This window comes from Hippopotamus amphibius, chromosome 7, assembly GCF_030028045.1.
Source record: "Hippopotamus amphibius kiboko isolate mHipAmp2 chromosome 7, mHipAmp2.hap2, whole genome shotgun sequence".
In the NCBI taxonomy this organism is placed as follows: domain Eukaryota; kingdom Metazoa; phylum Chordata; class Mammalia; order Artiodactyla; family Hippopotamidae; genus Hippopotamus; species Hippopotamus amphibius.
Window position 1 is genome coordinate 142072925 of NC_080192.1, and position 287667 is coordinate 142360591.

At 46.9% G+C, this 287667-nt stretch overlaps 5 protein-coding genes across 23 annotated transcripts; 1 reads left to right on the forward strand and 4 right to left on the reverse strand.

Annotated features, from left to right (window-relative positions):
* Window positions 1-10592: 10592 nt before the first annotated feature.
* LOC130856438 (heterogeneous nuclear ribonucleoprotein A1-like) lies at window positions 10593-11875 on the reverse strand. The gene is made up of 2 exons (XM_057740707.1): window positions 11537-11875; window positions 10593-10997 (listed from the first exon to the last, which is right to left on the reverse strand). The coding sequence occupies exons 1-2, from the start codon at window positions 11873-11875 to the stop codon at window positions 10593-10595; spliced, it is 744 nt and encodes a 247-aa protein (XP_057596690.1).
* A 19989-nt stretch (window positions 11876-31864) lies between these two features.
* On the forward strand, window positions 31865-57977 carry CYS1 (cystin 1). Of its 4 annotated transcripts, XM_057741749.1 has the most exons (5): window positions 31865-32185; window positions 42244-42342; window positions 51402-51454; window positions 55652-55693; window positions 55901-57977. In XM_057741749.1, the coding sequence occupies exons 1-5, from the start codon at window positions 31865-31867 to the stop codon at window positions 56004-56006; spliced, it is 621 nt and encodes a 206-aa protein (XP_057597732.1). In that variant the 3' UTR covers window positions 56007-57977. The 4 variants fall into 4 exon arrangements, with proteins under 4 accessions (XP_057597732.1, XP_057597733.1, XP_057597734.1 ...); XM_057741750.1 differs by lacking the exon at window positions 55652-55693; XM_057741751.1 differs by lacking the exon at window positions 42244-42342.
* A 7908-nt stretch (window positions 57978-65885) lies between these two features.
* Window positions 65886-74233, reverse strand: KLF11 (KLF transcription factor 11). The gene is made up of 4 exons (XM_057743663.1): window positions 74042-74233; window positions 72187-72456; window positions 69949-70909; window positions 65886-66864 (listed from the first exon to the last, which is right to left on the reverse strand). The coding sequence occupies exons 1-4, from the start codon at window positions 74081-74083 to the stop codon at window positions 66584-66586; spliced, it is 1554 nt and encodes a 517-aa protein (XP_057599646.1). The 5' UTR covers window positions 74084-74233; the 3' UTR covers window positions 65886-66583.
* Window positions 74234-108817: 34584 nt separating this feature from the next.
* GRHL1 (grainyhead like transcription factor 1) lies at window positions 108818-158903 on the reverse strand. 11 transcript variants are annotated; one of them, XR_009054585.1, is made up of 17 exons: window positions 158034-158712; window positions 155382-155568; window positions 152797-152867; window positions 150096-150486; window positions 148965-149041; window positions 147379-147535; window positions 147090-147201; window positions 146064-146158; window positions 126110-126268; window positions 119627-119714; window positions 118235-118374; window positions 116891-116928; window positions 114679-114770; window positions 114258-114343; window positions 111610-111674; window positions 109736-110443; window positions 108818-109357 (listed from the first exon to the last, which is right to left on the reverse strand). XR_009054585.1 is itself a non-coding variant. In XM_057740759.1 (16 exons), exons 1-16 carry the CDS (start codon window positions 158758-158760, stop codon window positions 110329-110331), a joined length of 1893 nt encoding a protein of 630 aa, XP_057596742.1. In that variant the 5' UTR covers window positions 158761-158903; the 3' UTR covers window positions 108818-110328. The 11 variants fall into 11 exon arrangements, 10 of the variants coding, with proteins under 10 accessions (XP_057596742.1, XP_057596744.1, XP_057596739.1 ...); XM_057740759.1 differs by lacking the exon at window positions 158034-158712 and adding an exon at window positions 158741-158903 and having other exon boundaries at window positions 108818-110443; XM_057740761.1 differs by lacking the exon at window positions 158034-158712 and adding an exon at window positions 158741-158902 and having other exon boundaries at window positions 108818-110443; window positions 119663-119714.
* A 12564-nt stretch (window positions 158904-171467) lies between these two features.
* Window positions 171468-226311, reverse strand: TAF1B (TATA-box binding protein associated factor, RNA polymerase I subunit B). Of its 6 annotated transcripts, XM_057742016.1 has the most exons (15): window positions 226263-226311; window positions 224776-224874; window positions 220934-221021; window positions 218540-218637; window positions 216705-216800; window positions 214150-214303; window positions 208103-208259; window positions 203583-203682; window positions 189874-190021; window positions 185090-185267; window positions 184126-184172; window positions 181494-181584; window positions 177664-177734; window positions 176895-177117; window positions 171468-172013 (listed from the first exon to the last, which is right to left on the reverse strand). In XM_057742016.1, the coding sequence occupies exons 1-15, from the start codon at window positions 226278-226280 to the stop codon at window positions 171809-171811; spliced, it is 1773 nt and encodes a 590-aa protein (XP_057597999.1). In that variant the 5' UTR covers window positions 226281-226311; the 3' UTR covers window positions 171468-171808. The 6 variants fall into 6 exon arrangements, with proteins under 6 accessions (XP_057597999.1, XP_057597995.1, XP_057597994.1 ...); XM_057742012.1 differs by lacking the exons at window positions 218540-218637; window positions 220934-221021; window positions 224776-224874; window positions 226263-226311 and adding an exon at window positions 217997-218181 and having other exon boundaries at window positions 214150-214209; XM_057742011.1 differs by lacking the exons at window positions 218540-218637; window positions 220934-221021; window positions 224776-224874; window positions 226263-226311 and adding an exon at window positions 217667-218181 and having other exon boundaries at window positions 214150-214209.
* Between the last annotated feature and the right edge of the window lie 61356 nt (window positions 226312-287667).

Consider the following 287667-nt stretch of genomic DNA (forward strand, 5'->3'; position numbering starts at 1 on the left):
GTGAGAGGATTAAATGAGATAATTCATATAAAATGCTAAGTCCTCTGTAAATCTTCAAGTTAATAACAGAGGGCCTTTGGTGCAGCTTTTCCGCGAAATCCTGTCAGCTGTCAAACCCCTGTCCTCTATGTCGACATGGTTTTAAAAATTGCAAGCTGAGCAAAAATTCCTGAGAAAAAGTTCAGAGAATAATCGAAGAACTAGGAATTCATTTACAGCTTATTGGGCATCAGAGAGCCTGAAGAGGGGGCTGAAAACCTCCAGTCGAGTGAGGGTGGAGACATGAACTTAGTAACAGTTCTCATTTTACTTTGTACGTGGCCTTTCAGATTTGCCAGAGACTTCTGTCCTGCATTTGGCCAAATGCCAGAAATGACTGAACAGAAGGAAGTGTTAAAATCCAGGGAAGAAATGATTAACCGGGAAAAGCTCCAACAGCTGCACACACTGTGTCAGGGCAGTCACTGAGTGAGACTGGACTTTTTACAATGTCTTTTCTAGATATGATACTTTAAAGAGGTAGAGGTAGGGAAGATACCCTTCCCACAGAGGTCTGCTTCTCTTAAAGTACCGCATACTGTGTTTAGAGCATTCTCTAGCCTCAGAAGAAAGATCATCTCTTAGACAAGGCAACAACTAAAACTTTGGTCTATCATCATTTGTTTTAAAGCAAGTCGCAGATATTTCAATTTACTCTTCAGCACGCACCTCCAGGAAATGGATACTTTACTTGATAGATGTGAGAATGGCTTTATCAGCCATAAAACTAACAAAACTATCAGTGATACCTTGGTATCCTCTAATACCTAATTCACATTCCAATTTCGGGTAATCAATAGCGGACGTACTCCTTTTGGTTGCCGTTCCAGGCACCATGTGCTTTTTAGCTCCGGCTATATTCTGTATGTACGGGAGCTGTAAAGTATAACTCTGTGAGCTAGTCAGGAACTATTCATTTTCGGTTAACTGCCACGAGGCAGGGGGGAAAAGCCGCCATCCTCCGCCTCACCGCCTCCCACCGCTGAGTCACTCGGGCATGTCCCGTCCTCCCCCTGCATCGGGTTATTACTGCTCTCACTTTACAAAGGAGGAAGCAGGGGCAGAAGTCTACGTGGCCCTGCCGAGCGGTCACGCCGGGAGAAGAGAGCCGGGTCGGGGTTCTGGTCTGAGGTGCCCCTTCTCTTTGCCTGGGTACCGGAGACGGAGAGGGCCCGGCAGGCCCAGGCGGCTCGGTCCCGGGAAAAGAGGACGCTGCCCGCAGGGGCCTAGCGCCAAGCGCCGAGACCCGCCTGTGACCTGGCCCTTTTCCCTTCGGCGCGCGTTTTGACAGCTGCTGCGAGACTGGCCGGCGGGACGGAGACTCCGCCCCCAACTTCCGGGAGGCCGCGCTCATTCACGGCTTCGGCTCCCACGCCCGGCACCGCAAGCCCCGCCCCTGCTTCCGCTGCTCGCGCCCCGGCGGCCACGCCCCCAGCGGCGGCGCTGTACCTGCCCGCGCCGGCTGGTGCCACGACCTCTGGCGGGCCGCGCCCCACACCCCAGGCAGTCTCGGCGGCCCGGGGAGCTCCAGTGATGTTCCCAAAGCCACTCAGCCCTCCGTACACCTGACGCCGTGCTGGGGGCTGTCATAGAAATACTAACGACGAGAACCCCACGGCCGCTGGGCGCCTGGACCGCTGGGCCAGGGGATGTACACGCCTAAACCAGACGGCAGTGCGATGTAGGTGTTTTTAGCCCTGTTCTTTAGATGAGACTAAGGCCTGGGGGGCAGGGAGACTGCTCGCGGCCACACGGCTCCTTCTGAACAGCTGGAACTTTTCTCTCCCAACTTTTTATTGAGAATGTTTTCAACACGCAGAAAAACATACAGTGTTCACCCCCTGCCTAGGATTCGACCGCTGTTTGCCTTTTGCCATATTTGCTTTCTCCTTCTTTACGGGTGCGTGAGGCTTTTGTTTTTTCTGCATCGTTGGAACGTGGGTTGTGGACGGGACACTTCACCCCTAGATATTTAACGCGTGTTGCGGCAGGTAGCTCCTAAAAATAAGGACAGTCTGTAATATAACCACAGTACCGTATTCAGGCCTAAGAAAACTAACATTAATCCTCTAATATCATCTAATATCTAGTCCGTAATCAAATTTTCCCAATCGTTTCAAATCTGTCTTTGAATTTGGTTGGTTCGTTTTTCATACAGGGTCCTATCAAACGCATACGTTATGTTTGGTTATTGTGTCTTTTTAGTCTCTTAATTCAAACAACTCCTCCATCCTTTTTCCCCATGACGCTGACTTTTCGAAGTTCAGGCCAGTTTTCCTGTAGAATGTCCCACTTTCTACATTTGCCTGATGTGTTTTCACAGTGTCATTTAACTTGTTCTGCTAATCCCTGTATTTACTGTAAACTGAAAGTTAAATCTAAAGGCTTTATTAGATTTTGCTTATCTTTTGTGTGTGGTAAAATATACATAAGCTAAAATTTACCATTTGAACCATTTTCGAGTGTCCAGTTCTGTCGTATTAAGCACATTTACAGCCTTCTGCAACCATCACCACCATCCGTCTCCAGAATGTTTTATCATCCCATTAAACACTAGCTGCCCATTCCTCCCTCCCATCAACCTCTTGTAAAGACCATTCTACTTTCTGTCTATGTGGATCTGAGTACCTCATACGAGTGCATTCTTTCAATATTTGTTCTTTTGTGTCTGGCTTTTTTCACTTAGCATAATGTCTTCAACAGTCACCCATGTTGTAGCCTGTGTCAGAATTTCATTCCTTTTTAAGGCTGAATAATATTGCACTGTGTGGATGTCCCACAGTTTGTTTATGAGGTTTTCTTTCTGCAATCCGTTGGCCCCTTCCCTCCATTGAGGTTTTTTTTTTTAAGGTTGTGTTTATTTTTTTATATATTTATTTATTTTTTGGCAGCACTGGGTCTTCACTGTGGCCTGCAGGCTTCTTAGTTGCAGCATGCACGTGGAATCTAGTTGCCTGGCCAGGGATCAGACCTGGGTCCCCTGCATTGGGAGCATGGAGTCTTACCCACTGGGCCACCAGGGAAGTCCCTCCATGGAGTTTTTTTGTTTCCCAACTACTAAGAAGCAAGGTCAACCCTCCTTTAAACTGAACTACTCCCTGTGTGACTCCAGAGCACCTCCTTCTTCTTTCTGAACTTGACATTCACCTTTCAGACCTCCAGGATGCTCAGAGTCTTCTGTGGAGGAAAAAGCATTCTCGGGAAGCAGGAAGATGGAATACTTCCTTCCAAGCGTGACTTGTTGGCTGTGGAATTTCAAGAGCGAGGCAGTGAGCTGAGAGTGGGGTTGGGTCCCTTGGCCCTCCAGTCTCTCTGCCGACCCCAGAAAACCTGTCAAGGGCCCTCCCCCTCCACAGATCTATTTCCTCCTTTGAAGATGCACTCCCCAAATTACCTCAAGGTCCCCATCTTTCCCTCTCTCCTCCAGGCAGACCCTTTCCCCGCTCTCCTGCCAGCCCTGCTCTGGTCTTCCTGGGCCCGAGTCAAGCCTCTCCCCTGAAGGCTGTTTTTCTGCCCCTTCCAGGCTATGTCTGAAGGAGAGGATTTCCCATGGATTGACTTGAAAAAGAAAGAAAAATAAGGATGTAAGGCCAGGATTTTGCAGTCCCAGGTTTAGTTTATTTCCTTACCAAGTTCAGCTTCCTGTTAGCTTATTACTGAATAATTTCTTCTCTAATAGCCTCTTTTCCTGGATAAGGAGGCCACAATATCGACTTCTTTCTAAGTACAATGGTGTGTGTGTGTGTGTGTGTGTATGTTTTGGGGAGCCAGCTTTAATGTTATTCTGAACTGGTAGACATAGAGCAACCTATGCAAATAGGATGCGATTCCTGCTTTTAGTGAGTGAGTAGGGGGCTGGGGAGGGGAGGAGGGAAAAGCACGACCAGCTCCAGCACAGAGATAAAACTCCCTAGGCCACCACCCACCCACCATCTTAGCTAAATTATAACTTTAGGAGGGGGAGAAGCAAAGCCCAGGAGCATCAGCCCTACAAAGCCCCGATGATTCGCTTCCTAGAAGTTCAGCTGCTTTTAGACTAGATCAGAGTAGTGGAATAAAGGGACCAACATTGGATTCAGGTCTGAATTCGTGTCACTTCTTATTTATTAGATGACCTTGGACAAGTCACTTGATATTTCTGAGCCTGTTGCTTTGCTGATAAAATGGGTGTGATAATTTCTACACCACAGGGTGAGCCTAAGGACTAAATGGGGTAGGATATTTAGTTCAATCCTTTCCATTTAGCTAGCCTAGCTAACCTCTTAGTCCCTTGGGATATAAAACTCAAGTTACTCCAAAGTGTTTTTCTTAGTTTCCTACTGCACTTCATTTCCTGGTCCTCAGCTAACTATAGCCCTGGAGTCACTATGCCAGCTCCTCCGTCCCCATCTCTTTTCTGTCTTCTCCCCATTACCCCTACATGGCTCACTTCATGCCAGTGAGCAGAGCAGAAGCAGCACCTACCACCCAAGCACGAGGGCCCTGCTGCACCCTCCGGCCATCACAAGTGAGGGCCAGGCTTCCTCCAAGGAAACGAAGGGGTGACTCATTAGGAAGAGGGGACCAGGACCAAGTGTCTCAACTCAACAAAGCACCCATGCCTCCTGACCTAATTCCTACTCCCATGGAAGCATCGATCCCCTGACATCTGACCCGAGGCCTGTCCTAACCAGCCAGGTCTGATAACAGCCAGGTCTGATAACATCTGCACTGAAGGGTGTCACCTCCCAACACACCAGCTACACAGTGTGTGCCTGGCCTGGACAGCACCTCGACGACTCCCTCCACGCCTGGCGCCTGTGCTGTGGGGCTGCCCCATCGCTCCCCAGCTCCTCATTGTCTGAGTCGCCCTCCTAGGCAGTCAGGTTGAGCATCGGGATGGGAGGAAGGATGCAGAGCCCGTAAGTGAGCACACGTTGGTTGAATTAAAAGAATGAGGAAGAAGGGCTTCCCTGGTGGCGCAGTGGTTAAGAATCCGCCTGCCAATGCAGGGGACACGGATTCCATCCCTGCTCCAGGAAGATCCCACGTACCTTGGAGCAACTAAGCCCGTGAGCCACGACTATTGAGCCCATGTGCTGCAACTACTGAAGCCCACGCGCCTAGAGCCCGTGCTCCACAACAAGAGAAGGCACGGCAATGAGGAGCCCACGCACCACAAAAAAGATTAGCCTCCGCTCGCCGCACCTGGAGAAAGCCCACGTGCAGCAACGAAGACCCAACACAGGCAATAAATAAATTAATTAATTAATTTAAAAAAAAGAATGAGGAAGAAGAGGCATCACGGCATAGATCTCTAGGCCTTGAACCTGGATTGTGAATCCCAGCTGCACCAGGAAGCATTTCCAGAGAACTCTCACACATCATCCTTGCAAACTTAGGTTAAACACAGCCTTGCGTTAGACCAGATTCAAGCACAGCCTTGGCCCCCCAAAACAAAAGAGATTCATGCTGGAGTCTGGGTCAAAAGCACAGATTTTCTCCTATTTAATGAGCAGGAGGACATCTTTGAAATTCACCTTTTCATTGTTCGAAAGGTACTAGCATTTGCTGAAGAGAGTGTCTTCTCGGATTAAACATTAGCTCTTTGAAAGTCTGTTTTAGTGTTGACGGCAAATTAATTATTACCAGGCTCAGACATAGATGGGGGCTGCCAGCATGGCAGCGTCACATCCATAAGTCTAGGAAGCAGCTTTGCTCCAGCCCTCCCCCCTTTTGTTTTAATAAATTTGTTTATTTATTTATTGGCTGCATTGGGTCCTTGTTGCTGTGCACAGGCTTCCTCTAGTTGTAGAGAGCAGGGGCTACTCTTCATTGCGGCGGCTTCTCTTGCCACGGGCTCTAGGCCTGCAGGCTTCAGTAGTTGTAGCACTTGCGGCACACAGGCTTAGTTGCTCCGCGGGATGTGGGATCTTCCCAGACCAGGGCTCGAACACATGTCCCCTGTATTGACAGATTCTTAACCACTGCGCCACCAGGGAAGTCCCTGCTCCAGCCCTTTTAGTTAAAACTTTGGAATTAGTTTATGTGTAGCTCACCCAGAAGTGGGCAGGAAAAGGTTAAGCAAGAAATGCCCCACCCCTCCCCTCCCCAAACAGGTGGAGCCTCTGATGTGCACTTTAACCCACAGCAAAGAGGGGAGAAGAATTAGACAGTTCTTGCCCCACAGCTTGGTGGAGCCCTAAATTCAGGACAAGCAGATTCAAAGTGTCAGCCATCCAGAGACTGGATCAGGCAGCCAGCACCGCACAGGGCTGAGGTCATGGGTTTTCTTTTTGCTCAAGTAGCCCCTAAAATGATAGGTAGTGTGCTCCTTTGTACACGTTTAAATTGAGCTTTAATTTCCACCACGCTGCAAATACTAGCCTTTTTAAAGCAGACAGGGTGTTTCTAAGAACCTCAAATCTGTAGACTTCTGTATGTTTGTTCTGTTTAAATTCTTGGTCTGTCCCTTCTAATCTCCAGTTTTGATGGTATTTGTAATCCAGTGTATTGTTTTTCTTTTCAAGTTGGTTCACTTTGGCCAGCGCCCTCACGTTCCCCTGGGAGGGGTATCATCTCCTCAGGGAAGAGCTGGCCTTGGAGAGTTCTAGAGAGGGCAGCCCACCACCTACATGAGTCAGCACCCACTGGCTCCTCCTGGAGGCTTCACCTCCACCCAAGGGAAAAAAGAGCTGCAGCCAGAGGGAGCCCCTCCCAAGAAGAGCATCCCCTGGCTGGGGTGTGGGGGCTGAGGAGGGGGAGTGCCCCAGGCTGTGCAATTCCTATGTGGTGTTTTTTCCTTCCAGTTTTATTGATGAGGTGTAAATTGCATTTATGACGAAGCACCTTACATCCCTAGTACTTATTTATCTTATAAGTGGAAGTTTGTACCTTCTGACAACCTTCATCGAATTCCCCCTCCCTCCACCCCCCACCTCTGGTAGCCACAAATCTGTTCTTTTTCTATGTGTTTGTTTGTTTCTTTATTTTTGAAGTGTAACTGACCTGCAACACTAGTTACTTCCTGGTGCACAAATAGTTATTCAATATTTCTATACATTTCAAAATGATCACCAAGATAAGTCTAGTTACCAAAGTATGTGGTGTTTTTTCTTTTTTTCTCTCTCTCTTTTAAACTTTTGGTCTATTACTTTTAAATATCCTTGTCTTCCTAGTTATAAAAATGCTGCATTTTTTAATTGTAAAGATGCCACACACTGTAAAACTGTGTAGACAAAAGAGTAAATATTTTCCATAATATCAAGCCCCATAGAGAATCGGTCAGACCTTTCTTTTTATATGAACACTCCCTGGGATCCTATTTGCAGGTACTGCTTTGTAGCTTGCTTTCCTCACAGAATATGCCTTGTACATCCCTCTGTGTTAACACCTGGGGATGTGGTATATGGTTAAGGGTGAAGGTTCCAGTCTTGATCCTAGAGGTCTTGAGTTCCCCGATCCCATCTTTCTCTTAAATCTGTGTCTGTGTTTTCTTTAAGCTTGCGGCACCTATCACTCGCCTCGAGTCGCCAAGCTGGTCTCGGCAACTGGCGCCCAACGTGGGGCTCGAGGGGCTTGAGTGACGAAGGCTCACGAAAAGTGAAATTGATAAAAATAAAGAATTGGGAAGTGCCATGAAGCCCCAAGAGGAGAGTAAGAGGACTCTGAAAAATCCTGCCATTCTCAGATGCGCAAGAAAAACGCTCCAAGGATTGATGGAAAAAGAAGTAGCTCGAACGGCTTATCTTCTCCTACGAAAACGATAAGGGGGAAATGTGGGAAAACATTCAGAAGTCTTTCTGAAACCTTGAAAATGTTACTAAAAGTAATTAAAGTATGTGGGCCAAGCAAAAAAATAAAAAATAAAAAATAAATAAAAGGTGAAGGTTCTAGACCCAGGCCGCCTGGGTGTGAATCCCAGCTTCCCCACTGGCTAATTTCCCCAGTTGTAAAACAGGCATAATGACAGTATCTAGAACCTACTTCATAGGATGGTTGTAATGATTAGATTGAATTATTACATGTAAAATATTCACGAAAGTTCCTAGAACATTGAAAGCAACAGGTAAATATTAGTTGCCACTATTATAATGTGTCTAACCAGCCCCCTGTTACAAGCATAGAGGCCATCTCCAATTTTTCACTATTATAAACGATGCTACGGGAATTCCCTGGCAGTCCAGTGGTTAGGACTCCAAGCTATCACTGCCAAGGACCAGGGTTCAATGCCTGGTCAGGGAACTAAGATCCCGCAAGTCGCACAGTACAGACAAACAAAAAACAATGCTGCAGTGTACATCTTTGTGTTTCCTAGAAGTAGAGTTATTGGGTCCAATGCTGTAAACATTTAAAATTTGGATAGGTGCCAATGAGTTGCATGTAAGAATGTTAGCTAATCTCCACTCTCACTGGCAGTGTTTGGGAGTAGCCCTATCTCTCTATCCTGGCCATCAGTCTTCATGGATGGAAACTCATATTTCCTTGTCTTAATCTGAATGTATTTGATTATTATGTGGACATATGGACATTTATATTTCTTCTCTGAATGTCCTGGTATTTGTCTACTTATTGATTGGGCTATTTGTTTTCACAGTCATTTATAAGAGCTCTCTACGTTTTGGATGGTACCTCTTTTTCTATTTTTATGTTTCAGTTATATTTCCTGGGTTTTCATTTGTGTCTTTTCTCCTTTTTTTCTAAATTATAACTTTTTATTTTGTAAGAGTTTAAGACACACAAGAAGTTGCAAAATTAGTGCAGAGGGTTCCTGTGTACCTCTCACCCGGGTTCCCTTCCTAACTTACACAACCACGTGCATTGTTAAAATCAGGAAGCTGACATTTGTGCAATTCTAAGTAAATTACAAACCTTATTTGGATTTCATGTTTCTACATGAGCTCGTGTGTGTGTGTATGTGTGTGTGTACATGTTTCTTGGAAATATTATCACGTATGTAGATCTGAGTAATCATTTCAAATCAGGCAGAGCTGTTCCATCACCAGAAAGAAACTCCCTGTGCTAGTCCTTAGTAGTTATAACCTCCCAAACCTTGACTCCTGGCAACAACCAGCCTGGTCTCCATTCCCACAGTTTTGTCACGTAGAGAATAGCATATAAACGGAACCCCAGCATGTACCCTTTGAGACTGGCTTTTCTCACTCAGCATAGTGCCCTTGAGATGACCCAGGTTGTTGAGTGGATCGGTAGTTTGTTTCTTTCCACTGCCGAGTGGTGTCCATGGTGTGGACCTAGTGCCACGTGGTGCAGGACATCTGGGTTTTCTCCAGGTTTTGGCCAGAACAGATCAAGCTGTTAGGAATGTTTGCATACAGGTTTTGGTGTGAACATTCATTCTGATTTCTCTAGGATAAATATGCAGGGGTGTCATTGCTGCATCGCGGGGTGAAGGGATGTTTAACTACAAGAAACTGACAGACTGTCTTGCACAGTGGTTGTGCCATTTGCATCCTCCCCAGCAGTGAACGAGAGTGCCAGTCACTCCTCTTCCTCACGAGCACTTGGTATTACCAGAGTTTTAGTATTTTAGCTGTTCTGATAGGCGTGTAGCATTATCTCATTGGCGCTTTATTTTGTATTTCCCTCATTGCTAATGATACTGAATATCTTTTCATGTGCATTTATTTTCAATCCACGTCTCATTCTCGTGGAAGTGTCTGTTCCAGGCTTTTGCTGATTTCTAATTCAGTGGTTCTTGACTGGGGGTGATTTAAACCCCCAGGGGACATCTGCAATGTCTGGAGACATTTTTGGTTCTTTTTTTTTTTTCAAGAGGGTATTAAATCGTTTATTGATTACACATGATAATGGATGATACACAAGCTTCATTCCCATCTGTAACTTTATCTGGTACCATAATTCAATTTAGATATATTGCATAGGATGTGCCAACAATCATATTAATAACCAAAAAAACTCCATGACTTCGCTTGGGTGACCCTTTTAAAGGTGAACTCCAGGTCACAACACAGTAACTGTCAGTTCAACTACACCACGGTTTCTGAAGCCAATAGCTTCTCCACCAAGCAGGTTGTAAATAAATTTCAAATGGAACCTGGCATCCCCCTGAAGGAATTCTAACTTCACACTGTTGGGGTAATTTACCAAAATGGCTTCAGAGTAGACTAACTTCACACAGCCCATTTAAAAAAAGACACATTTATTCAGCGTCATGATCAGACTATTACATTTAGCAATCAACAGCATGGGTGCAAAAAAAAAAAAATCTACATTAAAACCCTTTGTTGGAATGCTTTACACTTTCTACAGAACAGAAACTAAAATAACCTGTTATACAATTAGCCACAAATACAGTCCTCGAGTTTTTTTTGCCCATACACATGAGTATTGTCTAAAACATGTCTTCTTTGTAGCAGCCAGGCCCTGCAAACCACTCTGCTTGGCTGAGTTCACAAATCTGTTGTAACCTGCAGCTTCCCTGTCCCTTCTCTGGCTCTCCTCTCCTGCTAAGCTTTGTTTCCTGGCAGTAATTAAACCCTTCTGCCACTGCCATGGCTACTGCTGCTGCTGGAACCGCCATAGCCACCTTGGTTTCATGGTTTGGCAAAGTATTGGCCTCCACTGCCATAGGGGCCAGAACATCTGCCTCCAAAGTTTCCTCCTTTCGTGGGTCCAAAATTTGAAGATTGATTGTTGTAATTGCCAAAATCATTGTAGCTTCCACCACCTCCAAAATTGCTTCCATCATTACCAAATCCATTACAGCCATCCCCACGGCCACCATATCCACCACCACCGCGGCTGCCACCAAAGCCACCTCGACCACTGACGTTTCCTCCACAACCAAAGTTGTCATTCCCACCAAAACCACCTCCACGACCACCACCAAAGTTTCCAGAACCACTTCGACCTCTTTGACTCGATGAAGCACTAGCCATCTCTTGCTTAGATAGGGTTTTCCTTCCTTCACAGTTGTGGCCATTCACAGTGTGGTATTTATGAATGACAGTCTTGTCTACGGAGTCATGGGCATCTAAGATTACCAAAGCAAAGCCTCTCTTTTTGCCACTGCCTCGGCCAGTCATGATTTCAATCACTTCAATTTTCCCATACTGTTCAAAATAATCTCTTAGGTGATGTTCCTCAGTGTCTTCTTTTTTTTTTTTTAATACATTTATTTATTTATTTATTTATTTATTTATTGGCTGTGTTGGGTCTTCGTTGCTGCACACGGGCTTTCTCTAGTTGCTGCGAGTGGGGGCTACTCTTCATTGTGGTGCACGGGCTCCTCATTGTAGTGGCTTCTCTTGTTGTGGAGCACGGGCTCTAGGTGCGTGGGCTTCAATAGTTGCGGCACACGGGCTCAATAGTTGTGGCTCACGGGCTCTAGAGCACAGGCTCAATAGTTGTGGCACACGGGCTTAGTTGCTCTGTGGCATGTGGGATCTTCCCAGAGCAGGGCTTGAACCCGTGTCCCCTGCATTGGCAGGTGGATTCTTAACCACTGCACCACTTAGGAAGTCCCCTCAGTGTCTTCTTTAATGCCACCAGCAAAAATCTTTTTCACAGTTACGTGGGCACCAGGTCTTTGAGAATCTTCTCTTGAGACGGCCCTCTTTGGTTCCACAACTCTTCTGTCCCTCTTGTGTGGCCTTGCATTTCTAGCCGCGTCCACCTCCTCCACAGTGGCATAGGTGACACACCCAAAGCCTCTGGAGCGCTTCGTGTTTGGATCCCTCATTACCACACAGTCTGTGAGCGTTCCCCATGGCTCAAAATGGCTCCTCAGACTCTCATAGGTGGTTTCAAAGCTCAAACCTCCAACGAAGAGCTTCCGCAGCTGTTCGGGCTGTTTGGGAGACTCTGACTTAGACATGACGGCGTGGAGGGGGGGAAGTGTCAACGATGCTTACTCAGCGGCGTCCACGGGCAGAAAAGCATTGGTTCTTTTTTTTACTGCTGACTTTAGTTTTTTTTTAAATTGTATTTTGGATGCATGTCCTTTGTTGGATATATGGTTTGCAAATATTTTCTCCCAGTCTGTGGCTTGTTCATATATCATGTGTTGTTGTTTTTTTTTACCATTCAGAAGTTTACAAATTTTTATGTATACAACTGTTAACAAGTTTTCCTTTTCTAAAGGTTTTTGGTTTTGCTGTCCTGCTCAAACACCATACAAAGATACATTTTCTCATAGAACGTTGATAGCTTATTTTTTACACTTGAATCTCTGATCTGCTGAGTAAGGTTGAGACCATACTAAACTTTTTTTCTTGAATTAACAGCTAATTGTTTCAATATCCTTATTGAATAATCCATCTATCCTTTCTATTCTAATTTTAAACGTATCTTTATCCTTTAGAGTACAGTACTAAATTTCCTTATGTACATGGTCTATTTTTGGATTCTCAGTTATGTTTCACTGATGTATCACAGACCTGCTCCACATTCTCTCTCTTTTTTTAAAAAATAAATTTCTTTATTTATTGGCTGCATTGCATCTTCACTGACTGCTTGAGGTGGCTTCTCTTGTTGTGGAGCATGGGCTCTAGGCGCGCAGGCTTCAGTAGTTGTGGCACGTGGGCTTCAGTAGTCACCACTCTCAGGCTCTAGAGCACAGGCTCAGTAGCTGTGGTGCACGGGCTTAGTTGCTCCGTGGCATGTGGATCTTGTTGGGCCAGGGATCGAACCCGTGTCCCCTGCATTGGCAGGCAGATTCTTAACCACTGGGCCACCAGGGAAGCCCCTCTGATATAGTTTAAATGATCTGTCTTTTGTAAGTTTGATAGAATTTGCCTGTAAAAACTATCAAAGTTGATCACTTTTTTTTGGGCAGAGGGAGGTAAATATTTGACAACTTTTTTACTTCCTTCTGCGGGGTGAATATATTCAGTGTTTCTATCTGCACCTCAGTTAGGGGTCCGTTAAGAATAACAGCGTACTTCCCTGGCGGTGCAGTGGTTAAGAATCCACCTGCCAATGCAGGGGACACGGGTTCAATCCCTGGTCCGGGAAGATCCCACATGTCGCGGAGCCACTAAGCCCGTGCGCCACAACTACTGAGCCTGCGCTCTAGAGCCCATGAGCCACAGCTACTGAAGCCCTCGTGTCACAGCTACTGAAGCCAGAGCACCTAGAGCCTGTGCTCCCCAACAAAAGAAGCCACCACAATGAGAAGCATCAGCACCCAACGAAGAGTAGCCCCCACTAGCAGCAAGTAGAGGAAACCCACACGCAGCAGCCAAGACCCAATGCAGCCATAAATAAACAAACAAAATAATTAATTAATTAAAAAAAAGAACAGCAGGAACTACTATAGCCAATTTAAGCAGAAAAGGATTTACTAGGGGGAATAAGTGCTTATAAAATTATTGGAGGGGCTAGAGGGGTGGGCTCCAGGCTGAGCCTCCAGGAGCAGTGCCCCATTGCAGGATTCTGATCCACACTGCCTGCCACTAAGTAGATGCTCTATGCCCTTCCTCTAGACACCCATGTAGCTATAAGCTGCTGTCTTTTACTTTGAACTTTGTGTTTGAGAATAATTTCAGATTATGGAAATATTGCAAAGATGTTACAATATTGTATTGTAATGACATCTATTTAGCTTCCCCTAATAGTATCATCTTATATTTGTTAAAACTAAAAATTAATGTTGGCACCAAACTATTAACTACAGACTTTATTCAGATTCCACCAGGTCTCTCACTAATGTCCTTTCTCTGTCCCAGGATCCAGTCCAGGATTCCACATTGCATTTAGCAATTTTTAAAAATGAAATCATTGGGCTTCCTAGGTGGCGCAGTGGTTAAGAATTCGCCTGCCAATGCAGGGGACAGGGGTTTGATCCCTGCTCCAAGAGGATCCCACATGCCACGGAGCAACTGAGCCCGTGAGCCACAACTATTGAGCCTCCATGCCACAACTACTGAAGCCCACGCACCTAGAGCCTGTGCTCTGCAGCAAGAGAAGCCACCACAATGAGGAGCCCGTGCACCACAACAAAGAGTAGCCCCCGCTCACCGCAACTAGAGAAAGCCCGAGTGCAGCAATGAAGACCCAAAACAGCCAACAAATAAATACATAAATACATAAATAAATAAATAAAAATGAAATCGTTAATGCCCTTGAGTGTTCTTTTGAATAGCTTTGGGCAAATTCCACAGGTTTTAATCTCATTTTTGCAGTTTTTCTGATTAGTTTAAATTTTTGTTTTTGATTTCCACCTTGATCTGAGTTATTTAGAAGGTCAAAAATATTAATTATCCTTGTTGATTTGATTTCAGTCTGGGGTACCTTTTAATTTCCACTCTCTGTTTTCATTGCATTGTGATCAGAAAATGTGACATGTACTTTCTCTTTCCTTCCTCATTAAAAGAAATGTTTTTAAGTATGGAGAATAATCTAATTTTTAATTTTTGGGGGAACTTTCATCTTGTTTTCCACAGCGGCTGCACCATTTTACATTCCCAACAGTAGGGCTCAAGGGTTCCAATTTCTCTACATCCTTATCAACACTTGTTATTTTATATTTTTTAAAAAATAATAACCACTGTGGTTTTGATGTACATTTCCAGCATTAATTTTTATAGGAATAGTTTAACAGGTGGACAATGTAGAGTTTGCAACAAAATTGATACTATTACGTGCTGCATGTCACATAACCCTGCTTCACTAAAAAGGTTGAAAAAGTGACAAGAGACCAGATTCACTTGAGGTGGGACATGGAAATGGAGGGGCCGTGCCTTCGGAGCCAGACACACTGAGGTGGATCTCCCTTCCACATCCTAGGTGTATAACTGGATGAGTTGCTTTTTCATCAGGCTTTACCTCCCTCATCTGGAAAATGGGTATTCATACTGCAGTAGAATGTTGGGGGGCTCAAATGGGGATTCATGGCAGATCCAGCACAGTGCCTGGCATATCGTGATCCTCAGTAAATGGTAGCTGTTATGATGACTGTGAGCTTTGCTCCAGGGATTTCCAAGGCCCCGCCTCCACCCCCCCCCCCCCCCATGCAAAAGCCCTGCTGCATTGCCCGATGAGACCCAGGGGAGGTGTCGTTGTTCTCTCTCTGCCTGTGCCTGATGGGAGCCTTATCTCAGTTCAGCCCCACGTGCAGTGCGAGGAGATTAGACAGCTTGGTGGCTGGGCAGGCAGATGCACATTTAAACAAATCTGCAGAATCACACTTGGGGTGGGTTGACATAACCCAAGTGGCAAGAAAATGTTCCAGGAAGTAGAGGGACAGGATGAGGTCATGGAGAGTGTACGTGAGGCCCGGGTGCCTGGGTTCCCCCCTCAGCACTGGTCCTGACGCACTTTGCCTTCATCTGTCTCATCCCACACAAAGCAGGGGTGCAAGTCTTTACAAGGCCCACAAGGCTCATGAGATTTAAGTGGGTCAGCTCCCCACCTGTCTTCCTTGCCCTTGAGGATGTAGGAGTCAGACATGACCCTGGTAATTTCTAGTCTCTTGACCCATTCAGGAATGGCAACCAACTCAAACCTTCCTAAGAAAGCCCAATTTCAGGCCATTTGCTGACTGTGGGGGCAGGTGGAGGGCGAAGAGAAGCTCTGACTTTTGCTGCATTTGGAGCTTGGAGAATTAAGCCTGAGACTCCTGGGAGCACAGAGTGGGAAGTGGAATCAATGTAGAGGAAAGTAGAACAGAGATGGAGAGGTGAGTGTCAGTTAGGACTCTTTGGGTTGCAAGTGATGGACATGAGCATAAAGGGTGTTTATTTTTTATAAATTTATTTATTTATTTATTTATTGACTGCGTTGGGTCTTTGTTGCTGTGCATGGGCTTTCTCTAGTTGCGGTGAGCAAGAGCTACTCTTTGTTGCGGTACACTGGCTTGTCATTGTGGTGGCTTCTCTTGCTGCAGAGCTCGGGCCCTAGGGGTACAGGCTCAGTAGTTGCAGCACACAGGCTCAGTAGTTGTGGCGCACCAGCTTAGTTGCTCCGCGGCATGGGGGATCTTCCCGGCCCAGGGCTTGAACCCATGTCCCCTATATTGGCAGGCGGATTCATAACCACTGTGCCACCAGGGAAGTCCATAAAGGGTGTTATTGGTTTATGTGCCTGAACAGCCCGGAGCAGACCTCCTGCCATGCCGGCCCCCAGCACCTGCAGCGCCATCAGCTTGGCCCCCACCTTTGAGCTCCACCTCATCTCTGGGGTGGTCGTTTGGCTGTGCTCCTGCCCACCCCCATTTCCGCTTAATTCCTGAACATCTTCCTATGGGTGGCGGCTCCACCTTTCTCCCCTCCTGCCCCTCCTAAGACAAGGATGTGTGGATGAGACCCTCCAATTCTGCTTTGATATAGGAAACTATTCAAGGAGACCTCAAAACAGCGTGGGAAAGGTCTAAACATCACTTAATGTTCGCTTGAATAGAAAAAATTTCAACGGATATTTAGTTCTTTAAAATCTGAACTTTTTCGGGAATTCCCTGGTGGTCCAGTGGTTAGGACTCTGTGCTTTCACTGCACGAGGGCATGGGTTCAACCCCTGGTTGGAGAATTAAGATCCCACAAGCTGTGTGGCAGGGCCAAAAAAATAAACAAAATAAAATCTGAACTTTTTACTTCCTCATAAAAAAAAGCCTAGGGATTAAATTGGGGCTCCACAACAAAAGACATCTCCTTGGTATTTAGACAACATTCCCTTTAAAATACATATATTCACACATAAGTAAAATCAAACACATATATTGCATATAAAAAAAACCTTAAAAATCATACATTCTTAAACATTTAAGACATTTTATTGAACATGTATTTAAATTTCCATGAGGTGTTTAAGCCGTTTTTTACGGACATATCATCACTGACTCACATAAGTGCTGCAGCTTCACTGGCCCTCCCCACCCTGCCCTGTGCAGGGAGGATGCCCCCAGTGGGTGGCATCCGAGGGCTTCCCTGGGTCTGGCTTTCAGGGATTTGGCCAATGAGAGCATCATGGGACACTGGAGGGAGGGAGGATACAAGTGGGGTAGTTTTTCCCCTGGCTCTCTCCCTCAAGGGTCACCGCAGGCTGTTGACCTTGACCAAGGCCCCAGCTCCTGTCGGGCAGCGTTCCCCGCAGGCCGGGACCTGGGTTTGGTAACTGCGCTGTCTCCCTCCTCTGCAGAGGTCGGGGTGGAACGGCACCCGTGGTTCCCAGCCCTGGGCTCCTGCTCTGGCGTCAGCTCCGGCTGCAAACAATTCCCTGATTCAGCTCTTCTCAGGTGAACCCTCTGGAGCCTGCCAGCTGTTTCCCGCCAGGGCCCTGGCTGATGGCCCCAGGGTTTTAACTCATTTCCTCACTAACTTCTCCACCTGTTTAGCTGCATTCCCAGAGTGACAATAATCTTACAAGATCAAAATTAGAAGACGTGATTCCTCAGACAAGAAGGTACAGACTGTGAATTAACACCGGTGGAGCCACGATCAGGGATGGGAACTGGTCTCTCCGCTCGTGGGGATCGAGGCCCTCCTGGGCCTCAGGGATTGTTTATGGGGTCAGTATGGCGTATTTCCCCTTTGGGATTATAACATCCCAAGCTGCCCACTCTCTCCAGTTTGCCGGGCCCCACACGCTGGGCTTTTCATCCCTCCTTAAAGGATCACCCAGAGGTCACCCTCACATCCATCGTGAAGTCTTGCTACTCTCCCTCCTTCCATATTTGAATCTCCTGTCTTTTCATCACTGGCGCCCTGTCCTGCTGAGGCCCTGGACTGTGGCAGGAGCTTCCCAAGGCTTCCCACTCTGGGCCTCCCCACTCCACGTGCCTCACAGGACCAGGGTGACCCAGCTCACTGAGACACCAACCCTCTCCTCAAACCCCAGCCACCCCAACTCTGGGCTGCGATCCTGCAGTTCCCCTTGGCCCTGAGCCCTTCGCAGCTGCCTGCCCTGAGGCCACGTCCCTGCCACCCATGCCCTGCCCTCTGGTCCAGCACTGTGGACACAGGTGTCCCAGGCCCGCCACGCGGCTCTGCCTGGAAGCCCTCGCTCACGCCTCCCCGCTTCCTCCTCAGGTCTCACACCCCTTCTCAGGCATGCAGCCCAGGCACCATTTCTAGAGAGCTGCCCCAGGTCCTCCTCTTACTCTGTGGTGGGCTCCTGTCCAGCCTGCCTTAGTTCTTGCTTGTGTTTGGAGCCAGGCTCTCCAATTTTCGTGTCAATTCCAGTCTCCATCTCATGAATTATTTTTCTGCTCACGTGTTGTAGTTCCTGGCAACCTGCAGCCCTGACCCACACCCACGGGAGCAAGCCGCCCTCTCTCCATGACGCTCCCAGGAGGCCCCATTGTGGCATTCCAACCCTCTGCTTAGGGGTCTTTCGCCAGCTCTAGATCATGAGAGCCTTGGGTCTCACGGGCCTCTGCACCCTCAGGGCCCAGCCGAGATGCTCCGTGTTTGGAGAATTAATTCCTCCGTAGCCTTGGCCATCAACAACCCCGAGCTAGTGCCCTGTCTGCTGCCACCTTCCTCTGACCGGGTTTCACTAACACCAGGAGCTGGGCAAGGGCCCCACCTCATCCATTAGAGCGGCTCTCTTTCCTCCTTCAGACCTCGGTTCAGGGAATTCCAAATACGGTGTCATTGTCTGGAGGCCACGAGCAGGAATAACGCCTTCAGTCTCTGGGCTACGTCTTGGACCTGAGGAAGCAACACCACTGAAGAATCCAACATATTTGTTTGCCTTTGGGCCCCTTACATGGGTTGCTTCAACTGCATTTATTTCCAATGACTTGATTTGGATTTTTGTCAAAGGAAGAAACAAATCCATCCATCAGCCCCTGGTTGCATCGCCGCTGCATTTAGTGACCCAATGCCCCGAGATTTCAGCTGACTGTCAGAGCTGCCTGACAGAGGAGGAACATGCCCCTCTGACAGTGAACCCTGACAGTCCATCCTGCTTTCAAGGCGACCTCTTGGTCACCTTTATCTCCCCAAGACCTGTCAATTGATTTTGTCTGAGATGCTGCTTCCGAGCCTTGGGAGAATGGCTCTTCAGGGCAGCTTGGGCGGGGCCAGGGCTGGATTTCAGAAACACGGAGGACAGCTGCCGACCTGGTTGGTGGACAGGGTCCCCCAAGGCCACAAGCACTCTGTTTGCTCTTCTGGACACCGTCCCCGAGAGATGCTCCTTGACAAAGGGTCCTGGGAAACGTTACCTCCTCGTCTCCCTCCTGGAGGTCACGTTATCAGGTAAAGTCTTGAGAATCCTGCAGGAAAGAACTCCATTAACTGCAGTGACCAAGACTAAAATTGGTGGCCTGTACCTTGGGCTCCTGGGCCACCACCTGGTCTTCACCCTCTGGGTCTTCCTCAGCAGTGGGAGGAGGTGTGGGAAGAAGAGCCCACTCCACTCTCACTGGCCTGTCCAGGAAGAGGGAGAAACCATTCAAGCTCAACTTCTTTTTTCCAGCACCATGGGTGCATTAAGAGAGAAAAGCATTTAAACCAAAGCCAGTATATATGTGTATATATATGTGTGTGTGTGTGTGTGTGTGTATGTGTGTATGTGTATATATATGTGTGTATGTGTATATGTATGTTATACACACACACATATTTGTATACACCTTTCATGCCACTAAAAGCCCCATCTCCTGCTCTGGGACCTCCAACGTGTCCACTCATCCTTGACCAGGGGTAGAGCTGATGACCACTCACACTGACCGAGCACAGGCTGTGTGGTGTGCGTGCCCGTCTCTTGATTGAAGTCCCAACCATTATTGCCTTTAAAGAATTGCAGAGCACACTCTTCAGCCTGTAGCACGTGCTGCACAGGTTGAATGGAACACGGTGCTGTGCTTTCATCTTCGTGAGTAGGCATCTGATGAATCTGTGTATCTCCTACAACCCTGAGCACAGTGCCTTGCCCCTGGTAGCACCTGATAAATCCTAGATTTAGTTAAGTGATGTCGTAGGAACAAGCCAGCGGTGGTGTGAAGTTGGGGAATGGGGCATGTCTCCTAAGCCCTCCTCAAATAAACATACAACTCAAGTCAAACAGTGCACTTTCCAAAGCGCACAGGTCCATTCTCATAACCACTCCCACACCCTCAATTTAAGGGCAGGTGGGCGCCCCTCAGCGCCTCCCATATAGAGGGTCTGGGAGCCCCCACTCAGCTGGAACTGGGATGGTTGTCCTGGAAAACATTTACCCCTAGTGGTCAGCAGGCGGTGCGCTTGGCCTTTGTGACGTGAACAAGTTCCTTCCCTCAAGGCTGGGACCCAAACAGAAGGCAGCCTCGCTGCCCTCCAGGAGCTGCGAGAGCAACTGTGATATGAAATATGACAGCAAGAAAGAGACATTGGAGAAGGGAGCCCGGGCTTCACGAGCTGAGGCTGAGAGCAGCAGCACAGGTGTTCATTACACAGGAGACAGCAGGCCACGTGTTTATTACAAAGGAGAGATTTTAATCCACAAAACAGGCAGTTATTGATAAGGTCACGCTGAGCATCAAAGAGGACGTGATTTTGGAAGCAGCGGACCTGTGCTGAATCCCTCTTCTCTGTGGGCTGGTGCGACCCTGGAAAGCTGTGCTCTCAGGGTAACAGCCACCTGCCTGAGCGTCTTCGTGCATGTGCTTTGCAGGACTTGGGGGAGGGCCGTGGTGTGAGGCGCACGCCAGCTGTGTGACCCTGGGCAAGGTACTTACACCCTCTCCAGGCCTCGACTTGCTTGTCCCAAAGGACGGCATTTAGACTGAGACATCGCTCGGGGTCCTTTGAGCTCTGTCTCCCTCTGCGTTATAATCCTATTGATGAGTGCAGAGCCAGAGGTAAAACCAGGGTGTGCAGTGCGTCAGAAGTAAGTCCTGCCTGTCACCTCTGCACTCGATGGCGTGTCCCAAATAAATGTTCACTGAACTGACCTCAGCCTTTAGCTGATCATACATCCTCAGTTCAATTACCACACTTTTCTCATGAGCTCTAGGGACTAATTAGCTCTTTCCATTCCTTCTCTGGAGAAACGTATTTTGGATTTTAAACAGTTGCCTTTTACAAATGCATTTTGAACTCACATCCTTTGAGTGCTCATGAGCTAGACGCTGCTCTGTGCTCAGGACTTGACGTGCATTTAATTTTATTCACTTCTCACAACACCACAGTGAGGCAGGTATTATCATCCCCATTTGACGGATGAGGAAACAGAGGCGCGGTGAGGTTAAGCTACACAGATGGGGCAGACCAGGTTCACACCTGAGTGTCTCCATTTCTAAGGTGCCACTACTCCTTTACGGAACACTTGAGAACAGACCTCATTTCTGTGTTGGCCTTGGCTGGGTGGCGTGCATGTGACATTTTTCTGCTCTGGAAAAACAAACACCTACAACAGGACAGTTCTGTGGACTGTTTGCCCATGCTTGTCCCTGGAGAGGAAGAGCGGCTGTCACATACCCCTTCTTTCACACTGATCACTGACAACTAATAGTTACCTAGGGCCAAGTACGATTCTAGATGCTGGGGGCATCGCCGGGGACAACACAGAAAAAATCCTGCCCCTAGGAGCTTGTATTCTAGCAGGAGGAAAACAGAAGCAAATTATTGACACAGTTAATAATGAGTATATCACACTGTATGTTAGAAAGAGAATGGGCTATGGAAAGAAAGCAGAGCAACATAAAGAGGACCCGAAGTGTAAGAGGGGAGATTTAATTTAAAATAAGCCTCCCTGTGATGACAAAATGGGTGGCGAGACTGGGCGGGGGTGGGTAGAGATGCGGACGGATGTGAGCCTTGCAGCTTTCTGGAAGAGTGACACAGACACAGTCAGCGCAAAGGCCCTGAGGTGCATGTGTGTCTGGCATGGTTGAGGATGAGCAAGGAGTTCAGGGAGGCTGGAGAGAGATGAGAGAGGGCAATGGAGGTGGTCAGGAGTGGCCAGATTCTAGATACATAGTCTGAAGGCAGAACTAAAGGAATCACTGATGGTTTGAAGGTGGGATGTGAGAGAGGAGGAGTCAAGGAGGACCCCAAGTAACTGAGTAACTGGAAGAATAGAGAAGTTAGAACGACGCTGTAGCAGCAAGAATAGGCCAGCTGTTCTCTTCTCTGTTGTCCGCAGTCTCTGTGGACCTTTGCCCAGTGGCCAGCGATGGAGGGACAAAGACAGTATGACAAAGCTATTTGACAAAGCACTATAGAAGCCAGCACCTCCTTTTATTTCCATGAAGAAAAATACACAGTGTTTTAAACTTTTTGTTTTAAAGTAATTTGAGGCTTGCAGAAGACAGTACAGTTTCCATACTGCACCCAGCGCCCCCTGCTGTTAACACATAACTGCAGTGCAGTCACAAAAATAAGACATGAACTTTGGTGCAATACTAACTCAACTGCAGACTTCACACAGAGTTCCCGAGTGTCCCCCCTGCTGTCGTTCTTGTGACACAGGATCCCTCCCTGTGATTTGCTGTCATGTCTCCTTACTCTCCTCCAATCTGAGACGGTTTCTCGGTCTCCTTGGCAATTGCCTGGCGCCTCTCTCCTTTCTCCTTGGGCCCCAGGTCTGGGCAGGAGTCTGGGGCCGGGGTGGAGCTCAGGCTGCCAACCCAGGGAGCCCGCCCAAGAGAGGAGCAGCCCACGCTGGGTGTCTCCCTGGCCTGGGCCACCACCCTGGTCCCCGGCTCGCTGAAGCTCCTAGCCTGGGGACCGCCAATCTGATCAACGGAGCTGGGCCTGGGAGGCAGCAGCACATCCGCCTCGTGCTGCCTGTTTCCCCAACAGAACACAGATGGTTAAGGAAAGGGCGAGCCCTCCTGAACTCTGCCACGATCAAAGCTCTGACTCTGAAAATTGCCCTGAGGCTGAAGAATACTGCAGCCCGTAAGGAGAGGCCCGTTTGCCCCTCCTCACTCTTCCCAGCCCTCTTACCCCCTCACCCCATTTTGCCCCGACCAGGGAGCCAGAGTCCTGCCGTGTGCAGCCAGAGAGTGAGCCGCTGCAGGCGCGTTTTGCAGTTAAGACCACGGTGGTGTTGCTGGCACCGTTCAAGTCAGGAAGAGGCTGATGGCCCAGTTACCATGGCAACCAAAGTTTGCTTTCAGGACAGCTGGTGTTCAGTTCTTATTTGGACTTAGAGATGCATGATGCCATGGTGGCGGCTCCAGGCATGTTCAAATGAAGCTGTACTGCGGGTGGCCCCGGAGGTGGGCACGTAGGTGCCAGGTCACACAAACTGAAAGATGGACTGGGATCTTTTAGGGCTTGGAAGATGCTGATACAGTCCTGGTCTAGGAAAGGGGCTCCTCAGAGGACAGGAACGCGTGTTTTAAAAGTGCCACCAAAGCCATTGTGTCAGTGTCTGCTGCTCTGCTAGTTAGGGTGGCTTGTTAGTGAGGGAGGGACGGCCAGGACCCAGGATATCTGGACTCAGCATTAGGACAGGTATTGGGGGGGCACAAGCTTTGCAGAGAGACCACTGGAGGTTCCCGCACTGATTAGCTCTGTGACTGTGCATAAGTGTCTTGGGCTCTCTGAGCCTCAATGCCCTGTCCATCAAATGGGGGACCACAAAATCTACCCATGATGCTGCCAAGGGTTAAACCGTCAGAACCTCACAGAGTACCCAGGACATCGTAGCTCTCCATAAATGATAGCTCTGAAATCCTTGCCAGGGGACCTCGGATGAGCCACTTTTCCTTCTTCAGGGCTCTTTTCTGAGCATGTGCTACCCAGGGTTCCCTCCGGGCCGACTCCACACCCCCGTGCTTGCTGTGGGCTCCTCCTCGCCGTGGCTGTCACACACAGAGGACCACGCGGGTTGTACTCAGTGGCAGAATGACGTCAGCACTGGGAGGGGAGATGCGCTGGGGCTGGAGAAGCCATCCTTTAATTTAGGATTTCATTTCGTACCAAACGCAGGATTCTTTTTAAAAATCAGTTTGCTGTTTTCCCCACTATAACAGTAAGCTAAGTACCCAGGAGGGCGTTTGAAAAAGGGCACGAGATCTCACTTCCCCGCCTCCCCCCCCCCGAGCCCACATGTCCTGTGCCTTTCACATCTCGGTGCCTTCGCCTCTGCTTTTGGAGTCAGTCCTCCCGCTCCTCTTTTAAAACCCAGCTCTGATGTTTTCTCCATGATGCTTTATTGACCTCTCCTAGACTTATTAACTCATGTAAATCTCTTTCCTCTGTGTTTCGTACCTATTATTTCACATTTAGTTATTTTAATTATTCCACATTTCGTTATTTTAATTATTCAACACAGCTGTCTCTCCCACTGGTCCCTGAGCTCCTCGAAGGCAGGGGTTATGGATCATTTATTTGTATCTTCCCCAAAGTTACCGCATAGTAAGTGCTTTGCAAATGTTTGTAGAGTTGAATTAAATTGCATTTATGTGGGGTGTGTACTTGTTTAAACAGATCGAGTTTCTTTTCTGATGATTTCATTTTGGTATAAGTTTGCTTTCAGTTTAAATAATCAAAACATATTTGGATAAGTATTCTTGAGTGGATCAAAAATAACTTTTAATATATTTCTAGTGTTGATACTTGTAAAAAATAGAAAAGATATTTTATTTGTATCAAAAAGATTTTTATTTGTAGCTAAATAAGAGAAAGAACAAGGAAGAGAAATGCTCATAACATTTTATCTGTAAGGAAAAAATACGATCTAGAAGTAGAAAAATAAAGGTGACTTTTCAGATCTAGTTTCTGGTTCACACACAAGAGGGAATTCAAACAGTGGGAATGCTGATTTGTCTAAAAGAACGTTTTTACTTTGGGTTTCATAACTCAACCATCTCACCTGGGGCCCCAGGTAAGCATGCCGAGTTAGGTATGAAGGCAGAAATAAGTTACTAAAAATCGTAGATGGTTAATATTAACTTCCTTTTCCTTCGTGAATAAACCCTGTCATCCAGGACTAATGGGTGAAACAGCACTTTCAGCTAAACCAGGGCTTCACACAGTTTCTGTAAAGGGCCAGATAGTACGTATTTTAGGCTTCGTAGGACTGATGATCTCCAGGGATTCAACCTATGCCCTTGGCAGTGAAAGCTCAGAGTCCTAACCCTACTAGACCCTTAGGGAATTCCCCCTCCGCTCCTTTTTTTTTTTTTTTTTTTTTTTTTGACAAATGGTCTCTGCAGCAACTACTCAGACCTTAATACACTAGAGGTGTTAACTTTCTGAGAAATGTAGGAAAGTAAATTTTCTTTCTCTTTCACTCAGAGATTTTATGTAGCTTACTGTATTAGTAAGGCTTCTCAGACAAACAGAACCAATAGGATACATACAGACATGTATGTAAGGGGAGACATTCCAGGAATTGGCTCACAGGGTTAGAAAGGCTGAGAAGTCCCACAGACCACCATCTTCAGGCTGGAGACCCCGGAAAGGAAAGCCGCTGCTGTAATCCAGTCGGAGGCCTGAGAATAAGGACTGCTGTCATCCAAGGCAGGAGAAGACAGTGTCCCAGCTCAGGCAGAGAGCGAGAATTCTCTCTCCACCTTTCTGTTCTCTTCAGGCCCTCAACTGCATTGGTGAGGGCCTCTGTGTTACTGAGTCCAGACTCAAATGCTAATCCCTTCTGGAGACACCCTCCCAGACACACCCAGAAATAACGTTTTGCCAGCTAGCTGGGCACCCCTTAGCTCTGTCAAGTGGACAAATAAGATTAACCACCAACTACCATTAAAATAACTTTTACTAAATATATATATATATATATATATAAAGACGAATCTTGTTATTAAACTTATTCATGTTTAAAATCCCCAATGCGACCGAGTAGGGTGGACTTTGAGAACTGCAAACCTGATTCTCTTTCTCTCTAGGGCCCTACACGGTTCACAGACCCGAGTGTCAATGTCTTTATCGTGGAGTAACAGCGCGGGTAGGCTGGGTTACGTCTCAGGAGGAAACACCCACCGTGGAACGGGCTTGGGACGGCCAAGATATAGTTCTCACCCAGGCTCCACGTCCACCATGAGTTGGACCCTCCAGGACCCTGGCTGACAGCACCGCCACCATCTTCAACATAGCGAGTTGCTGAGGGACGCTCTCAGCAGCACGGACTGCTCTAGTCCCGAAGAGACACACTCCCTTTTTTTTTTTAATTATTAGTTTAAATTTTATTTATTTTTTGGCTGTGTTGGGTCTTTGTTGCTGCTTGCGGGCTTTCTCTAGCTGTGGCGAGCAGTGGCTTCTCTTGTTGCAGAGCAGGGGCTCTAGGCGCATGGGCTCCAGTAGTTGTGGCTCATGGGTTCTAGAGCACAGGCTCAGCAGCTGTGGCGCACAGGCTTAGTGGCTCCGAGGCATGTGGGATCCTCCCGGACCAGGGATGGAACCCGCGTCCCCTGCATTGGCAGGTGGATTCTTAACCACGGCACCACCAGGGACGTCCGAGACACACTCACTTTTGCTCACGAGTCATTGCTGAGATTGTCCCAGGACCACCCAACCCCAAGGAGGGAAGTGCATCCGTCCCACACATCCCGGAGGAAAGGTTCACAGAGCAGCACTCCAGACCATCAGACACAGGATTCCAGATCGATCGAGCTTTGTTTCCCACCTATGAGAGGACCAGGTTGTAAGAACATGATTAGGACTTTGTGTTTTGATCCTCTGTGTGTGTGTGTATGTGTGTGTGTGTGTACAAGGATTGGGAGAAATTCTTTGGCAAGAGAGGATAAAACAGTTAGTTTAAAATGAAGCCATTACCTTAATCACTGAACTACTTAAAGTTCTGGGTCAATAGTGTCAGAGAAGCTGGTGGGGCCTTGGTGATCCTATGCTGCCCTTCGTCTAGGGGGATGCAGCCCTGCTCCACAGGGGACAGCTTGGTGAATGGAGTGTGGCTGGACTGCGGTCTCGACATGCTTCTTGGTCAGGTACTTTTGTGCAATGAGCAACCTGTACAACCCTACATGTAGGGTGACCTATTCAGCTGGTTGAAAGTCCTATGACCTGGGAATACTCCCAGACCCAGGCAAGGAGGAATGGTTGGTCACCCTACCTGCATGGTAGCCTGGGTACCAGGATAGTAGTTCCTTATACTCAGAGGTCACCTTGTCTATTCTGCTAGGTTTCTCGTTTATCTGGGCATAACTAGCATGATGAAAAGACCCCGTGGACTAGACAGACTTGGGTTTGAGTCCCAGCTCTGCTGCTTACTAGCTTTGAGAACTTACACAGGTTCCCTGCTCTTCTGAGCCTCAGCTTTGCATCCATAAAATGGAGGAAGGTAATAGTCACATCAGAAGGATGTGTTGAGAGGCTCCTTCAATGAGTTACAGCCTGTAAGGGAACCAGGGCAGCCTCTCAGGAAGTGGTGGTTGATGGCATAGAGGAGCAAGTTGCATTCCAGAGGACAAGAGATCCTTCCCGGCAGGAGGACTTGTGCAAACAGCTCACAGGCGTTCATCAGGAACAGTTGTGAGCAGGCTGGGACTTCAACTCCACTTTACAAGTTAAAGAGCTGCAAACAAAAGAGTCAAGAGACAATGTTTAACCTGAGCTTTAAGTGGAAACCTCTGTTCCTTCAGCTAATTAACTCCCTAGTTAATTCTCAGGTCTCCAGCAAGAAATGGGACTGCAAGCATCTTCCTGGCTCTCTGGGGCCATAGGCGTTTGTGTGCAGAGCTGACCATCCAAACAGGGCAGTTTCCACATTGCAGAGTTGCCATTCATGGTGAGGACCCTTGAGCTTAAAGTTGGACATTTCATGTATGTTACACACTCTTTTTAGCCAGTGGTATTATTGCAAAGGTTAACTTCTGTGATGAACAGAGCACGTTAATGGCCACATTTGCACAGACTTTATTGCCCCCTCCCCACCACTGCCCCCTCCCCCTCTCCTCTCCCCTCCTGCTACACAATTTCCTAGGAGTGATAAATAAACCTAACAAAGCCTGGAATCTGAGCATGCTTTGAGTGTCCTCCAAATCTCCAGCTCAAAACTGTGGGTTTGTGGAAAGGAGAGTCAGCCTATGGCTTCTGTGCAGCAGCTCTGCAAGAAGGGAACAGGCTCATCAAGACCAGTGGCTGTGGATACTGTACTGCACAGTCATGATACCTGCCCGGTCCACAGCCCCTGGGAAGGACAGTCTTTCCACAGGAGCCATCACCATAGCTCAGTGGGCAGGTGTGGGCACCTGAACCTGGAGAAGCCCAATGCCACAGTGGCCAGCAAACACCCCATTCCGCACACAGCTCCCCACTCCAGGTAAAAACTCAGCAGGAAAAAAAGTCTTATTCACACAGTAGCAGAGTAAGCCATGCCAGCGACCTGGTCCTTTTTCCTTATGCATGAACGGGGTGGCGGATGATGCACTGTCCATATGAGGAGTCCCAAAGCCTCTTCTGTCAGAAGGCTGATGCCCGTTTCCTCTCTAGCCCCTGACATCATATCTTAGGTTGTCATTTTTCTTCCTGTTTCAGCTGGCAGCTCTCTGCTGGCAGCTTTCCATCTTCCAGAAGTGTGTTGAAATTTCACTGGTGATTTTTATCTCCCCTTTACAACTCCTTCCCCATCCTTTTTTCCTTTTTGAAGTTCCTTTTTTAAACTTCAGTATCTTAATTTGGTGGTGGTGGTGGGGGGGTGCTCTCAAGGAGCAAGAGAAGCAAACTCTGCCTGATCTGTCATTTTGAACCAGGAGCCCATAGGTGTCTCTTTAAGTAGTGAGAACTGCTCAACTAATGGAATGTCTGCACCACAAATCCCGCTTTCCATCTTTTGTTCTAACGGGGTAGAAGTCATCCATGTTTTACTGCCTAGGGTCAGTATCTTTTACAATGTTATAGAATGGACCAAATCGATCATGATATAAACGTGCCAACTCTGAAGACTTACCATACGTTATTTCTGAATAAATCTTGCAAAGGAATTCTGTAAGTCATTAAGAGTCCTTAATGAATGGTGTTGACTCTCCCTTACAACTCCCCCCACCCCCCATCACCCCTCTCAGCGGTGAAGCCATGAAACTGCATGCAAAAGCTTGGAGCTTTGCAAGAAGACAATAGCAATTATACGAGACACTGCTGTCAAAAGGTATCAGCAATAATTGATAGCACTGTGGCTCTCTCAAGTTACTGATTAAGTATTAAAAATAGAAACATGGCTTGCCTACATGTCGAATGCTGGTCTCATTTCTCATCTGAATACAAACACTGTCCTTACGCATATTCATCACGACCTGCGCCTGTACAATATCTCTCTCCTATGTAAAAGCTAGTGATGGGTCAGGAATGGAGGGAAATTATGGAGGTTCTGATCAGGGAAAGGAGATCTGGAGGGTCCCTGAAGAAGGGCACTTGGCTGGGGCTTTGGAAGGGGGGCGGGTTTTGGCAGCCTACTTCAATGAGGGTGGTCCTCTGGCTGTGGTAAGAAGAGGACCTGCTTCATCTCCAGATGCCAGGCTAGTCCCGTTGCCAAGGGAAACATCACTCAGGACACATCTCCTGCTGAAAGTACCAACAACTGTAGTTCTCTCCCAAAGTTTAATTTGTTTGTTGCAGGGTGTTCTTATTTTCCAAGAGTTTAAGCAGACAGCTCCCAAGCTGGGCCTCATCTTCCAGTCCCATCACCAGCCACCACCCCAGTCACTGCATAAAGAAGTCCTTTAGCTGGAGAAGTGTGGCTGCCAGGATGCTTCCTTAAGAGGGATCAGACCCCATCTTCAATGTCCCAATATTCCTGGGACTTTGCCAATCCTTTGGGACAAAGAGATTCTTGTTTATTTCTGGAGATGATCTTAGGCAGCATTGGTCATGTGGGAAAACTCAGGCTGTTTGCTCATTATGGGAAGCTTCTAATAAAATCAGTCTGTGTTTTTAGCACAAATAGATGCAAGCCAGGTCCCCAAATGTAGCTGATTTTGAAACCACTCTCAGAGCGGAAAGAACACAGGCTTTGGCAGTTACGCTCAATGAAGCTGAGTGAGCCAGACAAGTCTGGGGAAACAGGCTTGAAATCAAGAGTCGTCAGAAAAATCAATTGCCCTGGGTGGTGAACACAGGGAGCTCTGGATATATTTAAACTATGAGTCACATGACTAGACTCTACTTAGGCAGAAGTAAAACATGTTTTCCTTTAAATGATTAAACTTAGTTGAACTTAGCACAAGAAAAAATTCTTTTCCCTGTGAATGTTTTTTTCCCAGGCTTAAAGAGTTTCAAGATGAGATTTATTTTCTTAAAGAGAAAACTTAGATCAATAGTTCCCAGACTAGACTGTGGACTCAGAACACCCAAATGACACCAAATAACGAATCTGGCCCACCTCCTGTATCTGGATGGTTAAGACAGCACATCAAAAATATAAAAAGAAAAAAAAAATGAAGAGGAGTTACAAATACTTCCTTAGTCTCTTGATAATAAAACAAATGGATATGGCCTTGAATCCCATGTTTATTCCAGTTTCTTGGGCATAAAGATTTCATTGTCTACTCCTGAAGTGATAAAAGAACAAAATTTCAAATCTATGGTAGGGAAAGATCAGCTGAAATTTCATTTTGACAGTTATTCTGAAATCCCATCTGGATTCAGGTTAATGTCAAGATATGAGCTAAACCCAGGATGTTCAAGTTGTCTTGCTTTGGAAAGGTTAGATTTTTTTAAGTAAGTGAGGAAGGGAGGGAAAGACGTCAAGTCTTAAATAAAATGCAAGCACAACCACCAGGTTTGAATTAGACATCTTTGGCCTTTTCTTGTTCTTATTTCAGGGTTGGTTCACTTAAAAATAATAAGCGTTTTTCTTTCTTTTTATTATCCAGTGACCAAAAGCTAGAATTAATTATGATCAGTACCTACTAGCTTTTTCCTTGCGGGGAGAGAATGCTTTCCCTGTCTGCTTATAAATTTTTCCCTTCCCCAAAGTGGTTATTTTTTTGATGAGGGTTTTTAATGAGGCTCGATCTTTAACCAGATCTCCTTTGGGACAGGAGGAGACGGACGGGAAACCCAGGGCCCACCACTGCCTACCGCCGGGGGCTGTCGGGTCCGGGAGACTCGCCCCCCTCCCTCCTTCTGTCCTGTCTTAGGCCTGTCCGTGCGTGCGAGGGAGAAGGGCAGAAATTGAAGGGTGCGAGGCCCTGCACCTTCATTACCTTACTCCATCCTCAGAGGTATTTTTTATCGTCCGGCCCCTCCCCCCAACTTAACGTTTGAGGAATAGGAGGCTGGGAGAGATGAAGTCCCCACCGCGCTGTACGCTCGGGTAGGGCCAGGCTGTGGGGTCACCTCCGCACTCATCACCACCCCACGCAGACCGGTCTGCGCGTGTTGTCGGAGCCCCAGCGTTTTCAGTTCTTCCAGGCGGAGGGGACCCGGAGGGTCGGGGAGCCAGAGCCTGGAGGGCTGACCCCGCAAGGAGGCGCGGGATCCGAGGCGGGGAGGGGGGAGGAGGAAGGAGTCGGAGGAGGAGGGGTCGCCGCGCCCCAGTGCCCTCGCCGCCCCCTCCCCGCCCTCGCTACACCCCCACAGCCGGCCCCAGCTCCCCGCCGCCTGCCGCCGGCTCCCCCAGAGCCCTCAGCCCCGGGTCTCGGCCCCCCCCGCCCCAGGCCGGGGACAGCATCCCGGTCCCAGCCGCGCCCCCTCCCGCGTCCCCGCCGCGAGATCTCGTCGCCAGCCCCCGCCGCCCTCTCCCGCCCCCGGCCCGGGTGGGCAGCCCGGCTCCGGCCGCGCCCCCTCCCGCGTCCCCCCGGCCGACCCCAGGCCCCGCGTCCCCCGCCCCCGCGGCTTCGCCCCTCCCCCAGGCCCGGTCCGCATCCCCGCCCCCGATCGCGTCCCCGCCCCGGCATCGCCTCCGCCCCCCGCCCCGCGCGCCCGGGTGCGCACCCCCGGCCCGGCCGCGCCCCCGCCCGCGTCCCCGCCCCGGGCCGCGCTCGGGCGGCGCGACAGGCCTGCTCGGCGGGCGCGCCATGGGCAGCGGCAGCAGCCGGAGCGGCCGCGCCCTGAGGCGGCTGCGCGGCCCCGACAGCCGGCCGGCGGGGCCCGGCGGGGCAGCCCCGGAGGGCGGGACGGGGCCGGGCTCGGCGGCGGCCCCGGAGGCGGCCCGGGAGGCGGTGGCGGCGGAGGGAGCGGCCGGCCGCGACCCCGGCCCCGCGGCGCCCCCCGACGGCGGGGACGAGACCCTGCGCCTGCTGGACCAGCTGCTGGCCGAGTCGGCGGCCTGGGGCCCCGGGGAGCTGGCCCCGCGCGGCCCGACGCGGCCCCGACCCGCCGCCGGCGCCGGGAGCCGGGTGAGTGGCGGAGCCCGCGGGGCCGGTGGGGCGGCTGCGCCGGTTCCTGCCCCGGAGCCCCCCCCCCCGCCCCCGCCGGCCCGCACCCCGCGCCCTGTCCCTGCGGGCCCCCCGCCCTGTCGCCCTGTCGCCCTGTCGCCCAGCCCCGGCGCGGTCCCGCCGCGCTCTCCCTGCTCGCCCCCTGCCTCCCGCCGCTTCCAGCCCCGGCCAGGCTCACTCCGCTTGCGCGGGGCTGCCCTGTGTGTCACCCACCGTCCCGCTGTCCCCGAATCCCGCCGAGGTCTCTCCTTCTCAAACATCCCCTCTGATTTTCTCCCTCTCTGCCTCCTCTGGGTGCTGGTCTGACTGCCTCCAGTTTGGGGGTGACAGTGCTGGGAACAGCCTTCAAAGGCGGGGAGACAGACATCCCTTAGCAGAAATGCATCTCCCAGGCTTTCTTCTGGCCAGAGCTTGCCTCTTTTTCCTTTTGGAACGGTGGCTCCTTGCAGCCCAGGTAGGAGCTGGGGGGTGGGGGGGCGCTGCTTTCCTCTCAGGTACCTCCCCCTTGGCCAGTCCCCTGGGCACTGTCGGAGGAGGCGGCTAAGAGGTGGGACCGGTAGCCAAACAGTGGTTACAAAGGCCCCTCACGTTAGACACATCGGGATCTTTGCCTTGCGGTCAAGCAGTTTGGATACTACTGGCTATTTTTAAGATGCTGTGCAATTTCTTTTTGGCTTCGCTCTTCTCGCTTCCAGGACAGTTGTAATAACATCCCTGCTGTTCTAGAAAAACAATAAAAGTGAGCACTCTCGTTTGGCAACAGGCTTCCCTGCAGCAGAGCTGAATGAACAAGATCTGTGATATCAGCTCCTGGGCCTGAGGAGGATGTCCAAGGCAGTCCCCACCTTCCCTAGAGTCCCGCAGGCTTTGCTTAACACCTGCTGGGACTGGAGGGAAGTGTCTTCTGGGGCAGCCACCAAGCAGTAGAATCCTGGAAGCTCCTCAGTGAGGTGAGGGGTCGGGTGGAAAGGACTGGGCCAACCCGGACAGTGCAGGGTCTTCCTCCCCTGTCCTCCTGCCCATCCCCTGCGACCCTCCCAACGTGAGCTACAGCCAATCAGACCCAGTTATATAACAAGATTCCTTTACGATTACATCAGTGTTCCATTATATAACCCTCAAAATGGATAAACAGTTGAGAAATTTGGGAGAAACTCTGAGATGGCATGAACGCGATCTTTCAATGTTCAGTTGTCAAGTGCTTTGGAAACTTCAGAAGTGAAAATGGAAAGAAAACAAAAAGAATGGATTTCCCACCCCCACCCCCATTCACTGAGTATCATAGCAACTCCTAGGGTGCAGAGGCTGCCTTACTCATTCTGTCAGTCATTTCTCAGGTGTTGTTTGAGCGCCTGCTGTGTGCCGGCCTCACTCTAGAGATGAACACGGATGGCACGCAGTCCTTGCCCTAAGAAGTCCACAGTGTAATGGGGGAGAGAGATCTGTAAACAAAAAAGTAGAATACCAGTGGGCAGTCTGTATAGAGAGTCCACAGGAAGAGCAGCTGGTCCCCTGGGGAAGTCCGGCCAGCATCCCAGCAGGACAGCACTCGACCTAGATCTCGAAGGGTCTGTGGCATTAGCCAGGCAAACAAGCAGTGAAGGGCATTTGGGCGGAGCGAGCCCTGTATGCAAAGACAATGACGACTGGGGCATATAGTGCCCAGAGCGTGGGTGGGAACCCTGGAGTTGAAAAGGTTGGAAAGAGTGATTGCCAGTGTAGATAGGTCACACTAGGAGTTTTCCACGCTGAGGAGTTCGGACTTTACCTGAAAGCCGTGGGTATCTTTAAAGGACTAAGGGGAGTGACATTTCGTGTCTTAGGGGGGTCAGGCCAACAGCCATGGGGAGGATGGACTGGGCAGAGTAAGACTAGGGGCAAGATGACCAACTGGGGACTGCTTCTGTGGTCCAGACGAGCAGGTCCTGAGCGAAGGAGTGCAGTGAGAGGGCTGAAGGGGAGATGGAGTCGGGAGAGATTGGGAGGTAAGTTCAGCAGCTGTGGTTGCTCTTTTGGATCGGATTGTATGTACCTTCTGCACCATAGATGTTTCTTGAATGAATCCTGGAATCCTGGATCATTAGAGCTGCAAGGAAGCTCCTGAGTCCAATTCATTATTTTCACGTCTGGAGAGACAAAGTAAAAAGGTCGAAGGCTTGTAATTTCCTGGCTCTAAAGGTCACAGGTAGAAGGCTAACTGCCTGTAGGGACAAGTGCGGAGTCTATGCCTTTTTGTTTTAATATACACCCTTTAATTGAGTCTCTGGCAATTGCACATTTTGTAAGACTCTGAGTTAACAAGACACCATTGGGCTAGGAAAAAATGGGGATTTTGATGAGTCAGTATTGAAACCTATAGGTAGAAGTTGGCCGTTCCTCCAAATGTTAAAAATGACGCTCCCGAGGACAGAGAAAAGGCCTGGCTGAGCATGTAAATAACACTATTTTAGATTTCTTTGGAAGGAAGAAAAAAGTTTTCTTAGGTTCATAACTATCTAGCATTTTGAAAGAGAGAGAGATATTCTTCATAAGAGCATATCAAACTCAAGTGAAATTAGCCCTTTAAGCACCCACATTTAAAAATTCTGACCACTGTTGATTAGAATTTCTTTTTATTTATTTATCTATTTATTCATTGGCTACATTGGGTCTTTGCTGCACGCGAGCTTTCTCTAGTTGCGGTGAGTGGGGGCTATTCTTCGACACAGTGCGCAGGCTTCTCGTTGTGGTGGCTTCTCTTGTTGTGGAGCACAGGCTCTAGGTGAGCAGGCTTCAGTAGTTGTGGCACGGGAGCTCAATAGTTGTGGCTTGCAGGCTCTAGAGTGCAGGCTCAGTAGTTGTGGCACACAGGCTTAGTTGCTCCCCTGCCTGTGGGATCTTCCCAGACCAGGGCTCGAACCCGTGTCCCCTGCATTGGCAGGCGGATTCTTAACCACTGCGCCACCAGGTAGGTCCCAATTAGAATTTCTTAGAGACTGATTATGTATATCTCTGAACATCATCCTGAATATTGTATGTTGTAGATACTTCTCTGTGTCCAAGAATAATTGTAGCTAATATTTCAGTGAGCACTTGGGTCTCAAACACGTATTAAGTCTTTTCATTTTTACCAATGTTATTATTGTCCATGTTTACAGATATGCAAGAGGAAACAGGCAGAGACTAAAGTTAAGTGACCAAGCCGCATGGTCATGGCAGAGCAGAGACCAGACCCTCCCTCGACAGTCAGACTCCTGCACCCTTAGTATCAAAGTGGCCTTGCAGCTGTGAGGCTTGCTTGTCACTGCCTTTCTGTCCTTGGTCCAGCCTCAGTCTTGCTGTCACTTTTTTAAAAGTTAATTAATTAATTTACTTTCATTGGCTGAGTTGGGTCTTCGTAGCTGTGCTCAGGCTTTCTCTAGTTGCAGCAAGCCAGGGCTACTCTTCATTGTGGTGCACGGGCTTCTCATTGCAGTGGCTTCTCCTGTTGCAAAGCCCGGGTTCTAGGTTCTTGGGCTTCAGTAGCTGTGGCACTCAGGCTCAGTAGTTGTGGCTCACAGGCATAGTTGCTCCAAGGCATGTGGGATCTTCCCGACCAGGAATTGAACCCGTGTCCCCTGCACTGGCAGGCAGATTGTTAACCACTGCGCCACCAGGGAAGTCCCACAGTCGTCACTTTTTACCATTGTCAGTCTTTATGCAACCAATCAGCCTTCCCTGTATCCCCCGCCCAAAGAGACACTTCTCTGAGCTGCCCTGGGAGGTAGAATCAGAGAAGCACGCTCACTGGCACTGAGTTTTAAGGAGGACCAGAACCCTCTGAGGTCAGGCCTGGGGGAGGTTTCCTCCCTGGCCTGAGGAATCATCTCTTCAGTGAATGAGTTTGTGGCAATAATTTTAGTTAGTTGAGTGGTCTTTTTTGTCTTATTTCTTAGTTCTTGGTTGTTCTCCTGATACAGTTTAGGTTGCTAGCTAAGAATAAGTATTGCTATATTCCATCTAAAACTTGAATTTTTAAAATTAATTTTTAAGAAGTATTTCAATTAACCATTCACAAAACCCTTTAACCATGGAGTTTTTCAGCTCTTATTCTGTATATGTTCCAAATCAAGATAAATTTTCCCTTTACATTTTGGCAGAAGCAGCTTGCAGTTAAATTTTTTTTGGTCTGTGAACCATTATACTTTGTAATGAAACACTGGGTAAGAGATTTTTCACCCTGGATTGTAAGCCGAGGAAAAATTACAAGCAGATTTGAGGTAAAACACAAATGTGAAGCGTACAGTAGTCCCTGTGCACCAGGGCTGGGTTACAAATCCCCGTGTCCAGGAAACAGAATCTCAGGGAGGAAATGGGCTGAATGAGGCCAAGGCCACTGGGGAACGTGTGACAGTCTGTGTGTGCCTGTGTGTGGATTTGTATTCACTGAAATATAACTGCTGAGACACTTCTCCAAATAAAGAGAACATCCATGACGTTCCTAGTTTCCAATCCAGTTCCATAAACTCTTGGTACCAATGCACGTCAGCTAGAAAAAAGTCTTTCCCTTTGTGCGGTTTTAAGTTTGGGTGTGTGTTCACTGCAGAGACGTGTGTGCAATGTTTGGTTTTGTTTTTCTTTTTACAGAATTTTTATTTTTATTTATTTATTTATTTTTATTTTTGGCTGCCTTGGGTCTTCATTGCTGCACACAGGCTTTCTCTAGTTGTGGCAAGCGGGGGCAAGTCTTCGTTGTGCTGCGTGGGCTTCTCATTGCGGTGACTTCTCTTGTGGAGCATGGGCTCAATAGTTGTGGCGTGCCAGCTTAGTTGCTTTACAGCATGTGGGATCTTCCAGGACCAGGGATCAAACCTGTGTCCCCTGCGTTGGCAGGTGGATTCTTAACGACTGAGTCACAGGGAAGCCCACATGTGAGGTGTTTGGCTTTGCGGCCGATGGTGTGCACAGTAAAGAAGGGAAGGGAGTATTATGTCCATTGGGCACCTGTTCTGTGTTAAGGACTGAATTAGGTACTTCCTGGTCATTGTCCCACATTCCTCTCTTCAAACTGCCTTTTAGGTGAATAGTGCTTTCTATTTTACAAACAAGGCCATTTCAGTCTCAGGAGATTGATAAGGTACCCAAAGCCAGGCAGCCAGTAAGTGGGGAGAGCACAGTTTGTAGCAGGTCTGCCAGGCTCCAGCCCCTCTGTAGACAACCTGGAATGTTCCATGCCTTTTCCATTTTCCCGATGTCCAAGTCACAGGGCAGATCCAGCACTTCCCATGCTCTGCTCACAGTGGCACTAATGCCTGGCCCATTTTTCTTTACTGTATTTTTTTTTTTCTTAACATTCAGTAATCCCTAGTGTCCCCCCAGCAAACACATCAAGGACCTTTATTTTGTCTGATTTTGTCTTTATTTTGTCCTACCCATCTTGCCCTCATAACACTCCCTGAATGTTATTTTCAGCAGCCTCCTTATTCATTCAGATGTGTCTGTGCTTAGGGGTCATGCAGCTTTTACTGAAAGCTGTGACTCCCACTTAGGTACTTAATACATCTGTCACCAGCATGCTTCCACTCGAGCATTTCCCCGAGCCTGTGCGTCTAAGGGTGCTGCTAGCTGCACGGGGGCAGAGGCAGAAGAAGGTCCATTCCCCATCCTGTATCAGATTTGATTCCTACGAAACACAGGGCTTCGCAGTTCACTTACAATCACTCAGAAATTGTTCAGATACTATTACGCGGCCACTATTTCTTCAGGCTGTTCTAAGAGCCAGCTCCTTTACGTACATTGTTTTACTTCAGTTCTCGTCAGAATAGGTAACCTGCAGAATAGGTGTCGCCTCCCCCCAACGCCATTGTCATAGGGGAGGCAACAAGGCCCAGAGAGGTCATTAACTTGGCCAAGGTCGTGCAGTTTGAAAGAGCCAGTCCGAGTCTTTCTGACTATACCTCTGCAGGGCGCTGTGTATACTAGAATTTTAACTGCGTGAATTTGTCCTCAAGAGGGATTCTCACTTGTTCCCTGACTCCTCTGGTGCTCAGTTTTTCTCTGAGATTAAGTCTCCGTTCCCCAAGACTAGTAGCCTTCACCAGCTTTTAAAGGGTATGCTTACTTTTAAGTGTTTTGTTTTTTTAATAAATTTATTTATTTATTTATTTAATTTACTTATTGGCTGGGTTGGGTCTGCGTTGTTGCACACGGGCTTTCTCTAGTTGCTGCGAGCGGGGGCTACTCTTCGCTGTGGTGCGTGGGCTCCTCATTGCCGTGGCTTCTCTTGTTGTGGAGCACAGACCCTAGGTGTGTGGGCTTCCATAGTTGCGGCACATGGGCTCAATAGTTGTGGCTCATGGGCTCTAGAGCACAGGCTTAATAGTTGAGGTGCACAGACTTAGTTGCTCCATGGCATGTGGGATCTTCCCAGCCCAGGGCTCAAACCCATGTGCCCTGCATTGGCAGGCAGATTCTTACCCACTGCGCCACCAGGGAAGTCCTAAGTGCTTGTTTTTGAAGTTCGAATAGGTAATACACACGCCAATGAGAAAAAAATTTGTTCTTGGTTGTTCTCTCCAATAAAAAAACTTAAAGTGATCTTACTCATGAGAGGTTTTAAATAAAAAGACGAGCCCTATATTAGCTTCACTCTACAATTGTAAAGGAATATATGCTCATTGTAGAAAAATTGGAAAACAGAAAAAAATATGTTTAAAAAATATAGAAAAAAGGAAATAAAGATTGCTCATAGCTGACCCTCCGCAGGTATTACTGATAATACTTTGATGTATTTCCTTTCAGTTTTCTCATCTCTTTCTGTACATATCTTTTATGTCATTAAGGTCATAGTGTATAGATACACTTTATAGCATCCTTTTATTTAACATTATAATATAAGCATTTCTCCCATCATAACGTCCGCATAATTTGCCCACCGTACAGAGGTACTGTTATTTAATTAATCTCTTATTATGAGATATTAAGGCTGTTTCCAGGTCGGTTTTTTGTTTGTTTATTTTTTGCCAAATGTTGAGAATCTTAAGAAAATTGTATAGCCAAAGACAATATTGCATCATTAACAATTTAAAATGTTTCCCAATATACTCTTTAGCTTATCAGCTGTCAGCTGTTTTCATTTCTTTTGTTCTTTTTAAGATCTATATCATTGAATTATAACATTCTATTTAACATTTTTCTGCTTAAACTATCTCATACACAGCTCTTCATGCTGATGCACAATAACCTTTATTATTCTTCTGTATTATTATTATTCATGCAAAATATTTCATGAAGTTCATGTACCTTAATTCACTAAAGCATCTCCTATTACTGTTCTGGACTAATTTTCAACTTGTTCCTGGGCAGTCTTAGGTGCCCAAGGCAGAATTTCTTTCCCAAAGTCAGGGAACTTTAAAATCAACAGTATTTTAGTGAGATACCGAAACTGAAAACTATTTAGGGTGGGAAAATTATGTGTGAAAAGCTAGGATTTGGATTTGTCTTTTATTAAGTTATTTAATCGAATTGTGATTTTTTTTTAAATGCAGCAGTATCTCTCTCAATCAGTGGTCTATTAATTAGAAAAATATTCAGTCTAATATTGATCTATCCCTTCAACATATATTTTTTGAGTACCTACATGTGCTGGGTACTGTTCTAGGTGCTGGTTACACATCTGTGAACCAGACAAAACCTTTGCTAACATTCGGGTCATGTAAGTCCAACAGTGAGCAAAATAAAGTATAAAGAACAAGAAGCAGCCAGGGCTGGGGAGAGTAGCAGTGGGCCTGCTCTCAGCACATCTGAGCCAAGGGAGCCAGGGTGGTGGCCTGGTGCCCAGGGAAGAGCACAGCGAGCCTTGTGGCCGCCATAAGGCCTTGGCTTTTACTTTGAATGAGCTGGAAAATGCTGGAGGCTTCTGAACAGCGGATGACATGATCTGGTTTGTTTTATGACTCACCCTGGCTGCTGTGTTGAAGACAGACTGGGATGGGGTGGCAGGGCCAAAGCTGAGAGCAGAGTTGGGAGGCTTTTGCAGGAACCTGAGTGAGAAGAGGGGTTGATTTGGACCAGAGTGGCAGTGAGGGAGCTGGGGAGGACTGGCTGGCTCATGGACCTAGATTGAAGATAGAGACAGCCAGTTGCTAATGGATTGGCTGTGGGATGTGTCAGAAAGGTGTCAAAGAGGGTGTCAAAGAGGACCCCAGTTGTCATTGACTGACATGGGAAGTGTGGAAGCGGAAGGGTTTTAATGTTATTAATCAGGAACTTGGTTTGAATATTTAAGTTCGCGATGCATATCAGACATCCACAGAGATATCAAGTGAAAAGATCTTTGTAAGAGTTTGGCATTCAAGGGAGAGGTTGGGTTTGGAGTTATAAATTTGGGAGCCATTGGAGCACAGGAGGGTTGAGGTTAGATCGGATCACCAGTAATGATGATGTCAGCTGACACGTGACTGTGTGCTGGGCACCGTGCTGGGTGCTTATGCGTGTGACCTGTGTTCAGAGGTCGAGAAGATGAGGGGACATCCTAAAGGGAAGAAAACCAAGAGGCTGCAGGGTCTGGAAGCCAAGGGAGGGAAGTATGTCAAGGAGGAGGACGTGACCAGCTCTTGTAAATGCTGCTCGATGGGACAGGCGAGATGAAGCCTGAGAACTGACCGTTGTATCTGGCGACTTGGAGGTCCCTGGTACCCTTGGCCGGCGCCGTTTCAGCAGAGTGGTGGGGGAAGCCCGATGGGCTGGAGTTCACGGAGAAAGGGAGGCAGAGAACTAGAGAGTAGCCAGCACTTTCAGGAAGGTTCTTTTTACAGTGCCGTGGTGATGGGCAGCCACAAAGATGGCTCTGTTAGGACACTGAATTAACCATAAAATTTCAGTCCCGGAATGGGCTCAATGGCAGAAGTTTGGGGGATTAAATGTGCTAGTGAAATTCAAGGGCACCCTTAAACAGGAAATTTTGATTCAACCCAATAGACATAAATTGTGTTTTTACTACCATGTGATAACTCAGATCCACTCTCTCCCGCCCCCCGCCTAATAAATCGTGGTCACTCCAGATCTAGGGAAGTCTGTTATCTGTCTGCTCTTTAGGCTGAATGGATTCATCGTCCACCATTGTGGCAAAGGGTCCAGTTTGCTCTGTCGGAGGAGGACCAGGGTGACTCTTGTCTGTTACCGTCAGCCAGGACTTCACAGTAGCCCAGGCTCACAGCTGCTGTGGGGTGTGAAGGTGAAGACAGGCAGCAAAATGATTACGTGCGTGGAAAGCAGATCCACCAGAGGGATTTGAAAGTGATGGGTACTCTAATGGACTTTTGGCAGAAAAGCTACTATTTGGAAGACAATTACCATCTGTCTGCTTTCAGATCTATAGCAAAGAACACCGATTTAAGTGGCAGTGAGTGGTATTTGATCAACCTAGGAGACATAGAAGAGGGGTAAAACACAGTGCTGACCCTCAGGCTCCTTCTCTGCTGGGGAGGGTTGTGTGAATACGTGTTCATCACAGAGGCCCTGGAGTGGTGGTAGGCAGGAATTATCACACACAAGGAGGAGTCAGATAATCCCATCCGAGGTAGACGCCTTCCCATCCAAGAAGACCTGACATCTGAGTTGGTTCTGCAGGGTCAGTAGAGTTTTCCAGCAGTCGATAAAGAAGGGAGCATTCCATAAAGAGCGAGCTGCATGTGGAAAAACCCAGGGGGACCGAGTGCTTTAGGAGAATGGCGTGTCGTCCATAGTGGCTGGACAGCAAGGCGATGACGGCTGGACGGAGGGCCAAAGGCAACAAGATCGGTTTGGGTCATGATTTCACAACCTTCTAGGCTAAAGAGTAGAACGTTATCCTGTAGACAGTGGGGGACTAGTGGAAATTTTCTATGTTTTTTATTTTTAAATGATTATTTACAAAATCAGAATAGGTAATATACATGCACATGAGAAAAAATGTAACAGGTACACTTAAAGGAAAGTTTCCCTTCCTCCCTGTCCACCGCTTTCCCCAGTTCCCTTCTCCAGAGACGCCCACCTTATCCAGTCCTGTGTCTCCTCCGCAGCCTGTGTTTAGAAAGACAAGCCGGGGCAGGAGGGCAGGGGATGAGAAGAGACAGTGCGGGAAGCAGGGCATCCAGGTGGAAGATTCTGCGGAAATCCAGGTAAGAGGCAATGGGAGAAAGCGAGGTGCACACTGGGGGTAGAACAAGGGAAGCCAAGCTTCTGGAAAGGCGCCCAGGTTTCCTGCAGGTGTTGTTGAGTCGATAATGATGCTCAGTCTTGTGCAAGTTGGCTTTGGGGTGTGAGGCAGACAAGTTCATGGGCTGTCAGAAGCTCCGGTCCACTGCAGAAGGTGACTGGAGCTGGTGTGTAACTCTGTGAACCTCAGCATCTAGATGGGGCAGTCGATGCAGGAGAGCACGCGGGTGGGAGCAGGAGAGTCCTGAGCTGTCACCCTGGAGAACTCCAGGAACCAGAGGAAGACGCTTCCTCTCAGGAGATGTACGAAAACAGCCAGATTTAAAAGTGTTAGAAGCACTTGCCTGGAGATGTGGTCAGAGGTGTGACGGGGCGCTGTGGCATCTCAGTGAGATGCTGACGAAGGCTTTCTTGGCACAGGAGCTCTCGGGTTCCCCCAGGACCTGGGACGAGCTCTGGCTGGACGCTGGTGAGGAGGGGCAGCAGGGGTTTGTGCAGATGGAGATGCTTAGCACCTGAATGCCGGAAGTCATCGCCATCACGGAAGGCAACCCCTGGCCCAAGGCCACCGGGTCAGATTCCCACCAGACTTGGCCACTTTGGTTTCTTTACAGTTTGAGAATCACAGATTGCTGGAGCCGAAGGGACCACCCAGGCTACCTTCTCATTTACATCCCAGGCCTTTGGGGCCCAACAGAGCGACTGCCCAGGGGCCCGGCAGGACCAGGATCCACGCAGGTCACCTGCCCCTGGGTGTGAGGGCCTGGCTGCCCGCATGAAAATGCATATGCACATGGGACTTCCCTGGTGGCGCAGTGGTTAAGAATCCTCTTGCCAATGCAGGGGACACGGGTTCGATCCCTGGTCCAGGAAGATCCCACGTGCCTCAGAGCAACTAAGCCCGTGCGCCACAACTATTGAACCCACGTGCCACAACTACTGAAGCCCATGCACCTAGAGCCCATGCTCTACAACAAGAGAAGCCACCGCAATGAGAAGCCCGCACACCACAACAAAGAGTAGCTCCCGCTCATCACAACTAGAGAAAGCCCTAGGGCAGCAACGAAGACCCAACACGGCCATTAAAAAAAAAAAAGTGCACTTGCACACATGTGCTTCATAAGGTGATACAATGCTGTAGATACATAATTTAGTATTTTCCTCCACATCCACCCTTTACCTTCTCCAGGTACCCCTGGCCTTCAGTCTCTTTGGAATCTCTTTCCTGAAGCAAGGCCTCATGAGGGGAAGTGGGGGCCCTACGGCTGGTGGCTTCAGAGTCAGAACCTCCTTTTGAAAAAGTCCTTTGTCGCTTTAGGAATGCAAAACAGCCCTCACAGCAGAGTCCAATGAGCCTGCAGTTTGCTGCCTGGGAAGCCCTTAAGTGGCCCTGTGTGGGGACAGTAGCGCCCCCAGGTGGTGGGAGAACTGAACCTGACTGGCAAAACGCTGAAACCTGCCAAGGCTGGGAGCTTAGGTACCGGGAGATCCAGTTCACTCTCCTCTCCACTGTATGTGCTACAGTTTCCATCATGAAACGTTAGCAAACCTGGCCTTCAAAGAAGGACAGTTCCTAGAGAGGAAGGGGGATGTCTACTGATAATACACAACAAGGTGGATGGATCTCAGGCTTGTGGTGTGAGGTGAAAGAAGCCAGGCGAAAAAGAGTACGACACCGTGTGATTCCTCCTCTCTAGGCTTCTAGAGAGGGCACACGGATGCGCAGTGACGGGCAGACCGGTGGTCGCCTGGAGATGGGAGGGCAGAGGAGGGAAGGAGGGAGCACCACCCAGGGGGTGATGGATGTGATTTAACAGGAGATACACATGTCAGAACCTATCGAATTGTATTCTTCCAATGTCTGCATCTTGTTCCATGTCAATTATATATATTATTGATATGTGTACATATACACGTATAAAGCTGTTAGAAATTAAGAGTTAAGGGGAGAACTCTTTAAACAGAAGCAGAATATAATACACGTTGTTAAATAAAATATGCAGTGGATTTTCTAAAGATTAACCGCTGATACTTCACTTTCAAAAAAAAAAAACAACAAACCCTAGTAGTAAGAGTCAGAGGAGACTTTAAGAAATCATCTTATTCAGTTCTTCCGAGTATGTTTTCTGCTTCTTGTTTGGCTGTGGTGTGGGTTTTTCAAAGCCTCCTTAGACTCTCTAGTGATGACACATCACATGCTCGCCCTGAGCCCAGCCCGGTTCCCACAGCCCCAGCCCAGGTGCCGCGGCCTCCCCTGGGGGTCCATATGTGTGCTACCGACTAGGAGAGGCAGGCAGGCAGGCCGCCAGCTGGCGGGTGGCGGGAGCTTGTGTCTGCACTAGGCCTGCAGCAGCCACCAGGGGCTGCTGTGTCTTTGCTTTTCATCCAAGCTCCTGTGGGGCTTCCTCAAGCTGGATCTTCTGGGAGGGTGTCTGACGCGTTTTGCATCTGAGAAAGTCAAAATAAAGACTTAAATGGGCAAGAGGAAGAATCACACATTCAAAGCACAAGCACAGAAAGAAACAAAGGTGAAAAAATGAAAGATATGACAAGCTGAGCTGTCAGGGACATTATAAGAGTATGGCCTTCCATTTGAGTGCAGCTTCAGGGCATCTGGTCCACGTATGTGGTGGACTACGTCATCCCTGCCCTGCGAGGCTGCAGCATGTCCCTGCTGGTAGTGAGTAGAGCAGCACAGAGAACTGGAAACTGGTTGATTATGCAAATGTTTGATTCCAATCTCTTGCTCTTTCGCTCAGTTGCCCTCCTGATGGGAGAAACTATATCTGTAACAGCCCTTACAAAATCTGGTGAGGAAAGGAAAAGCCCCGCAGGTGATGGCAAAAGCTGGTTCCAGCAGAAAGGGACAAGAGGAAATGAACTAGGGTCCCTATGGGATGACTTCATTAAAAATAGCTGAAGGATGGTTAAATAAAAGTATTACTTTTCTTCTATGTTGTTACTGAGAATATTATCAGTCTCAGTGGCTGAAAAGTGCACAGAGGCAGATTGGTATCAATATAATATGAGAAAACTTTCTTATATGCCCAAGAGAATTGAGAGCAGGGTCTCAAGAGATATCTGTGCACCCGTGTTTGTAGGAGCATCGTTCACAATCGGCAAAAAGCGGAAACAACCCAAGTAGCCCTACACGGATGAGTGGATAAACCAAACATGGTATATACGTGCAGTGGAATATTACTCAGCCGTAAAAAGGAAGGAAGTTCTGGCACAGGCTACAACATGTGTGAACCTTGACATTATGCTAAGTGAAATAAGCCAGTCACAAGAGGACAAATATTGTGTGATTCCACTCAAGTGAGGTGTCTAGAGGAGTTAGATCCGTAGGACAGAAAGTGGAGTGGTGGTTGCTGGGGTTTGGGGGCTGAGAGTTGTCGTTTAATGGGGACAGGGGTTCAGTTTGGCAAGGCGAAGTTTGCGAGATTGGTTAATGTACTTTGCTGAACCATATACTATAAAATGGTTAAGATGGTAAATTTTAGGTTCTGTGTTTTTTTACCACCATTAAAGTTTTTAATAAAAAGAAATTAAAAAGAGTTTTCAGATAGTCTGAGCTGCCCGAGCTGGAATGGGCTGCTTCAGGAGGTGGTGGAGGTGAGTGTGTGGCTATGTGTGTGAGTGCACGTGTGTGTGTGGGTGTGAACTTCCCCCTTTTCTCTCATCTTTGTCACCCCATCCCTACTCTCTGTCCCTCTTCCCACTGTGAATTCCTTGCTGACATGGGAGTCATCTCCTCTTCATCTTTACACCCTGCAAAGGCGCAATGAGTATTCAGAGGAATATGGAGGGACTACTGACTCCCCGCGGTGAGGTCACCCGCCACCAGCAGCCCCAGCCAGGCCGCCCCTCAGGTTCCCCTGGAACGAGGCTGTGCACCTTCGCTGTGCAGCCCACCTCCACGTGGAGAGGGTGCCAAGTGGGCAGGACAGGCTCTTCTGGCCAGCGCGTGGGAGTGCCCGCAGCGCGGGTGGCCGCCACGGCCCACACCGCGGGGCCTGTGTGGCAGGACACACCCAGGGTCAGCTTGCTCTGTTTACCACCACTAACTACCGTTTCCCAAGAAACACGTCAGAACTAGTTCCTCAGGGAAGCATATGCTGTCCTGGAACCTCTCAGGCCACGAACATCAAGATCTTCCCTATGCTCTCCTCCTCCTCATGCCTTCAGGTTCTCTTCTAGCAGGGCCGTGTCAGAGGCTGCTTTGGGCTGGACGTTGGGTCAGATGTTTGTAATAGTGTTTCCTGGTCACTTACATGATAGGCATTATTCTAAGGATGAGGTAGAAGGTGGATAGATAGATGATAGATAGATAGATGATAGCTAGCTAGATAGAGAGAGAGATAGATAGATGATAAGTAGATGATGATAGATAGATAGATGATAGACAGATAGATAGATAGATAGATGATAGATAGATAGATAGATAGATAGATAGATAGATAGATAGATGATAGATGATAGATGGATAGATGATAGATAGATGATAGATAGATAGATAGATAGATAGATATAGATAGATAGATAGATAGATGATAGATGGCACTCTCTCATCTCTCTGCAGCCCTGAGGGCTAAGTACCTATTACACAGATGGGTAAACTGAGGCTTAAACCGATTGCACAAAGGTTTACAGCCCCTGCTCTGTGCGCTTATCATTTTACTAATTGCTAAAATGTCTAAGACTTACTTCTCTAGTGACTGCACCTCGAGAGCATAAGGGGTGTGTCTCCATGGCAGCTGATGCCACACTGGGCACACTGGGGTACTGAGCAAATACCGGGTGATTGATTAAGCCCTGGGATTAAGCCTCAGAATAGGAGGGTGGAGGGAGACTTTAAAAAAGGATTCGGAGAGAATGTAAGCAGGTTCCTGTGAGGGCAAAAGCCCAGTTCTGCTTATTGGCCATGTAGGATTATGTGCACAGGGAGCAGTGGGACAGCTCATTTTGCTCTACTATTAAAAGGAAAAAAAAAAAAAAAACTTTAAAACTCCTCAGTGTCTACAGAATAAGTCAGAATAAGACTATTGATTAATAGTTTATTTAGGATTAGTATCTCTCTCCCATTTCTTTGTCTTTTCGTGCTGCTTCCAGAGAGAATCTCTTGGTTTGATCTTTCAGGGAATGGATTTTCTCTTCAGCTGTGTCTAATTTACTATTCAGACCATCTACTGAGATTTTACTTTCTTCCACCACAAATGCCATTTCCAAAATCTGTAGCTGGTTATCTTTCACAACAGCTTATTCTTGTGTGGCTGAGATTGTCAGTCCTTCTCCTTTTAAAGCCACCTTTGGTCTGCTCTAGTAACTCTTTCTTCAGGTTTAATTCTTTGAACTGATGAGTTTGGTTCCTGCCTCCACTTGTCATAGCGGAGGGTCAGGATGTGCTCCTGGTGAGTGTGGCTGTCATTAGTGGTCTGGGAACAGCTTCCTGGTGTCAGCGGCGGTCCATGCTACCCTCCCTCTCCTGCCCCAGCCTGGAGGGTGTGCCTCTGTGCCCTGCCATTTGCACAAGCAGGCCCCTCCTCACTGACCCTTGCCCCAAGACCTGCTCCTGCTCTGGCGTCTGTCACCTCTGAACTTGGAGCTACCCCCAAACTGCTTTGTCCAGCAGTCCCCTCCTGTGTGTGTTGGGGGCTGTGGTTTCCTCCGTCAATCTAACCCAGTCTGTCTTCCATCAACCCCTCCTACCTGCTGGTCTTGCAGTACTGTTAGAGATTTGTGGGTTGTTGTTTTTTTGTTTGTTTGTTTTGCTTATGACCTCTTCTGTCATTTCTGAGGATTTGGGGTGAAAGCAAGAAGCAGGCCTACATGTTTGGTTTACCATCATAATCATGGCTTCTGATGACCTGCAGCACTTATTTTTTTTAATTAATTAATATTTATTTATTTATTTATTTTGGGCTGCGTTGGGTCTTCATTGCTGCGCGTAGGCTTTTCCTAGTTGCAGCGAGCGGGCGCTACTCTTCGTTGTGGTGTGCAGGCCTCTTATTACAGTGGCTTCTCTTGCTGTGGAGCATGGGCTCTAGGTGCACGGGCTTCAGTAGTTGCAGCACGTGGGCTCTAGAGCGCAGGCTCAGTAGTTGTGGTGCACCGACTTAGTTGCTCTGAGGCACTTGGGATCTTCCCGGGCCAGGGATCAAACGCGTGTCCCTTGCATTGGCAGACGGATTCTTAACCACTGCGCCACCAGGGAAGTCCTGACCTGCAGCACTTATAGTCCACTCCTCGGGGTCTGGCAATGGATTTTCCTCTAGTTGTGTCATCACACTAGTTTTTTCTGCCCAGCTGTGAGCTGCTCTGGGCAGGGACCATATCCTGTATGGGTAATAGTACATGGTGCACAGCAGGGCACGTGGGAATTGATGAATGAATACTTTTTCACGGCCTTTGATGACTCCGTGCATTTGCATATGCTGTTCCTTATCTGAAGTGCCCCTCGCCTCCTTTCCACCTGGTAAATCCCTAATCTTTCAAAACTCCAGCTAAAATGTCACTTTTGCCACTCTTCTTGGAAACCTCCCATGATGTTTTTCCCTTTCAGAGTTGGTTTCGCGGACGTCTTAGGTGGCGCAGTGGTTAAGAATCCGCCTACTAATACAGAGTTGGTTTCTCTCTCCTAGCACTTTATAACTCAGCTACAGAATTTATCACATGGCATTGCATTTCATTTTTTTAACTTTTTATTTTATATTGGAGTATAGTTGATTAACAATGTTGTGATAGTTTCAGGTATACAGCAAAGTGATTCAGTTATACATATACACGTATCTATTTGTGCATTGCATTTTTATGAGACTCTTGCCAAGAGCTGTGAGCTCTTTGAAGACTGGGTTCTTGACAGCTGTGGTCTGTATTGTAGGGCGCAGCTTGTGCCAATGGGAGACCTTGTGCACAAAGCAGGCTGACATCTGGCTGGGTCGTGGCCTTGCTTACCTTCATGGGTCAAAGGCTGGTGTCCATAATGCCCTCCAGTGATTATGCTGGGAACACAGTGAGGAAGGTCATTCGAACAAACCCCTCTGCTGAAAAGAACTTAATATACTGGATATAATTAATGTGATAAGAGTGTCATTGAAGCATTAAGTGGCTGATGAGATAGTGAGGAATTACCAGCCCAGATCTAAGAAAAGTAGAATCCACAGATGCAAATGAGACACTGGACTGTGTTTGCCTCAGGTGAACTTGAGCTTTGGGTCTGATGGTGTCCAGCAGTAAAGGGAACAGAATTTAGGACCTAATGAAAGTAAAAGTCTAATAGTAGATCCTTCCCTCATAAATCCAGGACCCTCCAGGGACTGCAAGGAAAAGTGTCACAGCACAGAACAGTTCAGGAGGGTAAGAAAGTCACAATCTAGCTGCCTCTTAAGGTTTGCGGTTCCAATTCTCATCACCTAGGTGCTCCAAAATACCTGAAAGCATGCATTTAATTTCAAGTGGTCCCAGATTGAAAGTGCCTGGACAGAGCAAATGCGTGTCCTCTCAGGAGGAAGGCATGTTCCTGTCAGGCCTCGGAGGACACCCACAAAAGGTTTTCAAGGATAAGAGCATCAAACAATAAAAAGTAACCAACCACCCAGAGAATCGAGTGAATACTAGAAGAAACAAAGAAAACAAAAATAGGCAAATGAAAACTTGTTATTTATTTAGATTACCAGACACAGATTATAATCAATTATGTTTATTTTATTTAAAGAAAATATGTGCAAAGGACAAGGACCTCTGGAAAGTGACCTGGCATATTTTAAAAAGAACCAAATAGAACTTGTATAGATGAAAAATACAATAAACAAAATTAAAGATTCTGTTGGTTTGGGTGAACAGGCAATTAGACGGAGATGAAGAGAAGATCAGTGCCCTGGAGGACAGAGCTGAAGAAATGACCTACACAGAGAAACCAGGATCTGATCAAGGAAAGCTTGAGAAAAAACCACAGCAAACCTAATATTATGTTTGAAATAATGAAAACTTTCCCTTTCAATAAAGGAACAAGACAGAGATGCCTGTTATCATCATTTCTTTTGAAGGTAGTACTGGAGGTCCTAGCCAGTGCAGAAAGGCTAGGGGAGAAATATGTAAGGACCAGAAAGCAAAAAATCAATTGGCCATTATTCCCAGATCGTGTAAATGGGAAGAAAGTCCAAAAGAATGTACAAATAACTTATTAAGACTAATGACTGTTTTGTAAGACTGCTGACACAAAATGTATATATTTCAATCATATATCTGTAGAAACAAACAGGAAGAAAATAAAATTTTATTTAAAAAAAGATAATATCAAGTATCTAGAAACTGGTCTAAAAAGAGATATCTATGACCTCTCCAGGGAAAATGAGAAGACTTTTTAAAAGACATTAAAGAAATCCTAAATGAATGGAGAGAAGTTCCCTGTTTATAAACTGGAAGACTTGTTATTGTAAAGATATCCAGTCTGCCTAAAATGATCTGTATATTAATTCAACCCCAACAAAACCCCCAAGGGGGACAAGCTGACTGCAATACACATGTGTGGAAGTGCAGAGGACCGGGAAGAGTCCAGGCTTATTCTCAAGCTGTGGTAATTGAGACTGGGTAGTGCTGACACAGGACAGGCATGGACCATTGGAAGAGTTTGCAGAAAGACGTGTACGACACCTGTGCACCCTTGACGTAGCACAGATAAGGCACAGCAGAGCAGCAGGGCGGGCTGCCAGGCAGTGCTTAGCTGGAGGTCAGGACCTCGACTCCTGGAGTGAGAGATGGGGGCGTGCTGGCCAGCAGCTGCCGGGGAGGCAGGGAATCTCTTGGTGTGAGTTGTGTAGGTCACTCCCCTCTCCCCGTCTCAGCTTCCCACCTGCAAGACAAGTGGATGAAACTAGACAGCAGGGGAGCCTTTCCACTTTCCAGCTCTGGCTTACTCAGCCCCGGGTTGGACGTGGTGGCCGTCTGTCAGCAGAAAGCCAGAGCAAACGCAGGCTGCACCACTGACAACCTCCTGATGCCTCTTCCTTTTGTCCTTCTCAAGGTGTCCCCAAAACAGAGCGCTGAAGACCACCCAGAGAGCAGCCACGGCTCCGAGTAAGTACAGGGGAAGAGCATCTCTGCCAGAGTCACAGCCCCAGCCCGCCCCCGCCCCCGCCCCCCAAGCCTCCCCATCCCTGGCCCTGCCCTCACTCACTCACTCAGAAACTGTGCAGCGGTTCATCTGTGAATGAGGCACAGTCCTTGGCCTTCAGGAGTTTACAGCCTAGAGGGGTGACCGGTGGGTCCCCATAATCCTGTGACACTGTTAGCAGGAGAACACATTTAAAACCCCTGGAACGTGTCAGCTGAGCACCGCAGGCCCAGAGACCAGGCCTTCTCTGTCTGCACGGCCCTGGGCCGCATGAGGACTCCAGGGCCCCAGGAGCAGCCAGCACCTGGGGCTGGGCTGGGCTGACCACGGGCCCCTGGCCCATCCCGCCGTTGGCTTTCTCGTCTCTAACTGGATCACGGTGATCGGCCCCTGGTCGCTGGACGCGGGCAATTGTGGGGCTCCAAGAGCAGGGCTGTGAAAATTCTGGCTGCACAACTATTTTTATTACCAATTTCAAGTGGTTTCAGGGCCAGAACCTTGCTGGTTTCCCTTATTTCACAAACATTTGTGGAGACCCTTCCCTGAAGAGCGGGGTCTCTTCACATGGGCTCAAGGGAGGTCTGAGAGGGGACAGAAGTAGCCCGAGGGCTCATGGAGGAGCTGATGTTTCAATAGCTTGAAGGACACATAGTTTCACCAAGGAGAGAGGAGGGCAGGAGGGTTCTGGGTGGCGGGGGCCACAAGGAAGACGCGGAGGTCTGAACAGGACACCTCGCACAGACTGGAGGCATTTAACCCAGGGTCTGGGGGAGGAGGAGGACCTTGAAGGCCAAGCTGAAACTGTGCGCAACTGCTGTCAAGTCAGAGGACGCTGGGACTGGCCCTGGGCCTGGGACTCCGCCGTGGCCACGGAGGTGGAGCCGTGAGCACGTGTACGTGGGCTCTGTCCCTCGCCAAGGCCAGAGCCTCTCTTAGCGGAGTGGAGCACCCCTGCTGGTCCTCCCTCCCAGCCCCTGCTCCTCCCTCGTTTTGCAAACCATCACAGACTCCACTTAGCGCCGTCGCCCGGGGGTGGGCTCCCTGTGCACTCCCATGCTGGGCCGGGCACCATGTTTCGCCCCAGTGACCAGGCACCAGGGCCGGCTCTGCTCAGACCCAGACGCCCGGGCAGGGGGTGCGACTGAGGACCTGGGCCCAGTGCGGTGCCAACACGGCTCAGTCCTGGCTGCATATTTCCACTGATTGTAAAGATAACCCACAGTGACTCTCAGAGGTTTTCATCACCTCAAGGACTTTAGGAGGATTAAATTCTGCCTCACACAGATTAGCTGTTTCTTCTTATTTTAAAACGAATAGGTCCCTTCACTTCACATGCAAACGCCAGGATGTGCCTCACCAGGAGTACTTCATTCAATCATTCATTCATTCACTCCCTCGATATGCTTTCGTTGGAGGCATCCCAAGTACCGCCCTAGGCCCCGGGCTCTCGGCCGGGCGGGTCCCAGGCTCGTCCCGGCGCAGCGACTGGAAAGGGGAGAGAGTTGTGAAGGTGAGATCAGGGCCGTGCCTCCCGGGAGCAGGCTCTGAAGCCATACAGGCCTTCCCCAGAGTCTGGACTGGTGGCAGCCTCCCTCCTCTGTTCCCCAAACTTGGGCTTCCTGGCCTTTAGGGGAACCCCTTGGAGGAGGGAGCAGCGGGTCTCCTGGTCCCGCACCCGCTGTGGCTTCTCACTGCCAGCGGCCAGCACCGGGCTCCCCTGCACACCCAGGACCTCACGGCCAGTGTGCGCCTCTGTCCCCACACGCCTAGCACACAGCGCAGCCCCCGGCACTCTCCCCTTCTGGTTTCTGCAGCGCCTCCCTTCCTGCCCCAGACAACCCCCCCATCCCTTTATCTGCCGCCAGAACCCCTCAAAACAGCGTTTTAAGGAGAAGTGTCCTAATGCCTGCAGTTTTCTTTGAAATGCATCCAGAAATCAGATGAAGAAATAGACATGTGATAAAATAAATCCAGCAAAATGTAGCAAAAAACTTTTTTGCTTAATCATTGACTCTATGATTTCAACTTTTCGGTATGCTTGAAAGTCTTCGTAATAAAATGTTAAAGAGGAAAATTCTCCAAAGCCCAGTTCAAGTATCTCCTCCTTAGAGACTCTGGCCCTCTCCCATCCTCCTCGACCTGGCGTCTCTCCCTCCTTCAGCAGCGCCGGCACCAGCTTCCACCACAGCTGTACCTGTGACGCAGCGGGTACCTGTGACAGCCTGTCTTACCTCTCTGTCTCATGCTCAGCCTCATGTCTGGGCTTCACAGCACCAGGCACAGAGCACGTGCTTCACAGATGCTGTTGAAGGGAACGTTCAGTGTGAACTTGGGCCTGTGGGCCTTGACCCCCGGATCCTGACCATCCTCGATGACGGTCGTGTCCTTCCCCCAGGGGTGGGGGGTGTGGAAGCAGCTGAGCTGAGCCGGGCCGGCTGGCTTTGAGGACAGCGCTGGGCCAGCCTGACCCGAAGCCTGGTGACAGAAGCCTAGGGCCTGTGGAGGGGAAACAGGGATTCCGGAGGCTTCTGTCTGAGGCTGCTGCTGAAATTCACTAGTTATTTACTGTGTAAATGCTTGTGGGATGCCTGCTGTCGGCCAGGCACCCCATTTTCCTAAGGAGTAAACAGATACAAGGTGTGATTTGCCCATGGTCAAAAGGCTAGTAAATTCTAGACGCAACAGATAGTACAGATGACTCAGGCCTCCTTTAGCATGTGCCTCTGCAGCCCAGTTATAACTGATTTGCTCTCTCTGGCGAAAAGTAACTTTCTTTCTTTCTTTTTTTTTTTTTTTATGCAGGACTTTGGGAATCTCTGACATAGTGAATTATAATTTAAACAGAGATTCATTTCTTGACTCCCCAGTCTCTCTAGGAACCATCTCTCCCTTTTAATGTCGTGCTCCCCTCCGCCAAGTAGGGGGAGACCCCATCTCGGTCTTCAGGCTCCCAGGCCGGCAGCCCCGCAGCCGCTGGTGGACAGTGTTGCCCGTCAAACGGGCAAGGGTGGCCCCCCCGGCTGCTGGGGCTGCAACACCTTCTGTCGGCCTCCCTGCCGGCCTCCCCTGCTGGCCCTGCCTCCTTCCCCCTTTCTTCCCCGTGTCCCAGCTGCAGGAAGTGTCAGGTGCCTAGTGAGACAGGGCTTGCTGAGCTGTGGGACAGGTGAGGAGGGTCTGTTGCCAGGTCACCATGTGGCCGTGGGCAAGGCATTTCTCCCCCTTCTATAGAGACTGGCCGGCCTGGGTGACCCCAGGGGGCTGTGTAGGAGGCAGGTGTCATTTCTGGGCTTGGGGAGGTGGATTCCCACTGTTAGCCCTCATCCTTCCTGTTCATTGCCGGGGGGCCTGTTAGGCTGCACACACCCCGAGGTGACAGTCAAGTGGCCCAGAGCCCAGCTCCTGCCCTGCGTTCTGGGACAGCAGGCAGGGCCCTGCAGGCTGCTCTCTGAACGTCAGTCAGGAGCACGAGGCAGTGATTAGATGGGCCTTAAGAGGTCCTCCAGCCCAGCCCCCAGCTCACGCAGCAGCACACCTCTGGCTGGCAGCGGGGAGGTCGCAGTCCCATACCTGGCCTAACTCCCCCTTCAAGGGCAGCCGCTCCAGCTGGCAGCACCCAGCCCGGCCCAGGCTTCACAGCCTCCCACCTGCAAAGGGGTTGAAGGGGGCAAGGGCAGGGCCAGGCACAGGTTGATGCCACCATGGGGCAGCCTGCAGGACAGAGAAGTCCGGGGGCTCAGCAAAGTCCAGGAAGCCTGAAGCGGGTGGGCAGCCAGGTCCAGGCTGGTGGGAACCACATCCTGGAGCCCAGGCAGCAGGACGAGGAGCTGGGCTCTGGTCACTTAATACACTGCCCAGCGGGTTGGGGAGTGGCCAGGATCCCAACATCTGATCCTGCCCCACAGCAGCAGCTCCCGTGAGACCCCCCCCCACACCCCGGAGGGTGAGGTCCAGGGATTGAGTCAGGCCAATGGATAACCAGACACAGCTCCCCTTTGCTGAGGGCTGTGCGGGGCGGCAAGGTTCAGGGTCACCTACTGTCCCCGCATTATCTCATTTATGCCTCACAGTGAACTTAGGACTACAGCTCCATCCTGGAGAAAATGGTCACTGAGCTAGTAAGTGGTGGAGCTCTGATTCGAACTCTGTCTTTTCACCTCCAGGCCCTCACGCTCAAGCACCACAGGCACTGGCCGCCTCCCAGGGTAAGGTTACACTGGGGAGATGAAACTAGAAAGTCAGGCAGGGGCCTGCTCATGGAAGAGGTGGGGAGGTGTGCCCAGGGCAAGGGTTTTCCGTTCTGGCTCTAGAATGGATCAGAATTCCGTACAGGGGCTATTGGGATTGTCCAGTAGAGCAGTGGAGTTTGATGGTAACATTTTGCTTCCTGTGTCCATGTCTCTCACCCACAGAGCCCCAGGCAGCTGCCACAAGAGGCCCGAGAGGCAGTCGGCCATCACATACGACTACTCCGAGGAGGAGCTGATGGCCAGCATCGAGCAGGAGTACTGCTGCTGAGGGCGGCACTGCAGCAGCCTCGTGGTCACCCAGCGGTCAATGCATCGTTCCTCCTAGACCTGGCCCCAGCTGACCGGGCCTCTTAGGAATGTGGGCTAGGGGCGCATATCTCCCTGCCCTGCCAAGGGCTCTAGTTAGAGCTGAGCCACTTCCAGCATGCGGTTACTCTCAGATCTTTCACAACTGGACTCTTCAAATTCATACTCAGACAGTCCTGAATGTGGCCGGCTGCCGGCCATCATGCTTGCTGGCAAGAGGTGATCCGCTGTGCAGGCCCAGGCCAGAAAGAAGTCACATGTCCTGCCCCGCAGCTGCGTGGGCAGTTAACCTGCCAGATACCTGCCCCTCCCTGAGTCTCTGGGGAGAACTGTCTACAGGGTTCTCCTGGATCTTGAAATGCTTCCCCTTTCTGACGGCCACTCCACTTGCCACCTGCTCCAAAGAAGTCTCGTTAGCTGAGTAAGGCTCAGACCCGAGGCTTCGGGGCCTCTAACACAGGTCGCCTCTAGAGGGGGCACCAGGAGGTGTGCCTTGCTGAGCTGGAGGGAGTCATCCTCGGTTCTGCAAATGAGTCACCTGGAGATGTTGTTGAAGTGAGGATTCTGATTCTGTGGGTCTGGAGTGGGGCCTGAGAGTCTGCTTTTCTAACCAGCTCCCGGGTGAGACCCAGGCTGCTGGAGCCCAGCCACACCCAGAGCAGCAGGGACTTAGGCCTGGCTGACTCCTCCCCCAGACCCGGTGCTGGAGGCCATCAGAGCCACAGCCCACCCACCTCCCCAGAGGGAGGCCTGTGCCCCTGCAGTGGGTGTGGCGGGACCGGACCCGGGGACCCCAGTTCTGATCCTGGCTCTAACCTGCAGTCACTCCCCACCTCCCAGCTTTGACGGTCAGGGATTACACAATCCCAGGCTTCCCTGGTCTCTCATTGTCCCCTGGGGGCACGGGACTGCCTTCCCTGCTGAGGGTGCGTGTCGGCCCTACCTGGAAAGGGTCTTCAGGGCCACCTGCTCTTCCCACTGGGTAGAAGGTAGAAAATCACAGCAGTGAGGCCAGGAGAGCCTTAGAACGTTCCCAGCTGACAAATGAGAACGCCGACAAGCCAAGGAGCCCTGGGAAGCAGGCAGGGCCTGGAGGAGAACCACAGCCTGACTGGAAGGTGGGCTTCTGCCAAGGCCCAGCATGGCTGCTGTCGGAAAGCTCAGGGTGGTGGGTGGGCAGAGCGATCGGGAGGCCAGGAGACTGGGAGGCAGGCCCTCCAGAGCAGCCGGCCAGGTGTCAGTACAGAGGGCACGTGGAGGGGACAGCCGCCTCCCCCAGCCAGAACAGGTCTCATCTTGTCCAGTGTTTACCACCCACACAGCAGCCTCCGCAGCATCGCCTGCAAGATGCAAGAGCATCTCAGAACCCAAGGAATGGCCACTTGGCACCATCCCCAGGCCCACAGGTCTGTTGCTGAGACAGGCAAACAGGCTTTTCCACAAACCTTTATGACTTGGCAAGAGTGCCTTTGATCAGATGTTCTGGGGCGGGGAGATTTTTAACTCTGAAGTCAGAGGATGGAGTGATGGAGCCTTCCAGCAAACGCCCCTGAGGGTTGGCTCAGAACCTCCCCAAAGCCAGAGCTATTTCTCACCCAACCCCAAACCACTTATTTTGATATGAAGATTAAAGCCATTACTATTATATTTTAATAATACAACTACTCTTTTAAAAGAAGTTAAAAAATTACTTCTCACCACTAGACGGATCAGGCCTTGAATTTAATGACATAAAGTGTTTACAGTTTTACATCTTTAATTTGGTAAAATGGAACACGTTCAGCCAGAAAGATGATACCCTTATACTTTCCAGTAGAAACCTCCTTAAACCCTTAATGAGATAAAAACGTTAAGGAAAAAAATTCTTCGTGTAGTTACATTTCATGTCAATATTGAGGTGAATGCACTTCATCAAAGCTAAGAAGTCACAGTGGTCGTTCTCAGGTCTTTTTATTTTTTTTACTCCCTGAATTCAGGAAGAGTGTCTTCTGAACAGCACTTGCCAAATAAAGCAGCATGTCCCAGCTGTGAGGCACTGCCGTTCTCTGCCCAGAGATGGAGGGCGGGTATGTTTGGTGGTGGGGAAGGGGGTGCTGGTCCTGGCGGCGAGTGCTTCTCGCACTAGTCATGTGCAGAGTGCCTACTAGGTGCCCCGTGCTGCTCCAGACCTTCTCTCGGTCGCTCCGCATTACTTCTGAGCCCCAGCCTCCTGCCCTGGAGCTGAGCATGGAACCTGCTCAGGGACATGGGGGAATGTGGCTGAAAGAGAGGCAGGAAGAAGAATGTCTCCATGTTGAAAGTGACGATGACACACTGGTGTCTGGGAAAAGTTCCACTGCCACAGATGTATCTCCTGGCTTCTGTGGTGGCGAGGTCCTCTGAGATGGTACAAAGCCCAGGAATTTAGAAAACACACTCTGAGAAATGTGTCCATCCTCCTGGGGAAGGAGCCAGCCCATGGCCCTTCTTCTGCCACCCACACGAGCTCTCAAGCCTCACCTCTCTTGCCCAAGGGGTCCCATCCTGCTGGGACTCCCTCTCCTCACCTAGGATGAGCTTTCCTAAGATGCTCCCCTTTGGTGTTGCAAAGTCTCAGAGCCGCTTCTCACTGGGCTGCCATCCAGTGAGAGCACTGCTGGGTGGACGCCCCTGGGGAGTTTCCGTTCAACCCACACTCATTCTCACCTCCTGACCCCCTGCTGCTGTGAGCCGGGCCCTCTGCTAGATGCCAGGGTTCATGTAGTAAGACCTTGTCTCCACCAGTGAGGACCTGCTGTTCCTAGTGGCAGATGCACACCCATAAACATGGATTCACTCCGGAAAAGCTAGAGGCTGTCAAAGAAGTATAGCCAAAAGCCCCTCTGAAGATCTAAATTATGTAGAGTGGGGGTGTGGCTCTTTTTCTGGTCTGGCGATAATTAGGAGAAAAGCTTTCTTGTTTGCCTTTGAGGCTCTGAGTGCTCTACCTAGGGAGGAGGCGATGTAAAACCAGACCTTTGGGGTGGTAACAGCTGGAACCCCGGGAATAAATCACCTACAGGTGGGCAGGGTTCAGTTTTCTGGTGTGATGAAACCCCTCTGGAAACAAAAAGCTGCCTTTTCTGTGGGGTGTGGACCCTGGGAAAGAACGGTGACACTATTTTAAGTCCTCAAGACGTGGATGACATCTGATGGACACCCTGTGGAGCTGGTGCCTGGAGGTGTGCACACTAGACTGAAACTGTGTGGTTTCATGTGGCACTGAGCGTACAGGGCTGCCCTTTCAAGGTCCAAACCTCCAGCAAAATCAAGGGCCGGTGGCCGACTATCAACAGTGACACCACGTGGCAGCAAGAAGCACAGGGCAGGGCATTCGCTTGGACTGGGTGGCTCTGTCCCTGGAACGTGGCGGAAGCAAAGACCCCAGGCTTGGACTAACTAAGCACCAGAGGTTTAAGACAATTTGCAGGGACGGGGAGAAAGGGGCTGACTTTCCTACTAATCTTGCGAGGAGAGGAGCATTTGAGTGAAAAATAAAAATAATATGACTTTGGTAACGTAGGTTACAGAAACGTTACTTTTTAAAAAAAAATTTATCCAACATCTACTTGAAGAGGGCGGGCTCCACGCCAGGCCCTGTGCCAGGCGGGCCCTGGGGGATAAAACAAAGATGTGATGCGAACGAGCAGTCTGTGCAGGGAATAGCTCGGCCTGCGGCTCTCCCCGCAGCCATCGCCGTCGGGGTTCCCGCATCCTCGCTGCTCCCTGTCCCTGGATAGCGTGCGTGGCGGTGGCCCGGCTCCCCAGGGAGGCCCTGCAGCTTCTCCCTGCAGCGGGAGGGGTGAACCGCGGGGGGACCCCCGGGAGCCTCCTCGTCTGCTCTTGGGCGAATGGCGCCTCTTCCTCCGCGCCCGGTTGCTGAGAGGCCTGAGGGACGAACGGCCACCAGGCGCTGTGCCCCCGTAGAGCCCACGAAGAGGAGAGGTTGGCGGGTCACGTGCTAGGCGGAGGTGGGGAGCTGGGGGGGGTGTGTCAGAGGCGGCTGCTCAGGAGGCGGTAGGGCGGGGCAGGGCGGTGAGGGGCGGGGCGGGGCGGGGCGGGATGTGTGAGGCGGGGCGGGGCGGCGAGGGGCGGGGCGGGGCGGCGAGGGGCGGGGCGGGGCGGCGAGGGGCGGGGCGGCGAGGGGCGGCGCCACCACACAACTCCCCTCAGGACCTGCAGACACACCTGGGGACCCTGGCTGGCAGCCCCACCCCATGTGCCCGCAGGAATTTTCCCGGCAGCCCCTACAGAAACGTTTCTGAGGGTCCCCAGAGGGGTTTCCGGGGGTTGGGTCTCCAGCGCGGCTGCCGACGCCCAGGTCCCAGGATCTTCGGGGGTCCGGAGGTGTCGGGGCGGACTTGCTACCCCTCTGTGGCCCTTTGGTAGGGCTATCCCTCAGCAAAACCGCCTGGGCACCTCCTGTCACAGCTCTTGTAATTCCCACCGGCCTCCACAGAGCCATCTCGCTGGGTTCCAGGGCCGAACCCACCTGGGCAGGAGGTCGGGACCGTGCGCACTGAGCCCGAGGCCCAGCCAGTGTCCTGGCCCGCCGCGTGCGCCCTCTGTGCTTTCTGCCAGCACCTTCTCCTCAAGAGCGCCGATCTGGCCGGGTCAGGTCGCCCTTTGAGAAGCGATACGAGGGCTGACTCGTTAGCCCAGAGAATGGACACATGGCCCTGTGCGCACGGTTCGCCTTCGGTTTCAGGGTGTTCCCCTCCCCGTAGGTACACCTCTGTGAATCGTCAGGATTTTCTGGGCCGTTCTCTCTTCCTTGGCACTCTGCTCCCCACCCCCACCACCTTGTCGTCCCTGGACCCTCAGCTCCAACTCCTCAACCTGGGGACTCTTCTGGGTCCCTCCTGGGTTCCTGTCCCCGCACCACAAAGGAAACTTCCCCAAGGCAGCAAATCTGGGCAGCCGCAGGGCTCACCCCACTTATTTCCTATCTCTCAGGGTCACTGTCTTTCATGACCTAAGGTCCAGTTTCTGGAAAATTCCCATTTGATATGTTTTGTCTGGTTATTCTGCATGGGAGAGTACATCCGGTTCCTGTTACTCCATCTAGAGCAGAAGTGGAATTCATATTACTACTACTTTAATGTTTAAACTGTCACAATTTGGCCAGTGGGAGCCCCTGTGCCATTTAGCACAGTCCCTGACACTCCTGAAAGCAGCCGGCAACACAAGAATCCTCTAAGCCCATTCTGTTATTTCTGTGCCCTAGCTCCTTTTGGTAGAAAACAACCAAGGTTTTCTTCTACGTACCACATAAGAGTGCCTGACCCTGAGATAGGCACACTCCCTGTTTTCTCTACCTAGTCTTCACTTTATAAATAAAGAAACTAAAGGTAGAGTACTTTCTCAGCAACACATAGCTAAATGGAGTCAGACCTGCACCCAGGCCTGTCTCAACCCAAATCAACATTACCTACCAAAGCATCCTGCTAGGATTCTTGTAGACCTTTCCAGGACCCCTCTTCCCTGGACTCCTTTGAAGACTAGAGGTTCTGACCGCTAGTAGGAACCTGCCATATTTTACTGAAGTTTATTGCAAGTCTAATCTACTTGCTAAAATGTGAGCTTCTCCATGACAGGAATCATATCACATCCATCCATCCATCTCTCCACCCACCTAACCCATCCACAAGTCTTGTGGGACCCACAAGACTTACAATCAAGTTCAATAAAACTGGCAAGTTCTTCCTAGTGGTTAGAACCTCTAGTCTTGAAGAAGTCCACAGAGAGGGAGCCCTGGGAAGGCTTCCAGAGGCGGCCACCAGGGCTGGGCGGTGAGAACTTAGCTGCTACTGCCTCACCTTGTCGTCATCTCACTCAGCCTGTGCACCTCCTCCCCCAGCACCACTGGACCCTGGCATCCTGTTTCTCCTCCTCCTCCTCCTCCTTCCTCCTCTTCTTCCTCCTCCTCCTCCCCCTCCTCCTCCTTTGAATTTATTTATTTGGTTGCCCTGGGTCTTAGTTGCAACAGGCAGGCTCCTTAGTTGTGGCTCACCAGCTCCTTAGTTGTGGCATGTGGGATCTATTTCCCTGACAAGAGATTGAACCCGGGCCCCCTGCATTGGGAATGCAGAGTCTTAACCATTGCGCCACCAGGAAAGTCCTTCTTCTTTTTTTAAAGCAAACTCTTTCTTTTTTTATTAAATTATAATTAATCTACATTATATTAGTGTCAGGTGTATGGCATAGTGATTTGATATTCTCTACGTTGCGAAATGATGACCCTGGTAAGTCTAATTACCATCTGCCAGCATATACAATTATTATGGTATTATTGACTATATTGCTTATGCTGTACATTATACGCCTGCAATGTTTATTTTATAACTTGTTTCTTCTTTATCATCTTTACTTGTTGACCAGTTTGTCTGCTGAGCTTGATGAGAACATGCTGGGGAGAGAAAAATTGTTTGCAGAGCCAGCTCAGGGCAATTCTGGCATGACTGGGCTTCCTAGGGAGTGGTGAGAGGCTTTTAGTAATGAGCCTCCCTAACTTAGCAGGGACTGTCTCAGCCCCCTGGGGTGTAGCAAGCCTTGGTGCCTGGAGCTCCTCCCAGGATGGAGCCCAGGTGTTAGGAACATGTCTTAAGTCTTTAACTTAAAAAGTCCCTAGACAAAGAGGCAGGTTGAAAGCAAAGGAACAGTGGATATTATAGTCAGAAAGTAAAACCTTGGTGGCACAGAGGAAGGGTAGCAGGTACAGAGTCACAGTTGAGGATAACAGGCATGTGGCCGTCACCCAGAAGCAAAGGGGCTTGGAGCTGGAGAGACTTTTCTAGGTGGATTACTAAATGCAAAGCCCATGGTGATCTTTTGCCACCCCCTCCACGCTTGCACACACACACCCACCTACCCACCCACATACGCATGACCAGGCCTAGCATGGCTTATGGAATCCCATTCCAGAATGGTTGTCTTTGGAAGGCAGTCAGTCAACAGGATTGTGACAGGTTGGATGTGGAGTGGGAAAGGAGCCCAGGGTGCCTCCAAGGTTTTGCACCTGAACAGCTAGAAGGATGGACCCCTATTCTTCTTAAAGACAATGGAGTCAACTGTGAGAAAAACAAGTGTAGGGGAGATGAGGAGCTTGCTCATTTAAAGTTTGGGGTGCCGGTTAGACAGGTGTCAAGCAGACAGTTGGATACAGAAATTTGAAGCCAGGTGAAGAGTGTAAAGGAGAGACATACATGCGGGGGTCTTTATGGGAGAGATGTTATTTTCATCTAAGTCACAAGGCTGGAAAAGATCACCAAGGTTGTGAGGGGAGTAGAAGAGGGTGACCAGCGAAAGAGTAGTGAGGTGGGAGGAAGGCAGGTAGGGGCAGCCTGTAGGGGAGCCGTCAGCCCTGCCCAGTGCTGCTGAGAGATGAGCGCGGTGAGGACCAGGAACTGAGAACACACACATGGGAGGGTCTGGCCACACCCACGGGCCTCCTCTAGTGGGTGTGGATGCACGGCCCCTGCAGAGCAGGTTCCAGAGAGGACGCACCCCAGGAGCCGGAGTGAAGACTGTGGCTCCCTGATGTACTTATTATTTATTTTTATTTATTTATTGGCTGTGTTGGGTCTTTGTTGCTGGGCGTGGACTACTTTGTTGTGGTGTGCAGGCTCCTCCTTGCTGTGGCTTCTTTTGTTGCTGAGCACAGGCTCTAGGCGCGGGGGCTTCAGTAGTTGCGGGACATGGGCTCAACAGCTGTGGTTCGCGGACCCTAGAGTTCAGGCTCAACAGTTGTGGCGCACAGGCTTAGCTGCTTCACAGCATGTGGGATCTTCCTGGAGCAGGGCTCGAACCCGTGTCCCCTGTATTGGCAGGCAGATTCTTAACCACTGTGCCACCTAGGAAGCCCCTGATGTACTTTAAAAGCCTGGGCTGGGGGTGGGGGAAGGCGGGAAGAGGATGCCTCCCATTCCCCCTCTAGGCGCAGGGAGAGCAGGAGGACGAGGGTCACGGGTTACCCAGCACCCGTGGTCCTGTTCTGCCAAGACCAGTCCTGACATCAGACTGGCCAACACAGAAACTGCCCCTTCACACATTTCTTTCGGAAAGAAACCTCCAAAGAATCCGAAGGGTGCCCTGAAAGCAGAACAGAACACCAGAAAACAAAGAGGAGGGTCAGGCACTGGGTACATCATAGTACAGTTAAATGACACAGGACACATGTCCAGTTTGCAAATCAAAATTTTTATGATTCAAAGAAAAAAGTTACATCACACATCTTCATTTAAATAAGTCTGTTACATAAAACATAATTCTGAGACATTTAAAATTTTATTATTGAAACTACTTAAAAGGCTCAAAGTCAAAAAATATCAAGCAAAATTGCTCAGGCAGTAAAGTGCACAGGGGGACGTGCTGCCAGCACCCTCCTCCAACGCCCCGGCCGCAGCAGAGGGACTCCACGCTGAACACACACCACGAGGTTCTGGTTCTCATGCTGCATTTTCCAGATTAAGCTGTTTCCCAACTTACAATCTTTCAATCAACAAACATAGGGCCAAAAATGGTGGTTACAGAAGGTATTTCAAAGTCTAATCAGGAAATGGAAGTGTAAATCAAAACTTTTAACACATCTATTCTTTAGAAACAACACTGCTCAGAGAATGAAGTTCAGTGTGACACGCAACCAAATACTCAAAGATGCTGTATTAACCACCAGAACATTAGTAGGACGAACATTATTTTGTATAACTAAGAAAAATATCCAAATTTAATGCCATTTGTGGCATACACATAGAAATGTTTATGCTGATTTAAGATATGAGTCGGAGAAAGGACTGGGCAGTGGGGAAGCACAAGCTATATACATCTAATTCTGGTTCTTTTGCAACTGCAGTATGTCTCATGGCCAGCAGGGATGCTCAGCTACAGAAGTGTCCGAAGACATGGAAGCCTCCTGAACACACAGCCAGCGCCGACAGACCTGCAAGCCTGTTAGCAGTTGATACTAAAGGGTAACTTAATGGGTATCAAGTAACATACAATGAATGACCAGCTGAGGGTTATCAGACTAAAAAGACCCAAACACACAACCTAATTATATTCAATATTTCACTTTACCATCATTTTAATAAAGGTAAATGCAAATAAATAAGAGGCAAAGACAAAATCTAAATACATACGGCACAGTAAAAACCACTCCCAGGCTCGTAGGGCAGAGCAACATCACCACGTTCCTCACATGCATTTTCTTGGCTGGATTCCCAACACTGCCCAACAAAAGCAGTCTCAGCAGCTTCCTGGACACCAGGGCGCCGTCTCAATAATGCTAGGACCTGTGCTCACAGCTTCAAAATGATGCCCAAGGTCTATTTTCTAGGCGGGTTGCAAAATACGGCATTTCCAAGTAATTTTCTGTTTGATCAAAACAATTTCCTTCAAAGAAAACGAATGAAAGGACAGCTTGGTAGTATTACTGCCATTTAGTGTAACTGCATTCCCCATTATTCTTCATACTTAATAAATAACGGAATCAGAGCTGGACCATTTGCACGTCCACTTCACCTCACATAAACTTTACTTTGGTGGAAATTTCCTTCCTCCAACTACTAAGGACAGCTTTTTCTCTAAGAAGTTACTCTACCCACAAAATACTTGGATAAGGCCACAGCAAAAGAAGTCAAACTGACAATTGACAAAGCAGCTGGGTTTGAGTGCTCACATTATCTCTTTTTGGTGTTTGAGGTACAAACAGGAGACTGTGAATGGTTTGCTCTCAGCAGAGCCCACTCTGATCCTACAGCAGCTCTCTGCTCACCGGCTACCGATCGAGTATTTTAAGTTAATCTCTGGGGTACATTCTTCACAAGTCACACCACAGACACAAGTGACTAAGTTCTACTTAACAAAAAATTTAATTCCTTGGGCTATAGCCTAAAGGAATGGTAGTCTGGAATTTCCCTTGAAAATGTTATGAAGAAACTGACTGCAAAGTTTCTTTTCCCCCATTTCTTTAAGAGGTCCCTATTCAACCAGTTCTGATTCTAAAAAATTCTTAGATCTAAAAGGCCTGATTACAAAGCTGTAAATTTTTTTTGGCTGAATATTGTGCCAACTTTACTAAAAGTAGGGTTATTATAAAAACGTTGTTAAACATGGAAAAGAAGCTTGTAAAATCATCTACATAGAAATTGGTGATTTGAGAACCAACAATACAAATATTTTTTATAGAAAACAGTATAAAAATCAGTACCCTGTCTCATTTCTACAAAACAGGAACAGGAAGGTTGTAAAAGCCCAGATTTTGTAAAATTTATTGCCGAAATGTTTGTTTGAATGCTGGTGATTTAGATTATTAAATTTTCTTCCATTTCCTTAAAAGAAATTCTGAAACCACAAAAGATACTGAACAGGGTTCCCAACCAAAAAAAGACAAGTTAACATACTTTCATCAGAACCAGCTCCCCTAGCCCTCAAGACACTTTTTTTTCTGGAGAGAAAACCATCACTTCCATTCCTGAAAAAAGGCTTTGAAAAACTTCCATCCGCCACTCCCCGGCGGACCTTTCATGCGGAGGCCAGCAAGCGCACCAGGGGGCTCCCAGGGCTCTCTGCTGAGGCAATTTTGTTCAGCTTGCCAACCTCCGCCTGCCAGCCAGGGATCTTCTTGGTGGTCATGTGGCGCCGGGCGTGCTTTGTCAGGTGGTCGCTGCGCATGAAACGCCGATCACACACTGGGCATACAAACTTCTTCTCCCCAGTGTGAGTTCTGCGGTGGCGAGAGAGTTCATCTGAACGAGCAAATTTCTTATCACAGCCATCCCAGCTACAGTTGAAGGGCTTCTCTCCTGAGAGGTGAGAAAACACATATTAAAGAAAATATAAATGCTCAGCACCTTACTGCCAGGTTAATTCACATCGTTTTAAAATTTTCTTCATCAAAACTGAAGAAACAAGTAATAGCCTATTATTCTGATATCAGGTTATTTTATCAAGAAATCGTCCAAGATGCATTTCTTCCTGCCACACCTAAGATGTAATGTGTCAGGGCCCAAAGACGTCAAACTAATCTAATACTTCTAAAGATATTTTTAAATAAAAATAAATCTTTGTGAGCTTGGGGTAGGAGAAGATTCTTGAAAGGAATAATTCCTTCCTTTTCTGGAAGTTGCACATCTAAAAAAATCCCTCCCAGGACCTATAAGACTTCTCAGAATCATTAATTCCATTTTCACATTTGTTATTACACTGACAAAGAGATTAATCAAAAACGGGTTACAATTCTAATAGGCTACCTTCTTGTTGTTACAAGCTTCAGGCATCTGTCATTCACTCAAAGTTTCAGAGCCCCCGGCAGGTGTCCTGCCCGTACTGTGTCTTCCTGGAGGTACAGAGGTGAGCCAGGGAGCCCTTGTCTGCAGAGTCCTCCTGGGCCTTTCCAGCCAGCAGGAGTGCTCTCTTTCCGGCATCCTGAAGCCCTTATCTTGACCAGGTTGTGACAATCATACACCACTTGAGCAACCTCGGGAACAGATTCGTTAAATGCTGTTGTGTGCTGTCATGTGACCTACCTTCCCAAAGGTTTATGACTTGTTTAGTTCATCCATCTATGTTTAGCCCCCAACACAGCACTTTGTATGACAAGTGGTGAATAAATGGTTTTGAATGAACGAGTCTTGAAGAGACATCAACTAAATATTTGATGTTTTTCAAAGTTGATTTAACAGGAAAATTCAGCATCACAGTGCTTTTTATGAACCATTCTAAGAAAAAGGGCTTGAACTTCACAGATGTCAAAGACCTTATGTCTTATTAAAGCACAAGGTTACCTGTTTCCAGGAAACCACCACCACTGTTGGCAGCATACCAGATGGCCAGATGTTGGACAGAGAACAACCCCTTGGCATGGGATTTATAAAGTGCCCTATGTTTTCAACATATCAAAAATGTAGTCTCTGCTCACTCTACCTTATCCTAATTAAAAAATTTTTCATGTTGGTACAGTGAAAAACTATCTTATCTAAGATAAACTTATCCAAGGTTTCTGTTTCTTATGAAAACTCCAATTTACTGTTTACAAAATGACACAAGAATTTGATTCTTGAGGACCTTTATGGTTACTTAAATTTAAGTACTTTGGGAAACCTGAAAAGAGCTTGTTTGATTACCTTATTTTATGCCATCCTGTCAATATTTCTACCAAGGGAAGCTGACTGAACAAACAGTAAAACCTCATTCCACTGCGTCCCCAAATGTGGAATCTGTGTCTGGATGTGATCTGGACTTCACTTCAGTAGTCTCAGTGAAAAGCAGAGCTTGCCAAGTCAATGAGCCCCTTAGAGGTGCCCGTTCACACTGATACAGCCATGACAGCCACCCTGCAGCACCAAAGACCAACCATCCTTTACTAGTGTCAGGCTCTTGTGACAGACACCAAGAGTCTATGCCCAGTGAGATCAGACAAATATATAAGTAACTAAAAATACAAAGGGAGAATGTGGTGTAAAACACAACTAACAACTAGGGTCAAACAAAGGAGAGATTAGGAAATACTTCTAAGAATTGACTTTGGGATGGCTCTTAAAGGGTTTTCAGTAAGTAGAGACAGACAGAGGTCAGAGGGTGAAGGGCAGAAAACGTGTAACTGGAGACAGAAGGTAAAGGCAGAGATGCAAGTTCTTCACGGGCCAGGTTTGGGGCCTTATCCCTGAAGCACACCGCCCCCTCCACAGCGTGGACAGTAGAGCTCCTTTTGCAAGGCCCGGGTTCCAGATGCTGCTTCGCTCTGCAAGCAGGAGCTGCCACGATTAGAGTCTTCATGTGCTAATTAGAAAGCACTCTACCTCAAACGCACTTCAGAGTGAAGTACCATAGCAACTCCCTCCAGTTCAGCCTTTCCTAAACTGTATTCCACAATTCACTGCTGTCCCCCAGGTCACTAGCCGACCCCTGGGGTTCCATGATCAAGACAGTTTATGAAACACATCTTTACTGCAGAACCTGCGACCTATTACTGTGCTTACATGTACATATGTGTGTGAACCTTTGAAAGGTGAGTTTAACAAGCAGAATATTTAAGCACAGGACCCTTGAAAACGAAACAACTGACACTAACTCAAAGAACAAGAGTGCCACAGGACACCTGAGACATTCTGCCCTAATCAACTAAAGCAGAAGGTCTATCTACCAAGCAACCTCACACCTCTGTGAAACAATGCGGTAGCCACCAGCCCCATGTAGCTATATAAATGTAAACTTAATGAAAACGTAAAATTCAGTTCCTCAGATATACTGTTCACATTTCAAGTGTGTGTGGCTAGTGGTTACCCTCCTAATGGACAGACAGAACATTTCTGTCACTGCTGAAAATTCTACCGGATGAAGCTCATGGGACAATAAAGAGATTGCTAAGTCATTATAATTAGTTTCGTTTGTGACTTCTGAATTAAAGCTATATATTTCCAAGAATTAAAAAAAAACAATATTCCTTTAAAGTTCAAATATTCTAGAATTCAACTTTTCCATACTTTGGAGAGATCTTTCCTGATAGTAAGCCTATGTAAGTTACACTGGTAAGATGTTCATTGAACGTGAATGGACATTTTCTAAAATGCAAAGAAAGAATGTCTACTGCAATGTGAAGAAAAAGGGGCAATGTAAGCTTCACCCTAAAAGCCTCCCAATCACAGGTTCACAATTATAGACTTAAACTACATTTTAGCTACTGGGGTGAGCAGAGGGCATGTTCTAGGAAAACCACTGATAGCTGTACTAACGTTCACCCCGAGACTGTGAAGGCTTTTCAGAACCAAAGAAAAATGGACACCTTCTCCAGTGGTTCTCAGCTTCACTCCCACTCAAAGGTGGCTGGATGTGTGGTTCCTAATCACAGGATCCAACCTTCCCTATGCCACACCTACTTCACTACTCACCTGTGTGAGTGCGAAGATGAGCCTTGAGGTGGGAGCTTTTGAAGTAGGTTTTCCGGCAGCCTGGGAAGTTGCAAACATAGTTTCTCCTTCGGGAAAAGTCTATCTGAGGGGCACAGTTCTGACTGGATGCAATGAACACTGGAGCAGGGGCAAGGGGCAGTAACTTGGTGTTCCCAACTGTCATTCCACCAGATGAACATGTGGCAGGCTGTGGGAGGGCCCCCTGGGGCAGAACCAGCATCACGGTTCCCTGAGGCACAGACGGTCCCACGAACACAGGCTGGGGCACTGGAGCAGCATGGGGTAAGATTGGTTTGACAGTCCCTGGAGATACTTGGGGAGGTGGCTTCAAAGAAGCTGATAATATGCCACTTTGTCCAGTCACGGGGATCATTTGGCAAAAGACAGAGGGACTAGGAATGGGGACAGAAATCAGAGGGGTGGCTTTCCTTGGCAAGTCATTTTCGCAATTCTTTGGTGAGCAGGTTTGAATTGCAACGGGCCACCCTGCCTGCTGGCCTTTGTCAGTGGGGATGAGGCCACCGGACTTGTGCGAGCAAGGCTGACAGGACGAGTCAACGCTGAGCAAACTGTCTGTGAGGTGTGTGTCCTGCAGAGTTTCAACGTGTCCCAGAAACTGTGCTTCGCCTGCTGCACTGGTTGAAAGTCGGTGATCTTGAGTCTGGGTGGCAGGCACATGGGCAAGAGCAGGACTCCCCCCAGTGTGGCAAATGACACTTGTCACCATGGCCCTGCAGGGAGGGCCGACAGCTGGCTCCAGCAGCTCTGGCTTCAAACCAGGCAGGCCCCTCTCTGCCCTCCTGCTCAGCACTTTGGCTGCCCCAGTGGAGGCTGGGGGGACAGCCACAACCATGGGTACTTTGGAATCAGTTACTTGGGCAGGAACAACCGTTCCTGTGGATGGTTCCAGGAGGTCAGGGCTCTGAGGAGGAGTCATGCACTTAAAAAAAAAAAAAAAGGACTGTGTGAAAAGGTTATTTTGGTTAACTTCAAGAATCTTACTTTTGATCACGCTGTCCCCAAGGCCTTTACAAAGAAGTATCTAGGAAAGACTGGTCAAAATCTGCTCACAATAGCACCCAGCGGATATAGAGGCTACATGAGACACTTTACTTTCCAGCTTTCTCCCCCTTTCCCAACCTCTCTCAAACCCATCCATTTGCTCAGCTGTAAGGACGCCAGTGCCATTCCTGGCCTCACACAGCTAATGAAATGAACAATTTAAATATTAGGGCTACAAACGAGAAATCAAATTTATACTCAAGTTGAGAACTTTACACAATAATTTCAGATTCTCAAAAATTTTTTAAACATCCCAGTGGTAATCATTTACCACACAGTTATCCAATCAATCACACATGTATCCTGTGCCTACTGGGTACAAGGTAAAACTATCAGAATGATCCCTAAAAGGCCATGCTCTAACCAGGGCTTCTGCCTAAACCAGGCCCCTTTGTAATGTCCCTCCCCAACAACTCCCACTTACTTTCAGCTTCCCAGTGGAAGATCCCAATGCCAAGATGTGCTCCAGGCAGCCAGGCCCACTACTTGTACAATCCTCCCTACTACCCACAAGTCCCTTCTCATCCCTCTCCAAGTCGGTTTTCTACATTTTCCTTTCAGTGCAATCTTCCAGCCCAGGGCAGTTAGATTATAATTTTCAGTATTGTTAGCAACTGACAGCTCTCAACTTCTCCAAGTTGAGAAGCAGTTTTCCCCAGTAACTTTAAAGCTGTAGCAAGTTAAGAAAACAAAAACCAAAGCTGGTGCTTGACTGCACCTAACTCACCCAAGAAAGAGGCTGGCTGCCATAGGGTGCAGAGAGGCCAGGGTTTAAACCCAGTTAACAAAGGCTGTCTGGTGCCAAAGCACAGGCTTTTCCCAGCTGTGACAGCTGATTCTGATCCTGGACTGGGGTATCTGGGGGAACTTAAGCCTTCACCCACAGTTCCCCAGGGAAATGAGAACATTTTGCTTGCTGGCATCAATCTGTAGGTTTCAGCCTATGGACCTTTTCACCCTGTTGCTGCAAGCTACACTCAATCAATGGAAAGCATATTTTCAAGAGATAAAAGAAGTTTTCACCCTTAGGACCCACACATGGGAGGGTATGAACATGCTTGTCAGCATCTGGTAAATCTACCCAGCAGCTCCTTAGCACGTTTACTGAAGGTACTCCAGCCACTGCACAAATCGCTCCTCTCCCCCACCTCTTACCAGAGTTGATAAAGAATGGAAGTCCTTTGGTAGCTCAGGTGCAGCTGAGTCCACATGCACAGTGGTGGTAACATCCCCAGAATCGGAGACAGGTGTGAGGGGTCTTATCTTTAACAAGTCCCCTTTCTGAGCTCTCTGACCCCAAGAGCTCATGCAAACAAGAGCCTCAACAGCTTCCATGTCGTTCTGCTCCAAGATGCTGCACGTAGACCTCTCGCTGTCGTGCCGCTTCCTCTCCAGGATTGACTCACATATGTCCATGATGTCAACCTAAAGGCAACACAACACGATGGCTTCTCAGTCCCCGGAAACACAGGGAGGGGCACCCCGAAAGCACAGAGACCGCACACCAGGAGCCCGCACTGCGCAAGCGCATGTGCTCTGGCTTCCAGGGAAGGATGCCAGCGGAGGGCCAAGGACCATCTCGCTCCAGGCCAGCGTTCTTCGGAGGAGAGGAGGCGGAGGAATGGACTCGGCCGGCCAGCGGCTTCCACAAAAAACTCTGATTCTTAACAAGGGTTAAGCTCGTGTTTTCCTTCGGAAAATGATTAATAAGACTTATTTCCAGAGGTGTGAGCCGAAGTGGCTGGCACCAAACTGTCTCCGGGGGAGGAGGAAAGACACGGATGGCTGAGGTTCGTTGAAATGAGAGCGCGGCGCTTCTGAGTCGGTGAAGCCACCCAAGTGTCCCCACAGACACATCTGCGATAACCCTGGAGGATCCACAATAATCAGGACATCACTCAGCAGAGCTCTGGGCAGGAGAGCACGCACTGGTTCAGCCCTGGTCCCCACACCCAGGAGCACCGAGTCACTCCTCAAGGCCACCAGGCCAGCGCGAGGAGAGGAAGAAAGTGTAAGATCTGCCACAAGCCCGGGCCCCAAGGGCTTTCCAGCGCAGCGGCCCGTCTCTTCTTAAGCGAGAGCTGGGCGGGAAGCGACTGAAACCGATCTCTTCCCAGAGAAACGCACATCTACCGCGATACACGCTATCACTCGGTTTGCCTAAACATCCCACCTGTCCTGCCCAGGTGCGCCCCAGAGCACACAGGTCACGCCGCCGCCTTTACAAATGCCGCCCTGGCCCCGCTTCTGCCCGCAGCCCGGGCCTCGGAACGAACTGTGAAGTCACAGACGGGGGAGGCTGCCGCCTGCTTGGCCCCACTGGCGGGGAGGGATGGGGCGGCGCGGGGCTCCCAGACCTCCCCTTCGGCCTCTCAGCGCTCCGCGCGGCTCGACGGCTACGTCCCACGTCCCACTAGCAAACTCCCTGCGACCCTCGGGCCCCTACTGGAGCGTGCCAGGGTTGAGGCGCCCCGCCCGGCCGCGCCGCGTGCAGCCTTCCCGCCAGCCTTTGCCCCGCCCCCGGCCCCGCGTTCCCACAGCCCTGGCCCCGCCCCTACCTTCCCGCCAGCTTTTGCCCCGCCCCCTCTCCCTTCCCGCGGCCCGCGTTCCCACAGTCCCGCCCCTCCGCCGGCGCCCCGCCCCCCTCAGCCCTTGCCCCGCCCCGCCCCCCCGCCTGCCGCGTTCCCGCCAGCCGCGCCCCGCCCCGCCCCACGGCCACCGCCTCACAGGGCCTGGTGACGTCATGGCTGGACACAGCCCCGCACCTAGGCCCGACGGGGCGGGGTCGCGGCACAAAGCTGCGCAGGGTGGCTCCAGGCACACGCCCCCTTCCCACCCCTCCCGGCGCGGCCTCGTGCAGCCATGGCCTTTCTCGGCTCCCGCACCGGCCCGGGCTCCCCACGGCGCGCCAGCGCTGAGAACCCGCGCGCCCCCGCCCTCCTCCGCGCCCGGGGCCCCTGATGGCAGCGCGTGCCCGCCTCGCCCCTCGCTCCGGTGGGCGGCCACTCACCGCGCGTGCGTCGCCCGGGCCCGCGGAGCCCGGCGTGTGCATGGTGCCGGCGGCCCGGAGGCAACAAAGCAGCCGCGGGGCGGGAGCTCCGCGCACGGCAGCTGCCGCACGTGCAAGGCGGGCGGCGGCCACCCCGAGCTCCAGCGGCCGGCGCCCGCCTCCGCCCGCCCGCGCGCACGGCTCTGCCCTGGCGCGGCCCTCGCGGCGCGGGAGGGGCGGGGCGGCCTGGGAGGGAGCGGCCGCAGGGGCGGGGCGTGGAGGCAAACCAAAATACACCGCGCCTCGGTGGGGCGGGGTCGGGCGGGCGCCAGCCAATCTGAGCCTAGCCCCTGCGCCGCCGGCCAATGGGCGCCGCGGGGGGCCGCGTGATCAGAGCCTGGCCGCGGCGTGATCGAGCAGGGCGGGATGCGGCACGTGTTTTGGTCGCGGCGAGGGGGCGGAGCCTGAGGCCCTGGAAAGTAGGGGAAAGGTCCCGGCGGCGGCGGCGGCGCGGTGGCGGCGGCTACGCTGTGGAGGGGCGGAGGGGCGGAGGGGCGGAGGGGCGGAGGGGCGGAGGGCCGGTCCCCGAGCCTATCGGGCTGGCTGGGGAGGAGGACTGCGCTTAAAGGGGCCGCCGCCCGCAGCCTCCCGGAACGCAGGTCCCTGTGAAGTGAATCCGTCTAGTAGAGGCGGCTCACCAGGAGGCCTCAACCCAGATTATGCTTTCTTGTTTTTTAATGGATATTAATCTACGGTCGCTCTTAGGAGCGCATCCCTGGCCTGGAAGAGTTCTGAAAGCTGGCTAACCCCAGGTGACAGCTCCTGTATCTGCTCCTTACCGCAGGCACCCAGGGCCCGAGCTTCTAGGCCTGTGTCTGCCGCTGACCCCCATTGCCAGGCAGCTCTCGGCTGCCGTTTCCACTTAATTCAGTGGGGGTGGGGGTGGAGGCAAGACGGGTGCCCACCAGAAAGGCACCTGGTGAAACCCATTCTTCCCAGACCAGGTGTAAGCGCCACCTCCTCTGGGAAGCCCTCAGTCCTGAATGAGAGCGATGCCTAGGACACCTTTTTTTGTCCCAGTACTTGGGTTCCCTGTTTCTCTGGGTGTGGTTTATCTACTTCTGCAGTTCAAAGTTCCTGAAGAGCAGGCTGTGTTTATTTGTACCCCCGCAACCTGCAGCGAGCCATGAGACAGCCCTTCATCCAGCCGTGTGGCTCACATTTGCTGAGCTCGGATAGGGGTTGGCACAGTGCAGAGGCCACGGTGAGGAAGTCTTGGCCTTAAAAGCTAAGCAGGTGAAAGTAGAGGATCCCTGCACCGTGGGGATTGGCTCTGAGCAAGAGAAGCCCTGGGCCCAAGGAAGAGGCCACCAGAGTGCCAGGCCTTCCCCTGTATACTGATAAGGAAGCAGGTGGGGCCCAGGGCTCTGGCCAGCTTGTTTTGCAACAGGCCTGCTCTGTTGGGCAGAGGGAGCATAAGCGATTTTCGGCTTCTCTCCATTTCATCTTCAGATTCTTCTCAGTACCTTTCATGGCCTGTAACTTTTCTGTTTCTTTAGTTATTTGTTAATTGTCTCTCCATCAGAAGGAACACTCCCAACGTTAGGGACCTTGTCCAATTCACTGTGAACCCCCAGTGCCTGGCTCACTGCAAACACACAGTAACCATTGGTTGAGTGAGTGAATGAAAGCCAACACCATCTGGCTCCCCAACTTGGACTTGACTTGCTGCAGACACCTCTAATTCAATGTCCTTGAAACTGAACTTCCATTCTACCCTAGTCTGGATTTCTCACCTCCAGAAGGGCACTGTTAGATACCTCATTCCTTCACCCAGAAATCTGAGAGTCACCTTTGACTCTTCAGTTTCCTGCATTTGGTTCCTTCTGCCAATTACTTTGTGTTCTTCTTCTTCCTGAGTATCTCTCAAACTCTTCACTTCTCTCCATCACCTACTCCTGCTCTGGTCCGAGGTGCTGTCTTCTCTCACCTGAATTATTCCACTGCTTCCCAACGGGTCTCCTTCCCCTAGCTTCATCACCTGCAGTGTGCCCCTCATCTCACTGCTGGAATGATCTTCCAGAAGTAGCGATGGTCCAAACTGATAATCAAAGCCTCAGTTTGGAATCCAAACAGCTATGGGGCTGAAACTCACTCCTTAGGTGGGAATCCGTGAGTCTGCATGACAGGTCCCCACCAGCACTTCGTGCATCAAGCCAACCAGTTCCCCAAATCCTTTTCCCTCCTGCCCGCATTGCCCTGGTACAGAACCCTGTGCCCCCCACATCACATCAGATCATTTCTTCTGCTTTGTACATGGCGTTGCTCCTGTGTGGAACACCCCAACCCTTCTCCACTCATACTCTGTAAGGCTGCAGTGTGACTCCTCAGTGAAGCCCTTCCTGACCCCCGAATAGCAGGACGACAGCCAAATGCTAAGTGCAGGGTTTTGGAGTCACACCTGGATGCAAACCCCAGCTCTGCCAGTATGGCCAGGCCATGTGGCTGGCTGGGTCTCTGCAGAATAGGAGGTGGCATCAGCTCTCTGGGAGTCTGGACCATAAGCTTCTCTCACCTCCAGCTCAGTTTCTGCTCCCTGGACAATAGGAGTCCATGGAAACTTGGGCAGCAGGCTGGCTCAGGGCTCTTCAACTATAAGGCCCTATCCTTCCTACGTCTGTCCATGTGATAGACAGGTCTTCACTTATGCTGGTCCCTCCTCCCTTCTCCCCCATCTCTACTGAGATACTGCTTCTACGTGAAGCCTTTTTCACACACACACACACACACACACACACACACCTCCAACCCCACGCCCACACCCACACTGACACACCAGGCTGTGGTTGCTGCCAAACCCCAGACGCTGGTCCTGCCTATAGCCAGTGGGATACAGACATGTTTACAAAGTGAAGTCAGTTACAAGTCATTCACTTAGAATCATCACTGAGGCCCTCATTGGCGCCAGGCCCCACAGGCCCTCAGGCAGAGCCCGGTCCAGCAGGCAGACTGGGCCTCAACACAGATAACTCCTGGATGGAGTACAGCACGATGCCACCAGCTAGACTGCCACCACCTTCTTGTGGGTCCTCCCAGAGAGTCTGTGTATATGCAAAAGTACTTTTGCCCAGAGGATAGTGTTCTGTGCACCTTCTGAATCTTGCTTGCTGATTTCACAACACGTCTTGGAGACTGTTGTCTATTGGTACACAAAGGTCACCCCCGTGCTTTATCGTGGTTAAATACTATTCCATTACGTGGACGTGGCATACTTTAACCACTCCTGCTCAAATCACCGGGGTGTTTAGGCTATTTACAGTTTTCCAGGACATCATGTCCATGCATTGTTTGCCCACATGCAAGAAAAACTGCAAGACTACGTCCTAGAATTGGAATTGCTGGAAATGCTTTTGCATTTCTTTTCCTTTTCCCTTTTTATAAATGTATCGAAGTATAGCATAGATACAGGAAAGTGCAAAAACTTAGGTGTGTAATTCAGTGAATTTTCACGAGGCAAAAACTTGTGTCACCAGCACATGGACATCAAGGAACACAGTATCAGCAGAATCCTAGAAGCCCCCTCCCCTGACGCCGCCCTGGATAATCCCTATCATGACTTCTAATGCCATGTGATGCTTTTTGTGTGTATTGGAACTCGTACAAAGAAAATCATATAGTTTGTTCTCTATTGGGTCTGGCATGGAGTTGCATGTAGTTCAAGATCGTTTATTCTCGTAGCTGTAAAACACAGCACAGTGTATCCATCTTTTCTTCTGTTGACAGACATCAGGATTGTTTCCAGTCTGAGGCTGTTATGAGGAAAGCTGCTATGACAATTCTATGTGGGTATGTGCATTTTTAATTGAGGGAAATTGTCAAATTGCCCTCCAAACATGCTTTTGTGTCCATTTACCCCATCAACAATGAACTGCAAAGCCAGTCCCCTGTCCCTTCACCAATACTGAACCTTCTCAAGTTTTCTGACCGCTACTAAGCTCAGTGGGAAAAATGAGAACTCATAACAGTAGACTGCATTTCTCCGGTGGAGTTTCCTTGAGAGCTTTTCATGTGTTTAAAAGTTCTGTTTCTGTGGACTCTGAAGGAATTTTAAATGACAGTACAGGAACATGAGCGTGTTTGTATGCTGAAGAGAGGGGCTCAGAGGAGGAAAAGCAGTGATGCAAGAGGGAGAGGGAAGGGAAGGAGGTTGGGGAGTAGTGTCAGGGGAGGGCTGGGGGAGCAGGTAACAGGGAAGCAGCCCTGCACAGGAGGAAGGACCTGCTTCGTCAGAGAACAGGCGAAGGAAGAGAAGGTGGCTTGGGAGTAGGGAAGACTCTGGGATGCGGAGGAGAGACAGGGAGGGTGTTGTTGTGTACTCTACCTTCTTGGTGACCTGGAAGCCATCTGCTGGGGAGGGGACCCTGGTGAGATGAAAAAGGTTTGGAACAGTCTTAGGGGGAAATGTGTTAAGGACTCAGCTGGGGAGAGCGACTGCTGAGGTTGCCCAGTGCACTGAGGACCCAGTTAGGATGCTGGAGTGACCCGGGACAGAGAATGGGGTTGGTGTCTGAGCTCCTGGTATTAAAGTGCTGGGTCACCTGGGCAGGTCTCTTTGTCATCTTTGAGCCTCGGTTTTCTGACCTGCAAAACAGTTGGATTAGCTCTGTGATTCTCATCAGCCATGAATTATGATCAAGTTAGTTTTCATGGTTTTGTTATGATTGAGAAAAATAAGGGTGAAGAATGCATTGTTTATATAGTTAAGTACAGTTTAAGGACTATCCTTTACTCGGTTACTCAGAGATTGCATCCTCCTAATTTTTTTTGTCAGATGTCATGTCTTTTAGGAAGAGATGGTGAGAGCAGATGGTACATTATACTCTAACTTGTGAGAACAAAACGTTGGCAACCCTATGGCAGCCTCTCAAACTTGTTCTGAAATTTTACGGTCAGTGAAATCCCCAAATCTGGGAATCTCTGGATTAGATGTTTTCGGAGGTCCATTCCATCTTGGATAACCATGGTTCTACAAGGACAGATCCCCTTTCCATGTTGAACTTGGAGGAGTTAGTTTCAAGGCCTGGTCAGAAACAGATGGTTGGCGAGACTCCTGTTCGCTCAGTCCTGGGCCTGGCGGCTGCCAGGAGGCAGAACCCACAGCAGGCAGGTGGACTCTTCTTTCTCCAGACCCTCAGCATCCCTCCCCAGTCACAGGCTTGCCGGCCCAGGCTTTGCCAGCTCTTAGGTATTTCAGCCTTTGGCCAGAGCCCAGCTGTGGAGCCAAGAGGAACAAAACAAGTCTGGAGGCTGCCTTCCCTGTCCCCACTGCTTCCAGGGTGGATGGGAGGGCCGGGGAGAGCTGACTTGGGAGAGGAGAGCTTGCTGCCGGCTGAGGCCGGGGTCCAGCCCATCCTTCCTGCCTTTCTCTTTCTCCCGGGACTGAGCTCACTGGCTGGAAGCCACACAAAGACCAGAACATGCTGTAAACTGACTAGCTGCTTGACCCACAGACTGGTTGACTAAATGGCCTAATCAATAATTGACTAGCGTGTGGATTAAAGAATCGCTGACCCACCAATCCCCCACCTGCTGGGACTGATCCACCACACTGACAGCAGGCATCCTCCTAACACCCTCAATTCTAACACCTTCAGTTCCTTTGTCTGTAAAATGGGGCAGAAACTGAGGATGAGAGAGGGGAAGCAGCCCTGGCTGGCACAGGTGGAGCCAGGCTCCAGGTCTCGGACTCACAGCCAGTGCTTCTTTCTCCCCATCATCTCCTCTTGGGAAACAGGCACTAAGAGCACATGAGTCCTGTGAGTGGATCTGGGTGGTGCAGGGGCCTCGGCAGCTCCCACCAGACACAAAGGGGATGGTCCGCTCCTTCCTCTACACACACACACACACCCCTTCATGGTGGCTGCGGCTGCCTCGTGTCTACTGTGCTCTGCTTTCTAGCTGTGTGTCCCCAGGCCAGGGCACGACTGCTCTGTGTATTGCATCTTCAAACCTTCCAAGAGAGAAAACCAGGCTGTGTGTATGTCAGGTCCCCAGGCCTGGGGTAGAGGGGGCCTGCCACCTGGCCTCCAACCTGCAACTTTTGCCAAAAGGAAAGCTCCAAGATGAGGCTGTGGATGTAGTGGGCCCCTGGAGGCTTCTCTGAGGGGATGTGTACTTGGCGGGGCCTTGAGAGTCCAGGCAGGCCAGCCTGTGGTGCTGTGGGAGTGAGAGCCCTGCTGTGTGCTTGGTGCTAGGGGACCATGGAGGGACCAGACCACCCCTTCCCCTTTGGTCCCACCATTAGGCTGGAGAGACTGACCCACAAATGAGAGGACGCACTGTGCACCTGGGCCGCAGGGGAGGCACAGGTGCGGGGGGAGCAGCGGGGACCTGACTAGCTTGCCTGCGGAGCTGGCGGGAGGGCTGTCTGGGACCATTTCTGCAGATGTCATTGGAGCTGGTGTTAAGGGGCAAGTGAGAGGTAGGCGTCCAGGGGACGGAGGGGGCATTTCAGTGCTGACGACACACCTCATCCACCTGTGCACCTGCAGCGGGTGCCCGATAGATAGAATAAGCCTGGGAGGAGACCTGGGACGAGGCAGCCAGCCCGGCTTTTCTCACGTCAACAGCTGCAGAATTCCCTGGAGGCGGCATCAGACCAGACTACTGGGTGCCACCCGGAGCATGTGATACGGCAGGTCTCCGGTGGGGTCAGAGAGTTTGCATTTCTAACAAGTTCCCAGATGTTGTTGGCACCGCGGGTCCAGGGATCAAGCTGTGAGACGTGCGCATCTAGTCCACCCTCCTCGTTTTGCAGGAAGAGAAACAGACCCAGAGCATGGAAACGACTCTTCCAAATCACGTTCAAACAACCAGAGCGCATGCCTCCAGGCTCAGTGCCCTCCACCACCTCACGAGGCCCCCCGGATGGACGCCCCAGGGCCGCTGTCCTGAGAACAGCCCCAGAAGAAAGCCCTCGGAGGCCAGTGTGGCATTGAGCAACAGCACGAAGTGCCTGCCGGCCGGGGCAGGCAGCCTTCCAGGTGTCCCTGTGGCTGCCCAGGCCGTCTGCCTGGCCAACAGCCTGTACCTGGAGGAGCTGCCAGCCCAGCTTCCCCAGTGACCCAGTGTGGTGCTGGCGCCAGCCCAGGCGGGCAGCAGGGCCAGCGGGGCGGCAGCGCGAGCGGTTGCCAGAGTGACTGGTGGAGAAGCATCTTGCAGGGGGACTTGTGTGGGCCCTGCTGGGCCTGATCGGGGACCTGCCGGGATGCCCGCTCCTCGCGCCTGCCCTCTGGGGAGTGCCAGGCCCAGCCTCTGTTGGGCTGCGCCGGGGGTCCCACGCTGGCCCGGCTCAACGTAGGAATGGATTTTAAACCCTCCAGCTCGCAGCTCAGAGCTGCGCACAGCGGAACTGGGGTGGGGACGGCGCAGCCCCGCTTCCCTCGGCGGGGCTGGCCCCTCCGCCCGCTGCTTCCTGGGCACCAGGGGACTCCTTGGCGGTGGCGCCTGCTCCCCGCGGCTCCCTCTCTGCCAGGAAGCCCCTCGTCGTCCCCATGAAGCCCCCGGCCCGGGTGCCGTCAGTGCCCCTCCCTCCCTGGTGCCCCTGTGTGGCCTCTCTTCAGCCACATTTGGTATCTTTACCACTTCCTGTCTCTACCCTGAACCGGGAGCTCTGACCTCAGAGCAGGCCCGTGTTGATTGGGCCAAGAAATGAGTGCACTGCTTAGCCAGGATGAGTTGAGACAATGCCTTGTGCCCTGATTTGTCCAGAGCCCCTGCCCGGACACCCTTCTGGCTCCGTGTCACTCAGGGGTCCCCGCCGGGTCCCTCGGGTCACTCCCGGGGCTGCTGCCCCAGCGTGGGCTGGGAGAGGGGTCGTGGCTTGCAGCTGTCTTCACTGCCTTTCCGTCTCCCTCCTGCCGGCAGGAGTGCTGAGAGGTGGGAGCCTGCTCGCCAGGAACCCAGGAACGATGCCTCTGCTCGTGCCGCCACCGAGGGAGCCTCCACGGAGACTTGAGGCAGGAAGACGGGAGGACTCGGCCCCTCCGCAGGGGCGGACAGCAACAGTCCCGGGTTTTGCTGTTTCTGCTGCAAGGCAAGCAAGTGTGTGATGAAGCCCGGGGCTCTGGCAGCCACTGGGGAGAGATGGGTGTGACGCAGCTCCTGCCCTCACGGACTTTGCTCACTACCCGTGTGACCTTGGGCAGGTTGCTTAGCCTCTCTGAGCCCCAGTTTCCTCTTCTATAAAATGGGGATGGTGAAAATATCCACTTACAGGAACGTTGTGGGGACTAAATGAGGTGATGCGCGTATACATACTTGTCAGAGGTGCCCGCCACGTAACCACTCATAAGTGATGAATAGAAAGGCCGTCCTGTGACAGGGAGGCTCACGAGGAAAGTAGTAATAATGGCACCGTTGGATAAATGCAACGAGAGAGGAAAGCACAGCAGGCTGTGGGCATCCCGGGGTGGGGGAGCTGCCCTGGAGGGAGGAGACTTGATGGAGGTCTTAAAGAGGAGATCACTAAATGCATTGTAAATAAGCAGATGGCAGAGAAGAGACAAGTCTCCCCAGGAAGAATCCCAAATGACATGTAGAGATAGAACTCTCCAGGGAGTGCAGCTAAAGTCCTCCCCCCCGAGTGTGAGCTGGACGTAGTGACTCACTTCTAACACATAAAGTATGGAACGCGAAATAAAAACTTTGCAGTGGAGAGAGCACGCAGACTTCATCAGGTGACAGAGGCTCACCGCACTGTCATAAGTCATGTAGACATCGCAGGTCCCCGAGGTGAGGCGAGGAGGCCACTGCCCCTGTGTCACTCTTCCCTCGGTTCCACAACCCCAAGTCTATCCGTGAGCATTGTCAGACAAACCCAGACTGAAGGACACTCTACAGAAGACCTGACCAGGACTCTTCGGAAGGGTCAAGGTTGTGACCATCAAGGAGAGACTGGGGAACCATCACAGCCGGGAGGAGACTAGGGAGGCACAAGGATGAGGTGCACCGTGGAGTCCAGGATGGGATCTGCAAGTAAGGAAAGGGCGTGTGTGTGAAAACCCATGAAATCTGAATAAACGCTGCAGTTTAGTCTGGAGTGTTGTCCTGATGTTGATTTCTTAGTTCTGACAAATGAACTGCGGTTATGTAAGAGGCTGACCTTACAGGAAGCTGGGTGGAGGATGTGCTGGCACTCTGTACTATCTGCAAGTTTTCGGTGAATCTAAAATTATAACAAAGTAAGAGAAACTTTTCTCAGTAATTCGCTGTAAGAGATGAATCGGAGCAGGTTTTCCAGTGGGCACGTGTGTGCACCTGTGCGCGTGTAGATAAGGGGACACTACATACCGGCCAAGGGGCTGGAGGGGAAAGCATGGAGTTTCGGGGAACCGTGAGTATGGCTGGATCCGAGAGGAGGGAGTCCTGGGAGGCTGGAGAGAGGCACGGCCGCTTCGGGGAGGCTCTGTTCACCATGCTGAGGAGCTTGGGTTCCCAGGAGAGGATCTGGGTTGCACCAGGCAGAGCCGGCACCCCAGCTCTCAGGAGAACCCGACGCCTGATTTTGCCCAGTCAGCGACCTTCTCGATGCATAGGACTGTCCGTGGCTGTTCCCAAGCCCCTTGCCCTCCTGAGCCCTCCCATTCTTTATGACTTAAGTAAAACAGCTTCCAGCGCTCATGTGCAGCCCTCCTCCAGCTGGAAATCTGCATCCTTCCCAGTATCACCAGGCATCCGCCGAGGGCTCCATCTCTCCTGGTACCTCTGGCTCTGAGGACTGCTTGTACTAATTTTTCCTGCTCTTCTCTTCTCTTGGGCACATCCTCACCTTGGATGAGCCCCCATCCTTCATGGCCAAGTGTGCGGACACCTTGAGTGAAGGGCACGCCGAAGGAGGGGGCATAAACGATGACAACACGAAGCAGAACGACCCTTTTATAAAAGCCCGGGTCCCCTGTCCTCCAGGGGTTGCTCTCCACATGCAGTGCTCCCCGCTTCTCTCCTCCCCGGCTCCCTCAGCCCCGATCGCTCTGTGAACTCTGTCCCACCCCGACCCCACACGGGGCAGGTGCTGGGGACTCTCCCTCCACAACTAGTGACCCACGCAAGGTGGTTCTCCCCCAAGAATCGCTCCGCAGCCGGCTCTGGGACTGGCTGTGTTTTCTCCCTCGCCACCAGCAGTGACTGGGGATATGTATTAGGATTATAATAAATGTAGGGACCGCCCTGCGAGGGGCGAGCTCCCCAACTTGAGATGCATCCAAGCCAGACAGGGCAGAAATCCTTCGGGGTGTGGAGTGATTCCTGCCGAGGGTGGGCGGGCTGCTGGGCCCCAGGGCCAGTCCTGAGAGTCTGGGGGCTCAGGGGCACGCTGTCTCCACAGCCTTGGGGACCCCACAGTGTGACAGGCCTGCAGCCTGTGTCACTGCCCCAGGCAGCCCGTTCCCACATGGAGCCACGGCCTTCTCTCCAGGAGGTCCCTCCCTAGCTCCCGCCTGAGTTGGCCATGCTGCCTGCCGTTTGCCAGGTACTGCGCGTCCTTGAGAGGCAGGCTTAGCTTGGCACCCCGATTCCAGCACAGACACCAACCCAGTATAGTGAAGAGCCTGCCGGGGAGTCATTCTGAAGTTCACGGCCCTACATCAGGGGTCTACCAAGATGGCAGCCCCACAGGCTGGCCAAGGGCCTGGGGAGAAACTCCAGTTCCTCTTCTTCGGTAAATGCCCTTCGTCTTTTCTCGGCCACATTCAGCAGCAGCGTGGGTCCCCAGTCCTCTCTGGCGCTGGGCAGCCGCTGTGACTGGCTCACGCAGGGGTTAACCCCCAGGGACGTGAGCCTCAGCAGGACATCCTCACTCGTCACGCCAGCCGCCCTGCAGGGCCTGCCTCACACTCCCACTTCCGGCCTACAGGCTGCCCACCGCTCTGCTCTTTCCTCCTGGGCTCCTTCACGGGGCTCCCTGAGGCCTCGGGCCCTGCAGGCACCTGGACGCCCTGGCACTTGGGCTCAGGCGGAGGCTTGAGGAGCTGTGGCGGCTGCCAGGTGACACGGCACATCACCTCCTGGAGGAAGATGGCTTCTCGGGGTCAGGGCCCCCGGCCTGCACAGCGATCGCGGGTCCGGGGAGGCCTGACTCTCTCCCGGTGGGAGCCTCTGACCTCTGATTTGTCTCATCTCAAGGCCTGACCCCGGATCTCAGGCCACCAGAGTTAAGAGCCGGCACACATGAGCTGTGATGGTGCGCCCTACGTTTACAAAGCACTTTTCCTCGTGACCACCCAGGCAGGGACCACGATCTTCATAGGAGGTCAGTTTCTTCAACTCTAGCAGGAGAGTAATCCTACCTCCCTAGCCAGGTAGAGTTAAGGGTCGGAGGTGGTGTTCCATAAAACATGGCTCTCGTAGTCAATCAAATTATCCTCATCCAGACCACGTGATTTTTTTGGCTTGGCTGGGCCCAACCTTCCCCTCGTGTCAAGAACCAGCTTGTGTGTGGTGTTGAGGGTGGAGGCGGGGAGCTTTTCATTCTATGCCTGAGGGAGAAGGGGGCAGCTGGGGACCTCACACCGGAATGGCACCCATTCCGTCCAGTGGGGTTCTGGATGTGGAACCCCACTGGCAGGGGCAGGGGCCAGAGTCCCACGAGGCTGGGGGAGGCACCTCCAGAACACTGGTGTAGGATACAAGGCCATTGAGTTTGTACTGCCCGGCTGGCAGGCGCCAGCCTCTGCTGAGGTGGTCCCAGGGCACTTTCCGAGGGCACCCCGTCCTGCAGCCAGGCCTTCGAGCATTTTCGGACACACGCACTTTGCTGCTCAGCCGTTCAGAGCAGGGCTTGGAGACCATTCAAACTCCCCACCCTCTGGCTTCCTGGCTCTGTTCACAGAGCTCTGGGCAGGGAAGGAAGGGAGGGACGCGGTGGGTGTCACAGGCTCAGAGCATTCCTTGGGGTGGAGGCAGGTGGGAAGGGGTGCTGGAAGCTCCTGGTCTCACAGGGCCCACTGAGGGCTTTGTCTGGTACCCCAAAAGCAGGAAGTGCCCCACCCTGCCTGTGGGTGGGCCTTGCCCACTTCCCCCGCAGAGGGACACACCCAGGCTCTTGGCCCCAGCAGCCACTGGGCAGGCAGCAGTGGTCACAGTGAGGCAGCCTCCTTTGGGCCCCAGCCTCAGTTTCCCCTTCTGGGGTATGAGAGGACCTTGTTGGTATGGTGGTAATAGACCGGCAGAAGTGCAGATAAAACAGCCCAACCAGCCTCTCTGGGTTCCAGCAAATGTCAGCTAGACTTCAGATGGCCTGGCAGTCCAGACTGGGGAGTGGGGTTGAGGGGCATCTGTTCCTAAGATTGCCGCATTCATGTGTAACTCCCACTCCTCATTGAGAGGGCATGAAAGGGTTAAACGACCCCACCCCCATCCAGAAAGTGGACATGGTATTCATTAATTCATTTCAACAGACTCTTGCTGATGGCCTGCCCTGAACTGGTTCCAGGGTTCCAGAGACAGCAAGCTTTTGCTGCCTTCTCAGAGCCCACCGTCGGGGGGAGGACAGGGGGGGAACGATAGGTGACCAGGCCCTGGGGGCTGGTCCAGAGGGGAGAGGAGGATAGAGGAGCCCAAGGCAGAGAGGCACTTCCTCCTAGGGTCAGAACCCTGCCTCGTGGCTGTATTTGAGCTGAGCTTCAAAAAAGAAAGGAAAAAGGAGGAGTAAATGAGTGTCTGTGTGTGTGTCTGTGTGCGTGCACATGTGCACACGTGTTAGTGTTGGTGTACTGGGCGGGGGCAGAGCTCCAGAAGAAAACGAGTGGGTGATGGAAGCCTGGAGCATGAGGGGCTGGGGGAATTGGTCTCCAGTTTCCACACACAAACAGGTGGCAACTGGGAACTCATTGACAAGACCAGATTATCAAGGTCCTTGCAGGCTATGCTAAAAGGTTTGCATTTTATTCTGAGAACCAAGAGCAGGCAGTGGCAGGACTTAGGGGAACAGGCAATCACATTTGCAGTTTAGGACATTTGCACGTTAGGCCTCTGACCGTAATGTGCAGCGCAGATCAACAGGTGCAAGGCTGAGGGCTGGGAGTCCAGTCTGTAGGCAGCTATAGTCATTCCCTGCTGCAGAGAAAAAAATGGGGGTACCTTAGTTTTCTATGCTGTGTGACATATTACCACAAACTTAGTGGCTTCAAGCAACACACATTTATTATCTTAGTTTCCATGAGGTAATAAAAGAGGAGTCCAAGCATGGTTTAGCTGGGTCTGCTGCTAAGGGTCTCATTCATCTGCAGTCAAGGCAGCCTCGGGCTATGTTCTCACGTGGCGGCTCGGCTGGGGAAGAGTCTGCTTCTATGCTCTCTCAGGTTGTCGGCAGAATTCCTTCCCTCGTGGCACCATGACTGAGGGCCAGACTTCTTACTGGCTGTCCGCTGGGTGCCATGCTTCGGTCCTGGAGGCCACCACATTTCCCTGCCACAGGCCCTCTCCAGAGACAGCACCTCGTGCAGCCCTTTCCTCCATGCCAGCAGGAGAGACTCTCTCTGGTCAGCCAAGGCAGAGTCTTACCTGACAGGATGTAGTCATGGGAGTGACCTCACCTTCCGCATATCCCACTGGTGAGAAGCAAGCCACAGGTCCTGCCCACGCTCAAAGGGAGGGGCTTAAACAGGGCATAAGGCCAGGGTGGGAGATCATGGGGACCATCTTAGAACTCTGCTACCACGGTGGCCTCCTTCTGTTCACTTGTATTCACACTCTTCAATATCTATGGAACCCTGAAAGGATGATTTTCTATAAACCCACACACCTAGCTGGCCCCCTTGGCTGGGTGGGGGCCTGGAGCTCTCCTCCCCCACCCCCCCCCCCAAATATCCCGGGGAGGTTAGAGGCTGCGACGAAGTTGCACAAAGCTCTCGTTCTCACATATCTGTTCCTCTCCTGGAATTTACCTGAGGGCTAAAAGGCCTCATCAGAAAAATGAGACCAAGATCTGACCAGCCCCTCTCCCAGCAAGTGGCCCACATCAACCAATCATAAGTCTGCCTTCCTCAGGACACAGTGATTGGTTAAAGGGTGAGCATGTGACATAAGCCAGACCAGCAGGGCTTCTTCTGGGACTGGTGCTGGGGCTGGCAGGAACGCTGGTGCCTTCCTCTGCAGGGCAGCTGTGAGGGTGTGCCAGGGCCATAGATCTGTCCCTGTGCAGGGAGTCCGTCAGCAGCAGGAGAGACAGGCCAAAGCAGAGGGAGAAGAAGCAGAGCAGACCTAATTAGTGCCCTAATGCCTAATGCTCATCTGCGCCCTGGGTGTCAGCAGACGTTCTGTGTGAGCAGGTAAATGCTCCCTCATTTTTTTTTTTCTTTAGTTGAGCTGGGATTTCTGACCCTTGTGACTGAAAAAACGTCCCAGAATTAAAGCTCTTAAATTTCCCAGTGGGTATCCAGCACTGCGGTCCAGATGGAGGCAGGGGGAGTTGGGCTTGGAACCTTCTGTGAGGGACTTCCCGAAAGACAGCATTGGGCAGGTGACGTGAGAGCCCCCAACACATTGTGGGAAAGGCTGTTGGTCCCATTAGGAAAGTGATTAAAGTGAGTGGAGGCTGGGACCATGCTCTTCAGCTATCTTTTAAAAATTATTTATTTGTTTATTTATTTTATTTACTTATTGGCTGTGTTGGGTCTTTGTTGCTGCACACGGGCTTTCTCTAGTTGCTGAGAGTGGGCTTCATTGCAGTGCACAGGCTTCTCATTGTGGTGGCTTCTCTTGTTGTGGAGCATGGGTTCTAGGCACGCGGGCTTCAGTAGTTGCAGCACATGGGCTCAATAGTTGTGGCTCACGGGCTCTACAGCGCAGGCTCAGTAGTTGTGGCACACGGGCTTCGTTGCTCCGAGGCATGTGGAATCTTCCTGGCCCAGGGCTCGAACCCGTGTCCCCTGCATTGGCAGGTGGATGCTTAACCACTGCACCACCTAGAAAGTCCCTCAGCTATCTTTTGAAAAAAACAACTTTAAGATATAATTTCTGCACAATGGGCTACATCCACTTAAAGCGCACAATTCAGTGCATGTTGGTGGATGTAAATACCTGTGAAACTATCACCGTATTCAAGACACAGAACATCTCACCGCCCCCAAACTTTCCTGTCCACATTTGCAATGAATTTCTCCCTTTGTCTGGTCTGCGAGCAACCACTGCTCTGCCTTTTGTCGCGATAGAAATTCATGTAAACGGAACCACATGATATGTACTCTTTCACGTGTGGTTCCTTTCACTCAGGCTCAGTGTTTCTGATATTCATCTATGTTGGTGAATGTCTTAGTAATTTGGGCTTCTTGGTTTTTGTTGAGTAGTGTACCATTGTATGGACATACCACATTTTATTTATCCATTCCTATTTGCGTTGTTTCCAGATTTTGGTGTTTAGGAATGAAGCTACTCTGAAGATCATGCTTTCATTTCTCTTGGGAAAAACCTAGGAATGGAGTTGCTGGGCCGTATGGTGAACGTCTGTTTAACGTTATAAGATTCTGCCAAGCTGTGTTTCCACAGTGGTTCCACCTTTTTCCACTCCCAGCAGCATCGTGTGAGAGCCTCAGTGGCTCCACAACGGCACCAGCTTGTGGTATTGTCAGACTTTTTCACTTTTGCCGTCCAGAGGGATTGAAGTCACACGCTATCGTGGTTTTAATTTGTATTTCCTGGTGACTAGGGAGGCTGAGCATCTCTGCACGTGTTTATTGGCCCTTTGTGCATCTTCTCTCATGAGGCGTCTGGTCAAATCTTTTGCCAACTTGTATTTGGTTGGGTTGTCAAGACCATGTTTTCAATGTCAAAGCCACTTCCTACGTGTTCCCATGCTGAGGAGCCTGACACACCGATTGTGTCTGTGTGTGCCCTCAAGTTCATGCACGCACACGCACACACACACACACACCCCTCAGTTCTTTTCAACAATGTGAGAGGAGGCAGACTTCCGTTTCAGCCTCATTTCAGCTTTTTCATGAAAGGACACTCAAAGGGCAGATAAAACGTCCTCCATTTCATGATTGGAGAACCTAAAACCAGACAGACCAAGGTCATGGCGTCAGTGACACAAACCTGAGTTTCTGAGCTTCAGGACACTGACCCTCTGAGACACATTTTGTGGCCTCCTTCAGAGAAGCCTTGCCCTATCCAGGTTCTTGAAATTCAAATCCATGTCCTGCAACTACCCTCCATGTTAACCAAATGTCACGGTGGAATGAGGGACCTGCATTCCTCCTCTTCACCCTGAAGCCTCTGTCTGCCCCCAAACCACCCACGTGGCGTCTTCGCTGCTTTTCTATCCTCCGACCTCAGTGCCCAGCAGAGGCCTTTTCCCATCAGCACTTGCTGCAAGCCCTTCTCCTCCCCTCCAGGTTCAAGTCCGCCCAGACTCCCTCTGAGTGTCACCCTCTGCCCACTTGCAGCTTGGAGGGCTAGGTCCAGCTCCTTCTCCGCTGGCCTCTGTCCACACCCAACAAGCTAGTGTAGGGTTGGCCTTGCACTTGCATGTCCCTCTCAGCGTCCCCTTTCTTCCCTCCGATCCTCCCACCTCCCAGTTCCCTGTTCAGGATGGCAGCTCTGGGCCCATCTCCATGGGTAGGGCCACACACAGAAGTAGCCCGGGAGCCTTTCCCAAGCTCTGGGTTCCAAAAGCCCAAGCCCTCCCTCAAGGAAGGAAAACAGATTCAGGGTACAAAGTGTTCACGGAGATAAGGCTTTTCTTTTTTTGTTTTTTTTTAATATTTTATTGGGCTTTATTTATTTTAATTAATTAATTTATTTATTTATTGGCTGTGTTGGGTCTTCGTTGCTGCACACTGGCTTTGTCTAGTTGCGGTGAGTGGGGGCTACTCTTCCTTGTGGTGCATGGGCTTATTGCAGTCGCTTCTCTTGTTGCGAAGCATGAGCTCTAGGCTCACAGACTTCAATAGTTGCGGCACACGGGCTCAATAGTTGTGGCTCACGGGCTTAGCTGCTCCGCAGCATGTGGGATGTTCCCAGCGCAGGGCTCAAACCCATGTCCCCTGCATTGGCAGGAAGATTCTTAACCACTGCACCACCTAGGAAGTCCCGATAAGGCTTTTCTGCAGTGCCGCGTGCGGCCACAACCCTGGGACTGTAGATCCCCTTGGATGCCCTGGGGATGGCCCCTGGCCTTATGCTCGCCTGCTTCACCCCACAGCAAGAAGGGGTGCCCCTGCCTCGGCTGAGGGGCTGGGACTAGGCTCTTGTGCTATTGAGGGTCACACCCGTGATACAAGGGTTCTGAGCGCCCGTAGTGTATCAGGCAGTGTCCACCAGGGAAGCAGAACCCGTGGGATATGTGTGTGTATACATAGATGTGTATGTTTGTGTATATATGTATATTGCAGAAGCCAATTCCTTGCAATAAATCTCTTTATGTATGTATATATATGATTTCCATATATAATATAATATATGTTATGTAATATGTATTATATAATATATATGTATAAGATTTACATGTATATCTGGAGAGAAAGTGAGCGAGAGATATTTATTACAAGGAATTGATTTGCGCATTTGCGGGGGCTGGCTAGGTAAGTCAGAAATCCATAGGGCAGGTGGCAGCCTGGAACCTCATGGGGCAGGACTGATGCCACAGGCACAGGTGGAATTTCTTCTTCTTCAAGGAGACCTCAGCTTTGCTATTAAAGCCTTTCGCTGGTGGAATGAGAGCCACCCACATTATTGAGGGTGACTGCCTTTACTTAGAGTCACCTGACTGTAGACGTTAACCACATGAACGAAACCCCTTCACAGCAACCCCCTAGATTAGTGTTGATTGAATAACTGGTTATGGGAGCCTGGTCAAGTTGACACATCCAGGGGCTGAGAGCTGCTGAGATCCCGATGGTGAGAGGCAAGGAGTAGTCTCAGCCTTGGTGACCGTGGCTTTTAGACACCACCGGCCTCACCCCAGACCATTGCCCTGGTTCAGCCTTCACTGCTCTGGCCCTTCCCCCTTTTGGCTGGGGTGTGTGTGTGAGTGTGTGTGTGTGTGTGTGTTGGGGGAGGTGGTGGCAGGTCTGGAGCTGCAGAGTGGGTGCCCTAGTCCCCAGGGCTTCACTCCGATGCATGTCCTCCGTTCCTGAAGGGCTCAGGACTCGGGTGAAGGACTCCCAAGGGGCTGAGCTAATGGCTGGTTCTCAGAACCCGTCTCCACTGACCAGCCCTTGCATCCTGACCTTAGAGGCGATGCCTTAGCCTGGCGATGCCTTAGCCTTGCAATGCCTTACACACAGCCTGGCTTCCACCTTCCCAAGCCTTCCCCTGCCCACCAGGGAGAAGAGGGGCTGCAGTTCTCATGCTGAGGGTCCTGCTTCCACACCGCAAAGGAAGAGAAGAGAAGGTAGGTGTGGTGTGTGACTCCAAGTTCTTTCCCCACAACAGCTGCCTTGAAGGTAAGGTTGAGCCCAGAGATGTGAGTGCCTATGAAAAAGATGCTCCTAGTTACACATGTCACCTGCCTTGAGCTCACTCACTTCTGACCTCTGCAGTTGTCACATGCTAGAGGGAGGAGAGCCTTGGTGGGAGGCGCCGGCTCGCACCCTGACTGTGTACATCCCCTCCAGCCCGTGGTCATGGTGTCATGTTGTAGCTTGAATTCAGCCGCGATGAGAATACTTATACCACAGAAATAAAAAAAAAAACCACTACAAATTAGCCCCCCACCACATTTGGGTAATGGGATGATTTAATGGGTGATTTAAAAAATTATTTTCTTTATTTCCAAACTATCTTTAAGTTTATTTTTTCCCAGTTTTATTGAGATACAATTGACATCCAACTATCCTTTAAAGCTCAATTCTAAAGGAATCTCCTCCACAAAGCCTTCCACAATTCCCCCAGGCAGAGGTGGTCGCTCACTCTCTAACCCCTGGAGCATTTGCTGTGCCTGTCTCGTGGCATCTACCATCTGTGCTGTGCTCATGTCTGTCTTCACCCAGGCTGCACTTCTCACAGATGTGGTTGTGTAGCCCATGTCTCTGGGTCCCAGTGTCTGGCTCCAGGCCTCTCCACACTGTGCAGTTACTGGCCATTTTGATCTACTTGGGTTCTGGCCAGCTCTAATGCCTGTGATTCTCTTCCTCTTGCTTCTGAGGACTCCTTTATAATGTTAACATTTTTATGGCAACTATATAATCTATCAATGGGAAAATACACAACAACAAAAAGTATTACATTTGCCCATGAATTTACCAGGGCTCCTTATTGGCTGACTTTTCTCCTGGTTGTGATTCACATTTCTCTGCCATATCACATGTCTAATCATTTTTGGTTGGATGCTGGACATTGTGAACTACATTGTTGAGAGCTTGAATTGTGTTGTCTTCTATAAAGATTACCGAGTTTTGTTTTGGCAGCTAATTCCTCTTTTTTTTTGCAGGTCAGCTTTATCCTGTCAAGACTTGTCTTTAGGCTTTGTTTGGACAGGTCTAGAGCAGCCCTCACTCCAAGGCTAGTGTCTTTCTATACTGAAAGTGCTGGCTTTTCCAAAGTACCACACCCAGAGCAGTGGTTACCAGAAGCTGGAGGAGGGTGAGAAAATGACAGTCAAAGGGCACAGGGAATGTTTTTGGGTGATGGAAATGTTTTATATCTTGACTGTGGAGTGATTATATGCCTGTATGCCTTTGTCAAAACACAGAACTGTACTTCTAAAAATGGTGAGTTTTGCTATATGTAAATGATACCTCTCTAATCTAACTTTTAAAATAGGGTGGCTTTTCTGAGGTCACAGCTGAAAGCCTGGTATATTTAGCAAGCTCTTATCACTCTGGCTGTCAGAATGTTCCCATTACAGGACGTCTTCTGGAGTCTCCCTCCACTTCCCGCTCCCAGGTGGCTCTTCTCTTGATGATTGCCCTGCACGTCCGCAGCTTAGTATTTGCTCAAAAACTCAAGGGAACTCCTGTGCAACTTCCTGGAGCTCCTTGTCTGCATAATACTTGGCTCCGTTCTTTTCTCTGTTCTTCTGGGACCCCATAAATTCCAGCCACGTCAGCTGCCCTGAACTCCAGCCTCTGTTTTCTCTGCCCAGTGAGATCACCCTCTCTGGGCCTCACTTCCTGTGTGTGGTATAGAAAATGCCCGAGCTGCCTCCAGGCAGGGTGCCAGAGTGAATGTGGAGCTGCCCTCACGTGTGTCCTTCTCTGGGGACCACTGCCCTGCTGTGTCACCCAGGGCCTGAAAACAGTTGCTTCATATAATCTGCCCAGTTTTCTAGTTGTTTACAATGGAAGGTAAGTCTGATACCTTTTACCCTTTTATGGCTGGAGCCAGAAAAGCGTAGAACTCTGTGCTTTTAGAACTTGGGCTTCTGTTTTATTCCTCACCAGTGCACGTGCATATGCTCCCTGCTCTGTGCTCCATGAACCATCCAGAACGTCCCATGCTCATCCCTTCTGCCCAGAACGCTGACCCTCCCCCACCACACACATACTCCTTCTCATCCTTCAGCTTCTGCTGAGATTCCCCGGAAGTCTTCCTTGTCCTCATGCCGGCCGGGCGCCCATCACTGTGCTCCTGTGGCTCCCTGCTCATCCCTGCTAACATCTTGTTTGCCTTCCCCATAGACCGAGAAGCCCAAGGGCAGGTTCCACCACCCTGGTCCCTGCTGCATTCTATTCTTATGCTCTGGGCCTGTTCAGCATCTGTTGAACAAAGGCAGGAAGCAGCCCAACACGTGCACACACACCCCACGTGAGTGAAACATACACGCACGGGCACACACACATGATGCGTGCAGGCTTCAGGCCCTGCCCTGCCGCTCGTGGATTCCCAGGCTCTTGGCCGTGCTTCCCGCCGGCCCTGTGCCGGGTGCAGCTCCGTGGGGAACGGCCCAGGCTCCTGGGTCCCTGTGTCCTCAGATCGCGTCACGATCCCTCCCCTGGGTCCCAGCAGCTGCTGGGGAAGCTAGGGAGCCCTCTCAGCGGGGCCGCTGTGCACACAGCCCTTTCTCCCGTGCAGAGGCTGGTGCACAGTGGGAAGTGCAGAGAACGGCTGTGCGCTTGCTCTTTTGGTTCTAGGAAAGCAGAGCTACCTTCCCAGAAGTCCACCTGGCTCTGAGCCTGCTGCCCAGGCCCCTGCTCTGGGGAAGGGGATGCTGTGTGGCAGGGCCTGAGGGCTGCCCGGACAGGCCGGAGGGACAGCAGGTTGGGGTGGGCAGGAAATCCCACTGCCCTCCCTCCGACAGGAAGGTCTGTTCAGGTAGGGCTGTGTTCCAAGAGCCGCCAAGCTGGGTCAGCTTTTCCACTTTGCCACCTGTCATGGAGACCCTCTCACGGGTGTGCCCCACCACCTTGTCTGTGTCTAGATTTCATCACAGCCCTCGCAGCCCTGCCTCCTGCCTCGCTGTGTCCTGTCTTTGGTCCAGCTGGAGCCAGAGTCCTGTCTCTAAAGCCCAGGCCTGGGTCTGCACCCCCGGGGCTGCCGCCTGGCTGGGTGTCGCAGGCATCCTGGGGAGCGAATGGGGAGGGCACCCACACCAGTGGAAGAGGCAGCAGGAAGGGGGCCAGGGCCGAGGGTAGACACGTGCCCACCCCTTCCCTCGGAAGGACACCCTTTAAGGGCGAGGCTCTGTCCACTGTCCCCCCAGGTCTGGAGCCTGAGTCCCCACTCGAGGCCCCTCAGAGCAAAGCACGCTGGCTCTGAAGCAGGCCCGACTCTCCGCCCACGTTCTCCAGGTCCTCCTCCCAGGGAGCTCCTGCCCGGCCTGAGCGGTCCAGTTTCACTGTCACCTCCTCTGTGCAGGCTTACCCAGTCACAGCCTCCAGGCCGCCCCATGAGGCTCCTACCTCTGTAGACGCTGGCTAACGCCCCACCTTTCCGAGAGTCCTGGGACGGGGTTGGGGGAATGTAGGCCTGTAGGGCCACCCTGCTTCCCATCCTTCAGGAAACTCTGCCTCCAGGAAACTCTGGGTAGGAAGTCATGGGGGGAGGGCTTGCCTTCCTCTGCGGAGGCCCCGGCTCACCTCCCTGCCCTTCCACAGGGCCTGGCAGTGACCTTGGCTTAGCTTTCACCCTGAGCGATGCCCAGAGGGGAGGTGGGGGCCAGTGCAGAGCCCTGCAAGCACCAGTGACAGGGTGGGTGGAGGAGGCTGTGGGCGTGGCCCTAGTGTGGTTCTTTCCTATTTCCCCCGCTGGTTTCCTAGCTTTCTGCCTAAGTTAGAGTGTTGTCTGTGGCTTGCACCCAGGAAGCCTGCTGAGATGAACGGAGACAAGCCGGCAGAGACCCCCGCCCAGCACTGCACCCAGGGTGAGGTTAGAGCCCAGGAAAGTTAGCCTTCTCCTCCCCTGCCTCCACCTGATGGCATATTTGCCTGGGGCAGGAACAGAACTGCGGGAAGTGCCTCGGGAAACAGGCTGACTTTGTGCAAATTCCAGCAGGGATTCCTGAGCGGCCCCAGGCGACCCCACCCATGGCTCCTCTTCCCAAAATCGATGGCCAGGCCACTGGCAAACCTCTCGGGTGACCCACCCCCTACAGGCACACGCATGCATGCATGTGCACGCGCGCACACACGTACACACACATGCATGTATACACACACACGCATGTACACACACACACACACCTGTCACAGCCGCTCCTCATCTGTGTAAGGCGTCAGCCGCCGCTTGAGACCCAGCCTCCCAGCACTCCGACCGCAGGGGTGCTGTGAGGCTGCTATGCTCAAGCACCCCCAGTTTCAGGGCTGCCTTCAGCCGGCTTCCCTGACTACACGGGACCCAGACGTCTCTCCCAGCCTTCCCATTCCTCCAACCCCTCTGTCCCTTGGGGTCAAATGCCTCGCCTGTCCCCGCCCCTCCCCCTCCCCCATGAGGCCTTTGCTGATTTGACCTCCCTCCCCCAGGCCCCTCCCCCAGGCCCCCCCACAGCTCTCTGTAGCCAGATTCCGACAGCATCCTCAGAGAGACGCTCCCTACAGACACCCTCTCCAGAGCGCTGGCTTTGTCTACACTGACAGGCTTTTGTCTGCACGGGCAAGGTGACAGGAGTACCCCCAGGATGGGGACGCCTCTGAGCAGACATCGACTACCCTTGAGGAAGCTGCCAGGCCAGAGGACTCTCTGAGGTGTCCCTGAGGTGGACGAGGCCCACCGGGGCCTCCATTTGGGCGCCTCGCCGCCCCTCCTGCGGCTCCACAGACCACCTCCTCAGCCCCCTCAGGCTGGGGGGACACCTCCTCACCCCACACCCACACTGGGCCACTGTGTCCCCCAGCCAGGCACAGACGCCTGCCTTGCTCTGCCTCACCTAAGCTTTGGACCAAGTTGTTAGGGAAGGGAGCAAAGGGGCGAGGAGGGGAGGGGAGGAGACGGTACTTCTTAACAGGAGGTGGAGGGCAGGCGCTCGGTGCCGGGAGGTTCTGACGGCATCCCTGGCGCACAGACGCTGAGCGAGCTCAGCTTCCTCTCCGTCCCACACAAGCCCGTGAAGTCGGTTTTATCACGACTCCTGTTTTCAAACTGCGGACGCTGAAGCTCGGGAAGGGCTCAGGGCCCACCCTGTCACACGGCAGGGAGGTGGGGCACCCAGGCATCGGCTCCCTGGGTGTCTTTGTGTGTCTGGGGCGCCCCTAGAGGTAACACTGATTCCCTTTCTCACGTGTCCCAGTTCCCCAGCTCTGGGCCCTCCTCACCTCGCACGATGTCCTCTCAAGCTCTAGATAAGAAGGGCTCGCTCAGGGACTGCAGTCACCTCCCCGCAGCCTGTGAGCCCCAGGGGCTGGCCCTGCAGGGACGGGAAGGCCGGGAGCAGCCCACCCAGGAGCTGGGCAGGTGCAGGCAGACCAGCGCGTGCCTGCAGCCACAGGAGCCTGGCCTGGGGAGGGCACAGGCCAGGGACCTGGAGGCAGGCCCGAGGCTCCGTGAGTGGCCCGGGAGATGCCACATCCCAGTTTTCTAGCTAAGTCCCCATGACTCTCCCAGGAGCAGGTCCCTGACTCTGGGTGCCCCCACTTGGCAACCAAGCAGTGGAAGAGAGACACTTTACAAAAGCAGAAGACGAGCATGAGGAGCGGAAGCATCCGACGTCCTCAGGCTTCCATCTGGATGGGGTTCCCTGCCATGACCCTGCTGCCCTCTCCAGAGGCTGGGGAGTAGCCAAGGTGTCCTCCCCACAGGTGACCCTCCTGACCAGGGAGCTGCACGGAGCTGGGGGCAGGGTCAGGGCTGGCCCAGCGCCCTCTGGGGAAGTGGCTTCTGCCCCTTCCTCAGGAGTGAGGGGCTTGGGACCATATCCCTCCTGCCTTCCCCACCCCTGCTTTGTGCTCCAGGGTCCAAGCAGGGTGTGGGGCTGTGGTCACCAGGCCCCGTGTGTCTGGCCCCTGCTTACCTCTCGGCGCTGGGGTTTCTCCATCCGTGCCTCAGGCTGTGGCTCAGGAAGACCTGCTGCCCCATTGTGGCTCTCCGCCAAAGCCCCTTGTCCCTGTGTTGGCACGGGCCTGACGCTGTCTCTGTGTCTCAAGGACAGTGTCTGGACTGTGAGGGCTGCGGGGGCCCTGTGGGGCTGTGATCCTGGGCGGGGAGCCCAGAGCCAGGCCCGGGGAAGTGTTCAGGGAACTAAAAGCAGATGACAGGCTCTAGCCACCGGGAGGGTCTGGGGAGGAGGACCACCCACAGCGGGGGCGGCGTGAGAAAGTGGATCCCTGAGCCCCGCCCTCACGACTGATGCAGGACCTCCAGGACCAGGAAAGAGCCCGATGGTGGCGGGGCCCTGGGGGTGGCCCAGCCCTGCAGGCCTGTGACACGGCCCTCCTCCGGGCCAGAGGTCCTCCCCCGCTCACTCTGCAGCCTTCAGGCCCAAGCAATGAGCGGGGAGGCAGGGGGTGGCCCGGGAGACCCTGTGCCAGCCACATGTGACTCCTGTCAACTTCAGGGACCTGGAATCATCTGGAGGCCAGAGCGGGAAGTGGCGGAAAGGTCTCAGCGTTGTGCCAGCAGTGGCCGTGCGCCAGGGCCAGCAGGAGGAGGGCGGCCAGAGGCCAGCTGGGCCAGACACCCGCAGGCTGGCCCTGCCTGGCTGTCAGCCACCCAAGGAAGGCTGCGCAAACTTTGTGGCGGCCTGGCCAGCCTCTGCTCTCCTGGGGGGCGGGCAGGGTGTGCCCCCTGAGCCAGGCTTCTGCAGCCTTGGGCCTGGCTTCCCAATGGGAGAGCTTTCTGGGAACGGAGAGCCAGGCGGCAGGGGCATGGGATAGGGGATCGGGTGGGTGCGAGGCCCCTCAGGGCTAACTGTCCGTCCCCCCCACATCAGAGGCAGAAGCTCTTGGAGGAGACACAGGGACAGAAAGGAGAGAGGGGGACCGGGGCTCAGTTTCACAGTTTCCTCCCTCATCTAGGGCTGTCCACACCAGGCTGCAGCGGGGGACGGGGCAGCGTGTCCCAAGGGCGTGGATAGCTGGGAAACAGGTGGCTTGCGTGGGGCACCCGTCTAGGTATCCCGCCCTTTCCACTCCACTGACCTCACCCGAGAAGCCCCTGAGCCTTCCCGACTGTCCAGCCACAGAGCATCCCACCAGAGAGGCCTCCCGCCACCTCATCGGGCCTCCACAGTTGAACACATAGGTTGTTTCCAGGTTCTTGCTGAGTTTGTTGCAAGCAGAGGATGTTGAAGCCAGGCTACTGCTAGGGCCCAGGGCCCACCTAGAGCCTGCCTGCTCCTGACAGAGGCAGTTGTGCAAACAGGATTCCATTATGGGGGCTGCGGGGTGCAGCTCCCGGACAGAGAGCAGGAGCTGGGCCGCTGGGGGAGCACAGGGCAGGCCTGGACCTGGCCTGGGGGGTTCTGGCTTCGCTGAAGGGTGAGTAGGCACCAACCAGGGGAAGGGGAAGGGCCAGTCGGGGGAGGGCATGCAGGCCAGGTTAGCAGCAGGGGCAAAGGCCCTGGGGCTGCAGGGACTTTGGGAGCGGGGGCGGGAGAGGGGGGACCTGGCCCGTGGCCTGTGACTTAGCGAGACGCACCTTGGCCTCAGCCCTGGGTGCAGGTGGACTGGAGCTGTGGGGAAATGGGGAGAAGGGAGAAAATTGTTTTCAGGTAGCAGATAAACCCAGGTAATCATTACATTAAAAAGAACTTAATTGAGCTATAGTTCATGTATAACACACTGCCCCCACTTAAAGCATACAGCTTGATAAGCTTTGACTATGTACACACCCATGAAACTAGGGCCACAATCAAGAGGACAAACGTCTCCATCACCCCCAAAGTTCCCTTGTGCCCTTTGTACGCCCGCACACACAGCTCCCTGCCCCCACCCAACCCCAGGCATCCGTGACTTTTCTGTCTCTGTGGCTAAGTTGGCCTTTTCTAGTTTTCTGTGAATGGAGTCATGTAGTATGTGTGTGTGTGTGTGCGCGTGTGTGTGTGTGTGTGTGTGTGTTGGTCAGCTTCTTTAACTCAGCATAATTATTTACCCATGTTTCTGGGTGTGTCCATAGCGTTTTCTTTTTACCGCAGAGTAACATCCTGCTGTATTCATCAGCTCTGGGGGAGTCTCAAAAACACAAAACCCACCTCCACAGGGACCGCCAGCAGCCACCGCAGGTGGCAGAGAGGAGCTGGAGCTGCTTCAGAGCCCCTTCCCCAGAGAATGGTTGTTGTTCGGCCTACCTGGGGGGTCCCCAGAAGACCCTGCTTGCAAGGCTGTCTGTATTTGACCCAACTCAGAGCCCACCCAGTGCAAAAACTTTTCCCCCAAGTGTAGTTGGTAACACTATTTGGATGGAATTGTCCACTTTCACAACTGCCTGTGAAGGTGGTTAACAGCGGGGCAGACAAAGGCCAACCAAAAGGCTTATGGGGAAAAACTGGGCCATGACAAGGCATAGGTGCTTTCAAAGTCTCCTGTGTATGGAAGGCCATACACAGTGTAGGGCTGTGTGCACACCCAGGAGAGACCTGGGGGGCCCTGAGCCCATCTCTGGCTGAGCTGGAGGCCCAGGCCAGCAGGAAGTGAAGGCTAAGGCAGAATTGTGAGCAGCGGGACTGAGCAGGGAAGCTGCACCCCAGCACCCACACTGAGTGTCCCCCAACCCCTTGCAAAGACTAGGAGATTCATTGGTTCCAGGAGTTTCAAGAAGTCTCTGACCATCAGTCAACCCCTAAGCTAACTGAGCAGAGATTTCAGTGTCCAACATCCAACGTGCAATGCAGACCCTACAGAAGTAGTTCAGAAACGTCACCGAATTAACAAACAACAACAAACCCTGGGAAAGGAGGAGGATCTGGTTTCCAGAGTAGCCATGTTACATTAAAATGTCCAGTTTCAAGAACAACAACAACAAAAATTACAAGACAAGAAGAATAGAAACTGTCCCTGAGGAATCCCAGACATTGGACTTACTAGACAGAGACTTTCAATCAGTTATTTCAAATGTGTTCACAGACCTACAGGAAACCGTGTCTGAAGAACTAAAAGCAAGAGGACGATGTCTCACCAGACAGCACCCTCCGTGCAGTGGGCCGGCCAGGGCGACCTGCACTGCTCCCCGCTTGCACCCTCTGAGGGTTGCTTGGCGATGGCTGCCATTGGAAGTCAGGGCTGGGGGGCACCAGACGTCCCTCAAGGCCCCCGCCCAACCCAGAGGGAGCAGGAAGGGAGACAGCAGGCCGGCCAGCCTCTGAGAAAGCCGCTGGTTCAGACTGAGGGGGCATTCTGCCTGCTTCTACTGAGCTGGGCACACGCGGCTCGGGGAACAGACTCCACAAGAATAAAAATGGGAGTCAGCTATAGGGAGAAGGGTGGAAACTGAAATGGACACGGCCGTCTTCAGACACCTGGCACCCTCTGAGGAGGGCCGAAGGATAGCTGCCTCTGTCCGCTGCTGTGTGATGTGGGGCAGGCCGCCGAGCCTCTCTGAGCCTGTTTGTTTCTCTGTGAAGTGGATAATGACCCCTGCCCTCCCCTCTCACAGCGTTGCCTCGAGAATCAAAGGCAGAACCGACTCTAAGGGCGGACTCCTCCTCTCCCTTGGCTTCTCCCCCAGGACCCTCCCGGGGAGGAGCTACTGTCCCTGGGGCACCCTCTCCCTGGAGCCGCAGCCCTGCAGCCTGCGTGGCCTGCAGGATGTGTGTTCACTCTTATCACAACACGCATGCAAACAGAGGTGGAGAGCTCCGTGTGGGCGCCTTGTAACCGGGCCATCTCTGCCAGCTGCCAGGCTTGCCTCACATCCCATCTGCAGCCATGGGGCAAGGAGGCCACTGCCCCCGTCTGGTCCAGCAGGACATGGACATGGGAGGGGGACAGTCCAGGAACCGCAGCGGAGAGAGCTGACTGGCCTCGGGCCCCAGGCGGCCGAGAGGACTGTTTCCATGTGGACCACCCTCCCTGCACGGCTGAGCCCAAGATCTGGACACACAGGCCACCACAGTGCCCACCTAGGGACAGGGTCACCCCTGACACTGCCCAGGGATGGGGCGCCAGGACAGGCGGTCTGCACGCCCCTGAAGGAGCACTCTGGCCTTGGCTTTAGGTACACAGCGAGGAGTGGTGGGCAGCTGGGTTCCGGCCGGTGCACTGCCCATTCTCAGACACCTCAGGCCTGAAGGAGAGCAGGTCTGTGCATTTGTGTGGGAACAACCTTTTTTTTTTAAAGAGATAAATTTTCTTAAGGTTCTTTTCTTTTCTTTTTTTTTTTTTTGGCTGTGTCAGGTCTTGGTTGCAGCACACGAGATCTTTGTTGCGACCTGTGGGATCCTCTGCTATGACGTGCAGTTTCCTCATTGTGGCGTGAAGGCTTCTCACTAGTTGTGGCACGTAGGCTCAGTAGTTGTGGAGCACAGGCTTAGTTGCCCGTGGCATGTGGGATCTTAGTTCCCCAACCAGGGATGAACCTGTGTCCCCTACATTGGAAGGCGAATTCTTAAGCACTGGACCAACAGGGAAGTCCTGGGAACAACATTCTTTTTATTTGGACTTTATTTTTTTAGAGCAGTTTTAGGTTTACAGCAACATTGAGAGGAAAGTACAGACATTTTCCATATCCCGCCCCACACTACCCCCCCACCCTGGCCCCGTCCTCACACATGCATAGCCTCCCCAATTATCAACGTCCATCGCCAGAGTGGGGCATCTGTCACAGGTGTTGAGCCTCTATGCTACATCAGTATCACCCAAAGCCCACAGTCTGTTTTAGGGTTCACTCTTGGTGTTGCACGTGCTATAGGCTTGGACACCGTATAATAACATGTTGACATGTTCCCATCACTATTGTATCATACAGAATATTTTCACTGTCCTCAACGTCCTCTGTGTTCCACCTATTCATCCCTCCCCCACAAACCCTGGCAAACACTGATCTTTTCACTGTCCCTATTGTTTTGTTCTTTCTAGAATGTCACATAGGTGAAATCATTCCGACTGACATCTTTCACTTAAGTAACATGTATTTAAGTTCCCTCCATGTCTTTTCATGGCTTGGTAGCTCGTTTCTTTTTAGCTCTGAACAACACTCTGTTGTCTGGATGTATCACAGTTGATTAATTCACTCACCTGCTGAGGTTGTCCACGTTTTGGAAATTATGAAGAAAGCTGCTATAGACATCCAGGTGCAGGCTTTTGTGTGGATACAAGTTTTCCACTGCTTCAGGTGAACACCAAGGAGCATGCTTGCTGGATCCTATATGTGGGAAGAGCATGGTTTAGGAAGAAACCGCAGAACTGGCTTCCCAAGTGGCTGTACCATTTTGCGTCCCCACCAGCAACGTCTGGGAGTTCCTGTTGCTCCACGTCCTCGCGGGCATTTGGTGCCATCAGTGTTCTGCATTTTGGCCATTCTAATAGGTGTGTGGCAGTATTTCTTCGTTGTTTTAGGTTGCACTTCCTTGATGACATGATGTGGAGCATCTTTCCATATGTGTATGTGCCGCCCGTATGTCTTCTTTGGTGAAGCGTCTGTTAAGGTCTTGGCTTCTATTTTTAATTGGGTATTTTGTTTTCTTATTACTGAATTTTTAAAGTTCTTTCTGTATTTTGGATAACAGTCCTTTATCTGACGTGTTTTTTGCAAACATTTTCTCCCAGCCTGTGGCTCGTCTTCTCGTTCTCTGACGGTCTTTTGCAGAGCCCAAGTTTTTAATTTCCATGAAGTCTACTGTATCAATTATTTCTCTCGTGGAGTTAACCTAGAAATTCATCATTATACGGAAGGTCATCTAGGTTTTCTCCTATATTATCTTCTAGGAATTTTATAGTTTTGTACTTTATATTTAGGCATGTGATCCAGTTTTACCTAATTTTTGTAAAGGCTTTAAGGTCTGTGTCTAGATTCACTTTGAAGGCGAGCTTCTGTACCCATCTCTGGGGGTAAAATGTGAACTACACTTGACACTTTCCTGCCCTCCTTTAAGGTGGCCCAGGCACAGCCGTCTGCGTGATAAACAGCCTGGTGAGTTTTAAGCTTTTGGGACCAGAAGGGATCATGTCTCACCCCTGCAGAGGGCTGTTCACAGGGAGAGGCTTCTCCTCCGGCCTAGACAGCAGGCCAGCTGGAACCCTCAAGCATTTTCTTTTCCCATAATTGCCCTGGTCAGCAGTTGAGTGTTTTTTGTTTGTTTGTTTGTTTTTAGTTTGCTTTTTAATGTATGTATGTATGTATTTGGCTGCATTGGGTCTTTGTTGCTGCATGAGGGCTTTCTCTAGTTGCAGTGACTGGGGCCCACTCTTCATAGCGGTGTGGGGGCTTCTCACTGCAGTGGCTTCTCTTGTGGAGCACAGGCTCTAGGCACGCAGGCTTCAGTAGTTGTGGCTCGCGGGCGCTAGAGCACAGGCTCGGTGGTGTGGCACGTGGGCTTAGTTGCTCCGCAGCATGTGGGATCTTCCCAGACCAGGGGTTGAACCTGTGCCCCCAGCATTGGCAGGCGGATTCTTAGCCACTGCGCCACCAGGGAAGTCCCTGGTTGAGTTCTTAACATATGGGAAGGAAGGAAGAAAGGAAGGAAGGGAGGGAGGGAGAGGGGAGGGAGGGAAGGAGGAAAGCCTCAAAGGAAATAGGGGGTAAAAAAAGAAAACAAACGTCTTGCACTATTTTGGTTTTTATCATCTAAGATTTTCCTGAAAATTAAGTTAGTGTGCTTTTTTTCAGCGGGGCCATGCAACAAATGGAGAGGTGACCAGATGTAACTGTGTAACTTGCTGTCTGGCCCCAGTCTCCTGATCTCAGGGGCTGGTGTGCACTGGTGTGCAAGGAGGCTTTGGATTTAATTTTCTATAAATAGGAGACCATGCATAGAATGGAGTAGATGAAACCCACTCACCCACCAGATGCATTATTCTCCTAAAAGCCTGCCTAGCCTTCCTCAGTGTTTTATACTTGAGTGTGGTAGAGCACCTTAAGAAGAGTAAAATTTAGGATGGAGCCCTCAAAGGAGGAAAGAAATTAGGCTGCTGGTGACATCAAGGTCCAGGACAATGCTGGGCCACCTCCAGCTTCAGAGTTTGGAAAGCAACACATTTCCTTTATTTTCAGCCAACTTGAAGAGTTTCTGGGGACTTCCTAGGTGGCACAGTGGTTAAGAATCCACCTGCCAATGCAGGGGACATGGGTTCAATCCCTGATCCAGGAAAAGCCCACATGTGCGGAACAACTAAGCCTGTGTGCCACAACTACTGAGCCTGTGCTCTAGAGCCCGCAAGCCACTATTGACCCTGTGTGCCGCAGCTACTGAAGCCTGTGCATCTAGAGCCCATGCTCTGCAACATAAGCCACTGCAATGAGGAGCCCCAGCTCACAGCAGCTAGAGAAAGCCTGTGTGCAGCAACGAAGACCCAATGCAGCCAATAAATGATAGATGATAGATAGATGATAGATTTATTTAAAAAAAAGTTTCTCTGACATTTGCAACCCAGTTTCTAAATGAAATACCCATTATGAAAGCCAAAGTAATTTAGAAGGTTTTCTTTAATGTCAAAAGTCAGAGAGCGAGAGCAAAGATGAGCAAGTAGGTCATCGGTAACCTTGGAAAGAGAATTCGCAGTGGACACAGCACGTGATAGTGGAAAGAAATGGAGGCTTGGAGTTGGATGCACTGCTGTCTCTCCCTAGCACTGTGATCTCCTGAACCTCGCCTGTGAAATGGGGAGATATCCTCCCCTCCCTGGTCCCACGAGGATTAAAGGAGCTCCTCAACACCTGGCCCAGAGCTCCACTGCTGGTGTGGCAGGGACAGAAGTCAGGCTGCCCCTGGCTGAGTACGTAAGAAGTGAGGAAGTAGAACAATTATTCCTTCAAGGAGGTAAACACATAGTTCACAGAAAATGAAGAACGAACAGCCACCAAACTCGAAGTTACGCTCAACTACACTCAGAGACGTGCAAATTAAGCAGTGAGATGTCGAGAAACAGACTCACTCTCCGTGGGTAGGAATGTAATCGGTTCACTTTTTTTTTTTTTTTTTTTTTTGGCACATGGGCTTACTTGCTCCGCAGCATGTGGGATCTTCCTGGAGCTGGGATCGAACCCGTGACCTCTGCATGGGTAGGCGGATTCTTAACCGCTGCGCCACCTAGGAAGCCCTAATCGGTTCACTTTTGATGGTGGTTTTACAGTCTCTACAAAATGTTTACAGACCATAGTCTCTGACTCAGTATTCTTCCGCTAAGAACTGATCCTACAATTCTACTTCACAAGCACGTAAGGACAGACCTGCCTGCAGGTTTTTCTGCAGCAGTGTTTGTAATGGCAAAATGTTAAGCCCAACTGTCCATCAACGGGTACTGATTAGATGATGGTTATTTATATAATGGAATACAATGCAGTTTTAAAAAGAACTCATGCCTAAAGAACAGTGATAAATGAAAACATGTGCAAAAAATAATACGACCTGAAACAGTATTAACAGTGCGCCTGAGTTTGCATCGAGGACTCCTGTGTGGCCTCGGAGAACGGTTCGATGGTTCTCTCCAGGGCGTGGGATGGGGGGGCAGGAAACCCATCCCTCAGAGGGATGCTCTCATGGAGCTCTAGTCATTCATTCCAATGACTTATGATTTTTTTCTTAGCATGTGTCACATTTATAAAATTTTTAAAAATTTGGCTAAAAGATCTGAAGGGGGTGACAGCTAAAGGAGTTCAGGACCAAGGATGCGTGTGTGAGACAGAAGTGACCTGAACGGAGAAGGAGCAGTTTGTGGGCCTGCTGTTACTCCACACCTGCTGCGACGCCCTCGGGGAGGCGGAGGCATGGGTCCAGGGCCTGATGGCACCACCTACCGGCCTGTATTTGCTACATCCTGGTGGCCAACATTTGTAGGTGAGATGCAGATGTTGCTGATACGTGATGACACCACGTGCTGCCTCCACAGGTGAACAGAGGGCAGCCCCGAGCAGGCCCCGCCCAGCCCTCTGCACCTGCGGCTGCAGCCGCCTCCCCCTCCTGACTCCTTCCCCACCGCGTCCCGTCGGCCCCTTGCGACCACGTGCTCCGGAGCACCGTCTCAGAGGCTCTGCTTTCCCAACTGCCACCAAGGTTACGGAGACGATGCCCACACTGCCCCTACGGATCCAGGCCCAGCCACACTCATTTCTGAGCACGTAACTTCTAAACTGTCTTCCCGCTGACATCTCGCAAGGGACGGGGCGCACCAATGGCAGCAGCGTGTCACTTAATCACTGCGAAATCGTCTCCTGAGCCCCTGCCACGTGACTAGCACTGGGCTGGGTGCCGGCAATCCAGGGAGCTGAGGAGGGGTGGGCATGGGTCACAGCATGCACAGGAGTGCAGGACAGGGGCCCTGGGCTGGTCCACTGCAGAGACCGGGGAAGCCCCTCGCCATCAGGGGAAAGCCAAGCTTTGAGGCAAAAGAGAGAGCTAAGTGACCAAGGGAGAAAGAAACACAGATGGCGGGAAGGCAGGGAGTGTGAGGGGATGGGGCAGTGGAGTCCTGGAAGGGCCCCCAGGGGCAGGACACATGGGTGTCACCCCACAGGCTCTGGAGCCACTGGGTGATCAGGAGAGGAGCCTGCCCCTCAGGAGGTCTGACTTGCGGCCCAAGGATTAGAGTGAAAGGTGCAGAGATGTTGCAGGAAGTCTATCAGGGAGTTTACTTCACTCATGCGATCATGTGTGTACTACAAATATACTTCAGTGTCTATCACATGGAGGCCCACCTGCATGTGCTTACAACAGCCATTTGATTTAGAAATTCTGATGAACTGAAACATTATTGGTAGATTTTTATTCCTTTTTTTTTTTCTTTCGGCTGCAACGCACGGCTTATGCAATCTTAGTTCCCTGATCCCCGGGCCTTGGGCGGTGAGAACCCAGAGTCCTAATCCACTGGACCGCCAGGGAATTCACTGGTAAATTTTTAAGCCAAACGTTTTCTGTTAAGCTTTTAAAAACTAAGAACACTAAGCTTTTAGGTCTGAAAGCGTTTATCTTAAGCCTTGGTGGTTAAATTTTGGTAGTAGCTAAAATCACATCCAGGGCCCCTCAGGTGACAACCGCTGGGAGCATTTCAGACTCCTCTAAGGAAAAATGAAGAGGAAGGAAGAGACCCAAGTATACATGTTGGGAAAGAAGGAGAAAATGCTAAGGTGATTCTTTCCAGCTCAACTATTTTAAGATCTCAGATTTGGGAGGGAGGGAATACGGGGATATGTGTATAAAAACAGATGATTGAACTTGGTGTACCCCCCCCAAATAAATAAATAAATTAATTAATTAAAACAAAAGATCTCGGATTTTGCTTTACTGACTAATGAAAGCAAAAAGTCAAACTGAATAATAGGAAATGACATATTACGAAATAGACATATAAAATTTAATCCCTCTGGTTTAAAATACAACTTCAATTATACAATTAAAAACAAATAAGACAAAACTGATTTCATAAAACAAAATATAAAATATTGTTATATGACCCATCTCCCATAATATCTTATCTTGGAAAGTCAGCAATTTAGTTCACATACTTCATTAGAATATTTTAATGTAAGAATTAACTATCAATCCTACTTATACAAATAACCTATTCTACCTCCCTGAACCTAAAGACACCTGAGCTTTTATTTCCATTACAAAATTACTCTTTTTAGTATTTTTATATATTTAAACATGTGTACAAAATAGTCCCCTGCCACAGTAACATGGTCTCATAAATCCATGACTGCTTTCTAGAACTGTTAGCATGCAAGACAATGACAGCCTGAAGGTTCTGACACATGATAACCCAGAAGTCTCTTCTTACAACAGGAAGATCGGGAAGGACTCCATCCTGCGTTGCCACCTGGCCCACAGGAACCACAGCGTGTGCTGTGAGCGCTGTGTTTATTCCCTGTCGGGTCCACCTGACGGATGATGGCAGATACAGCACACATGAGTTGCTTCATCTGTTAAACTGTGCAGATGTCCAAACAATAACATTCTCAAGAGCAAACAGAATCTCTGTCACTTGAGAAGGTTCTGCTACGCTACGGAATGACTGCTGTGTTTGGGAAAATACAGAGAAAGCATTTGCGCGGGTTCCACTAAGCGCAATACGCTATCTGCTGGGTGTAGGTGATCAAAAATCACTTATCCTCTCATCTCAAGAGAGTCTTTAAGGTAGACCTTATTGCATCTCTTCACTATATGTACACAGACACCACAGGTATATATTATCTATTTATATAGGACAGGTATGTACACATTTACAGACAAAGGCCTTCAAGATGTATTGCACTTACACACACGCAGCTTCAGCTTGACGGAGGCACACTGTGACCGTTCAAGTTCTTCATCAGAGGCAGCTGACATGTTCAAGACAGTTGCACAGGAAGAGTTCAGTAACTTGCCCTACCAGAGTAAACATTTACTGGGGAATGAGAGGCCAAGGGAGAAAGGGCACACCCTGTCCTCCTGGGGTGCCATGCCCGTAACCTGAGGCAGCCAGAGTTACACCGAGTCTGATGTGTACTAGTGAGCAGGCCCACCAGCACTGAAGAGACAATATTTTTATAAATAATGCAGCGGATACCCTAAAGGTTCCCAGGTAATTTAGTAAATCTTGGAACAAAGTTTTCACTTCCTAAGTATTTATATCAGAAAATTCACACATCATGGTATATGCATTCTCTGTCATCTGAAAAACACCAATGCAATATATTCAAAGCTATCTCCAAGCCCAATGCAGCGCCACCTCCAGCTGGAAAGGAACCCCTTCCACTGACATCCACCTGTGTTTGGGAGGCGGCCGACTGGGGAACCTGCGGCTTGCCAAACCCAAAGACCCATGTGACAGTTTCACTGAGCTCGCTGGGAGTCGCGGGCCAGGGTGTCCTCAGATCTCAGTGAGGGTGAGTTTGTACGACCCCCCGGCCTCTTCAATCTGCAGCTGGAAGGTGTCTTCATTGGAGTAATGCTTCACGATGTTGTCGTCCATGTTCACCAGGATCCTGCAAGAGGGGAGACAAGACAGGCCCACTCACTCCTGCCCACTCTCTGTAGTCAGACTCAGACTTCACCGTTAGCTCTGCCACCTACTAGCTATGACACGGGAGGCAAACTGCTTAAATCTCCCTATGCCTCAATTTCCTCATCTATGAAATGGGTATAATAGTAGTGCCTATAAGACTGTTGTAGGGATTAAATGAAGTGAAGCACTTAACCTGCAGGGCGTATGATAAAGAAAACACACTAGCTTAGTTATTATGGTTATTACTTCAGCTTGCAGTAATCATTCAATAAACAGCATTTATTAAATAATGAACAAAATAAGTCTACAGAGGAGCACTTCTTTGGTCCAGCTTTCAAAAGCACATCAATAAAATTAACCTACAAGATCTAAAGCCAGAGCTCCCTGACAAATAATCTTCCCCGGCAATTACGCTTAAAGGTTAGCTGAACTACTATCAATTCCAACCCTTCCCATTAGACCCATCTAGAAAGTTGCACTTGCTTTAGAATTAAGCCAAAAATTCTTATTCTATACCCTGCTTACCCGCGTCAAACAGCATAGACACAAGTGAAACAGTACTAAAAATACTAAGTTCTGGACAAAGGAGCAACACTCTGTGATTGGAAATACAATCCAGGGCAGGAGGGTGGAACAGAAGGAGTGAAGGCTTTGCAGTCGGTCAAAACAGAGCTTGAACCATGGCCTCAGCACTAGCCTGCCACCTGATCTTGGACAAGCCTCTCAGGCTCTCTTGTGCCTCCACTGCCTCATCCAGAAACTGAGTAGTGACGTCCGCCTCGGGGTGACGTGAGAATTACATAACACACAAAGGCCCGGTCTAGTGCCTGACCCACGATGGGGGCTCAGGGACCAGGGCAGCAACTGTTGTCACCCTGAGTGAATTCCATCATGTGCTCTGGAACCTGAAGCCACCGCACTGCGGCCAAGCATGGGAAGAGCAAAGACTCTACTTGAAAAAAACCCACAAAGATGTCCTAGAAAAGTAAATCAACTTTATGTGGATAACTTAGTAAGAAAAAATACGTTCTTGCATTCATGTTTCTATAACTGGTTCTTGAGTGGGCACAAACACATGTGAATAACATGAACGTTATATAAGATTAACATTATTTAGTGGTACTAAGAATGCCAGTCAGTGCTCACCCTTTTTTACACTTCTTGAATATTTTCCCAATCTTGTCTTGGGGAACATCGTATTTGTCTGAAATCTATAAGAGCAAAAGAAAAATAATTACAAAATGCTGTTTTCATGGCTTGAAAAAACAAACAATATATATAATACATTAATATAGTGGTACAGACATTCAACTTTCCATTTCTCACAAATGCACATGCAAAGACATGGATGAGAGCCTGTCTGTATCCTGGGAAGGGGTGTTATCTGCCTTTGGAGAAAGCTGGAATCCGGTGCTGGTTATTTCTCCCGAGGTTACAGATGTCCTAAGCCTATTACATGGCCATAGTTTTATTAAATTAATACCTTATTGAGCAGTTTTGTGTTTCTAGAGAAACCGAGTGGAAAGCACAGAGCTGCTCACCACCCTCCCCACCCCCCGGCCACACACACACACATACGCAGCATCACTTGTTACGTGTGATGAGCAGACGTGGCTGCAACGCCGGGAACGAAGTCCACTGCCCACAGCGGGGCCTCTGACCTCACGTCCCTCGGGCTCTGCCGAGCGCACAATGACAGGCATCCATCGTGTCACAGGTGCTTTCAGGCCTCGCTTGGGAGTCAGACACACCTACATGGGATCAGTTCTGACTCACTTTCCATTGGCAGGCGACCTTTCTAACCTTCAGCCTCCTCTCATCAGTAAAGGGAGACTCTCACCTCACACACCCAGGACTGTTGCGGGATTAAAGCGTGTCCAGGACAAAGCAGGAGTTAATGTCAGATACTGAATTATGAGAAGGAAGAAACTATTTCACAGCCCACAGCCCAGAAGAAACATCCAGGCCCTGACCACAGCCAGGCCTGCGCCTCTGCCAGCACTGCCCAGAGCCTCCGCAGAGGGCAGGCAGGCTCCGCTAAGGCTGCAGCCAAGGGTGTGGCCCTCCACCGGGTCCCAGCCCCACCCCTTCAGGACCAGTGGGTGGTCCGCACAGTGTGACGAAATCAGCACGCGGTAAACTCTGGAGGACTCCTCTCAGGGCACAGACGCTATCTGTATCCGGAGGCGATGGGACAAGGACAAGCAGCCGATTCAGCCTAGATGAAGCGCTTTATCTGAACTGCTGTGCAGACTGCTCCCACACTGGGGTCACCGCCCGCCCACCCTCCATCTGGGGAGCACAGCTTGAGGTGGCCCTGAAAATAGGGCCTCAGAAGACAAACCTTCAGATCACTTTCAATCTAATAAAAATACACATTGCAAACCTAATCCAAGCTCCCATCATATAAACAACTTCATTTCTTTTCTGTACCACTGGATAGTAATTCTTTGGACATTTATGAAATCCCCTGCCCGCCCCAGGAGATGAAGGCCGTAACGGGTTCCTTGTGAGCCGTGAACAAATTATATTCGGCACAGTGAGTCTTTTTCACACGCTCCTCTCTCGCCGTAATCGAGAGTTTGCATGATTCTTCTGAAGTGAGGAAGGGCTCTTGAAGCCTTCGAAGACAAGTGAGGCAAGAGGAAGCCGGGAGAAGTCGCAGGAAGCAGAGGACAGAGAGCAGCGGCCTGTGGTCGCGCTGGCCGTGGTGCAGGGACAGGGACCGGCTGAGGGCCGCTGCGGGCGCCAGGCGCCGGGCTCCCAAGAGGCTGAGCGATAGCGCCCCCCGCCTCTGTCCCGCTTTACCTTCCTTAGTTTCCTCCATCGTATTTGTCAGTACCTGTCAAATTACACAGGAGTCTTCTGCTTATTTTAGTGTCTCCCTAACTAGCACCTAAACTCTGCCTGGCACTGTGTCACATACTCTTGAAGCGCTAGTGCCCAGGTACCATCCTGGTACCGTTCAAATGTTTGTTAAATGAATTCAACACACTGCAGTAGTGGGGGGGGTGGGGGTGGGCAGGAGAAACCTATTTCCAGCCCAGTTGTGGACATGCTTTGAGCTCAGAGAGTCCCATGATTTACAGGGGGCCGAGGTTGATAAATATTAAGATACAGTGCTGATTCCTTGAATTTCACCCTGGGGCAAAGCCGAAACGGGGAATCAGCACAGCACCCTTCTCACATCTCTCTCTGATGTCCCAGAGGGCAGGCTGGGGTGAGTCTGCTGATGAGCCCTTTGCTGATCTCCTGCGGGAGGGGTTGGGCCATCTCTGGTCACAGCTCTACACTTCCACAAATAGGCTTTGGGTAAGATCTTGACACGAGTTCAGTTATTTCCCAGATCAGGAGTTTCAAAGGCAGATCGAAGAGCCACTGTTTTATGCATGAAGTTCTTAAGATTTTATTTGACAGAATTAATTTTTGTTGGATTCTAAGTAATTTGTTAAGTGGCAACCTCCCTTTAACCAAGTATATGAAAATTAAACTATTCCACAGGTCATCGCAAATTTACTCAGTTCAGTGGAGTAGACATTGCTAAGTAATTACTATCTACCAACCGGTACACTGGGTGCAGTGGTGTGAGGTGGGGACAGCCCTGCAGCGCTGAGGACCACGGGAGGCAGGGTAGAACGTGGCACGTGCTACAGCCACAGACAAGGCACTGGGACTCAGGAAGGGCTTCGGTACCACACAAGAATCCAGATGGTCTGATAAAATTTGTTCCAACTGAATTCCATGTAAGTTTGTTTTTACTTTGTAAAGAGGATTACAAAGCTCCTACTACTTACAGCTTCCACCAAGCCTTTCAAAGACGGAGTCTTGAGCATCAGGGCATCGAAGACTTCTTCTGCCTCCTTTCGCACATAGAGCAGCACTGATCCCCAGTCGGAAATAAGGAGGGAAAAAGAAAAGTGCAGTTCATTGGTAGGAGCAAAATAAGAAGAGATCGTGGGTATTCGTTTAAATTAAAAGAGACGTCCATATTAAGGACAGCAAACATGAACCAATATAAAATCTGTCTTAAAGGACACAGCTTTTAGCTTCTTTTAACTCTGCTGGAAGTCCTAGCTCAAGCCAGGAGCTGGTCTGACAGAGGAACATTCAAGGAAGTCAACACTGATGACATCTGTTTGAGCAATATATGTTTTTGACAGATTCAGAGCTCACTTCCAATTGAAAACTCCCCCTAAGACACATAAGCCAACGTACCTCTCTTCGGTTCTTCTCCCCGACTCAGCTTGGCAGGAGGGGGGATCACAAAATCGTCTTCTGAGCCGTAAGGCCCCCTTTTCAAGTTAGACCTGCAGGTGATCCGAGTACGCAATTAGTGACTTCACCTTAAATCACTTGCAGAAACAAAAGGAGTTTGGGGTGTATCACTGAATCTTAGATTTAAAATGGCCTTCGTTCTCTATCTGGTCCAGCTACCTTATTTTGTGGAAGAAAAGCTGGAGCCCAAGAAAAGATGTTGAGTGAACCAGGCTCGTGCTACTGAAAAGCCAGGCTCGTGCTACTGAAAAGCCAGGCTCGTGCTACTGAATAGCAGAGCTGGGACGACACCCAGGCACCTGCTGGACACCCTTGCTGCTCTTACACAGCTCAAGCTGCCCTGTCGGGAATGGAGTTTCTTTTCAGGAAAAAACTTATGAAGGAGTTGAGATATGAGATGTATGTGAAGGTGGTAACAGGGCGTGTCAAAAAAGGGAGGACGTGTGAGCAGGAAAATGCAAAGCCAGGCTAGCTGAAACAGAATGTTCCAGAGAAAGATGAGTCTCATCGTGCTCATGCGGCCGTAAGGGATTTTAGATTTTCTGTTGCAGTTCTCAGGGAATCTGAAAGTTCCCAGGAATCAGCGTGTGGTAGAGACGGTGGGGGGTACTCCAAGAGCCTCAAGCAGAAGAACCAGTTGGAGAGCTTTGGAGACAACGGTAGCATAAAATTCCAAAGGGTTAAAATACAGCAGTGTCAGTGGGAATAAAAAGGGGAAATATTTATAGGTCATTTGGAGAAGGAAGTGGAAAGATCAGTCACTGGCTGTCAAAGGCACACGTTATAGGGTACTCCGTGTTGCGAGGTTCAGAGTAGGTGAGCAGGAAAACAGTAAGAAAACCTGAAAGGGAAATAAGTGCTTGCTTTTGAGCAGAATCATTGCTTCAAGAACAGAGGCTGTCTCCGCTTCCAGCACATAACAGACCTCCAACGAAAGCACCTGCAGGATTTCTGTCTGAGGACACAACAAGCTAAAGATGCAGTGGAGAACCCACCTCCCGAGAGAAGGCCCGGGGCCAGTTCGGGTGGGTGTGGATGGACCAGAGAGCAGGACCAGACCCTCAACACGGCAGAGCGCTGAGCAGGAGGGTTGCCGGTGTGGCCGAGGAGGGTGCCCCCAAGGGCGGGGAGCAGCAACACCTCGACAGCAGCAAGCACACCCAGGGCCTCCTCTGGGTTTCTAAAGCCCGGTCTCCACAAGGAACAGGGCTTCTTGGAGAGGAGGCTGATTTTAGGGCCAGAGAAGGGAAAACACAAGTGCCTGGAATACACTACACAATGCCTGAAAGTGAGGATGTGCTCAAGCAGTGGGGATGGGAGGGTCGTGTCAAAGGGATCCAGGAGCAAGCCTGAGGGACCCCATGGCCCAGGGACGATATGAGCAGAGTCAATGACGATGACGGGTCCCAACTTACTGAATAAAATGGGGAACTGTAGGTCCATACTGATGTAAATATGTAAATGAAGAAATGCAAAGTCGGACAAGGAATGAGATATTTACAAAGTTACTAAGCACCTCCCCTCAAAACACTTACTACAAAACTAGAAGAGTAACTCCACAGGGCAGAAGCCTGGCAGACGCACCCAAATCAAGCGATCAGAGTGGACGTGGCCAGCCACGGGTACACTGAGAGTACGCGCCCCTGGCAGGACACCCGAGAGCAGGGCCCCACCTGGTTCCCAGCAAGACACATCACCCACCCCAACCAAGAGAAAACAACGGACAGACTCAGACAGAGGCATGTCCTACCCAACAACGGGTGTGTAACCTTCAGTATTAGCTCAGGAAAGTCAAGGAGAGAGTGAGGCTGTTCTAGATTGAAGGAGGTTAAGGAGACACAGTGTGAGTCTGAACTGGACCCTTTTTTGCCATAAAGGATATTACTGCAACAACTGTCGAAGGCTGGATGGGGCATGTGGACTGGCTGGTACTAAGGTCTCAGCGTCAGTTTCCTGCTTTGTCATGCAGGAGAGCATCCACGTTCATAGAAACAAACACCAAAGTACTCCGGAACGTGGCTCACTGGGTCAGCAACTTACTCTCAAGTGGCTCAGGAAAAAATGAGCTCTTTGTATTGTAATCATTCTACAGATTTGAGATTGTTTCAAAATAAAAAGAATTTACTAAAACAAAACAAAACATAAATCTTACCCTTCACCCTCCAATTCTTCTGAGGCAATGGGAAGGACCTAAGAACAAAAAAGAGAAGGAAAGGAAAGGAAAGGGAGGGGAGGGGAGGGGAGGCGAGGCGAGGCGAGGCGAGGCGAGGCGAGGATAGGAGAGGCGAGGAGAGGAAAGGAAAGGAAAGGAAAGGAAAGGAAAGGAAAGGAAAGGGAAAGGAAAGGAAAGGAAAGGAAAGGAAAGGAAAGGAAAGGAAAGGAAAGGAAAGGAAAGGAAAGGAAAGGAAAGGAAAGCAAGAAAGACTACATTTACTAAAATATTTCAGACCTTAAATTAATTATGCCTAAAATGAAAATACTTTTGAATTTGACCAACCTCATACAAAATCCTTTAGCCTTATTTTTCAATGACCAGATTCTTAAAGATGTCTCGAACTCCTCTAATTCAGGGGCAAACCACAGCCCATAAGCCAAGTCTGGCCTGGTGCCTGTTTACGTAAATAAAGTATTTACTGGCACACAGCCATGCTCATTCATGGCGTAGCATTTATGGGGGTTTTGGCCACACAACGGCAGAGGTGAGGAGTCACAACAGAGAGCATTTGACCCCCCAAAAGCCTAAACTGTTTATTATTTGACCCTTTACAGCACAAGATTGCCAACCTCTGCTCACCCCAAAGCTTCTCATTAGAAACTGAATACACTGGCAGTGGCTTTCCTGGGGACTTCTGAAAACTCATCCATCTGTAGGAATCTGTGTACCAAGCGCATGACAGATGTCTTTGGGGTATCTGAGCTCAGCTTGGAGGACACAGCCCACTCCGTCCAGATCCTACCTGCACTGAGCTTTTGCCCCAAACAGAGCATAAGTGCATATTTGTTAAATCTCATACTAGCTGCCAAGATACGGCCAAACACGTGCCAGTGATGATGATCCCCTTGACTGAAACCATGGAGAGAGCCCTCTGAGGTTCTTTACCCCATGAAGGCTCCCACCCCAAGCATTCCTCTGGCTCTTCCCTTCTGTCCAGACCCATGTAAGTTAAATTCACAAGATCACAGACGCAAACTTCAAATTCTATTACTACTCCGTTATCCTTTAAATGAGCTAAGATACAAATAGATGAATTCACACAGAATTAAGTTGCTGGGTCTGGTACTGCGGTTCTGGTACTGCGGGTGCACAGCAACAACGCTTATACACACTTGACTGCAAGGACATTGTGTTGCCCAAACCAAACACACCAAAGAGCTGACCCTGAACACCAGGCAGACCTCACCAAGTTCTGGCTTCTGTTTGCCATGAACAGTGCCAAAGACTTTCTTTCTGTGGAGTTTCACTTCCTTGCAGCACCCTGGGATCCTGGTTACCTACGTGAGCTCCCCGCTGAAGGCTGGCAAAGTGCACATCAGGAATGAAGAGGACAGGCTGGGTGTCGAGATCAATGAAGGGCTTGAAAACCGTGATATCCATTCGTTTGTGAGAGGGCAGCAGCGGCACTTTGACATCAGAAACTTAAAAAAAAAAAAGAGGACACTACAGTCAACAGCTTACATACGCAGACTGGTTGCAGACCACAGAGCATTCTCCTCATTAAGAAACTTAAATTATAGTAGAATATCAGATACAGGTCATGCTGCCTGAACTGAGAAAAATCACAGCTTATGTGAAGGAATATGTTGTTTGTATTTGCATTAAAGTCAACTGCACATCTTATCAAAATCAGGAGAGAAAAAGTCATCTTTAAACTTAACACACACACACACACACACACACACACGCACGCACACACACACACACACAGAAGATCCAGAACAGAGGCAAAACATGTTTAGTTTTTGTCTGAAAGGCTAACACTTATGACTGTCAAACATAATTTAGAAGTAATTTCACCCTAGCTCTCCTCACTGGATAATTGGTTCTGACAGAGATATATATTCTTGAATTCAAAACACGAAACTCAACTTCAGACCTTCATCTTCAGAATCGAACCTCAGGGAGGCTGAGGGTCAGCTGTCTAACTCTCACTTACTGAACTACAGACTCCATCGTCCCCCACCCTCTGGCCCTGCTGTGCTTAGTAACGAGCTCTCCTAGCCGGCTAGCTGCTCTCTGAAGTGACGGTGCGAGGCTGCACCGTGATGCCAGCGTGAGAGCCCTGACCGTGCGCTGGGGCCACGTCTGTTGGGCGCCAGTCACGCAGAGAACAGGTGCTGCCCACACAGAGCAGCTTGCCTTTTTTTCCTTTTAGCTGAAAGCTACAGGATTTTGTGAACATGAATGCTGGTCACATCAAAAAAGAAAAAGAAAAAAAGCTTTCCCGGTGCAATGTCCAAACAGAAGCCCTGTAGATTCTGCAAAGTTAGAACACTTGACATAAGAACACACCACACTCATTTGGAATCAAGACAACCCGAATTCCAAAGGGTGTTATTATTATTCTTAAAAATCTAGACAAGTTCCAATTTCACCATCAGCTATTTGGGCAGACTGTGTGTTACTTTTCAGGACTAGAGCCAGCAACCTAAACCAGAACTGAAAGCCAAAATCGTCTGAACTCCGGAAAAACTCAGGAACCCTTCCTGCGGCTCCCCAGAAAATGATTTAGTTCAGCCCTCTTCTGTCCTTGTACCTGGTTAAAAGGAAGCAAAGCTACCACCTCACAGCAGTAAAACGTATCCACTACTCTATCTTCTGCTTGAAAACTCGAGTCGCTGTTCTGAATGGAAAAGGTCTAATGCGCTCGGTGGAAACACTCCTACTTACAGGCGTTCAGCTGGGAGCTGGGGTCAGTACACTTGCCTTTTCTCTTGCTTTGTTTTCGTTCTTCGTCCCTGATTTTCCGTTCAGCCCCCTAGGTCAAGAGAAGACAAGATGTGGTTCTGTTTATCTGATCCTCTTGAAAATATTTAACCCATCCTGACCTATGAGGAGAAACTATCTCCTCTTTGGAGATGAGCTGCATTGCTTTTTATACCCATGGAGCTTATCACAGTAGTTTCCTCTAAAAAGCCCATTCTTAAAACTATTTTTAACTATATGAAATCACAGGAAAACACTTATTTAAAAACAAGTAGAGCAAAATTGCTCTCAACAATGGATGTGGCCAGGTTAAATGGAAGCTAAGAAAATCCGTTAATGTACCACACACTGGCTTCAAAGACACAAGTGACTTTTCTTGTTGTCTATTAACAAGAAAATGAAAGAAAAAATACAAGTTAACACAAGCTTTGGGCGTACTTTCCTGTATGGGCAACGTGGTTGCTGAAAACTGCGATTCTGTCCAAGGACTTGGCATTGACTAAGTGACAGATACGACCAACTACCACTCACAAAAACAAACATTTAACTAGAAATCTGCAGTCACTTCAAAGAGGAGCAGTGCACTCCCAGGCCTATAAAGGACACGTATACACAGCGTGCACCAACTACACAAAGAACCACAGTGCCGCACGGCTGAACCCACAGGCGTATTAGCCACAACCGCCACCTGAAATTAAGTAAGCAAGTGAAATAAAAACAAAACTACTCATTAGTTGTTTTGCTTGACCTACTGGCATTTTTTCTGGATGGCGTAGATTTCTTTACAAAGGTATCCAGGTAAGTATGAATGGTAAATAAATTCCCTGGTAGCAAAGGGAGGCAATAAAATCATCCCACTGATTCTGGCACAATCATACAATAAAACCACGTTTTAAGATACGGAATACAAACCACCTTCTGGCTTTTAGAAGGAATTACTCTACCAACATATCGATAATCATACAGCCTGCTTATCAGCACGGCCACACGATGCTGACGCGAGCCTCCCTCCCTGACGAGCACCGCAGGCAGAGGTCGCCCGCCGCCTCGCAGGACCGTCCAGAGTTGGTCGCTATCTCTCTCAGTTCCTTCTAACAGTCACACAATACCTTCACAGAGATAAGTTATATCCCCCAAAAGGTAGTTTTACAAAACAGGCCATTTTCCTCCTTATTTATCAGCTACATCTACAAAGAATGAGAAGGGGCCTCTGCTTCCTCTCAAGACTTACCCTCCACTCAGAAACAGCTGACAAGACCACAAAATACATGAAACGAGGATTTTTTAAGGCCCCAGCCACCAGGCAACCAAGCACAGCAGTTCACTAGTAACGGGAAACCAGCGAGGCGAGCCCCCCAGATGCTGACCGCCCTCCCAGCATTTTCAGGCTGCGGCCCAGGGAGGGTCTCCCGGGGGTCTCCTCGAGCCAGCCTCCCCGGAGTGAGGAGGCAGAGGTGAAGCAGAAGGAGATCAAGGTGGCAGGCAAAGTGGCAAAGAGGAAAGTTAGGAGAGGAAGAACCCCAGACGTCTTCAGAGGGCACTCAGCAGAGCATCGGGAGTGCGCGGGTGTGAGGAAGCCACCCACCATCAAGGAGTCAGTTAAAAAACACCTGAAAAGACTAGAGAACAGGGCCTGAAACTCACTCAGGGCCGAAACAATGCCTGTTCCCAGGGATCAGACTGGAAAAAGGGATAATCACAGGGCACTGGGTAGAAGAGTCAGGAAGCCCTCGCCTCAGCGGTGGAGAGTAACTGCTGGACACTGAGCACGGCTCTGGACCCGCCCAGCAGACTGGGAACGGGACACCTGGAAGGATCAAACTGTTTCCATCCAAGGAACTTGCCCAGATCTCAGGACAAGGCTCAAGAAGATTCACAGAATGACAGAAACATCCAGCACCCAACAAGGGAAAGCTTACAACACCTGGTGTCCAGTAAGACGCCTGGCATGCAGGGATGCAGGAAACCATGAGTGAGGAGAGGATCAGACCACTGAAACAAGCCAGAACCAACATGGAAATCAGACATTAACATGGTTACTGGGGCCGCAGTCTGTCCACGTGTTCAAAAGCCAGTGGAAAAAACTGAACATGGTAAGCACAGACTTGGAAGATATAAAATAGATCCAAACTGATCTTCTGGAGATGAAAACTACAACGTTTAAGATGAAAAATACACGGGAAGGGGTTACAGCAAGTGTAGACAAGACAAAAGGAAAGACTGGTGAGCTTCAGGGCATCACAACAGAAACTATCCAAAAAGATAAAAAGTTACCCAAAAAATAAAAAGAATCCGCGAGCCACGGGACAACTTCAAGCAGCTGCACATGTGTGACTGGCATTCTCAAAACAGGAGGAAGAAGCAAACACAGCTGAAGAAGTAATGGCTGAAAAGTTTTACATTCGATGAAAATTATAAACCCAGAGGTTCAAGAAGCTCAATGAACTCTAAGACAAGAAACAGAGAGAGAAACATGAGAGTGCTCAAAACCAGTAAAAAGAGAAAATCTTAAAAAGTCACAGAATAAAAAGATACGTTAAATACAGAAGAGCAAAGACAATGATGCCAGCAGATTTCTCATCAGAAACAACAGATGCCTGAAGACAGTAGAGCCACACTTTTAAACACTGAAAGGAGTAAAGAGTCAACTAGACTTTCATAGCTAGCAAAGAGATCTTTCAAAATTGAAAGTGAAATGTTTTTCAGACATACAAGAGTTGAAAGGATTCATCAGCAGTAGACATACACACTGCAACAAACATTACAGGAAGTCCCAGGACATCATGGAGAGCCAGTTAAATTCAAGCTGTTTTGGGACTTCCCTGGTAGTCCAGTGGGTAAGACTCCGCACTCCTAATGCAGGGGGCCCGGGTTCAGTCCCTGGTCGGGGAACTAGATCCCTTGTGTCGCAACAAAGACCTGGCGCAAGCCAAAATAAATAAATAAGTAAATAAATATTTAAAAAAGTAAATTCAAGTTGTTTTGATTCTTCCTTTCTCTCAGTCAACAACTAAGGAGACTGATCTTGGGCAACCACGTGGCCACCGTCCATGAAGTCAACCCGTACCCTCTGCTCCCAGTGACAGCTGCAGTGGAGAAGAAAGCCATTTGAGGGAAATAAGTGCCAAAGGCATTGTTCTCTACTAGGACAGACCAGGGATGTACACAAGCCCTTAGAAAGAGGAGCTGCAAAACGTCCACTGGTTACAGATTCAACGTCTGTTCCTATTTTCTTTGAAAAAGGGCTGAATTGCTGCTGCTTCTGAAGTAAGAGCAAATTTCATTTATCAAACTAGTTAAGCGATTCATAATACTGTGCTGATAAAGCTTCTTCTTAGAACAGAAAAACGACATAGATACCCCTAAAGAACACTAAAAGATGTCTTACCTCTAGTTTTTTTTTTACTGCAAATGTAGATCAGTTTCATAAAATGTGAGAGTTTTAAGAGCTAGCAGAGGGAAAGGAACTGACAGGCACCAAGCAGGAGGTGAGTCAAGGCTCAGAAAGGAGAGAATCAAGGAGGCAGGTGGGACAGAGAAGAGGCAGCATGGGACGGACCCAGGACAGAAGCGGCAGTCACGACCACAAGGCTCAAACTGGCAGCACAAGAATCAGGAGTGAGCGTGGGGCCACAGGGGGTTGCATATGGTTGAAAGGTTCAAGGACTTTGAAAATTACACACAGTACATACGCAATATTTTCTTCTCATGCAGGATTTTATATTAACTCGTAACAGTGAAGATTAAAAACTGGGTATGAAAACAGTGTCTAATTTCACATGCTATGCCCCTGAGTACCTTGCTATCATACGACACTCCCTACCCCTCCTACGTGCCACGCAAGTGGGAGAGGAGACCAGCAATTTCCATCCCCAAGTAGCTCCCTATTCCCGCCAGCAGGGGAAAACAGGTAGGGAATATTTTTAGGGGTCTTAAAAGAAAGGCACCCCCATGAAGGCTGAGGGTAGCTGGGGACCTGCAGACAGGCCACACGGGGCACCGCTACACACAGACGCCCGGTTTCCAACATGCCTCTGTTTTGACTCCCCATTAATGAGAAAACAGCGACGGACTCTGGCCTGCCCATTTGACACACTCTCCAAGACCTGGATAATATGTTTCCATCATGTGTGATCTAAATGAACAGAAGAGCAGACAGGCAGTAGCTCCAGAAGATGAGATCATGTGTTGTCTCAAACCACAATTTTGCAACTGTGAAGGAAAGGTGTTCTGCTTCACAGAGTACATGAGCACACACTCTTTATTTAGAAATAAAAAGCACGGTCTCACCAGAGACAGCTGGAGAGACGCTGCTCTGAAAGGCCGTCCTGAACCCCGAGGACAGCCTGCCCCAAGCAATCGCCTCCCGGGGGCGCTGCTGCTGACACAGGGCCAGGGCCACCCTGAGGGAGAGGCCGCACCGCGAGGCCGGCCAAGGCTCGTGAAGAGCAAACATCCTCAGAGCATTCAAAACCTGAACTTACCTATGAACTCTAATGCCAAGGAAAATTATTAAACAGACATGGAATTTCTTTAGAAACAGCAGATGTGAAAAAAAACCTTTAATTAAATGGATAAAACTTTAATTTCTCCCTAGATTTTTAGAAAAAGGGCATGGACATCGCAATAGTTTTTTTTGTTTTTTGGTTTTTTTGGCTAAAAAGAATGTGGTACGAAGGCAAGAGATTTGACTTAGGGTCAGAAATCCCTGCTGTAGAGCAGACATGACCTGTCATTTGTAAAAGGTAGCGCATGTGAAAGCACGCAGTGGGTAGACTAGCGCCCCTCAGAGGCGTCACATTTGATCCCCAGCACCCGTGATTCTGTCAGCTTAACAGCAAAGGAGGAGGCTGCCCCTCAGCTGACTTTAGGACAGGGACCGTGTCCTGGGCCACCTGCACACCCACAGCAGCGGGAGAGCCGGGGAGGTGGCACGAGGGTGGCTATGCAAATGGAAGGCGCCACGAGCTGAGGAGGTGGGTGGCCCTCAAGCAGAGAAGCAGGGAAGGGGATCAGCCTTCCCACACCCTGATTTTAGCCCAGGAAGACGTGTCGGGCTTCTGACCTACAGAGCTGTAAGAGAACAGATATGTGTTGTTTTGAGCCACTAAGTTTGTGGTAATTTGTTAACAGCAACAGCAGAGAATTAATACAAACTAGCATGTTATCAGGCACATGGCAGGTACCTGGTGAGTATCACCAAACCTGGGTGCTTGATCCAGGACCCTCTGGACTCGGAAGGCCTCAGGCTCATCCTCTGGGGCCGGATGTTACGCTCTGTGCGCCCAGAGCACAGGTCAGGACACCAGGCCTCTGACAGCAAATACACTTCCAGGTTCCTAGTACCTTCTAAAAATCTTAACAACAGAGAGGTTTTAAGAGGATGAAAAGAGGAGACTGGTTAAAAAAAGAAATACAGTCTGATATTTCTGAGGGGGAGAAGTCAAAGTCTTCTTCAATCTTAGTCCAGTGGACAGCTGCACCCTGTTGCTGAGGATACCACCTTCTCCAAACCCCAAGACAGTGTGGGCCCAGAGCTCCCCTCTGGATGTGCTCCAGCTGAGCCCCTGGCTCTGCACCCGGCAAGAGTGCCCATCTCTTCTACAGAACAGGAGTCACACCAGAGGCAAGAAATGACACGGACACCGCTGGGGCCTATGCTCTCGCCTCCTGCCTACCTGCTGCTGCCGAGAAGAATCTGAACCTCATCTCCTCCTGCCTCAGTGAGCTGGCTGACAACTCGCTGAACACCCTGGAGGGAGGTGAGCCCGCGATAGGGCAGGCGCAGAGTCCTTGGCCCCAGAGCTCAGGAAGAGCTCCACCACCATGGCCGCGGCCCGCAGGGCCCCATAAGCGGAGGGGCCACCGAGGACTGGGTGCAGCTGGCATGCGTCCCTGTGTCCCACCCTATCAGACACGCCCAACAAAATGTGCTTATCAATGCTTCTGGTTTTTCAGTCAAACGGAGATTATTTTGGACTTCCCTGGTGGAGCAGTGATTAAGAATCCTCCTACCAATCCCACATGCCAAGGAGCAACTAAGCTCTTGAGCCACAACTACTGAGCCCGTGCACTGCAACTATTGAAACCTGCATGCCTAGAGCCCACGCTCTGCAACAAGAGAAGCCACCGCACTGAGAAGCCCACGCACCACAATGCAGAGTAGCCCCCGCTCGCTGCAATTAGAGAAAGCCCGTGTGCAGCAACAGAGACCCAATACGGCCAAAAATAAACCAAAAACGAAAAAGAGATTATTTTTCTCCCCTATATAATGCGACTTTGCATGGTTAAAACATGAATTGCTAATTTAAAATAAGCTATTCTATATTATCAGCAATACATTCTTATTGAGCTTAAATACTGAAAAGCTCCTGGTCTTTTCCTGTGAGGAAGAGTGCCCCTCGCACAGCTGTATTCTAAGTGTCCCTGCCCAGTCAACAGCCTTACCTTGTCACAGAAGACTTTTATCTGGCAGTAGGCCCGATGCACAGGCTTGTTGCTGCGGTTGTTGTAGCTGTAGGTGTCAATCTGAATGTTCAGAGGCAACCCCTTCACACCTTTCTGAGAAGAGAAATCTGTGCTTAAGCAGTTCACAGAGATGAAAACCTGCAAAAGGAAGAAAAGGTTCTGTAAGCACCAGGCACCTTCAACCCTAGCTCAGCTTGTAAAAACACTAATGTCACTGAAACTATCCAAATATTTTCTAAATGAGCGAGAGCACAGCTTCTTGTTTAAAAGAAGACTTTTTTAAGAGGTAATAAAGTGTTTTTTTTTAAACCACCTGTGGTCATAGAACAGCAGACCTTAAAGGGAAAAAACAGATAGCAGCTTTGACACTCCCCCCCCATCAATTCTCCCCCCAGAACACTCATTTAACGTCATACGGTGCCTGAGGCTGGCTGTCTTTCTTGATGTCATTTTTGAATGTTCCAAATGGCGTACATTCTCTTTGCAGATGTTTTAGAGCTTGCAACAAACTCTCTGGGGATCCACCAGTATTTGTCTATACCACCTAGGATAACCTGTAATATCTATGGTCCAATATTCTGAAATTTATGAAATTAGGGAGTCACATTATTAAAGTGGTATTGAAGGCTGGCACTTAGAGAGACCCAGGTGAATCTTGTACAGAACATGAACATGCTCCGTTCCCCCCCCATATCTGTGATTCTGGATCTTAACCTCTTCACACTTGGTCACAGGTTTTTAAGCTCCCCGTCAATGCTTTAATTTCAGAATTTATTTCCGACACATGAGCACCACAAAGTGGGTGTTACTGGAATTACAGTTTTTAAAACAGGTTGGCACATTTCAAAGACCCAAGACCCTTACTCTGGATTCCTGCCAGGCCATGAGTCCACAACCCTATAGCCCTAACAACCAAGAGCAGACCCACCAGGCTGTGCGGGCTGCTGCCGGCTGAAGCAAGACCCAGAGGGGGAGACGTTTACGTCAGAAGAGGGGAAACTTATGCGAAGGTAAGATGAGCGAGAAGGGAGTGGGGCCAGAAGGTAAGGAGGAGAAATTATAGCCACAGGGCAAAGAACCCTCTCCAGCAGGTATGCAAAATGCTGAACCAGGGTTTCTATTCTTGCTCAAGTCTACATGCTGTTTTTAAGCAGGAAGAGACCAAAACATGCGAAAAAGATTGAGAACTTGTCCAGATAAACAGATTGAGACGTCTCTCACGCGTCCCTCCACTAGCTCCACCCAGCCTCATCCGCCTCCGTCCTGAGGACACGCTGGCAGTGTAGCCCTGCCTCACTTCTGTCCTTGTCCCTCTTCCCCCTCCTGTCCCCTCCTGCCCCAGTCCAGTCACCTCCACTGTTCCTCTCTGCCGTTCTACATCTAAAGGTCCAACTCAAGGCCCTGCTCCCAGAGGGTCCACATTCAGCCCATGCTGTGACACGGAGCCCACAGCCGTGAGCTGTCGTGCTGGACTCTCACCTTACACACACGATCTCACGTCATCACCATGACCTGGAGGGACTGCTATCCTCTGTTTACGGCTGAGGCCTGGAGAGGCTTTTTAAACTGTCCCCAGGGTAGAAATCGAAGTGCTGAGATTCATATCCAGGACTTTCCCCCTTCACCCCCCACCGCTGCTCTTTCCCAAACCAACTTTCTATCCTAGACGAACCACTTGGTGTCTCTTTACCAGTGGGAATGGTTTGTCATCTTTGTATGTGTATGTTTTACGTCCCTGACTAGATGGTAAACACTCAGAAGGCTGGGTCCATTTTCTCCACCTGGCACCTTTCTTAATACTTGGCACGTTCCTGATCTAGGACTGCCTTATCTTGCCTATGATTTTTTCTTTCCATTTCAGCAAATAAGCAAATTGCTCTAATTTTTTAAATACATAAAGCTAGGTATGTACGTAAAAGTGGCACATGTGCACTTCAAATCTATTATAGAAACTTAGTGCTTTGACTTTATATCTTTTCCTATATGCTTTTTAAAAACCTTTCATGTACAGTCCATAAATCCAAGTTAAAAGGATAGTCTATGGAATAGATGAAAGAGGACAAACAGAAAGGCAGACAGAAAGACAAAAAGACAATAGTTCATACAAACAACTGAGCACAGTTTAGTTTATTGAAGTAACAGTTTAGTTTACTAACGTAACTAAACCATTACATTTTTCATTTTACAACTAAATAGAAAATCTGAAATTTCCTCTATCATTCTAGGCCACCTGACTCAATTCCTAACTCAAAAACAGCTGCCTGGGAAAGTTACACTTTACCCTCAACAATTCCAGGGAGTCTTTGACCCAAAGTGAGATTCCCTTTACAAGAGGATTTCACGGTAATCCAACCTAAAACTTAACCTCCCCTTGCTTCCCAGTGTCAAGTTTCTATTCAAAGCAAAAATATGCAGGGGCCAAATCCCAGGATCAGGACAAACAGGAGCCTTCAGCGAGACATCACCCTCACTAGCGTTCATGGTCACTCGCCCCCTGCTGTACATTCTTCTCCTATTCTTTACATCAACTCTTTCTAAACATATCAGAGAAAGTTCATGGCATCTTCAACTCAGCATTAAAAACATGCCACCTTGTCTAGATAAACACGCAAACATACCAGTAAATGGTGAACAAGATGTGGAGTATCTAGGCCAGGGACACGAGGCACAGGGACAGTGGGTTGAAGATCCACAGGAAGAAACTGGGGGTGGCGCAAGAACACACCAGACAGTCACAGGGACATCTGGGCCCGAGGGGGACACACATGCCGTGCTTAAGCCTCAACCAAAGGCTGGCGAGGGTGCAAGATGCCTTATATACGTTCCAGCAAGAGGTAACATGGTCAACAGGAAAGGCTTTGGTCTGAAAATCAAAACATCTAAGTTTTGGTCCCGGCTCCATCATTAATTGTGCTGTGACATGGGCAAGGGTCCCCGTTCGCCAAACGCAGAGTTGAATTAGACGACCTCTAGGTGACTTCTAACTGCAGTCCCAGCATGATATTCACACTGAAAGATGATGAATCCTATATCCCTACTCTGCATTTCTAGCGACAATAATTTTGCATAATATATTGATCCATCAACTTTGTACAGATCACGTTCTTTTAAGAGTACCTTGTAATGTTGCCACTTAGAGTAACCATGCTAACTACCTGAATAAAATTAAGAATCTTACGCCTACCCACCATCAGTCCCTCCCATCAGGAAGCATGCACGAGCCTCCTAGATAGCTTCCTCCACAAGAGGGCAGACAGCAGTATCAAGCAGTATCAGCAGTATTTCATCTTGTGGAACTGAAAATCACAGCCACAGAAAGATAGAGAAAATGAAAAGGCAAAAGACTTTGTGCCAGATGAAGGGACAAGCTAAAACCCCAGAAAATCAACTAAATGAAGAGGAGATAGGCACTCTTGCAGAAAAAGAATTCAGAAAAATGATGGTGAAGATGATCCAGGACGTTGAAAAAAGACTGGATGCAAAGATCGAAACGTTTACCAAAGACCTAGAAGAATTAAAGAGCAAACAAATAGAGATATGCAACACAATAACTGAAATGAAAAATACACTAGAAGGAACCAACAGCAGATTAACTGAGGCAGAAGGGCGAATAAGTGACCTGGAAGACAGAATGGCGATAATCACTGATGCGGAAAAGAATAAAGAAAAAAGAATGAAAAGAACTGAAGACAGCCTAAGAGACCTCTGGGACAATGTTAAACGCACCAACATTCACATTATAGGGGTCCCAGAAGGAGAAGAGAGAGAGAAAGGACCTGAGAAAATATTGGAAGAGATTATAGTTGAAAACCTCCCTAACATGGGAAAGCAAACAGCTACCCAAGTCCAGGAAGTGCAGAGAGTCCCAGGCAGGATAAACCCAAGGAGAAACACGCCAAGACATATTGTAGTCAAACTGACAAAAATTAAAGACAGAGAAAAGTTATTAAAAGCAACAAGGGAAAAACGACAAATAACATACAAGGGAACCCCCATCAGGTTCACAGCTGATTTCTTAGCAGAAACTCTGCAAGCCAGAAGGGAGCGGCACAATATATTTAAAGTGATGAAAGGGAAGAACCTACAACCAAGAATACTCTACCCAGCAAGGATCTCATTCAGATTCGATGGAGAAATCAAAAGCTTTACAGACAAGCAACAGCTAGGAGAATTCAGCACCACGAAACCAGCCCTACAACAAATGCTAAAGGAACTTCTCTAAGTGGGAAACATAAGAGAAGAAAAGGACCTACAAAAACAAAAACAAAACAATTAAGAAAATGGTAATAGGAACATACATATGGATAATTACCTTGAATGTAAATGGACTAAATGCACCAACCAAAAGACACAGACTGGCTGAATGCATACAAAAACAAGACCCATATATATGCTGTCTCCAAGAGACCCACTTCAGACCTAGGGACACATACAGACGGAAAGTGAGGGGATGGAAAAAGATATTCCATGCAAATGGAAATCAAAAGAAAGCTGGAGTCGCAATACTCATATCAGATAAAATAGACTTTAAAATAAAAAATATTACAAGAGACAAGAAAGGACATTACCTAAAGATCAAGGGATCCATCCAAGAAGAGGAGATAACAATTATAAATATATATGCACCAAATATAGGAGCACCTCAATACATAAGGCAAATGCTAACAACTATGAAAGAGGAAATGCAAGGCAGAAACAGAGACACAGATGTAGAGAACAAATATATGGACACCAAGTGGGGAAAGTGGGGAGGATTGGGGGCGATGAATTGGGAGATTGGGATACCAAATTGTACACTCTAAACATATGCTGTTTATTGTCTGTTAACTGTATCTCAATAAAAGTTATTAAAAAAAAAAATCTTACAAAACAGCGGTTCTCGAAGTGTGGCCAGAGCATCAGCCTGCCTGGGAGCTTGAGTGCTTCATACCTGGAATCCCCAGGCCATCAGCCTGTACTGGAGACGGTGAGGCCACGTCTACAGTTCGGGCTCCCACAGTCTGCGGTGGGTTTCAGGCTTGAGAACTGTCTGAGGTCCTCCCTGGGTAATTCTTGTGATCAGCCAGGATAAAAACCTCTGCTGTCAAGTAATTAATCTTCTATGTACTTACACGCTTTGAGCCATAAAAGATCTCCTTTGGCTCCAAAACTCTGGGGTTATTAAAACAAGTCCCAATACACGGCTTCCTTTCTTTACAGAGTTCTGATGTGCTTACCTGTATTTATATGTATCCCATCAGGTTGTTTTTAATCAAAAAAAATTTTTTACAGAGGTACAGCCTTATCAAATAAGAATAATATTCATTTAATCAGTGGAAAGATAAACATTAAAGCACCTGCTCAACTTTGCTGCTCAATAAGGTCGTGTAAATCCTCAATAACTCCTCGTTTAGAAGACAGCGACCAGAAAAAACCTACTAGAAATCTGTCAAACTTTACTTCTTATGTTTGTTCCTCACATGACGTTTGATCCTCACGGGGGCTGACATGTGTGGATGGACTGTGTGTTTGGGCGTGAGGCAGACTGGTGGTGTCGTCCCCACGGGGGACAGAGACAAACGGTCATGCAGCTGTTCATGTTCTGGGGCCTGGAACACAGCACACGCTCCGCACACAGGTTTTTAACAAGGAGCAGTGAATACACATGATCGAGAGGAAGACACCTAGAGCAGCTTTCATGTATTTTCCTAAACCAGGAGTGGGCTAATGTTTTCTGCAAAAGGGCCTGACAGAGTTTTCACCTTTGTGGGCCACACGCGACCACCCAATTCTGCAGTAACAGTGCAAAAGCTGCCACGGACAATACGTGAACAGCTGGGGGTTGTGGTATCTTGAAAAAACTTTATTCACATAAATAGGCCCCTGACTGGCTGCGGCCTGAGTGCTGCAGTTTTCTGACCCCTGATCTACACCATTTTCTAAGCTGCTGGGACAGTAACTGATCTTTACAATGTGGTAAACAGCGAGGGAGCACTACTCCCCTTTCTGTAATTCACTATTTCCACTTTCCCCACAGGTGACCTCCTGAGAAGATACCCGCTGCAGACTTCTCACTAGCGCGACCTTCACCCACGGACCCAACTCTTGATCAGTGCAGCCCACGCTCACAGACAGGACTACACTAAGTTTTGAGGGAGAAGCTCAGTGTCTGTGAATGTTTTTTCAGGAAGGTGACAATCTTTAATCAGTAGCACCAAAAACAGGGACAAGTATAGGAATGCGAGGCAGAGCTGTACTCTGGGTCCCGGGGTAGCCACGGGATGGACATGTTTTGTTCCTCACCGTGTTAACACTGCGGTCGGGTCTACCTTGGGTGACTTGACAACAGGCCAAATCACCCAAGTCTGGATAAAACAACTGTTCGGACCATTCTCACTACGCAGAGAAATACTTTCTGTAATGAGATTACAGGAAAACTCCAGAATCACCCACAGAGGGTGGGAAAGAGGTGAAAAGAGAGCTGGGTTATCACACATCCACCTCCTCCTCTATAAAACACACGTGTGTGTGTACACACACACACTTAAAAGGCCGTCTTCTGAAGTCTGAGAGTAGGCTGAATGATACACAACCTGCCCTCTCTAGAGCAACATAAATAAGGATCTTTAAGAACTCAAATAATGACCTTTTCTCTGTTTTCATACTTCCTTGCCACTGATTTCAGGAAAAGTTTGATTTTATTCAAGTAACTGGAACACAAATCTCAAACGATGAGCAACTAATGTTCCCACCCAAAATCACTAGAGAGAAAAAAAAAATTAACCACAAAGAACCCTGCTAAACAGGTGGAAGATGCTTGGCAAGATTCCTCTTTAAATGTCCAGCCCATTTTTCTAAGACAGTTCCTCATTCTTGGCCAAGAATTCATGCACTTAGAACTTTTCAAAAAATTTAATTTTGTTTTCATGCACTTAGAATTTTTCAAAAGATTTAATCTTGTTTTCAAACCTCAGTTTGAAAATAAGAAAACAGAATAAAGATTTACATTATCAAAGGAGTAACTCGTATAGATTGTTTCATTCCACACCTTTACAAGCACAGAACCAACAAGAAACCAGATCTGGAACTAATTTATGATGATCTTTCCAGGAAGCATTACAGCAGCCGCACAACACTGTCCACCAGCCTGCTGCTGTGTCCCCTGCTACTCCTCACATGGAAAGAAAAAGAGGAGAAAGACACAGGGACCAGTGTGAGCAAAATGCAGGCCACAGTCAGCAGTTAATCTCCCAGGCGGCAAAGTGAAAGCAACTGAGACCACGTTTTATAAACCCCAAACTGCCTGCTCTCTAGGGGCTTTATCATCAACACCACAAACCAAGGCGCAATTTCAGAAAACTTACGGACTCTCTAGTCGAAAGGGAGTAGTCAGATGGATGAGCTTTACCAAGAGAGTTTCACTTGTGGGGAGAAATTCTAGAAATATTTTTCACCCACCTAACTCACAGAAAGAAAGCATGAACAAAGCACTTGGAATTTAACAGGCAGAAGTTACAAAAATTATAAGCAGTCGAGTCAGAATCTACATGATGAAACCGACTAACAAATATATGATATTGGGATAATTTTCATAAGCAAAAAGGCTGGTCCTTTTCAAAAATTTACCACAATACACATTCTACATTATTATCATGTACAAGAAAAGAACCTGACCGCCAAATATACAGTATTAATCTTTTTCCCACTGACAGATTTAGGTAGAATTTTACACGTTGTTATAACATTGCTGTTATAGTGGTGAAAATCATTTTCTTTGACTTTTATAATATGGTTTTCTCAATGAGTGGAATAAAAAATTTCAAAATATGAACCTTTAGATTCACTAAGAACATTATATGAACCACCCTTATAACAGTTTGGGTAAAGTTTCCTTTTTAACTAAGTTATTTTTAAGGAATAAAGTTTTCATTTTAAGGGCTCTGATTTTTACATTACAATAGAGTAGCAAAGCATAAAGCTCACAAGAATAAGTGAGAGGTCACAGGAGTTCAGCCACATAATGTCACCTGACCGGGACAACTAAGGAGCTTAGAAAAGGCATTAACAACCTGCAGTGCTTCTCCAGAGTCTGAAGGAAGGGACCCAAATTCTCAAGGCCCTCCAAAATCCAGCTCCAAACTCCAATTCTAGTTTCACACTTCCTTTACGGGAATTTTTACACACACTTTGCGGATCTTTGTTTTCTCTGCCCCCCAATTAAAAATAACCTTTATTCCATTCTCTACTGACATCTCTCTTATAGATAAAGACCTGGTAACAACCGATAGAACTTCTCTAAGATGCATTCCCTAACGGCGGCAAAAGAATCACCACCCCGTTTTACCATCCATTACTTTGCAGAAAGTAGCCCACATCCAGCCCCTGTGGCCCTACCATGGGCTTTTTTCAGGCCAAGGGCCTCACCTCCACACCACCATCACCGAGGTCAGGGAAGGGAGAGGCGAAAGGCCTGAACACGCCACCTCTACTGAACACCTGATCGCTCTGTCACACTGTGATTATAAGTGCTCTGAGTCCCTCGACGGCAGGGATTACGCGTCACCCATTTTAGAAATTCCTCCCTCCATTGAGTATAGTTTCTGTATTTCTCCTAATGCCTATTACTACTAATGGTACTGAATTAAAAGCTGGTGTGAGAGACAGGAAAACCATAGGTATATAAAAATCCAACTATTATTTCCAAATATAAATTTACATAAATTAACCCTTCTTTCTTCCAGCCTCTAGGAGCGGGCCCTCTGAACAATCAAATGGCTACACACCAGGAAATGAAATGAAAAAAGACACTGGGCAAGCACCAAGCACCAGCATCGCTGCAGAATCTTAATCACTTATTCTCACTTGACAACTTTTGACCGCTCACCACTGCCTACCACTGCCTACGTAATAGACTAAATCCCGCAGCAGTCAGATGCCGCACGTGACGCATCCACCTTCCCAGCCGTATTTTCTACCACCAATAGCGGTGTTTCTCAAGTGTGAATACTACATGTACCCTTTTTAAAAGAGAAAAAAATTTCCTTAACCCCTCAAAACACATCCAGTCCTAGTCTCAGAAATACTACTCTATTCAAACAGCTACATAATGTTTGATCACACAACACCTCAAGAATCCACCCGGACTTTATCCAGCTCAAACCTAATACCTAAGCATAAACACTAACACTGAAGCCTCCTGGCAGCAACTGTTATCAGAATACACTTGTGATTTTCAAAAGTCTTACCACTGAATTGAAAACACAAAGAAACTCCGATCCCAATCAATATACTTGGTCCAGAGACCCCAAGGGTTTGAGACAACATGTTTACAGGGAGATGTCCAAGGTCCTCACTAGGACATGACAGAACCTTCAGGATCTGGTGCCTACCTCCTGCTCCCCCTCCTTGCCTCGGATGTCCAGCTCCAATTTGAGCTCTGCACTCGCACACATCAAGTTTACAGGCTCATTCTGGGCTCCGAACGCTCAGCTAGTTCTTACTATCCTCTGGGACTCACTCAAGTGTCACCTCAAGGAACCTTCTCTGATCTTCTTATTCTAAGGTAAGTTCTATTCCTTTGTGTTGACTTCTAGCACTGCCCATACTAGAGAGGCAATCTTCTCCACTAAGTTTTGAATTTCTTGAGAACTGGGCCATGTCCCACTCACCTTTACACTCCCAAGGCATCCTGGCAGTGCCTGGCCAGTAATAAGTATACCTTCACTGAAGGAATGACCCCAAACTCCTAAACTCCAGCCAAATAAAACTACATACTGCTATGATGTTTGAGTTACATTTACTGTACTCTTGCAATGTACCTGATTCTTCGGCCCTCAAAACAACCTATGAAACTGGTTCTATTCTGACTCCATTTCACAGATGAGGTTTACAGCTTAGGCAACTTGCTACTGAAATTCACAGGTTATTTATGTTCACATCTTTCCTCCAAGCAGATCTGATCATCTAGGTCATCTTGGTAGAACCCAGGATATCAAGCAGCTTTTTATACATATTGGACATTAAACAAATATTTGTTGAATGAATAATTAAACTGACTATATATGTCTCCTCTCAATTTGGAAAAGATTATGGAATTCTGAGGCTCACTGATGTATAGAGACAGATATGGTAAGTTCTAGGGCAGAGATAAATTCACATAGTGAGCCATGATGTAATTTTCTACAGCATCTATTCACTTTTATACTTTAAAACATTATCTGCAGTGACCATCTTCCCACTACAGAAACTATAGGTACCTAACAGTCTGTATTTGATAACTAAGACTGTTATCTCTTCATTATAGCTTCGTGTCATACTGACAGGTGTGGTAATATCTACAACTGTCTCGCAAGGTTCAAGTGTTGCAGCAGACAAGTCCCAACGCTGATTCCTGCACTACAATGTCTGGGCCTCGATATGTCAGAGCACCTCTGCAGACTAAGCTGTTCCAGGTGCCTCTTTTCCATTTAAATTCACAACAGCTACTCTATGGGGAGAAAATAAGGAATAAAAAAGGTCCCATCAAACAGCCTTTGTGAAAATATTCTGCAACCGCAACCTCTCAAAGCACGGCGCCCAGTGCCATCTCTTTCACAAAGCCTCGACTCGTACCTGAAAGTACCCTTTTTCCTGGAAATTTTAGAAGCATTTTTAAACCTCACTTATGACCTGTAGCACCACAGAAAGAGAGTCACCTCTTTTGAGGACAGGCTTTCTGCTTGCATCATTTTTTTAGCTCCCTAACAGTGCCTGCAGAGATAAGCACGGTGAACAATTTGCTGAATGAATGAACATACAGCTGAGAAAGTCAACTCTCTGCAGCGTGACTTCAAGCCAGTCCTTCCACACAGTAGCATCAGATTAACTACTTTGCATAGAATTTCCTGGAAGGATGTTAGAAATGAGTTAAACTGATCAATAATGACAGAAGAAATTTTCAAGCAAGAATGGTGTTTTGCTCTTTTAAGTCAGATTATATACAACAGACTTTTGGAAAAGTGTCAGCCTGTAGAGCTGACAGCATGCCTGATTACCTGTGTCAAAATAACATGTGGTCATCGTGTATTGTGTGCACATGCAGATAGTTCAAGTGAGTTCTAACTGCTTGTTAAATATACGCAAGGAAAGAGAAAAGATCTAATAGATGGCAGAAAAGAAAAAAGAAAAATGGGCTGGTTTAACTATGGAAGACACTTCACGAAGCTGATAACTGACAAATGTTTTATGTCCCAAGGATTCACTTACCCTTGCTGTGTTCCCTGGAAACAGTTACCTTTCACAGGACCATCACGTGGCTCAGAATCTGGCTACTCAACACCTTTTAACTCAAGAGAGACCGTGGCCAACTGTGCTTGAGGCTCAGGCTCCAAAGACACAGACGGTAAAAGACACATGACACACGATGACAAAGACTAAGCCAGGACCTCTGCCTCCTGCTCCAAATCCGTGCTCATGAAACAAAATGACGCAATGAAGCACAGAAAGCTTGGAGGAGTACCTAATGGAGAAACAGGTCAGTGAAGTAGGAAAACAGGGAAAAAAGTGACCCCCAAATGGCTATGAGCAAAAGGTTCTTTTTTGATCAGGAGGCATGAAGTCAAGGGTTCCCATATTCCAAATCAAACAGCGAGTCTATGCCAAGTTCCCATGTGACCTCCTATAACTCACGAGACTCAGCCCATGGCTCTGCCCCTTTAGACAGTGGCAGCCGTCATGGGTACAGTCCCAGCTGCCCTGGGAGTCTTTACTACTGTAGCCTGTTCTAGTATTAAAATCCAACTTAGTCAACTGAAGAAGCCATATTCATTATCTCAATCTAGAATGTAACTGACCTACTAAGTTGGAAGCAGAAACCCTACAACGAATTTTAATTGAACTCTCTTCCATATCAGTCAAAAAGATCACTCTAAAATATTTCCAAGTAGTTTTTCTTAGTTAGAAACGTGCTGACAAATGAAAATATGATGTGAGGTCAACAACATAGTTTTTTCTCACCCCAAATCCAATGGCACTAATTAAAGAGAATAAAATCACCATTTTTGCAATATACGTATATGAAGTTATGCCAGCTGAAACCAACCAGTGGAAAACAGTTTAAAGGAAGAGATTAAGGTCCAATTCTAAAGTCTAATCAGACAGGAACATTTATTGAGTATCATACAGCAGACACTTAAAATTCCCGTCCCCCTCAACCAAAAAAACCCCAAACGAAACAAACCCTGATTATCTGAGTTCTGTAGGAGCCTTCTCACTCCCCTACTTACTCCTGATGTGCAGGCCTACTTAATTAATTAAGCCCCAGAAGGTATCAGAGACTGAGTCATAGACTCAGAAGCAGCATCCAGTTCTGCTACTGATTCATCGGCCAATCCTAGGAAAGTCACACTTCCCCACTATTCTGATGGCATGAAGCACGTAAATAAAAAAAAAATCCCACCACCGAATAATAGCAGCGTGAACGAAAAGCCTTCAAACATGCAGCTGGTATCTGTGTTCTTTCTCAGATGATCAAATGACCACCAGGAGAAAAGAGAAAGAGCTGGAAGGCAGGGGTGGCGAGGAAGGGGTGTGAGAAGAGCAAAGCACTAACTTGCAATCTCCTCACATCGAGGTGGGGCGTTTCTCTGAAGACAAAACAAGGATCCAGTCATCACTCTGCCTGTTGCCACAGTGCTGCCTTCCCACACCGCCCACACGGCAGCTGCAGTGTCTGCACAGATAGCACAGAGCTGGGGAAAAGTCCCACAGACAGAGGGAGAGAGAAAAAGAGAGAGCAGGTGAGAGAAAAAGAGAGAGCAGGAGAAACATGCTGGAGGCACCTGCAGCCCATCTTCCCGCTGTCATATCCCACCAGGAGGGCCTGGTGAACTTGGGGACCCCTGGCAGACACAGTGACCTGGCACCTGTTGTCCCAAGTAAGTAGAATGCTTGTTTGAAACATGCAGATCTGGGTGCAGGTGTGACACAAGGCAAATAAAGACCACATTCCAGCATCTCTAGGTACAAAGTAAGGCAGGGAAGCAGGTGGGTCATAAGGGAAGACTTGGCAGGCCAGCAGATGTCCAAAAAAATTTCTGGCTTACATTCTTTTTTTTTTTTTTTTTTTTTGGCACACGGGCTTAGTTGCTCCGTGGCATGTGGGATCTTCCTGGAGCAGGGATCGAACCTGTGTCCCCTGCATTGGCAGGCGGATTCTTAACCACTGCGCCACCTAGGAAGCCCCAACAAAAAAATTTCTAATCAGATATTGTGAACTTTCAAAAAAGCCAAAGACCCTAACTGAGTAATTAATTAATGAAGAGCTCACTTATAGTTACTCCCAGATTTGGAGTCTTGAATGAATTAGTTCTCCATATAAAGAAACCCTGAACTCTCAGGCCTCACACTGCTCTGAAATCTCTATTCCAGGTAAATGCGGTTATGATTAATAGCGTCGGGGCAGAGTCAAAGCTCTGGTTTAGCTTACAAGTAGCAAAACTGGTTGAAATGACAGCTTTAGAAAACCACTCGAGATGGAATTTCCAGGAAGGACCCAGGAGCAGGCGGGTTAATGTGACAAAGTGTTGAAGAAAAAAGCTCTAGAGAGGAGCTCATTGTTTTGTGACAGCGGCGGGGTGGAGGAAGCGGCAAAATCTGACCTCCTCCCCCCTAAAAAAAGACTGAAAAACAAGTTCAAGTGGCAGCACTTTTTCTAGTGGCTGACTAGACACTGTGCCTCAAACACGTTTCACAAGACGCACGTTTCACTACCAAACCAAGGCTTTCTTCAGCTGCCGGTGTCCCCCTCACCCAACCAAAAACATCGTGCCTTGGCCCTCCCTGCAGTGTGTGCGCGATGAATGTGTGCTTTTGTTACTGCAGGCTCTAAATGTCCCCTGGAGTTCAGGACGGACCTCTTGCCCAGACACTAAGGTAACACGTGAAACGCTTTCCAGCCAAAGCCCAACAACCCGTGCTTTAAAAGAGAAACCTTCCTCACAATCAGGCCCAGAACAGGTTCTTCAAACTCAGCTTTCCAACTGCCGAGTAAAGAATTTATTCTGTATCAGCTAATGAAAGGCATTCACCAGACATTTCCAATCAAGAAAAATTTCCTGTCACTTCCAAAACTGATCAAACCACAACTCTAAGGACTATTCAATTCCCTATAAAAGAATGTGACTATCTTTCTGGCACCAAAAATTTTATTTTTTACTTTAATAAGTATGTATTTTCAAACTGCATGGAAGGACACCCCTGGAGTAGAAAGAATGTCAGCTCAGAAGCCTCCCTGGCTACCTGAGTTTCTCTATGGTCTAAGGACAGGACACACGGTGAGTCCAGCTTGCATCTGTGTGGACTCTGAAAGTCTCTTACTTTTGTTTTAAAAGTAACAATGCTTCCTGGCTTCCTCTTCTACTTAGGCCAGGGAGGATACACCTTTGTTTTAAATCTCTTGCCTACCTTTAATTGCAATTGCAATTGCAAGTAAGACGTCTGACTCACCTCTCCCTCCTCCCTCCCATTCACACTGGAAATATGAAGTTGAGAAACAAACCAAACCTGTCCCTGCTTAATGCGACCAAACTGGCAACACCTTATTTTACTGGAGCGCTTGATGGACGCTTCACCAGAATGGAATCCCTATAAATGCAAGCAATACGCTCAGTCCAAACAAATTCAGAATTACTCTCACGATGAATTCCAAATATTATGCTTAGACAAAACAAAAAACTGTTGTTAAACTCGTAAACCTGCATCCTACAAGCACACACACAAAGTCTTAAGTTCAAGTTACCAGGATGGTCCCACCCCTCTGACAGAATAAACTCCTCGAGCCTCAATAATCCCTCAGCAGGAACGCCATACACTTCTGCTGAGACAGGAGACAAAAGGGAAAGATACCAGGGCTCCGGCCCCGTGATCAAGCCTCTCCGTGCTCCAGGCAGGCTCCACATTCTACTTTAATCCTCTTTCTTTTGTAACACGAGCCTCCCCACGACACAGAAAACATTTGGTTCAGAAGGACAATCCTGCAGAAGGCCTTGGAGTTGCTCCTTAGAGCTGACAGATTATAATTAAAAGTAAAGCACAAAGTGCTCTCTCACTGAGGGTTTTCTCCCTCTGAGGAAGGGGATGCCTTGATTTTGTCTTATCCCTTCTCAGTAGGCCAAGGCACTGCCCCGAAGGTGAAATGCACAGGAACTGAACCTTGAAGAGACGAACAGCGTGCTGAAATGGGTTCTGTCCCCCAGAGAGAAGATCCTGCCACAAGAAGAAGGTGCAGCTCCCTCTGCCCACTGGAGCCCTCATCACACCTGACCCGGAGCGCCTCCCTCAGCGGGTCTGGTGAAGACATCGGGAAGCACGGGCTTCCACCACGGCACCACAGGACAAACTCCCGAGTCTTCACGTTGTTTTAAGCCATGGATTTGTTTTAAGCAAAACCCAATAAAGAAATTCAGAGTCCCCTGAGACTGCTCATTCCAGCAGGAGCTCATTAGCACGTGTCTGACGGCAAGCTCTTTGCTGCTAACAGTTGAAAAATGAAACGTGTGAATGGCAGCTGCCCCCCAACCCACCTTCTAGTAAGGACTCAGAAGTCACCTCTGAAAAAACCACGGCAGGTATTCTGTACCCCTGGGGTTTCATTACATCTTTAAAAGGTTTGCTCCATACTCAGGGAGACCATGGCCACGTATAGATGATCAAAGCAATGTTGAGCTCTGCTTTCAACTGCACCTGTCTGCCCATTTCCCAGATAGTCTAGTTAACTATAACCAAGTATGTCCTATACCATCAACAGACACCCCCTCCTGTGTGCACCCCTGGACGCCAGGGCTCGCTCAGGGCTGGCTGCCCCAGTGCTCACGTGATTCCATACAGAGGTTTTGGTTTATGATTTCCACTCCTCTACAGGTAAACACACCCATCCGACATGCAACGTGAACTGCTTCCTTGTGGCAAAAGTACTCTTCTTGCCACGGGAAATCGTATTAGTGAATCCATGATTTGCTGCTCTATTAACAAGAATGCTGACACTTTTAAACACGCCCCCCGTCAGGAACACTCTCTGCGCATTACAGGATGTAGATTCTTGCCTCCTCAGGTGATCTCACCTGGATGGCCAAGTGGCAAACATCTTCCGACCTGGAGAACGAAGCGCTTTCTCACGGCTACTGAGCAGGCAGCTCCGCCCTGTTAAGTGCGAGCACAGCGTCTGGCATAAAACCAGCATCCAAAGCAGTTAATTCTCTCTCCCTAACTTCTTTTCCCTCTATTTTATTTATTTTGGACCTTCAGGCTTTGAGAGGCCCTCACTTTATATCACTATCCAAAGCTCAGTGCTCTTGTAAACTCTTAGATTTATAACCCAAGCAAAAACCCCTAGTCCACAATGTGCAGCCCATCCAGATCACTCACTTGGTTGTGGAAATACTGAAACTGGTGCAGAACAGATAACCATAGTAAACACATGATCTGTGTCTCCAAAGTTCATCTCTAGTTTCTTTTCCTCAGGAACATGATGTTATATTTAGGATCTCAGGCCACAAAAGACTATCTAACCCACAATACACCAGAACTACAAGACCAGTGTTTCAGCCCAGATCACACACAGTAAGTACCATGGACACAGCAGGCACCTGGACGTCTGTTGGGTAAAGTTACGAACTCTTGCAGTTGGGGGCAAAGTGCACAGATGGCTCTGGATGAAATCTTTATATAGCCCAAGTCTTATTCCCCCCCCTTCCTTTATGTCTCCCCTCACCCTGCCAATTTCCTAATCCTCTCTTCCCCAAGTGCCCAGTGCCTCCTATCTTACAAACTGTGAACTTCGGCACCTCACTAGAGCGCCATCTTTGAATGTTTCAAAGGGAACCGCTGCTTCTCCCTGCCAAAATCACCTCAAGCAGCTGATCTCAGCCATAAATCAGGAGGAAGAAATCTGATTAAGTTATTTCCCCATGAAATGTGAATGTCAGATGAGTTTTAATGTTTAAATTTTTTAAAAGTTTTTGGCCGCACCGCACATGGGATCTTCATTCCCCAAACAAGGATCGAACCTGTGTCCCCTGCACTGGAAGCACAGAGTCTTAACCACTGGACCTCCAGGGAAGTCCCATCAGATGAACTTTAATTTGTCTAGATATTCATGACTCTTAAGACGCCTAACTACCCAAACAAACCTAATTTTGTGTGGAGTACAGAAAAATGAATGCAATAGGTCTACACAGTAGAGAGATCAGGGCCGCCGGGGGGTTGCTTCTAAGGTATTTCTGCTTTTCAAAACAACTTCCTTCTCCCCTGCTGCTTTGAAGTCTAATAACTTTTTTTTAACACGTTTCATAACTTCAAGTTTCCATGGTAAGAGCAAGCATATGATTATGCTGGTAAGTGGAGGGCTAGCTTGGACAGTGCTTTTTCCAAACTAGAACCTAAGCCAAGGTGTTCAAGATTCAACCTGATACGTCCTGAAAACAAGTCACCTCCAAAGAGCAGCAGAAGCTACAGAAAAGATTCTCATGTTAACCCAGGGTTAGAATCCTGATTTTACTCCTCCTGGCTTGGCTAAAAGGGTATATTAGATATCTTTATAAAGACGTGGGGGGAGAAGGGAATGCCACATGCCTCAAAAAAATCCTATGTTTGTGGGGGAGAATGAACTGAAATTAAGAATCGACAAATGTATCCTAAATTAAAACAAGAAAGTCGGATGCTTTTGGAAAAAGAAGTAAAAAAAAAATCTATACAGGATTCTGCACGTACATCTGTTCCCTCTAATGGCCCTGGGGCATCAATTACTTTAAGTGTAAAAACAGAAAACATCAACTTGGCCACGGAGAGCAAAATATCTACAGACTTAATTTCAACACACACTTGAAGCTGATGCCTAACATCAGCTTCAAAAGGCAGCAGCCTCATTAAGAAATGACACGAGCCCCATCTGGGAGCCTGCAAAGGCTCAAAACATCAAGTCAGTACTGGGGGTCTGAAAGGGGAAATGAAACTGAATTTACCTACGTCAATTAACGACGCTATTAAGGCTACTAAGGACACGCCTCCAACAATATTTCTCTTTTAATACAAACAAGCTGAAGGCCTTCAGAATAAAATCAGCCGTTATCCCTTCCAGTCACCTGGGCTTTCATTACTCCCACCCTGAAGAGTGACACATCAAACACACAAAGCGCCCTGCCCACATGCAGGGCCTTTCCACCCACATCTCCACGCACTTTGACAAGTGTGTATGCGTCCTGACAACACCCCAACAAAGAAGAGACTGGCCACCGTGGCCTTTCTATGCTCCTAGGTGGATGGAAGGGGAAAACTGAGCCAGTGAATCAAGGGACCAACCCAAGGTCACAGATAAGTCAGAGAAATGAACTCGGGACTTAGATGCACTTGATCAACTCCTCCACAATTTCTCTGTCAGCCCCTAATGGCAAACAGGACAGACTTCCCTAGTTTGATTTAAGAATAGAAGCACCCAGTGGGCACAGGGTCAACTCTTCCTACAGGTTGCTTGCACACTGAGTCCTACTAGGAGATTTAATTTCAGAATAACTGTAACAACAATTATATAAAGTGAAAAGTTTACTTTTCCTTCTACTAGCTTCCCTGTAGTGAATGCACTATTTAATCAAGCACCAAACTCTGGACTAAGTGGCCTGAAGACATTTGCACAGGATGCAGGTGGTCCGCAGGAAAACCTTAAGGCAATTACAGCAACGTAGGCCTCCGAACAGACTGGCGGAGCCCACTTTACTATATCCTGCAGTCTCAATACACACTTTTGCCTTAGACACCATGACCATAATAGGAGAGGAAAGTAATTATAAAGTTAACGTGGTTCTCAAGAATCCAGTTATATGATTTTTAAAAGCAATCCGAGGGAGGAAAAAATTAAATTCTACAATACTTAGCACCTAATGCAGTGTCTTATTCCATAATTGCTAATATTCTTGTTAAATAAATAAAAGAGAGAATAGAAGAGAGGTTGAGAAAGGACAGGAAGGTGATGGTAACTTTGTACCTGGTCCTTGATACAGTGAAGTATTCCTACCACTGCTACAAATACTAAAAGACCAACCTTCCTTTAACAACTGCCCCCAAATTAATGTTTCTGTTGTGTTGCCTGAGCTCCAAATTTTAAACTAATACAAAGAAAAAAAAATACCAGAATGCCAATAATTTAGTGAAGAGATGGGTTATACTAAAAGTGAAGAAGGCTGTAGGAAGGGCAGCAATGACTTAAAAATCTGCTTATTGTTTCTTAAAAGGCACTAAACTTCCAAATACAATTATCCAAATGACCATCTGAATTGGATGCAATTCTTCACTAGTATTCACAGGACAGCGATATGAGACGGAGCACCAGTGACAACCTGTACTCCAGGGCCTTTCTGAAAAGACTCCGCCGGCCTCACAGGCCCTGTTTCCAACAACCCTTATGACACGCCGGGAGGAGGGAGGAGACAGGAACGAACTCCACTTAGCAAAGGAGGAAACGGAGCCCAGAGTGAGCAGCCGGACTCGAGGCCAGCCGGTGGCTGCCAGCCCTGCTCTGAGGGCACACTGACCACGCTATGTGTCCACAAAGACCGTCTTTTGGGGAAGGAAGAAGAGAACAGAAAGGGGTGAGGGACAGCTTCGTAACATCTGGGAAGATGCTGTATGTTCAGAAAATGCAAACTAATGAAAAGTCAGAAAGTGAGAACCAGCTGGCTGAGGAACAGGACACGGGGACAGGCTGAGGAGGGGGGCTGTTTCTTCTCCCAGAGTCCTGTCCTGCTTCAAACCCCCCATGACCATGGCTGTGACCTGCCTTCCTAGCCCCTCTTGTTCTCCCTCCTCCTTAGCAAAGGAGTGAAGACAAGTATAACTGTAAAAAAAAAAAAAAAAAATCGGTTGTCAAATTACCAAGCTCCTCCTCAAAGAGCTGGTAACAAAGGAGTCTCTGGACTTCGTCACCTACCTTGGCTTCATCATTAATGTCCCAAGTGAAAGAAATGGCGTTATAAGCGATCTCCTCAATGTTACTGATTGTGTTGAAGCTCTCTTTGTAGTCAGCTGCGCGAGAGAGGAGGAAGAAAAAGAACGTCGTGGTTTGTCGTTTCCAACATGAGATTCAGCTTTTAATACTATCACCGCTGGATAATATAAACACTTTGTCGAGTTGAAAGAAGTTCAAAAAAGGAAGAAAAAGAATCACAGAATTTCTGTAACAGAGGCAAGCTTAGATATATTTAATTTTATCACATTATGTCAAAATTAGGACACTTAGGTCTAAAAAGTTTAAATAACTGTCCCAAGGCCACAGAACTAGTCCAGACAACCAAGACTGGAACTCAGTTCTTCTCATTCTTCTGAAAGAGAATATGAATATCACCACAGGCAAAGAAAAGAAGTAACACGAAAATTAAGAGCCATCTTGTGATATAGACAATGGTTTTACATGAAAATTATATACATGGCAAGAACAGGGCTTTCCACAAAGCTACCAGACTAAACATGGGTTCGCACAGGTCTGCCACCACACCCCAAGTGATGACTCTCTGGGTCTACTCACAGACAGAAGTTCCGTACGTAACTAGGGAAGAGTGTATATGTTACTACCCATCAGCAGTATTTTCTTTTATTTGCTGATTTTTTTTCTGCACCTTATTATCACTTCCAAATAACCAGACTCTCTTAAAGAAGACATTACCCCTCAAGAAATGTGCAGACTGAAAAGCAGGACACTCTTATGCGAGCTGGCTCTACAGCTCCTGGCCCCAGTGTCACATGGAAAGCCACTGCATGGGGCACATGTCCTCATAAAGGAAGTAATGTTAAGAGCACCAATTCCAGGAGGCCAAGGACAGTGTTTGGAACAGATCAGTAACTGGCATGAAAATTCAAATGCATTCGGCAGGAAGCTGATCACTGCCAAAAATAACTGGATTTAGAAAGCTGGGTGCTTGCGCCTCTGGGAATAAAAGCAGGCTCCAGAGCTACTTGCCTATGTCAATGCATCTTTGTTTCGCCGTGTGCTGCCGCGAGTGCCAGTACTTCCAGTGCCTTAACTGATCCTCTCTGCTTTTGTCCTCGGCAAAAACCACCATGATCACACTCTGCAGGAGAGAATGCATCACAACGTTAAGACACAAAGGCATGAGTCTCTTTCGGAAAACTTCCTTAGTCTTTGATTTTGTAGTGAATTAAATCTCCAATTTTAGATCTTAACTTAGATCTGCCTCAGAGGTGGAAAGAGTACTTTCCTAGAGAAGACAACTCAGAGCAGGACTCACTCGGACTTTGCTGATGGGGTGGTGGATGCCGTCACTGCTGCTCACTTCCTTCAAGGTGACAGGATAGAACTGGCCTTTGTTCAGATACGTCATGGTGCTATCTCCCGGCTTCTGTCGGAGCGATTTTGAGGCTTCTAGGGTATATTCAAAATTGTTCCTAGAAAACAAAAAAAGTCACAGATCTCTAATTTACTCTCTTGGAAGCTTCCTCAATACCTAAGCTCAAAACTAAAATGCTTCAGTGTGGATGTATGCAAATGGCAGGTGACTAAAACATTCAACTGCCCATGTCATGTTATAAACAGATAGCCTGTGCTTTTTCCAAAATAAATATCATCTTAAGCAACCCAGAAATTCTCAAGTCTCTCAGATGTGGGACTACAAAATGCCTACTATAACATCTACAAAGTGACGTTAACAAATTAGAAGTCTGGAGGCTAAGGAAGCTAAAGACACGAATGAGTGAAAAGCTCTCCGGAAGGACATCTCACAAGACATGTTGCCGACCTGGTATTTACGTAGCAAAGGCTGCACACAGGAGGCTGGTAGGCCTCTGACTAAATGTGATTTGGCCTGCTCAGCACTTTTTTGTTGTTTTTGCTTATAATTTAAATGTCCTCAGATGGTGCTCCACGGTTCTCTACATTTTCTGTTATCTTATAGCACCATATACATACATCTCACTGAAGTTGTTTAATAACCTTGTTAGGCCAGGGATTGGCAAATCACACCTACGTAGCCACGCCCTTTGTTTATGCATTACAGCTGCTTTTGTGCTGCAGTGACAGAGCTGGGCAGAGCTGGGCCGCTGCGACAGAGGCTGTATGGCCCACAAAGCCGAAAATAGTTACTATCTGATCCTTTACAGAAAGTCTGCTGACCCCTATCCTAGATCCTGAAGGCCTCTGAGTTTGTGACTCCTGTACCTTGAGGCAGGTCTATAAGGCAGTCTCAATTCCCATAAAATCCTAGACTTTTAAATAAAACTTATTTTAAAATATAGCACACATAAAAATGCATAAAATGAAACTACAAAACAAAATCCTAGACTCCTAAAAAATTCTAAAGATGTTTATATATAACTTGGAAAATATTCGTATTTCCAGAGTGAGATGTAATTTTGTGATATATAAAAGAGGGTGTCAGCCCAGTAAACAGTTGACTTCATTTATTTTATCATTAGTGAGACTAATAAAAATATAAAAGCCTTTAATACACCTGATGTTATTCCTAAATTCTCACAGAATTATACTTCTGGAAACAGAAGGGACCTCAGATCTAATTTAATCCCTTCGTCTCTTCTCTGAGATTCCATTCTACTACCACCACTACTACCATCATATAAAGAAGCCACAGGAAAGAAAAAGCACCAACACCAAGAATTAGGGAAACATGAAACAGTTCAGAGTTCAAAATTAAATGCTCTAAAGCACATGTCCTCCAGCAAAGATGTCACCACACTGACTGAAGGAAGGTAAAGTTGAAAGCCGCAAAAGCCACCTCTGATTTTTCAAGACCAAATTAACAAAAAAGAAGTAAGCTGTACAAGCTGAAAGTTAAAAATCAAATTAAAAGACAACTATTACCCAGAAACACTGTCAAAAACATAGTCCTCTGAGTTCATGCCAGGCATCCGCAGACTGAGATCCGAGGGGAAGAAAACCTGAAATATCAACGTAACAAGCCACAACGATGTAGCTGGTGACCAGGCTCACTAAAGACCAATGTCAGGTACAGCATCAGAGCATGTGGCTTACAGCAACCCACCGCTCTTTCAAAATTCGTCTAAAGCAAAAATTTTAACTCTACAAAAAATTTAAAAAGAAAATAAAAAGAAAAAAAATCCACTTATATGCCACTCCATTAAATTAAGACAATTTACGTAGGTGCTCCCACAAAGCGCTTCCTTATTCTCTTTTCCCATCTTCCCCACACATCCCAATTCTGTTCAAACTCTGGAATCTGCAACCAAAATCTCATGGCTTTTAGGAATCAGCTCTATCACTGCACCAAGTTGACGTACAGTACCAAGTCGGCCCCATGGCTGGACGGATGGATTGGGGAACTTTCTCGGGAAAGGCTACTATTCTACTCCATAAGCGGAGACGGATGCTCCTTCCCCCACGAGTCATTAAATATAGTTCCAAACGTCCTCAGTCCCTAACTTTTACCTGAATGACGTGTTCATCACCACGAAACCCTTGGAAGTATTTGGAATTAATTGGTAAATGTCATACAATGCATTTGTCATCAAGATCTACCCGCCCCCCCGATGATACTACCAAGCGAGAAACACCAAATATATGAGAAATCATTTTATATTAAAGACCAGTTGCAGGGAGCTAGTTTTGGTCTAGGACAAAAGGCGAAAACAGACTATGTGGCTATGTCTATCATCCATGGAAGGTTACATATGCGGCTCTGCTTCTCATTCTCCAGCAAATCACTTTGCTGAAATCATAATTGTTAACTCAGCTGCTGGTAAGATTAGCCATGTGCCCTTGATAATAATTTCTGGTTTTATAGGTTTAGTTTACAAATTATACCCATGGACCTTTTCTCTTTAAAAAAACAAACAAACAAACAAAAAAACAACTCTTTTGTTCCCAATCCACTCACTGCAGGCTGAGTTTCAAGCTTACATAACAAGGAAGAGGTGGAACCCAATACTTATACAAACACACAGCGTCTTAGGAAGATGCTTTCGTTTCCTATACCTCCTGAACGCCTTCCTTGAAGGTCTCTGAGAAAGTAGAGTCTGGAGTGCGCCTTTGAGCATTTGGGGGTTGAGCACCAGAGCTGAACTGGTCAGTATTCAGGTTCCGGTCGAAAACCACCACGCGCTCGGTGGGCTCTGGATGATACACTGCTGGGGGGATCCCCACAGCAAAGCCGTGGGGCTGGGTTTCCGTCTTGATGGAGTGGGTAGGCATCGCTGCTATGGAGACAGTGACCGTGGTGTCAGGAGCAGTCAGATGGCCTCTCTTGTCGATGCCCAGCTGGTTGCCATGGGGAAGGACAATGTTAAATGGCACATTTTTCAGTACTTGCACTCTGTTTTCTCCAGCAGAAATGAGGGGCTGCTCAGTCACGTTTGGTATGCTGTTTCTTTAAGAAAAGAAAAAAATTGTTTTCAAACTCAATGCTGATACAGTTCCTTGACAATTTTTATTTTCCTAATGGCACTGGGCTGTTGGGTTCTATGCAATAATAATAATACACTTGGTAGAAACCAAATAAGTAGGGAATGGCATGACAACCCATTACTGGGAAAGAAGAAGACACTTTATAGTTACAGGTCAAGTAAAATCCAAAAGTATTAAGGACAACTGCATCTGAAATGCTGAGAGCTCAGAACTTTCCTTTCCTATATTTTATTTCCAAGAATCCTAATAAAATGATCATATTTTACTAGAAGCCTGAAGCTACAAATGTGATTAACTGGAGCAGTATAAACTGGTGGTTAAAGTACAAGACTCTGGAGTCAGACAATGTAGATTCAAAATCTCTCAGTAACTACATGCTCACCTATAAAGTGGGGATAATAATGGTACCCATCCTCACAAGGTGGTGATGAGGATGAAACTAGAATACACTGAAATGCATGCAATGCCTGGTACACAAGGGCTCAGGTAGTGTGAGCTCTTGGTCCTCAGCCACCACTTTTCTCAGTACTTAGACTCATTTGCTTTCTCTGTCACAAAAAACAAAAATAAAAACAAAAACAACAAACCTCAAAAAAACCCCCAGCAACTGTATGATTACATTGTACCAGCAGATATATTTGCATAAATTACTTTTGGCTTAATAAATAAATATCCTGGGCAATATAAGATAATTTTTAGTTTAGGGTAAAATTAATACATTTTCAAAGCCCCTTCAAATCATATAGGCTGATACCTATAAGGGAAAAGAGCAATTTGGCAATTTGGCACAGTTCAAGATCAATAAAATATTCAAACCTTAAACCATAAGTTCACTCCCAAGATGGTCTTAAAGAAATTTCTTTAGAGAAAAAGGAAAAAAAGGAAAAAGCTATCTAGAAAGTTGTTCATTAAGTCTTTGTAATAGCAAAAATCAGATACAGCCTCAATGTTAAGGATAGTTAGGGTTTGCCTTGAAATACTGCAGCAAAAACAAATAAAATTTTAAAATTATTTAATTAGAAAGTTGGAGAAGAGGGAAGAGTAGAACAAAAAGGAGGAATGAAGTTGATAACAGTTAAAGCTGAGTACCTATTGGCTTACACTATTTCTCTACTTTTGTTGTTTGAAAGTGCCTATAACAAAAATCAAAAAACAAAAGCCAAAAGCTCTTTTCCAAATTGTGAAGATTAAAACAGCAACATGGAAAATATTTATGAAACATACTAAGCAGAAGAGCATCCTATCTGTGAATACACCCACAGCCAGATAAAATGTGCCTGCCGGCCCAAACAGTGAACAGATATAAACTCTAATCAGCACAGTGGGATTCTGAGCGACCATTCTTTCTTCAGAAATGTTTTATTCTTTTATTACTAATAGAACACAGGGCAATTCTTTTTCTTTTTTTGTAAATTTATTTATTTATTTATTTATTTTTTTGGCTGTGTTGGGTCTTTGCTGCTGAGTGCGTGCTTTCTCTAGTTGCAGTGAGCGGGGACTACACTTCATTGTGGTACGCGGGCTTCTCATTGTGGTGGCTTCTCTTGTTGTGGAGCACGGGCTCTAGGCACACAGGCTTCAGTAGTTGTGGCATGTGGGCTCAACAGTTGTGGCTCACGGGCTCTAGAGCGCAGAATCAGTAGTTGTGGCGCATGGGCTTAGTTGCTCCGTGGCATGTGGGATCTTCCCAGATCAGGGCTCGATCCTGTGTCGCCAGCACTGGCAGGCGGATTCTTAACCACTGTGCCACCAGGAAAGCCCCACACAGGGCAATTTAAAAGGTATATTTAACTTTTTTTCATGGCTATAAAGTGAAGCCTTAATTTAATTTCCTGAAAGTTTTAACCTAAAATATTTCAAAAATAACCTCAACAAGAGTTTGGAATAGAGTTGAGCACTATTAGGTTTTACTTAGTTAGGCAGTTATTCAAGATCATTGATACTAATTTTTTTTAATGGACCCCCACCATTGCCTAAGCCACATCATTCTTAAAAGAACCTAAAAGACAAGTATGCAAACAGTGCACTCATGTTATTACTAAAAACATCCCCTTGGATGAGGAGAAAGTTACCATTTCTGTTTTCTGGCAACTATACCTAAAGAAACTGGTGACTTCTCAGCAACAGAATCACAGTAAGAGGCAAATCAGTAATGAAATCTGAATTCAGATATTGAGTTCAACTTACCTGTCTCTTCCACTAGCGCCTGCTTTACTTTCACAGAAAGCGGTATTTCCAGGTGCACTGTTCTATGCTCTACACTAAGCATTACCTTTTGCTGTGATCAGGCTCTGGGTGCTCAACGTCTGGCTTTGCTGTTGATGACCTTCTCTCTCGTGGAACCTTAGATATTAACACACACGACAACAATTTAGTTCTTACTCATGAAGTAGAGATACACTCCTTTACTTTTCAGCCAGCTAACCATCCACGTGTCTACCGACTGCCCACCGAACCCCAGGCTCTGAGGACACACGATGAATAAGACAGGGTCTGCCCTCAAAGAGTTTACAATCTGGTCACCGGGTTGATATGTAAAAACCAACTTTTATTTACTTGCCGAATAAACTCAGAATATCCAAAATTTACTTTGTCACTGAGTTTGGGTTTTATCTCTTAAAAGAAATACCTCTGCTCTGGTTTTACCCACTTATCTACATAATGTAATAGAGAAGAAGCTACTGCAAACACAACTGCGCTCTTTCACCGTTCTCCCTGCTCTTCTCTGCTACCCTTCCTTTCAGATCAAATGCAAAGTCAAAAGGATCGGCCACGTTAACAGTTCACTCCGGGATCCAAACATTCCTCCAAGTGATAAATTTCTTTAGATACACTGGGATTCATACTGTCTGTTACCTAAAGGACAAATCAAACTCCGTTGGGTCTATTCTTTTTTTTTTTTTATTCTATTCTTTTTTTGATTCTGCTCCCCTTTGCCCAGGAGGTGACAGCAGGCAAACATTACTGGGTGTACTGCAGACATCAACCCAATTGAGATGTATTCCCAACATGTACTCCAAAATCACTGAAACGTTTGAAACTGGTTTTCAATGTAAACGTAGAAATTCTACCCCTATATTCTTATTTTACCCTTAAAGACAAAATAAATTGTTTCAGGTATTAACAGCGTGCTTTTTAAAGATTTACCACAGTTATCATGTAAAAATGACTGGTGGTCACATGCAAAGAATTGAAATAAATAATTCAGTTTTTTTAAAAAGGAAAATAACTCTATTGCTATCGCAAGAAGGCTGACATACAGTACTCCTAAGACTGCCACCCTTAATGGACAGACATGAGGATTTATCTCCTCCTAAGATGTAAAATACTTTTAGGACCCTTTATTTAAAACACACATATACAACCACTGCAACTAGTGTTATTACATAGGTCTTTCTGGCACTAAACTTGTTGGTTTTCTCCCATTCTCAAAAGTTTCAGTTAAAAATATGTAACTTCACACTTCATAATTAATACTTGGGAACTTATGGTTTTTACACTGAGTCAATAAAACAAGCCATAAGAAGAACAGATATATAAGTTCTACTTCAAAGGAACCCTTTGTGGCTACACTTCCCAGCCAAGGGTTTCTTCTAGCACCCTTGGTTACTACGCAAGTTGCCATTCATATTTAAGGAAAAAAAACTTACCTCAGTCCCTCAAACAATAACCTGGACACATGGCCTCATACCAGAAAATAATTACATCTTTTGTTTAGGTCACCCCGCCCCCCACGATTTTGATAATCAAACTATCTTCTTTGCTTTTCACCCTCTGCATTTCTTGTATTCAGAAAAGAATACAATGTCAGAATATAACCGAAGGCAATCAGCTGGTGAACCTGGATGAAAGTATCTGGGAATTAATTATCTTGTTATTTTAAGTTCTTTATAGGTTTGGACGTTTTAAAAACAAAAAGATGGTAAAAAATACACTGTAATGTATACCCATGCCTACATATGGGCTATTGGTCAGAAAGAAGAACGTCAAAGTGAATACAGCAAGCAAAGCCTGTCAGTCCCCCAGGAGGCAGCATGGCACACCGAGGAGGGGGCTTGGCACAACCTGAAATCCTGGCTGCAACACATACTAGTTGCGTGACCTGAGAACCTTACTCATCATCTCCAGCACAGGGATAAGAGCACACATTCTGCAGGGCTCCTGCAGCATCAGGAACAACATGCATTCTGGTGACACGGCTAGTCCATGAGTGCGGCACCTGGTCTTATTAGGATAACGGCGATGACACAGACCAGGGGCTTTCACCTCCAGATATGAGCACCACGTACAACTCCAGGCAGAGGGCAGGCTGCGTTTAACGAAGACCAATCCAAATCTCTAGCAACAGGCAACGGAACATATCCTGACCTTAGAACTAGAAAGTCCAAGGCCAGAAAATGCGGGTTTGGTTTTTTTCATGAATCCCACAATCAAATCAGATCAAACCAAGGGCTCTGTAATATCATTTAGGAAAAAGGAAACCACTCCGACTACACAGGAATGCAGGTTAGAGCACAGGTAAATGAACCCATGTCCACTCTTGATGGCACTAAGAACCACCTTTGGAAAAATGATCGATCTCATTAAGACATGTCTAACATCTTTTATGGGAGTTTCACCTTTCAGACAGAGCCACAACAGCTGGCTACTTGGCACATTTTGAAAATGGCCCTTTGATTCCACGATTGTACATTTTCGGCTTTGAACCACAGTAAGTCAAAGTACTCATTAAACTATTTATAGTCACTACAGAAGCAACTTGCATGAGATTCTACCAGCAAATTACTGTTTTATATGCTGTTGAATCAAGTGCGCCTTGGGCTGTCGTCAGGGTTTTTAAAGAGCAGGCAAACCCACCTTGTAGTAGTCGTAGAGCAGGCCCAGCGCAGCTGCACTGTCTTCATCCCCGTTGATGCTCATCATGGCTTTGGTTGCTGCAGTGAGAGGGTTTTCCAGGAAAGATTTCCAGGCTTCATCCTCACTAGTATAGGAACGCCGCTGTGGATAAAGTGCTTCATTCTGAAGAACCAACACTGGCCGTTTGCTTAGGAGAAATTTTTTTAAAAAGAAAAAAAATATATATCTCTATCTCATATCTTTTTCTACTGCAAGTCATCATAAGCTAATTTTTAAAAGGCAAACAACCAATTCCTTGATGTTTCAATAAAACAGTCCATTGTTTCATCAATGACCCTAGTAAAGTTAAATTAAGACGAGATCAGAAGACAACCCACTTAAATGCAGCCCAGTGGGTCACCCAGTAAGATATAAGGTATTCAGGCAGCCAGGGAACCTGCAGTTAACCCACACATGGAAACCAGGACACGCACAAAAAAACCCCAAAACCAAAAGTCAAAAGCCCACCCCAAGAAAATGGCAGGCTATTCAAACACTTTACATAAACAGACACAAGGACAAAGGAAGGCAAAACAGAACATTCGCTCTCTTCAGACATATACATTCAGGACTGTACCCTCTTAAACAGAGTATACATGGTTCAATCACCATGCTGCTACATGCTGCTTCCCTCTTCATCCCGGTGATGCCATGCCTTAAAAACTACAAACAAGGGGGAGAGGAGGAGGGGAAGGAAAGAAAAAGGGATGCTTGGTTTAATCCTCGGGGGTATATGAGAAAGTTAGAATATTCTACTGATTACCAGCAGATCTAGCATGGAATGTGGCCAAAGGGGACTGTAAATCAATAAGGAGGCACAATTCTCTGGCAAGGGAGTTAACTGTTTATCTTAGAGATAAACACTTAAGAATCTACAACAATAAATGCCGCCACTGAACAAAAAGAGATTTTTAAGGAAATAGGTGGGGAAATCTGTTTTTAAAAATCTTTACTGGGTTTTCATACAGGGCAAGAACTGTTTCACTTTAACACTGTGGTTTGGTGGGAAAAATCCAGAAAATCAACGGAGAACTTAGTAGAGTCTTATAGAAGATTTAACTCAAAAGATTAAAGCAAACATTGATGTTTCCAAAAACTAGAAACGTAAACAGTCTCAACAACTGTTCAGTTGGTTCTGTTTAGTAAGTCAATAAAGAGAAGTGGAACACTACCTCCAGCAAAATCAAGCAGGTTTTTTTTTTTAAGGAAAAAAATTTTAAATATTCAGAACTACTCTGAATTATCACCATTTTAACAACCAAATCAAAGAATCAGTTCTCACTGCAACACACAAATGAAATATGTAAATTGCCTAAAGGTGACCTACCTACTCTAAAAATGAATGTAGAAAGATTGATTATCTTCACAAGTAATCAACAAGGTTAGGGTTTGGCAGTCACCCAGGCCCTTTAAAAACAGAAAGAGATTTAGAAAAAGGAGAAAATCTTTGGGGGGTCGGGGGGTGGGGGGGGCGGGAATCCAACCACTTAATTTATCCTCAGTCAAAATTAAACCTTATTTCAAAGCCAATGTTTTTACTCCTAAAGTCCTAGGAGCTCACATTTGGTAGAAAAAGAAATCTTGAGGTGGAATACTATTTTAACACAAAACAAATACAACGGGTGTTCAAAGCACATCGTTGGTTTAAAAATGAAGGCTGTCTACAAATCTCAAATTAAAAAAAAAAATACACACACACACACACAAAGGGGCATTCCCTGTGCCATCAGGAGGAAAGAACAACAGCTACTGAACCAGTGGTACCTTGGGGTGATTTGCTGGTGTCCTGCTAAGCTATTATTAATAGTGTAATAGCTACTTCCAGAAGATTATGACAGCATTTGGCTCATTCAATTCCTGTAATGCTAGTTTTCCAGCTTCCCTTCTTCTCCTACCCCCATCCCAAATCTGTACAAGCAACAGAAAATAAATACTTTTTTGCAAATGGTTTTGTTTGTGATGACCCTGAAGGTGTCTTACATTTCCAAACTGTGCCTAAGGCCAAAATTTTAGCTCTGGAAATATGCCTTATCTAAACTATAAGTCAAGAAATAAACATGGAACCAGCTGCCTTTTTCAGTCTACTTCCTCATGACAGTCAGGCTGTTGTCAGTCCCTAAAGGCTCATCACTGCCCTCTGCTTAAGTCTTAAACCCTTCATCAAGGATCACTTGAAGACTTCTGCAATAATTTATTAGCACGTTCTACAATACAAGATTAATTTAAGTTCAAGTTATTCATTGTAAGTCATTCCATACATCGTAATATCTAAACCTCCCATCCAGAAAAAGAGCACCCTTAAACAAATAATAACAAATAATTATTATTACCCAGCAAATAATTATAAAACTGGGAGAGGTACCCCTCTGCCTTAGATTTACTGATCTGAAATATATTGACTGGTTTGTTTTTGCGATTTACTTGTTTTGGCTTTTTTTTTTTTTTTCTGGAACAATTTTACATATACAGAAAAGCTGCAAAGAAAATACAGAAATGTCCCTCACCCAGTGTCTCCTAACGTTACCTTACATTAACGCCTTACGCTTGCTAAAATATTTCTTGAATCACAAACGCCACAAAGCATGTCAGTAAGTACAGTGCTTTCCAGTCTACCAGATCCTGATTTCAAAGTGTCCTCCTCTTGATATTTCTGAGCGTTCTTCACTACAGGCATCTCTCGTTACCATCAATGATGCAAGTGGCAAAATAACTCCCACAACCATCTTCTCACTCACACAGCCCGTCAGGGAAGAGGAAATGCCAGGGCACCGGCGCCCTTCGGAAGCCCCGGCAGGCTGGCCGACGGCACGGCGGGGCGACAGGAGGTCACCTGAGCGGTCTCTCCCTTTGCGGCCGCGCAGCGCGTCCCGAAGAGCCCCCCACCCCCCCACCACCCCCGGCTCCACCGAGCGGAACGCCCCGCCGGGGGCACGCGGGCCGCCGGCGCCTCAGAGCCCCAGCCCGCCCGCCGGGCGCCCCGAGGCTCCCTCCGCGCACCCGGGCCGCGCCCCGCGGGGGTCCCCCAGACCAGGACGCCGAGGCCGGGGTGGGGGCGGGGCAGCGGTCTCCCCGGGGGCTCCGGCGGGACAGAGGCGGGCGGAGGTGCCCAGAGGGGAGGCCGCGGCGGCGAAGGAAGCGGACGGCGAGGCGCGCGCCCCCCGGCCTCGCGCCGGCCCCCCGCCGGGCCTCGAACCCGCGCGGCCCTCGCCTCGCCTCGCCTCGCCGCGCCCGCCCTGGCCTCGCGGCAGGTGCGGCCGGCCCGGCGGGCAGCAGCGGCCGCGGCCTCACGGCCGGACTCGCGCGCCGGCGCCCTCACTCACTTGTCGTACTCCTGTGTCATCTCGCTCGCTCGCCGCTGCCGGGCCGCAGAACTGGACTTTCGGGTTGGGACAGTACACCCGATCCGGGGGGAGGCGGCGGCGGCGGCGGCGGGTCCGGAGCGGCGGCCCCGACGGGTTGGGTTCGCTTTTCTCGCTCTGAGCCGGCTCCGCGCGGGCAGCGCGCACAGGCAGCCCGGCCTCGGCCTGCTATTGGCTGGCGGCGCGTCGGCAGGGGCGGGGCCTCGGGGCCGGGAGGCCGGCGGGGCTGCCTGACTGGCCGGCGCGCCGGGGCGCCGGAGGGGCGGGGCTGACGGGGCCGCGCGGCGCGGGCGGGGGTCCGCCGCTCCGCGTGGCCGCGTCCGTGCAGCGCGCGCGGCGCTCGTGGCCTTCCTCCCTCCCCGACTGGCGAAGCCGCGAGGCTCCGGGCGCGCCCACGGTAGGGCGGCCAGGCGCTGCGTCCCCGCTCTGCCCCGCGGCCGCAGCCCCCGGCTGCCCACCCGCGGCACGGGCCGTGCCCCGGCACCGCCTTCCCGGGCGCTGGGCTCCCTTCCTTCCCCGCCCGCCGCTGCCTCGGGCACCTCCCAGCTGGGGTCCGTGGCGCGCCCCGCCCTCCTCGTGCCGCCCTCACCTCTCAGTCCGCGTCCGCTTGCTTACGAGGCTCTGGCTTTTTACCCCAGGAACCTCAGAGGTCTCCCTGCTCGTCTTGCCCACCGAAGCGGTGCGACTTTCGAACCCCCTGCTCATGCGTTTCAGAGTGTCCACTACGTGGCAGTCACTGGAAAACTGCCCCCGTCTTCTAACCCGTCGTCTCCCCCTCCCCCCGTGCGGCCGGCGTGGGTGCCCGCGGGGTGGTCGCCCCAGCCTCACCGGAGCCGCCTCCGTCCCAAGTGCCTGCCGCTCCCCCTCTCCTGGGCCCCACCTCGCTGGGCGCTCCCACCAGTCTCGAACTTCCATCTCTGCCTACTTCTTAGGCCTCTGGGAACTGCATCTGGACTTCACCCCCCCATCCTGCACTCTCCTCCCCGCTGCCGCCCCTCCCAGCACCCCTAGAGCCACCTCACTCCTCTCACCAGCCAGCTTCCATTCCTTCCCCCCCCCACCTACTCCTGGCCCCAGTTGTCCTTTCTGAGCCAAAGCTCCCTTCCCCAGGGTCTGCTCTTCATTCAACGAATGTTTATTGAGAGACCTACTCTGTGCCAGGCATTTGTTCTAAACGCTGGGGATACTGCAGTGAACAGAAGGGACAAAATTCCCTGCCTTCCTCCAGCATCCTTCTGGGGGTAACAGACCATAAAATAAATCGTAAGATATGTCAGAAAGAGAATAAAGCAGAGCAGGCAGCTGGGAAGCAGGGGGCGGGATCGGTTTGGAAGACTTGAAGGAGGTGAGGCCTTCAGGAGGTGGGGGAGGGGTGGTCCAGGCAGAGGTTCAGCACCACGGAAGGTGGGGACTCCCGGTGTGTTCGGTGAACAGCACGAGCCCAAAAGGACTAGAGGACAGGATACGGGAGATGCAGTCAGGGAGGTAATGGGGGCAGGGAACACTTGGTGCGGGGCTTGTGTGCCTTTGTGCAGACTTGGGCTTTTACTGAGTGAGATGGGGAGGTATTGGAAGGTTTGGAGTAGGGCAGTGATGTGATCTCACTCATGTTTTAAAGTAAGTAAGCTGGCTGTTGGGTGGTAGGGGACAAGTGTGGGAGCAGGGAGACAAGGCCAAAGATGCGAGTTGCTTGGCTTAGGGTGGTAGGGTGGAGTGGTGAGAAGTGGCCAAATTCTGGATCTCTTCTGGAGGTAAAACCAACAGGATTTCCTGAAACTCCGACATAGGGTGTGAGGAAAAAAAAAAACAGAGTCAAGGACTACAAGGTTTTCAGTTGAAAGCTGGAAAGAATGCTTAGCCATCATTGAGATGGGGAAGACTGCAGGCAGAGAAGGTCTGGGGGAGGTCAGGAGTTTTATTTTGGACGTGTTAATTTCAAGGTTTTTGTTGGAGATCCAAGCAGTTGTATCAGTTGATGGTTGGATGTGAGTCTGGGGTCCTGGGGAGAAGTCAGGGTTGAAAGGATGTCTGGGAATCATCAGCACAGAGATGGTGTTGAGAGCCTAGAGATGGGGTGAATCTCTGTGGCAGAGAGGGAGGGAAGAACAGGACCAACACAGGATCCTGGAGCCTCCAACACAGAGAGGAGGAAGAGGATCCCGCAGACCAGATGGGCCTGGGGGGATCTCTGAGAGAGGAGGACAAGGAAGCAAGGAGGAAGGGTGGTCAGCCACGTCACAAGCTGCCAGGAGGTCAAGGAAGATGAGGATTTAGCAACACGGAGGCCACTGGGGCCTTTATTGAGCACCTGGTGATCCTTCATCCACTCCCACCAACTTCCTGCTCCCTGTTCTCCAGGCCTCTTGGGACCTAAACCAGCAACCACAGACACTTCTCACCATCTCCTTCTGTCAGTTCCAGTTTCTGTCCTCTCCACCTCACCACCCCCATCCTGCATCTTCTTTCAAGGCCAACCTCCAGTGTCATCTCCTCCAGGAACCCTTCCCATCTCTTACAAATTTCTCGCCCAGCTCCTCAGCTACCCCTTGTTAAACCACTCACCAGGAGCATCTCTGCCTTTTAGTTGATTCAGTTTTGCATGAGTTTGAGGGAATGACTTTAAGTCCATCAGCTCTGGATTCAAATCTCAGATCTGCCTCCTATTTTTACCTTAAGCAGTCTACTTCACTGCCAGTCCCCAGTTTTCTCATCTGTAAAATGAGGAAAACAGTATCAAGTTTTGCAGAGTTAAAAAGGATAATGCAGTTTAAGAATCTCATGCAGTGCCTGGCTCAAAGACCCTGGATGGTCAGCGTCCATTTTCTTTGGAGACCAGCAAGGAAGGAGCCCTGTCCAGTCCCTCCAAGTGCTTGTTTGTTGGCCAAGCAACCTGACCGTAGCCTGAGCAGCCATTTGCCTGGCTCATCACAGGCAGGGACCTCACCCTGGTGAAACAGCCCATATTGAAGGGACAGCTGAAGTAGTTGCAAGACAAGGGCACAGCCTCCATGCCTGACATCCAAGAATCTGTACCAGCCAGTTCACCACAGCCATTGTGTCTTGCTCTGTTTGCCAGTGCATCTTGTGAGATGAAAGTCATCCACTCTGGACAAAAGGGGTGTGAAAGGGAGAGTGTGGAATCTTCACCCTTGCCTCCCAGCTCTGTAACTCAGGAAATTGTAGAACCTCTGAGCCTCAGTTTCCTCAGCTGGGGAGTATAAGAGAGCCCCATCACCAAGGGCTGATGGGTTTGTTTTGTTTCAGGGGAAAGTGTTTCAAACAATGCCAGACCAATTAGAACTCAATAAATATTAAATGTTCCATCTCCCCATTGTTTCTCACTATATTACAAGCTGCTTCAGGAACAGAAACTATGTATCATATTTTTAAAACTCCCTCCTCCTCCAGCACCGGGATAAGCAAGAGGATCCACAGTCTTGTTATTCAGGATGGTAATGACAGTAACCTTCTGGAGGCATTCAATGTTCAAAGCAATCGCGTATCTGAGTCATTTGATTCTTAAAGCAACCCTATGAGGTAGGCAGGGTCACACCCATCTTGCAGATGGAGAAACGAGGTCCAGAGAGCTCAAAGAACATTTTCAAAGTCTCATAGCCAGTAAATTCAGGACATGAACCCAGGCATCTCACTTCCGAATCCCACACTTTCCCTTTAGGTGGTGGTGCTGTCCATATGTGAGTATTTCTGCATGGTATTCTGGGGTTTTGCCTATGGCCCCTTCATAAAGCAGCCTGGACACTTTAAATGTGGCAGAGCCGTGGCCAGGGCGCCTTGTGACAACATCTGGCTTGGGAGACAGTGTTTGATTGTTCTCTAAGGTGATTCACAAGCTTAGAGAAAGCACTGACTCTCGGCACTCTCTCCATGTCTTGGTCTCCACGTGTTCCCTTTCCAAATGTCCTCAGTGGCATTGCTGCGAACATGCGTACTCCTAGAGGCTTTACCCCTTCCCCACCATGCCCCCCTGTTGGGCCGGGATGACTGCAGTCTCCGGTGAGTCTTGTCAAATGCCTAGCACTCCATCCAGACTCTCTCCCGAGTGTTTCCGAATGGCGGCAGAAGAAGCCATGTCAAGTTGGGTGTCACCGTCTTTCTGGCAACTAGAGCCCAGATATCTCACATTCTTTTCTTATGGCTTCACCGTAGATCGATCACTCCAGTGAAGGCTCAACAGTTGCAACAGAGCTGTCAGAAAGCTCTGGGCTTAGGAACACTGGCCTTCACCTCTTGGAAACCTCTCTTGCCTGTGACTAATGCTGTGTGAGGTGGAGCCATGATGCTTCCTGCCAGTTGAAGAAAACGCCCCAGACAGGGGAGCTGGGAGGCCCTGGCTCTGCTTGTTGGCTCACATTTATATATTTTACTCTTTGAAGAAAAGGTGTCTAGTGGTAAAACATCATCAACTATAAAACAATATCCATGTTAAGTTGTATTATCTCATCAAATTTTAATACAAGAGAGATATTATTCTCACATAGAGGTAGGAAATTGGGAAAGGGATTAAATCACTTGCCCGAAGTTGACATTTCATGAGCTCGGTTTTTATGTGTAGATACACTCACTTTTGTGTATCTTTTCTAAATCATGAGATTTTTCAATTCCAGTATCTGGAATTTTGAGTTGCATCTGTTGGTGAGAATTAGAGAAAGGAATATCTAGAGGTTGAAAAAAGGAGAAGGGAAAAATCAGGAGAACTTTGTGACAAGAGTCAAGAGAGAAGAAGTAGAAGCAGGCCTTGGAGTTTCAGGATTGCTTTCCACGAGGGCAGAGGGACTGGTGTGTGTTTGGTCTGAAATTATCTCAGGAATAAGTATGGTTGTGTTACTTGGGAACTGGGAGATAGTTGAGCATTACTTACGTAGGTATCGTTCAATCCTTTTAATGAAAGTTCCTCAAAGCATCATAAAACTCCCCTGGACTCTACTCTGGGGCCATGGTGGGGATCAACACATGGGAACACTAACTCTGAGAAAGGAAATCAGAGGCATTCCAACAAGTAGATGGAGGACCAGGTAAAGCACACACAAAAAAAGGGTTTTAGTACATATGATCCTTAGTAAAGAAAAATCGATATACAGGCATCTCATTGAAATGTGTAGAAGAGAAATCCTGCAAAGTTTCTGATGAGCTATGGTGGTAAATGGAAATTAATTGATAAACCTCATTATCACCAATTAGATGTGTAAAATCTCCTAAATATGCTTCTCCTTTGATATGTTACCTATATCGTTTTGTCTTTGTGAACTCTATTTTTCACATACATTTTCAAGGGTCTTAACCTCAAAATCTCTCACCCGGCCCCCGGTGTATCCGTACATACCCAGCTCACAGCCTGGCAGTCAGATTGCTCCATCTGGAGCCCCGGGCACGTTAACACAAAGGTTGTAGCTGCCCTAATGAGGCGTGTGCTCTCTGCAGTGGGGAGGACGGAGTCTGCCTGGGGAGGTGAGGTGGGGAAAGTGGAGGAGATGGCGTTTGAGCAGGGTCATCAAGGAAGAATAAAGTTTCTCCTGAGATAAGGGAGGACACTCCTGACAGAGAAGAGAGCAAGAGAAAGTGTGAGTGACTCAGGAGCCCCTTGCCTGAGATGGAGGGAGCAGGAGCAGGGCATGTGACAGGGAAAATTGTGTGGGAGCCCCGGGCCACGCCATCGGGCTACAGGCTGCAGGGAGCCATTGAAGGCTTTTGGGCGTCACCGTGTTATCAGATCCATTTTTGGAAAATAACTGGCAAAGGAATGAGAAATGTTTGGAAAGGTGAGAAGTTTTGCAACCTACCAGGAGCGAGGGGATGAGGGCCTGAGCTGGGTGGTAAGTGTGTCGATGGAGGGTTGGAGATGGGCCGGAGAGGAACTCGGTGGTGGAACTGCCAGGGCTGAGCAACGGATGAGAGCTTGGGGGTGACAGCAAGGGCTGGGATATATAGCCTGGGTGGTCAGTCGCATGGAGGGCGATTGAGAGACGGGGAGCACTGAGGACAAACAGGCTCGGGTGGAGGCTTGGAGGATGGGGGGTGGAGAGGATACACTCCCCTCACACATGCTAATGTTTCCTTCTTTGGAGTAGCATTGGGGTTCCTTAGATTCCAAACTGACATCACCAGGGGTTGAGGTCTTCCAGAGACAGCGCGGTAAGTTGGCAAAGCCCACAGATTCTGGAGCTGGGTTACTTGGGATCAGAATGTCTCAATGTCCTCATTTGTAAACTAATACAGAGCACATCCTCTGAGATGATGAAAGGATTGAAAGAGGCAATTTGTGTCAAGGGCTTAGGGCAGTGCCTGGCGCATTCCAAGCAGTATGTAGGTAGTGGATGAGGCCACGGGTAGACCGTGGGCAAACGTTATGCCCATCCCCCCCCGCCCCCACCATCTTAAAAGTGCTTCAGTTTGATTCCAAACCAACATTTGGAAGGCAGATAACCAAGTTCATTCATTGAGTAGTGATCATTGCACTGTGGTAACTCATAAGAAAGTAGGAAGCTTTTTGTAATTTTCCTTTCATTTTTTATCATCATTACTTTCATCAAAGACATTTATTAAACACAGATTGGATGTAGGGTTCTATATGGAGCCATGAGAAATGGCCCCCAGTCTCAAAGGCTTCCTGCCTGGTTAGGACGACAGGACACACGCAGAATCACTGTGCTAAATGCCAAAAGTGGGAGGTGCTGTGGGTGCAGAGGAATTGAAGGAACGGGGCTCCCTTGATGCCTTTTCAGACAGAGGGAGGATGAAGTAGGTTGAGGCCTGGGAGGTGGGAGGTGGGTGGTTGGGGTAGTCCCTGCCCTCTGTGCCTGGGGATGGGTGGTGGGGTGCTGGGTGATAAAATGCAGACTCTGAGGTCAACCCACCCGCCCTGATCCTCAGGCAGTGGTGAGAAGGGGGCAGGCAGGGGAGCCCCGGGTATGGTCTGCACGAGCCCCGCCCATCTTGATCAGACGCAGACCCCTAAGCTGCCCTTTGAGAAAGACATTGTGGATAGATGGGTGTGGAGAGGGGTTGGCATGTGGAAACTGTGTTTGGGCAGGATGGCTGGGCGGGGAGTGGGAGAATTGGCCCCCGCCCACGGGCCCCAGCAGAATGACAGCTTGGGTTGCCAGGGACCCCAAGCAGAGAACTGCCCATGGAGACTTTTATTTCTGGTGTGACTTTCTAAGGAGAGAAAGGCAAAAATAAGTTAACATGTTTTATAATATTTTCTTATCTTCTAACATGGTAAAGAACACATTTCTCCTACTTTAACTTTGGGAGCTTTAAAATTCAGAGACCACCTTTTTCATTTTAGGTAATGTTTAACTTAATCACTTAATCTGAATTAATGTGGACAACAATGGTGACAAAAGATAATTACATTTAAGTGGTATTCTCACTTAAAAATTCCTTTGGGAGCATCTGTGAGTCACCGTGTTCAACCCGAATATCTATAAAGCATGTACTAATTGTTCCAGAAGGAAATCATTTTTGCAAAGGGCCAAAGGCCAAGTGAGTTGAAATAGCAGGTTCTTAATTCATAGTCAATAAAAGGACTCTTTTTGTAAGTTCTTCTCAAGTCGTAGTGTATTATCTGGTAAGTCTGGCACTAAAATCACTTTATGCTTAAATACTTCACAAGGGCACAAAACAAGGGAACATACAGTAAGGGCTTCTTGAAAACATTTTGTGAGACTTAATACTGTGTGAATTTACTCAGCTTTCAAGAATGCAGAGGCATTTTAAATTTTAAAAAAGTCACCGGCTACATACTCAAGATAAAAATACACACTTCTGAACGCTTTTAGCTCTCTGCAATATATAATAACTCAGAACTTTTATAGCCACCACACATTGGAAATTCTATTCAAGGTTTTCTTTGAGACTCAGAAATAATGCTCCTTCTTTCCTTCCAAGCAGTACAGCTTTCTGTGTCAATACAGGGTTGAATTAGTACTGCTTCCCCTGCCCGCCCCCCCCCCCCCCAGGTGGCTTTGTGCCAATGGAGGGGGAGGAAAAAAACCCAAAGAGACAACAAAGAACTATAGACACTCCGCAGGTCAGTGCTCGGCCTCCTTCCTTTGGGCTATAGAAGTGCCACTTCTGAGTGGCAGTGACAGGTCTGCTGCTTCCCGGCCTGAGGGAAATGCTACCCTTCAGTGAGATAAGGCTCCTCACCCTGCGAACCATCCTTATGTTCCCATAAGACTGTTGACTGATCCCATGCAAGAGGAGCCAAAGCTGGCAGGTAGGAGACACTCCCTCTCCTTTTAAGTCTAACACAGAATCTCAAACTGCCTAAAGAAACCTGCATTTTTTGAAGGATTAAAAAAACAAAAAGCCCCAAAGCAACAGAACTATGTTCAAAATGTATGCTCTCTCCCTGTAGACTAATGAACTGTTGGGCCAATGTTCTGTATTCTCGTGGGAAAGGATGCTCCTTGTACTTTCACCGGATTTAAATTTTTTTTTTTTTTTTTTATTATTATTTTATTTTATTTTTTTGTGGGGTACACCAGGTTCAATCAACTGTTTTTATACACATATCCCCATATTCCCTCCCTTCCTTGACGCCCCCCCCTCGAATCCCCCCCACCCTCCCTGCCCCAGTCCTCTAAGGCATCTTCCATCCTCGAGTTGGACTCCCTTTGTTATACAACAACTTCCCACTGACTATTTTACAGTTGGTAGTATATATATGTCTGTACTACTCTCCCGCTTCTTCTCAGTATCCCCTTCACCCCCCGCCCCCTCCCATACCTCGAGTTCTCCAGCCCATTCCCTGTATCTGCTTCCCTGTTCTTGTCACTGAGTTCATCAGTACCATTTTTAGATTCCGTATACGGATTTAAATTTTTAAAGAAAAATTTTAACAAGTTTAAAGTTTTTGCTCTAATCTACTGTAACCAAACCTTTAGTTGCTATAGTTGTAGACACAGAGATTTATCTAGATACATTAAATGAGAAAACATGTAAAATGTTCAATAAGTAGACAGGTAGATAGGTGCTTAATAAATGCATTTCACAGCTGTGTTTTCTATGATGTTTTGATGATCTAAGACAACTAAAAATACGAAATTTAGCTCAATTTCAGCACACGCGTGCTATATTTGCATGACCATGAGCTTAGACTGATCGTTGAGAGACATAAAACAATTTGAAGACTCTGTTTTCCAGAATTATCTGCTGCATTCTATTTTCACCCGGTAGAAGTATCTGATTTCACACTATTACAATGGTTACTAGATCTGAGACCATGTGAAATCCTGTTTGGTTCTACTTCCCTTTAGGGTGGTCCCCTAAGTTGTAAAATTATGTTTCACTGCAGTGGTAAGTAACTTAATTAAAAAAAAAAATCAACAGAGTTGTTCATAAAAGAGATTCCATCCCAATCAGCAAGTATGACAAGTCACTCTAGTGGCAAAATAATTTATTAGTTCCACTGAAAGGGGAATCCATTTGAAAAGATTTGATTCCTGCCCCTGGCAGGACAGCCTGCCCAGGAACCCAGCTCCTCCACGCCTGAGCCTTCCAGGGGTCTCTTTCCCTTCTGTGCTCTTACTTGTATACTGTGGCACTTTGCCTGCTTCCACCTTATTCCATGATCGTTTTCCTCTGCTGTTTAGTAATACCTCAGGCAAGTATTTAGGCAGAAGAGGCTTGAGGAGACCACCTACAGGGTGCCCTGTGCCAACAGGGGTGGGGCAAGGCAGCACAGAAGGAATGGCTGCCCAGCCTACCAAGGCGCCCTGGGGGTGGAAGGGACCCAGAAGTACCTGCATGCTCCCAGCGAGGATGTGGAAGGCAGCTAGTGGAGCTGAGTGCCAGCTGCCGTGTGGCCAGTGGTTCTCACACTCCAGTATGTATCAGAATCACCTGGAGGGCTTGTTAGCAAATTCAACTCTTTACTCAACTGAAGGACCATAGCACTTCAAATCATGGTGTTGATTCCATACAATTCCTACCCAAATAATTTTCCAGTTCAGATCTTTGGAAAGCAACGTTTTAGCTTATACAAAGATATGCTTCTTTTATACTCCCCCAATCCCACCCCTGAGCAGAGTATTTTCACTTGTATCAATAGTTCGTTTCTTTTTATAGCTAAGTAGTATTCCCTTGTATGAATATACTACATCCATTCACCTGTTGATGACCATTTGGGTTGGGTTTTTTGGGCAATCTCAAAGTTGCTATGAATATTTGTGTAAAAGTCTTTGTGTGGAAAAGTGCTTTTAATTTTCCTGGGTAGACACCTAGTGGAATGGCTGGATCATATAGTAGGTATATTTTTCACTTTTTAGAAACTACCAAACTGTGTTCTAAAATACTTGTGCCCTTTTATATTCCCACCAGCAGCTGGGAGCACCAGTTGCTCCGAATCCTTGCTGACACTAACTGTGGGCAGTCTTCTAAAACGAAGCCATTCCAGTGTGGGCAGTGGTATCTCTTGGTTTTAACTTACTTTTTCCTAATAACTAACGATGTTGAACACCTTTCAAGCACTTATTTGTTCTTTGTGTATTTTCTTTGCTGAAGTGTCTGCTCAAATCTTCTGCCCATTTTTAATTGGGTTGTTTGCTTTCTTATTATTATTGAATTGGAAGAATTATTTATATAGATACAAGCCCTTTGTCAGATATGTTTTGCAAATATTTTTTCCCAGCTGGTGGTTTAAATGTTCATTTTCATAACTGTCTTTTGAAGAGCAAAGCTTTCTCAGGAAGAAATAGATAACCTGAATAACCCTATAAATATTAAAGAAACTGAGTTTATAGTTGAAAACCTTCCCACGAAGGAAACTCTCCCAATCCAGACACAGATGAGCTTCACTTCACTATTTGCTAACAAATTCCATATATTTCAAAATATTGAGACAGATTGCCCAAAGCTGTAGAAAGTTTTCAGCACCCACAAACATGAAGGAAGGTGAGTAAGGGAAGAGGGAAGTGAAAAATAAGGTTTTACATGCATTTCAATCTTATTACATTCAAGTCTAACAAAGAAGGGTTACTTCTCTAAGAGTGAGTGGGTTCACATCTAAAAACTATTCAACCATAGGAAAAGCTTATCTACCTACTGCCTAAAAGGGAAGAGAGGATTACTGTGACAGTAATAGCATCCACTGAGCACCTCCTACGTAAAAGGAAGAACCCAACACCAATGCTTCTAGAAAATAAATGAGAAGGGGATGCTTCACAACTCATTCTGTGATTACAGCATTACTCTGATACCAAAACTAGATAAGGAAATCACAAGAAAAGAAAGCGACAGAACATTCCTTATGAACATGGATGCAAAAATTCTTAAAATTTCGGCAAATTAAATTTAACAGTACTTTAAAAGGATAATAGATCATGACTAAATGGGGTTTATCCTAGGAATGTAAGGTCAGTTTAACATTTGAAACTCAGTGTAATCTACCATATTAATTGGTTAAAAAAGAAAAACCATACCATCATCTCATAGTTGCAGGAAAAGAAAAAAAAAAATCAACATTACTTTCTGGCCAAAAACTCTCAGCAAACTAAGGTAGATGGGAACTTGCTCAACTTCATAAAGAGCATCTATGAGAACCTTTTCTCTCTATACTAACTCCCTAGGAGATCCCATCTAGACTCTCTGTTTTAAAATATTACTTATATTCTGATGATTCCTACATTTAAGAACTGAAGGTGATCCTTTTGACATAGGTTGGATCACACCATTCTTTAGCTCAAAGATGTCCAATGGCTTCCTGTGACACACGTGGGATAAAAGCCAAAGCCCTTACCATGGCCTTGAAGGCTCCCTCTTCCAGGCCACCTGCTACCTCTCTCCCCTTCAGCCACAACACTCCAGCTGACCTGAACAATTTGCTATTTATTCCTTGAATCCATCAAGCGTACTCCCGCCTCAGAGCCCCTGTGTTTCCTCTGCCTGGGACGATCTTCCCCTGGAAGGCTATGTGGCTAGCTCCCTCAACTGCATTTATACAAGCTGGTCTCGGCTCAAATGTCACCTCCCCAGAGGGCCCTTCTCCAATTACTTTTTACAAAATGGCCCACCTGATCACTTATCCCTTCCTTTACTTTTTCTTCATTGCACTTCATTACCCCAAATATTACTTATTTGTATACTGTCTGTCCCTGCCCCATTAGAACAGATGGTCCTTAAAGGCCTTGTTCAGTGCTGCACCTCCAGGGTCTAGCATGTGCCTGGAACACAGAAGTTGCTCAGTAAGTGTTTATTGCATGAATAAATGAGCTGTGACTCAGAATGCCTCATCTTCCAATATCTTCACCAGGTATTATAAAACTTTATAATCTTTGCCAATCTAATATGTGAGAAATAATATCTCTATAATTTGTATTTAATACGAGTGAGGTTGAGTATCCTATCACGTTTTTTAGTTTGGCCTATTTTTTTTTCAGAAAGCTATATTTTCATATCCCTTGTTCAGCTTATCTTTTTCCTATTGCTTTGCAAGAGGTATTGATATATTAAAGGAATTATTCCTTTGTCCATCTATACTACAAATTTCTTTTCCCAGTTTGTCATTGGACTTTGACTTTGTAGTCACATTATCACTCTTGTCCTTTTGGTTTCTGGTTTTGAGACATCTTAGAAGGTCCTTCCCCTTCCAAGATCATCATAGCATTCATGCTTGTTTTCTTCTAATACTTTATATATGTATATATAAAAGATTATGATGTTTCGATCTTTGACCCATCTGGGATTTATTCTGGGATATAAAAAGTAAGGCAGTGATCTAGTTTAAAGAGAAAATTTCGCTTTAAAATACAACGAATACAAACTTCTAGACACTTTATATAACAGTTATTTTTAACAATGAGAACATTCATAATTTAAAAAATAAATTCAAATTTCACCTACTTTCCAATATACATTTTTATAAGCAGCTTGATACATATATTTGTATGTCTGTACAAGTATGCAATAAAATTCAATTTTTCACCATTCTCTGGAATGTTATATTACAATCTGACATTACTGTCACTACTGAACTATTTTCCCCAGTGAGTACCCATTTCACTTTTCTCAGCATTTTCTTGCTTTCCTGGATCTTGAAGATTTCTTTTTCGTTGTACTGTATTTTGCTTTAAAAAGTCTCTTTTCTATTAAGCTCACTTCCTCATGGAGAAAGGAGGTCTTTATTCTTAGCAGGAAGGAGAAGAGGTTTAGTATAAACCGATAACTCAAAGAAAAATTTGATTCTTCATAGGTTGTCACATGCTTACAATAGCTAGAAGGGGAAGAAAAAGGAAGACATTACATTTAAAGGGTCATTTAGAAACATATCCATCCATCCCTTGAATATCCCCCAAATAACTTTAAAATATACATATATGGTTAGGCTTAAAATACTACTCTGAGCTGGAAGAAAACAGAACAATTTGGAAGGAATCCTACATTTTATAAAGGAAAAAGATTTTAGCACTGGGACACAGGCACGGGACACAGGTGGTACAGAGCCAGGTCTCACGACTCCTTCCACTCCAAGTGGGCCCCCCCCCACCCGCTCCCTTCTTACCATGGTCGAGGCAAACAAAAGCACACAACACAGGGAGAGACTCCGGACACATTTTAAAACAAACGAAAGAAAACAAATAACCTCCAACTCCCATCCAAAATAAGACATCAGGCTTAATAATGTATGTTGCAATTCTGTATGTATTATAGAAGGAAGAGTTTACAAAGCAATTTTGCTTAATTAAAAGTAGTAGAACCTGAATCTGATTAAATCTCTAACTACCATCAAATCTCTAAAACACCAATTAAAACTGCTAACTAACTCTACCAATTTCTAACTATACCAAGGTGTAAGCAGGGGGGCAGAGGAACACGTTAATGGTATCATGGGCTGTAATCAGCAAAACCCAGACTGGGAAATTGTACAGGACACATGACCTGGACTACTCAATAAGTTAACGGGCGAGGGGAAAAAAAAAAGGGATAAAGGGGGAATTTATGAACTAAAGCACTTAAGGAATATCTCCCCCACCCACAATGTATGGACTTTATTTGGATTCTGAGTTATTTAAAACATTATGTGACAATCAGGAAAATCCAGACATTGACTGCATGTTTGACGAGATTAAGGGATTACTATTAGTTTTTTATGTCTGATTCATGATATCATGGTTTTATTTAAGAAGATTATAATGTATGGGATTTGCTTCCAAATAATCTGGGAGTAGAGGGGTGAGGGAATGAGTCGGGCCTGGGGGAAGCAAGTCTAGCCATGCTGACAAGTGTTGAAGTAGGGTGACTATGGGTACAAGCTGTTCATTATACTTTGAATATACTTGAAATTTTCCATAAGAAAAGTTTTAAAGAACAAGTAAACAATATATAGAGGATAGTTTAGATACTATGATTTATATAACATATATGGCCCTAAATTCCTGAAGGAAAGTTTCTATTTGCACCATAAAGCCAGATACCCATCAGTTGTGACTACAGATAACTACTCTTGCTTCTTTCATCTGTAAAACAGGAAAAAATAACAGTACCACCTTCATAGGATGGAGAAGAGGACTGCATGAGTATATATATGAAGCACTTTACCCAATGGCTGGCACATAGGAAGGGCTCAAAAATGTTCACTTTCCCTATACTCCTTTAAAATCGATTTTTAAATTTTCACTTAAAATTTTAAACCTATTTTAATAATATATAAAAAAGCCAATACCCCACTATGTTCACTAGTAGGATATTTAAAAGCCTCAACTTTCATCGTGCATTGATTGGTTTAATGGAAATCAAATATAAGCCATTTATAGGCATTCTCACAAATATGGTGCCCTTTTTCTTTTCTAATTTTTAATTTTAGCTATATTAAGAGAGATACTTTCAGACAAAATATTACCACAAAAAGTATAAAAATGTTGTACTCTTGCCTAGGAACTATAAGTAAAGCTTTATTTTTACAAAAGAAAGATAAGAAAAGGTACAAAAGTATCTGCTACAGTAAGGACTTATTTCCAAGTTGAATCAATAACAATATCTTTTAAGGATTACATTCCTTATCATAAACTTAGAAAATTTAAGGTTTCCTAAAGTTTTAAGTGATAAAACCACATATAATATACAATCATTTAAACGCATCAAGACTGTCAGCTCCGCCTCAGATGAGGATAATCGCCCTCGTGTATCTGAAGTGTTCTTGCAGCCTTTCTCTGCTGAGTTCTCAAGGCCCGAGTGTTCTCAAAATTATTTTATAGTATGATATTTGTCTCTTCTGAACACTCAAAAATGAGTCCTCGAGGTATGGGAGGGAGCGGGGGGTGAAGGGGAAACTGAGACGAAGCGAGAGAGTAGCACAGACATATATATACTACCAACTGTAAAATAGTCAGTGGGAAGTTGTTGTATAATAAAGGGAGTCCAACTCGAGGATGGAAGATGCCTTAGAGGACTGGGGCGGGGAGGGTGGGGGGACTCGAGGAGGGGGGGAGTCAAGGAAGGGAGGGATGATTGAACCTGGTGTAACCCCCCCAAAAAAAAAAAAAAATGAGTCCTTCCGTGTAACCAAATTCTCCATGTAGCTGAAGATCTGCTCTCTTAAGCATCAAAACATTGTATTTTAACCATGTTGGATGGAAATCTTTTAAAACTGAGTTATACATTCTTTGGTTATTATTAAGCAGAGAGCATATTCAGCATATTTTTAAAAGTCTTTACAATTATATTGTGACAAGCTGTTCACTTCTCCTGAGGAAATATTAGAAAACACAGGTAAGAAAAACAAACCCAAAGAGAATGCACACAATGTGGGGACATGCTCTGTGTTAAAGCTGAGACATGGTCAGGTTTACTTAGTTCTGTGGAGCTATTGTCTGTCCTGAATGAACTTCAGACCACTGTAATTCGAGTTCTTTTGTCTGCTTTTGCTTCTGATGCTGGTTCCTTTACTGTTTGTCAAATGAAAATCACTTATATTTGCTGTCAAGCTGCTTATCAGCAGACACCTCTCAGTCTCCTGCCTGCTCTGTTTCTTTTGATGAGGAGGAATTTGGAAATCAGACAACTCAGCCTGACAGAAACACACCTCCAGGCAGAGCGCGCAGGCTCTGAGTGCGGGGCTAAAGGGCTTTCTGAGAAAAGTGTATAAGCTTTAGTCATGGCCTTAGTGACCTCTTTTATCGTTAGCTGAACCCTTTTTTGCTTATGCTGTGGTTCTAGGCTATAGTCTAAAAATAGGCGAAGTAACTTGACAGATGATTTTGGTGTATAAAATCATGGTATCACCATGCATTGTCTATATGGTGTAGTGTTCAGCCTTATAATTTATGCAGAGAAAAAAATCCCAGTTGTTTCATCTCTGACTATACCAAGGTCTATTTGCAACTAACTGTCTTACAGTACAGTATTAAACCCATGAGGAACATCCAAAAATCTACTGATCAGGCCGTGTGGAAAGCACTAACTCTGCAGGCAGACGAGACAGGAGGGCGCCAGCGCATCAGGTTGTAACTTCCTGGTCCTGTGTGTGGGCCCCTTGCTGGACAGGACTACGGCCTTATTTCTTCCTCTCGATGAAACCTTAAAATCTGAAAAAGCCATTGCACTGACCACTCAAAGGACTGTATCACCCCAGATGGGGGGCTGACGGCGGGTGGGGATTCTGGCCTTTCACTGTGGCTGTTAAGACAGTTCCACCCCTTAACCATTCTAGACTCAGTGAAACTTTTTTTGAGCAGTAAATTTTAATACAGAAAACTTCCTTTATTATCTTCTACTGTATTGTCTACATTTTACTTATCCTTGATAGATACTCAACTCAGGAAGATAAACTCTTCAACAGAGAATCAGTTTTGTTTAAAAAGATGATCACAGTTGTCATTCACTGAGTATTTACTATGCGACAGACACTACACATCTCATTTAATTCTCATAAAAACCCTACGAGGCAGCTTCTAGTTTCCATTCATTCATTCATTCACTCAACAAATACTTGGTGAGCACCTACTGTGTGCTACGCACTGTTCTAGTCTCTGAGATTTTTCATTAAGTAAGACAGAGTCCCTGCACTCAAAAGACCTCACATTCTAGTGTATGTATAATATAAATAATATAAATATATAATAATATGTAATAAAAACATAATAATACATTATATATAAAAATATAATACATTTAATAGTGACAAAAGCTTTAAGGAAAAAAAATAGGCGAGGGGGTTAGAGGGTGATGAGGTGTGTGTGGGGGTGGGGGTGGGGATGGGTGCTATTTTAGAAGGATGGTTAAGAAAGGCCTCTCTGAGGAAGTGAAATTTACACAAAAACCCAAAAGAAGTGAGTCCATGTAGATACACGGGGGGAAGAGCATTCCAGGCTGAAGGTATAACACGTGCAAAGGCCTGTGTGGGGAGTGTGGCTGGCAAGTTCAAGGGGCAGCCAGGAGGCCGGTGTGAACTGGGGCGGTGAGCACGGGAAGTGGGGTAGCAGGGAGGTCAGAGAAGAGCAGGGGCTGGTAGGCTCCACAGGGTCTTTCGACTTTACTCTGACCGAGATGGGAGCTGCTAGAGGTTTTGAGAAGGGGAGAAAGGTCAGTACCATACCCTGTTTTTACAATCAGGGCAACAGAGCTGCAGAGACGGCAAGTAACCTGCCCACATGGGCAAGCGGCAGGGCTGGGACCTGAACAGCTGGGTTTGTGCGCGTGTCCTCTTTACTGTGGGAATCTGCCTCACAGGCAATTCCTATGTCAGTACGGGAACGGGATTAGTATAAAAACATAAGGTTACAATGAGGAAAGCCTTTACAATCTAAAACTTCTCCCAGCTTTACTGAGGTATTATTGACGTACAATGTATGTGAGTTGAAGGCATCCAACATGATGACCTGATACAGGTGTACAATGTGAGATGATTACCACAGTGAGGTGAGTAACCACCCCCAGCCCTAAGAGTCTTAAACAACACTCAGTGTGTAATTCTGTCTTGATGATAAGCTCACCACCTTCTAATTTCAACAAATAACCTATCTGGCTCTTATTATAACCAACTCCTTTAAATTATACGTGGCTTTTTTTTTTTTTAATTAGAAAAGAATACTATTTCAGGCCAAACTACAGGTTTCCTCATGTTTTCTATCCTGTGATTTCTAAGAGAATTGCATACCTTTTACAGAATCTCTGTGTACTCAGCCAATAGAGGGAATTCTTGGTTGTCAGGGACTGGCCTTTCTGCTTCAGGACTCCCTGCAGGCTATGCCCATGGAAACAAGTTCTATCACCGTCCTCTTCAGTCCAGTTCAACTGAAAACTTGAAGGACTTTTTTTTTCAACAGTTGGTGTTGAATCAATCAATGCGCTAAATTGCTTTTGTAGACTCACAACCATTTCTGGAAATGAAGGAAAAAAGAAAAGGAATAAAATAAAAACTATGGTTAAACCACAAAGTCTGTAGTTTACTTGATAGTAATGCACCAGTGCTGGTGTCTTAGTTTTGACAAATGTGCCGTGGTGACGTAAGACCATAACACTAGAGGAAACTGAAACCGGATGAGGGATGTCGAGGAAATACTTAAACAGGCTAAAAAGGTAAACTTTCTGTTATGTCTATTTTACCACAATTAAAAACAAAAGAGAATGAACAAAACAACCTAAAGGCAGTTCTCCAAATAAAGAGTTCTGAAAGTCACAGATATACAGCATTTTAGATTTTGGCAGGAACTTGAGTTCTGTTTTGAATAATGCAATGCTCCTGAAATAAACAAATAGATTCCTATGGACATTTCTTGCAGAGGATGATGTTTCTTTGGATGTGCATTGGAACACCTGTTAAAGAAGTGAAGAAAGTACTTATGCATTTACTTTTCAATTTAAGATACTTAGCTTTTCTACAACTGTGTTGTCACTTGGCCTTAACAAGAGGAAATGCAACTCACCTCTTCTTTTATACACCACTGATCTGTCAATGGCTGAGTGGTAGAGTGGTTTTTCACTTTTCCACTGGTACCTGTACAAGGTAGAAAAACATTTGGAACAGGATGGAGGAGAAACGGACCTCAACACATTTCAGAGAAGTTTCTCTAAAGCAGTATCTGAAATTCCCAACACTTCGTGTAATAACGCTGGCTTAGAATGACCTACTGACACATCTCTATAAAGCTTCAGACCTAGACATAAGCGAGCAGCACTGAAGGATGCAGCAAGTCGACAGAATGACTCCCAAAGCCTCCCAGATGCCATAAGATCCAAAGAAATGATTAATTATATAAAAATGCAGAAACGGTTTCCCTTACCATAAAATTCCCTTGCTGCCTGTTCTCATACAGTGGAGCCACCTAAGAAACAACAGTTCTGCTTGTCTTTGGCCAACTGCCCTTCTGCTGAGGATGAAGTTAGTGGCACTTCTGATTTTGATAACTTGTACAAAGTGAACAGTAAGTGCCCACCTTCTGATATAGAGGTGTAATCACTGTTAATAGGTGACAGTCTTCCTGAAAATTATGTGTGAACTAAATTTTAATGAACCATACTGCATTTAAAATATTCAGAGAGCTTGTCATCTGTGATTCTTTCAAACATCTTTTTGTTATTTATTTTATCAAATAGTAAAAGTACAACATACATACACATACGCATACACATACGCAATGTAAAAAATCTCTTAATAATAAAGTAGCTCCTTAAACAGCCTAATACCACTCCTTAGATAAACCAACTGTTAAAAATTCCTTGTGGATACCTAATCTAGACAGATTTTCTTATACATTTATAAACGCCCATACAGGTGGCAATTATGCTATAGTCAAGGAGGCATTATTACTTCCTTGGGGTAATATGCCCAGAAGATGGGAAAGGTGGGCGATCTAAAATGATAATACTGTTTCGATAGTCCTTCTTTAAAAATTTACTTTACTTTGTTTACCTCTTCCCAAAACTACAAAAGCTAAAAAAAACAGAGGCCCCCACAAAGTCCTAATATTTTCTGCAGGATGCCACAGAGCCCTGGATGCTTTGTTTGTTCAGTCTTCCCACGTGATTTGTTTCCCCCCATTAGAAACTACGGTATAATTTACATGTAGTAAAACTGACCCTGTTCAATGTACAGTTCCACTAGTTTTGATAAAAATACACAGTTGTGTAATCACCACCATGATTGACCTATAGAACAGGTCCACACTCCAAAAATCTCTCAGGCCTCCTGACAGTCAACCCCTCTCATACTCCCAGCTACACTTGATCTCAGACAACCACGGATCTGTTTTTCTATCCCTATAGTTTAGCCTTTTCCAGAATGTCATATAAATGAAACCAGACCATATGTAACCTTTTGAGTCTTTCATTAGCATAATGTATTTATGATTCATATTTCCAGATGTATAAGAAGTTTGCTGCTTTCACTGTTGAATAGTATTCTATTTTACAGATATGCTATAGTTTGCTTATCCATTTACCAGCTGAAGGGCATCTGGGTTGTTGCCAGTTTTTGGCCACTGTGAATGAAGTAGATATAGCTACATATATTCATATATAGATTTTTGTGTGAACTTAACCTTTAGCCCATTTAAAAAGCTGAACTGTTTGTTTTCTTATTGTATGAGAATTCTTCATATATTCTAGATACAAATCTTTTATCAGCCATGTGATTTGCACGTATTTTCTCCCAGCCTACAGCTTTTCTTAAGAGTGCCTTTTGAAGAGCAGAAATTCTTTCTTCTGATGAAGTTAAATTTATCTTTTTTTTCTTTTGTAGGTTGTGCTTTTGGTATCATATCTAAGAAAATGTTTGCCTAACCTAAAAGGCTGCAAATATTTTCGGCACATGCTTTGAAATTTTCCTCCATGTTCTCCTCAACATTTCCATGAAAACTGGAAGTCATCAAAGCAGTCTCTAAAGCTGTTTTTAGGTTTTTAACTACTGTTTATTAGTGTTTTTCATAATCCCATGCATGCTACAGAAAATACTTTAATAACTTTTATCTGACAATACAGAAGATGATGTCCAGAAGAATAGAGAGAAAAATTAGAAATTTGTGTCAACAACAAAGGTGGAGTAGGGTAAAACAGGTAACCAGCATGCACTGGGGCTCTGTGCCCACACGTCAGTCAGCAGTGGTTACATAAGTTACCTTGCTCAGCCCAGAGCACATTCTCTATGAAAGATCTTGGTAATGGGTCCCCTGGATAAGCTCCTCTCTAAGGCCTGGTGTCTGTCTGGAAAATGCCATTTTAAAACTAGACATACTTTCTTTGGTCACTAAATTCTCCCTTAAAGTAGCTAAAAGTCAGTAAGTCTTAGATGTGCAATTGACTGTAGGACTGCAATATGAATTTGGGCTCTAATAGCTGCGTCTGAAGTGTAAGTTGTTGCCCAGTTTGAGTTCATGAATGACTTCACTACTGAGAAGTCCAAGTGGCGTGGCCCAGGAACACCCAGCCTTTCTGTATCAGTCAGGACAACCCCAATGATACCAGAAAAGGAAGGTCCAATGGCTGATTCTCCAAGACAACCTAAGAACACAGGATAACCTGTTCTTGCTGCTACTCTTATACCTGCTGAGATCCAATGACTAAAGACACTCCTTCTCCAACAAGTAAGAGGAAGGCCCCAGTTCCCCGGGTGCCCACAGCTGTCAGAAGAACTTCACCTCCCACCTCTTCACCCTCATCATTGTGTATCCAACCTGAACAGCAGGAAACTGTTCACCATCTCCCCTTTCTGGCAAGGACCCTCTCTCACAGTGCTTTATTCATCCCTGTACGTCTGTTCTACGTAAAAGCTCTCTTAAATTTAGAGGAAAAATAATCTAATTCTACCTGAAAAAACTGAAATTTAGTTCTTAGAGTATAAAGCAGGCATTATTAGCCCTATTTTATCGATGAGGAAACTGGAGCTGAATGACTAATCATTTTAACTAATTTGAGGAACACTGATTTTTCTCAAGGGGTATAAAATTAACTTGATCAAATGACTACCACTGTAAATTTACATAAACTACAGAGATGTTAACTTTTTCTTCAAAGTCTTACAGAGACTCAAAGTTCTAAGAATAGATAAAAATCTGTTCAAATCAGAGATCTCTGGCAATGTACCCTGTGTCACATGAGATAGTGTCTCTGAAAACTTATGAGCTCAGCACGTGTCAGTGCACTGAGGCTAAGAAGTTAAGTCACTTGCCCACAGCCAAAACAGCTGGCTGTTGTACCATCAGGATCCAAGTCCTGCACTGGCTGTAACGCTACGCTCTTTCCACTCTACCACAACGGACCTACACCAGAATGAGAGCTCAAAGTCAAACAGTGAGGCTGACTGAATTAAATACACTACTCTCTTTCTGCTTTCCTTTGTTTTGATCTTCACAGGGAACTTTCTTTGGGGGGAACGTTCCAGTTACATGTGTCACAGGTGGACATCTGTAATCGCTATCATATTGCAGAGCATAGATGGGAAACGACCCACTCTGAGGAAGGAAAGAGGGAGGAGTATCAGGAACGCAGAAGAGAGTCGTGCCAGTCGTAAAAAGCTGATTACTAAGTACAACATGGTACCCGGGATTGGATCCTGGACTAGAAGGAGGACGTTAATTTAAAAAAACATTATTAGTTTGGTTAATAGTTAGTAGAAAATAGTTGGATAGACGGGTTAATATTTCTATAAAAAATGTCACAATGCTGTTGAGTCTAAACTGATGAAACTTCGGCTTTCAAATGTAAAGTAACAGACTTGAAAATAAAGTAGGTAAATCTAAAACTAGAAGAGATAACATACTTTGCCCTGGCTTCCTCCCAGTGGTGTTTTTTCTCATCAATAGCTTTCTTCATAACTTGGTACCATTTTCTGAAATCAAACCATGGCTTATCTGAAAGAAATGAAATCCACAATTATCAACCAAATATGTCACATTTTTATAACACACATTGTTCCTTTGAGTCTTCATTCACTGATGTGACTAAACATTTATATACCAGCCCTTGGAAATTATGGATGGAGTCACTGTCTCCATGTTCTAATACGACTCCTGAGAAATCTGTCACCTTTCTCTTCTCTGAGTTCCTACCTACACTGCGGCCCTAACTAAATCATACCAAAACCATCTTATTGTATGTCTGTTTCTCCTAGATTTGACTGCTACCTCCCTGATAATAGAAGACATATGTTGTTTGTGGAGAAGCCTACACAATCAGGCCCCTCCCTCCCGACCCCAAACCCAGCAGAGCGCCTGGCACAGGGTGTGCCGCAATGTGTCTAAGAACACATGAATTAAGGGACAGACAGACGATGTACATATGTGTGAAATGGCACCAGACTTCTAGTTTCATCAGCTCCTACTTCTGCTGTTCCTAATTCGAATTCATATCCAAAAACTCTGGAGATAAGTAAGAAAGCAGATTGCATTGCACAGGTGGAGTGCCTGTGTGTTCAAAATGCCAAGGTCAGAGAGACAACAGAATTGAATATATAATCAAGTATAAAACTTGACGCCTCACTCTTCTAGTCAACCCACGTGGGGAGATGGGAAGAGCAGGGAGGAAAAAATGAATGAAAGGTAAAACATGGAAGAGGCTTAGAGAGTGAGGGAGTTTGAAGAAAGAAGGCTGACAGGACGAAGATGGCTGAGTGAAAGGCTGAAATTTTTCTGTATTCGCTAATGAAGATCATCTCCCCTCAATGTCTAGTTGAAAACCTCTCAACCAGCCAGTATAATCATCACTGATGGCCTTGTAGGCCACATAGCCACAGAGAAGAGCAACTACCAAAAGAGCTAAAAGGAAGGAGGACAATTATAACAATTAATAGGACACAAGGTTCTTGACCTCAAGTGAGTCACAACTTCTTAAACTTCAAGTTCCTCATCAATCATGTGAGAAAGCAGGGGGCAGTGGACAGCCGGGGAGCAGAGAGAATGGGGACAACAACCCTGCCCTGCTGACAGCGTGGGTTTATTGTGAGGGTCACTCTTTACTCTAAATGTCTACACAGTCTGTGATGGCCCTTTGACATCAGAAGACACCTTGTTCAACCTTTTACTGTATGTAGAAGCCAACACGAAGCAAAATATAGAAAGAAGCATTCTGCACATATTCTGGGAAGAACACACAAACTAACTGCCACCATAAATCCAAGCTCCTAAAACCAATGAACACATATGTGGAATCCTCAAAAACAAAATCACTCATAGAAATAGAGAGTAAAAAAGTGGCTGCCAGGGGCTGAGAGGTGGGGGAAAGAGGGAGAGATTGGTAAAAGGAGACAAACTTTCAGCTATAAGATGAATAAGCTCTGAGGATCTAATGTAAAACATTGTGACTGAAGTTAATAACATTGTATTGTATACCTGAAATGTGCTCAGAGAGAACTTAAATATTCTCGCACATACAAAAGGGTAAATACGTGAGGTGATGGGTATGTTAGTTGACTTCATGGGGACCCCTTCACAATGTATACATGTATCAAACTGCTACAGTGTACACTATGAATATCTTACAATTTTATGTCAATTATACCTCAAAAAAGCTGAAATTAAAAATTAAAAAATTAAAAAATTAAAAATAAAAAAATAAAAAAACAATGAACATTAATCCCAGTGAGAACATTAAGAAACTGGAATTGAATGTAAGAATTCATATATTCATATTCAATATAGCTTTTATCAAACTTTATTAAGTGAATCTTAGGCCAGTCACTATGTTAAGGATACATTAAAAAAAAAAAGTAAAAAAAAATATGGCCCCTCCCTCTAGAAGCTTGCAATCTACCTACTTATCTGCCTGTCTATCATTTATATAGTACTTACTCCAAGCACTTTACAAATCCTGACAGTCTAACAGGGATAGACATACTTAGTCCACTAGTTACAATTCAACGTGTTAAACAACTAGTAGGAGTTTGGACAGGAGTGGTTGTGGCAGGAGTGATCAGTTCTGATTTGGGAAGAGGTGAGCTGGGGAGTGGGCATGAAGGGAAGGTAGAAGAGGGTACTTATCTTGCATCTTGAAAAATGAAGATGGATTTACCAGGGACAGAAGGAGTTGGGGGTAAGAAGGAAGCAACACTTTAGGTAGAAGGACCAGTGTGAGCAAAGGTTGAAGGCATTAGAATAGATGGTATAGTCACAAAACTGCCAGCAAGGTCATTGTCTAGTATGGCTAGTGAGTAGGAGCTGGAAATAAAAAAGCAGGCTGGTCTTTACACACAGTAGGAAGTCACTGAGGTTTTTTAGTAGCTTTGAGATATAATTAGATAATTATATATATAAAACATTCTGGTACAAGGTACAATTTGTATATATGTATATGTATATATGCATATGTATATTTTTCAAGGTTTCTTCCCTATATTTATTGTATCTTTTAATCCATTTATAATCGCTTTGAATTTGATTGATAAAAAAAGTAAGTACCTTCTTCATTCTTTTCATTATACTTCTCAGCAATATTAGACAAAGACCTGGAGATACAAATGAACAAATCAATTTATTTAGAAATCATTTATTGGAAGACAGTTAAATTTTGAATTCTGAAAGAAAAGCACAGAGCAGTACTTGAAACTGATGCCAACTTTTAGTGGAGAAGCAATCACTGAAACAGGGAAGAAGACGCTATAAATACTGCCACTCTGTTGGCATCTTAAGGTTCTTTTACTTTCCAAAACAATCTTTGAAGACACACAGTGCCGGAAGCCTAAAGGTATACAGATGAAGTGCTAAATGACTCTTTAGGATCTGTGTATGATGACTTAAAACTCAGGAATCAGTAGAGCAACGAGAAACGTGTATCTACCTAAAAATAGGAAGAAAACAAACTGCTAAGGGAGAATGAAATCTCTGACAACTAGCTGACTCAAAATATTATGTAACATATATGGAATCTAGAAGAATGGTACTGATGAACCTAGTGGCAGGGCAGGAATAAAGATACATACGTAGATAATGGACTTGAGGACACAGTGGGGGAAGGGGAGACTGGGGCGTAGTGAGAGAGTAGCATTGACTTATATACACTACCAAATGTAAAACAGATGGCTAGTGGGAAGCTGTTTGCACAGCACAGCTCAGTGCTTGGTGATGACCTAGAGGGGTGGGATAGGGAGGGTGGGAGGGAGGGTCAAAAGGGAGGGGATATGGGGATATATGTATACATATAGTTGATTCACTTTGTTGTACAGCAGAAACTAATACAACATTGTAAAGCAATTATACTCCAATAAAGATGTATTAAAAATATTATGTAAGAAGTAATTGCTACTACTAGTCAATGTTCTATAACAACTGAGTCTATTTTCTACTGAGATATAACATGGACTCCTTTATTCTGAATAATTAAGTAAAACAATGTAATTTCATCCTCATAAAAATTAGAACTTACCATTCTAAATTGTCATCCAATAAAAAGAGCAGTTTCAATACTACTATAATGACAGCTACAGCTTGTACATCATATTTAACAGTTTTTGCTTTTTTAGCTATAGGATCAAATGTTAGAAAATCCACTTCTCCTATTCCAGTCACTTTTACCACGTGGCAGGTTAAATCATGCATTTCATCTGTTGAAGAATAAAACAGTAAAATGTGAACTAAATTCTTTGGCTTAACTAGACTACTCTGTGTATTAACCATGAGATAAGCTTTATCTTAAAATATGATACTATGCTAGAACTCTGAGACATACATTTTGTGAATAAACTAAACCAAAAAATGATATTGGCATAGAAAAACTAATGGTCGAATCCTTGCAAGGGGTACCTTCTCCTATTCTGACTTCCCCAAATAGCTGCTATTTATAGGACACATCTTGGCACCCAATGCACAGCCACACGTTGTTTTTCTATTGTTTCATCCATGTTCCTGGTCTGTGTTTCTACAGCAATTTGCATTTACCTGAAGCTAACTCTCCTGTAAGAATGCACACTCATTCACCAGCAGGAAGCCTGGCTAGTATACTGGAAGCCCGATGTCCATCTCACTGGCTGCACTGCTCTCCCAAAGAAATTATATGCTCAGTACAGACTGCATCTATTACTCAAGGCTGAATAACGTGGGACCTGGAGCCAGAAAACCTATGGCCTATGTATTCAGGCCTTCTAATCATTAGCTTTGTGACTCCGGAGTAGAGTCACTTAACCTCAGTTTCTTAATTTGTAAAATGGGTTACAGTGAGGATATACATTAAATAAGATAGCACAAGTGAATATACTTTGAAAACTTTAAATTACCAAGAAAATTTCTTTACTCACTAATTTAAGTACCTAGGATGTACTATATTCTATTTTAATTAAATTCAAGTAGAATGGCTATTATTTATAAGAGCATAATAAATTGTATTATATTGAATCTCCTATACGCAGTCATTATGTCCTATTGATTCTATTCTCTTAATGTAGCATATAGCACTTTTATTTTATAATAGTATATATAGTATTACACATAACATATATATTACCGTATATAGTATACAGTATTATATATTATTATGTATAGAATTATTACTATAAAGAATGGCATTTCTTGAAAAATGTCTCACCTATATATTTAAAATTAATATCTTGAACTGCTTCTCTCTCTTTTTTATTTTTTAATTTATTTATTTTATTGGCTGTGTTGGGTCTTCTTTGCTGTGCGTGGGGTTTCTTTTTAGTTGCGGTGAGTGGGGGCTACTCTTCATTGTGGTGCGCGGGCTCCTCATTGCTGTGGCTTCTCTTGTTGCGGAGCACGGGCTCTAGGTGCATGGGCTTCAGTAGTTGCAGCACATGGGCTCAACAGCTGTGGCTCACAGGCTTTAAAGCGCAGGCTCAGTAGTTGTGGCGCACGGGCTTAGTTGCTCCGCAGCATGTGGGATCTTCCTGGAGCAGGGATTGAACCCGTGTCCCCTGCATTGACAGGCAGATTCTCAAACACTGCGCCACCTAGGAAGCCCCTTAAATTGCTTCTCTTATACCAAAAGTACAGAGTAATAAAAAAGCAAGTGTGGGACTTCCCTCGTGGCACAATGGTTGAGAGTCCACCTGCCAATGTAGGGGACACGGGTTCAAGCCCTGGTCCGGGAAGATCCCATATGCCTTGGAGCAACTAAGCCTGTGTGCCACAACTACTGAGCCTCCGCTCTAGAGCCCTCAAGCCACAGCTACTGAGCCCACACGCTGCAACAACTGAAGCCCGCGTGCCTAGAGCCAGTGCTCCGCAAGAAGAGAAGCCACTACACTGCAGCGAAGAGTAGCCCCAACTCGCCACAACTAGAGAAAGCCTGCGTGCAGCAATGAAGACCCAACGCAGCCAATAAATAAATAAATAAATAAATAAATTTTTTTTTTAAAAAGCAAGTGGAAGAAACTATGAGGAAGGAAGCCAGGACAGCAGAGAAAAACTAAGGAGTACAGGATTCTGAACTGGAGCATTACATGGAAAGAACACTAGCTTTGGAAATGGGAAGGCTGGGTTTAAGTACGTACTTGGCCATCTACCAGCCAGGCGTCACTCAGCTTGTTTACGTTTCATCTGTAAATGAGAATACCCACCTGCCCTCCCTTCCCACCTTCACAAATGAGGTAACACAGATGGAGGCACTTTGGAAACTCTATAAAGTTCCCCACAAATTATATGTATGATTGTGAAAGCTTCCAGAAATTCTCTCTGGCAGGCTCCTCAGTCCCAGTATGAGGGACAACACTAAGAAATGTGTTTGGAGTTCATTCAGTGCCATCAAAGAGGCGATGCTGACTCAGTAAGGGTGTGTGTGACATGCTTGCTGGCCTTTGTACCTAGTTCCAGAGATGACACTGTCACACATAAAGGCACTGAGGAGGGGCATCTGTTGCCCCAACATGCTTGAAACCACTTTTAGCTTTTTGGGAACCCTACAACCTCTCTTTGTAAAAGGGCCAAATACACAGGTCTCTTCTTTTTGACCAACAGCACCACAGAACTGACAGTACTGTGGAGACCAAACTCTAAATTCTGAAAATGGCAATATCCTAGAGGTCTTCTTATAATCTTATGGGTGCTTTGCCAATCAATGTCACATTTTACAATATAAACCCTAAGGTGCAGGGACTATTACATCCTAGTCAATCTATTTTGCTTATTGTTTCCCCCCACTATTAAGTAACACAAACTCAGTACAAGACATTTATAAGATACGTAAAGGTAGAAGAAAGGAAAAAAGGCATTTTCTAAGTCATAACTTAGAAATAGTACTTTAATATTTTGGTATATTTATTTCTAATATTTTAATGAATATTTTAATTTTATGTAGCTATGGCCATAAGTAATTTTATAATGACCTATTTCATCTTTTATTATAACATAAACATTTGCCATGCTTTTATATACTCTCCACAAACATGATTTTAAAAGCTGCATAATGTTCCACTGAATATACATAAGCTTGTTCACTTAAGCATGACCTTTCTGTTGGATATTTAAGTTATTTTTAACTTTTCAGTACTATAAATAGAGATCAATAACATTTGTGTATAATTTTTTTTCTATATTGCAGATTATTTCTATTGAACAGCTTGTAAGAAGTAAAATTTTTCTATCCTAGTTCTTTTTAATACAGTCTCCAAAAAAGCACTTAAAAATATCAGATGATAGTAGTGTCTCTCTGCATATTACAATTCTACTGGTTACTCTCAGGAAGAGAGGTGAGAAATACTACTGGTTACTCTCAGGAATTCTACTGGTTACTCTCAGGAAGAGAGGTGAGAAATACTATTAAATTACACACTGATCAGAAAATACTGCCACCCTCAGCTCTGTCCAATAGCAACTACGTGAGCTAGATACTTGCCATAACTCAGCCCGTGTCAGTTATATTTTGGTAATTCCTTGTATTCCTTCCATATTCTAGTTTGAATTCTACTGGTTACTCTCAGGAAGAGAGGTGAGAAATACTATTAAATTACACACTGGTCAGAAAATACTGCCACCCTCAGCTCTGTCCAATAGCAACTGCGTGAGCTAGATACTTGCCATAACTCAGCCCGTGTCAGTTATATTTTGGTAATTCCTTGTATTCCTTCCATATTCTAGTATTCCTGTTACAAGCTCAGGATTTTGGAGTATATGAGAGAACACAAGAACTTTCCATATTTTGAAAGAACCACCAAAAAAGTAAATCAATAAACCAAAATCCAAAATAATAATCTGATCCATGTAACATGCATGATTTTAACATGCAGAAATCATACTTTCTAAATTCTGGAACCTTAATCAAATAGCTAGTGACTTCTGAAATCTCATCAAGAGACGTACATTCCTTAGCTTAATAAATGATACATTTGAAAAGTTTAAATTATTTTTTCTTTTTAAAAAATATTTTAAAAGTATAGACTTGATATTTACATTTGTGTATATGTTACTCCAATTTACGTTTATTTTTATAGTTAAAATTATACTATACATATAGTTTTATATATTGTTTTTTCATATAACTTACGTATTTTCCTTCCCTATTAAAAATACATTCAATCACATTTTTATATCACTTAAGCAATAATATAGTCACACCATGTTTGTATTTTCTGTTAAGAATAGAAACCTTGCATTTCTCACATTTCTAGTTCAGCAAGAAATTCAGGAATGGATTCCATCGGCAGATTCCATTGGGGTTACCTGTGCCTTAGTATAGTGTGAGGAACGGCTAGTAAGGCTGCCTTCACATTCTGTGTTTCATCCTACCAGACTTTGACCTCCATTTGTTTTAGGGACTGGAAACAGCAATATATTACTGAACAATAAAAACGTTACCTTATATTAACTTCTGGGATTTTTAAAGTTAGAATTCTTTATGTAATAACCATGCTTCATGCAAATGAAGAAGTGCCTTTGGGGGGGGGTTGCCTAGGTAATTAATAATGCATACTGAGACACGTGTTACTTTACTTGTACTCAAGCAAATGTACTGTAAAAACTAAATATATTCTCTCAAGCTTATCCCTCACACCAAAATAGAACTCATTATTTCTGAATAGTATCATTTTAACCATTTTAAATGGACCGAAATATTGTAAGAAAGGATTTTGATATTAAGCTTCATGTTACTGTGGACCCCGTCAGGTGACTCGAACAGTCTCTGATTTGAGAAGATTCAATATATTGTTCATAATAATTCAATAAATCAAAGCTTGCTCACTATATATACCACACACTTACCAGGGAGATTGACTTCCATCAAATATTTCATGCACAAGATGTTTGGATGAAGATAGCAGTCTTCAGTTATGTCTGGAAAACGCGGCAAATCCAAAAATGTGGCAACTTCAATTACTTTTTTATAGATATCTTCATAGTTAGGCCAAGACTGGAATGAAACAGACAGTCAAGGTAGCAATTTTTGCAACATAAATTCTTTTAAAACCTGCTTTCTGATTTTAAAAGTAATATGTAATATTCTTTTTAAAAGAATAAAATTTGGAATGTAGAGAAAAGCATTGAGGGGAAACATCCATAAATCCCAAATATCCTCACTGAGCAGTTTTAAACAGTAATAGTGGTAAATTAAAAAGCCACTAAAATTCTATGTGGCTCATAAAACTCCTACTGGCCTTACCCATGATACAGTGAAATCATTACTTCCTGCCAATCACGGAAGCATCTGGAATAGAGCTGCAGCCCAGCTGGAGTTACAATGTTGTCAACATCACTCCAGAGCATGAGCTCCCCTCAGCCTCCTTCACTGGCACCCTCTCAACAATTCTCAAATTTACAGCTAACAGATTTAGGTCAGTGTTACATAACATTCATGTGCTTCTATGTGGGAGATGACACCAGCATTTAAGTCTAATAGCTGAAAATGTGCAATTCAACCTTCTATTTTCCCCCATAACAGCTTATAAGAGTCTCTTATAGAATTCAGGAAAATCTATGAGCTAATACTAATAAATTAATTCTGTTCCCTTTTTAGTTTATTGGGTATGCTATTTATATTTTTGCAATTTCCAAACATTCTTCTTATTAATACTACATAAAATTTTTTCCTCATTTACTCATCCATTCACATAAAAATATTAGAGTCTATTCTATGCAAGATACTTTGGGAAATATAAAGATGAATGAAGCGATCTCTTCAAGCAATTTATACTCTAGAAAAGGAGCTTAGTGTACAAAAATAACTATAGGATAAGACAGAAAGTTATATAGTACTATAAGCAAGATTTTTTTTTCTTTAAGGCTTATGAGATTTCTGAAAACTAACATTTCTGATATGGTAGGACCCTATTAAAAACAGGCCTGAATACAAACATTTTGGAAACCTGTTTGGCAGTATCTATTAAAGTTGAGTGTGGACGTATTCTACAGCAAAGCAGTTCCAGCTGTTAGGTTGGCCAAAAGCTGTTTTCTGTAAGATGGCTCTAGTAGCACTTAGCTGTCTTTAACTTCATTTGAAACAATTTGGTTAGATTGTATTGTGACAGTTATCATATCAGCGTGCATTTAAAAAAAACATCAAAATTGGTGAATTTTTGTGTAGCTATTTTAATATTGAATATGGATGAAAAACAACATTTTTGGTATGTTATGCTTTATTATTTCAGGAAAGGAAAAAACACAACTGAAATGCAAAAAAAGATTTGTGCAGTGTATGGAGAAGGTGCTGTGACTGAACGTGTCAAAAGTGGTTTGCGAAGTTTCGTGCTGGAGCTTTCTCGCTGGACGAGACTCCACAGTCGGGTAGCCCAGTTGAAGTTGATAGCGATCAGGTCAAGATGTTAATCGAGAACAGTCAACGTTATACCATGTGGGAGAGAGACAACAAACTCAAAATACCCAAATCAAGTGCTGAGAATCATTTGCACCAGCTTGATTATGTGAATCGCTTTGATGTTTGGGTTCCACATAAGTAAGAGTTTAACACCTTCTTGACCGTATTTCTGCATGTGATTCTCTACTTGAATGTAACAAAAATATTCCATTTTTAACACAAACTGTGACAGGCAATGAAAAATGGATATTGTACAATAATGTGAAACACAAGCGATCATGCGGCGAGCGAAATGAACCACACCAAAGGCCGGTCTTCATCCAAAGAAGGTGATGTGTATATTGCGGGACTGGAAGGGAATCCTCTATTATGAGCTCCTTCCAGAAAACCAAATGATGGATTCCAATAAGTAATGCTCCTAATTAGACCAACTGAAAGCAGCACTTGACAAAAAGCATCAGGACGTAGTCAACAGAAAACCCATAATCTTCCATCAGGATAATGCAAGACCGCATTGTTTCTTTGATGACCAGGCAAAAACTGTTATAGCTTGGCTGGGAAGTTCTGATTCATCTGCCAGATTCACCAGACTTTGCACCTTCAGTTTCCATTTATTTTGGTTTTTAGAAAATCATCTTAATGGAAAAAATTTCAATTCCCTGGAAGACTATAAAAGGCACCTGGAACAGTTCTTTACTCAAAAAGATAAAAAGTATGGGGATGGCTGAATTATGAAGTTGCCTGAAAAATGGCAGAAGGCAGCGGAACTAAACAGTGAATACATTGTTCAATAAAGTTCTTGGTGAAAATGAAAAGTGTGTCTTTTATTTTCGCTTAAAAACCGAAGGCACTTTTTGGCCAACCCAACACACATACCCAAAGAAATGTGCACGCATGTCCACTAGAATGTTCATAACACTATCTGTAAAAGTCCCAAGCTAGAAACTACCCAAATGCCATTGACAGTAGAGTAAGTACAAAAGTAGAGTAAATATCAAGTAAATTTTGATACGGTCTCACAATGGAACATTATACAGCATAGGAATGAATGCTCTACATGCAACAGTATGACTGAATCTTCAAAACATAACGTTAAAAGAAGCCAGATGCAAAAGAGAATGACTCCATGTATGTAAAGTACAAACTTAGTAACTGAGCACCAAGCTTCTATACTACATGGTTACAAGTCAGGAGACTGATTACTCTTAGGGGCGGGGCGGGGTGGGGTGGGGGGTGGGGTGGGGTGGGGAGGTAATGAATGGAAGTGAGCATAAGGGTGGAGCTTCTGGGGTGCTAAGAAGGTTGTTTCTTGATCTAGGGGCTGGTTCAGGTTATGAAAATTCATCAGGTTGGGTACATTTGTATGTTCACTTTTCTGTATGTATGTCTAGTTTAAAAAAAACATGGTAAGAGAGAGGTAATATCAACTGTTCAGTAAACTATTTTGTGTAACAGAATCACTTCATACATCACCTTCTAGGAGAAATAATCTAATTGGCAAATTCAAAGTTGGAAAGACCTTTAAAAGTATATGGTCTACCCAGCAATCCCACTATTGGGCATATACCCAGAGAACACCATAATTCAAAAAGACACATGCACTCCTATGTTCACTGCAGCATTGTTTACAATAGCCAGGACATGGAAGCAACCTAAATGTCCATCAACAGATGAATGGATAAAAAAGATGTGGTACATATATACAATGGAATATTACTCAGCTGTAAAAAGCAATGAAACTAGGACATTTGTAGAGACAAGGATAGACCTAGAGACTGTCATACAGAGTGAAGTGAGTCAGAAAGAGAAAAACAAATATCGTATATTAACACATATATGCGGACTATAGAAAAATGGTACAGATCAACAGGTTTGCAAGGCAGAGATAGAGACACAGATGTAGAGAACAAACATACGGACACCAAGTGGAGAAAGCAGGGATGGTTGGGGGGAATGAATTGGGAGATTGGGATTGCCATATATATATTACTAATAAGAAAAAAAAATCAAATTGTACACTTTAAATACATATAGTTTATTGTATGTCAACTGTATCCCAATAAAAGTTCTTTAAAAAAATGCATATGGTCTAGGGGGCTTCCCTGGTGGCACAGTGGTTGAGAGTCCACCTGCCAATGCAGGGGACATGGGTTCGATCCCTGGTCCAGGAAGATCCCACATCCCGCGGAGCAACTAAGCCCGTGTGCCACAACTACTGAGCCTGCGCTCTAGAGCCTGCAAGCCACAACTATAGAGCACATGTGCCACAACTACTGAAGCTTGCGTGCCTAGAGCCTGTGCTCCACAAAAAGAGAAGCCACCACAATAAGCCTGTGCACCTCATCAGAGAGCAGCCCCTGCTCACTGCAACTAGAGAAAGTCCCGCATGCAGCAACAAAGACCCAACACAGCAAATAAATAAATAAATAAATTTATTTTAAAAAAAAGTATATGGTCTAGGACTTTCCTGGTGGCCCAGGGCTTAAGAATCTGCCTGCCAATGCAGGGGACACGGATTCGAGCCCTGGTCTGGGAAGATCCCACATGCCGTAGAGCAACTAAGCCCGTACACCACAACTACTGAAGCCCACACATGTAGAGCCTGTACTCCTCAACAAGAGAAGCCACTGCCATGAGAAGCCTGCGCACTGCAACGAAGAGTAGCCTCCATTCTATACAACTAGAGAAAGCCTGCATGCAGCAACAAAGACCCAATGTAGCCAAAAAACAACAAATAAAGTTCTAAAAAAAAAAAGGTATATGGTCTAACTTTACAAAATCCCCAGCAGGAATATGTCTAGCCCTTCTTGTAAATCTCCAGTGATGGGAACTCAATACCTTCCCTGAAGGTAGTCTATTTCATTTTTAATGGGTTTAGTCATTAAAAAGTTCTTCCTTATTCTAAGTGAAAATCTGTTTCCCAACAATTTGTGCCAATAATACCTGTTATGTCATGTCTTGCCCACTTTCTAAGTGTGTGAAGGTGTTTGGGAGCCAACTGAAGGAATGAAAATTTCTCTGTTAAGTGTTACTTTGGTACATTCAGCTGATATGCAATTATAAGGCACAAGGAAATGCTTTATAAGGGCACAAAAGCATGTTTACAGAAAACAATCAAGCTGTTAACTATGCCTGATTTTACTCTGCCTGGGGTTACAACCTTCTTTGTATTGTATTTATTTCGATATCACTATTTCAGTGTCTAAACTCTTGAGTTCCATTAGGAAAAAAAAAAGGCTTTCAGTTGGCTACATTATTAACATATGATTAATCTGTAGCTGAAGAATACAAAGTAAATTTCTGTCAATCCAAAATAGCAACGTGGCCTTTTAAGTCTTTTTTTTTAAATGTAGGGATACAGTAATTCTACTTATACACTAAAATACTACAAATTGTATTCTAATCTGTGAATTTAAGAGAGAAAAAAGGAAAATATACACTCTCAGTGACCTCTGGGAAAAGCTTTTTTCTTTATAAAATTAACTCATTTTAGACATCTGCTTCATTTCACACAAAATTTGAAGCATCTCTTCAAGTTGAAACAATTAACATCACTGACAAGATTTATGGCAACCCTAATCCTTTTAAATAATGCAGGTAGGAGATGAAATTAGGTACTTTTACCTGCAAATGAAACAAACACTAGAGCAGTGAATGTTCCCTTTGAAAAATAATCACCTCAAAAAACCAATTTAATGGATGATAAACTCATGACAAGTAACTGTAAGGTCACGAATGAAAAGGAATCTGGTAAGCTAAAAAGATTTAATATATGTGTAAAACAACCACACTAACATCTGCTACCTTCTGCCTCCAACATCCCTTGAAGTGGTGGCCCAACTGTCCCTACAGGTGTTGGCTATGGACTAACTTCCACAGACATCTGCTCCTATTGCAACCAAGCCGGGCCACACTGGGGGGCCTGCAGCATGAGCTCAGCAAAGTACACAGCATTGTTTTAGAGAATACGATCACAGTGTCACATTTTTGTTTCCATCTTATTGTCCTTAGCCCGGATAGGGGAATCAGGCTCTAATTTTGACAAGCATTCCGAAACACGGATATATAATAATTACAGTAAACATTTAATGACTGTGTTAGAATAGTCTTATTTTGACTTTTAGAAAACTCATGCATGTATAGAACACACCCAAAGAAAGGGTCTCAGAAGATGCTGGGTATTTGTATTGTATTTTCATTTGGCATGGGGAATCTCTGATGTATTAAGCAGAATAAGAGGACTACCAGAATCCTGTTTAAACCTTTGCATATTTAGTTAAGGTATAATAGTACTTTGCTTTATACTGGTCTTCGGTTAACTGCTAATTAGTCTACTTTTACCTCAAATTTTTTGTGGAACAAGAGGGAATAACAAAAGACAGAGGCAGAGATAAAAAACTAGACTGTACTGCTCAAAGCACCATTTCTATCAGAAACGCTTGCAAGATGCTTCTTTAAAATATTCCTGGATCCCACATCAGACTTAATAAATCCATTCCTAACACTAGGTCTAAGAATCTATAGTTTAAACAAGCTCTCCACAATATTCTTGTGCAAAATAATAATAATAATAATAGTAATAATAATAATAATAATAAATGAAGTGGCTCTCAACCTCATTTTTCTTGCAGCCTGGAGGAGACCCTCAGATGGTTTTACTTCACAAGCTTGACAAGAGAAGTACACCCACAAATTCCAGTGATGGTTAAGATGCTGTGGCAAGCCAAGAACAAAAGAACACATCAGCCGGTTTCTATTCATGCTGCCTGGCAGTAGTAATTGTGGGAGGGAGTGGGGGTGAGGGAAACTGAGAACACCTGTTATCATCACCCTCGCCTTAACTTCCCTCAAATACATTTCAAATGTGTAAGATTATTACTCTAACAAAGATTGCACAAACAATCCCAAGAGCTACACGTGGCCTACAGAGTAAGATGGTGAAAAAAACTCATAGTCTGAAGACTCAGAGTGTACTAAAATGTGATCCAGTAAGACCTTCTTTTGGAGGGGCTTACAGAGTGACTGACAGCTCTGGAAGAGTCTTTTTCTTCCTTCAACCAACAGGGACCTAATTTCACAAAGGGTGTAAGATTGCTCCAAGGCAAACTGAATCATCATGGCAAAGTGCCACCCAGTGGGTTTGGCTGAACCAGCATTACATCTTTTCTTCTTACTCATTCAGAGAGGAGAGCAGAATGTTGTTGATCAACATTCAAAATACTGGAGATGTACTTGGGAATGAAATTTCCAGTTTCCTCTTTATTACTTCTTGCTGAGTCTAGTGCGGGATGATGAAATGACTAATTCTTGGAGGATTTAGAATCACTGCCAAGGACCATGGAAGAATAATATGTATGTTACATATTAACTGTTTAGAAATTGGTCTTTGGGTTTAAAATACATAAAAATAAAGAAAATCATGGCTGAAAAGACAAGTAGTCCTACTGTCTGTTAAGTCACTGGCAGAATAAATTCTACTTGTAATAGAGACAACTGTGTCTAGGCCTGATTTTAGTTCAAGCAGCAATTTGATTATTTGGTACTCCATATAGAGATGGTGTCCCTGAAAAAGAACAGATTTTTAGTTTATTCTACCAGATGAACTGAAAGATTTTTGCTAGAAGTCTAAGTGATGCTTCAAATCAGCACCACACTTCAGAAACTTGAATCAAAAATACAGCAGCAGAAGAGGCAGAGGCAGAAAAAAAAGGAGGAAGCTATCTTTAAATTAAATAAGGAACACGAACCAGCTACCTACCAGGAGTTGGGAATTACAAGTCAGAGAAAGGAGATGGTTGGAAACACCAGAACTTCATTTGCAAACCTGTCTCCTTGCCTGAACTTTGCTCTTAAGTCAGGGTGATGGCAGAAAGACTCAAACTCTCATAGCCCGCTTGGAAGAAACAAACCACATCAATACTCTATACTCTATCCCATTCCCTTATGTTCTAAAGTGAGTTTTGTCAGATTTGTTGTTATTGGGAAAGAGGGGCCCACTTAAATATTAACAGAACAATTTAATGGGAAAGAGTTCACACAGGATAAAGGTTTAAGAGTCTTTAAAGCTTTTTATCCTCCCTCCCTTTGGTTTGTTTTTAAGGTGTGCTCAACTTTCTGGAATAACAAAAACAAAACCAAACCAAACGCAGAAGAAAAACAGTGCCCAGCAGCCCACACACACAAAACTCCACTGGCATTATCTTCATCTCCATCTCCTGGAACAATCGCACCTTTTGTCATTTCTGGTGGAGGTACAGCTGCTGAAGAAGCCAAGACTTAGTAGAGAAAGCTAAGACATGGAAGGAGGGAAGAAAATGCTTCCTTTGTTAATGAAAAGCTGTTTCCATTTAAAAGTTTCAACATACTATGGAATAGTGAATGCACTTTTGTGAGCAAAGGCAAAGCATACAATGAAGAAAAGCTGCCTGTCAATTAAGTAAACAGTCATTTGAAGACATCCCAAACCTTCTCCATTTTTCCTGAAAAAGTGGGGGAAGGGAGGGAGGGAATGTGGACTATTACTAGACATGGCTGAGGATGTGTCTAAAAGATATAGTAAATATGATACATAGGGCTTCTAGAGTGCTATAGATTCATTTAATTACAATACTAAGAAATCACAAGGCTAATATGTTTTTTAAAAGACTGCAAGGCTATAACAAATTGTTCTAGCATGCATTAAAAACGGAGGGCTTGGGAAAGCGTTTTACTGAATTTCACAAATATTCCAGTGAGTTTATTTTCCTTCATGAAGCAATGCCTTAAGACAGGTAAGGACAAGCTAGAGTTTCTGTTACACAACAGCAGGCTCTTGTGATAAACCTGATTACAATACCCTGTCAGAGGTGAACTTCCTGCTTTGCTATTAAAAAAAAAAGTACAGTGCCTCACCCTTACTTATTCTTATTGTTGTTTTGAAGCAAAGATTCAGCTGAGAAAAAGCTAATGCTACCTGCACCTGTTAACCCAAACTTAAGACTTTCTACTGCAAAGAAAAATTAGTAAGGAATAAAAATATGTCAGAAAAAATGACAAAGCACTGTAACGTATTATTTATGGAGGAAGGATACAATGAATTCCACATGCATTATGATCCACAAAACAGTTCAATTCACATTTTTAGTCAGCTAGAATTATCTGAATGGTTGTAAATCTATCAGCAGTGGCAAAAAATACTTTTTTTCTGTTCAAAGTCTAATCTCCTGGAAGGTTGTGGTAAATACATTACTTTAGGTAAAATACAGTCCTGGTCCTGGGATGAGACCATTTGAGAAACATGCTGTTTGACTTCACAGACCAAGACAAACCTTATGAACAAATACAAATGTATGAACTGATGACCAACTGAACCGGAGATAGTCATTTGTTTTGGCCCCAGGATCAGAGCTGGGAAAAACCTACTGGAGTCCTCCTTCTTAAGATGTGTCTGTCCTCCAAATAGTCTGCTGACTGTGGAATACTTACATTCAAATTTCAGTATCTGTACTAAAGCAGATTAAAAGCTGGTATTCAGAAGAGTAGACAATTCCCAAATAATTAGGGTTACATGATTATTTTTGCAGCAGACTAACCTTTGTCATTGTTCAGTTTTCCTTAAGTGAGTATAAAACTTGGTTCTCAAAAAAAACAAAACAAAACAAAAAAACAACCTGGTTCTCATTCCTTCTCCTGGGAAGCACCGGTAGGAGGAGACCTGGGCTGAGCATGCTGGGTACTAGGGGTGGGTATTGGCACAGGATCAAACTAAATCACAGATAATTCACATGAAATCACTGGTTTCACTTAGCAAACATGAGGTATGGTTCTCCTAAAACAAGTTCATCAACGTCGCCTCAAACACGCACTTTTTGACTAGAGTAATTTATTATTGGTGAACAGTACAAATAACTGATAAGATTATTTATCTCACTGGTTTTCATGAGTGATACTGACACACCCATAACTCAATTTTTTAAATGTCCTTGCTTATAAGCAGAAGTTATATCCCTTACACATTTACCACTAAAATATCAGTGGTATGCTTTTTATTTTTTCAGTCAAATGCCACTAATTAATAGCCTCTGGATATACTATATAATAAATACAAAAGAAGGAGTCTGGAAATTTACTACTTAGGTGGAAAAAAATCCCCAACCAAATCTATTTGAGAGTTTCTCTAAATAAAGTATTTAAACTATTCTGTTTTTCAGCTATTTCAGATCACTTAACCGATAAACACAGGTAGAGTCCTTACCATGTATACAGAATTATTACGTATTAGGTCTTACGGATGATCAAACAGAAGCATTACATATGCTTCCTACTCTCAAAGAGTAGTTAGGGATGCAAGAAATACATAAAGAAATCCGACTGCTGCACCCACCAGTGTATGCCTCCTCTAGTCCTCCCTCTGTGCCTCCCCCTCCTGAGATAACCAGTATCGTCAATTTTGCTTACTGTAAACTTATTTTTTTAAATAGTTTTATCTATCTATACAAATATATTTAGTTTGACTTCTTTTTTGAGCTTAACAAAATGGGTATCACACCGCATGTAGTTTCCTAAGTCTTGCCTTTTACACTCAATAGAATGTTTCTTAGAGTCATTCCTGTTGCTTGTGGCTGCAGTTGGTTCATGTTCCTAGTTGTTTAATATACCATGTCTGATTATGTCAAATATTATCCATTTTCCTATTGACATTTAGATAGTTTCTAGTTTTTTTTGTTTTGTTTTTTCATTACCTAGCTGCCTTCCTTAGCCTTTAATCCCCAAATACAAAACTCCATCAATAGAGAACGAGTTAGGTAAATTGTGGCCTATCTATAATGTGCAGTCCCTAGAAAAATAAAAAGTTAATAAGTAAATTGCAGTTATATAAGAGAATATTTCTATTCTTAGAAAATATGCACTAAAATACTTAGGGATGATGGGCCATGATAAATGTAATTTACCTTCAGTGATTCAGAAATAGAATTGCATAGGTAAGATACACAGATAGGGAAGAACAGCACAAAGGATAAAACAATGGGATAAAATATGAACAACAGTTGAATCTGGGTAAAGGATATATTTTTTATTTTTGCAGCTTTTCTGTAAATCTAAAATTATTCCAAAATAAAAAGTTTATTAAAAAAAAACTCTCTAAAAGCGAAAAAGGCAAAGTACAAGTTATTCTTAAGACATAATATCTTATTTTTCCACTTATGCTTTCTATCAAAATCTCTACAAGAAATCACTCCCTTATTTTACTTACCCTGTCTCCTCACTCAAGATTAATTTAAAAATAGTCAACAAAAGAGATTATTACTAGGCAAGTATTTTGTACAAACAAAAGCCTATAAACCATGACCCTTCAATAACATGGTCCAGCTGATGGAAAATTCTGAAGCAAAGATCAGACAACATTCGTGAATAGAGATTATAATTTTCAAAAAAAAAAATCCGAAAATAAAAGAGCATTAAGATACTTTTAGGCATTCAAGAAAGAACTGTTTAGGTAACACTCAGCTAAAAAGCATCTGAATATTGACTCTATTTCTAAATATCTAAAAATCAGTATTTAGAACACTTTTGTTTCTGCCCTTAGAGGATTAACTACTATGGGAAACTACTACATGAATTGACATCCCATGATAAACAGAGAACTGGAAAAAATATATGAAACAACAGTTTCAGGCACTGGACAACAGGCAGCACAGGACCATAATCCCTGAGAGAAGAGAAACAAATGGCCCCAGATTACTGCCTGGAATCCGTCTCTAAACTACAGCAGGGAGCAGGGAGTGAAACAGAGCCCAGTGGTCGTGCTGAGTTAAGGAGAGAGAGATGAGAGTTCCTGGAAGCTGAGGTGGCTATAATTTGCAGAGTATCAGTGAGGATAAAAATGCACAGAGAGGGAACTCCAGGAGGTCTGCAAAGCAGTCCTCTCAAGTCTCTGGCTGAGGACCAATCTGTGCATGTGTGAGAAAAAACCTGAGGCCAGGGAAGAAAAAAAATCACTGGATTTTTTCCAATGAATCCAATTAATTTTCAGAGCTCACATAAGGCACCAGCTAGAGTGGAGAGACTTCATAATACTGGGGGCTCTGGATAGAGTCTTCCAAAGGGATCTGCCTTAGTAGTGGTGCTAAGTTAGTCTCAGAATATAGGCTCTGGAAGAGCCATAAAAAAAAGCTTAAAAACAAACTTCTAAATGATCAACTGATATCCAAGTTACCTAATCATACACCAGAACAAAAATCCAGTATCCAACAACATAAAATTCACACTCACTGCATCCAATCAAAATTACCAGGCAGCAGAGCAGGAAAATATGACACATAATCAGGAGATAAACCAATCAATAGAAACAGACCCAGAAATAACAGAGATAACAGAATTAGTAGACAAGAACCTTAAAGCATCTATTTTAAATACTGTCAATAAACTGGAGGATGTAAAAGAAAACATAAACATAATGAGGGAAACGAAAAACATAAGACTAAAATGGAACTTCTAGAAATGAAAAATACAGAATCTGAAATGAAAAAAATACTGAATGGGTTTAACAGCACATTAGACAAAGAAGTAGATCAGTGAATTTGAAGATACCACCATAGAAACTATCCAAACAAAACACACTGAGGAAAAGAAAAAGAACAGAAGCCTTAGTAAGCTGTGGTCTAACATGCAGTTGGAAGGAAGGAAGGAAAGAAGGAAGCAAGAACAGGGAAGGGAAGGGAAATCAGACAGTCCTGTAGAAAGAAACATTTTGAAAGTGCTGAAGGAAAAGTACAAACCCAGAATTCTATACTAGTGAAAATGTTTTTTCAAAAATGAAGGCAAAACAAAGACATTTTTAGACCAAAAATAATGCCAAAAAAATCCATTGCCAACAGATCTATACTATAAGAATGTTAAAGGACGTTTTTAGACAGGAAGAGAGCCAGAAATGGCAAAATATGGGTAAATATAGTTTTTCTCATTTTAATTTCTTAAAAAGATAACCAACTTTTTAAAGCAAAAATAATCCCAATGCATTGTGGAATATAATAACAGGTAAAAATAAAATGTTTAACACTAAGGGATGGGAGGAGTGAAGTGGAAGTATGTATACTGCTGTAAGGGTCTTATCCCATACATGTACTGGTATATGATTATTTGAGGTAGGTTGTGGTAAGTTAAAGATGAATTCTGTAAACTCTAGAACAACCTCTTAAAAAGACAGATGTATAGTTAATAAATCAATAGTGGAGATAAAATGGAATCATAAAAAAATCTTAATTTAAAAAAGGCAGAAAAGAAAGAAAAAATAAAGACTAGACGGGACAAATAATAGTAAGATGGTAGGAAAAGAGAGCAAAGGACCAGACAATGAGTAAAAGGCCTAAAGCACTGTAGTTGCGAGTCTGAGACTACTATCTGCACGACCTTGGCAAATCATTCCACCTGTCTGAGGTGTTTACTCACAGGTAAAAGTGGGAAGATGGTGAACCACATACACATACAGGGGTTTAGGAAGGATCACAAATGTCTCCTGAATTAAACTGAAAACAATGTGAAGGTTGTGAAGGTCAGGAAAGCCTATGAAAATAATTCCTTAAGTGGACAAATGGAGGACAACATTTAATGTTAACATTCCGCACACCGAAACCCTCCTGACAGAGGGTGAAGAGGAGACAGCCCTTGAGTACCACGCACGGTGGCAGATGCGCAGAATTCAAAGGCCACAAGCCCTGCCACTGGAGACGTCTGAGAAGCAGTCTAGAGGACGGCTAGCACAAGCAGAGGGCTTAAAATAGCGCCTCTTGAAACAACATAATAACTTTCATCTCTTTTCTCCAAAGCAAGGTAGCATGCAAATAACAACAAAAAAACACTGTTTTTTAAATTTGAAATTACCTAACGGTCTCTATATAAAACTTCTAAAGTTTAGTCTCAGCAATACACCTATTTGCCATGCACACACCTCACACTATAGCTGTATTTTTGAGGATAGCCTAAGGGATTAGAGGACACATAAGGAAAATAAAAAATAAGTCTACTCTTCATTAAATTATGACTAATGGTCCATATTTGAATAGAACAAAAACTAGACATTTTTTAAAACTCCAAAACCAAATAAGTCAGAATAGGAATATCAATCACAAAACTACTCCTGTGTCTTATAAGTGACTACAAAGTAGAAAAGAAAACAACTTACCTCTATAGCAAAGATTCCTTTGTCACGCCCATATAATTTCATCTCTTCTGGAAAATGCTGAAAAGCATTTATGTAAGGAATATGTTCCTCTTCAACAAATCTGTATTTTTTAAAAGAGTTTCAATAAAAGATATGTACTGATTTGGCAAAATAAACAAAAGAGGTAAAAATGTATTTCAAAGACAAGGTAAGAATCAGTTGAGTATATTGTGTATCCTAAATATATTTAAGGATAATTAACCTGAAAATTTCTATTATCCTCTGTGCCCTTGTGTGGAGAAAACATTTAGTTGATTACCTAATAATCTCTTAAGTTTCTGCCTAAATAGATAAAATATTTCTAAAAGGCGTGTTTATTTTATTTGTCAATGTACCACCAGGCCTGCAGACACGGCATTTCTTCTACCCCTAGGTCGCCTCACATGATTAGCTCCTACTCATCTTTTACATCACTTCTTCAGGGAGACCTTCCTTGACCCCTGTTGTCCTTGTTAGAATACCTCCTTGCCCACCATTCGGTCCCCAGTACCTAGGGCAGTGCACGGCAGGTGCCTGTCACTGGAAGAACAATTAAAGAAAGGAACATCTGTTCACCACTCCACCTCAATGTCTGGTACACAGTAGCTGATCAAATATTTTGAGTAAATTATTGAGCTTGAAGAAATTAGCACATATACATAAATAAACATTTATACATCCTTATTTACAATTCATTCATTCAACAGAAATTTATTGCATATATATGCCCAACACTATTCTAGGCTGGGGGATAGAGCAGTGAACAAAACAGTAAAATATTCTTGTTCTCGTGGAATTTACATTCCAGTGACAAGAGAAAGATGACAAAACAAGTGAAATTTATAGTGTGTCAGGTAGGAAGAAATGGTAAGAAGAAAAATAAAGAACAGAGAAAGAGGGATGGGCACAGACTAATAGCATCCCATGTGCCCTTCCTAACCCACAAACCACTACTCCAGTCAACCTCCCCTGGAAACACTGTCTCTACTTGTAATATCATTGTATTTTTCAAAAGTTTCAGTCTGTGACAGACTGGAAATTTAACAAATTGGTTCTTCATTACAGGTAATTTAAGAAGCACTGCATTACAGTTAAGTCCACCTGCAAAACATACCGTGAACCCCTTCACCTCATTCCATTTCTATCACCACCACCCTAATCCAAGCCACTACCTCTTGCTTTAAGTATAGAAAAGACCACCTGGTCTCCCTGCTTCCACCCATGCTTACCTAGAACCCACTTTCCCCACAGCTGCCTGAGTGATCTTAACACATAAATCAGATCGTGTCTGTCCTGCTAAAGTCTTCCAGTAGCTTCCTATTACACTCAAACCCAAACTCCCTATGGGTATAGGGTTTCCTTCTGGAGGGATGAATACGTCCTGGAAACAGAGCTGATGGTTGCACAACCTTGTGAATATACTGAAAACCACTGACTTGTACACTTTAAAAGGGTGAACTGTATTGTACATGAACTATACTTCAAAAAAAAAAAAAAATCCAAACTCTTAATTTGGCTTACCAAGACCTACGTGCGACTCCTGTTTATTATCTCCTCGTCCTCATCTTCCTACCCCTCCTTCAAATTCTTACTCCCATCACACCAGCCTCCTCTGCTCCTTGATCACACAGGGCCTGGCACTAGCAATGTCCCTCTATCTGGAATGCTAGTACTTCTGATATTCAGCTGCTGGTTCTATTTTCATTCAGATTGCAGCTTATATTCTACCCTCTCAGTGAGGCCTTCCCTAATAACCCGTCTAGAGCAGCCATCTGTCATTCTCTATCATGTCATCCTATTTCAATCTTTTGAACAGCACTCACTGTTTGATCATGTTTTAATTTAAACTTCATGAGATCAGGGACTTGATCTATATGGTTCACAACTGTATCTCAAGAGTCTAGACTCTGGAATAACATTTGCATATAGTAGATCTTCAATGAAAATTTGTGGAACAAATACATGTTGGCTATTTTTAATTATTATTATTGTTGTTAAGTAGGCAGGGTCCTTTAAAGGCTACTAAGGACTACGAGTTTATCCTAAGGACTACAGATGCTGCTAAAGGATTTAAAAGGGAAGTGACATGCAGGATCAGTATAAGATACATGGGTATTGGGGCCAGGCTAATACTGTATTCTCTTTAAATCAATGTTCTTTAAATAGTTTTTCAAAGTTTAGCAACAGTAGTTCTCAAACTTTAGCATCCATTAGAATCCCCTGGAGAGCTTATTAAAACAGAGATGACCAGGCCCTGTCCCCAGAGCTCCTGATTCAGAAGGTTAGAATAGGTCCAAGAATTTGCACTTCTAACAAATTCCCAGGTGATGCAGATGCTGCTGGCCAGGGGCCCACACTTTGAGAAGAGCCTGTGACTTAGGGCTCTTTACCAAGAGAAGCAGAGAAAGGGTCAGTGGTGAAGTCTCTTCTCCTACTGCTCCAAGCAATTAAACTGGGTCCCAAATTTGTATGTCCCACAGAGTGAAATAAAAGCCCTCCAGCTAACTAGATCTAATCTCCCCGAAGGCACTTTAGAATTCCCCTTGGAGGGGGAAGGGAGGAAAGGAAGGAGGGTGACAGAGGGGTGGGGGGAGACAGAGACAGAGACAGACAAAGGTGTAGGATCTTATCCCATCCTTCCAACCACATAGAATACTCTCCCTGAGAAGAATTTTTGGGCAAATATTATTTTCTCCATTTTGTTAGATTTCTAGGAGACTTGTGTTACCTCCTCACAGATTGCCCTGGGTAGGAAGGCTAGCCCTTTTATCCAGCTCCAATGACATGATTAGACTGCTGTTTCTATAAGGTCCCTCTGGTTATCAGGAGGAAATGGATAGGAGTGCCACAAGACTCACTTGGGAGGCTGCTAAGTAATCCAGGTGAAGACAGAGACAGGGGGATGGGGGAGAAATGGTTTTGAGAGTTACTCTGGAACTATCACTGGGAGGACATAATAATTAACTATATGGAGAGAGGAAAGAGTCAAGGATGAGCCTCAGGTGCCTGTATGGGATGCAACAGGGTGCAGGCTACTTAGGAAGAGAGGAAACACTGGAGGAGGAGCTGGATTGAGGAGAAAGATGATGAAGGAGTGTCCAGCAGGCAGCTGAATATATGAATATATAGGTCTGGCCCTCAGTAGACAAGTCTGGGCTGGAAATCCAGATTTGGGAGTCATCACCATATAGACGGTAATTAAAGCCTTGGGAAAGGATGAGATCACCCATGAAGGCATACAGAACAAGATGAGGTTTTTAACTTAACAGTAAAATTCACTGAATCATGGACTATCTGCATGTACAGTTAATCACATCTGAGGAAAGCCTTGTTATTTGGTTGATGTGTCCAAATTCAAAGGCACTACCCTCATTTACTGGAGCCGCTTTATTTAACCAAAGGGGCTAGTGCCGGTAATGAAGATGACGATGGAGAAACGTAACACCACCACCCAGCACTGAGCTCCTGTTACGCGCCAGGCACTATGTGCTTTTCATGTAGTACAGATTATTGAAAGTAGTCTCAACCCTCTGAGGTAGATATTATTATTAGGCTCATTTTACCAATGAGGAAACAGAGGCGGAGAGAAATTCAATAATGTACTCAAGGTCCTATAACACCTAAGTGGCAGAGCCAGGATTTGAACCCAGGAGTCTGGTTCTACATCTATGCTCTTAAAATCACTCTACACACTGAAAAAAGTCAAATGTTATTATTTAGAACACATATTAAGCAACGGAAGAACTAACACATTAATGACTTTGGTATATCTTTTCTTTTTTTTTTTTTTGTTTTTTTTTTTGTTTTGTTTTTTGGCACACGGGTTTAGTTGCTCCGTGGCATGTGGGATCTTCCTGGAGCAGGGATCGAACCCGTGTCCCCTGCATTGGCAGGCGGATTCTCAACCACTGCGCCACCTAGGAAGCCCTGGTATATCTTTTATTTAATGAGAAATTCTTACATAGAACACCATAATTTATTAACTATAAAACCCTGCAGATCATCTTGAAAAATGTAAATGCTGACTATCTACACAGGATCTTTTAATAGCTTTGTTTCCCATTTTAGCTTATAAACATAGACAACCTATATTTTAGCTCTTAATAACACGAATGTATGCTTTTGTGTAACTGCTAATAACATCTGTCAATGTAAAGGTCATCTGTTCATCTTCTCTCTTAAAAATGAAAAATATTTAATAATACTACTCAGGTACTTAAATGTCACTTTTCATCTTCAAAGCATTTTACTCACATTAGATAACAAATTTTCTAATACCCCATTGTAAGATAAATAGTATTATTTCCATTATATAAATAAGGAAACCAAGGAGATGAATTATTAGCCCAGGGAGAATTAAACTTCAGAGTTAGAGTTCAGACTGCCCAATCTCTCCCTTCCTTAATTTAGGCCTCCTTGTAAAATCCAAAATATCCAAAGGTTGTTCCCTAGTTCACACAGATAATCAGCAAAAGCATCACTATATGAGAGGCCCAGCTTACCTCAGAAGATCTGACAGAGTAATTGTCTCTCTCTGCCAAAGTAAAGACAGATAGCAAAAAGCCAGTGTCCGGGGCACAGTCATCTTCACAATTCCCTTCTCCTTCCGTAGTGAATATTCGACTCCATCAAGAGACCCAGAACAGATAGATGCTGTTTCTTAAGGGACAAATGGAGAATTTTAAAAGTGGAAGCAACTTTTTTGGACAACAAAGAAGGAAATAGCAAACTCCAAAGAGGTATTTTAAATATCTTTAAATTACTGATATAATCTTTACAAAGAGCAATTTGGCAATAAAGATCAATAATGATTTAGAAGAAAATTGGTCCAAAAGGTAACTGCTGGTTCTTTGTGGGAGTGGGATGAGCTGAGATTTTAAAGAGGGATTTGTCTTGTTTGAATTTTTTTTATAGGGAACAGGAACAAGTTTTCAAATAAATAAAAGGACAAACAATTACAAAGCAAAGCAAAAATGTGTAATTCCATGAGTCACACCTCAACTCCCATGTCCCCTTCTCTGAGAGGCTCTCCAAACACTAGCTAAGACAGCACCCTTCCCACTCCCATCCTCCAGGCATCCTCCCCCACGGGGCATTATTTCATCCTCAACTCAGTCATTCCACAAATACTTATGCACCTCATTCTTTGCTCCACTCTTCTAGGTCTGGGGAAATGACAGTATACAATATCTCATCTCTCATAAAACTTACATACTAGTAGTGAGATACAGTAAATAAACCAAAAAAAAAAAAAAAAAAAAAGATAGACAGGGGTTAAGTGCAACACAGAAAAATAGCACTGGAGGGGCATACAAAATGATGAGAAGGGAAGAGACATGTGCTATTTTATTTTACGTGGGTGGTCAGCAAAGCCTCTTGCGGAAGATTCACCCAAGCAGAGACCTGAATGAATTCAGAGTTCATCTTAAGGATCTGGGGAGGAACACCAAGTATGTCAGCAGAGTCAACCTGAAGGAACAGCAAGGAAGCCAGTGTGGCGAGATCACCATGGGAGGGAGGAAAGTGGTAGGAGATGACAGGAGAGGGTAAGAAGCCATATTGTTAAAGGGCTTTGTCGGTCATGACTTGTACTTTAGATTTTCTTCTAAGTACAATAAGAAGTTTCTGGACAGTTTTAAACAGAAGAGCAACAAGATCTCATTTATGTTTTCTACAAGGTCACTGTGGCTGCTATGAAGAGTGGAGTTGGGGTGGGCACACAGGAGACCACAACTCCAGGCTGGCAATGACGGGCACTTGTACTGGAGTGGTGAGCCTGCAGATGGTGAGAAATGGCTGGATTCTGGACATGTTTTGAAAGCAGAGTCAAACGGATTTGCTGATGGATTGGACGTGAACTATGAGAACAAAAAAGAGAAGACAAGTAGCACTCTAAGGGTTTTGGACTGAGCAACAAGAAGAATGGAGATGCCACCTACTGAGACAAGGAAGATGGCAAAAGATCAGGTTTGACAAGAGAAATCAAGATATCAGAAATCAAGAAATTGCACAAGTGTAAGATTTTATTAAACATACAAATGGAAATGTTCAGTAGGCAGCTGAACATAACAACTCCTATAGTTCGGAGGACGGGCAAGAGATAGGAATTTTAGAGTCGTCAGGATATAACTGGTGTTTAAGGTCAGCTGTGAGGGTAGATAGAAAAGCAGGACAAGGAATGACCCTGAAAGACTCCCAGCTTTCCTGGGCAAACTCTCCAGAGCTGAGAACAGCCTCTAGCACGGAAGAAGAACTTAACAAACATTTGGTGACAAACAGTCTAGCAGTTCTAAGATTTCATCCTAGTGAAATGATTTTAAAAACATCCAAAGATTCAGGGTCAAGGTATGTTGTGGCAACACTGTTGATAGTAAGAAAAAAATTTTAAACAACCTAAGTGATTGGAATAGAAATTTAATTAAGGAACTCCATGCAATGGAACACTACATAACAATTTACACAATGCTTTAGATCAGTGGTTCTCAAAGTACAGTGCCTGGACCAGGTATATTAGCATCACCCGAGAACTTATTAGAGCTGCAAATTATTTAGCCTACCAGTGTGGTCTAACAAGCCCTCCCGGTGATTCTGATGTATGCTAAAGTTTGAAGACTACTGTTTAAAAGAATATGCAAGGACACAGATTTCCATAAAATATTATGTTAAAAACTTCTAAATATATTATATATATAACAACATGTAGGGACTTCCAGTTAAGATAGCAGATTGAAAACACACATCAGGCTCTGCTCAGCCCCACTTCAATTATAAAGAAAATTTTTAAAAGATATAAATACAAGAACAAATAACATGGAAAAGGAGACAAGAGCAATGAAATTTTAAAAGCTGAAAGCAAATGGACAGATGATTATTGTCTTAGCAGCGCTGAGAGAGGTGGATTCACAGCCAGCAGTAGGGAAAGCCAGAAATCAATCTAATTTTCCCCTGGAGACCTCTAAGGAAAGCTCAGGAATTGGTTAAACCAGGTACCTCTGGAAATTGAGCGAAGTAGGACTAATACCTGGAGGACTGCTTGAAAGTCTGATTAAGAAGTTAGACACCCAGACTCCTCCCCGAACTCCATGCAGCCAAATGACTGCTTCTCCTCAGTTGTGCCAGAAAATTGGAAGTTTCTCCTTTAGAGACAGTAAAATAAAGGGTTCTCTGGCATGGGGCATGTCAGTCACATACACAGTTGAGAGTAGGGGTATCTTATTGAAAATAGGAGGATTAAGTGAAAGTTTACACGTTGAGTATTTTTTTTTATAAATTTATTTATTTATTTATTTATTGATTGATTGATTGGCTGCATTGGGTCTTAACTGCTGTGCATGGGCTTTCTCTAGCTGTGGCAAGTGGGGGCTACTCTTCGTTGCGGTGCACAGACTTCTCATTGTGGTGGCTTCTCTTATTGCGGAGCACGGGCTCTAGATGCACAGGTTTCAGTAGCTGCAGCATGTGGAGCTCAATGGTTGTGGCTCGTGGGCTCTAGAGCACAGGCTCAGTAGTTGCGGCACATGGGCTTAGTTGCTGTGTGGCATGTGGGATCTTCCCAGACCAGGGAACAAACCCATGTCCCCTGCACTGGCAGGCAGATTCTTAACCACTGTGCCACCAGGAAAGTCCCACATATTGAGTACTGAGACAACTCCCTCCTCCCCTGAGGCCATCTTCCCACCCAGTTCCTAGAACAGACAGGATTATACTCTCCAAATGGAAAATCTGATCAGCTCAGGGGGAAAAGATTTAAAGATGACAATGCTGGAGGTTCACTAAGAAAATAAACCAGAGCAGAGCTGACAAGATTTACTATGGGTACAAAGTTTCAATCAACTTTACAATCTCCATTCTTAAACAGGACTAGCCTTGTAGGCTCCCTAAATACTTGAAGAAATCCTCTTATATAAAAAGGCAAGGCCAAACAAATTTTCAGATCAGTGGGAAATAACATTAATATCCTCGGCAAAATAAGAAAAGATGCTCTACAAAAATGAGGGAGTGAACCAAGAATGAAGTGAGATCAAGGAAATAAGAAATTTAACGAGAGGTGACAGAATCCTCGGGATGGTGGTAAGGAGATCCTAAAGACAGCTGGGGGACTTCCCTGTTGGTGCAGTGGTTAAGAATCTGCCTGCCAACGCACGGGACATGGGTTCAATCCCTGGTCCAGGAAGATCCCACATGTCGAGGAGCAACTAAGCCAGTGCGTCACAACTATTGAGCCCGCATGCTGCAACTGCTTAAGCCCCTACGCCTAGAGCCTGTGCTCCACAATAAGAGAAGCCACCGCAATGAGAAGCCTGTACACCACAATGGAGAGTAGTCCCCACTCGCCACAACTAGAGAAAGCCCACGCACAGCAACGAAGACCCAGCACAGCTAATAAATAAATTAATTAATTAATTTAAAAAGACAGCTGGCACACAGGTCTAGAGATACATCATTCTAGATCAGGGCAGGTCAGAAGCTCCAGAATTCTATTACAGAAGATGAAATTGACAGAATATCCAAGGAATTGAGAGATTTTCAGAACTGAGGGGAAGTGTGGAGATAATTAGTAATAAATTATAGATTAGCAACAAATAAATAGAAAACTAAACAAATAACAATTATCAACTCTGGAAAAACCAAAGACTGTACAGAAAAACTAATCATAGTAAGCTACATGGCTCAGTTCTAAATAGTATTTATACACTTACAATTTAAGCACCATAAATTGGTCTAGTAAAAAATTATATTGGAAAGATAGAGAATGAGAAATTCATAACTGTGCGCTGGTAACTTCGTGGGGAGGGAGGGCAGTGAAGGATGAGTGACAGAGCTAAGGCTTTGTCTTCCATGGTGGGAATTTAATCTCTAATGTCCAAAACCAGAAATCAAGATGTAGTACTAGAAGTATGTGATATAGAGATATGGAGGTTGCAAGAGTTGAAAATGAATGCCCTTGGAAACAGGACATTTGGGGGAGACAGTGGACTGCAATTTATTTTTATTTGTTATTTTTGTAATTTATTATAACGTCTTATCAATGTATTTGAATTAATGCACGTAGAACTTTGATTAAAAAATTTAAAGAATGAAGAAATAGTTCACATTTTTGCAAAACAAAATAATGAAACTCTTTCCCTTTCTCTCTATATATACATGAATAAAAAACCATCTGGAGTGTAGTAGAATAATGACAGTTGTTATTTTGGGGTGGTACAATAACTGGTTATTTTATTTTCTTTATGAATATCTGCCTTTTTTTCTTTTTGGCCACGACTTGCAGCTTGTGGGAACTTAGTTCCCCGACCAGGGATTGAACCCAGGCCCCGGCAGTGAAAGTGCTAACCGCTAGACTGCCAGGGAACTCCCATGAATAGCTGCATTTTATAGTTTTGTAATAAGAGTTGTTTCAATAGTCACACTTAATGTAAAAATGAAAATAAGGCTCTAAGGATCATCATTTATTAAAAAACAAACACACAAACAAAACCCCCTAACATATGTAAACAACCATGATGCTTTATTTAAAAGGCTTGGATGGTTTTAGAGTCCTGGTCCTCTGGGACTATTTGAGTCAGGCTTGCCTGAAAGCATGGAGAAGGAAACTCCAGAGATTTCATGCTACCCACTTATCCTATGATTCTAGCTTCTTTGGACACAAAATATAACTTAGCTGATATCTGTCATTGTGCAGTCCAACAAGAAATGCAGATATACGAAGGGGGAAAAAGAAAAAGAAAACAACAACAACAAAAAGAAATGCAGATATGCTGATAAAAGGAATTTTTAATCTTTGGAGGGCGAGGAGCTTGCAAAGCAGCAGTCCCCACAAGAAATGTTTTGTTGAAAGTTTTATACAAGCACGCTTAATACAGATTTCAACAATCCCTAACAGGGTTTAGAAGCTATCTTCCAAAAAACTCTATCAGCACACACCAAGATTCTAGCAATCTACAATAAAATCTTGGTCTGTTCATTGAGCTCTGTTTTCCACCACTTTTTTTTTTTAAAGGAGTGTGGAAACAACTAAAGTCATGAATAAATGCTTTGAGGAGAAGGTCTATATCTATAACCTTAAATATATTCTTTATCTATTTTAAATTACAGAATTAAATCAGAAAGTAAGACACATGCACAGACACGCACATAATATGGTAATTTTTATTCAGCTTGCATTTGTCTATGCTGAGAAATTGGGCAACTTCTCTTCAACGCTTGTCTATCTTCCCATATAGCTAAGCTCTATCGTTTCTCGGCTGCAACTTCTCTCTGAGAGTTCTGAGCCCACACCTGTCTTTACTGAGATAGCCTCCTTTCTGGATCTATTTACTATCTGGCTCCCTTTAAAAATCACACCAAAAACTCATGTGGAGACAATGTACCTTTTTAAAAACTGCACTACGATTTCACTTAGTCTACCCTCTCCCTGCCATATGATTCAACAAGCCATTCTTTCTCGCTAGGCCAAGCAGTGCCCTTCCTTGGACTATGAAGAGATTGGACTATTTTTAAGATGCACTGCCAGCTTTAAAATTCGGGGTACTCTGATTCTCATTTTTACCTGACTGTGATGCTTTGATGACGGGGAAAGGCTTCTGAGTGTGGACATCAGGCTGAGATTCTGCTCCGCTTTCAACAAAAGAAGCACAGCTCAAGTCACTGAGCAGCTCAGGCTCACTCTCCCAGTCTGAATGACTTGGATTATCTTCTGATACCTATTTTGTAAAATAATATAAATTATGATTATATAGGAATTTACAACACAATTAATTTCCACAAACAAACAATTCCTGAGCATCACAAATACCAGAAAAGGAGCCCCTCTAGAGACCTGCAGCCGTCTGCCCAGTCCCTGAAACTGAACGACCTTGACTTCTGCACTTGCTCCCCAGCAGCTCCCGGCAATGCTTCTTGGAGAAGGGCTCCAAACAAGCGTGAGCAAGGAAGCAGGCAGATATGTAGGCCTCCTTCTCCCTGTACCTGACACCTCTCTTGTAGCTCTAGTATCAACACCGTAAGAACACCAGGTGTCAATGATGACTCCAGGCATACCCAGGCTTGACAAGGATATATCATCTCTTACCATTGTTTAATTTTTCACACACGTATTGCTGAAATGGTGGTCAGAGTGTCCCTAAGAAAGGTCAGCTGGCTGGCTACCCAAAGGCCTCATTAACTGACATTATCTTGGGGAACTGATCACAGTCAAAAAGCCATGCTCTCAGCCATGCAGGCCAAGAAACTTGATCGTATTATGAGGAGATAAAGCTCATATTAAAGAAACTCACAAGAGAATGAGACAAAAAAGTCAGGGACAGGGTAACGCTTGTGTCTTCTGTCAAGCACATCTCCGACAGGCGAGTCCACAAGGGGCCAGGCAACCATAAAGCTGGCTGATAAGCGGAGATTCATTGAGAAAACTGAAGCAACCCTGAGGAAACTTCCACAGACTCCCGCAGGCAACTGTCTGCCAGCAGCTCCGCCAGGTGCTCTGCCCTGTCAGATTCTTCTGGTGTGCTGTCCGGGCTCCCATCGAAAGCCAGTGCCTCCCTTTGTGCACCCGACCCACCCCTCTCTCCACTCAAAGATTATCACTCACTTCTGTTCCTTCTCCTGTATCATTCCTATCAGTACACCATCATGAATTCCACTTAAAGGAAAAAACCCTCCTTGACTCCAGCTACGACGCAATTTCTCTGTACTTCTTTGCAACAAAAGGTCCTGAGAGCTGTCCAGACTTGCTGTCTCCAATTCCTCTCCTCTCAGTCCCCCATTCCAGGTAAACTTTTGATCCCACTGCTCCACTCATCAATGTTTAGCCCTCTTCTTTCCTGACCTAGAGGCAGCATTTCTCCTGGGTGACGGCTCCCCACCTCTTGGTTTCCAGAACGCCCCCTTCACTCGCTTGGCTTTCCTCCTCCCTCACCAGTGGCTCCTCAGACTTCTTTGCTGGTTCCTTCCCCTTTTATCCCAGACATCTTAACCCTAGAGTGGCCCAGAGCTCAGTTCTTGGTCCTCTTCCCTGTCTTCACTCCTCAGGGATGTCATCTGGTCTTGTGGTTTTAAATTCCATTTACTGCATACATTGCTTTCAATTCTGCAACGCACTCCCCTGTCTCCACCACGTTGTAACATCCCTGAAATCAGGATGTATCTTACAGTCAGTGGCACGTCACGACTTAATTTGCAGCATTATCTTTTCTTGGAAGTACTTAAAATAATGGTGCACCTTACAAACCACAGCATTTTAGATTTGATTATTGTGTGAGCTGACAGCTTCCAAATTTGTATCTGCAGCCCAGACCTCTCTTCTGAACTGAAGACTTGTGTATCTGAGGACCTGACATTTCCTCTTGGATGTCCAATAGCTGTCTCAAACTGAACTATCATTATTTCTGCTCCACCTGCTATTTCTAAACTTCTCATTCTTAGGACCTATTTATTTCGCTGCTGGGTCACTAAATTCTGCATGTGGAACCTATGAGACCCCAACCAAACAAGGAAACCATGGGCCAAGTTTCTAAGCTCTTAACAAATGTATGTCAAAGAGACTCAGAATCTCTTCTCAGCCCAGGACAGTAAATATCACACCTAAGACACATCAGAGCTTATCAAACCCGCGTTTCTCAGCAGTGGTATCCACCCTTACCCCAAAGAAAATGATCCATGGCACATGGACAGAACACTAGTAGCAAACTGCTAAAAACATAACTTCTTTGATGGACAGGGGTAGGGCAGCAAAGTGCCCAGATGATAACTGAGCTGAATCTTGAACAACTGAGCTGAATCTTGAAATGCCAGGTGAAGTAAGCAGGTGTTCCAAGCAAAAAGAATAACAGATGCAAAAAAGTCTTTAATAGTACAATGGCAGAAACTCCTTAAGCTTCTACTTAGAAACTTAATCACAAATATCTCTATGTTTCTACTGGTCAAACAAGAAGTCAAAATTAATTTCAACGTCTAGATCAGTGACCCTGTCCTTCTGGACCATAAAGGAAACCTCTTCACTCAAAATCCTCTGACGAGCATCACAAACCCAGGTAAGGCTGAACCTCATCTTCATCTCCACCTCTCACTCCACGTCTTTTGGTCCCACTTTTCGGACTTGTGACTTACCGTAGTTTTCCTTCTACTGGTATAAACTGGATTTTTACAATATGCCTGCTTGCTCTTCTGAAGGTAGCGCTTCCAAAAATTATGTAAAACTTCATTCTAAGGTAGAAGGGAAATGAGTGGTGATTCAGGTTATGAAAAAAAAACATACTGGTACATCTGTACCACAGAATCTCTACTCTCTTGTACTTTACATACTGCTTCCATCTAAATGTATTCTTACCTTTCTTACCTAAATTTCCTTAAAAAGAATGATCAACTCAATGTGAGCTATATGGGAAGCACTGAATAAATTCTTCTTAATCTTAGATTTTAGGAAAGGAAGGGACTAGTTCCTTAAAGTCACCCAGTTGAATACCTTCCCTTTACAAGCTAAGTAAATTAAGATTCAGAGAAAGAAAGCAACTTATGTGACTACACTTCTAGTTAGAGGAAAAGCTGCTATTGGGTTTAGTGACCTACTGATGACACCCCCTCCCACCCCACCCCCGACCCCATCCAAGTGAAAGTAAAACAAACAACTTTTCCATTTACTCATCGCCTCCTAGGTACAGGGCATCCATAAGCATTCACACAATCCTGCAAGATCGCTATGGTCTCTTATTTTACCACTGAAGAAACTGAGGAACTTTGCCAAAATGACTCAGCCAATAAGCAGAAAAGCCATGAATGGGATTTGGAGTCAGTTCTGTTCCGGAGCCTGTGTTCTTACCATAATGCCATTCCTGCACCATTTACCTGGTCAGGTCTAATCAGTTATACTCATTGGTTAATTTATACTCATTGGTTAACCGTTTTCAAGATTAATCCCAATGAAGTAGGTAGAAAGCTATATAGGTGTAAGCCCCACTGAAGCTATTTGGTGTAACTACCCAAAACCACACTTTATTAAAAAACACTTATACATAGGATGACTATGCAAGGAGAAACGGGGTTCACAAAGCCCAGACGACCAGCAGTCTTACCTAATGCAATGGCTGCCAGGGGTAGGGCTCAGAGTCCACCTAGGCCATGCACTGGCCCATGGGTCATTCTGCCTGCCTGCCTCCCGCAGACACTGGTTTGAACAGCAGAGACTACTTTGTGAACCTTTTCTTGGTGACTTCAGTAGGCACTGATCTTTCTTCCTTCTCTCTGCTCTTCCTGGCATTTACCAGCACATTGTTACATAGTGGCGGGTTTACTCCACCACCTATGCATGAAGCCCTCTCTCCAACTGAGCTGAATCCAGCAGCAGTGCTGGCACCTGGAAACTTGGTAGAAATGCACATTCTTGGGCCCTCCTCCAGACTTACTCATCAGAAACTCTGGAATGGGGGTCAAGCAATCTGTGTTTTAAGAAGCCTTCCAGGTGATTCTGATGCACACTCGAGTTTAAAAACCACTGGTTTAATGTATTACTTCACAAAGCACGTTCTCTGGAACTCAAGTCCTGATGGATGCTACCCACAATACACGCACCAAAGGATTTTGCTCTCAGACTGTGAATAATGCATACTATTGATACATCCCCTAGGAAATTAAAAAGCACATTAACACATAAAAGGCACCAATAAGTAGGCAAAGTTATTTGCTTTACTTTAACCCAATGTTTCCTAAACATCTGAAGACTAAAACCTTTCTTATTTTCTTTTGGATATATTGCTTATTTACATCCTGTAGAGCACACCTGGGAACTGCTGGTCTAAGAAAAAGATCAAAGCAAAATCATCAGGAAAATGATTCCTTCTAGTAGGCCTAATGTTATTACTGACAGCCCTATTCTCCTTAGTTTCACTCTAAATCTACTGTTCTTCAAACAAAATACAAAGCTAACATCTAGACACAAATGGACTTACCTTTAACTCTGGGCCTACTCCAAGGGTCTGTAAAGCTTCTGCTTGTTGATAAAGTATGTGCTGAAAACCTTCACACACATACCAATCCCAGCCTTTCTCTAAATGACAAATGACAGGTTTCAGATATTTGCATTCCTAACTTATTAAATGTAATGCTACTACACAGTTATAACTGTATTTTACACACTTCAACTGGAATTTTTTCATACTCCTGAGTAGAGTTTCCATTCTTATACTCTCTTGCTTCCACTCAGCCACCGCTTCTATGAATCCTCTGTTCCAACCCACATGGAAAGGGAACAATGCGTATTTGGAGAATAAATGAACAAAAGCGAAGATGTGAAGCTCCAGGATCGCAGGACAGGGCAATAAGAACATACAAGGAAAGTAAACTCATCAACAGCATTCTCCTGTTCTCAAGATGGTTCTAGGTTCTAGGGTGAAACTGAAAGCAAGGAAACTAAGCTTGAGCTTGGCCTAGCTGCCAGGTATTTTAAGTAGGTTATTTTCTTCCAACCTCAAAACAACCTTAAGAGATTGTGAAGAGATCTGCCACTACAATGGACAAAGCTACATGTTTAAATAAAACTCCCAGGTAAAGGAAATGTTAAAGTCTGCTAAGACCCTTATGTTTTACCCCGCCCTGCTGGACAAATACTGTAACTCTTTGAAAAGTACATCATCAGCACAGCTTCTGAAGTCTGTTACTATGCCTCTAAGAGGCCCTCTCCCCTGCAGAATGTCACAGGACTCCTATGGCCCTCCCTTACCTCAGTGTCACAAGGTCTTCCCACCCCTGCTAACTCACTTTCTGGAAAGGGTCTTAGCTTATACAGGAGTAAAATAGAAAGCCTGCAATTTTGACACATTCCAACGTTGAGAGAGTTTAAACTCCCCAAGCTCTATTCACGTGTGGTCTCTCCTTCCTGCACACTGTTTTGACAAACTGATAAAGCTGTGTTTTAAATTCTAAGTCTGGGTTCCTACTCTATATAACAAATGGCATTACATTCTCACTTTACAGATGAGGAAACTAAGGACAAAGAGGTTGACTATAAGGCCCTCAACATTTAATTTGAAGCACCTGAAGTTCCTTCAACAATTTAAGTTTAAAATATACAATTTTAACTACTTAGATAGGTCAAGTCCAAATTAATCAGATTTTACTCTAACAAAATTTAATTAAAATTAATCAGGTTTAGCCTAATAAAAATAGTCACTACTAAAGGTTAAACTGGAACATGAGCTGGTGTTTAGGCATTCTCTCTGTTATTCATCTAAGAATAGCAATGATTTTATATAGATATTTAATTAACATTTATATGTATAATATATTTCATGTGTGTATCCTTCAAGCTACCTCAGGTGGAAGAGTCCATCATTATCATTAGCCCAGTTTCAAACCTGAGAATCTGGCCCTAGGCAATTAGTCACAGAAATAAAAAGCATCAGCTAAACTTTACCTCAGATTCTCCTCAACAATGGTTAATTATATGTACTCACTGGATTAATGAAATAGATTACCTTTCAAAGCACACCCATGCTGAGGTTATTTAATGGAAAATAATTTTCCCTATTTTAAAAGGGTGTGTTCAAAATTTGGTGTGAGAAATGGATTTCTGAAAACTAAGTATCATGTTTAACTCGCCCAACCTGACAACTCCATAGTTGAATCATTTCAGAAAATAAGCATTTTCTTTAAAAGCACAGAAAATCATATACTAGATAACACAGATAGAACAGAAAAACACATGCCAGTACTGATGAACTCAGTGACGAGACAAGAACAAGGACGCAGATGCAGAGAATGGACTGGAGAACTCGAGGTTTGGGGGGCAGGGGGTGAAGGGGAAGCTGAGACGAAGTGAGAGAGTAGCACAGACATATATACACTACCAACTGTAAAATACATAGCCAGTGGGAAGCTGCTGTATAACAAAGGGAGTCCAACTCGAGGATGGATGATGCCTTAGAGGACTGGGACGGGGAGGCTGGGGGGAAGTTGAGGGAGGGAGGAAATACAGGGATATGTGTATAAAAACAGATGATTGAACTTGCTGTACCCCCAAAAAGAAATAATAAATAAATAAATAAAATGAAAAAAAAAATGCCAACAGATAAAAGGAAGTACACTCCCTTTGCTATTATTATTTTTTGCATGATAGTTGCTCCACTGGAAAATCAAGTCATTAACAATAAGCAGAATAAAAAATGGATATGCTTTAAGACATCTGCTTCAAATTTTATCAATAATTATCCACTTTACTTTGGATTACCTGCTTAAAATTCTAGCAACTTCTTTAGAATCTATTTAAAATTCCATTCCATATCCCCAAATCATGAAAGTGAAAACATGACTGAAAAATGCTAAGCACATATGAAGAAAGAGCTTACCAAGTTTTCGTTTTCTTTTAAGTCCCCGGTTGATGGCTTGTATTTTAGTATTAGGAATAGCACCAGTGTTTATAACTTCCCTAGATCTCTGCAGGAAACAAAAGCAGACCATTAAGAAGACCACAAAAAGATAGTTTCACATCTCCCTAAATATATTTCCAACCATGCTCTGGGACCTATAATGAACCAGATTGTGACTGCCAGGACCAATGATGGTAACATTTTGGGAAAACTGGATAAAGAGTAACATTCTGGTTAGCCTTTATGTTACTTTCTGATTCAAAACTTCTCTGTTCCTGAAACTGTGCTGGGAACACAGTAAACACTAAATAGATGTCTCTCAAGTGAATACACTTTTATTTTAAAGCAAATTTTAACTGTCTGAAACCAATCGTAAAGTCAAATTTATTCACTTTTTTCCTCCATCCAAAACATACTTTGAAATTAAAATAATTTCCATATTTATTGTTGTCAGAAATGCCTAAACTACATACAGATTAGTTTCATCCTACTTTTCTATATGTTTGAATAATACTCTAAAACAGCTTTATTTATGAAATTATAAAAGTGCTATTTTTATTCTTTTTTAAAATTAATTAATTTATTTATTTCATTGGCTGTGTTGGGTCTTCGTTGCTGCACATGGGCTTTCTCTAGTTGCAGAGAGTGGGGGCTACTCTTCCTTGTGGTGCATGGGCTTCTCATTGCGGTGGCCTCTCCTGTTGCAGAGCACGGGCTCTAGGCGCGTGGGCTTAAGTAGTTGCAGCACATGGGCTCAACAGTTGTGGCTCATGGGCTCCAGAGTGCAGGCTCAATAGTTGTGGTGCACAGGTTTAGTTGCTTCGCGGCATGTGATATCTTCCTGGGGCAGGGATCAAACCCGTGTCCCCTGCATTGGCAGGCAGATTCTTACCCACTGCGCCACCTAGGAAGTCTGCTACTTTTATTCTTAATCAAACCTATAGGATTTTAGAATGATTAAATGCAGAGTACAGTTTATCCCAAAGTCTTCAATTCCAAGTGCTCTCAAGGGCTGGTACTTAAGATTCTGGTTCTCTTACAACCAAAATATAAAAGCATTAGGTCAAAATGATGGGGAAAAGGTGAAGATTTTTAACCAACAGGGAACATTTATATATTTGTCTAAATTTAGAGATTTGGAATGAAATTTATCAGCAACTTTCATTAAGAACAAAAGAAATGTCTTTAACAACAAGATTTTTAGAATACATTCTCTCTTTCCACAGAAACGACATTCAAAGCTGTTCTGGTGGACTGGGTTGGCCACAGTGAGAAAATAAGACATGTCAGAAATACACACTGAAGGAATTACCTAGCAAAAACAGGTAAAACCTATCAAGAGTAGGCAGGGAAAAAAAGGCTTAAAATCTGGATTAGACAAAATATGAAATAACTAAAAGCTAGAAAAAGCTAAATATCCAAACTGAAGCTATAACTAATTAAATTAATGAATGGTTATACTGTGGAATACTTACACAGTCAATTAACATGTCCACAAATGTTTAGAATAACACAGGAAAATATTTATTAAGATAGAAGATTCAGTGGTACTCACCCACATCCCCTTTCCCTTCTCATACACAGAAAAAAAAAAAAAAAAGACTAAATGGAAGCTATCGAAAGAAGTGTGTGTATTGAGATCACCGGTCATTTTAGCTTTCATCTTCATAATTTCTAAATTTTCTACAATAAGACTGCTCTTATGATCATAAAAATCTATTAAACTCACACAATTCTAGCTTACACCTTTATTAAATACCCATGAAATACTTGCAAGAATGTCTATAATATAAATTGGCCAGATTTAAGACCTGAAAAATTTTTTTCTATATAAAATCAATCAAGAAAACATTCTAATTCCTTCACCTATTCAGAGGGCCTTCTTCCAGATGGTGGAGTATCTAACACATGAGGATTATATACAGAGTAAGTTGAAAGGCAATGAAAGGAGCAGAAAAATAGGAAAAGTTGCATCACGACTTCCACACTTTGCAGGTGTAACCACTGTCTCATTGGCCATTCCCCACGCACTGGATTTCAGTACCATCACACCCACCCCCATGCTCCAGGAAGGACCGATCGTGTCGTACTCTATATGAAGAACATGCCTGGACTGCCATAAAGCCAAGAGAACTGCGGAGGTTGTGCAACACACAGCTCTGCCTGCCACATGGGAGGCACCGAGATAGGTTCCAGGCCTGTAGAAAGATGGGGCCCACCCTCAAGAATGCTGCATTCTTGACAGGTTATTCCATAGAGGCCGAGACCTTTAAATGTGGAAATAGTGGTATTAGCATCTTTCAAGTCAAAAAATGACTGCGGCAGATTTTATCAGACAGAAACAAACATCATCAAAGACAGAAATAAAAGAAAGCAATTAGTTAATGTGTAGTTTAATTTCTCCAAAAATAGTATATGCTGACTTCACCTGCTAACGATAAACAGTCCATTTAGACACATGTTCCATCACCATGTTTTACATTTGCACTGCTGGTACAAAAGCAAAAGCTATTAATGCCTCAATATACACCAAAGCAAAGGATCAAACTGCACACACTTAAAGTGTACAATCCACTGTGCGTATGTGTGTATGTACATCCATGAAACCACCACCACAAACAATGTAATGAACACATCTATCACCTCGACAACCTCACCAAGTGAGCACATATCTTATTAATATTCTGTGTCACCAAATGGGAAGCAGACTGAAGAACAATGATTGTCTCAAGGCAAAGCTCTTTTGTGATTGAGCTACAAGCTAAATTAACCACTTTCCTCAATGACAAAAATTTTTTTTACTTGTTTCATATATTTTGTCCAGGCTTTTAGTTGTTTAAGGTAGGTTCCTGTTACTCCATCCTGGCCAGAAGAAGTTCACACAGCTACTTTTATTTGTCCCAAATTAAGCCTTTCTTATATAGGCCTATACGGCTAAGGCAATATATTTGTTCCTTCCTGGCTCTGTAGACTTTGAGCAAATTCTTTTCCAGAGAGAAGAGTCCTGGCATGTTTAGCCCGTCCAGTAGCAGGCTGTCCACTCCCTTGATTATTTTGGTTATATTGCCCTGAAGGTGTGGTAACCAGAACAGGACCTAGCATTCGCAGCATGAAGGTAGCCTCATTTACCAGGATCCCACAGGACAGCATGCCAATCTCCACCTTATGAGGCAGGTGAGGTGGAGTAAAATGAACACTGGAGTCAGAAGCCTGAGGTTCAAGTTTTGGCTCAACACTTTTTGTCCATGTGACTTCGGCAAACTCACTCAACTGATGAGCCCTACTTGCCCCATCTATAGATAGGCACAATAGTATACATACCTCACAGGTTGTTACGAGGAAGAAATGAATTGATGGGTAAGAAAACACTTTGTAATGTGTAAGGTACTGTACAAAGATATAATGACAATGAAGTATATTTCCTATGCTCCCAATAGTCCTCGATCCTTCTAACATTCCATCTTCCAAATCTCTCAGCTACCACAATACATTAAAAACTCTTAAATAAGTACTAGCTAATAAAAATGAATGCACCATCTTCTAAGTGCAATTTTAATTATTTCCCCTCATATACATACTATACAATCTGAGTCAGGAAAACATTTATATGTATGGCCCAACATAAATTCAAAGCTCATCCTAAATCTAATTTACAAAGTCTTTAACCCTTGTGTAAGCACTTGAGGACTGCTTACATTCTTGGTATTTGAACACTGCCTGAGTAATTAAAATAAATCAGTTTCAGGGGGAACTATACCACATAGGCTGAAACTGCAATATTTAAAGCACAAGCAAATTCATAAATGACATCTGTTACTTACTTCTGTAACATTGTGGCAAGAAGTGCAATAGTATTTGCCTTCATCAGTAAGACCCCAAGAGACAGCAGCACACTGAGAACAGCGTTCTTTGAACTCTTTCTGTAGAAGAAAAGGAAAACCACATTCAATACATTGTACCTAAACCCTGCAGTTCTACTTAGAAGGTTCCCTGCAATTTTACTCTATAAATAATCACTGAAAACAGAAAACATACCAGAGAGATTATCTATAAACAAGGAGAAGAGCAGTTCAGTCTGAGCAGTTTGAAACCAAATTAAACTATTAGAGAAATGCTTCTAAAATAAGCAGAGTGTGAGGGTGAGAAGGAGAAGGAGGAGGAGGAGAGGAAGAAGAGGAAGAAGGAGGGGGAGGAGGAGGAGAAGAAGAAGAAAAGGTGGTAGGGGCAAAGTGGGAAAAAAAATGAGTAAATAAAACTCCTTGAAAATGCTGTGAGGAAAAAAAGATAACAAGATTTAAGTACAGAGAAGACTTAAAAAATAGAAATAGCATACCATCTGGAACTTCCTCCAGGACACTAAGAACACACACCCACCACAAAGAAATCAGAGTTTTATTAGGGCTGTTTCAAATTTCAATTTGTTCATTCAGCAATATAAGGAGTACCAACTATGCATGTACCAGGCACTTAACTAGGTGCTGAGGATTTGCTGGTGAGCAAAACAGACATGATCCCTACTCGTAACCATACATGCTAACGGTGAGTTCTAATTGTTAATTTCATTAACTTGGCATCTACAGACGTTAACCATCGTTCAACAGACATTTATTGAGCATCTACAGTGAGTAAGGCCTTCTATCGCCATAATGCTTCTCTACATACGTAGACTGGCACCAAATTGTCAATTCCCAACTCTCTGGTGTGTGAAATCGTATTATCGATGATCTAATTACCGAATATTCCTCTAATACCATCAAAGAGTGGCGTTTCATGAAGTGTGTCAAAATGCATGCCAAATTTATTTCGACAAGTTGGTCAAGTCTTCAGTGACCCCGTCTTGATAACTAACCCAAACCCGACCATGGAATCCCCCCGCAAGGCCGCGGCAAGGATTCCCAGAAAGACAGAGCGGGGTTACCTGGGGGCATTCTGGTTCCGACCCCGGCCTCCCTGCCCCACCTCCTGCATCCAATGAGACTTGGGGGTGGTCCCATCTAGAGGAAGTGGCCACCCCACAGAACCCAAAACTTCAACCTCCTCCTGAAACACACCCACACCAACCAACACCCCACCTCCCTGCACCCACAACCTCACCCGGCCAGACACTCCAGCCTCTTTCCCAAATACGCGAGCACTCGCGGCCCGCCAGCCCCGCCAGCCGCATCCCTTTCCCCGCCCCGAAGCCTTCCGCCCCGACCCCCTCCGGCCCGTGGTCGCCCCCACCGCCGCCGGCGTCCGCCGCCCCTTCGGCTCGGCCTCACCCCCCTTCTGCCCCGCCGCCGGGCCGCCGGGGGCTCGGCTCGCTCACCGCCTCCTCCTGCTCCATCACCGCAGCGCCGCAGCCGCTGGGGCCCGTTACCCGGGCAGCGGGCGCAGCTTCCGGGAGCGGCGGGAAAAGCCCTCCGGGCGGAAACCGAGAGCCTGACTTTGGATTTCCGGCGGGGAAGCCTCCGCTCGTTCCAAGATGAAGCTCCACTACTCCCACATCCCCCTCCCAGACAGCATCCCTTTCCCAGTCCGGGTAGCTAAAGCCAATCGGTAAAAAAGTGGGCGGCGCCTACTGCCCAGCGGATTCTGCCTCGGTTCCGACAGCCGCTCAGTCCCCCCGGCGCTCGCGCTCTCGGGCTGCGCGCGGGCGGGTGGCGTGGACCCCGAGCGCTCGGGGCTCTCCACCTCGTTCTGGGTTTTGACAGCACCGGAGAGGCGCCGGGTTCTGGAGGAAAGAACACGTTGTTGCGTTAGAGCCGGGTTTCTAATCACGGCTCTTCTGCTTCTTTGTGCTTCAGGTTCCTCCTCTGTAAAAATTAGCTATTACCTGTGTGTCCCTTGCCGTGGAGCCTCACGTGGTCAATGCTCATTCTGTTTCGTTTTATTGTCCCTTCATTGGACACATTCACTGTTTTAGGTCTTGGGGATTCAGCAGTGAACACAGTAAACAAAAATTCCTGCCTTTATGTAGATTACATTCTGGTGGGGAGAGACAAAAATAAATAAGGAAAATACATGGTGTGTTAAATGGGCATGAGTGCCAAAGAGAAAAATATAACAGGAAAGGAGAATGGGAGCTATAATGTGGTTTCAGTTTTAAACGGGGTGGTCAAGGAAGGTCTCACTGAGAAGATGACCTTTGCGGCAAGGGAGCAAGAACGATGTGGGGAACATCATTCCCCGCAGAGGGAACCGTAGGTACCAAGGCCCCAGTCCCGAGCCTCACGCCAGACCATTTAAGGATCAGCAGGGAGGTCAGCGAGTGGCTGGAACATTGAGCTAAAGGGAGAGTAGAAAATGAGGTGGGGGCAAAATACGGTTGTAGGGACTTAGACTTGGAGAAATTGGAGAGGCTGTTGGAGGAGTTACACAATCCCACACGTTTAACAGATTAATCTGACTCTTGTGGGGAGAACAGCCTGCTAGGGGGCAAAGGTAGAAGTTGGGAGGCAAGTCAAGAGACTGTTACAATAATCCCGGTAGCTTGAACCAGGTAAAAGCAGTGGAGACAGTGAGAAGTAGACAGATTCTGGAAAAGTGTATTTGGAAGGTAGAACCATAAGGATATCTTGATGGACAAGAAGCCCATCTAGCAGCTATAGAGGAAGAAGGGAGTCAAGGATGACTTCGATTTTTGTCCTGAGTATCTGGAAGCGTGAAGCTATATTTGGCAGAGTAGGGGCAGACTATGGGTGGAACAGTTTGGGAGGGAGTGGAGGAGGAATCAGGAATTTGATTTTGGACCTGTGAAGTTAGAGATGCTTATGAGACCTCCAGGTAGGATGAGATGGCAATTGGATATACAAGTCTAGCATTCAGAGGCAAGTCCTGGACTGAAGATAAACGTTTGGGAGCTATCTCTGTCTAGATGGTATTTAAAGTCATGAGACTAGATGAGATCACTGAAGGAGTAGCTCTGTATTCCCTCACTCCTTATTCACTTGTCAATTAATTTCTTTTGCAAATTCATTAAACACCCACTGTATGCCAGGCACTGTGCCAGCACTTGGGAAATGAGAGGTAAACAGGACAGAGTCCTTGCCTTCAAGAGGCACCTAGTCCAGCGGAGCATTCCATCTTATCATTTTATCTTGGCACTAGATAAATGCTCTCCTCCAGCTGCGTCACCCGTATCATTTACCAGACTTGGCTCTGAAACTTCAGACTTTTTCCAAAACACCTTACCCATCTTCAAAGCATCAAGGATTGTCATATGAACAGCTTGATTAAAGCCTCTAATTTTCTAGACAAGCCCTGATTTCAAATGTTGAAATATTACAATGGGAAGGGGGCACTGCTGAAGCCCAACTAAGTAGGAGTTAGTATATTGACCTGAAACATGAGCACCATGGCATTAGGGATTTTTGTCTTTTAGTTTATTGCTATATACCCAGAGCCTAGAACAGTACTTAGCTTATAGGATGTGAGCAATAAATATTTGTTAAATGAATGGATGACTTTGTAAGATTTTTATTTCTATGCAAAATAGTTTAAATAGATGACGTATCTTGGTTTGAGACTTTGGACATGTGGTTGCATAGAAATCACAGATTTTCCCAGCCTTTCCTTAACAGAAAATTGAGTGTTTTGAGCAGAGTCAGACTCCTTGGAAGAAAACATCTTCTCAAACTATAAGACTTAGCAGACTATTGCAGCAGAGAAGCTTTAATGTGCATTTTGTAAAATTCTGGTTCACATGCCATTGCTGACCTCTCAGACTGGCACAGATGATTTTTGCCTGATGGAAATAACCAGTGTCAGAGGGGCTCAGTGAAATGGACTCTGTCTTGTACTGCAGGTGAGAGTGAACGTGGGCATATTTCTGGAAAATAGTTCAGCTGCATAACAGGTGATATGGTGGAGCGATATTGAGGCAATGCCAAGAAGAGGAAACAGGGAAATAAAATTAGAATGGAGATAATAAACCCTTTCAGGGACTGAAGAGTCCCTGGGCCAAGATTTGATATAACACCAAAGCCTGAATGAGGGTATTAATATATCTAAAGAAAGAATGTGTAAATCAGAAAGAGATGTATTTAGCCCTTCAAGCCTAACAAACGGAGGACCTCACCATAGCAAGGACCCCCACACCACTATTATGCCCAAGCAGTTAATGTACCCAAGGTACCATACTTCTTAAGTGACAGACACAGAGTCCAACACAAACCACTACTCAATTCTGCCCTTAGGGAGAGAGGACCCTGAATATAAAGGATATTTTCTCTGGGTATAGAAGACCGAATTAGCAGTTGTTCTTTCAGCTCTCTGAAGACGTGGTTCCATTTCTTCTTTCATTGTTTCTGTTGAGAAGTCAGCTACCAGTGTTATCAACTATATGCTAAGAAAGAAACAATTTCCCAGTTGTTTGGAAATTAAGCAATAAATTTCTAAATAACCCAATCAACTGAGCAGTCACTATGGACTGGCAGAATATTTTGAACTGAATAAAAATAGAAATGTATCATAGCAAAATTATGAAATGCACTTAAATCTGGAGGGAAATTTATAGCCTGAAATTCTTGTATTAGAGAGAAAAAAGAAAGGCTGAAAATCAGTGATAGAGACATCTCAAGAAGTTAGAAAAAGGTTAAACCAAAAAAAAAAAAATTAAGAAATTTAAAAAAATGGAAGGAAATTAAAAAGAAGAGAGATTAATAGAAGAAAAAGCAAACATTCAATGTGGGGGGGTCCACAAAACTAATATTAACTCTTTAAAAAGAATCATAAATTCAGTAAACCCTGGAAAGACCAGTCAAGAAGAAAAAATTAACCAGTATTAGAACAATAAAAGTGGCATCACTACAGATACCACAAACGTTAAAAAGATCATAAGAGGATACAATTCGGATAATGAATTTGAAAGTGTTGATGAATGGACAAATTCCTAGAAAAACAGATAATCAAGAGCTCTGCAGGACTTCTCTGGTGGTGCAGTGGTTAAGAATCTGCCTGCCAATACACAGGACACAGGTTCAAGCCCTGGTCTGGGAAGATCCCACATGCCGAGGAGCGGCTAAGCCTGTGTGCCACAACTACTGAGCCTGCACTCTAAAGCCTGTGAGCCACAACTATTGAGCCCACGTGCCACAACTACTGAAGCCCACACACCTGGAGCCCGTGGTTCTCAACAAGAGATGCCATCACAATGAGAAGCCTGTGCACCACAACGAAGAGTAGCTGCCAATCTCTGCAACAAGAGAAAGCTCGCGTGCAGCAACAAAGACCCAACATAGCCGATAAATAAATTAATAAATAAATTTTTTTTAAAAAAGAAAAGAAATAATTATAAAATATGTCAGATGGCAAAACACTGCCATGAGGAAAAAGAAAGCAGAATATGAAGATTTGAGGTAGGTGGGAGTTGTTATTCTAGATAAAATGGCCTAGGAGGGCCTCTCAAAGGTGAAATTTGAGAGGAAACTTAAAAGAGCTGGGGGACTGGGACTTCCTGGGTTGTCCCGTGGTTAAGACTGCACACTCCCAATGCAGGGGAGCCAAATAAATAAATAAGCGAACTGGGGGAGCTAGACATTTAGGGGGACCTAACGCCTAGATTTGTGAGGGGTTAGCACTCCCAGCGCGAAGACCTTGAGACAGTAAGGAGGTCCTTAATAAGCCAGGAGGAAGCAGCAGAGGGCATGAGGTCAGAGAGGTGGCCTGGTCAGGTCATGAGTAAGGTCTTGAGGATAATAGGATGTTAGAGTTTATTCTCAGTGAGACAGAAAGCAGAAGAGTGACACCAGCTGACTCATATTTTAAAATGGTTCCTCTGTGAGTGTGGACAATAGGTTGTTGGGGGGTTGGGGGCCAGGGAGATCCTTAGGAGGCTACTGAAATGACCCAGATGCGGGCTGCTGGTGGGGTGATGCTAATGAGACGTGGTCATCTTCTGCACAGATTTCAAAGGTTTAAGCGAAAAGCCTTTCCTGATGGAAAGGGGTGTGCGAGGTTTGGGGTCTGAACCTACATAAGAATTCAGTTGCTGTTTACTGAGACAGGAAGACTTAGGTGTGGGCTTATGGTAGAGTTTGGGGAAAAAAATCAAAAGTTCGGTTTAGAAGATGTTTAAGTCAGTGATGCCTATTCGATACCCAAGCAGAGATGTTGAACATGATGTTGAATAGGTGTTTGATGTTCAGGGAAAATGTAGGAACCAGAGGTATAAATCGGGGAGTCAAGAGCCTGGATCAGGTCATCAAGTGTGTGAGAGTAGATAGAGAAAAAGGTGTGAGGACTGAGAATGGGCACTCCAGAAGGAGGACCCGAAAAAGGAGCCTGAGAACAAATGCCTGTGAGGTAGGAGGAAAGCCAGTACCCTGTGGTGTCCTGGACGCCAAGTGAAGAATGTGTGTCCAAAAGGAGGAAGCTGTCAACTCTGTCCTGGGCTCTTGAGAACTACAGTAGGACGAGGATTGGGGGCTGACCAGCAGATGTGGACAACGGTGTCATCAGCGACCTTGACAAGAAAATGAAAAAGAGTGTTCAAGAGTGTAGACCCCACTCGTGAGGAATTCTGTTGCAGACAGAGGCTGAGGAGCCCTAGCTGGTAGGCAGTGTAAAGTTCAGAGAGACTTTTGTCTGCTTTTGTTTCTTTGCTTTCTTATTTAAGACATTTATAGGTTGATGGAAATAAACTCTCAGAGAGAGAAAAATGCTGATGCGGAAGAGAGAGGGCACGATTTCAGGGGGCTCTCCCTGAGCTGGGAGAGGGGGCGGGATGTGCAGCCCAAGCAGAAGGGCTGGCCTTGCAGACGATTCATCTGCGAATTGACAGCGTGTGAGCAGACTCAGGCGCTGGTGGGAATGTCTGGAAAGGCTTTTCCAATTGTTCCTGGTGAGATGGGAAGGAAGTCGTCAGCTGAGGGGGAGGAGGGGCTGTTGTACGAGGTCTGAGGAAGGATCAGAGGTATAGTATCTCTTGGAAATGGGAGCGTTATGCCAGGCAGCATTAGGGGCCCCTGGACATCTGTGATCACAAAGATGAGGCCACGCAACACACCCAGCCATTTACCTGCTCACTTGGTTAAAACGTCCCAGTTACTAAAGGAACAAATTACTAAAGCAACAAATCAAAAATATCTTCCAGGCAATATACCACTGACAGCCGCTTGTCATCAGCTGTCCAAATCCGATACTTGCATTTGGTGTAAAAAGAAAAAAAGACAACTCACCTGTAAATCTGATGGTCTTTTTAGTATTTTGCCATGAGACATCTAACAACCTCCAATGTCGGACAAAGGACTTTCATGGATATTTAGCCCATTACAGGTTACGGTAACAATCCTGTGACATCTGAAAGGTCTCGGGTTTATAAAATTAGCTAGATCCGTGGCATCCTGGTGCAATGTGCACACTTCTGCCTTCAACCTCTGCTGCCACTTCCTGCTGGTGGATGAGGCCATGGATGGATTTCACCCACGGCACTGTATGCAACCTTATCTCAGAGTTCTTTTATTATTCTAGTCAAAGCAGCCACTCCTTCATTGTTGATATGGACACAATTTTTTTTTCAATTTTTATTTATTTATATTTTTGGCTGTGTTGGGTCTTTGTTGCTGCACGTGGGCTTTCTTTAGATGCGGCGAGCGGGGGCTACTCTTCATTGCACTGCGTGGGCTTCTCATTGCAGTGGCTTCTCTTGTTTCGGAGCACAGGCTCTAGGCACGCGGGCTTCAGTAGTTGTGGCATGTGGGCTCAGTAGTTGTGGCGCACGGGCTTAGTTGCTCCAAGGCGTGTGGGATCTTCCCAGACCTGGGATCGAACCCATGTCCCCTTCATTGGCAGGTGGATTCTTAACAACTGCGCCACCAGGGAAGTGCCATGGACACAATTTTAACACAAATATTGCTTTTATAAAATAAATTATTTACTGTTGAGAATATATGCTCCCTGCTGCATCTTCCCATTAGCAGCTCCTCGAAAGTAATTCTTTCTACATTTCATTTTTGAAACAATCTAGTCCCCGTGAACGGGGACTTGTTAGAAACATCTGTATTTTATCCAACTCTATAGCAAAACTTCACATCGCAAACCTGTGTAATCTGTTCTTATACTTATTTCTACTAAATTTTCAGCATTTTCTACATCTTCCAACATTGCTCGTTGTCCGTTATTTCAGTCATATTTATTACAGCAGAATCATAGAAAGCTGATAAATATAAAACATAACTTTAAGGTAGATAGTTGCTTTAGAAAACACAGCTGGGTAGGTATATACTGTGACTGGTGGGGTAAATGAACAGAATTTTTATAGGGTCATCATGGAAACCTCTCTGAAGAAGGGCCAGGTAAGTGAAGGTGGGAATGCAATGAGAACAGTACAAGAATATGGGGACTATGTCCCAGGGAGGGTGACAAGGCCTGAGGCAGAACCAGGCTTGGTGTGTTTGAGGAACAAAAGGAAGCGTGTGTGGCCAGAGGGTAATAGGTGAGAGGCAGAGTTACTGGCTTCGCGGTCAGATGCTGGGCAAGGCCCGATTGCCAATTGCTGATGGTCTCCTGGACCCACAGGGCTAATATGCGGCGAGTACACCCGTATGGCCCCTTCTGTGTGTCACACCAGGTCCCTGGGTCCCACCTCCTGGCTGCCATCATTGGCTCCCACCAGGGAGGCGGAAGGGACTCCTGGTAGATCAGCTGCGGTTGCCTTGTCCTACCCACTTAACCTGGGCCTGTGTGTGTGGATAACAGCCTTCATGAGACTTTGGCTCAGAGAGAGCAGGGAAAGCCTGGGGGAGCAGGAAAATGGGGTCCCACATAGCTACTAGCCAGGCACTGGGGCTCCACTGGGAGGGCGGGTCTTCCCACCCCAGGAGGGAGGCTGTGGAGGAAGGAAGGGCCTGAGGACATCAGGGTGCAGCCCCTCTTCTCACCATTCTTACTGAACTTCACTTCCATCTGAAGGCGTGCATTTGCTAAAACCTTCCACTGGGGACTTCCATGGTGGCACAGTGATTAAGAATCCCAGTGCAGGGGACACGGGTTCGAGCCCTTGTCTGGGAAGATCCCACATGCCGTGGAGCTACTAAGCCCATGTGCCACAACTACTGAGCCTGAGCTCTAGAGCCAGCACACCACGACTATTGAGCCCATGTGCCCCAGCTACTGAAACCCGCGCACCTAGAGCCCATGCTCCACAACAAGAGAAGCCACCGCAATGAGAAGCCTGTGTACCGCAATGAAGAGTAGCCCCCACTTGCCACAACTACAGAAAGCCTGTGTGCAGCAATGAAGACCCAACACAGCCAATAAAAATAAATAAATTTATTTAAAAAAACCCAACCAACCAAACAAACGTAAAAACCCGTCCACAGACCTTCCAGTCAAGGGCACTAACAGCACTGGTTTTCTTCGTGAGTGAGAGGCAACGCAAACCTAGCATTTTCCGGGCCAGGCACCAATCTAAACATTTTAGCTCGTTTGAGTATCATCATCTTCAGCCCCAAGAAAATTAAAACAAAGAGATTTAAAACTTCTGTAAGCAGCTGAGCCAGGAGTCAAGACGGAGCAGCCTAGTGGAGAACAGGGTTCTGGCCTCCCTGACCCTCTCCGGAAGGTCAACCCCGTGAAACATGACAAAATATGGCACTCCGCAGTAGCTCCCTGTGGCTTAGCCGGCAATAAGATGTTGACTACGTAAGAACCTCAGATGATGCTGTAAGGATCAGAAAAATGTTTGACTATAATTACTCTTAGTTCAGCAGAAGCTGAGGGACAATTCAGTACCACCAACAATATTGTTTTATTAAGAGAAATTCTCTGCTTCAAGACCACAAGTGACCTAGTGGCTATTGATTTAACGGGGAAGTTATTGGAAGAGTTTGATGTATTTCACTCTGTCAAATCATAGCCCCAGTAGGGGCATTATTTAATCAGTGAGAACGTATCAAACCAAAGATCACATGAAAACCAGAGATGACTTAGAACCTATTGTAACAGGGAAGCGCTAAACCGGACTCCCATGTTGGATCTGTTTCTTTGACTTTAACTTTTGCTTTTCATTGCTTTTGTTATTATAGTCATACATGATGGCCTGCCTCAGGGAAGCCTGTGCCTCTGCCTGAAATGTTAAACTAAAGGCCTCTGTTCAGCTCACAGGCAGACAATCTGCCCTGCCCACCTGTGAATGGCTGCAGAAAAGGTGAAATTAACACATCCCCTCAGAGAGGCTAGTCATTCCCGGACATGTTTTGCAAGACTGATGGCCATTTTTACTTTACTTCCCGGCTGCCTCTCCCTCTCTATTCTGCCTTTCACTTTACTTCCTCACAGCCTCTCCGTCTCTGATTCTATAAAACAAACTGGCATCCAGACCCTGATAAGATGGTTTTTTGGAGACACTAGTCTGCCATCTTCTCCGGCTGCTGGCTTTCCGAATAAAGTGGTGCTCCTTGCCTCAGCACCTCGTCTCCGATTCATTGGCCAGTCGCGCAGCGAGTGGAGGAAGCTTGGACTCAGTGGCGTCATTAGACTGATTTGATGAACGCTCTGTGTTTTGACTTGCATCATCTGTAAGCAGTTTTATTACATAAACAGATAGAGTTTGGTTTATTTAGAAAATAGAAGGGAATGTATTTTTAAATTGTGATTTACATAGAAACTTAAACCTGAATATATATTTCCCTACCAGCTGTTAAATATGAGTATTTTGAATACTACTTCTGAGGCCACAGAAGACTTTTCAATTTAATTCTAAATGTGTTCAAAAGTCATTGAAGGATGTTGAACAGAGGAGTGACATGGTCTAATTTATCCTTTAAATTGTTATTCAGGTCTCTGCATGGGGAACAGCCACAGATCATGAGGATGGAATGAAGATGGATAATTGGGAGTGTTGATTGAAAAAATGCACAACCTAAAAGTTGAGAATAATGTTTTGTTTTAATATTTATTTGTTTGTTTATTTGGCTGCACTGGGTCTTAGTCACGGCACAGGGATCTTTGTTGCCATGTGCAGGATCTTTAGTTGTGGCATGTGGGATCTAGTTCCCTGACCAGGGATTGACCCTGGGCCCCCTGCATTGGGATCACGAAATCTTAGCCACGGGGCCACCAGGGAAGTCCCAAAAATTATGTTTTATTCAGTGGACATACTGAGGACTTAAGCCTGGGAGACAGCCTGTCACATACCTCTGAGGGAGCCTCCAAAGAGGGAAGGGAGGAGCCAGGGTATATAGGAGTTTTTGCAAAGGAAAAATGAAACCCAAAAACAACAACAAAACCCAGGTAGTCAGAACATGAAAAGATTACTGTTAATTAAAGAAAAACCAGAATCTCAAGTTAATGAATTTATCACTTTTCTATTTATGGGAAGTTGCAAGAGTCTGGGCTCATTGAAATCACTCCTTTGATATGCACCTCAGCTATCTAGGGCCAGTATCTTGTTCTCTCCGTGCACCCCCTCAGGCTGCACCTTGGGGGGGGGGCTGTGGTGCTTGATGGCCTGATGGCCGCAACATCCTTTTTTTACTGATATGGCAGGCGACATTCTCTGTCCACAGGAGGCTGTTACAGGAATCCAACCCGGAGATGGCGGTACTTGGATAAGAGCACCGTTGTGGGCAATGGTGTATAGATATACTTTGAAAGTGCAGCCAACGATGGATTGGATGTATTTGTGAGAAAAATCCTAGGAATCTAGGATAACGTAGTGAGGTACATGGTGGAGCTGAGATGGTTATGAGCAGTGTGGGGTGAAAACCAAGATCTGGGACACGTCAAGTTTGATAAGTCTATTAGAGATGCAAGAGGAGATATTGTGGAGAAATGAGTCTGTAATTCAGAGATGTTCTGGCTGGAGTCGTGGGTTGGGTGCCATGGTATCAAAATGAGATTTAAAGCCCGGGGACTAAATGAGAACACCTGGGGAGTGAGAGCAGTGGGTAAATGAGAGGTGAGAGCCCTGCCCTGAGATGCAAGCTCTGTGCCATTTAGAAGTCAGAAGAGCAGAGAACTCTAGTGAAGAGGATAAAGAAGGGGCAGCTGATGGGAAGGAGGAAAACGGGCCGAGCATGGTGGCCAGAGCCACGTGAAGAAACTTTCAGGAAAGAAGAAACGTCCAGTGCTGTTAAGGCTTAAGCATAGAGTTGAGCATAGCATAGGACTTAGCAAGACGCATGGCATTGACAAGACGTTTTCAGTAACGTGTTAAGGTTGACAGTTGAATTGGAGTGGGACCAAAGCAGAGCCGGAGGAAAAGGGTAGACAGTCAGTAAAGGCCTGTGAAGAAGAGCAGGAAGGTGAAGGGGGTCGGGGGGGAGGTAAAAATGTGAACTATTGCAGCATGTTTGATGTGAACGGAAATGAAATATTGACGGGGAGCAGGGGATAAGAATGACAGGATCGAAGTCCTTGAGTGGATGAGAGGGACAGATCTGAGCCCTGAAGAGGCTACCCTTAGGGACTGCATTGTTCTCACCTGACCAGGCCATGGAAATTCCTGGAATGTGGCCACCACTCAGCCAGGCTGGGTCCCCGGTCTGCCGGGTGTGGCCACATCTGAGCATCAGAGCTGGTTCCACTGCCTCCTCCCCCTCACCCCCCTTCCCTGGTGCTGCCAACATCCCAGGGCTTGCAGCCCAGGACAGCTCAGCTAGATTTTAGTTAAGAAGTTCTGCTGAGTGTGGAAATAGCTAAATACTATTTCTAGGAGGCAACAGGGCAGAGGCTCTGCAATCAGGAGAGGAGATTTGAATCTTGGCCCTGAAACTTACCTGCCAGCTGTGCAAATCACTTCTCTGAGTCTCAGATTTCTCATCTGCAATGTGGAGACGATAACTTTACCAAGGCACCTGCTGAGATTGAGAGGTAGAAACGGGATAGTGGGTGCGCAAGGCTCTGTCAAATCTCTATAAGCTGGGACGTGAGGAGATTCAAACACCATAAATGGTCATGAGGCTTCATTCAGTATATCATCCCCCCATTCATCTCACAAAACAGGCACAGCTTGTAGAGGAGGCATTTCTTAGGACACATTCCTGGACCACTCCTCTCTGTGGGTTTAATTTTCATAACGAGACTTTTAAGTTGTTTTAAAGATAAGAGCAAGACTTGGCTCCTGGTGAGAGCCTCCAAACTTCATTACAGACAGAAGTATGTCACGTCAAGATCACCAGTTGAAAGGGAGGGGAGACATATTATTATCTTCAAAGCTTTCTGGGAATCTATTAAATGCTAATAATAAAGCGCTGGGACAGTGCAGAGAGCAACGCCATCCCTGACACCCAATGTATGCGTGAGTCTCCTCTCTCCCTGGGCTCCATCAGTATTTCTGCTGGAGGAAGAGAGAATCAAGCATAGCCCCAATGGGGCTTCCCTAGTGGCGCAGTGCTTAAGAATCCGTCTGCCAGTCAAGGAAGGGAGGGAATACGGGGATATGTGTATAAAAACAGTTGATTGAACTTGGTGTACCCCCAAAAAAATAATAAATTAATTAATTAAATTTAAAAAAAAAAAAAAAAGAATCTGTCTGCCAGTGCAGGGGACACGGGTTCGAGCCCTGGTCCGGGAAGATCCCACATGCCTCGGAGCAACTAAGCCCGTGCGCCACAACTACTGAGCCCACATGCCACAACTACTGAAGCCCACGCGTCTGGCGCTCGTGCTCTAGAAGAGAAGCCAATGCAGTGAGAAGCCTGTGCACTGAAATGAAGAGTAGCCCCAGCTCTCTGCAGCTAGAGAAATCTCGCACACAGCAACAAAGACCCAATGCAGCCAAAACTAAAATAAATAAATACATTTATTTAAAAAGAAAAGTGTATTTATTTAAAAAGAAAAGTGTATCCCCAATGAGTGGACCCTCTGAGTGCCTCGAAGCCTGCCCAGCAGCCCGGCCTGTCCATAACTGAAGCTAAAACCTGCTGTGGTTTGCTGGACACAGAGTGTTTGGAGCTGTAAAAGGCCCATTACTCAGCTTATCTCATCATTGAGCTGGGAGGTAATTGTTCTCTTCTCATCAAATGGGAAGGGCAATTGAGGCTCAGGAGGTCAAATCAGATCACACAGCCAACCAGAGCCAGAGGGGAACATCATATCTCGTTTCTCCCTGCTTCAAAGTGCCCACTCTTTCTGCTGACAGGGTAGGTGCGTCACAAAGGTTTTTGTAGTGAATGAGTGGGTGGATGAATGAATAAACTCCTCTGGATGCAGAATTGCCTTCTCAAAGGACATCAACAGCCAGAAGGCACAGCCCCAATTAAATAGAAGCAAAACAACCTTGTAAGATTCCTGTGAGGTACTCTGAATGTGGCTTAAATAACTCAGGAGTTTCCCAAACTCTTGAGTGATAAGATCACAGGCAAGTTGCAGAACCTGTTGGGGGCCGATTTCTCCATTTCTAATCTTGGGGCAAACATGTCTTACTCCTCCCTCCCTTCCAGGAAGCAGAGTTAACAGAGCGCAGGTGTCCATAGCTCTGGCCATGGGCCTTAAAGTCCTTGAAAGATGAGTCCTGGCTTGTGACCGTCCCGTGGCCAGTACTGCTGTATAATTTGTGGGGCTCCCATGGACTTAAAATTAATAAGAATTTCAAGATGGTGACATCAGAGCATTAAACGGAGCCCAGGGCGCTTCTGAGTACGGGGTCCCGTAAGACCGCACAGGCCGCACACCAACGAAGCCAGCCCTGACGGTGGCCGTTGATTCTGGAGAAGGGAAGGAAAGATCTTAAAAGGAGGTTGGTGGGACATCTTGGGAGCACCAAGAATAGGACAAATCAATAAAGTCGCCATAGAGATCAGATTCTGGTTTCTTGAAACACACAATTTCAGAACAGAAAGACTGTTAAAATTCATCTAGGGAAGACAAATATCACATGATATCACTTACATGTGGAATCTAAAAAAGTGGTACAAATGAACTTATTTGCAAAACGGAAATACAGTCACAGATGTAGAAAATGAACTTATAGTCACCAAGGGGGAAAGGAGGCAGATAAATTGGGAGATTGGGACTGACAGATACACACTACTATATATGAAGTAGATAACTAATAAGAACCTGCTGTATAGCACAGGGAACTCTACTCAATACTCTGTAAAGAAGTATACAGGAAAAGAATCTAAAAAAGAGTGTGTGTGATTTACTTTGCTGCATGGCAGATACTAACACAACGTTGTAAATCAACTATACTCCAATAAAAACTAATAAAAAATAAAATTCATCCAGTACTAGTCTTCCATTTTATAGATCAGGACATTGAGACCCAGACAGAAGCAATGACTTGGGGAGGAGTGGGGTACCACGGAGAAGGCAAACTCTTCTCTGAGTCTCACTTAGTCTCCTTATCACTGAAGCAGGGCAGGCCAGATTGAATAATGCATTATTTCTTTTTTTCTCCCCTACACCCACTAAAATAACAGTAAAATAAAAGGATTATGTCCACTACTGTACAGCACAAGGAACTATACTCAATATCTTGTAATAACCTATAATGGAAGAGAATGTAAAAAAAGAATATATATTTTTATATATGTATGTATAACTGAATCACTGTGCTGTACACCTGAAACTAATACATTCTAAATCAACTATATTTTAATATTTTTTTTAAAAAAGTGTTAAGTCCACAAGGACCAAGGCAATGGGAGGAGAGGCAATGGTAATTGACATGGAGTTGAGAGTGGGCGGGTGGAGTAGGAGGACACAGAGACCAGAAACGGGGCAATTGAGTGAAAATCTGAACAGTGCCCTTCCCCCTTCCCAGAATGCCAGTAGCAAGTTTTACATCCCCCCCAGGCAGGAGATAAGAGTCTTCTCTGGAGTAAATCCCAGAGACGACCGTTTGGGATTCTTTACAATGAGCTGGCTTGAAGTTATGTCCTATTAGAATGAAGCCGCAGAACCCAAGTCTGGCTTATGTGCATAGATTTCTAGGCTCCCAAGTGAGAGCTGATGGGTAAGTACCTCCAGACACAGAGGGAAGCTTCTAACCTGAAAGATAGAAAACAAAACAAAACAAACAAATGGAAAAAAGAATTGGGAGAAATCAGAGACAACTTCAGACTATCTCCCTGAAAAGAGTAGGGATGATTTGTGTCTATGAAAAAAGAAACAGAACGCTTTAGAAATATTCCCCAAACAAGGAAACCCTCTAGAAAGTTACATATATGAGTCAAAATAAAAATTGAATATAAAAAAGTAAATTCAGAGAAACTTAGAAGACAGGACAAAAAGACAAAAAGATGGAAAATAGCAGAGAAAAGATAAAACAAGAGAATAAGTATGAAGATGAAAACCAACTACTAGAAATGCCAGAAAGAGAGCCAAGGGGTCAAAATTATCAAGGAAGTTTCTCAGAATTAAAGCATGAGTTTCCAACTCAAAAGAGCTAGCCAAGGAATGTGCCTCGCACCTAGAGAATGAAAAAGACCCACAGTCAGGTACACTGCTGGGAAGGTTCTGAATATCAGGGATACAGAGAAGATACTGGAAACTTCTAGAGAGAAAGAGAAGAGGATCTGAATCAACGGACTTCTCAATGACACTTTGGGATCTAGTGGACAATGCACCAATGCCTTCAACACACTAATTTACTTCCTACACTTCTATATTCAGCCAAACTGTTCATCAAATGAAGGTGGAATAAGATATTTTCAGACATGCAAGAATAAAAATCATTTACTTCCCCTGTACTTTTAGTGAACTACTAGAGGTAGTGATCCAATGAAACAAGGGAGTAAACCAAGAAAGGAATACATGGAATCCAGGAAGCAAGGGGTCCAAAGCGTAGGAGGCAACATGAACCCCTACAATGGTGGCAAATGGAAATTTCTGGATGACGTCGGTGCAGCATCCAGTTGGTTTATTATTTATTTATTTATTTACTTAGTTACTTATTTTTGGCCATGCTGTGCAGCTTGTGAGATCTCAGTTCCCCAACCAGGGATTGGACCTGGGCCATGGCAGTGAAAGCCTGGAATCCTAACCACTAGACCACCAGGGAACTCCCCAGCATCCAGTTTAAATTGGAGAACTTAGAAGGAAGGCTCTGAGAAGAAGGTCTCTAGGATTAAAGTGAATATGACATATTTGAGATTATGGAAAATATTATTAATAGAATTGATGCAGGTTTTATTGGGACATTAGGAAAAATTGATACATACGTAGAAAATTGGGCACATGGGAAAGTGAGTAACTGCGGTAAAAGTGAAGGACTGAGCAAGTAAGGTGGCATGGGATGGGCAGAGTGTTAGTGGTTCTCTAGTGAATGGCCTTTGCACAATCGTAATTAAATATGTCCTGACTATAACTATGCTGGGGAGATACGAAAGTGGAAATGAAAGATGAGGGAGATTTGAGTCCTCATTTATCATTGTGGGCACTCAGTAGTAGTGTCTCAGAACATAAATTAATACATTAAGAAATAGGGAGAGCTCCAGTTCATGGTTGTTAATATCATCTGTAAGACTTCCAAGTTTAAGATGGTGAAGGAAATGTGTTCCCACTTATTTTTTCGCTCAAAAAAATTAAAAAGGGAAAAATAACAAGAAACACAAACTCTATTCTTGACATTAGTAGACACTGCAAATCTGAACCATTAAATGTGAACCACCAAGTGGCTACAAGAATGACGGAAAAGTAAACAAAGATGAATCCAAATGCCAGTAGAAGTATAATTTATTTACAATAAAACTTACCAATTTTAAGTCTACATGATAAATTTTGATGTATGTCTTTAGTAGAGCAACCGCTGCCAAAAATATAATTTAGAACATTGCAGTTAATCCCCGAACCCCTAGCAATGGCTAATCTGCTATCATCACTTTCGATTTTCCTTTTCTAGATCTTCATATAAGTGCATATAGTACATACTCTTTTGTATCTGACTTTTTTCACTTAGTAATGCTTTTGTAAGTCATCTTGTTGTTACATGTGTAAGTCGTTTACACCTATTAATTGCTGAGTAGTATGCCATTTAGGTATAGATTTTTCTTTATCCACTTACCAATCAATGGACATCTGGACGGTTTCCAGTTTTTGGCTACTCTGAACAAGGCTGTTGTAAATATTTATGTACGGATCTTTGTGTAGATATATATTTTCGCTTCACTTGAAAAATACACAAGAATGGTATTCCTGAGTCATACGGTAAGTGAACGTTTAACTTTGCAAATAATTACTAACCCATAGCTCCACGTTCTAGCCAAACCTGGCATGGTCAGTCTTTTAAATTCTATCCACTACAGTGGATATGTAGTGGTATCGCCATTTGGCTTAAATCTGCATTTTCTTAACAACTAATGATGTTGAATGTCTTTTCATGTGCTTATTTGGCATCTGTGTTTTTGATAAAATGTTCAGAACTTCTGCCTAATTTTAATTGTCTTGTCTTAATATTGAGAATTCGTTACATATTATGGACATCCTTTATTTTGTGTATGTTTGCAGATATAGTCTCCCAGTCTGTGCCTTGCCTTTTCTTTTAACTCATTGTGCTTTCAAAGAGCAGAAAATTTTAATTTTGATGAAGTCCAAGTTATTGATTTTTTAAATTTTGTGTCCTATTTTAAAAATCTTTGCATAACCCAAGATCACTAAGGTTTTCTCCTATTTTTTTTAAAGGTTTATAGTTTTAGCTCATTTTTGTACATATAGCCAACCAATTATTCTAGCACCTTTTGTTGAAAAGATTATCCTTTCTTCCATTTAATTGTGTTGACACATTTGCTAGAAAATCAATTGACCACCAGATATATGTGTGGATCTATCTGGACTTTCTATTTTGTTCCATTGGTCTATACGTCAACCTCTACTTGAATACCATTCTATCTTGTTTACTGTCAGCTTTATGGTAGGTCTTGAAACCAGACTGGGTAAGGCCTCCAACTTTGCTCTTTTTCTGTGTTGTTCTGGCTACTCTATACAGTTTGCATTTCCACATAAATTTTAAAATTTGCTTACTAAATTTTTCAGAATAACCCTGCTCATATTTTAAATGTCATTGTGTTGAATCCATAGGTTAATTTGGGGCAGAATTGGCATTTTAATAATACTGAATCTTCCAGTCCATGAGTATGGTATATCTCGCCATTTGCACTCATCTTTAATTTCTCTCAGTAATGTTTCATAGTTTTCAGAGTACAGCGATTGCGTATATTTGTTAACTGTACCCCTATTTCATAATTATGTGCATGTGTGCTTGTGTATGTGTTTGAGAGAGAGAAAAAGAAGTAAGGAGGAAGCGAGTTTCCTTTATGTTTCCAAAGTTGAGCAAAAGAACATTGGTTAATTAAGGATTGTGGTTGGCTGAATTCCAGTTAAGTAAGATTTTACTGTATTTGGCATGTACACTAATAGCTCTGGTTATGTCACACCCCATGTTCAAAAACCTTCACTGGGAAATAATTATGGGATATGCTCAAAGAATGTAGTATCAATTTACAAAGGGAAAAATTGGAAACAACTGAGCAAGCTGATTAACTAAGTGATGCTAAGCTCTTACAACCATAAAAAAGACATTATGCAACAGCGGTTTTCAGAGTGGGGTCAGGGTGTCTTACAGGGTCAGGTAGGCATCAGGGCCCCCACTCATGTTCTGATCACAGTATCTCTATTTATATCCCTTTTGGTTTTTAGTTTTCCTGGTAGGATTTTGTTTAAAAACAGAGTTTTGGTACATACAATGTATAAAAGCCATTATTGTAAAAGAAGTTTTAATGACCAAGAAAGATGTTAATGGAGCTATAATCAGATTAGAAAAGAATCTGTATTTTATGTCCCTATTTGGGAAAAAAAGAAATATGTGTACAGAAAAACTTTGGAAGATTATACATATTTCAAATATTAATAGCAATTATATCTGCACAGTTAGATTTGTGAATTATTTCTGAATGTTCTCATTTGGATTTTTCTAAATATGTACAGTGTGAAATGTATTGTTGTTTAATGAGAATAGAATAAACTACAAACTCCTTAGCATGTCATTCAAGGCTCTCCACCATCTGACATTAAAGGTCTTTCTAGACTCCTTGCTAAACCTCAGCTCATCATAGATCACAAGTTTAGACTCAAAGGATTACTCATTTCCTGAATACACCCTTCATTTCCCTGTCCCCACACCTTTTCTCCAGCTATGTTCTTAGTCCAGAATTCCCTAAATCACACACCCACTGGAGTTTAACCCTTTCAAAGTGAATGTGATAAATTGTAAGTTAAAGGGGGAAAAAAACCAATTCAAAACTATAGAGAGAGTATGAGTTTTTTTTAAATTTATTTATTTTATTTTTTATTTTTTGGCTGCATTGGGTCTTTGTTGCTGCGCACGGGCTTTCACTAGTTGCTGTGAACGGAGGCTGCTCTTCGTTGCGGTGTGCGGGCTTCTCATTGTGGTGGCTTCTCTTGTTGTGGAGCACAGGCTCAGTAGTTGTGGCACACAGGCTTAGTCGCTCTGCGGCATGTGGGATCTTCCTGGACCAGGGCTCAAATCCATGTCCCCTGCATTGGTAGGCGGATTCTTAACCATGCACCACCAGGGAAGTCCAAGAGTATGATTTCAACTATTTTAAAAAACACAAAGGAAAAACCGGAAGGAACAATGTAAACGATTTATAGAGGCAGCATCTCTGTATGGGATTGTCAACCTTTTGTTTGTCTTTTGCATTTTATTATGCTTTCCAGATCATCTACAGTGACCTGTTAAAATAGGAGAAAAGGGAAAAAATTCATAGCCATTTTAAGATCTATATCAAATTCTAATTCCTCCAAGAGCCTTTCACAAAGTAATAATAATAATAATACAGTTTTTATATTCTCCGGCCTGTGTCTCCTAACCATTTAGCTGTATCTGTGTGTTGCATGATATATAGTATGAAGAGCCCTGAATCAGTAGGCAGAAGACCTGGGGTTAATCCTGGCCTCTCCTCTGGCTGGCCCATGCTTGGCAGATTGCCTCACCTCTCTGAGTGTCTGATTCCCCCCAGGGCTGTAGTAAGGATTAACTGAGACAACATGAATAGGCTCTGTAAACTGTAAATTGCTGTTCAAATGTATGCTGTGTCTGGTTCTCCTACAAGGCTCAGTCACCCCAAACTATCCACCATAGGCGACACTCAGCCAAAGGCTGTCAATTTAAATCTTTCCACAGTTCCAAAAGAGAGCAAAAATCTCTTTGTATCCCAAAATGTTACCAGCAGTCTGGGATTTAATAAAGGCTTGTGCTCTGGAGAGCCTATGATTTTCATCACGTTTTGATTTTCCTTTGCCGTTCCCAGGACCTGTGGCCTTAATAGGCCATCACCCATCAGCGAGCTCCAGCACAGCCTGGGGGTGCTCTTCAGTGTTATTAAAAATAAGAAATTACAGGCCAGAGCAATTCTTACCATGAAGATGGCTCTGGAGCCCTGGGCAGTGTTCATTCACTGCCCACCTCTCTAAACAAGATGACCCGGGACAGAGCCAGCGTGTGGGTCAGCCCAGCAATGACCTTTATCAACTGGACTTTGGGAGAGACTAAGGGGGGAGGCCACCTGAGCTGTCCGGTCAAGCTCCTTACTCCTCAGGGTGGGTACTGGAGTCCCAAGTGGGGGAAGTGGCTTGCCAAGGGCACATGCTAATCAGTGACAACTAGTTAGCACTGCAACTAGAGCTGCCACGGGTGTTACTCGGGTCAGCTGAGCTTGCTCTGAGGCTGCAGGAATTCCCACTCTGCTCCACACCTGTCAGCACAAACAGAGCCCAGCCACAGCTGGTCCTCACGCATGTTTGCAAACACAGCTGTGCAGGAATCAGCACTTTGCTTTCCTTGAGACCCAGCTGGTGCCCTCAGAAGAGGTTCTTTCCAGACTGAGAAAGATCCAGCCTCCGGTCCAGGATGGGGGCTCTGTAAGCTCTCATGTGGTTCACACACACCGGCCAATCATGGTTCTGTGACAGGTAGGATCACAGTGATGAGACCCAAACCAAGCAGACAGACTGAAGAAGGAGGCTCTGTTAAACAGAGGGGACCCCAGCGTTGCCAGAGCTTCCAGACTTTTTTTTTTGTTTTAAAGACAGAAGTCCTCACTTTTAAAGAAGTTGTTGGATTCTAAAATGCTGACACAAGATATTTTAAAGCAGTTCAAGGCCGAAGTACATCTGCCTGCAGGTAGTCAGTGTGTGTGCACCTCCAGGAGGAAGATGCATCCTGCCGATGACAAATGAGTGTGAGCTCTTGAGCCCTCTGTGGGGTGGGGGCGGGACCCATGGGTGTCGGTCACTGCTGGCTGAGTGACTGACTTCCTCTATCTGAGCCTTTGGGTCCCCGAGATGGAAACAATAACACCCACCTCATGGAGTTGTTGAGAGAGTTATAAGATCATGTAGACGGGCTTCCTAGGTGGCAGAGTGGTTAAGAATCCACCTGCCAATGCAGGGGGCATAGGTTCTATCCCTGCTCCAGGAAGATCCTACATGCCACGGAGCAACGAAGCCCGTGCATCAAAAAAAAAAAAAAAATCATGTAGAGAAAAGGTGCTTGTAAACAGTAAAGCAGCGTGCCAAGCGTTAGTATACAACCACCAAGGTTGGGCGGTTCTGGCTTTATGACACATACCCCCAGGAATTAACTCCTTTGAACTGCATTCAAGACCCTAACCAAGGACTCCCCTGGCGGTCCAGTGGTTAAGACTCCATGCATCCACACACAGCAGGGGGCACAGGTTCCACCCCTGGTCAGAGAACTAAGATCCCGCATGCCGCGATGTGGCCAAAAAAAACAAACAAAGACTGTAACCAAGAATGTTACAGAGGATTAAGCATTTGTATTTGTGAGCTCAGAATGAACAGGTCCAGATCGAAGTCTGCACTTACTAAAATATTCGTTCCAAGGGCAAGGTGTGGGAGAAAGAGTACAGAGCTGTGAACCAGAATTCTAATCCCACTGTTGCCAGCACTGCCATGCATCCCTGGGTAAGTTCTTTCCTCACTGTTGGCCTCAGTTTCTCTATCAACAACATGAGCTTCTAGACCAGTCTGCTTCCAGCTGCAAAGTTTTCAGATGTTAGCATCCCTATCAGCTTAGCTTCCCAGTGTTCCAGCTTGTGCCCTGCCGTGGGGACCCTGCCTGTGTGACCTGGTGCTGTCACAACCTAGCCAGGGCCTCTGCCTGGTCCCCAGGCACACGTGACCCAGGCGTGCTGGAACTCTGATGCAAGCTCAGTGAGCAGAGGTTGGTATAGAAGGATGGGCTGATTGAGGGCTTGAGTTGACGTCTCAGACTAAAAGCAGACAAATGGGGAAGGCAGATAAACACCAGCCAGATGGAGGCTTCATAGAAAGTGGACCCAGGACCTTCTGAGACTTTGCGAAAGTAGGGGAGGCAAGATCTTCCTTCTACCCTCTTAGGGGTTTTCAGCTGGGCCTGAGAATTAAATTGACATAAGACAGATCAACAGGAGAAAAGCATGCAGATTTATTTAACAGAAGTTTTATGTGATATAGGAACTCTCTAAAGGAAATGAAGACCCAAAGAAGCGGCACAACCTCCGTGCTTTCAGACAAGGTAAAACAGAGAGAGGCGATTGTGGAAAAGAAACTAAAATATGTGGGTGGGCTAAAGGAAGATAAGAGTTATTTTAACAAGGCACAGAATTCTCTGTGCCCATTCTTTTTTAAAAATTAATTAATTAATTTGTCTCTGTTGGGTCTTCGTTGCTGCATACAGGCTTTCTCTAGTTGTGGCGAGTGGGGGCTACTCTTCATTGCGGTGCACGGGCTTCTCATTGTGGTGGCTTCTCTTGTTGTGGAGCACAGGCTCTAGGTGCACAGGCTTCAGCAGTTGCAGCACGCAGGCTCAGTAGTTGTGGCTCACGGGCTTAGTTGCTCCGTGGCATGCGGGATCTTCCCAGACCAGGGCTCAAACCCGTGTCCCCTGCATTGGCAGGCGGATTCTTAACCACTGCGCCACCAGGGAAGCCCCTCACCTGCCCATTCTTGATGACAAGCATGTTTCTCTCTGGTGTAGGGAGGACATCTTTCACATGGGAATTTCGTCTCTTGCTTTTAAGAAGAAGAAGGAAAGTAAGGGTGTTCCTTTTGCATCTGCTGTTTCTCATGTGCCTTTAACTCAAAATGGTCAACCCACCAGAGTGGTATATTTTGGGGTGGCGTGTTCGGACCTCCTCCCTGAATTGATGGAGTTGGACCAGATCTTCTCTAACAGTAATCATTGCACTGGGCCCTGGCCTGTGCTTGGCACTCCACAAAGTGCTTCCACACGCACTGCCTCATTGTGGAATGAGTCTTTTCATTCTGAGGCTACAGGTTGGGAGACAGAGAGGCTGCGAGATTTGCCCCAAGACAGAGTGACCTGTGGGGAGGCAGGGCCTGCGCCCCGCCTCTCTCCACGGTACTGTGGGCCGTAGTTATCATGCATTCACGTTGGGCCTACCATTGGGCAGGCACTTTTTGCCTTGAGTCATTCAGTCTTTACCACAACTCTACAGGGGGACAGGTTTCACTGCGGAGAAAACCAGAACAGAGCAGTGGAGTAACTTCCCTAAGTTCACACAGCCAATAAATGCATCTAAGGGCTGGAACCTGGGTCCGTTTATGTGGAGTCTGAGCTCTTAACCCCTCCCCTCCTCCAGCACCTGGATGGGCAGGAGGTCTGTCCAGGAGTCAGGTTTCTGACTGTGTGACTTCATCTGTGATTTTGGTCTGGGATGCTGGAAACCCTCTTAGATTTGCTCTCATGATCGCGCCGTTTCTCTCCTAAGCCCAAAGCCAGAGCCACGTGGCATGAACCGATTCTCCTTTGTGTGAGCTTGCGCAGGTCCCTTGACCTCTCTGGACGTGGCTTCCTGGTCTGTGAGGGCAGAGGAGAGGCACTAGATGCCCGCTGAGAGCCCTGCATTGTGACATCCTGTGTTCCTGTGTGTGCTGGTGTGTCCCCCTAAGACCAAAACCCGTGTGAAAAACACAACCCAAATCCCTGCTCTACTTCTGAAGCATCATTGGAAGGATTCAGGAAGAACAAGGATCCTGACTGGCCAGGAGTCAAGTAGGCCCTTGACACCCATGAGGCCTGCATTCTAGAAACTTCTAAAAGTCCCAGGGACTTCCTAGGTGGCACAGTGGTTAAGAATCTGCCTGCCAATGCAGGGGACATGGGTTTGATCCCCGGTCCAGGAAGATGCCACATGCTGCAGAACAACAAATCCTGTGTGCCACAACTATTGAGCCTGTGTGCCACAACTACTGAAGCCTATGTGTCTAAAGCCTGTGCTCCGCAACAAGGGAAGCCACGGCAATGAGCAGGCCGCGCACCACAATGAAGAGTACCCCCCACTCGCTACAACTAGAGAAAGCCCATGTGCAGCATCAAAGACCCAACACAGCCAATAAATTAATTAATTACTCAATTAAAAAATAAAAAATAAAAATCCCAGATACACAAATGCCAGTAGAGTGCATGATGAACGCTAGAACTGAAAACATTCCTGGGACCCCTTGGACCTTTAGCCAGCACAGGGCTGCTGCACAGGGGCTCCCCCAGGCGACCCCCAACTCTGTGCCCAGCCACCCAGTGGTGTTTCGGGAAAAGGACACATTACCACGTGTGGTGGCTTCCAGGGTGGCTGGTGTAAACCAGGCTCTGAAGGCAGGAGACCACCTGGGAACCTTCGGGCCCCAGAGAGTAAACATCCTCACTGCTGGCAGCCAGGAAGCTTCTGCACTATTTCTGTCAACTTCAACATCTTTGCGCTCTTCCTGGAAGACACTGCAAATGATGCGGAGACATTTCTGGGGTGTCTCAGCATGTGAACCAGGTGACCCCACAGAGGGAGCGTCTTTTCCCTGCACGTGGAACTGAGGGTGAATCGCAGGAAAGAACGCAGCGCGCCTCACACCCTGTCTTCTCTTGGCATCTGCATCCCGGAGAGAGGGCGCAGCGGTGAGACGAAAAACCACACGTGAGATCCGGCTCTCGTAACGTTATCCCGTTCAGCTTGACAAATGTTTATCGCTGCTCCCGCACACCGATGCGCAGAGTACCAGCGGGAACCCCCCAGGGAACCTCCAGAGGCTTTTCCACGTGCATCGGTTTGTCCCATCGTCACCCAGCCTTAAGAAGCTGCTCGTGACCATTTCGACGTTTCAGGATGAGGAAACCAAAGTTGGACATGAGAAAATGACTTGCCCAAGATGACACCACTCTAAAACGGTTAATCCAGAACTTTAACCCATTTCTATGTGTCTCCAAAGCCTGAGCAGAAGTGAAAAGGAGAGGGTAATTTTCTATAGGCATAGAAAAAAACACAAGAAAGAAAACGCCGAAATGTGAGCAATGCTTCTTTCTGGGTAGTGGGGCCACAGTCATCTTTTGTGCATCCTTCTAATTTTCCACCTTCCAGTTTTTCTCTCTCCTTGGACCGGAGGTGCAGAGGATGGTGCTAAACGTACTCCTCAGTCCTTCTCTAGCTTTCTTTCAATAATGAATTAATTCCTTGTAGCTCCAGTCCCTACTCCCGCTCCTCCCTCCTCTTCAGACAGCTCCTCTATGTGTTAGGTGTGTATGGCTTTGTTAGCACTCTTGTAAAATCTGTGTTGTTTTGTGTATCTTATATTTAATTTACTTAAGAGAAAGTCTCATTTTGTTTATCACTTTTGAAAATACTCAGTACTCAAGAAAACAATTTTTATTACAGAAAATGTCCAGCTTTTAACAGCCGAGAGAATAATATAGCACCTGATATATCCATCGCCCAGCTTCAGCGATTGCCAGTGTGTGGCCAGTCTTGTTTATCTGTACCTCCTCCCATTTCTTAACTCTGGATTATTTTGAACCAAATCCCAGATATATTATTTCACCTGCAAATATTTCCGTCTATATATTTAAAAGATAAACACTCTTTAGAAGAAATAAAACTAATACTATTGTCGCCATGAACAGAATTAAAAATAATTCCTTAATATTATTAAAAACCTATGGAAGCTAAAAAAAATGGTACTGATGAACCCAGTGACAGGGCAAGAATAAAGATGCAGATGTAGAGAACGGACTTGAGGACACGGGGTGGGGGGCGAAGAGGAAGCTGGGACGAAGTGAGAGAGTAGCCTTGATATATACACACATTACATGTAAAATAGATAGCTAGTGGGAAGTTGCCACATAACATAGGGAGATAAACTCGATGATGGGTGAGGACTTAGAGGGCCAGGATAGGGAGGATGGGAGGGAGTCGCGGGAGGGAGGGGATACGGGGATATGTGTATAAATACAGCTGATTCACTTTGGTGTACAGCAAAAACTGGCACAAGTGTAAAGCAATTATATTCCAATAAAGAGCTTAAAACAACAACAAAACCTAGGCAGTGTTCATAGTTCTTTGTCTTAAAAATTTTTTTTTGTTAAAATTTGTTTGTTTGAATTGAGATCAATGAGGTCCCTACATGGTGATTGTTTGTTGTGGTTCTTCAGTCTCTTCTAATCTAGAGGGGTCTCGTGTATTTTATTTTCCCTGCAATTTTTTGTTGAAGAAACCCAGTCTTATCAAGTTTCCCACGCTCTGGGTTTTGCTGGTTATAGCCTCTGGTGTTGGTTAGCATGTTCTCCTGTCCCTGGCATTTCCTGTAAATTACTAGTTAGATCTAACAGACTCTGGTTGTTTTGTGGGGTTTTGTTTTTTGTTTTTTAATAAACTTATTTATTTATTTATTTATTTATTTATTTATTGGTTGCGCTGGGTCTTCGTTGCTGTGCTCAGGCTTCCTCTAGTTGTGGTGAGCGGGGGCTACTCTTCATTGTGGTGCGCGGGCCTCTCATTGTGGTGGCTTCTTTTGTTGTGGAGCACGGGCTCTAGGTGTGTGGGCTTCAGTAGTTGCAGCACATGGGCTCAATAGTTGTGGCTCTCAGGCTCTACAGTGCAGGCTCAGTAGTTGTGGTGCACAGGCTTAGTTGCTCCACAGCATGTGGGATCTTCCTGGACCACAGATTGAACCCATGTCCCCTGCATTGGAAGGCGGATTCTTAACCACTGCACCACCAGGGCCCTGTTTTGTGGTTTTTTGTTCATTTTGGCAGGACAGCTTCCTAGGTGGTACCATGAGGAGGTGCGTTTGCCTGCTTCTCTCTCTTTTGTGGTATCAGCCATTGGAGATCATTGCCCAGGTCTGTCATTCACTAGGGGTTGCAAAATGGTGCTTGTGTTAGTGTACCTGGACTGCCATAAAAGATTAACATAGACTGGGGTGGGGGTTGACAGAAACTTATTTTCTTACAGTTCTGGAGTCTGGAAGTGCAAGATCAAGGTGCCAGCAGGGGTGGTTTCTGGTGAGACCTCACTCCATGGTTTGCAGATGGCTGTCTTCTTGCTGTGTCCTCACATGGCCTTTCCTCTGTGAGCCTGATGAGAAAGGGAGATCTCTGGCATCTCTTCCTCTTCTTACAAGGACACCAGTCCATTGCATTAGGGCCCCACCCTCACGACATCATTTAACCTTAATTACCTCCTTAAAGGCCCTGTCTCCAAATACTGTCACGCTGGAAGTTAGGGCTTCAACGTATGAATCTCGAGAGGACAAAATTCAGTCCAGAGCAGTGATGTTTTCATTTTTATCATTCTTTCTGTATTAGTTGGAATATAGCTGTAAAGAGAAACGTTCCTTCATCACTCTGAGGTACAGTTCATTTCAGAAGAGCATGACAATTACTTGATTCTATCCCCTTATTTATCTGCTTTCAAAATAACGCAGCAGTTTCCTAGCATCGTCTAAAAGCAGTCAGCCCTCGTTTCGCTTGCTTGGTTTGGGCATCATCACGGACTCGTGGATGTAAGCACGTGCGATTGCTTCCCCTGGGGCTTATCACCGTTACCAGTGCTCCGAGCATCCCATCTTTGGCCGGAGGGGAGTGTCTTCAGGTTGGACGCTGAGTTCTCCTAATGTGACTGTAGTGTCTTTGTTTGGTTCCCTGAGAAGCTGGTCTGATCTATTTAGCCCTGGAATTGGTCATCATGATGTTCCCAGGGATGCCTCCACAAACAAGGCCACAATGAACGTCCCTCCGGGTGTCCAGGGTGTAATTGCTGAGTCATGTACGAGATTAACCTCATTTAACAATCAGGTTAAGGAACCAGAGTAAGAATTTCCAACTCAGTCCAGAGGACAGCTGCATGAGCTTCCACTCCCACTGCATATTTTGAGGGGGGTCTACTTGCTTCCTGCCCTTCCTCTTGGTTCATTCAGCCCTTTGCTGTGGGAAACCAGTCTTTTGTTATTCTGGATTCCTTTTCTGTGGTTACTGATGAGTTTAACAGCATATGCTTGCTTGCCTTTCACATGTCTCTTTTGTAAAATGCCAGCGTATCTTTGGAATAGGTCACGTTGTGTTAGGTAAGGAACAGTTTTATTTTTCTCCTTATAGTGAGCCAGTTTTCCTAATACCATTTACCTTTTAAAAAAAATCTATCTTTCCCCTATTGATTAGTGATGCCAAATTATCTTATATTAAATTGCCAAATATACATGAGTGAGTGCTCTGCTATATTGCATTGGTCTATTGGTCTGTTTCAGGGCTATTCTTATTAAAATGGCTTTGTAATAGGTCTTAACTTCTGGTAGGGTAAACCCTACCTCTTTGCTTTCCTTTTTTAAAGTTGATTTACCTAGTCAAGGATCTTTTTAACTTCTATGTAAATTTTAGGGTACATTTCTAAGCTCTTGTTAAAAAAAAAAAATCCCATTCTTTTAACCTGGAAGTGTCTCAGCCTCTCTTTGTCTTTCAAGACACAGATGTGTTTGAAGAATACAAACACATTGTTTTGAGAACGTCCCTCAATTTGCGTTTGTTGGATTGTTTCCTCAAGATCTGATTTGGATGTCTCAATTTTGACAGGAACGTGTATGGGTGCCACTGTGTTCTCAGTGGGTTACACCAGGAAGCACCTGATGTCAGAGTGTGTCATCACTGTTAATGTTTACTTGATCACTGGGTGAAGGCAGTGCCCTCCACCTTCTCCACTGTATTTCTCTACCATGAAGATGTCTTCCTTTTCTCTTTGTAATCACTAATGAATCTCAGGAGAGATACTTTAAGACTGTAAATATCTGTTTACCCAACACTCTTTCACTCAGTGGTTTGAGTATTCTTCTTTGAATCAGTTACTCAATGATGTTTGCAGACGGTTTGTTTTCTAACTCTCATCACTTCCACATTTGTCATCCTTCTACTATAAAGAAGAGCTTTCCCATCTCTCCCAACTGATTTGTATTTTGGTTTCATTTTTAGGATCACTCTGGACTCGTGTGTTCTTTTTTTTTTAATTTAATTTTTATTTTTTTAAGCTCTTTATTGGAATATAATTGCTTTCCCATGTGTTCTTTTTGATTCAATATGTTATAATCCATTATTGTCATCATTCTTTTTGATGCTCAAATTGTCCCAGATTTGGCTGGGGGCATCCTCTTCAAGTGGACTTGCTCAACATCTTTTTGACATATCACCACCATTCCTATATCACATCCTTCCTTACTTTCAGGTATAACAAAGAGTTCCAGGCTCATCTTATGCTTTCCCCTTCCCAGCCCTAGAGTCACCCATTTATCCAAGGAGTCCTGTCCCTTTTGGTGGAGAATAGCATTTAGAAACTAAGATCTGGACATCAGCTGTGCTCATTACTGCTGAGGTGACATAGAGGCTGAGCTTGGTAATTGATTTTTTTTTTTAATAAATTTATTTATTTATTTATTTATTTATTTATTTTATTGGCTGTGTTGGGTCTTCGTTGCTGCGCACGGGCTTTCTCTAGTTGCAGTGAGTGGAGGCTGCTCTTCCTTGTGGTGCATGGGCTTCTCATTGCAGTGGCCTCTCTTGTTGTAAAGCATGGGCTCTACGTGTGTGGGTTTCAGTAGTTGCGGCACATGGGCTCAATAGTTGTGGCGCATGGGCTTAGTTGCTCCATGGCATGTGGTATCTTCCTGGGGCAGGGATTGAACCCGTGTCCCCTGCATTGATAGGCGGACTCCCACCCACTGCACCATCTGGGAAGTCCACTAATTGATTTTTTTTTAAAATTTTATTTATTTATTTATTATTTTTTGGGGGGTACACCAAGTTCAATCATCTGTTTTTATACACATATCCCCATATTCCCTCCCTCTCTTGACTCCTCCCCACCCTCCCTCAAGTCCCCCCCCACCCTCCCCGTCCCAGTCCTCTAAGGCATCTTACATCCTCGAGTTGAACTCCCTTTGTTATACAACAACTTCCCACTGGCTATCTATTTTACAGTTGGTAGTATATATATGTCTGTGCTACTCTCTCGCTTCGTCTCAGCTTTCCCTTCACCCCCCCGCCCCCTCCCAAACCTCGAGTTCTCCAGTCCATTCTCTGCACCTGCGTCCTTGTTCTTGTCACTGAGTTCATCGTACCATTTTTAGATTCCGTATATGTGAGTTAGCATACAATATTTGTCTTTCTCTTTCTGACTTACTTCACTCTGTATGACAGACTGTAGGTCTATTCACCTCATGACATATAGCTCCATCTCATCCCTTTTTATAGCTGAGTCAATTGATTTTTTAAAGCATGAGTTCATTCTGAAATCTCTCATCCCAATGCAACAGTACAGTGTTTTTATTACTGTTATGAGTTGAACTGTGTGCCCGCAAAATATGTTGAAGTCCTAACCACCACCCCTCAGGACCTGTGAATGTGACATTATTTGGAAAGAGGGTCTTTGCAGATGATCAAGTTAAGATGAAGTCATTAGGGTGGGCCCTAATCCAATATGACGGGCATCTTTATAAAAAGGGGGAACTGAGACACACAGGGAGAACAGCACAGGAAGACAAAGAAAGAAATGAGGGTGATACTTCTATAAGCCAAGGAATGCCAAAATTACTAGCAAACCACCAAAAGCTAGGGGAGAAGCCCTCTCCCTCACAGCCTCAGAGGGAACCAACCCTGCTGATACCTTGATCTTGGAATTCCAGCCTCTAGAACTGTGAAACAAAACACTTCTGTTGTTTTAAGCCCACCCAGTTTGTGGTACTTTGTTACAGCAGCCTTAAAAAACTAGTACACTCACACTTCTCCATTTTACTTATGCCTCCTTTTTCCCACAGTGAAAACTCTGGCTCCTAACAATATCAATGCATTTACTCATTTTCTCAGACTTTTAAAAAATTTTTAATTTAATTTTTTTATTGGGGTATAGTTGTCTTACAATGTTGTGTTATTAGTTTCTACTGTACAGCAAAGTGAAGTGGAGTTCCCTGTGCTATACAGCAGATTCTTACTAGTTATCTACGACTATTTTATAGCTATTAGCGTATATATGTCAATCCCAATCTCCCATTTTCTTAGTCTTATGATACACAAAAATTGTCTCAGAATTCTTACACCCATATCTCTACCAACCACAAAATTGTGAAGTAAAGATTTTTTTGCAGTTCTGTTTGTGTTTAGATGAAGGGTATAAAGTCGAAGTATTGCATTCAAGTTTATTTGAATTAGTTCTTTTTACCCCCTTTTTTCTTATGTGGTTATGCTATCCATTTGATATATAGTTCGGTTTATTTGTTTGGGTTTTACTCCGTTTTAGGGGCGGTGACCTCCCCATTCACACTGACTGAATTTTATTTACTGAATATATGACACATTAACAAAGTTCCAAAAGTTTGTCAAAGCTATGCAGAAAAAGTATATTCAGAGAAATATCATTCTCTTTCCTTCCCCTTTCACTCCATTCCTACCCACCCCTGTGGGTTATTAAATGTGGTTTTATTGGTTTCTAGTTTACCCTTCTTCCTGTGCTCCTTTTTTTTGGAGAATAATTTTCTTACTTCTCTTTTTACACAAAAGATAACATACTATACAGCACTCTATTTTTCTACTTAACAGTATATCCTGGGAATCATTCCATAGCAACTTTTAGGGCTCTTTCTCATTCTTTTTCACAGCTGCCTCATGCTGCATTTTGTGGATGTGCCACGTTTAATTCATGCAATCTCTGATTACGGCTGTGGAGGCAGTTTCCACTATTTTGCTATTACATGTGATGTTGCAATGAGTAACCATACACATATGTATTTTCATAATGTTGGAAGTAAATCTTCAGGATAAATTCCTAGAAATGGGGTCGCTGGGCTGAGGGTCAAATACACGTCTAGTTTTGTCTGGTACTGTCACATCATTCCCACGGGGCTTCACCACTTTATTCCCACCAGCAACTCCTGAGAACGCCCGTCTCTCCGCGGCCTCTCCGTATGGCATGTTGTCAAGCTTTGGAATCTTTGCCAACTTGATGGGTGAAAATGGTATTTCAGTGTTGTTATAATTTGTATTTCTCCTATTATAAGTGAAGTTGAACATTTTCTCATATGTTTAAGGGCCATCTATTTAATTTTTTTATGAATTGTATACTCATGGTTTTTGCCCAGTTTTCTGTGGGAATTTTGGTCTTTTCCCTCACATTTTAAAGAGTTCTTTAAATATTAATCATATTAGCCTTTTATCTTTGATATACATATTACAAATACTTTCCTTCACTATGTCATTTTGACTATGCTTATAGTGCTTTTTGCCATGTAAAATTTCTTTCTTTTTTTAAAAAAACATTCATGTATTTGGATTTATCCATTTTGTAGCTGAAGTGTAGTTGATTTACAATGTTGTGGTAGTTTCTGGTGGATTTATCCAGTTTTAAAACAGCATCTGAATCATGTTTGAAGCGTTAATGCCTAAGCAGTAATAGCATCCTTGTTAAATCCTGAGCAATCAGAACACTTGCTTCCCTAGATTTCGCCAAATGCCAATCATACTGGACCGAGCTAATCTACTCCACTTTCTGAAACTATTATGGCAAATAATTAACAATAATTAACAATAAGACTTCCTCTTATAAAAGCTATATGTATATGATATGTATGTTTTATAGCTGGGCTGGCTCTGACCCAGAACCTTGAGTTAGTGACTTCATCTTGCAGGGCCACAAATTGTCTCTCGCTCAGAGTTTAAACTGTAACCACCTTCTAGCTACAGTAAGGGGCCTGGGGCAGAGCTGGGTGCTAATGGCAGGCCAGCTGGTCAACATATGGTCACTGTGAATTAAGCAGGAGATGGCCTTGGGGACCAGGGAAGAATCCTAGGGTCCACGAGAGCTGATTTTACTGATTATGACGGGGACCTAGTTCTCTGACACGACTGAAGGCACTTCAGAAGGCTCCTACCTTCCATACTTTGGTCATCTCCAAATGCGGCCCTGCCATTCTGCCTGAAAGTTCACTGCAGGTGCCCGGTTGGGACTCAGACATTGAAACAGAAGGGCTGTGTGTGTACACACACCTGCTCGTCCAGAGACTCCGAGCGGTCGTGAGCTCATCAGCTCCCTCTCAGCAGAGCTGGGAGAGGATGGGGTGTAGGGAGGTCACGCTTTGATTGGAAGACTGAACCTAGGCTCAAGGGTGGCAGAGGGCACTGCGGTGGGAGGACGTGCCCTCGTGTGACCATCCAGAGAAGGATGTGGAGCCGGATGAAGTGTCAGGACAAGAGGTACCCTCTCTGGGAACTGCCCCTCTCTGCTCCAGTTTCTCACCCAGGGCCCCAGTGCAGGATGCGGCTTCCTCCCTAGTGACCTGCCTCCTCCCCTCACATGCAGCCAGAGTGACCTAGAGCCTTCCAGAGGCTCCCAGCGCCTTCTGCGTCCTAAACAAACTCCTTACCCCAGCATTCATGGCCCGTCTCTCCAGGCTCCTGTCCCCCCAGCTTTGCCCACAGACCCTATGCCTATTCTCTGCACAAAAATATGGGGATGTGAAAAGCGACAAGGACAGGGTACTCGTGAGGACCGGGGCACTCTGATGTAAAACTAGGACCTTTCTCGCTACTCCGGCTTCAGGCCCAGCTGAGTTGTCTCACCCGCACTTTCAGACCTCCAGGTCCTCCCTCCGTGTTGAGGGTCCTTCCCGGGTCCCTGGGATCACCGAGCCCCCGCGGTCCGCCAGGCTCCAGGAGGCCCCTCTGGCAGAAGCGGCGTCTGGCCCCCGGGCCCGGCCGCCTTGCTGATTTCAAGCCGGCTGAGCGCTTGGCCCCGAGGGAGGGGTGCGGGCGCCACCTCGTGGCCCCAAGCGTTTACCGCGAGGAACGCGGACCCTTGACGGGCAAATTGCTGCGGATCCCAGAGCTTGAGGACCCGGGGCGGTGAGTAGGGGGACCACACGCTCCCAGCCTGCCTGTCCTGACACCCCAACCCCGCCAGGACCGGCCACCGAGGTGGCCAAGGCCGCCTAACAGAGAAGATGGTCTTAGCGCTTGGAAGGGGAAGGTCCTATGGGTCTCATTCTTCCGGTCCTTATGTGCCCCTCCCTCTCCCAGGTCTCACGGCCTCCGAGGCTGCCAAGTGGGGCTGCAGAAGGATGCTGTCCCGTTGAGTGCCGCGCGGCGTAGGAGCTGAGAATGAGCTAGGCATGCGGAGAGGCACGGGCTGATCAGTCTGCCGTCACAGGCACACCTCTTGAACTCTTGGGGCCTCGGATTTCATCTTTAAAAAGAGCATCATGGTTTATACCATGGACATTCCTAAGAAATGGAGATGTGGACATAGACTCTTGCACTTAACAGGTGCTAAAAGGGGCAGCTCGTGAACCTGAGTGGCAGCCATGCCCCTTCTCCAGGAACGCACCCCCCGCCCCCCAGTCTGGGTGGGTGTCTCCACTCAGTGGTCCCTGGATGCCCTCATCGCTACACTCAAGCCCCCATTGGGCATCACGGACTTGCCGGCTGCCCCCAGCAGCTGGGAGTGGTGCACGGTAGGCAGGTCTCCCACGACGCCAGGCACCTGGTACGTGCTCAGATGGAGACGTGGTCAGGGTGACTCCTGACACGGGAGCTGTGAGGCTAGCGTAAAATGGATGAGAAGGTCGCCCGCAAGTCTTCTAAGAGACAGTCAGTGAATGAAGAAGCTGGGGGGGGGCACTCCCTGGGTTTCTCTCAGGAGGACTTGAGTGTTGAGATGCCAACCAAATGACCAGAGCTCTGCCCCGTCCACTCAGCACAGCGGGGCACCCGCTCCATCGTGGGAAGGGAGCTGCAGAAGACAGGGCAGCACCCACGGTTCCCAGGGCTGGGCGAGGTGAGGACTGGCTGGACCAGAGCGTGGGTCTGCGCCGGCTCCAGGTGAGAGGAGCAGTGAGCCAGGATTGCTTCCAGAACTGTCTGGAAAAGAGGGGACTGCACTCCCTTCCTCCTCTTTCGAAGCAGAGCCTTCTAAGTCAATGGGGAAGAGGAGAGAACGCGGGGCAGAGGGCGGGCACCTCCTGGGCCCAGGGATCTTGGGCCCCAAATCCCCAAGCAGGTTTACCTCAGGGTGAGCTGGGTGGGCTGAGCTGGCTGGGCCTCGAGAAGGGAGCATCCATGTAGGTGAAGTCGCAGCCCCACCCTCTCCATGGTGCCTTTGCCACGATGCCCAGACATTCCCAGGGACCTGGGCTGGCTGCGGGGTTGGGGCCCCAGACACATTCTCGGGGCAGGGACGGCCAGACCAGGCAGCTGGAGAACCACACCCGCTGGCCTCCCTGTGGACGCTGCCCTCAGTCCGGGCCGGGACTGGCCGTCCTGCCATACAGCTCTCTCTGGCCAGCTGCCTGGTCCCGGCAGGAGATGAGGACAGAGCTCTACCAGGCAGCTCAGATACCCCTGTTGTGAACCGGGCATTCCCGAACTTTCCACAGAGCAAAGGGAAGGCCTCATTGAGCCAGGAAGGAAATTGCCTTCCTTCCTTCTTCCTGCTTTGATTCACCTCAAGGAATACCATCACCTACTCTGCGCTGAGTGACGGGAACCAGCCCCGAGGGGTCCAGTGATGAGAGGGAGTGCAGACCGGCAGGCAGGTCCTGTCCGTGCAGCCGCCCTCCTGGCTTGGCCTGAGCCCACTTCCTCCAGGAAGCCTGCCTGCGCACCCACACAAGGTTGGTTGGTTTGAGAATAGGGAGGCACCTCCGGCTGGGGCGGAATCTCGTTGCTGCCTCCCCGGGGCAGGGGGCACAAGAGACTTATCTGGGGTCTGGTCTGAAGCCCCTCACTGGCTTCAACCCCCGTGTCCAAGGTGGGTGGAGGGCACCGTGAGTCTGGTCAGCACCTTCTCTGAGCTCTCAGCCATGTGATCCCTGTGGCCTCCCTGGCAGGTGCCCGGGGCATAGCCTGAGCTGCAGTCCCTCCTCCTGGGCCTAATCGGGCCTGCCACCCGGAGGCCAGCTCCCCTCGGACGGTGGCCAGGATGCAGGTTCTGCTGTGTAGCTACCCACACGTAGCAGCGGGACAGCAAGGGCATTTACCATGACACAGGAGGCATCTGCCAGGAATGGGCTGGACACACATGAGATGGAAACTGAGGCTCAGAGTGGTGGCCGCACAGCTGACGGGGCAGGGCCTGGTGTGGTCACAGGTCTGCCTGCTCCCTCTGGCCAGACTCAGGGCTTCCCACACTTTTCTAAGTCGAGGAGTGTGTCCGTTCCTAGAGCTGCTGTAATAAAGCCCCACAGACCAGAGGACTTGAAACAAGAGAAATGTATTCTCTCCCGGCTCTGGAGACTGCAAGTCCGAGTTTAAGGGCAGCGAGGGCTGTGCTTCCTCTGAGGGTCTTCCAGCTTCCGGTGTGGCCAGTGCCTGGTGCTCCCTGACTTGCCCCTGCGCCACCTCCATCTCCGCCTCCGTCACCTCATGGCCTCTTCCTCTGCGTCTCCGTCGTCACGTGGCATCTGCTCTTCCTAGAAGGACACTGGTCATACTAGAGTAGGACTCCCCCCGACCACCATGGCCTCATATTAACTTTTTCTTTTTTTTTTTTAAAGTTTTGGGCTCAATAGTTGTGGCGCACGGGCTTAGTTGCTCCGCGGCACGTGGGATCTTTCCGGACCAGGGATGGAACCTGTGTCCCCTGCATCGGCAGGCAGCTTCTTAACCACTGCGCCACCAGGGAAGTCCCCGGCATCGTATTAACTTGGCTCCTCTGCAACGACCCTCTTTTAAATAAGGTCACATTCACAGGTACAAGGGGTTTGGACAAGAACATATCTGGCGTTGGGGTGGGGGAGGGGGAGGAGGCACAGCTCAACCCGTAACGGAAAAGAAACGGAGCCGTGCTGAGATCGGGCAGAGCCTGAAGCCGTGAGTTCCAGGTTTGAAATTTCTTTGGAGTCTCAAATTTCATCTTAAAAATTCTTGCATTTCATACGTTATTCTCTATTATAAATTCATGTTCTCTGTCATAGGAAATGTTATTCCTTCAAAGCTTTGACACTTTGGTGGGAAGGAACATGTTTACCCAATGACTTCATGAGCCTTCAGGACATTTCTAAATTTTCTCAAGGGAATTTATATCCCAGTTGGAAAAGTATCAACCAACAGAAATTCATTTAGTTCCCTTAAGAACCCAAAGAGGCAGGTATGTTTAACCAAAGAGGACCCGGAGGCTCGTAGAGGATCACGACTGGCTACAATCATGCCCCAGCAGAGCGGCGTGCGGGGCGAGGATTCCGTTCTTCCGGCTCCTTGATCAGCTCTCCTGCTGTAAGTGTGTGATCAGGGGCGTGAGGGAAGGACAGAGAGCTCGTGTGCCCCCCACATGACCACATTTGCAGGGAAGGATTTTTCTACCTGTCGTGAAGTTCAGTTACGTGAATTCTGAAACATAAACACAGTTTGCCACATAGACAAGAAAGTCCACTCACACCGCATTCAAATGCTATATTCCCAAATACTCATGCTAGAAATGCCCTGCAGGGTTTGCTTGTGAGAAGGAGGGGCACCGTTCCTCATCAGCTCTGCTGGCTGTTTGGAGGTTGTTTAGAAGGTCGTTAGCGGACTCTGCACAGAGAGAGTTGTGTCCTGCCGCTGCTATGAGCAGCTCTAAGCGAAAGGACTTGTGTGAGAGGGGTGCCGACTCGGCTTCACCCAGCCCCGCCTGTTCACCCGGTCACCCACCCTCCCTCCCTCCACACAGCAAACCTCTGCTGGGCATCACTGGGTGACACATGCCTCCGCCCGCAAGGAGCTCGGGCGCCGGAGTACAGGTGGCCCTGATGTGAGACATCCTTGTACCCGAGGGAGGAGCAAGGGGGAGCCTCGGGGGCCGGGAGAACTGCCCCATATGTGTGCCGGGCAGGCCGAGTGTGCGTGTGCATGTGCACACGCGTGTGAGCGGGCAGGTGGCGGCCCCAGAGCTGCCCATCGGCTCAGTCTCCCCTGGCATCCGAGGCCCCGCCCTGAATCCGCCCCCTCACCTCTTCGGACACCGGTTGCCAACTGATGTGAGCAACTGCCTGAGCCGGCCCTGGGGACTCCAGGCTGGGGCTCCACACCCCCGCCCTGCCCGGGGATTGGGCAGCCTGTACCCCCACCCCCCACCCCTGTTGGATCCCAGAGGCCGCGGCCCTGGTCTGGGGCTGTGTGAGCATCCCCCGCTTTTCACCCACAGATCCCAAGGGTTCTCAGGCAGATTCGGTAGAGGAAGGAGATGATTAAGGCGACACCCATTCTGGGCGGATCAGGGTGAGACTGAGGCCTGCTTGGGAGGCTTCCGGTTGAGGCGCCATGCTGCCCCTGACCGCTGCAGACACTGTTGTAATCCTCTCCACGGGAACTGCTTGTTTCCTTCCGCACAGAGGCTGAGTGACTTGCCCAGTGTCTCCCAGCCAGGAAGTGGTGGAGCAAGGCTGCCTGCCTTACCCTGTGGCCTCTTGGTGATTTCGGGCCCTTGCTCCTGGCCTTGGAGGGGCTTTGGGATGCAGAGCAGACGGTTCTCATGCCACCAGCCAGTGCTGTGTGTCAGTGAGAGAAACTGGATGGGCCACCATGCCCACAGCGTCTCCCAGCTGCCTTGTCTGGGTGCCTGAACCTTCTGTACTTGCGCATCTTTCCTCTATGTGCAGTTACCATGGCAGCATCCTTGGAGGACCAACCCACTCCATCACCAGCACTGGTACAAACAAAACCTGGCGTAGATGTCCAGGCTGGTCCTGTGTGGGAACAGCATCCCTGGTCCAGAATCTCTCTGAGTCCTCATCTCTTGTGACTCCAAGTTTCCAGAGGAGGAAACTGAGGCCCAGAAGGGCTCCCAGAGTTGCCCGAGGTCACCCCGCAAGTGAAGAGTTGATGTTTAACTCTTTAACGTGGGGTGATGACAAGGACAGTTGTAAGTGTCTGAAATTGAGATGCTCCTGGCACACCGGTCCTGAGGCTGATTTTCTGGAGGCAAATTCTAGTAAGATGCCACCTGCAGGCTGGTAGCAAATCTTTATGGCAAGAGGAATACAGCAGTAGTAATAATCACTGCCACCTTCTAGGGCCTTTTCTGCCCAGTGGTGTCACGTGCTTAGCACATAGATATTATCTCTGATCTTCAGGCCGGCATTCTCATTTCCCAGCTGAGGATGTAATGGCAGCAGGGAAGTTATTGATCTGACCGAGACCATCCAGTGGTGGAAGGAACTGGTCCTGACCCTAAAGCTTTTCAGTTGCACCCACTGACTTTCTAGAAGTTTGCTGCATTATTAGAAACATTCTCTTTTTTTTTTCTTTTAGTATTTATTTATTTATTTGTCTGCCCTGGGCCTTGGTTGCAGCATGCAGGATATTTAGTTGCGGCATGTGGGATATTTAGTTGCGGCATGTGGGATCCAGTTCCCTGACCAAGGATCGAGCTTGGCCCCCTGCAGTGGGAACGTGGAGTCTTAACCGCTGGACCACCAGGAAAGTCCCGAGAAATGTTCTATGAAAACCTAATTATTTGTATCTGCTCCTGTATCAGACACTAGGCGGAGCCAAGGGAAGAGGTTCGTCCACACCAGGTGAGCATGGGTGGTGCAGGGAGCAGCAGTCGGATGCCCGACCAGGAACGGATGTGGGTCCTCCTCCTTCCTGCCTCCGGATACACGCCTACCTCTCCCTCAGCCTTGCCGCTCAGCAGGCCAGTCCTTACACCAAAACCCCGCAAGGGGGCTGAGCCAGCCCTTGTGAGTGAGAGTAGGGGGATGGAGGGGACTTCCGAGGAAGGAGAGGAGCAGACGGAGTCTAGGAGGCAGATAGACCAGGAGGGGGTCCAGGCAGTGGAGTCCAGGGTGGAGGATGGGGTGGGGAGTTGTGCCTTCTGGGTAAGGTGAGTGACGATGCACCTCTGGCCAGTCTGGGCAATGCCCTAGAGCCTGGGGGGCAAAGGCACTGGGTTCAAAGGCACCCAGAGGAGCAGGAAAACTAGGACCCCGAACATGTTTTCAAACATCCGTGGACCCATCCGCTCATCAAGTACTCCTAGCACAGCTACGCGTGCAGGCACGGTGGCACCTCGGCTCCGTGAGCCTCTTGCGGGGGAGCCGGGCTGGGGTGAAGGAGACAGGGCAGGGCGTCCACTGGGGCTTTACAGGAGGTGGCACCAAGCTGGACACAGAGGGAGAGCAAAGAGAAGGTCTCCTGGAGAAGAGAAGCCATAGGAAGAAGAGCTCCAGCATGGGAAGAGGTGGGGGGGGGCTGCAGGGCTGGGCTTCTAGCCGCCGTCAGGAGCAGCCCAAGTTTTAAAGAGAGGGTGCACCCCTGAGAAGAAAACGTGTCGTGTGTAAAGAGGGAAGGACGTGGCATCAGGGACGATGGCCTTGGCGGCCACAGCTCTTGAGCCAATAGGGAGCAGGTGGCCACTCCAGCACCTCAAGATCCAAGCCACAGTGACAGGGCCACACTCAGTCCAGCTCAGATGGCTGGAAGGGAAGCTTCTGGATAGAAGACTATGTTGGAACCGCCACCAGTTAGTCACTGGCTGAGGGACACCCCAGGGGACCGAGCAAGTGCTGACCAAGTGGTTTCAGGAGCCCAAGGCCGGTGCTCCCAGGAGAGCTGCGGGGGAAGCCACAGGGGGCACGCGCGGCTGACGCCCAGGAGGGGCGCCCACAAGGAGTCCCAGGGCCCCGGGCATCTGGGGGGAGCCGGACAGTGTCCACTACAGGGAGCGGAGGCGGGGGGGGGGGGCCAGGGGCAGCCCAGATGGCTCCCACTCTGCCTTCGTCCCCTTCCCTCCTAGCCTGTCTCCAGCGCTGGGCCTCTCAGGCTCAGATTCTCCAGATACTCTACCTACGGCCCCCGTGGATGGGAGAGGATGGTCTCCTGGCCGCACGGAAGGGGATGTCGACCGGGGGTCCAGCTCTCTGAATGAAGACTTTCCATCACTCCGCTCGTTTCGATGCCAGGTGCCCTGCGGTTCCATCGACATCAAGAGCTTCACGAGTCTGCACTTCTGCCAGGCAAACGGAACCCTTATTGCTGCTGACCTGCTCTGCGGGCCCTTGGGTGTAACTTCAGTGCTGCTGCCTCCATCACCTGGGCTCCACGCGCCTCTAGGCGGTCCGTGAACTTTCACCACCGTTGCCGCTTTGTCTTTCAGCCCCCGTCATTCTGCAGGGCTTGGGGAACCACGGGTGATAACCACATGGGCCAATTTGCCATCGCACTGGGAACCGGGCTCTGACTGTTCCCCCATCCGCTGGCCTGGGACAGATGCCAACCCCAGGATCAGAGGCAGGACTGGCATTGGGGTTTGGAGCCAAGGTTCTGACGCAGGCGGAGACAGGGCTTGAGTAAGACGTCCGGGTGGAGGGCAGAGGCTCCAGGGGACTGCCAGGCCCGCCTGTGAAGTGGGTGTGCAGGCTGGTCAGGGCACAGCACACCTAAGCTGGGGCTTTGACAGCAGCAGGGTGACTGGGCAGGGTCGGCCTCAGGGCCAGGCCGCAGGCTGTAGGGTCAGGAGTCCCCGAGGAAGGTAGAGGGAGACGGTACGCAGCAAAGCTCCAGGGGCCCCAGAGCTGAAGGCAGGGCATCAGAGAAGACCAGAGAGATGGGGGTGGGGTGCTGGTGGGCATGGCAGGCAGTGTCCAGGCACCAGGGCAGGGGAGGTGGCTCCTCTTGCGGTCCAGGCTGCGGGTGGGCCCTGCAGTGGAGCAGAAGCTGTTGGTCCGCAGCCCTCGGGATGGCTCCTGGGCAAGATGGGCCGCAGCACCGTGGCCTGGGGGGAGGCCAGGCAAGGGCCCTGGGTTGGGGCAGAGAGGCCAGTGGGCACAGGGTCACAGAAGCGGAAGAAGACGAGACAGACTCTCCAAGGGTTGGTGAGAGTTCACTCTGGAGGAAGCCACCCAAGTGGGTAAAAAACACGGCTGCCGTTCCTGGGGGAGCCCAGAGGCCAGGGGCCTCTGCCCTTGAGGAGGCTCCCAGAGGAGGGCAGACCGAGTCAGAGCGCCGTGAATCCTCATGTCTGAGGGCGCCAGGCGGGGTAGGCGCATTCAGCCCACATGGGCTCAGGGTCAGGGCGGGCAGTGCCCAGCTGGGACTGGGCAGGCCCCTCCCTCCCAGGAAGGTTGCTGCAGGGCCGGGCCCTCTGAACCTCAGCAGGGCTCTGGAGTCAGCCTTGCTAACTCGCCAAGACGGATGGCATCTCTGGGGGAAAGGCTCACACTGACCAAGCTCAGGTGACTGATGCATAAAATGTCAACTTATGGATGTGTAATCAGAAAAGAATCATAAGGACCAGCTTTTTGCACGGGCGTGATTAGCGCATCTTTCTCTCTGGGAAACAGAAGTTCTCTTGGTGAAATGGAATCAGAGCCTGCGAAGTGGACCACGTGGATATTTGGTGGCACCTGCCCATCTTAGCTGACACGGTCATCTCCTTGGTGGGGGTGGGTTTGCCAACCAGGCAGATGGTCTTGAGTTTCGTTAACCATGCTCCCTGGACTATATCTGGAGGGATGTTGCCAGCTTTGGCCTGTGTCTCTCTTTTCCGTTTCCATGCTTGAATAAGCTCTTAGCCCTTCTGATTAGCACTTTATCAAGCTGCATTTAAAAATTCGATCAAAATGGAAAAGTCTTTTATTCTATCGTAGCAGGGTTTTGCAAGAAATGAAACGTAGGCTAACTTAAGCAGAAGTTAATTTATCGGAAGGATATATGAGAGACTGTATTAGGGTTCTCCATAGAAACAGAGACTCTGAGGCGCAGAGAAAGAGAGAAAACATTTATTTTAAGCACTTATCTCACATCATTGGGGGTTTGCAAGTTCAAAATTTGTAAGGCAGGCTGGAAGACTGGAAACTCGGGCAGAGTCTCTATGTTGAAGTCTTGAGAAGAATTTCTTCTTCGATATATCTCTTTCATCTTGCATTTTAAGTTCTGGAGGCCAGAAATCCGAGATCAAGGTGGCAGCAGGGTTGACACCTATGAGAGCTGTGAGGAAAGACCTGTTCTAGGCCTTTCTCCTTGGCGGGTAGATGCCACCTTATTCTATGCTCACATGATGTTCTCACTACAGGCGGGCCTGTATCCAAATCTACTCTTTTATAAGGACACCAACCATATTGGAGTAGGATCTTACCCTGCTCCAATATGCCCTTATCTTAACTAATTACATCTGCCAGGACCCCATTCCTAATTAAGGTTGTTTTCTGAGGTCCTGGGACTTCAACGTACGAATTCTGAGAAAGCAAAATTCAAACCATAACAGAGACTGAATTCAAAGGAGGTGGAAAACCAGGTCTGGGCATGGCCAACAGCGACGGCCGTTCTAGAGGCTTCAGAGCAGGAATTAAAAGATCTGATCCGGTGCCCACGCTGTTGGGCCAAGCAACTGCGCCTTAGCCTCTTGCGAGGACTGGCTCACCGTGTCCAGGTGCTCTGTCCCTCTCCTCAGGACTCAATCCCAGCAGGAAGCAGCTGGCTGGTCTGGTTGAGCCACGAGTCTGACCCCTGGAGTCTGAGTCTGCCTGCAAGGGGGAAACAGGAGACAGTGGGGAGGGCAGGACGGGACTCTCCACGGTGGGCCCTCCAGACCGTGTCCTGTGTGGAGAGATGGCTCCAGGGTGCATGGTGGGAGCGGTTGGGAAGCCAGAAGGGAGGCAGAGAGCAGGCCTGTCCAGCCCCGCCTCTTTTAAGTGGCCGTCACACCTCTGCTGTGATCTGTGTGTGTGGATGTCACGGCCTAATTCTCAGTTTCAACAGATGTGGACTCTGAAGCTCAGCGATCTGGCCGGGAGCCTGGAGGCCCAGGTGCCCCTGACTCCACTGGGGAGCCCGGGGCCTGGGTCTGCCCTCTTTCATGGAGAGCATTTGGGCCCGATGAGCTCTACACATCTTCCAGCCCAAATGTCCGCACGTGCGGTGAGTGTGGAGGAGGCTCTGGGCGCAGCCTCCAGAGCAGTTTCTACAGCTCCTGAGCCCAAGAAACAGAGGAGCGGCCTCCCGGCATCGGGGAGGGAGCTGGGGCCGTATTTCCGGGAGGGCTGGCGAGGGAATGTGCCAGACTATCTGTGGGGACATCTTTGCGGGGCCCAAGGGGAACTGGCTGGCATCCCTACGGAGCACACGGACCTTCCACCTGCCCAGGCCAGGCGTCCCGGCAAGGTCAGCACCCCGTGTGGCCTGCACCCCGTGCGGTCATTGATGGGAGGCCTGGGCCCAGCGCTTTTGAACAGTGAGCTGCCAACGTGCAGACAGCGTTGGGGGGAGAGAGGTGACCTTGCAGCAGAGGTGAGGCAGAGACCCCTGCCCCCCAGCCCTGGGTGCATCCCTGTCTCCGCCCAGAGCAGCCTCGGCTGGTGGCCAGCTTGCCACCTCTGGGTGCTGCCACAAGCCTGGAGCCTGGTGCCTGACCTGCCACGGGGCCTGAGATGTCTTCCAGGAATCACGGGGGCAAGGACGGCCAAGCCACAGGAGCCTTCGACTAGGAAGTAAGGCTCAGCGAAGGGTGGCACTTGGACAACTGGACAAACCAGACGCTGGGCTGGTTCTTGACCTTCAACTTCTGCTCTCTGAACATTCCTCACACTGGGATCCCCCGGGTCTGCTTGGGAGTCTAGGAATTCTTTACAAAGAAGACTTTTTATTGGGTGTTTGTAATCCAAGAAAAATCTAAAAAGAATACGGTTCGCAGGTTTGGGCTCATCCTGACAAACCTCTAATAAGCGGGCCCAGCCATGGGCTGTCGGGGTGCAGCCCCGCTTCGGGGGCCTGGAGCTCTTTGGACTACTGCAGGCTGATGAGAGAAGGACCCGGAGAAGCCAGAGGATGTCACGGCCCCCGGCGGGGGAAGGGGGGCAGCCGGGAGGGAAGGGGGCAGCCCCGATGAGAGCCCAGGCCCACGGCTCTGCAGTCTGAGGGCTGCGGGTCCCCGCCAGCCTCCAGCAGCTCCTGGGCATGCAGCTCCTCTGACACAGCCCCGTGACTCATGCCTCACCTTGGCTCAGGAACCGGAGCCCGGAGCCAGGGGCAGAATCTTCTAGGCTGTGTGGCAACAAGACCAGCCATCCTGAGAGAACTGGGTGTGCCGAGGCTGGGGACAGGGCTTGCAGCAGATGTGGGGAGGCTCTGAGTCATCCCTGGGGCAGCAGGGACTGTGGAAGAGTCACAGGGGAGAAACCGGCCCCAGACACACGCACAGACCCTCCTTCCAGGCACTGAAATGTCATGCCTCCCTTGGGAGCTGCTCACCCACCTACCCCCTACCCCCTAACATGGGTCCTTCATTCACTGCCCTGAGGACAGCCTTGCAGGGAGGGTCCTAGCCAGACTGACACCAGGAAGCCCACGGCAGCCCTCTGAGCCCCGGGGGCATGGGTGGGCGTCCTCCCACGGCCGGTGGAGTCTCTGTAATGTTGCTCACGGATTCTGCTGGGGCCTCTGAGAAGCCACGCTGTGCCCTGCCCTGGAGGTGTTGACAGAGTGGCCTGGAAATCTGGGTCAGCCACGGGCAAGTCCCCACAAGTGGCCCCAGTACCAGGAGAGACATAAGAAAGTGTGAGCTCAGCTGGGGACCGAGAACCCACGGTCATGACACATCTCGTTTCCGGGCCCACCCAGAAACCTTTCTCTGGAGGCAGTGTGGCGTAAGGGAAGGGCAGGAGCTTGGACGTCTGGCTGTGGGTGTCACAAAGCCTTCCGTTCCCCGGGGTTTGGATGGGAGCACTTTGGGGTCCCCCCCGGCTGACCCTTTGACCAGTGACTTCCTCTGAAGCTGGCCGACTGGTGCTGCAGCCAGCCCGGGATGAGGCAGTAAACCCTCACAGTTAGTAGAATAGTTACTCCCCTGTCCTGTCCCCAGGACAGCCTAGACCAGGGCCATTTGTCCCCTAGGGCCACCACCAGTGGGAAATCCCAAAGGGACAAGGAGCTTCCAAAGGGGGACAGGCCCTCAACTGACTCCATTTGGAGTCAGACTCCAAGAGGCTTAAGAAGACTTTCTGGTTCTGTTGGCCATGGGTATGAAAATCCCTTTGCTACAAATGTTCAGAATTTCTCTCATCCGTCCATCCATCCATCCCTGCCTGCTCATCTATTCGTGAATGGAGCAGGCCCAGCTGAGGTCCGGCAAGCATCCTAGCACAGGCGGCTGCAGCAGCTCCCAGGCTGGAGAATGAGTGGCCATCCCAGTCCAGCCACTGCAGCCAGCCCCAGGCAGCACCACAGACTCGGGCCCTGAGACATCACCCACCAGGGACGGAGCAGGAGGCCTGATGAGGAGGCAACTTACAACAACAAGGGGTCCACGATTCTGCCTCAGCCCAGCCCGGACCTCCACCCTGAGAGCAGGGAAGGGCCAGGCTAAGGAAAGTGTAGCCTTACACGGAGGACCCCAAGTGCCCAGGTAGGAGAAGTGCACAAAGGCTGAGAGGAAGGAACTAAGGCTTAGAGGGAAAAGGCGTCTGGCCCAAAGTCACACAAAGTCAAAGTTGATCCAAGAACCTGGAAGGGGAGAGAGGAGAGGAAAGAAGGAGGGGGAAGAGGAAGAGAAGAGGAGAAAACGGGGGCTCTGGAGCTGAGGCTGGAATCGGCGGGGGAAGTGCAGGGGTGTCCTAGGCCCCAAGCCGGCTCGCCTGGCCTTCTCCTGTCCAGAGTCCAGTCACTGGGCGCTCAGGAACCCACTCAGCCCATCTTCTCGCAGTGGCTTGGCCTGTGCTCCTGCTGCTGTGCGCACCTGCCCTCTGGTGGCAGGATCTGGAAATGCATCACCCCTGTAGGATGCATTTCCTATACTGTTCAGCACCTACTGTGCACCGGGCGCAGAGCTGGAAATCAGAGAAAAAGGAAAATGGCCCCAGTTCTGAGAGTGCATGGATTAGCGGGGAAGACAGAGGAGAAAACAGGCCATGAAAATACAATGAGGAAGGGACTTACGCTGGGGAAGCTTGGGGTGTCACAAAATAGGTTTGGTTTAAAACAGGACAGCCTCACATCTGGGAGTAGGAGCCTTTCCCAGCAGAAGGCATCAGCAGGTCTGGGGAGATTTTGCCAGCCTCCACTCTGGAGGCCCTAGGCTGCCCAGGAGGGGTGGGAGGGGCCCAGAGGTGCTCTCCAGTCCTGGTCTGTCTGCAGCCAGAGCCCCAGAGCCAGAGGAGACGCCTGCAAGAGGTTTGTGGCTGCCTATGCAGAGAAGCCTGGTCAGGGCCAGTTGGTTAAGTACTTGGGCTTTGGAGCCAGACTGTCTGGGCCCTTCAGGCGCCGTGTGACCTTGGGCAGTCCCTCTCTGGTAAGATGGTAATAAGAAGGCAAGTGCCCACCCCCGAGGGTTGCCGTGGGGATTAAAGACAGTGGCACGGGAAAAGCACGTGGAATGGTATGTGGGACGTAGTCAGTGCTGCTTACACTGGTGCTTTCTTTTAAAAGTGTCCCCTCTTGGGAATTCCCCTGTGGTCCAGCGGTTGAGCCCCTGCCTTCCAAGGCAGGGGGCAAGGGTTTGATCCCTGGTTGGGGAACTAAGATCCCACATGCTGTGTGGTGTGGCCAAAAATTAAAAAAATAAATAAATAGAAAATAAAAGTGTTCCCTCTCCCGCTCTGATGGCAGACAGTGCCGGTGGGGCAGAGGCCCAGAGAGAGGTGTTCCGCCCAAGGACGTTGGCTTTGCTGAGCCTGGAACTGAGAGCCGGGCACAGGCCTGGGTGCTGCAGCGTCTGCCCTGGATTCCAAGCGCCCTGGTGTGGTTCCCCGAGGCCTGGAACTGCTCTCCTCCAGCAGGGCCGCTCCAGATTCTCCCACAGGCCCGGCAGGCAGCTGCAGGCTGGCTTCTGAGTTGCATGGTCCAGTTTGCATGAAAGCATTGGCTGCAAGCCACACATCTATTGAACTTTTCCTGGACGTGATGAGCTCTCAAGCCTCTCCACTCCAAGTGTGGTCTGATACTAACCAGCATCGGTGTCACGTGGGAGCTGGTTGGCAGTACGGACTCTCAGGCCCTGCCCCCGACCTACAGAATCAGAACCTGCATTTTAACCAGTGCCCAGGTGGTTCACGTGCACGTTACAGTTTGAGGAGCGAGTGTCTTAAGCAACTGGGCTAAGGGGGGTGAATGAATTGCAGGGTGATGCTCGTGACCACCAAGCCTTCCCTGGGCAGCACCCCTGCCAGGGCCTAGGAATTCCAGGGGTGTTGGCCAAGGTCAGAGCCTCCTGGCTCCCAGCCAGCCCAGGCAGCGCTGACCAGCGAGTGCTGAGAGGGACGGAGGTGCACAGGCCCCTGTGAGCTCAAGTCTGCCCAGGGGGAGTCAGGAATCTGAGCTGAAACAGACCTCAACCCAACACCATCACGCCCCGGGGCAATCGGAGGCCCGCGTACTCTATGGCTAAATATTTTAAAGATGTAAATCAAGCTCATAAACTATTAAATAAAATATGTTCCAGCCTCTTACCTTGACAAATATGCCTTCTTGAGGGCCTGCGAGTCCTGGGTCAAAGTTAGAATCTTTGGCCTCTTTGGAGTTATGTACCAAAACACGACGGTGTGAGGGCGCCAGCTTTGCCTGCCCCGCTTCTGCTCCCACCCAGACTGCCCCACGAGGACACACGCATGCAGTACACACATGCAGGCACACGCATGTGATTGGCCCAGCCTGCCCATACTCGCACCCCTTCCCCCACAAACAGCTGCCTTGGATGGGCTCTAGGAGGACAGACCCCAGGAGCAAGCCCGCAGAGTTCCTGGAATTGGAGGGGTGTGGCTCTGGGAGGGCGTCTCCTTGACTCCATGGAGTTGGCAGCTGGACAGGCTCTATGACAGTGAAACTATGACACCCTCTATAAGATACACTCTAATTTCAGAGATGTTAAAATGTGAAAAAAAAGTGAATTTTTTTTTTAAATTTTATTTATTTATTTATTATTTTTGGGGGGGTACACCAAGTTCAATCATCTGTTTTTATACACATATCCCCATATTCCCTCCCTTCCTTGACTCCCCCCTCCTCGAGTCCCCCCCCACCCTCCCCGCCCCAGTCCTCTAAGGCATCTTCCATCCTCAAGTTGAACTCCCTTTGTTATACAACAACTTCCCACTGGCTATCTGTTTAACAGTTGGTAGTATATATATGTCTGTGCTACTCTCTCGCTTCGTCTCAGCTTCCCCTTCACCCCCTGCCTCCTCCCAAACCTTGAGTTCTCCAGTCCATTTCTCTGTATCTGCATCCTTGTTCTTGTCACTGAGTTCATCAGTACCATTTTTAGATTCCGTATATGTGAGTTAGCATACAATATTTGTCTTTCTCTTTCTGACTTACTTCATTCTGTATGACAGACTGTAGTTCTATCCACCTCATTACATATAGCTCCATCTCATCCCTTTTTATAGCTGAGTAATATTCCATTGTGTATATATGCCACATCTTCTTTATCCATTCATTTGTTGATGGGCATTTAGGTTGCTTCCATGTCCTGGCTATTGTAAATAGTGCTGCAATAAACATGATGGTACAAGTTTCTTTTGGGATTATGGTTTTCTTTGGATATATGCCCAGGAGTGGGATTACTGGATCATATGGTAGTTCTATTTGTAGTTTTTTAAGGAACCTCCAAATTAAAAGTGAATTTTTTAAATTTAATTTTTTATTGAAGAATAATTGATTTACAATGTTATGTTAGTTTCTGGTGTACAGCAAAGTGATTCAGTTATATAACTGATATATATATATATATATTTTTTTCTTTTTCATATTCTTTTCCATTATGGGTTATTACAGGATACTGAATCTAGTTCCCTGTGCTATACAGTAGGACCATGTTGTTTATTTTATATATAGTAGTGTGTATCTGCTAATCCCAAACTCATAATTTATCCCTCCCCAACTCCCTTTCCTCTTTGGGAACCGTAAGTTTGTTTTCTATGTAAGTCTATTTCTGTTTCATAAATACATTCATTTGTGTCATATTTTAGATTCCACATGTAAGTAATACCACATGATATTTGTCTTTCTCTGTCTGACTGAGTTTGTTTAGTATGATAAACTCCAGGTCCATCCATAATGAAATAGCATTATTTCATTCTTTTTTATGGCTGAGTAATAATCTATTGTATATACGTACCACATCTTCTTTATCCATTCATCTGTCAGTAGACATTTAGGCTGCTTCCATGTTTTGGATATTGAAAATAGTGCTGCTATGAACACTGGGTACATACATCTTTTTTTTTTTTTTGACATACAATAAGCTGCATATATTTAAAATGTACAATTTGATTCTTTTTCTTATTAGTCATCTATTTTACACATATTAATGTAAAACGTATAAAACATATGGCAATCTCAACGGCATGTGTGCTTTTGAACTATAGTTTTCTCCGGTTATGTGGCCAGGAGTGGGATTACTGGATCATATGGCAACTCTATTTTTAGTTTTTTTGAGGAACCTCCATATTGCTTTCCATAGAGGCTGCACCAATTTGCATTCCCCCCAACAAAAAAAATGTGCGTCTTGTGTTGGATGTCCAGCAGCCTTCTGATTCCCTGGCTGTGAGAGTGTGTTGAAACCTAATGCTGCACTGAATCTGCAGGTCTATTTGCATAGTATTAGCAATATTGACAACTTTAAATCTTTTTTTTTGACATACAATAAACTGCATATATTTAAAGTGTACAATTTGATTTTTTTTCTTATTAGTGACCATTTTAAATCTTAATGATGTTAAATCTTCTAATCCACAAAAAAGGGACAGTTTTCCATTTATTTAGGCCTTTAACTTCCTCAAATGGTGTTTTGTAGTTTTCTGTGTAAAAGCCTTGCACTTCTTTACAAAGCCCTTTTATAGTCATTCCCTCTTCAGAGTCTTGAAAACCCTCTGTGAAGTAGAGATCACGTTTTGGAGGTCAAAGATGCCTCGACTAATAAGTGACGGAGCTGGGATTTGAACCCTCATCCCAGACCCCCAGCAGAGCTGGGCCTGGACTTGCTCTGCTGGGGGCCACTTGTCCTAGCCCCTCCCTGCACAGGGACCGAATGTCTCTCCTCCTTCCGGGAAACCTGCTGATCTGGTGACAGTCCCTCTGACCTGGAGGGAGGGATGGAGGGAGGGGCAGGGGCAGGACTGGCACAAGATGCTCAGGGTCAGGGAAGGAGTGTCCAGGGGAGGGTGCCACACACAGGCTGCAAGCAGGGAGGGAACATGTGTGGTTGAAACTGTGCCCCCAGCCCTTGGCTACCATGAAAACCACCTGGGCACTTAAAAAATTCCCAGGATTCAGGCTCCATCTCAGACCAATTAAAGCCAAACCCTGTGAGCAGGGCCAGGGAATCCATGATTTTAAAGTCACCCAGGTGAGGCTGTAGCCTGGGCAGGACGTCGCGGGGTCAGGTGGTGACGTTGGCCGTCAGTCCTGACGCATCAGCTCTGCCCCAATGCACAAAGGCCAGTAGAAGAGTTCAGACTTTAGACCCAGACAGACCAGGCTATGGTCCCGGGTGTGAATCTGTTCCTTGTCACACATTCTGTGACCCTAGATGCTTGACCTCTCTGAGCCTCAATCTATTAATGTGTAAAGCGGAGACGGTTACACCCACCTTGAGAGGTGGGGTCTGTTTCTCCTCACCTGGAGCCTGGACTGGCCTGTGACTGCTTTGACCAGCAGGCCCAGCAGAAGGAGCGCTGGACCAGCTCGGGGTCTGGACCAGCTCGGGGTCTAGACTCGCGAGGATTGGAAGCTCCCATCTCCATCTCTTGAGCCTCTTACCTGACTTTTCAGGTGAGGCTGAGAGGTGACTTGCCTGAGTAAAAGGGGCTTAAGCCCTCATTGCTTTCCTAGCTCTGAAGGAGGAAAAGGCAACATCTGGGACAGCAGACCTGACCAGAATTTCAGCGTTCGGGTCCAGGCTCTGCCACTCCCCAGCTGTGTAACCTTGGGCCAGGTGATTACCCTCTCTGTGCCTATGCCACTTCTTCTGTAAAATGACGGTAAATGGTTGCACCCCATGGCTGTTGCAGGGGTCAACTGAGAGCACCCCGTCCTGACACCGTGGCTAAAGACTATTGCTAGCAGGGGGCTCTGCCAGCCCCGGCTTGGAGGTTATTAGGGGCCTGGCTGCAGCTGCCGCTGAGCTGGTGGCTTATTTTAGAGGAGGAAGCAGGACACGCCTGGGAAAACCCCCTCTTTCCCACTGGCCCCCTCTTGCCCCCTCTGGAAACAACAGAGCCATCCAGGGCTTGTCAGGGTGGGGCAGGACTTCCCCTCTCGGGAAGGACCCTCACTTCCTCGGCTTGTGTATCAGAGACCAGGTTAAAGTGTCCGGTGAGGCAGTATAAGTTCCACTCTCCTCCTAAAGCCAAGCGCATGTGATCCCATCTCTTCCTAGGTGTGGGCCAGATGCCAGGTGGGCCTCCTGGTCCCTGTACGCACAGGTCACATCCTCTGGGCTCTCCCAGCTCTGAGGCCTATGTAGGCCCAAGTGTACCCGGTTCCCAAGAGCCTCGGGGCTCCCATTCCTCTTACGTGAATCTCAGACTTCTCTGTGCTTCTTCCTGGTGAGGAGGCCTCCTGAGCAGCACAGACAACGGGGTGCAGGATCTGGCGCCAAAAAAGGCCTTAGAGATGATTTGATCCAGCACTCGATCAGAAAATCATTTTTATTGTAGTAAAATATAAACAGGAGTTACCATTTTAACCATGTTTAAATGTACCATTCAGTGGTGATTGATTTTTATGGCTGAAGAAACATTCATTCAAATGACATTTTCAGCGGAAGCCTAATGTAAAACTGTCCATGTATTAGCTGGGCCCCCACAGCCCCTCCAGGAGCAGGGAGGCAGCAAAGTGCAGGGCACAGAGGGCAGAGGCTGCCCTGGCCGTCCTCCCCACCGCCACCCCGGCTCCCCGTCAGGCCTTCGGCCCTCTTGTCCCCAGCCCTCCAGGCCTGCTCTAATCGCCATCCACGTGAGGACCTGTGACCTGCTCCCCAGTGCCCACCGGGACCTCCAGCCACAGGTGAGGCACTGCGGACAGTGACGCATGGCAGACTGCGCTGATGGACACGGGGGTGCTGGGCCCGAGCCTGCCAGATGGGAGCCGGGACCGCGAGATGCCAGCTGAAGCACTGAGCGGCCCATTCAGTGGCAGGAAGGACCCGCTGCCTGGCAGAGCTGCCCACAGGGGCACAGTTCTGAGACGACTGGGCAACCGTGGGGCCGTGAGCTCGAGCCCAGCCCCCTGGAGCCCCGTCGGGCACGCTTGGACTGCACGGGGCCAGCTGGCTCCACTGAGCATCCGTGACAGGTTGCGACATTGCCCATTCAGATGCATTTCTTCTGCGTGAAAGGCAGGTCATGAGAGAGCCCCTGGGGTGAGGCCTCTGGTCCTCTGCCCCTGCCCAGCGGCTGGAGGAGCAGCGTGAACAAGGAGGGCCCTTCAGGGACAGAGGGAGGAGGGCCCTGTGCTCCGGGTGGGCAGGGGCGCATCCAGATGCAGATGGAGGGTTGAGTCAGGAGATGTGGTGTTTTTGCCCTCTATGCAGACGGCCCACCACGCTCCCCTCCTTCCAAAGGCTTGAAGGAGGAAAACCAGGAACATAGCAGACGTTCTGTGAAGAAAAGCAGGTGAACAAAATGCTTACAGTTCAGACGCGACGCCTCCGAGCACATCTGCAGCCTGAATCCCACAGCTGCACGGCGAGATGCGGGAGCTGCAGCGGAGACCCCACATCCGGCCTGAGCCTCGCCAAGAGCGAGGAACGGACCTTTGCAGAAAGGTCACGGAGGAGGAGATTTACTGCTCGGAGGGAGAGAAGAAACTCCCCGACGTCAGCCTCACAATCACTGCAGCGACTCCTGCAGGAGGAGGCGGGGAGAGGGGCCTGGAAAGAACCATATTCCCTCCATCAAAACCACCTTATCTTCCCCGAGAAGGGAGCTTGAAAAGAATGCGCAGCAGCTCCTCCCACGGAGGGCGAGCCCAGCGAGTGAGAAGTGGGGGTGGCAGAGGCCCCGGGCAGAGGCCGTGTCAGCAGGTCCCCAGGGGAGGAGGCCGCTGAGCCACCAGGACTCAGGGACCCGGGTCACCTGAGAGAGTGATTCCATGTTCATAGCAGCCACCCTGCAGGCCTGGAGATGTTTACCCGTTTTCTCTCCTAAAAGCAATTTTGATCAATAGTTTTTAGTTTGGTTGCTCTTATTTGATACCACATCTGCTCTTATTGAAGTTTAATAAAATTATGTTTCCTAAGACAGTGTTCTTCAAAGATGGATGATTTTAATATAAGCATTATGAATACATTATTTCCACTTCATTGGGCCCTCCGGAGTTAGATGGGATAAGTATTGCATTTTGATCAAAACGAAAGATCCACTATTACTTAACCTGTAATTGAACTTGGATACGCCCAGATGGAGACATGTGAAAAATAAATCCATTTCTATATTCTGGGGAAAAAAATGGGTGCGAGCGGGCTTCCTGCCCAGGGTGTTTCCTGAGGGGTGCCCTGAAAACCCAGGACTTTTCCATGGATTTAACCCCTCATGTGGCAGCTGGCGAAACAGAGACGTGATTTCCCTGGGTAACCCTGCAAAATTCATGACTACACATGTATGAGCACCATGTGTCTTTGTTTCCAGTCCAGCTTTGAGTCGTGAGTTGCAAGAGGAGAAGAATAGGCTTATTGGCCCCCCCCGTAATTCTAAGAAAACTTAATTAGCTTCCTGGTGCTTTCCAAGGTGAACAAGAATAGCCCGTGCTTTCTACCTGTTTGCAGCCTGGCCTGATGTTACCTTGGCAACAGCTGTCAACAGGAATATTGCCTCCCCCAAGCCGGTCACATCCTTTATACCAGAAATATGTGTGCCCAGGTGAAGGGCAAAGCAGTTGGGCCTCGCAGTCCCTTCAGGACCCTCTTCCACTAAGATCTACTTATTTATAACCCAAAGGAAATTTGCCCTAAAAACAGGATTTCCGTGCTCGCCTGGCTAGTATTCTTTTTATACTCTATAAGGACTTAATGGGGAGAATGTTGCCATTTGAAGAGGTTATTTTTAATAGCAGTATTAGTCTGACATCCTAAAAAACAGATCAGTAGGAAAACCCACTGTAGCTCATTGTCCTGAGGAGGAAAGGAAAGCCCCTCCAGGAGAGCTGATTGCCCAAAGTCCATGTAATTTATGGGCAGTGCAGGGACTTGAACTTGGCTGGAGTCCTCATTGCCTTTTAGGGAGCTGGCGTTACTGCAGGTCTGGCTTGTTGACAGCAGCTCTGTGTAGGAGCCGTCATCCTAGCAGATGAGCGCAGGCTTGTTTGTGGCCTTTATTAGAGACAGAGGCACATTCTGGGGCCGCCTGAGTCATCTTCCGTGAACCCCATCCTCCTGCTCCAACACTCCCTTCTCTTGTCTCCCAAATGTCCACCACGGACCGGGACCTGGAGTCTATAGGGTTTGCACAGGGGACAGACTGAGTGAAGTGGGCAGGACGGGGCTGCTGAACTGATCACCTGTCCCCACATGGTCTGCGTGAGGTCTAGGGCTAGAGGTTTGTGTCTGTTCCTTCTCTGCCCAGTCCGGGTTCATCCTGCTCCTGAGATCCCTCCTGGACTTTCACAGGCACCATTGCACCCACTGCTGTCTGGCTACAACCCCAGGTGGGAGGGGAAAGGCTTGACCTCTCCAGCTGGGCCTGAGGATTAAATTGACCCTAAAACAGATTAACAGGAGAAAAGCATGCAGATTTTTACCTGTACATGGGGGCCTCACAGGAAAATGAATGTCCAAAGATGTGGCAGAACCTAAGTGCTTATATACTTGGTTGAACGAAGACGGGAAATGATGAAAAAGGAACGAAAACATCTGGGGAGGCTAAAGGAGGAGCGTTAGCTTAACAAGCATCCTCCCTGGTTTGACTCCCCATCTCTGATGATGGGTGTTTCTTTCTCTCGGAACAGGGAGGTGTGATGGGACCCTTACCCTACACCACCCCATTCTGATCTGAAGGCAGCAGGGATGCCTTCTGGGGGTGGGGACAGGTGTTGACCCACAAAGACCCCTTCTGGGGGACACATACGTAGATTTGCCAACTCCCACCATGGTCTGCACCCCCAAGGGAGAGGGGTGGACCCTGCAGTGGGCCAAGGGTGGGCTCTTGCTCCTGGTCACCCACGCTACCATCTGGGCCCCTCATTTTACAAAAACACTCACCTGCTCACTGTACTGCCTCCCCCCTGCCCCAGAGAGACCTTATGTGCGTGGTTGACTTTTCTGTGCCTTTCAGGATGCAGCTGAGGCAGCCTCCCCTTTGCAGGCAGCCTAGCTCTCAACGAAGACAAGATGTGCTACAGGGTGGTAGGGGGCGGAGCACAGAGTCAGGCTGAGGTTAGTCCGAAGTCACACTTCAGATCCCATCAAGCCTTTCATTTGGGCTGTTTGGGGGGGTCACTCTCACCCCTTTGCAAGGGCTGTCCTGCTCAGAACACCTTCCTCCGCTTGTCCTGGAAAAATTCTATTCTTTCTTCCAGAAACAGTAGCTGAGGAGTCATTCCTCAAGAGAACGCTCCATGAAATTGAGAGAGGTTCCAGTAGTAGACAGAGGCCCTGTTGTGGCTTTCCATTATGACTCCCCCTTTCCTCGCAGGCTGGGTGGCCCCCAGTGCCTGCCTGCCTCCCGCTACAGAAGCAGGGAGACAGAGGACCCCTCTTCTGCCCCTGGCTGCAGGGCTTGCATAGTGATCCAGACCTTGTCTCTGTCATCAGTGGCGGAGGTGACCATGCTGGAGCCCAGAGCTGGAGACCAGGCTGTGACAGCAGCAGGGAGGGTCTGGCTAGGTGGTCGCCACTGCCGCTGACCGACCTCACTGGGGCTCATTTGATTTCTGCCTCTGACTTTCAGCTTCCTGTCTATTCTGTGAGACTGCTACATCCTTTAAAAAATAGCAACAACCAAACAAAAAGCAAAAGCGAAAACAAAACAAAATCCCTCGTTTGCATCCAGAATTGATTTCTGCTTTTGTAGCCAAGAGCCCTGATGGATGGAGAATCCTGCCCGGAGCTCTGGGATCCTGTGTGCTTCTCTGAGGTGGTCCATACATGCAGTGCTTCAACAGTAGCAATGGCTCATTCCTCGAGCCCTTCCTGGGAACTGGGACCTTGACAAGAGTTCTCACATCAGTCCTTGGGGGCCTAAGATCTAGAGTGACATCTGCAGGCTCTGATGGAGCAAGTGGAAATGGAACAGAATCACTGGAGGACTTTCCAACACAACAGCGTATAGTGAAGCCCTGCCTGGGCACCTAGATCATCCCACCTGCCTCCCAGGGCAGCTGGGCTCAGTCCTCAGCAGCCAGGAGGTCAGGTCCTGTCCCCAGGGCAGCCTGCATCTGTGGTGCCTTAGCAATGGCCAGGCCTCCCTTGACGTTTCTTCCATCGAGGAGTGAGGTCTGCATCCCCTTCCTTGAATCTGGGTATGCTCTGGGACTGCTCAGCCATGGATTGCAGCAGGAGAAAAGCTGCCCAATGTCTGGGCTGGGCCTGGAGAAAGCAGGGGCTTCCATGTGCCCCTCATGGTGCCCTCTCTCTGGGAACTCTGACCGCCACATGAGAAGACCAACCGTTTTGGGATGTTGTCACAATAAACAGTAGATATGGCTCAGGGCTGAGTGCTCTGTTTTTGTTTCTGTTGCATTGTGTGTTGGCCTCTCTGGGGGAGCAGAAGGAGAAAGGACAGGGTGTGTCAGGTGTCCCAAAGGGCCTGGGCAGCCAGGCTCAGGCTTGAGGATTTATCCTGTTGACAAGAATGAGTCTGAGCAGTTTCTGAGTGGAGGGGGTGATCCCCGTGGCTGTGAGTGGGAAGGTCACGGGGACGGGGCAGCAGGGGCCAGAAGACAGGTGAGGCTGATGGCCGGGAAGCCAGACGGGGCTATTGGAGGTTTGGAGACACCTCTGCGGAGGAGACAGGGATGGAGGCATCCCCTCCCCGAGCTGTGACATGCTTGGCCATTCTCTTATCCTCAAATCCTTCATGCTAGTAATTCGTGAAGCCTCTGATTCAGTGATTCCGAGAATTCATGATTCCTCGATCCCATGACATGAAATGCCCGTGTTTCTCCAGTTCTGTGATCTGGTGATTCACAGAACCTCTCACTCAGCACCTCTAAAATTCTCTGATTCATGCTCTACTGAACCAGCCCACTCAGTTGCCTCCAACCCCTGGCCCGTGGCTTCTCCTGGGAGCTGAGGGACGGCCGTGTGTTTCTGTCTTTTCTATTCAAACAGGTGTCGGTGGGGGAGCTCTGCCTTCCTCTGAGGTGGCTGAGATGAGGTAAGGATCGTGCAGGGGGGGAAGATCCTGGAGTCGGTGGAATAACGCGGCGCGTGTGAGCCTGTGTGTGCCCCGGGTGCCCGCGTGCTGAGGGGAGAAGAGCCCACCTCTGGGGGGAGCCGAGAGGAGCTCCTGCCCCGGAGCCCATCACCCCCTCCACTCACGTCCTCCTGCTGGAGCAGCGCCCCCGGGGCTGTGGGCTCCCCACAGACAAGCACCTGGGGAGGGTCGCACCTTTTCTTAAGCCACAAGCTGGCGTATCCGTTATCGGGGGAGCTGGCAATAGGCCTGAGCATATGGGAGACAAGCAGGGTGGCCTGTGGATTTAGGTGACAGGGAACGTGGAGGGACAGGTGAGAGGCGCTGGGGGCAGGGCCACAGACGGGGCGCAGCTGGAGAAACATTGGACCGTCTCCCACAGGTGAACTGGGCAAGACTTGGTGGACATGGCTTGACCCCATCTCCATCCCTGACTCCTTTTGTGACCTGGGGCCAGTCCTCATCTTCCCCTGGCTTCCATTTCTCTGTCTGGAAATGGGAAGCCTAGATCAGGAGACTTTGAAAGGCCTGCTGGCCCTCACGGCCCACAGTCCCGTGAGCTGGTCTTTGTTCTTCTTCCCCCTCAGCCAGCCTCTCGGCACCAAAACCTGGGGGTGAGGCCCCCGTACCAGGTTGTTGTGAGGCTCAGTCAGGGAAACAGGGAAAGCTGTTGGCACTGTGTCTGGGACTCTTGCTAGCAGTTTCTAGCCACTCTTTTCAGGGCCACGTATGGCCCTCTCTGCCGTCCAGGCCTCCCTGGCCCTCCATGTACATGAGTCTCCCTGCAAGTGGAGGCTGCTCTGAGATGGTAACGAAAGAAGGAGGCAGTGTGGGTGGGAAGCCAGGCCCACCTCTGACCCACATGCCCCTCCTGGTCCCTCCTTTGCCAGCCTCGGGGTTCTGGGAGCTGCTCTGAGAGGGAGATGAAACGAGCCCCCAACATGGTCACTGTTAGTTATGAAAAGTGGGGGAGACATGATCCAGCATACATGCATCCATTCATCCATTCATCCATCCAACCATCCATCCATCCATCCATCCATTTATCCATCCATCCACCCATCCGTCCATCCATCTATCCATCCACACATCCATTCATCCATTCATCCACACACCCATCCATCCACACATCCATCCCCCATCCATTCATCCACCCATCCATTTATCCATCCATCCATCCATCCATCCATTTATCCATCCATCCATCAACCCATCTATTCATCCATTCATCCATTTATCCATCCATCCATCCATCCACCCATCCATCCATCCATCCATCCATTTATCCATCCATCCATCCATCCATTCATCCATCCACACATCCATCCATCCACCCATGCATCCATCCACACATCCATCCATCCATCCATCCCTCCATTCATCTATCCGTTCATCTATCCTTCCCTCCATCCATTCATGGATCCATCCATCCATCCATCCACAATGTATTAAGTTTCTATCGTGTCTGAGTGTACCCCACCCCCATGGATGACTTTCTATGCCCTACCCTGCTCTGTTATTATATATGCTTTTGTTCATCTGTTCACTGTCTTTCTCCCCGACTGGAATTTTAACTCCATGAAGACTTTGTCTTATTCACCACTGCATTCCACTTGTCTAGAATCAAGCCTGGAACTTAATAGGTTCTGAAAAGCATTTCTTTAAACGTATGAATTTAACCCTTCTCCTGAAGCAACCCTGGGAACAGGTGTTATGATCCTTTGTTTATAGATAAGGAAACAGGCCCAGAGAGGCCAAGTGACTTGCCCACAGTTTCATCAGTTTCGTCATTAGCAAGTAGTGAAATGGGAGATGGAGCCAGGTTTCCGGAGCCAGGTCTCCAGAGCCAGGTCTCACCCTTTGTACTGCTCCCTGCTTCATGGGGAGGGAGAGGAAGGCACAATTAGTTCTTGCTGGACAATCAAGGGAGGCTTCCTGAAGAGGGCCCGTGGGCAACGGAGGGTGAGTGGAACATTCCCAAGGTAAGGGAGTAGGAAAGGACAGCCAGCCGAGGAGGCATCTTTGGCCAAGGCCTGGGGGACAGGATGGTGGAACCGGCCTCTGGGATGAGGAGGGAGGTCCTGCAATATCTAGCCAAAAGCCTGCCAGACTTCCCGAGAGCTAGAAGCAACCCTCCATCCCTGCTGGTGGGTCTCAGGATGTCGGTGCTGATTCCTGCCTGTGCTTGTCAGTCAACTGACAGCAAGACACGTCCCCAGACACCTCTTGCTGAAAGAGCCATTCTCCCAGGTCATGGGCTCAGGGGTGCCTTTGCTCTGGAAATCAGTCTCCCCCTGGCACAGGAAAAGGGTCAACTTAGCCAGGCCTGGGCAGACGGCCGGTGTGGGAGCCCTGCTTACATTCTCCCTACCTGCTGGACAAGCCCCTTCCCCAGCCTGGACCTCAGCATCCCAGGGTGTCATCAGAATGGTTACTGCAGCCATTTGTCACCTCACAATGCTGGTGGCCTCACCCAAAGCTGACTCTCCTGTGCTTCACACCATCGATAACCCCATGAAGGAGGCAGGGCGGGATCAATTACCTCCATTTCTCAGATGAGGGAATTGAGGTTTGAGAGAGAGAAAGTCGTCGGCCCAAAGTCGCTCTGCAGCCAGGAGGCCTGAGACTGCAGGCAGAATGGTGTCGTGTTCTGATTCTGCTCGGGGTCCCTGGCCAGGGTGTCCCTCTCTGAGCTCTCCTGTCACGCCACCCTCTGCCCCCCAGAGGGGAAAAGGGGCCCCCCTAAATATGCCAGAAGTGACTTTCCTCCTCTGACCTAAACCCCACATCCACATTTGGGCCAACACACTGGAGGTTTCTAAACTGCCCTGTCGCTGGGGCTGCCCTGCGGTTCCCACACTGCCCGTCCCAGGGAGGAACACGCTGGCTAACTTACAACCTGACCTCATTTCCAGGAGAGATTTCTTTAACCCAGAGAAGTGGAGCCTCGCCGGTGCTGGGCGTGGGGGTGTTCCCAGTTGAGAAGAGCATCTTCTTGGGGCCAGGCTGACTGCCTCAGCAGTGGATTCCCAGCATGGATGCAGGGGGACCACGACTTTGGCCCCTGGTGAACAACTACCGAGCTCTCGTGGAGGCCAAAGCTTTTGTTCCAGAACTTTGGGCTCATTGCTTCCCTTTGCTAGGCTTCCCTGCCTATAAAGCAGGGTAACATCCCCTCCCCGGGCTGTCCAGATCTA

Coding starts and splice junctions, on each gene's coding strand:
- LOC130856438 (XM_057740707.1), bottom strand. CDS start 11,875: ATGTCTAAGTCAGAGTCTCCCAAACAGCCCGAACAGCTGCGGAAGCTC. Junction 10,998..11,536: donor TTTTTGCTGGTGGCATTAAA/GAAGACACTGAG, acceptor ACTGTCATTCAT/AAATACCACACTGTGAATGG.
- CYS1 (XM_057741749.1), top strand. CDS start 31,865: ATGGGCAGCGGCAGCAGCCGGAGCGGCCGCGCCCTGAGGCGGCTGCGC. Junction 51,455..55,651: donor GAGAGCAGCCACGGCTCCGA/GTAAGTACAGGG, acceptor TTTCACCTCCAG/GCCCTCACGCTCAAGCACCA. Junction 55,694..55,900: donor GGCACTGGCCGCCTCCCAGG/GTAAGGTTACAC, acceptor TCTCACCCACAG/AGCCCCAGGCAGCTGCCACA.
- KLF11 (XM_057743663.1), bottom strand. CDS start 74,083: ATGCACACGCCGGGCTCCGCGGGCCCGGGCGACGCACGCGCG. Junction 70,910..72,186: donor TCCATTCTTTATCAACTCTG/GTAAGAGGTGGG, acceptor TTTTTTTTTAAG/TGCATGACTCCTCCTCAGAG. Junction 66,865..69,948: donor TCATCTTCGCACTCACACAG/GTGAGTAGTGAA, acceptor CTCACCTCTCAG/GAGAGAAGCCCTTCAACTGT.
- GRHL1 (XM_057740756.1), bottom strand. CDS start 158,143: ATGGTTGTGGGAGTTATTTTGCCACTTGCATCATTGATGGTAACGAGA. Junction 152,868..155,381: donor TGCTCTACGACTACTACAAG/GTGGGTTTGCCT, acceptor TTAATATCTAAG/GTTCCACGAGAGAGAAGGTC. Junction 147,202..147,378: donor ACCCCATCAGCAAAGTCCGA/GTGAGTCCTGCT, acceptor TCTCTCCTGCAG/AGTGTGATCATGGTGGTTTT.
- TAF1B (XM_057742016.1), bottom strand. Junction 184,173..185,089: donor TTGGATGACAATTTAGAATG/GTAAGTTCTAAT, acceptor TTGTATCTCCAG/GTCTTTGTCTAATATTGCTG. Junction 177,118..177,663: donor AGTGGTGTATAAAAGAAGAG/GTGAGTTGCATT, acceptor CTTCATTTCCAG/AAATGGTTGTGAGTCTACAA.